This window comes from Ochotona curzoniae, unplaced genomic scaffold (genome assembly GCF_017591425.1).
Source record: "Ochotona curzoniae isolate NIBS_2020 unplaced genomic scaffold, NIBS_Ocur_1.0 contig_1, whole genome shotgun sequence".
NCBI lineage: Eukaryota > Metazoa > Chordata > Mammalia > Lagomorpha > Ochotonidae > Ochotona > Ochotona curzoniae.
The window spans coordinates 27,263,334-27,541,763 of record NW_024464918.1 but is presented as its reverse complement, the minus strand read 5'-3'; the positions used below and the strand labels follow the sequence as shown (position 1 = coordinate 27,541,763).

General features: G+C 51.2%; 9 protein-coding genes across 28 annotated transcripts; 4 read left to right on the top strand and 5 right to left on the bottom strand.

Moving 5' to 3' along the window:
• Window positions 1–18,916: 18,916 nt before the first annotated feature.
• THOC3 (THO complex 3) lies at window positions 18,917–29,997 on the bottom strand. The gene is made up of 6 exons (XM_040966517.1): window positions 29,631–29,997; window positions 28,805–28,961; window positions 26,598–26,802; window positions 24,212–24,373; window positions 24,018–24,118; window positions 18,917–19,329 (listed from the first exon to the last, which is right to left on the bottom strand). The coding sequence occupies exons 1-6, from the start codon at window positions 29,895–29,897 to the stop codon at window positions 19,166–19,168; spliced, it is 1,056 nt and encodes a 351-aa protein (XP_040822451.1). The 5' UTR covers window positions 29,898–29,997; the 3' UTR covers window positions 18,917–19,165.
• A 55,151-nt stretch (window positions 29,998–85,148) lies between these two features.
• Window positions 85,149–130,158, top strand: SIMC1 (SUMO interacting motifs containing 1). Of its 2 annotated transcripts, XM_040966205.1 has the most exons (10): window positions 85,149–85,359; window positions 102,598–104,550; window positions 105,197–105,429; window positions 106,178–106,247; window positions 107,896–108,050; window positions 109,635–109,790; window positions 111,524–111,652; window positions 122,570–122,726; window positions 123,245–123,329; window positions 129,718–130,158. In XM_040966205.1, exons 1-10 carry the CDS (start codon window positions 85,231–85,233, stop codon window positions 129,996–129,998), a joined length of 3,348 nt encoding a protein of 1,115 aa, XP_040822139.1. In that variant the 5' UTR covers window positions 85,149–85,230; the 3' UTR covers window positions 129,999–130,158. The 2 variants fall into 2 exon arrangements, with proteins under 2 accessions (XP_040822139.1, XP_040822213.1); XM_040966279.1 differs by lacking the exon at window positions 102,598–104,550.
• Window positions 130,159–130,247: 89 nt separating this feature from the next.
• KIAA1191 (KIAA1191 ortholog) lies at window positions 130,248–144,501 on the bottom strand. 2 transcript variants are annotated; one of them, XM_040966365.1, is made up of 9 exons: window positions 144,328–144,501; window positions 143,348–143,448; window positions 142,940–143,021; window positions 139,432–139,610; window positions 136,141–136,267; window positions 133,991–134,115; window positions 132,174–132,280; window positions 131,904–132,046; window positions 130,248–131,779 (listed from the first exon to the last, which is right to left on the bottom strand). In XM_040966365.1, the coding sequence occupies exons 3-9, from the start codon at window positions 142,965–142,967 to the stop codon at window positions 131,565–131,567; spliced, it is 924 nt and encodes a 307-aa protein (XP_040822299.1). In that variant the 5' UTR covers window positions 142,968–143,021; window positions 143,348–143,448; window positions 144,328–144,501; the 3' UTR covers window positions 130,248–131,564. The 2 variants fall into 2 exon arrangements, with proteins under 2 accessions (XP_040822299.1, XP_040822376.1); XM_040966442.1 differs by lacking the exons at window positions 142,940–143,021; window positions 143,348–143,448.
• A 9,720-nt stretch (window positions 144,502–154,221) lies between these two features.
• ARL10 (ADP ribosylation factor like GTPase 10) lies at window positions 154,222–159,279 on the top strand. Of its 2 annotated transcripts, none has more exons than XM_040976278.1 (4): window positions 154,222–154,440; window positions 155,050–155,248; window positions 157,367–157,542; window positions 158,302–159,279. In XM_040976278.1, the coding sequence occupies exons 1-4, from the start codon at window positions 154,258–154,260 to the stop codon at window positions 158,473–158,475; spliced, it is 732 nt and encodes a 243-aa protein (XP_040832212.1). In that variant the 5' UTR covers window positions 154,222–154,257; the 3' UTR covers window positions 158,476–159,279. The 2 variants fall into 2 exon arrangements, with proteins under 2 accessions (XP_040832212.1, XP_040832203.1); XM_040976269.1 differs by having other exon boundaries at window positions 155,044–155,248; window positions 158,302–159,278.
• A 3,679-nt stretch (window positions 159,280–162,958) lies between these two features.
• On the bottom strand, window positions 162,959–168,986 carry NOP16 (NOP16 nucleolar protein). Its single transcript, XM_040976255.1, has 5 exons — window positions 168,824–168,986; window positions 168,620–168,728; window positions 166,619–166,688; window positions 164,638–164,744; window positions 162,959–164,064 (listed from the first exon to the last, which is right to left on the bottom strand). Exons 1-5 carry the CDS (start codon window positions 168,928–168,930, stop codon window positions 163,924–163,926), a joined length of 534 nt encoding a protein of 177 aa, XP_040832189.1. The 5' UTR covers window positions 168,931–168,986; the 3' UTR covers window positions 162,959–163,923.
• Window positions 168,987–169,149: 163 nt separating this feature from the next.
• On the top strand, window positions 169,150–169,993 carry HIGD2A (HIG1 hypoxia inducible domain family member 2A). The gene is made up of 2 exons (XM_040976242.1): window positions 169,150–169,340; window positions 169,578–169,993. The coding sequence occupies exons 1-2, from the start codon at window positions 169,187–169,189 to the stop codon at window positions 169,742–169,744; spliced, it is 321 nt and encodes a 106-aa protein (XP_040832176.1). The 5' UTR covers window positions 169,150–169,186; the 3' UTR covers window positions 169,745–169,993.
• Window positions 169,994–171,547: 1,554 nt separating this feature from the next.
• Window positions 171,548–191,523, bottom strand: CLTB (clathrin light chain B). Of its 8 annotated transcripts, XM_040965839.1 has the most exons (8): window positions 191,246–191,523; window positions 187,025–187,040; window positions 185,662–185,708; window positions 175,781–175,898; window positions 175,464–175,575; window positions 173,882–173,933; window positions 173,785–173,795; window positions 171,548–172,052 (listed from the first exon to the last, which is right to left on the bottom strand). In XM_040965839.1, the coding sequence occupies exons 1-8, from the start codon at window positions 191,420–191,422 to the stop codon at window positions 171,881–171,883; spliced, it is 705 nt and encodes a 234-aa protein (XP_040821773.1). In that variant the 5' UTR covers window positions 191,423–191,523; the 3' UTR covers window positions 171,548–171,880. The 8 variants fall into 8 exon arrangements, with proteins under 8 accessions (XP_040821773.1, XP_040821637.1, XP_040821591.1 ...); XM_040965703.1 differs by lacking the exon at window positions 173,785–173,795 and having other exon boundaries at window positions 173,880–173,933; window positions 185,662–185,697; window positions 187,023–187,040; XM_040965657.1 differs by lacking the exon at window positions 173,785–173,795 and having other exon boundaries at window positions 173,880–173,933.
• Window positions 191,524–203,416: 11,893 nt separating this feature from the next.
• Window positions 203,417–246,489, top strand: FAF2 (Fas associated factor family member 2). Of its 2 annotated transcripts, none has more exons than XM_040965385.1 (11): window positions 203,417–203,519; window positions 220,343–220,411; window positions 225,573–225,707; window positions 228,700–228,776; window positions 231,260–231,398; window positions 233,226–233,311; window positions 233,388–233,479; window positions 235,224–235,401; window positions 238,543–238,714; window positions 239,178–239,321; window positions 244,919–246,489. In XM_040965385.1, the coding sequence occupies exons 1-11, from the start codon at window positions 203,457–203,459 to the stop codon at window positions 245,099–245,101; spliced, it is 1,338 nt and encodes a 445-aa protein (XP_040821319.1). In that variant the 5' UTR covers window positions 203,417–203,456; the 3' UTR covers window positions 245,102–246,489. The 2 variants fall into 2 exon arrangements, with proteins under 2 accessions (XP_040821319.1, XP_040821399.1); XM_040965465.1 differs by having other exon boundaries at window positions 203,422–203,519; window positions 225,573–225,650.
• Window positions 246,490–253,351: 6,862 nt separating this feature from the next.
• On the bottom strand, window positions 253,352–266,240 carry RNF44 (ring finger protein 44). Of its 9 annotated transcripts, none has more exons than XM_040964883.1 (11): window positions 266,177–266,240; window positions 258,084–258,234; window positions 257,756–257,975; window positions 257,432–257,599; window positions 257,014–257,193; window positions 256,777–256,938; window positions 256,563–256,687; window positions 256,274–256,361; window positions 256,062–256,183; window positions 255,871–255,970; window positions 253,352–255,691 (listed from the first exon to the last, which is right to left on the bottom strand). In XM_040964883.1, the coding sequence occupies exons 2-11, from the start codon at window positions 258,188–258,190 to the stop codon at window positions 255,629–255,631; spliced, it is 1,335 nt and encodes a 444-aa protein (XP_040820817.1). In that variant the 5' UTR covers window positions 258,191–258,234; window positions 266,177–266,240; the 3' UTR covers window positions 253,352–255,628. The 9 variants fall into 9 exon arrangements, with proteins under 9 accessions (XP_040820817.1, XP_040820567.1, XP_040820897.1 ...); XM_040964633.1 differs by lacking the exon at window positions 266,177–266,240 and adding an exon at window positions 261,616–262,358; XM_040964963.1 differs by lacking the exon at window positions 266,177–266,240 and adding an exon at window positions 261,616–262,358 and having other exon boundaries at window positions 257,014–257,190.
• Between the last annotated feature and the right edge of the window lie 12,190 nt (window positions 266,241–278,430).

Genomic DNA, 278,430 nt, shown 5'->3' with positions numbered 1-278,430 from the left:
CCACTCTCCACTGATAAAGAATGTTTCATCTTTCTTATTTTATTTAATGGAGATTCTATTTATTTTTATTGGAAAGGAAGACGTATGGAAAGGAGAGAGAGAGATCTGCTGATTTACTCCCTAAATGGCCATAATGGCTGAGCTGAGACAAATCAGAGCCAGGAGCCAGAAACTTCCTCCAGATCTCCCACGCTGGTGCAGGGTCCCAACACTTTGGACCATCCTCCACTGCTTTTCCTAGGGAGCTAAATGGGAAGTGGAGCAGCCGGGACATTGAAACAGTGCCCTTATGGAATGCCAGCACTTGCATACTCAGGATTAACCAGTTGAGCTATTGTGCTGGCCTCAAGGAATTTCAAATCTTTATTATAAAGCACATGGTGCTCCTTCATATCAGCGCACTAAGGTACAACATTTGGAGGTCCCAGTGAGATCAGGAATCCAGCCTCGAAAAGATCCCACACACTGGTCTCCTCTGGATTGACGCTCCAGCTATAGAGGTAGGGAACACCTTGAGACCTTCCAGGGTGCTGTGTTTGGATCACCCACCAGGGAGTCCCAAGTTGACTTCTTTACCAATCATCTGGCTAAAGGTCCTCTAGCAAGTCAGCTTTCTGGTTTTCCGATTGACAAATCACTGCGAGTTTGGAGGATTGATGAGGCACCAACACAGTCCTCTCACCCTAAGCACAAAGGCATTAGGACAAGGGACACAGGTTTGCTTAAAGGAGGGTCTTCGGACCCACTCCCCAACTCCCTCACTGTGAAGTGGGTCCACATTTGATTTTGGAAAAGTCTCTTTTCCAAACCTACTGGTTTAGTCTCTATTATTTGTTACTTCTTTTGTCATTGCGGTGTCTGCATTATTCTGCTTCCAGTCCTCAAAACGGAGTTTCAATACGAGAGGGATTGAGTCTCCACCCTGTACTCCCCTTTACTGTGTGTTAAAAATGTCAAGAAAGGATTTAATGGAGACTATAGTGTCAAGTGCACTCCCAAAATGCTACACAATTTTTGTGAATTATAATGGCCATCTAATTGGAGATTGATTGGCCATTGGCCAAAGGCTATGACCCCTTTCTTGCCAGCATTGTTTAGAAAAATGTAGCCGGGCCCAGCGTGCTGGCCTGGCAACTGGGGTCCTCACCTTGCATGTGCCGGGATCCAATATGAGCTCCGGTTCTAGTCCCGGCTGCTCCACTTCCCATCCAGCTCCCTGCTTGTGGCCTGGGAGGGCAGGTGAGGATGGCCCGAAGCCTTGGGACCCTGCACCCATGTGGGAGACCTGGAGGAAGTTCCTGCCTCCTGGCTTTGGATCGGCACAGCACTGGCCATTGCAGTCACTTGGGGAGTGAATCATCGAATGGAAAATCTTCCTCTCTGTCTCTCCTCCTCTCTGTATACTTGACTTTGCAATAAAAATAAAGTAAATCTTAAAAAAAAACAAAACCTGTATCATCTTCTTTTAAATAGTTTTTGACTAATTGAAAACTCAATTTTCTAGCCAGTTCCAAGTAACTCCAGTTTTCTCTGCTACGTTTTTCCAAGTTATGGGATATTTCCACATATTAACTCTTATTTCCAAGGTTTTATTTCCATTTTTGTAACAGACCAAAAAACAGATTTAAAAAAAAACAGATTTTGCATTCTATTGAAGTAATCTTTGTGTTCTCTCTCATTAAGTTTCCAGTATTTTAAAACAACTGTGTTTTAAAGGTTATGATTTGCTTAACACTCGTTTTAAAGTATTTAAACAGTCACTCTATGTCAATGATTAAACCTAACCTATATTGTGTCCTGATGTTAAGAAATCCTGCTTCAACCAGATATTTTAACCTTTCCTGGTATCCTTAATAGACATTCAAAAGCTCAAAGTTCCAAATTTTTAGATTTTGATATTTCTAGTTTAATACCTCCCGGATATGTAAAAAGACACATCTCTCTCATCTTGTAGAGACAACAAATGATTAGGCTGTTTGAATTATATCAAAGATATTGCACAGCTGCCTAGTGAGTCACACAGATTCCCAGGCGCCCCTTAGGGGTCACTGCATTCGAATCTGTAGACAGACGCAGCCCCAAGGTGATTCTGAGGCAGCCAAGCATGGCTTTGGTCTTGGCAGTGTGAGCACCAGGATGAGGCTAGGGAGACTGTAAATGAATGAAAGCACAGAAGCATCTGGGCAGTGTCTGTGCTCAAAATAATAATAATAAATCACATATTCAAGCACCTCACTTCTCTGAAGCATAGAGACAGCGATGCTAATTCAACTGGGACACGAATCTGTGCATATATGGGATCCCAGCATGTGCAAGGGTGAGGATTTAGCCACTAGGCCACCGCTCCAGGCCCTCTCCATGTTATTTTATTGCCTTTGGAAGTTCGTGTTTACCCAAAGATACAGCTATCTCAATACGTTTCAGTTTGTCAGAAATCCATTGTTTATCAGCGATAGTACACATCTGAGTGATCCTCAAAATTTGTGCCTAACAGCAGGTTAACACCCTAAGAGATGTTAGGGTTCTCTAGTCACCACAGTCCTTGCTGTCCAAGATGTGGCCATCAGAACCCACTGCGAGGGCCAAACAAGTGCAGTGCTGGCACCGGGGCTGACCATCTCTTAACTTGTGCAGCCTGTCTCACTTGTCTCATCTTCAGGGATGACAAGCCCTCAAGCCAGAAGTCTGGGATGCCACTGCAGGACTGCCAATGGACCATCGTACAAGTTCTCCCCCATGAGTCTCAGTTGGCTTATCTGTAAACCAAGGGTCTTGGACAGTGATGGTTTCTGTGCTTCCTCAGTTCCAAGGATTGAAGCAGAGCCAGTGCTGCACAAAACATCGCAGCCCTGACTACACAACCCGCTGGGGTGGGGAGCTGGGGAGTGTGTCCTTAAGGACTTCAGGGACATCCAAGAGATCTGACTGCTGCCATGAAGAACAGGGAGCTGAACATGAGAATAACACCTTCCAGTCTTTTCATTACTGGCTTGTCTAGCACATAGGGTTGATGTGTTCCCAGGGACCCTATGTTTTGAAAGATATTGTTTTCCATCAGATTGTCTCAAATTGTCCTCAGGCTAAGGTCCAAATTCCTTAGCTTTTCAGACAGTGCTCTCAAGGTCCGCCCACTTCATCTTTTGCCACGCTTCTATTCTCTCTACACCAGCCATCCTGGGCACTTTCCAGAGTTTCCAAAATACTATTCTCTCTCACCTCCTGGGACTGTCTGTGCTGTCTCCTCTGCCTGCAGCACTCAATAGTCTCTCTCTTCAACTTTCTCTTTGACTCATTTCTCAGGTCCCTGCTATGTCACTTCTCCAGGAAAAGCTCTGTTCAGGTCCCCTGCCTTCCCCACACTTCCTGCAGCATTTGACATGCTCCACATGAATCTTTGCCATACTTTATTATCACTTGTTGTTTGTTTTCTGTGCTAATACATTATATAAGGCCCACAAAGACTTCATTCCTAGTACCAAACACCAGACTTCATGCATAATACATGCCCAACAAGTATTTATCAAATAAATGGCTATCAAAGAAAACATTTTCACACAGAGAACTAGCAGAGCTTCAGGTTGACAAGGGTTAATCACTTTGACCCTGTAAGACTGTTCTGATCCTACCTGTTGCTAATATTTGACACATGAGTTCTACCAGTCAGCCTGTGGAGAATGGATGTTTTGCACTGGTCTTCTTGGAAGAGGGTGGGGAGGGTAAACAGACACTGTAGAGGAATCCTAAGTCAGTTTCCAGTCAGTACTCTGCATCCCAGATAGGGGACTACCTGTACTTGTTTCTTTAAGACAGACACTGGGGCTTATTACCCATCTGCTTGGTCGATGTACAAGGCCTGAAGATGACTTAAAAGAATGTTGAAAGCAGATGACTTAAAAGTGCTGACACATTGGGTCCTTAAGGAAGTTAGAACACGAGTTAATAAACAAGAAGGGCATTAAAAACCAAAACGACAAAAGCCTGCCCTAACACTGCTGAGTAAGCCCTGGGATTACAAACAGAGGCAGTCCACCCAACGGAAGGCCCCATGTGGAGGCAGCAGCAAGGAGGCCCAATCCCCGTTGCTTCCATGCCGACTTCAAATAGTGGCTCCTTCTGGCAATGAAGAAGGCACTGGAAAGCCCTGTCAGAGTCCTGAAGCTTCCAGCTTCCTAAACAATTGGCAGATGCAATCTCAGAGCCAGCTGGAAGACAGGGAGTTCATCAAGAGGAAAGGGGAGTATTGGAGACTGTTTCTGAAACTGGTGCCTTCCAGACTTTGGGCCTCAGTTCTCCTCAAGTATAGAACAAGGAGTTGGACAAATTGATCTGTGAGGGTTAAGTTTTAGGATATTAAGGGTACCCATCAGCATCCACCCACCAGCTTTATGTAGCAGGCACTACCTTACACGCCTTAACTTTTTTACAAAGCAACCTTCGTAAAGTAACCTTGTTATCCCCAGTTTTCAGCTGAAGAAACAAATTCTTAGAGAAGTTCAGTGACTGTGCTGATGATAAATAGGATTAAGCAGCAGTGAGGCACTCTGACACACACACACACACACACACACACACACACACACAGAGTCTCCAGAATTCCTGCCAGCCACCTCCAACCAAGCCTGTGCTGTCCAAGAAGGTAGCCACTAGGCACGTGTGGCTATTCAACATTTGGAATGTGGTAGTTACTCCAAATTGGTATGTTCTATGAGTATAAAATATGCGTTTAAAAATACTTAGTACGAAAAGTTTGAGAATATATAATTTATCATTACATGTAAAATTTAAAAAATGTTATGATATGTGCTTGAAATAGAGACAGATTTCACCTGTTTCTTTTCTCTCTTTCTTTCTTCCTTTCTTTCTTTTTTCTAAAATACAGCTACTAGGGGCCAGTACAACGGTTTAACTGGCTAATTCTCTGCCTGTGAGTGCCAATATGGGTGTTGGTCCGTGTCCTGGCTACTCTGCTCTGCTTCCAATCCAGCTCCCTGCTTATGGCTTGGAAAAGCAGTCAAGGATGGCCCAAAGCCTCGGGACCCTGCACCCATGTGGGAGATCTGGAAACGACTCCTGGTTCCTAAATTCAGATGGGCTGTTGCAGCCATTTTGGGAGTAAATCAACAAATGGAAGATCTTTCTCTCTCTCTATGGAAATCAGCCTTTCCAATAAAAAACCAAATGAAAAAAATAACAAAATGTAGCTACTAGAAAGTTTAAAATTATAAATGTGACTCCTATAAAGGTACTTCAGACAGTAAGAAAATAGAATTGAAAGTTTATTTTGATGCAAAAAAACCCCCAAAATCCATGCAGTTTTTTCATAATATGTACTTTGTAATGAACTTTTGAAGACTCTTTTGCAGAGATTTCAAATTCTCTGCACTACAATAAATTTAATTCCAGGTTCCCAGCAACTTTTTTGGAGTTCCCTCTCATTATATTTCTATTAGCCAGTGCTGGTCTAAGGTATCTACTCATTAGGGATTGGTAAAGGATGGTTGACTCTGTGAAATCTAGTCTTATCTCCTGTTAAATGTCCATAGGACCATCTCCAGGTTCAGAAATTTCCCAGGAGGACCCATAGAACTCAGCACACAATCCAGTGATGCTATGATTTATTAGAGGAAAATGTTATAAAAATCAGTAGAGAGAAAAGGCGCCTGGGACAAAGCAAGGAGGAAACTCAGAACAAGCTCCCAAGAATCTTCTCCCAGTTGAGTCACAAAAGATGTGCTTAATTCTTCCATCAACCAGCTGTGACAGCAAAGGTGAAATGTTTTCTTACCAGAGAAGCTCATTAAAAATTCAGTGCCCGGGGTTTTCATTGGGGGCTGGTCTAGCACATACCAAGATACTAGACTCCCAGAACGAAAGTAGGCATCTACAGAAACTGCCTCATTTGTATAGCTTGGGCACAGTGAGCTACTCTCATTAGTCTTAGGGAGGCTAAAAGCCCTCCCCAAATTAGAGGGCTCATCAGAAAATTTACGGCAAACACCTCTTATGAAAATGTTATACATGTATTTCAATGTTTTTTGCATAAAAGTAAATTTATCTCTTTTTTTCTACTTTTTAAAAATGAACTTTTGGAAGTATCCTCATAGAAACTTCCAAACATCAATGAAGAGCCATTTGCAACAGTGATATCTGAGATGTCAGTCTTGGTCCTGCTTTATTCTCTTTTCCGCAGAACTCCCAGGTAAGCCTCTGCAGGGTCTGTCCGACAAACACTATGTCTGTTGGGCTTACTTGCAGGTGAGTTGTCTTAGCCTCTTTGAGCGGCTATTAAAAAACGGTGGTATACAAATAACAGAATCATTTCTCGCAGTTCTGCAGGGTGGGAAGCCAAGATCACAGTGCCGGTGGGCTGGTGTCTGGTGAGGGGCTGCTTTCTCATAGATGCTGTCTCCCTGCTCTAACATGACGGAAGGAGTGAGAGGTCTCTCTCAGAGCACTAATCCTATGCATGACCTGATCCCCTCCCAAATACCACGCTTAACTCCCTGCTTAGCCCTTCTCAGTTCCTGCCCTCAAGGACAGGACTAGATTGTATTGAATAAATCCTAGACTTCCTATATTACCTTAAACTGGTAAATTTCACAGCAACTACAAACTTTATATTTTTGGAGAGAAATTTTGTTTCTACTTCAGCCCCATCAAAGGATGTTGAATTTAAAGATCTTAGTGGGTTGTATTTTTAAAAATATTTTTTTAATTTTTATTTTTGATGATGTTTACATAGTTGATCAGGGTAGAAAAGATCGAGGGTTAGGGAAAAGTGGGTGTGATCTTATCTTCAAATTTTCTGTTTTTTTTTTTTTCCTGTATCTGGGGGTAGCGGGGAGATAAGAGGAGAAGCCATACCCAGTCTCCCAACCACCCCAGTACCTGGGGAAGTGGAATGGCCACCCAGTGTCAACCCACGGTCCCCGATGTGGCGCACACTCTGAGGGTTCTGCCCAAGTGGTTTTGATAGTTCTGGAGTGGGCTGCATTTTTAAATTCTAGAACTGGGCAACACTTCATTGCGCAAAACAGAGTAATGTTCTGATAAGCCTAGCAGCAGAGGTTGCACTTATACAAAGAAGAAAGCAGAAACAAAGAACACCATGTGAACTTATTATTTCAGAGTGACTTTTCCTGTAAGATGAGGTCAGGGAAGCAGAACAACAGTGAAGTGAAATAGGGACTTGGTTAACATCATATTCCCTCTGTTGTGTGTCGGGACTATAGCAGAAGGAAGCTCATGATCCTGCCCATTGAACCTGGCCTGTCTGGAAAGTCAGCCTGGTATTACCATGGGTTTCTTGAAAGGTCAGATAACAACTTAGTCTGAATTTGGTGATGTGAAACTTTTGCACTGGGAATTCTGCCCTGTTGGGGCCCCCAGGAGTCATGTCCCAAATAATAATAGCCTCCTATTGTTTTCATTCAATATCCCCTCCCTAGCACCTCCTGCCATTTTCCATTTGCTCATGTTCCCCTCATTCAATTGAAGACCCACAGTCAAATCTGGGCAAGATGACCCAGAAGCCACAGAGCTTCACCCCACCCTCCAAGATCTCCCCAGATGGTGGGGACAGACAGTGCAGAGACAAGGCCTAGGGAAGGAAAGCGCTGCTTTCCCAGAGTCTGGTCTCTCATTGGAGCTTATGGGTCAGAGCAGAAAGACTGGGAAAACAGTCCGGCGCCCAGGCTGACCCCCCTGGTGTTATCTATCCACATGGCTGGTCAGACAACTCTAAGGGCCTCACTGTGGGCTCAGGTGCTAATACAGGCACTAGGAAGCAGGAAGGGTTCTACATGAGAACACTGGGTTTGGCATCAGAGAAACATGTATTCACAGCCCAACTCTGCCCCTTTCTGATTGCTTCACTCTGGGGGAGGTATCTTTCCCCACTTGGAAAAATGAGGATTTTGTGTGAAAGCTTTCGGTGCAGAGCTTGGGATGGGGTCCCTCTTCATTGCTTTGCTTCTGATCCTGAAAGATGCTTGAGTCTTATCTCCTTGCTCTCTTCCAGTCGCACTCCTGTTGTGCACATCACTGCCTCAGATTCCGCAGTTCATCACTGCTCTCTGATCACACATCTGGTCCTCCCTGCTCTTGCTACAGGTGACCTCTAAGGGCTCCATTTGGTATTGAGTCTGTGACAAATTTCCTACGGCCTCTGTGGGATAATCAAATCCTTCATGTTCGAGACCCTGTCCTAGTTGGACCCAGAAGTTAACAAACAGGAGGGACAGGAGCATCTGGGTTTTGCAATACAGCTCTCCCCGCACGTACACATGCATGTTCTACCTCTCCATTACCCGCAAGAGCTAAGAGTAACCAAACCCAGAGTGTAGGAAAAATTCTGTTCTAAGCACTCTAAACAGACACTTTTATTTAATCCTCATCATAACCCTATAAGCTATAGAGACTGTCAATGCCATTTATGGGGTGGGGGTGTGAGACGTTGAGAATAATCTCAGATTACTGCTGCTACATCTCATTGGGCTCCAGGGCCTGTACTTTTACTCTTTACTGATATCCCACACTCTGCTAAAGTCCAGAGAGTGAGTGGGTCTTACCCAAAGTCACTTAGCAACTTACGCAATGACTTCCCATCACTAATCCATTGGGAGAGCTGAACTGAGGGCAAAAATCAGCCAAAGCTTACAACATCCTGGCCTCTCCATTTCAACATTTTCCATCCATGCCCAAATCCTGTGTCTGTTTTTTTTTTTTTTTAAAGCTGGATTTCAAGACCGGACTGGCCCCAAAGTGATCAGCCCTCTTCAGAGGGGCTCCTTCTTCCCAACTCCCAGACAGTAAAAGCAGTCAGAAGGCACTGGCAGAGGGGTACAGAACTGGCAGGGTAAAGAGCAGGGGCCAGGATTATGAGAAAGGGATAGAGTAGAGGGGAGAAGGGATGATGGATATGTTATAAACACCCACTGTGTCTGCCAAACAGTGCAAGACATTTCCCATAGTCCCAGTCAGGAGAGCCTCAGAGAAGCACTCTGAAGCTCAGAGCAACGAACGACCCTCCCAAAGTGACCAGGTGGGCATATGGTGATCACACAGCCTCTGCCCACTAGAAAAGAAAGGAAAGGAGTGACCAGTGAGCAGCAGAGAGCAGAGCCAGCAGGAGAGCCACAGAGGAAGAGAGGGGAGGGCAGTAAGTATAGTGGCTTTGGCACTAAGCCCAGTATAGGCAGGAGCATCACGTCCCCCTGGCCCCAGAAAGCTCGGTGGCCAGTGTTTATGAGAAACCTCAACCTTCGGAAGGAGTGTGACCTCTGGGCTTGCTGCTGCCTGCCCCGTGACTACTCCCAGCTATAAACAGCCTGTTGATTAACCCAGGAAACTGGCTCTCCCGCCTCTCAGCCCCCATCTCCTGGGATGGGCAGGTTTGGAAAGCAGGGGGTGCCAGCCAAGAGTTTCCATATTGGGAGGAGTGACTGCTAGGAACTTGATGATCCTTAGAGCTCTGGGCCAAAAAGGGACTTGGAGAGCTCAGCTGGTGTCCTGCCTGCTCCCACTCCTTGCAGCCTGCCTCGAGGCCGCACAGGGAGTTAATGGGTGCTAAGCCCAGAGTTGGCCACTTTAAGGGAATTACAGAGCTTAAGTCATCTCATTATTTTTCCCTAGTGACTCCCATCATTAGAGCACTGTGGTGAAGTCAAATGAGATAATGGTTACTAAGGCACTGGGTAAACTGAACCCTCTGGCACACCTAAGAAGTTGTCTCTTAGTCCTGCTCTGCCATCAATCACAAGACAGATTCACACGGTGAGACTCAAAGTCATCTGTCACATGCTTACTGCCAGTTCCCAGGTTGTAACTTTTGGTCACTCATCCAGTCTCAGCTGTGAAATGAGGACCACTATAGCAGGTACTTCTATGAAGTTAACATGAGGCCCACCTCCTGTGTGCTCAAATAGTATTAGTCACATGCATATCAAAACTTCCTTGAGAAATTTCCAGAGAGGCCCCTTTCCTGCCCATCATAATGGGTCTTACCTGATACCCCTTAACTAAAGACAGGGTAACAAGAGAAAAGCATTAACAAAATTTTTGAATCAATATTCCATTTGATACAGAAACCTTCAAACTGAAGACTCAAAGATCCAGGATATGTTTTCATGCCTCAATTCAATGAAATGTGGACAACATGGAAATGGGATTGGACAAAAAGAGAATGGCCTCAAGTCGACAGGCTGAGTTGAGAGTGGGGAGACCTAGCAAGGCCTGTGCAGACTCCTGGTTTCTCTGGGCAGCATTCCTTCCTCCACAGGACAGGCCCAGACCCCCTTCTGAAATGAGGGGCTTAGGACCTGACAAGGGAGCTTAGAGCTTCTTCTCAATCAGCTCCAAGACAGAAAGGCCAGGGGAAAACAGATATATCTTTTTAGCCTTTGTGTCTGGATTAGGGAAAAGGGTTTCTAGTTCTATGACTTGCCTTGAGGAAGCAAAAGCCTGGGGTCCATGGCGTGTTGCTCTGCCACAGAAAGGACAGCAGAAGGCAGAAGGGCAAAAGTGTCTCAGAGAGACCTGGCTTCTGAAACCTTCACTTGGGTATTATTTTCTCCGGGTCCCATCACCCCCACAAAAATGCTCTAAAAAGTGAGCTAGGGTGGGAGTATTTTTGGATTGCAAACATGAGAGGAGGCAGATATTTATTGGAGCAGGAATGGAAGGGGGGAAATTAGTTAGGCAGCTTGATGGCATGGAATAAAAATACTTAGAATATCACTGCAGAAAGGAGGGCTATGTCCAACACAAGCACTGGATGAAGTCAGGATGCTCACAACCCAGACGAGAACAAACACCAGCTCCTGCCAAGACAAGTGGCGGCACATGTGACTCTTGGAGGACACAGGGACTTGGGGCTGTAATTGAAAGGTGTTGAAAGCCAGCTGGCCTCACAGGACTCATCCTGCTGGCCGCTGTCTCTGCAGGGCTGCCAAGTGCAGTGGGCTCGCCCACCTTGTGTTCCAGAAACTTCTTCTAGTGTTCCCAGTAACAGTGTCCTACCCAGAAGTCTCAAGTTCTCTTGTCCCTGTTTCCATTCTTTCTTCCTCTCATCAAATCTTCTCTTTTTTTTGTTTGTTTGTTTGTGAACTCTTATTCACTTAAGTGAATATATATATATATATATATATATATATATGATTACTTGTGAAATCAAAAATTTCAAACTTTGGCTAAAACCCCATTTTATTATACCTGTTCTCCCTAGTTTTGCCACAACGCCTCTCCTTCAGCACAATTGGTAGTATGTTTATCTTTCTGGAATGTTCTCTATGCCTGCACACACACACACACACACACACCATTTACAATATTTGTGCAAGGGCTTAGCACTGTGGTATAATGGGTAAAGCCATGTTCTGCAATGCTGGCATCCCCTATGGGCACAAAACTGAGTTCTGGCTGATCTACTTCTGAACCAGTTCCCTGCTAATGAGCCTGGGAAAGCAAATGGAGGATGGTGCAAGTGTTTGGGCCCCTGCCACCTACATGGGAGACCTGGATGAAATTCCTGGCTCCTGGTTTTGGACTGACCCAGTCCAGCCATTGTGGTCTCTCTGTTACTCTTCTTTCAATTAAATAACCCACAAGCACACATGCAGCAGTGTATTTTAGCATTTCTTCTTTCTCTATAACTCATATAAAACACAATTATCACACTACTTTGCTTCTTTCACCCACTCCACATTTAGAAATATTTCCATGTTGGTCCCTTTCCTCAACTCACTTTGCAACCACTGCACAATGTGGATGTCTTATGGTTTAGGAACTCACTCCTCGCACCAGCTTTTCACTGCTGCAGGGGATGCTGCGACGACATCCTCGGGAAACCTCCCTGTGCACATGTGATTGAGTCTCTGGGATAGAAACCTGGTAGCAGAGGGACAGGTTGTCAGATCTGAACTTCCCTGTTGATGTTTTAGACTCTCCCTGGCTATTTTTTTTTTTTTATTTTTAAGGCTTTGTTTTAAAGATTTATTTATTTATTTGAAAAGCAGAGTCATAGAGAGATCTTTTATCTACTGGTTCAGTTCCCACATGGCCACACTGGTCAAAGCTAGGCTGGTCAAAGCCAGGAGCCAAGTCAGGCACATTAGCAAGGAGCTGGATTATAAGAGCAGCAGCTGGGACTCAAGCTAAAGCCAGAAACAAACAACTCCATCCTGGTCTCCCACATGAGTGGCAGAGGCCCAAGCTCTTGGGCCATCTCCTGTCGCTTTCCCAGGCACAGGACCAGGAACTCAGTCCAAAGCAGAGCAGCCAGGAGTCTAACTGGCACTCTGACATGAGATGCTGGCATCACAAGTGGCAGCTTAACTTACTGTACCACACCACTAACCCCAATAGCCTGGTTCTTAACTTTTCTAGTTATCTTCTCTGTAACAAATGATGTGATACGTTCCAGGTCTATGAGGATGCGTTAATGTGATTATGCACATCAACCTGTTAGTCCAGTAAATACACCTAAGCTCCTACTGCCCATGTGACATTTTCATTAAGGCGTGCCCAGCCCACTGTCCAAAGACTGTCCTGCCTTCTTGAGCCCTGCTCTCCACTGCAGTGGTCACTATGTATAATTCTGTCCTCATCCCTGGTGATGACACCCTGAAGGTCAGGCGTACTCATTTATACCAGCACACCGCATAGGTCACCAGCCCAGGGGCTAGAGTGGAACTGAATACAGGCAGGGTGCTGCACAGTTTCCTCAGATGTGTTGTGATGAGAAGAAGCTCACCTGTGAGCACACAGCAACTGGCTGTGTGTCCATCTCTGTACTCACTGGCTGTACACAATCTACTCTCACCACACCATATGGCCTGTCAGTGAAATCAATAACCACCCACAAGGGCAGGACAAACTCTAAGCTTGTCTTCTCATGGTCACCTACTTCCCCCTTGTGGTTATCATTAAAATTGCACATTGTATATCTGCCTTTCCAATAAAAATAAAATAAATCTTAAAAAAAAAAAAAGTTCATGGAAATGCATACTATGAAATAAGTATACATGGATTTTTTGAGCACTAAAATAAAATGACATTTTACTTCAAATTTTCATGAGCTTTTTAGGGGTACCCTTGTATATAGTCTTGAAAGCCAAGCCTCTTACATAGTGACTATATCACGTTTTTATTGCACCAGTAATAGATGAAAATTCCTGCATACCTGCAGTACATTGAACCATCCGGAATACTCTATAATAGATGAGAAATGTTATGTTATCTTACTGTGGCTGTCATTTCTCTTTCATTCACTATGCTGGAGGCCTCGGCTCCTTCAACTGCTTTCTTCATGATGCATTACTGAAGAACAACTTTCTATCACTGTTAGGATAATGAGAAAAAGGTACAAAAATTCCTGTAAGACTCTCTACAGAGGAAAACCATCTGTCCCTTTCCCATCTCGTCAGCTACGCTTTTCTTAAGCACAAGGCAACCAATAAACACTGATGCAACAGGAAACAACAGGACAAATTTATACTGACGTGGTGACCAAACATAGTCAAGTCGTTACCCTGCCCTTTGGACAATACTTTAATCAACCACTTCATCTACTTCTGATCCCCAAGCTTTGGTTCTCTTCCAAGTTTAAATACACATTAAAGTACCGAGAGCACAACTTTGCCCTTACCTCTCACCCCCTTGACAACTTCTCAGAATCCCATGACCACAGAAACAATTCCTGTGCAGATGCCCTGGGTGGGTGCCCACCTGCCTGGCTTCTCCTCCTGGACAAAGTTCCTGCTCCTCTTTCTTATATTTCCATGTATACATATATACATACATACATAAGCGTATACTCTCACATATATAGGCGTGTGTATGTGTGAGTATAAAAATCTGTTGGATTCTGAGCTGCATGTGAATTTCTGAAAATGGAGCATTCTATTGTCAGTAGTTTTTCTGAATAGTCTTCTTATCCAAGTCCAGATTTATTTTTGACAAAAGCAATAAAACTGCTCAGTGTCAAATCGCTGTTGGGTGAAAACTGTGCTGATTCACACTTGTACCTATGTACACACGTTTATCAATAAACATTTTCTTAAAGCATAAAAGCTTGATAAACGTTAAGATAACGGTTTTAGTTTTCTCTTTGTGCAACAAGTATTTTGCTTGGTTCTTTTTTTTTTTTTTTAACAGTGATTTTTTTTTCCTCTCTGAAATGTAATCCGCCTTTCTTTCAGGTCTTCCCCTTTCTTAGGCTCCCGGTCTTCAGTCTCCCCGGCATTTGCTCCCTGGTATTCTGTGTCACGCACACCCTCCTCGCCTTCACTCACAGCATCTCTGTTTTCCTCTTAACCTCTGATTTCCGTTTCTCAAAGCTCTGACCCTCAGTTCACTCTTCGCTCTCCCCATTTTCTTTTCTCCTTCGTTTGTCCCGGAGTTTACTGCTGTGGTTACAATTTTCCCCAGAAGTCTTGCTTTTTATTGTTAAAGTTGATTGTCGTTCCTTCTGACCCACAGTGGGGTCCCCGGGAGGTACCACACTTCACACACCCTCTCAACAAGTCCGGTTGCCCAGGAGGGAACTGCACAGTTGACCAACACAAACGTGTAGAGAATCGCTATTGAAAATACCTTTACAAAATAGACTTCCAACAGAGGTTTTCCCTCCAACCGCCCTGCCAGCCTCTCTGTGATCATCTACACCTTCTTCTGGTTAGGAGGCTCCCTTCCCCGGGGACTCCCGCCAGTCTGAGGCGCGAACTAAACGGAATTCCTGCGCTTGTACGGAACCCACAGGATTCTCCACTTCCCATCCAGCTCCCTGCTTGTGACCTGGGAGAGCAGGAAAGCTTTGAGACCCTGCTCCTCGGAGTAATGCTAATCAAATAAAATGTGCCAGAAAATGGAATCCTTCCTCTTTTCTAGAAGAAATATTATAGAATTCACACTATATTTTACTAAAACATTTAGCTGATCTTAACTGTTGTGTTGTTCTTCACTATTTTGTGGTTTTCTCTGTCTTCATCTTGTTTTAATCATGTTCTTTTTGCCTTTCCTGGAGTTCAATTCACAGTGTTTATCATCATAACCTATTGAGAGAGGAATGCTTAGGTATTTTAGGATTCTTGCCTGATCTGTAATTATTGCTGTAAATTTCCCTCTATTGTAGGTTTAGGTAGAGTTGGTTTTATGAATATTTTAATTATGTTGAAATCCTGTGTCCATTTGAATAGCCATTAAAATTCATCCAAGTTAAAAATAATTATGCTAGCAAACTAAAATACATATTTGTAAGTTTTCAAGGAGGTGTAGTCATAGATCAGAAGTTCCCTTAGAATTCATTTCCCCCTGCTTGATAACCACAGTATTCTTTCTTTTAAATTTTATTTATTTGAAAAGTAGAGAAATCGAGAGTTCGCATCTCCTGGTCACTCCCCAAATACCTGCTGGACCTGGTTGAAGGTCAAGGCTAGGCATGCAGCTGAGGTCTCCTACATTGGTGGCAGGGAGCCAACTCCCTGAGCCACCTGTTGTCTCCTAAGGTGTGTGTGAGCAAGAATTGGGATTCAGGTGCGGAGCCAGGACTTGAGGTCGGGCACTCTTAGGGGATGTGTGTGTGCCAAGTGGCTTCTTAGCTGCTTCAATGTATTTTCCTTTTAAGTTGATCTTATGTGTGAGTTCTGTTTGAAATGCATTTCTCTTAGAAAAGAGTAAGTGAGTGTGATAAAAACTACTCATATTGTCAGTTACATTTATACAGCAATAAAATAATAATTTCAGAATATGAGTCATGGGGTTTTAATACTTGCTTTAAAAATAGTATTGATTTATTTTTATTGGAAAGACAGATTTGCAGTGAGGAGAGACAGAGAGAAAGATCTACTGTCCACTGGTTCATTCCCTAAGTGACTGCAAAGGCCAGAGTTGAGCCGATCTAAAGCCAGAGCCAGTAACTTCTTCGGGGTCTCCAAGGCTTTGGGGTGTGCTCTGCTGCTTTCCTAGGCCACGAGCAGGGAGCTGGATGGGAAATGAAACAGTCGGAAAATAAACTGGTGCCCATTTGGGATACCAGTGCTTTCAAGGCAGGTATTTAGCCTCTGTGCCATTGCCATAATACTTGCGTTACCATCATTACATGGAGGACAGGGATTCAACCTGGCAACTAAGACATCTGTATTGCAAATGACAGAGAGACTCTGTATTCCAAGAGACCCTCTGTTTCTGTTTCCCTCTCTCTCTAAATACACAGAAAAACATCCCTAGGATGGGAGAGGGAGGGAGTGGTCAACACCAGCACACAGACCCAGCCCTTAGCATCAGGCTGCAAACCAACAGCAGAGACCACCAGAGTACTGCAGAACTAAGGTTACTCCATACTTCTGGTGGGAGGTAGCAGGTCGGTCCACAATGGAAAAAACCATTCTTCGGAAAAGGTGGGAGACAGCAGCTGTCTCGGAGGGAGGCTGGAGGGGTTGCAGAGCCCCCCCAAGGACAGGCTTGGATTGCCATTCCCTAACTTGGGCCAACAGCTCATCTCTCAGGGCCACAGCTGACTCATCTGTGAAACAGCAAGGGCAACACTTGCAGAAACAGAAGGAAACGGAAGGCACACAGGCCCTGAAGCAAGCCTGGATGTGGCCACAGCTGCCTGGGAACAGCGGGAAGCTCCCGAGGTTACAGTCTCAGCTCGGCAGGTTGCTGCAGCAGAGCACAGCTGATGGAAAACGCACACGCCAGCACAGCTCATGCAGAATGCCCGCCAATAACAATGTCAATTAAGGCCTGTATGTTTGTCCCACTGCCGGGTACTATGTAATTTATCCTGTCACCCTTGATTTGTCTACCTTCAAGATTTATTTCGAAAAGATTTACTGATTGATTTGAAAGGCAGAGTTCATTCCCCATATGGCTGCAAAGGCTGAGGCTGTGCCAGATCACAGCCAGAAACTTCTTCTGGGTCTCTCATGTGGGTGGCAGGCTCCTGAGCAGGGGCGCCATCGTCTGCTGCCTCCCCAGGCCATTCACAGGGAGCTAGATCAGAAGTGGAGTGGGAACAGGAGCCAGCACTGTGGTGTACCGGGCTGAGCCTCCACCCACAGGCACAACATCCCATAAGGACATAGGTTCAAGTCCTGACTGCTCTACTTTCAATCCAGCTCCCTACTAATGTGCCTGGGGGAGCAGTGTAGGATGCCGAGTGCCTGGGCTCCTGCATCCACGTGGGAGACACAGAGGAATCTCCCAGCTCCCAGCTTCAGACCAGCCCAACTCTGGCCATTGTGACCATTTGTGGAATGAACCTGCTGATAAAAGCTCTCTCTCTGTATCCCTCCTTCTCTCTGTAACTCTGCTTTTCAAATAAAAATTTCAGAAAAGAAAAAAAAAAAGAGTAGCTGGGATGTGCATAGCCCACTATGCCCCAACCACCCTCTACCTTCAGCATTTTGATGAAGAGCTATAAAAGAGAGAAGAAAAAATTTTAATGAAGATAAAGATGCTTTTGTACTTAACGATGGGCATGAGACAACTTCTAGAAGGATCAACAACAAAACGCCAACAGTGACTAGTTCCCGGTGCCAGGGGTATGGTTCTCTTTCTCGCTTCTGTTATACACAGGCATATTTTCATTTTCTTTCTTTATTGGCTAAAACCATTCAGATATAATAAAATGAAAATGTTGCTCCTAAGTATTTAGTCTTGACCCTTGGTTGAGATGTGGAGTAACCCCCGACATAGGGCTTCCCAGGGGAGTCAGCGCCCCTCTCCACCTGACTCCAGGCAGCTGCCCAGGACTCAGGCTTACAGCTACAGCTTCATTCCTTCCTGGCTGCCAGCTAACGCCACCAGCCGACTCCTGCTCTTACCTTTCCTTCTTACCGGCTTCAGGGTGTGTCATAAACGCGTTGTCTGCAGATGGACGTGCATGGACTCACACCTCCACCTGTGACCTGAGCACAGTTGGACCCACCCACTCACACTCCACCTGTGACCTCCAGGACAGCTGGACCCACTCACTCACACCTCCACCTGTGACCTGAGCACAGCTGGACCCACCCACTCACACCTCCACCTGTGACCTGAGCACAGCTGGACTCACCCACTCACACTCCACCTGTGACCTGAGCACAGCTGGACCCACCCACTCACACTCCACCTGTGACCTCCAGGACAGCTGGACCCACCCACTCACACCTCCACCTGTGACCCGAGCACAGCTGGACCCACCCCACTCACACTCCACCTGTGACCTCCAGGACAGCTGGACCCACTCACTCACACCTCCACCTGTGACCTCCAGGACAGCTGGACCCACCCACTCACACCTCCACCTGTGACCTGAGCACAGCTGGACCCACTCACTCACACCTCCACCTGTGACCTCCAGGACAGCTGGACCCACCCACTCACACTCCACCTGTGACCTCCAGGACAGCTGGACCCACTCACTCACACCTCCACCTGTGACCTCCAGGACAGCTGGACCCACTCACTCACACCTCCACCTGTGACCCGAGCACAGCTGGACCCACCCACTCACACTCCACCTGTGACCTCCAGGACAGCTGGACCCACCCACTCACACCTCCACCTGTGACCTCCAGGACAGCTGGACCCACCCACTCACACCTCCACCTGTGACCTCCAGACAGCTGGACCCACTCACACCTCCACCTGTGACCTGAGCACAGCTGGACCCACCCACTCACACCTCCACCTGTGACCTGGGCACAGCTGGAGCCCACACCCTTTGTGAACTGTCCCTACATCTCACCCATCTCGCGGACAGGGCATTTGTAGCCAAAATCGGAACATTTAGTCCATTTCTGAGATTTTAAAGAATTACAGACTGCAGCATATGCCCACAACCCTTGAATTGTCAAAGTTCTAGAAGTGTCATGTTTAGAACTTTTATTCAATGTTCATTTCTCAAAAATATACATATTTCTTATATAAAAAAAACCCGTACCCCCTCCCACCCTTCCCAAGCCTCCCTCCACAGTAGCAAGATCACGCCACAAAGTCTAACCCAAGGTGGGGAAGCCGGGGGTCCCCTGGGGACAAGCTATACTGGGTCATTACCTGTCCTGCAGTCCTCCTGGGAGCAAACAGGAAACGGCAAGTGCAGGACACGAGGCTCTGCAGGGGCCAGAACGTCTCCCTTACACACACTGGGGGAGCCCACACAGGCAGGCGGGGGCTCGGCTCAGGAATCATTGGGGAGCCCAAACAGCTTCACAGTCCCAGCTTCCCGGCTGCTGTCATATTTGCCATCTTTGTCATCACAGGCAAACGCCAGCAAGGGTCTTTTGGGGTGCCAAGCCACGGTGAAGGTGGGGGACTCACACTGCACCTCCCACAGCTTGTCTCCTACAGGAAGCAACAGAGAAAAGCACTCGGTGAGTTAACACAAAGAAGCGCCGTTCATCAAGCACTCACCTGCGCTCCCCTGGTCCCGAGTCCTTCGCAGTAAGTACGGTCACCAGGCAGTTTTGCAGGGGAGGCCGCAAGGCTGTGGCACAGTACGATGCAAGGCCCAGTGGGGAAAAGCCCACGCTCCGGACCTCCCCTTCTCAGAACACGAGTGGCTGCCTTCTGCCGAGCACCTCTCGCACTGGACGGCTCATCCCTTACCAAGTGCCAGTGGCGGATGACCCAGCAAGGCACACGACGATTTAAAGTCCCATTTGATCAAGAGCGACTTAGCCAAGCCACACTGGGAGGAAGCCGCAGATCTTCCCACTGACCGACAGCGCCTCCCAGCTGGGCTTTTTTTCCCCAAAAGCTTTCTTTCTCCTACTTGTCGACATGACACAAGATCTATTCAAAGCCATTATTCTTCTAGTTCTGTTTAATTTTTTATTAGAGTTACAATCAATACAGAAAAACACCTGGTATTATGAAAATGCAGGGCAGCTGTTGAGGCGCAGCACTTTAAGCCACTGACTGCAACACTGGCGTTCTATGAGAGCCCTGGTTCGAGTCCCGGCTGCTCCTCTTCCAATCCAGCTCCCTGCTAATGCACCTGGGAAGCCACCAGAAGATGGCCCAAGTGTCTGGGCCCCTGTCACCCACATGAGAGACCGAGATGAAGTCCTGGGTCTGACCCAACCCTGGCCCACTACAGCTGTTGGAAAATCTCTCTCCCTCCCTGTCACTCTGTCTCTCAAATAAATTTTAAAGATTTACTTTTTCATTGGAAAGGCAGATATACAGAGAAGGAGATGCAGAAAGAAAGATCTTCAATCCACTGGTTCACTCCCCAAGTGGCTGCAATGGCCGGAGTTGAGCTGATCTGAAGGCAGGAGCCAGGAGCTTCCTCTGCGTCTCCCATGTGGGTGCAGGGTCCCAAGGCTTTGGGCCATCCTGCACTACTTTCCCAGGTAAGTGGAGCAGCCGGGACATAAACTAGCACCCATATGGAATCCCAGTGCATGAAAAGAGAGGATTTAGCCACTAGGCCAATGCATCAGGCCCTCAAATAAGCAAGTTTTTTTAAAATTAAATACAGACAGCATATATTCAATGGTCAACTGCAAACTGGTCCACTGTAGGGTACATGAATCACATCTCAAAGCCATTAAACTATCTCCTTGTTCAACTGTGTGCAGCGAAAGTAACTGTTCTTCACTCAGCTACAAGGACAGGCGCCACTTCTCTCAGCAGACACGGGTTCTCTGTGCCAGGACCCGGACATGCGCAGCTCCCGGACGTGCACAGCTCCCGGACATGCGCAGCTCCCGGACGTGCGCAGCTCCCGGACATGCGCAGCTGGACGCCTGGACATGTGTCTGACCCAGCCGCATGGGAGGTGCGGAGGCTGCTGCAGCTCTTGCGTTTCTCCCGAGACCTTTAACTCCGTGTCCTTTGTATGGGATCGGTTAAAACAAACAAGTCTGTGCAGTTCAAGGCCTTCCAAGATGCTTTCCAAATAACCATGTGGCTTCCTAGCTTCCGCATCCTGGTAATTTATTCAAGTTTGATCTCTGAACTGCACTGCTGACTGCGTGAGACTGACATCACTGTTCTAGACCACCGAAGTTTAGATAAACAGATGCAACGCATATGGCATGTCTGAAGTGCTAAAGTATCTGGACCATATTCAAATGAGGTTCTATTAAATATGCCATCAGAAATAAAATGAATTAATTCATGGTTCTAAAATTTAACCATTAAAAATAAGTCTGTAGACTCTTAGCTACAAAATTGTGTCTTACCAACACAGTGACAGAAGCAGAGGCAAAAGGAGACACGAAGGGAGCAGGTGTTTGGCCTCCCAGTCAAGATGCTGGTTAGGACATCCACATGCCGTGGAGGAGAACCTGGCTTAGAGTCCTGGCTCGTTCCCTACCACCCAGCAGGTGACGGCTCAGGTGACGGAGGCCCTGCCAACCAAAGAGGAGACGTGGACGCAGTCCTGGGCTCCAGGCTGATCAGCCCCAGGAACATCTGGGGAACGAATCAGCAAAGGTGAGCTCTCTGTTTCTGTCCACCTCTCCAAGGGATGTAACGCCACAGTTCAGATGCCATGTGGGACTCTCACCCCACAGAGGAGGGCCTGGGGTTAAGTCCCAGGTCTGTCCCTGAGTCCAGCTTCCTGCTGGCAGGCAGCGGGGAAGGCGGCAGGCCCTGGCCCGAGCTGACTCCCTGGCTCCTCATTTCAGGCTAGCCCCATCCCAGCTACCGTGAGCCTCTGGGGAGTAAGCGCAGGTACGAACAGATCCCGGATATGTCTCTCAAAGTCATCAAGTAGGATGACATATTTTAAGAGGAGATGTATCCAGCTATCAGCAAGTTCTCTCTTAATTACAGACCTATGCACGGTGGTCAGTTCTTACTCTGTATCAAGCGTTTCCAACCACTCTATAATGAGCGCCTATCACTCTTAATTCACAAATACCGGCCTCCTGCATAAAAGGCAAGCATCCCAAGGGTATGCAAGCAGTGCTCCTCAAGAAAAGCCTGCGTGGCAGCAGTGTCCTCACTCTACACTGTCCAACACGGGAGTCCCTGGCCACGCACGGTTCCTTGTCCCTCAAACGTGCTCAGGTAACACAGGCTCACAGCGTTTAAAGGAACAATCTAAAATGGCCTTTTTATACACAGCACAGCCTTCTCTCAACATTCTAAGTGTCACATTAATTCTTCCTAAAGCTCTTCTATTTAGCTTTAGTTTCTTTACGCCAACAGGAACACACCCTGCTCGTGGGCTGGCCAACCTGCTCTGCTCAGTCAGCAACAGGACTCGCAGGTCCGCCGCCTGAGGACACACATGGCTACGTACACTGTGACAGGGAAGCGTCACAACTTGATTATTCCCTGGACAGGGAAAATGCAGACTGCTTCATATGCAAAACTCTAACCTAAAGAATGCAATCGTACTTTACTTCAACCATTGTTTTCCTTTTAGTTTTAACCTCAGCTGTCGAGAAGAAAATGTGACCATGTTCTAAGTATTTTCCTGAATGATTCAGAGAAGTTAATACAGTTGTAGAAGAGAGATTCCTAAAAGGCCATGTGTGACATAAGTCATGTATTACAAGTTAGCAGGGGAGGAAGACATGAGAAGAAATATGTAGGACAATGTATGTAGAATACATCTCCCAGGCTGGCAGAGCCAACAACGAACGACTGCGTGCGGACAATTCGGAACTTCACAAAACGGAAGCACCACGGATGCGGCAATCCCAACCCCACAGCTTGCTCAGGACGACCATGTTGACTGCAGGGCCAGGACAAGGGGCCACCTGACAGCCAGGAAGAAGTCAGCACATTCTGGTACTACTACTAAAGAATAAGGTTCTGTAAGCCACTAAAAGCAACCAAGTGGAGCTCAGGTGCCACAAGCCTGAGAGGAGCTAACACAATGCCGGAAGGCGGGCAGACGGGCAGTGACGGAGCTAGCACAGTGCCAGGAGGTGGGCAGATGGGCAGTGACGGAGCTAGCACAGTGCCGGGGGATGGGCAGACGGGCAGTGACGGAGCTAGCACAGTGCCGGGAGGCGGGCAGACGGGCAGTGACGGAGCTAGCACAGTGCCAGGGGACAGGCAGACAACAGCGTGGCAGCAGTGTTGATGGCTGTGTCACGCAAGCACAGGATTTCAGGAAGGAGCTCTACAACCAGCCCTGGCTCCCCAGCGCGGCTAACACAAGCACTGCTGCCACACTCACTAAGTGGCAGTATCTCACATTTTTTACTTTCTTCTTGGAAGTTTTCTATCTAGCTCATAATTGTTACCAAGAGTATCACAATTCTCCAGAGACAACACAGCTACATCCACAGAGAAATCTAAAGGAAGTTTTTATACACTGAATACTCTTCCTATTATTCTCTTTTCAAAATATATATACATAATTCCTGAATTTGTTTTTAAATACTGTTTTTCTCCAGTGGCCTGGTACAATGGCTCAATGGGCTAATCCTCCCCTTGTAAACACCAGAACCCCATATGGGCATAGATTCCCATCCTGGCTGCTCTGCTTCCCATCCAGCTCCCTGCTTGTTGTCTAGGAAAGCAGTCGAGGACGGCCCAAAGCCTTGGGACCCTGCACCCGCGTGGGAGACCCAGAAGAGGCTCCTGGCTCCTGACTTCAAATCGGCTCAACTCCAGCCATCGTGGCCACTTGGGGAGTGAACCAACGGATAGAGATCTTTCCCTCTGCTTCTCCTTCTCTGTAAATCAGCCTTTACAATCCAAAAAAAAAAAAAAAAAAAAAATCTTCAAGAAGTTTTTCCCAACCTCATATATGGATAAACACAGAAGGAATCACAGTGCAATGTTGTAAAAGGTCCCGTTGAGATGGTGGGACAATCGGTGATACTTTTTTCCTCTTTCTGGATTCTAAAGATTGCATGGTGATGGAAGAACACAGGTGAAGCATCTTCCTGACCTGTCTGTCTGCTCACCCCTGCCCCCTCACTGCCGGCAGGTGCCGTCCTAACACACAGATGCTGCCGGAGACACTGTCACTGACGGTGGCACGGGGGAAGGCGGCGGCGGTGGGACCAAGCCCCGTCCTGCAGCCAGGGAGGAGGCCACGGGCCCTGCTGCCTCACCTGTCTCCACTTCAGCAATGTCTATGAAATGATCTTCTGACGCAGACGCCAGCATCTTCCCGTCGTGGCTGAAACTCAGCGTCCTCACAGGCCAGTCCAGCCTGCAGCACAGAGCACAGAGTCAGCACGGTGACCCGGGAAGACAACTGTGCCCAGGACGAAGGAGGCTCGCTCACCCAACAATGACCACTCACCTGGAGAAGCAGCGGACACACACTAACTCGTCCACGTCCCACAGGCTGACCAGAGCGTCCGCACTGCCTGTGGCAAAGTACTTCCCCATGGGGTCAAACTTGATGCAGATGCAGTTGGAAGGGTGGGCGTTGATGGACTGCACAGGCTTCAGCTCGGGGTAGCTGGGGATGGAGACAGACCACAGTCACATTCCAGAAGGGGCAAGCAAGTATGAGTCATGAACACCATCAAACACAGCACTAAGCAAGCACACTAAGGCAGCTGTGCGGCTGAGAGGGGCGCAGAGGGAACGGTGCGGGCAGGGAGCTAGCAAGCCTTCCTGCGGGCTCACTCTCCTGAAACAGGGAGTCATGGCCCCCACGTGGGTGTCGGGCTGGTGTCAGGAACCCAGCCACCGCAGCAAAAACCTGCTCCCCTGAGCTCTCCACAGGAAGCTGGAATGAGGGGTCAAGGCAGGACTTGAACCCACACTCTGATACGGAGGTGACCGTCTGGACCAGTCTACTCCAGCCAAACACCCAGCCCCCTACCGAGAAACAGAGAGATCCTCCAGTTACCGGTCCCTGCCCCAGACAGCCACAACTGAGGACGGGCTGGGCCGAATCTTCCACACGGACAACAAAGGCCCAAGTGCTTGGTCATCCTCCACTGCTCCCCCGGTCTATCACCAAGGACTGGAAGCGGAGCAGTCGGGACCTGAACCGGCACCCTTACAGAAGCCGGCATCAGAGGCTGCAGCGTAACGCGCCACATGTCGCAACGCCAGCTCCCACGCTGAGAGATCCTAACTAATGGTTGAACTCTGATCCCCAAATGCCGAGTGATCCCTGAGGGGTGGCGACGAACATGAATCAGAGTATTCTGCAGAACTCTACTGGTTAAGACAGGGAACACCGTGTAACAGCTATATGCCCCAACAACCTCAACTACTATTTTCTTCAACAGGGGAAGCCTTGGACGGCGTATGCAAAACAAAAATTTATTTAAGTAATCACATTAGAGGTAATGCTAATAATATTTTTGGAGCCATCTGGATGTTTATTGCGGGCGAATAAGGGTACAGAACGGGGTACATTCCATCATTTCCTACGTCCTTGAAACCAGAATGTGCAAGAAAAGGGAAATATTTATGACAGCAAAGAAGTTTAACACAATCCCCACAGCGCTGAATCTGAGGGTCTAAGCGTGACTTCCCAAGGTACTTTACCTTTTCAAATACACACCGTGCACACGCTCAGAAACATCCCAGGAGACGCAGTGCTGGCTGGTTTCACTGTGTGGCCGCCACAGCACACACTTACACAATTTGAGAAGGCTATGCCACCACCAGGCGACACAACCTCCCGGGACCCCTGCCGTACACGGCTCACTGTTCTGCAGCACGCGTGGCTACTCACGGATGTCCTAACTCCGTCCACCAGCTAGCCGAGCAAACAGCCAGCTCAGCAACAGACATCAGGGGCTACACGTGAGACCTGGATGTAGCTCCTGCTTCAGAGCCAGCCCCGGCTGCTGCCACCGCTCGGGGAGTAAGGCGGCGGATGGACGACCTGCCTCTCTCTTTGCTTCTCTGCAACTCTACCTTTCAAATAAATAAATGAATCTTAAAAGACAAAAATAATCAGTTTCTTCAGAGCATCCCCTCACTAGCGGCACAGGGTAGCTGGGGGTGCGGCTTGGCAATTTAGGCACCTGCATTCCCCACCCTGGTTTCCTGCTCCGATCCTCACTCTGGCTCCCAATTCCAGCTTCCTGTTGCTGTGGAAACCCTGGGTGGGTCACACAGGCATTCAGCTACACAGATGCTTTATTTGCTTTACTGATTGCAAAGGATTTTAAACATAAAGTTATAGAATACTCATTGCCTACAAAAATCAAATCCAAGTTAAGCTTAAGTTCCAAAAACCTTGAGCCCAGCAATGTGGCCTAGTGGCTAAAGTCCTCACCTTGAACGCCCGGGATCCCATATGGACGCCGGTTCTAATCCCAGCAGCTCCACTTCCCATCCAGCTCCCTGCTTGCGGCCTGGGAAAGCATTCGAGGATGACCCACCCTGCACCCACATGGGAGACTGTTTCAAGTGTGCAAATTAGGCACAATCCAAGGTGTGTCTAGCTGCAGTGCCTCAAGGTGCCTGGTGAGGTACCATCCTCTCTGGACCTGAAATCTCCACCTGTCACATTCAGAAGGGGACCATAAATCCCTGTGGCCCCTGGATGGACCACAGGGACTGTCAGGTGTCTTGCTCTGATGAATCTGACAGTAGGTGAGGAATGAATTGCTATCTTTTCTGCCTTCTATGCTCCCTCACGCCTGACTCGCCTGGGTCCCCACCACGGTGCCCAGTGCGACGCTCTGGCAGTGCCCTCGTTAGATGCCCCTCACCTGAGGATGTTGATGCAACCGTTGCCGTTGGTCAGGAAGAACATGTTGTTATCGTTGTTCCAGGAGATTTCGTTGACCTCGAACTTGAACTGCTCCTCTGCTTTGGAACGGTGTGTCTTGGCGTCGATGAAGGTCACCACGTCATCCTTGTTGCCGACAGCAATGGTCTGCCCGTCAGGACTCCAGCAGATGTTGATGTTCTCCCCTGGGGACATAGAGGAAGCCCCGTGACCTGTGCCCACGCCCCGCACACGGCCACTCTGCTGTCCTAGGACATCGACCACAACTGCCTCAGAGCTCATGCAGCTAGGTCCACGGCGGCAGAAGGGAGCTACCCCTATTCTGAAGCATCACCAAGGAAGACTCCAGTGGGCACGTGCGAACACCTCCATTCGGTCTTCAGACACTTCACAAAGCAGTGAAAGAAAATCCCAGACTCTACAAAAGTGTACCATAAAATGCAAAAATTCCAAATAAAAATTAAAAAGAAAGAAAGAAAAAAGCAATGGAAGAAAATGGGCCCCAGCAATGAAGTCACACAGATCTAAACCGTTCGTCCTCAAAGTTCTTACTCTTTCTCTACCATTTCTCAAACCCGAGCAACTATGGTTCTCTTTATTCAAAACTTGTCTGAAAACTGACTTAAGGGGTCAGCGCTGTGACTTAGCAAGCTAATCCTCCGCCTACAGCACCAGGGTCCCATGTGGGTACCAGTTGTAGGCTGCTCTACTTCCCTGCTTGTGGTCTGGGAAAGCAGCAGAGGAGGGCTCAGGTCCATGGGACCCTGCACCCACTTGAGGGACCCAGAAGAAGCTCCTGGCTCCTGGTTTCAGATGAGCTCAGCTCTGGCCATTATGGCCATTTGAGCAAAACAGCAGATGCGAGATCTCTCTCTCCTTCTACGTGTAAACCTGCCTTTCAAATAAATAAATAAATCTTTTGGAAAAACTGACTCAAAAAATAGTAAGTTTAATTCCACTTAAGCAGTAAGTTCCATAGTTTCAACGGACATTCAAATGTATCCATAGCCGATTGATAACGTCCATGCTTGTGCCATCCGAATCACTCATCAGCCACAATCCACGTCAGTCACCAGCTGGCCACGCCCTTCCACCCAGGGGTGCAAGTCTCATTCAGAGATCACACTGCACATATCCACTAGGCTTTCAGGGCGCAAGCTCGTGGCCTAACAGTCAAGATCCCTGCAGCCCACCCCAGAGTGCCTCAGGAGGATCCCACCCGCAGCTCCTAACGCGGGCTGCCCACTAACGCAGACTGCGGAAAGCACCGGCCATGGCTCTATGCCTGCTGCCCCGCTCCCCAGGCTCCAGCCTCTGCAGGCCTCCGGGGAATGAGCCAACAGAAGGGAACACGCTCACCTGTGCTGTCTATCTCATCCTCTCTAACCAATAACAATTCACTTTAAAATTTTATCACCAGTATTCAAAGCCGTGTATCTCCCATTTTAACATTTATGATGCACTTTTAAGATTTATCAAGAAGTGTCTCAAAAATTCCGATGTATCTAGGTTATCTGGCAACTTTCTATCCTAATGGCACACAAAATATTGATTAATCTATCCATGATATCTCGGGATTAATTTGAATGGTTTAATAACGGGTAGGTTCACACTGCTAAGACTAGAGTCTACATAATGGGTACAGCTTCTGGTCCTGTTCCCCCAGGCCACCCAGACCACTCCAGCCTCACCCTTTGGAACCTACTAGAATTCCCCAAATTCTCCCTGCCTTTGCACATGCTGGTCCCCACTAGAGTCGCCTCCCTCTTGCCCGCTTTGCACCCTGACCATGAAGCTCCCACAGCGACCCTCAGGCTGTACTCAGAACATGGGAGGTGTTCCCTGCCCCACTCTGGGGATCCACCAGGCATACAACTGGACTCTAAAATGAACCAAGTCAACTTTAGTCACGTCTCCCTCCTCAGCCTTAAGCTCGAGGTGCCTGGAGCCGTACAAGATCCTATTTAGCTCAGGATAACATACCACACCCAGCACGACACCAGGCACCAAGAAAGTTCAAGGAACCCTGCCTCCCCCTCAAACACCCAAAACCCCACAAATGTATACATCCTTTTATAACAATGGGGCAGAATATTCTCCTGGTGCTTTAACCCGTCTCTAACTATACAGTAACTGTGTGAGGGGCCAGTCCACAAGCACACCCTCCTGTGTGCGCTGAAGAGTCACCTTTGGTGTTCACGGTGGCAATGCACTTGGTGGTCCTCACATCCCAGATGCGAATGGTTTTGTCCCCCGACGCTGTGACAAACAGGTCAGGGTTACTCGGATGCCAACACAGCTGGTCCACGCTGTCGCCGTGTCCCCGGTAATTATTTTCTTTAACCTAAAAGAACAGAATCCAGAGGTCACTGCCAGCAGACACACCTGGCTGCACAAACCAGCAAGCCTTCTTCCAACAGAGGCATGCCTGGTCCCCACAGAGATCTGGACAGCTCAACAGCCCTCAGCCCTCCCGAGCCCTTTTGCGCCCAACACTTCTCAGTATCCTCCCTTGCCTGCTCGCGGATCACCCGAGCAGCTCTGAGCTCCCACCCAGGGTCTTCACTTCTCCACCACCCTCCTCTCCTCTCATTACCCGGCCACCAATGTCCTACCTCACCAGCCCACTCCCACAGCACCCCTTCTCACGTTCAAGGGAGCCCACTCACTCCCACAGGGACCCCAACTCCGCCACCCCTACTACACCCCCAGTTCCCCTCCTCACACCCTCCCCATCCCCCCTACACCCCAGTCCACCTCCTCACCCTTCCCATCCCTCCCTGAACCCCCAGTTCCCCTCCTCACACCCTCCCCATCCCCCCTACACCCCAGTCCACCTCCTCACCCCCAGACCCCTCCTACACCCTTCCCATCCATCACGTCTCACTGTCCCATTTCCCTTCACACCCACACCCCGGCCCGGACCCTCACTCCCACCACTGTCTCGCTCACCCCCACGCCTCGCTTCATTCTGGCCCCTGTCTCTGGTCTAGACGGGGCCCGAGCAGCTCACCAACCGGTCCTTCTCCAGCACGAAGACGCTGGCCGTCTTGTCGAAGGACCCCGAGGCCAGGCGCCGCCCGTCGCAGCTCCAGGCCACCGAGTGCACCTTGGCGCTGTGCGCGGGGAACTCGCGTGTTTTGCTGTGGCCCCGGAACAGCTCCTGCATCCCCAGCACGTAGCGCGACGGGCCGCTGCTCATGGAGCACCAGGGGGCCATGGAGCCCGGCCCGCTCTGGCCCAGCGCCGAAGGTCCCATGGGCGCCGGGGGCACCGCCATGGCGGGATCACACACCGCCACTCACAACGACGTCAACCAGGCCCACACTCAGTCCTGGCGCGGCCGCGGCTCGCGCAGGCGCCCCGCGGAGGCACTGCTCTGCGCAGGCGCCCCGCGGAGGCACTGCTCTGCGCAGGCGCCCCGCGGAGGCACTGCTCTGCGCAGGCGCCCCGCGGAGGCACTGCTCTGCGCAGGCGCCCCGCGGAGGCACTGCTCTGCGCAGGCGCCCCGCGGAGGCACTGCTCTGCGCAGGCGCCCCGCGGAGGCACTGCTCTGCGCAGGCGCCCCGCGGAGGCACTGCTCTGCGCAGGCGCCCCGCGGAGGCACTGCTCTGCGCAGGCGCCCCGCGGAGGCACTGCTCTGCGCAGGCGCCCCGCGGAGGCACTGCTCTGCGCAGGCGCCCCGGGCCACCCCACGCCAGAGAAAACTACAACTCCCGGCGTAGACTGCGCGCTTTCCGGCAGGTGCGATTCCCCTCTGCAAACCGGCCTCCTGCTTGATGGTTCCGAGCGTTGCGCGGGCCGTATTTCTCCCTTAACCTGTTTGTGGATATTTGCTTCCTTGTCCTAATTGAGGAAGAAAACTCACGCTAACCCTCCAGTTTACCCGTAAGTGAAATAAGGGATCAAGACAGGTATTTAAAAAAAAAAAAAAGCCACGTAGACAAAAAGACAAAAAGAAAAAGGAATGAAAAATTCCGTTTTGTCCACCCAAATTACCCTCCGCAAAAGTATTGTTACATTTCTTGTTTGGCCTTCCCGAGCTAGTGTGAGTAAACACCTTGGGGCAGACACAGGGTGTATAAAAGCCTTTGTTTTCCGTGATACATCTACATGAGAAGCCACTTCTTAAGAAAATGTGCAGAGTCCCATCCTTGCTGCCTGCCGTCTTGAACCACATGGGTTATAGTGGTTTATTCCAGGGTATCCTTAAAGCCTTTGGTTTTGGGAAATCAATACAGTGACACCCCGCGTACAGTTCGCTGGGCACATCTACTTATGCAAATTTGGATAGCCTTGTCCAAAACCCCAGTGAGGGCTTCTGACGACGCACAACTCTGTCAGTGGCAGAAGAAGCTGTCCCAGGGTCCTGAACACTAAAGGCCGTGGCTCTTGGGAAAACCTTGGGAATCGAGGTCCCTAACGTCCCCGGCTTCTCCTGCCTACCTCGTTTCTGTAATGAAATTCTTTGAAAGCACAGAACATCGATGGAGTCACTGCGATTGTGGTAGGGGAAGCTGGTGTCTTACATCGGCTCACGTTGCCACTTGCCCCTTCTTTTTCAGGAATCTCCTTCACTTCCTAACTTGTACTTTTTCTAACATAAAGAAAATGAAGAACAAAGAAGTAAAATATCCCATGCCAGCTGATGTGACTGGTAAATGACGGAGTAAAGAATAGAACTCACGTGTCACCGCAGTCAGTTCTTAGAATCCAGAACAGTGCTGCCAGGGTGACGGGTTTCTGTGTTAACTTTGTATTTTTTTATGTGTGTTCTGTATTTTGCTTGCTTTGCGTTCCTTTCCTGTATTCTGTGCACGGGGCTGTTGGACCCTCAGTGGCGGTGGGCATACCCCAGTGTTCTTGCCTGAAACAAAAGCTGGACTTTCCCCCATTGAAAAGGCGCTTGTCTGTGAGTAAATGTGAGGTGGGAAGCCTCTGAGGGGGTGATGAACACTCCGGGTCCCAGAGACATGGGCAGCCTTAAGCTTTTATTTGAAAATATTTAAAAATCAGGGCCTAGCGCAGTAGTGTAGTGGCTAAAGTCCTCGCCTTGCATGTGCCAGAATCCCATATAGGTGCCGGTTCTAATCCCAACATCCCTGCTTCCATCCAGCTCCCTGCTTCTGGCGTGGGAAAGCAGTGGAGGATGGCCCAGAGTCTTGGGACCCTGCACCTGCCTGAGAGACCCAAAAGAAGTTCCTGGCTCCTGGCTTTAGATCAGCTAAACTCTGACCATTCATCAGGCGGAAGACAGATCCCAACACCCACTGTGCATATTGCAGCGTTGTCAGTTAGCAAAACACATCCTTCTCCTTTTCTCAGCATAGAATGCAATCCGGTCCCTCTGATTATCATGGCTCCTTAGTCTCCTTGAATCTGAAAAAGTTCCTTGACATTTCTGTGTTTCTTTTATAACATTGACATTTTTGAAGAAAACAGCTGGTGGGCCATTTTTATAGTTCTTTTTCTCACCCCAAATTTGAATGTTAGGAACTGATCATACCCAAATTCGGAATGATTCTTTTGTTTGTTTGTTTTTACATAAGAGGCTCATGGAACCTTAAGGTCATCCAAGGCAGAATCAGGACCTAAATAGCCACGTGAGAGTTTCCAGGAGGCGAGATATGCTACAATGACCTAAGAGTAGACAGGGGAGGAAGAGGGCCTTGGAGTATAGGTCCTCTGGGAGTAGGGAACCTCAGAGAGGCGAAGTCTGGGGACAACTTTTGCCGTTCCCTTCTGGCTGAGACTCAGCGTATGGGTGTGCATTCATCAGAGTTCAACCAGAGAAGCAGGCCCAGCAGGGAGAGCTGTGATAAGAGATCTCTTGAAAGGAATTGACTTGCATGACTGTAGTGGCCAGCTGTGCTAGTCTGACATCCACAGAGCAGACCTCTGGAAAAGGTATTGTTTAACTCCCGGCAGAAGCCAATGTTCTATGAGCTGGTAGGATTTCTCTTCTTGAGGAAGCCTTGAGCCGTGCGGTGAAGGCATTTCAGCTGGTTGAATGAGGGCTACCCATACGAACTTGTCCTCATAACATCCCTTAACTCTGGCCTTTCATCACATCCGTGGTGTTAGGCCAAGCAGAAGCAACTCCTGAAGCAGCTGAGTGCATCAAAGGACAAGGACACTTATCACAAGCCGGGAACATCTGGGGGCCTTGGCACACCAAGCAGCAGACCCATCCCAGTGCTATCTCTCCTTGCTGCCTCCCTCTGGACACCAACAACAGAAGAGGGCTTCACCAGCCTCAGTGCTATCTTTGCCAAGGTCAAACAGACACTCTCACCCAGAAATGTTTCAAATGTTGAGTCTGTGCAGAAGATCGACACCCGCCATGATGACACGTCACAAGCATGCGCAAACTGAGGAGCTGCCTTCCCCCACCCCCTATGCCTAAAATGTATAAAAGGCCAGTGCTGTGTACCCTGGGCGGCCATTTCCCTCACGGGTCACCGTGCCATGTGGAAGTGGTCCCGGGCTGTCTCCCACCAGGGAGCAGTCCGTCTCTTTCTCTCTCTCTCCCTGAACTCTCATCATTGATTTCTCTGCTGTCCCCTCCCTACAACTCCTGGGAGTGACTTCTCTGGCCCACCATCTGTATTGGACCAGTGAACCTCACTCAGGAGTACTCCCAACAGAGCTTGCTGGGTGCTAAGCAATACTTTGTGTGGTTGCCAGATTCTGAACCCAAACTGGAACCTCACATCTGGTGCATAACCTGGGAGGGGTATGTACCCTCATGGGGACCCCCCCCAACCCCACCCCACTAAGGCTGCTCCTTCCCCGGACCTGAGCCCAGCTCCAGGATGAGACCTCTGACCTCACCCTCCCGTCGGCCCAGCATACACAGGGTAAGTCCGCCCCTAAATCCTTCTGAGGCTTCTCTGGCTCCCTGCACCGTGGCTAGGCCACAACTCAGAAATCACAGGAAGGCCTGTGGTTTTCCCTGCCCGGTCAGGAGCCTCAGAAGGGAGACGGTGGGAAACTCCAACTACTCCTCTCTCCCACTATACCCTCTCCCTGCTGCACTCCCTCCTCCACCCTCCCACTTCCCCTCCGCCCTTCCTCACCTGCTCCACATCAACTGTGACTTCTACAGTTCCAACTACTCCTCCCCCCTCCTATCCCTCTCTCTCTACTGTGCCAACACCCCCACCTCTGAACTCCATGCCTGCCTCACCTGAGCCAGTGAACTTTCCGTTTCCCTCCCTCTCCTCCTCCTCCTCCTGCAGCGCTCATGTAGCCCTAAAACACCCTCCTCCTCCCAACTTCTCTTCTCCCATGAGCCCCAAAACTCCTCAGTCTGTCTCTCCATGTCCCTATGAGAGATGGCAGGTGCAGTCTCACTTGAAGACCTCTCTCGGGTAGAAAAGCTTATGGCCTCCTTCTCAGCTGATCCCTCTCACTACAACAAAGAATCCAACAACTTGACACAAGCCTATGACCTTACCTGACACAATCTTTTTATCACAATGTCCTCAACCTTAACCTTAGATGAAAAAATTCAAGTACTTCCTGTGCAAGCAGCCATGCTGACGAGGCCCACCATCTTGCCTTTGTTCTTCTCCAGGACCCTGCCCACCATCTTGCTTTTGTCCCTCTCTTCCCTTTCACTCCCTTTTATCTGAAAGTCTCTCATTTGCTCTCCCCACTGGGGATCTGAGCTGCCACAATCACTTCTTTGGACCCTGGCTTGGACTATTTGTGAAGGAAACCTCATAGTGTCTCAGCCACTGCTGACCCAACGTACTCACCAATCAAGTTAACGGCAGCCTGCTACTCACTGTGGATAAAGGGTGAGTGTAACCTCTGCCCCTCTCAACAGGTTCCTCTCCATGTTTCCACTCTCAGGCTTTGCCCCCTACAAAAACCCGCCCCCTACAAATCCTGCCACCTTGGGCTCTAGACATTCCAGCGGGGCCGGACAGTTCAAGTCCCCTACAGAGTGGCCACTTGACTGCCTCCTAAAGATATCAAACCCCCATCACTCTCAGACCTCCCGCCGTACCAACTGATTGTCTCCCTGCAACTCAGACTTCACTAATTTTCCCCTGCAATGTGGCCGGAGCTCAGTAGAAGTTAGACAGTGACACTCAATTTGACCTCCAAAGTCTCCTCAATCTAGGTAACTTCTGTTACCGCAATGATGAACGGTTGGAGAGTTCCTACGTTCAAGCCTTTATTTTCTCCATTCACTTCTCCCTCCCAAGCTCCTCCAACACACACTAAACCCCCAGACTTCTCAACTTACTCAGCCCCTAACAAATCTGACTCCCAAACATTCACCCCAGAAAAAGTCCTTCTCCTGAGTCTCAGCCCTAAGAATATTCTGGGGGATCTACTCCCCTAATACTTCCCTAATCCACTCTGGGGGATCAACCAGCTTGCCAGGATCGCGGTACCATACCCAGCATGGCACCCACGGAAAACACCCCACATACAACATCCAATGAGACACCCACACTCTATCACAGTAACCCAGCATCATCATGGGCCACAATGTCACCTGACGCCTCTCACACCACATTCATCACAAAGACCTCCTCAACTGTCCTTGGTAACACAGCCTCAGCACACACCCCAGGCTCCATTGCCTGCTCCCACAGCAGGGTGTCTGGGAAATCCTTTATGACCTTTCCAGGTGGTTCTGGGACAGCACCCTCTACATTGCCAAATTGAAATTCCCAAAAATGGGCCCTCACGGGAGAATCTACAAACGTCCATAGTCCTTCACCCTCAGCCTTCCCAGTACTGATGCCCATTAGCTTCACAGCCTCGACATTCAGTAGTCCTTCACCATGAGCCATCACGGAACTGACAGCCATCAGCTCCACGGTCACAGACAGCCTTCCACAGCCTTCAACCTGAACGCACTAAACACTGACACCAGTCGGCTCCCCTACCACAGCAACCATGACCCTTAAAACTGCCCTCCCAACACTGACGCCCATCAGCTCCACGGCCACAGACAGCCTTCCACAGCCTTCAACCTGAATGCACTAAACACTGACACCAGTCGGCTCCACCACCACAGCAACCATGACCCTTGAAACCTCCCTGCCAACACTGACGCCCATCAGCCCCACAACCACAGACAACCTTCCATGGCCTTTCACGCTCAGGCTCCTAACACTGACACCCATCAGGACCCCCATCAAAACATCCCATAACCCTTCACCCTCAGCGCTCCCAAAACTGACGCCCATCACCGCCACCAGCACAGTCAACCTTTCCCAGCCCTTCACCTTCAGTCCTGCCAATACTGACGCCCATCACCTCCACCACCACAAACAACATTCACGGCCCTTCACCCTAGGCCCTCCCAAGACTGCTGCCCATCACCCAAAGTAACACAACCATCTACAGCCCTTCACCCTCAACCCTCCCAACACTGATGTCCAAAACCTTAACTACCACAACTTTCCTTAGCCCTTCACCCTCAGAAAACTGACTCCCGTTAACCCCCGACCACATCACCTGTTACAGCCCTTCATTGTCAGCCCTCCTGACACTGATGCCCATCACCTCCACCACCATGGACAACCTTCCACAGCCCTTAATCCTCAGCCCTTAACCCACAGCCCTTAATCCCAACACTGATGCCCACTGGCTCTACCACCTCAGGCTCCTTCCATGCCTCTTCCCCAAGCCCTCAGAACACTGACACCATCAACGCCAAGCCTACAGAAAACCTACCAGGGCCCTTCACCCTCAGCCCTCCATGCCCAGACACCCATCAGCTAGCTCTATGCCTCAGCTCCACTGCCAAAGAGAAGCTTTCAGGGACCTTCACTGTCAGCCCTCACAGCACTGAGGCCCAGCAGTTCCACCACCTCAGACAATATTCCAGGACCATTTACCCTCAGCCCCCCTCCCAGCACTGACACCCATTGTATACACCACAACAACCCACACCCCTTCACCATCCAACCTCCCTACACTGATGCCCATCACTGCCAGAAATAACCTTCCAGGGTCCTTCACCCTCAGCCCTCCCAGCACCGACGCACATCAGCCCCACTGCCATCACACCCATGGAGCTTCACCCTCAGCCATCCCACACTGATGTCCGTCAATCCACAACCACATCCCCACGCCACAACAACCTTCCAGGGCCATTCACAGTTAGCCCTTCCAACACTGACACACATATCAGCTCCATCACCACATGACCCACGGCCCTTCTCCCTCAGCACTCCCAACATTGACGCCCATCTGCTCCACCGCCACATACAACGTTCCACATCCATTCACACTCAGCCCTCCCTCAACTGACGCCCATCAGCTGTAATGCCACAGATCCACCGCCTTCCACAGCCTGTCCACCCCAACCCTCCCAACAGTGATGCCCCAAACCCACAACAGACAACCCTCCACAGCCCTTTACCTTCAGCCCTCACAAGAGTGATGCCTAAAATCTCCACCACCACAGATAACCTTCCACAGCCCTTCACCCTCAGCTCTCCAAAAACTAATGCCCATCACTTGCACCACATCACCCACAGCCCTTCATCCTAAGCCCTCCGAACACTGAGCCATCACTCCCACTACATCAGCACCCATGGAATTCACCCTCAGCCCTCCTGACACTGACATCCATCACCTCCACCGCCATGGACAACCTTCCATAGCCCTTAATCCTCAGCCCTTAACCCACAACACTGATGCCCATTGGCTCCACCACCTCAGGCTCCTTCCATGCCTCTTCCCCAAGCCCTCCCAACACTGACACCATCAACTCCAAGCCCACAGAAAACCTACCAGGGCCCTTCACCCTCAGCCCTCCATGTACTGACACCCATCAGCTCCACTGCCACAACATCACATTGCCCTGCACCCTCAGCTCTCCCTACACTGACACCCATTACCTCCACCACAACATCCCACAGCCCTTCACCCTCAGCCCTCCCAACAGACACCCATCACCTCCACCACCACAACAGCCCACAGTCCTTCACCCTCAGCCCTCCCAACACTGACGTCCATTACCTCCACCACAACAGCCCACAGTCCTGCATCCTCAGCCCTCCCAACACTGACTCTTATCAGATCTACCAATTCAGACAATTTTCCATAGCATTTCACCTTCAGTCCCACCAAAACTGCTGCCTTTAATCCCCAGCCCTCCCAATGATGATGCCCATCACTTCCACCACCAACAAAACCATCCCAAGGCCCTTCACCATCAGCCCTCCCACACTGATGCCTATCACCTGTACTGCCTCAATCTCCCATGGCCCTTCAGCATCAGCCCTCCCAACAATACTGATACCAAACTGCTATATTGCCACAAAAAACATTCGATGGCCAGTCTTGTCAAAACTGTCACCCATCAACTCCACAGCAATAGACATCATTCCACAGTCCTTCATCCTTAGCCCCCCAAACACTAACACCCATCACCTCCACCGCCACAACAGCCCACAGTCCTGCACCCTCAGCCCTCCCAACACTGACACCCATTACCTCCAACTGCCACAACAGCCCACAGTCCTGCACCCTTAGCCCTCCCAACACTGATGCCCATCAGCTCCATTGCCCCATCTCCATTGCCACAGCCAGCCTTCAATGACCCTTCACCCTCAGCCCTCCCAACACTGATACCCATTACCTCCAACTGCCACAACAGCCCACAGCCCTTCACCCTCAGCCCTCCCAATACTGACTCCCATCAGTACAGTTCACCCCAGCACCCACGCCAGTTCCATGCCTCCCAGCAGCACAGGCTCCACCTCAGTACAGTCAGGAGCAGTGTCTGGGACTCAACAAGGGCCAAATTGTCAGCCTCCATCCTTTCTGTGGGATCCACAGCCTGCCCCAGTAGCCCAGGGTCAGCACTCACAACACAGTCTTCCCTGCCCAGCAACCTCAAGGTTACACTCGTTCTCTCTCCCCCTTCCTCAGCAGCAGTCACAGCTCCTCCTGGCCTCCCCTTTCCCTGTGAAGCCACTCTCCCTACAGCTGCCATTTCCCCAAGGTCATTTTAATTTCTTTTCTCTCTCTTTATCAAGCCCCTCTCCCCTTAACCAAAGTGTTCAATTTCAGAGATAAAAAGGGCCCACAGAAAAATACTTAACCTTTTGTATTCTGTAAGCAATGTTTGTACATAATTATACATAACTTTTAAAGTACTATTTATAGCATTCTCAAAAAAATGTAATATTTACGTAAAAATAAACTGGTATAAAATTAAAATTAATCCATTATTAAATTGTTCCAAGGTTTAAGATCAACTCATGTAATCTTATCTGATCATTTTAATATTAAGATAAAAATAATTCCAAGCATGAAAGTGTGTTCTTGATGAGAACAATTATAAAGAAAATGGGTTTTGGAAAAAAGAGAGAAAAAGAATGGCTTGTAAAATATTCTGTCTTACAGGAAAAGGTTTAAAGGTGAAAAGGACAAAATATTTAAGGTTAAAGTATGTTAAAGAATGGGTGGGGAAGTCATGGAAGACTTGGGACAAATACACCTATTTGATTTATGTGTGACATAATTGAATGTAGCCCTTAAAGCATTGCCCACATCATTCTACATTCACCGATACATGAAATTAAAATCTCCTCAGTATTGTATCATGTATAAGGGTTCTATTTCAACCAGATATTGTAAGCCCTCTTGGCATCTTTGACAAGCATTCAAAAACTCAAAAAGTTTCAAATTTTGCCACTTTGGTATTTCCAGTGAAGACTCCTGGAAATGAAAGAAGATTTAGCTCTCATTTTGTGGAGACAACAACTTATTAAACTATTTAAATTATATTAGAAGTATTGTCAAGGTGCAAAGCGGTGCAAAATGTTGTTACCTTAAAATACTACTGATAAAAATGTCCTTTTACACAAGCCTAATAACCTTTTTTGTGTTATCAGTCATAACTGTTATCTTAACTCAAAAGGCTCTAAAAGTTACATCTTTCTGTAAAGTGTTACGCGTGCTTCCTAAGATCCCAAATGGAGTAAACAGGTACCTTTTGTCAGTTGCAGTTCTATGGTCCCAGCTGTACCTGCTTAAAATCTGTTTACTTATATTTGTAAATCATCTGAAAAGGCATGGCAAACTCATGCTACTACATACAGCAGGTAATTCTAATCAATTGATTGTAATTTTTGAAGCATCCACAGATCTTAAACCATTACTAAGACTAATTTATCTTTCTGTTCTAAGTTAGGATTGCTGTATCAACACAAATATCTCTGGTTCACATAATTTAAATCTCTGGTGGACTGTTTTTAAAATATTTTTAAGTCACGGACATGTTTGTGCTCAAGTTCGCTAATCAACCAGGTTACTCGTGTTATATTCTCATCACTATTCCTAATGTACAGTCTCAGTTAATTGTAAACCTGTAACCTCATCTCAAATTTATAACAGACACCCAGCCTTTGGGTAAATGTCTAAAACTGTTATTTAATACTTTTCACTTAATATTGTTACTGAGAATAATCAATCCTTTCTTCATCTCTCCTCCACTTTCTCTTTACAACTCAAAGACTCTTGGCTGTATAGTTTGACTCTCAAACCCTTACCAAGGGAATGACTAACTTATAAGACCAAGGAGCCTGATGATCTCTTCATGGGCAGTACCTTATCTCACAGGAGAATGGGCAGGATGTGCCTATGACTACAAAGCTTTAGCTCAGTCCATTCAAGTTTTAGGGATAAAACCAAACATCCCTTTGGCTAACATCCCAAAGGCTGCCTCTGTGGTCCACTTTGCCAGAAGCCCAGAGGAAGAGGGGTGAGCTAGGCGGCAGGAGGCCCGTTAACACAGCTTCATGCAGTCATGTAGATGACTCTCAAGGAAACCCGACCAGGCCAGTCCACCCTCAAGTAGCACCGGCTTACAATATGGGAAGCCAGAAGATGGGGGCAAACAGCTGCCTAAGATAGAAGAGGCTTTCAAAGAACCCTATTAGCTCTGCCAAGAGCCAGGCTACTGGAAATGGAACTGCCCAGAGGGTCGAAGGACTCCTTGGTCAGAACCATGGAAGGCCACAGGCTAGCAAGCCCTTCGCTCTGCCCAGCTCCCAAAGCATCCATGGCTATGGAGGGATGGCCTCGGGTCAGCAGCATCAGAGGTAAAGCTGTGTATTTTCATCTAGAAATGCTGCCTGTTCTGTACCAGCCTCCTTCCTATTGAAGCCAGCTCTCCTCTCCGTCCAGCCAGGTAATGGGAGTCAAAGGGATGTCTCCCCCTGAAGAATTTCATACTTCCTATGATGTCTCTTCCAGCACCCCATGTGAAGAGACAAATGGTCCTGGGCCTCACATATACCTGGCCAGGCCTTAACACCCACCTAATTACCAACCCCCTCCTGTCAACTTCTATTTGCCTCTCAATAAAACCTTCTGTACTTGGGCAGCAGTAGAGCTTTCCTGGGAACTCTAATGACTCTGTCCCTGGGACCTCGTGTAGTTCTTCTACCTGTTAGATATATCTCTTCCAGACTTAAAGCTCAAGTACCCATGCGAGTAAGATCTCACAACAGTTTGCTAGCTGCCAACTCCTGCTGGAGCACTGGCTTTGCCACAGGCCCCTCCTTTGCCACAGGCAGAGGAAGGGCATGGGGGCACACAGGACTAGAAGCAGGCCAGCCTATTTTCACTCCACAGCTTCTTGCTAACACATGCACACTAAACGAATCAGGAGTGTTTTTTCTTTGCCACAAGCATACACAGTTTTGTTTCTTCTTTTTATACCCTGTTTCCTCACTGTATAATCTTTTAGCCAACTCTTCCTAAGCCTCCACTTACTCATGTCTAGCCTAACCCTCTCCACAACAGCTGCTCTTCAACCAATACCATAAAGCAAAAAGGCTGGATCGTTAGGCCAAGCAGAAGCAACTCCTGAAGCAGCTGAGTGCATCAAAGGACAAGGACACTTATCACAAGCCGGGAACATCTGGGGGCCTTGGCACACCAAGCAGCAGACCCATCCCAGTGCTATCTCTCCTTGCTGCCTCCCTCTGGACACCAACAACAGAAGAGGGCTTCACCAGCCTCAGTGCTATCTTTGCCAAGGTCAAACAGACACTCTCACCCAGAAATGTTTCAAATGTTGAGTCTGTGCAGAAGATCGACACCCGCCATGATGACACGTCACAAGCATGTGCAAACTGAGGAGCTGCCGTCTTCCCCCACCCCCTATGCCTAAAATGTATAAAAGTCCAGTGCTGTGTACCCTGGGCAGCCATCTCCTTCACAGGTCACCATGCCATGTGGAAGTGGTCCCAGGTTATCACCCACCAGGGGAGACTCTCTTTTTTCTCCCACCACTTATCTCTCTGCTGTCCCCTCCCCACAACTCCTGGGAGTGACTTCTGATCTGCTCTCTGTACTGGACCAGTGAGCCTCGCCCAGGAACGCTCCCAATAAAGCTTGCATTGAGTTGAGCAGTACTTTGTGTGATTGTCTGGCTCTGAACCCAAATTCGAACCTTACACATGAATTACCTTCCCAAAAGGGCCTAGACTGCTGTTTGATGGAGTGATGGAGAACTGAGGTCTCGCTGAGGAGACACATCGAGATTATGAACATAGAAGGGTTGTATCTCCTGGACAAGGTAGATGAAGTAGAATTATTAGGCAAGTGTGGAAATCAAATGAAGGATGGGGTTTGAATGCAGATGTTGAAATGTTTGATAAAAATGAATAGTGAGTTTGGCTGTGGGGTTGGGGCAAAAGGAGCCCCCTGCAGTTTGGTGGCTGGGGGGGGGGGTGCCCCAGCCTTGTCCGACCCAATACTGGGAACTAAAACCAAGGTAACTGCTGCCACGTGGTGACCGAGTCCTAGGCTTTGGGTGATGAGCTCTGGGGTTTTTATGATATGTGATTGCTGCCTAGGGACATCCAGGGATAAGGCCAGTGTGAGTATAGGTGAGCGGTGAATTCTGGATGATTCCTAGCAATGGGATCATGGAACTTTCTGGCAAGCATGGGGACTGAGACCTTGTGGCTTGGAGAGGCGAGTCCATAAGATCTATTTGGGTCAGACTGATTCACTAGCCCACATGGGAATCCTGAAATGAGTTGTTAGCATAGAGCATCACTGACTGCCACACACCAGTCCACATGAAAGCTATGGACGGGGACCTGTCTGGCAGGGCTATGTACCAGTACCTGACTGACCAGTGGAACAAGGGACAGGTCACACTTGGCAGGGTCAAGACACCAACCAGCACGTGAGAGAACCAGGCCCGGGGGTGGATTCTGTCGGGGAAGTATAGGCCGAACCCTGTGGAAATACAAATCCTGCTGGTTAGCTCACAAGTTGGGGTAGTGATGGGCTGAGCTAGGTGTGACCATGAAACCTGTCATTACTTACAGGTAAAAGAACCGACAACAGTCTGAGCAGGTCAAGGCAACAGAACCCAAATGTGCATCCTAAAACAGGATGTGGGGTGAGCCGAGCTGCAACTAGAAGGGGACAGACCAGGCACGGCCGAGCAAACCTCAGCTTATAAGGAAGAACAGAAATCAGGATGGAGCACAGGTCATGCCAAGCTAGGCTCTTACACCGACTGGTCTGTGTGAGCTAGAGATACTAGGCCACAGCATCGAAGGCAAAGGCTGAGACAGATGAGGGGCTAAGCCAACTGGGTCAGAGCAACCACTGGAACGCACGTAATTTAGGGCTGGGGATGGGCTCAGTTGGGGAGCTGTGAAAGTACACCCTTGCTGGGTTGGGGTTCCTACAGGAAAGTGCAGGGGCTGAAGTGAGGGCTGCGTTCTGGTCTGGATATGGCTGCAGTCTCCCTTGCCACAAGTGAAGTGAATCAGGACTGGAGGCAGAATTTTTAGGAGCATATGGGTGCTCACTCCTGTGAAACAATAATCTCCATTGGTATGCACAAGAGCTGTGGCTAGGAACAGGCCTGGTTGGGGAGCTAAGGGGGTGCCCATGCTGGGTTGGGGTTCCCAATGGTGAGCACTAAAGTCAGAATGAGGCAATGGTCTAGGCTGGACATGACTGCAGTCTCCCTCAGCATTGGTGTGGACTGGGTCTGGGCAGTGCCAGACCGGGCTAGACCCCAGCACCCACTGGTGCGCATGAGAGCCAGCATGGATGTAGAATAAGCTGAGCTAGGCCTCAGTTCCCACTGAACCATGTGAGAGCTGTGTCTGGGTGTGGACCAGCTGTGGCTGAGCTGCAACACCCAACAGTGAGAACCGGAATGGTTGTGGGATGGTTAGACAAGGACACTATTCCTGTCAGGACAAGTAGACAAAGTCAACCTGGACCAATGACCCACTGGTGTTTGCAGCATCTGCCATTGGGAGGAGACCTGATAGAGGAGCTCAGGGTACTCCTTTGTCAGAACACAGCCCCTGTGGGTGAGTACAAGAACCAAGGCAAGGAATAGCCCAGACCAGGCCAGGTTACAATACCCACCAGTATACATGTGGGTCAGGTCTGGGAACAGACTGGGCCAGTTCATAACATCTAATGGCAGATCTGAGAACCAGGACAGGGTGCAGGAGGGGCCAGATCAGGCCGCAACACAAACCAGTTCACATCAGGGCCAAGACTGGGGGCTGGCTAGGCCTGGCTCGGCTGCAGCAGTATGAACTGAAACCAGCAGAAGGCTGGACCAAGCCAGGCTGCAGCACCCACTGGTAGATGCCAAGGTGAGGCATGCCATGCCAGTCATGGGGAGGTGGGTGCCTAGGTCCATGAACAGCAGAGGCGAGGGGCCTAGCAGGCCCTGGGTCACCTGGCCCAGGTCCTTGGCCTGCGTGCGTGGTAGGTGCCAGGTCCATGAGCCCCAGGGGTGCAAGATCCAGCATTGCTGCCTGGGTGGTGGGTGCTGGTCCATGAGTCCCAGGGGTGAGGGTCTGGCAGGGCCTAGGTTACCTGGTCTGGGGCCTTGGGCCCATCTGCACAGGTCTGTGAGCCCCAGGGATAGGAGATCTGGCAGGGCCCCGGTCGCCTGGGCAGGTCCTTTGGCCTCCCTGGGCAGTAGGTGCCAAGTCTGTGATCCCAAGGAGCAGGGAGTCCAGCAGGCCCAGGATCTCCTGGCCAGGTTCTTGGGCCAGCCTGTGCAGTGGGTGCTGGGTCCGTAAGTCCTAGGGCCCAGGTCCATGAGCCCCAGGGGCAGGGGTTCCTGTGGGAACGACGTTGCCTGGCTTGGGTCCTTGACCCACCTGTGAGAACCATTCTTCCACAGTGGAAAAGACAGAGTTGTGGACAGCTGGTCCATTTCCACATGGAGGATACCGCAGCCCATTGAGGCCTGCAGAAGGCATCTGTACCATCCCAGGAGAAGGAAGGCTGAATAAATTGGACAACTACCCCTAGCAAAAAGATCTGGGCAAATGGAGAGTCTAAGGTAGACTATGCCAGCCAGTGGACATTGAAAGGTTCACTCATCCTTGGATTGGTGAAATTAAGAACATTTCAGAACTCCTGGAACCACCTGGGTAAAACCCTCAGAGTGTGTGCCACACTGGGACCCTGGCTTGATATCGGGTGGCCATTCCCCAGGCCTGGGTACTGGGGCGACTGGGAGTCTGGGTATGGCTTCTCCCCTTATCCGCCCCCGCTCATGCCCCAGAAACAGAAAGGAGAAATAGAAAAGTTAGAAACGATGGTCACGTCCACTTTTCCCTAACCTTTAATCCATCCCACTCTGATCAAGTATGTTAACATCTATTTTCAGCTATTTTTTAAAAATGTATTTATTTGAAACATAGAGAAGGAGATAAAGAGCTAACCTGATCTGAAGCCAGGAACCCCTTTTCCAGGTCTCACACACAGACACACAGTCCCAAGGCTTTGGGTCATCCTCTACGGCTTTCCCAGGCCACAAGCAGGGAGCTGGACAGGAAGTGGAGCAGTCGGGACACGAACAGGAACCTTTATGGGATCCTGGCGCGTGCAAAGCAAGAACTTTAACCACTAGATTAGCATGCTGTGCCCTTCTTTTCAGCTATTTTTGCATTACACATGATTTGATCATTCCCCAAGGCATGCATGTATCAGAACATCACATTACATGCCATAACTATAGATAACGTGTCAACTAAAAATAAAAACCAAAAACAAAGCATAGGATGCTTGTGCGAGCTAGCCTCACATTGTGAACCTGCACAATGAAAGTAAGAACAGCTCCTATTTTAAATGCGACTTAATGGTTATACGGGAAATAGGTCAATGCATGCGAAGCACATTTAAAGCATACAATGGTGCTATGGCACTCTTCTGTCCCATTGCACTAGTCTCAAAATCCGATTCAAATAAAATCTTTCATTATTCAAACAAAAATCTGAGAACATTTCACACCTTCCCCATGGCCAGAAAACATCTCACCTCCTCCCAGAGGCACACCCTCCCAAAGGCCCCTTCCTTCAGCCCCCCACCACCCCGTCTCCCTGAGTACAGATCTGCACGCTCACCCCCTCCCACCTGCCCCCGCCCAGCCACCTACCAGTCATCTGCTGTCCTCCCACCTCACCTCGTCGCGGCTCCATGCTTACTTACTTCCCACCTTTCTACTCAGAGGAAAGGGGAAACGCAGGGACAGTCCCACCTGGGATCCCTATGTTTGGACACTCTGCTCAAAACTTCCAGAAGCCGCCCCACGTTTCTGAGACTCCTCCCACCCATCTCCTGCCACCTGCAGGCGGAGAGAGTCCCCGAGGCTGCAGAGATTTCAGATTGCACAGCACTAGCAAAAAGCTCTCTTCTCCTGTCTGGAGCAATGCACTCCCTTCTCCTCAGAACAGGGCCAGGGTAAGGAGTGCTGTGGCAGAGCAACACACAGAAAGCCTGACCCTCTCCACGTCCGTGGGTTGGTTAGCCTTGTGACCTTGGAAATACAGAGATAACTTCAAAAAGCTCACGGAACAATGGGATTAGGAGGTTTTTATTTGTGTGCAAGAATGCTTGGAATCCATGCATAGGTTTTTCATCATGTACATTTCATGGACTTTTTGAGGCCCTCCTCCTAGGCATGGGTTTCAAGAAAACTTTTGCACCAAAATACACTTGCTTTTAATCCCACTTGCTGTTGATTTGTCTTTGTCTCTGAATGCAGCAATTTACAAACCCTCTAAAAACGATACCATAAAAAATACAAACCATAGTGTTAACCCTTATGTGACTGCCCCGGGGACTACAAGGACAGTGCGGCCAGTGGGGACATGGTTCTGAGTCGGGCTCTGCCAGTCCAGACCCTGCCCCTTCGCCCCAAGACTCTTTTCCCTGACTGTAAAATGGGGTGACATCACCCCCACCTTAAATGCACGCCTTGAGAAGCAAAACAGTCACAGAATGATGGGAGCTGATATTGCATGTCATTCACCCTGATGACAAAGTGAACTTCCTTCTAACATGAGTTTTGAAAGAAAAATAAAGGGCATTCCAGCAAAATTCAGTAAGAGGATATGGATTTCCCTTTCTACCTAATACAAACAAAAAGCCGGGAAATAAAAAAACATAGTCTTCAGAGGGGGAAAATGTATGAAATACCAGTTTTGAGGATAATGACCATCAAGTAACAAGATAGTGACTCCCAGGCCGGCGCCGTGATGTAGCTGCTAAAGCTGCTGCCAGCAACACCAGCATCTCACACGCTCCCCCACTCCCCATGCAGCTCCCTGCTTAGGACGTGGGCCAGCAGCAGAAGACGGTCCAAGTCCTTGGGCCCTAGCACCTGCAGAGAAGATCCAGAAACAGCCTCTGCCTTCAGCCTGGTCTAGCCCAGGCCATTGTGGCCATACTGGGGGGAGTGAATCAATGGACAATGATTCAAAAAGAGGAATGCAGGCTTCCCGTGCTGAGGAGACAGAGCTGAGCAGCCAGGGAGCCCAAGGCCAGACAGAGTAACGGGGAGGAGGAAGCAGGGAAGAGAGGAAATCTCCAGACATGCGCAGAGGGTCCTCGTGGAGCGCCCCCCCAGTGGAGCGCCAGTCCTTGTAAGTGTGTGAGGAAAAAACGCTGAGCTGAGAGGAAGAGTAGAAACAGCATCCGGTCCCACCAGCCAGAGGAGAAGACCTGGCAATTCAGGAGACACTAAAAAGCAGAAGAAAAAAGCTGTCTCTCAGCCCTGGAACCTTCTAAAAGGCTGCTCCGATCTGACCTAAGTCAGCTTGAGAGCCAGCCGGTGAAGGAGTGTGCCTTTCCTGGGGAGCTTGGCTACAGCCCCAAACAAAGCTCTCAGGTCTCCATCCACAGAAGCAACAAAATGCCTAATGATGCAACATGGTAAAATGCGCCAAATTTAGCATCCAATTAGCATCTCCATAGTTACCCCCACAGCTCACAAAACAGCAGGAAAGGACTCGTTATGAGAAGAAAAAAGAATCATCAACTTAAACTCACCCAGAAATGACACGTGTTTGACAAGAACAGCAAAACAGTGCGAATGCCAGAAAGTTGCTAGACGTGGGTGGAGACCTGGGAGAAGCCTCTGGCGCTCAGCTTGGGCCTGTCCCAGCCACGGCCATCTGGGGATTGAACCAGCAGAAGGACGGCTTCTGTCTCTCTCTACCTCTGAATGTTTGTATGTGTGTAATTCTTACTTTAAAAAGGAGGAAGAGTTAGAGAGAGAGAGATGGGTGTTATTTTTGAATATCTAAATCAGTATTAAAATCCTGAAGGTGAATATTACACTGTCGGAAAGGAAAAAAACAGTGGGATTAATGCCAGGTTGGCCATTGCCAAAGACAAGACTGGTGTCATAGCAGCAATGCCATCAAAGTGAAAAGCCGAAAAAAAAATTTTTTTTTAAATAAAGAAGATCTCAATGAGATTGTGTCAGACAGCCTTATCTGTGTGTGACCAGAGCTCCTGGCAAAGGAAGCAAGCAGGGCCAGGCGTGGTAGCCTATAGTTCAAGTCCTTGCCTTGCATGCACCAGGATCCCATAAGGGATCCTGCTTATCTCCCGGCAGCTCCACTTCCCATCCAGCTTCCTGCCTGTGGCCTGGGAAAGCAGTGGAGGACGGCCCAAAGCCTTGGGACCCTGCACCTGCGTGGGAGACCTGGAAAGAGGATCCTGGCTCCTGGGTTTGGGTCGGCTCAGCTCCAGCCATTGCGGCCACTTGTGGAGTGAATCATTGGACAGAAGATCTTCCTCTCTGTCTCTCCTCTCCGTATATCTGACAATCCAATAAAAATAAATAAATCTTTAAAAAAAAATAAAGGAAGCAAGCAGGACACACACACACAAAAATAGTGACTGAAAAAGTTTTAGTTTTGTGAAACATGAACTCACTGGAAGAAAGCTGAACAAAACCCAAGCACAAGTAATGAAGGAAACTAAAATAAAGCACATCACAGTAAAATAGTACAAAATCAGTGTAAAGAGAACAGTGTAAGAATAGCCAGGGGAGTGAGGCAAGAGCTGGGTGGGGAGGGGGCAGGGGGTGGGTAAGGTGTGGGGCAGGGGCTGGGTGGGGAGGGGACAGGGTGGTGGGTGAGGTGTGGGGCAGGGGCTGGGTGGGAAGGGGCAGGGGTAGGGGAGAAGTGGGGCAGGGGCTGGGTGGGAAGGGGTAGGGGGTGGGTGAGGAGTGAGGCAAGAGCTGGGTGGAGAGAGGCAGGGATGGGTGAGGAGTGGGGCGGGGGCTGGGTGGGGCTGGGTGGTGGGTGAGGAGGGGGGCAGGGGCTGGGTGGGGCAGGGGCTGGGTGGTGAGTGAAGAGTGGGGCAGGGGCTAGGTGAGGAGTGGGCAGGGGCTGGGTGGGGCAGGGTCTGGGTGGTGGGTGAGGAGCGGGGCAGGGGATAGGTGGGGAGGGGATCGGAGGGTGGGCGGGGAGGGGGCAGGAGGATGAGTGGGGGGTGAGGCGACTACCTGGAGAGAAACGGTAACCGGGATGATAGTAGTTGCTCAGCAGAAACAGAGCAGGAGATGAGAGGGTGTGGCAACATGCAGAAAGCACTGAGAAAACACCTGTCCTCGTGGGATGCTATAACCAGCAGGAATATCTTCCAAATACAAAACAAGACGCGTGACACGCGCTTTATGTAACAAAGAAATGCTGACAGGCCTGCAGTCGGCACCCCTGCACTCCAAGAAACCTTGAAGGACATCCTTCAGGCAGAAAAAGAATGACCATCTGAAATGAAGATCTAAATTGCTTTCTTGTTTTTAAAAAAATGTATAAAAAGTAGCTGGCCATAAACAAAAACACAATGATATGCCATGCAGTGTGTTTGCACAAGGAAAATATATGATAGTACTACAGGATCTGACTAGGAAGAGATTGAAGTAAAGTTATCTTTGCAGGAAATCTTAAATGTCACGTGCAGAAAGACTAAGTTAATGTGCTATAAATTCATAAGCAACTACTAAAAGAACGCAAGAAACAGTTACATCTAACAAGCCAACAAAGGAAGTGAAATTCACATACAGCAAATATTCAGTTAACATAAAAGAAGACAAATAAAATACAGAGCCAGAGACACAGCAAAATTAAAACAAGCGCCAGCGTGCCGCTCACAGCGTGGCTCCACCGCCCTCTGCTGGCCACGCGCAGACACAGGCCGAGCCGATTGCAGCCCACGAGAGCTCAAACAAGGGCGCAAACACAGCATTTTGAGTTTGGGAGAAACTAGATTCTCTTCTCTCTTCCCTTACCCGCTGCCTAGTTCAGCTCTCCTGCACCCCACCTCTGGAATCCTGCAAAAACACGGGATCTGTTGTACTGAACACCAACCTGCATTGCCTCACTCATTTCTTACAATGTCCATGAGAAATGAGCACTCCTTTACAGATTAGAAAATTAAGGGCCCAGCGCGACAGCTCAACTGGTTAATCCTCTACCTGCAAGTGTCAACATCCCCTACGAGCACCGGTTTGTGCCCTGGCTGCTCTGCTTCCCATCCAGCTCCATGCTTGTGGCCTGGGAAAGCGGTTCAGGACGGCCCAAAGCCTTGGGACCCTGCACCCGTGTGGGAGACCCGGAAGAGGCTCCTGGCTTCAGATCAACTTAGCTCCAGCTGTTGAGGCCATCTGGAGAGTGAACCATTGGACAAAAGATCTTTCTCTCTGTCTCTCCTTCTCTATGTAAATTTGCCTTTCTGATATCAATCAATAAATATTCATTTTCTCCAAATTCCACATTTCATTAAAGCTATAATATCTTCTTTACAACTGTCATAATCAGGGCCTGGCACAGTGGCCTAGCAGCTAAATTCTTCACCTTGAACTCACCAGCATCCCATATGGGCATCAGTTCTAATCCTAGCAGCTCCACTTCCCATCCAGCTCCCTGCTTGTGGCCTGGGAAAGCAGTTCAGGACTGCCAAAAGCCTTGGGACCCTGCACCCGTGTGGGAGACCTGGAGGAGGTTCCTGGCTCCTGGCTTCGGATCGGCATAGCATTGGCCGTTGCGCTCACTTGGGGAATGAATTATCGGACGGAAGATCTTCCTCTCTATTTCTGCTCCTCTCTGTACATATGACCACATGCTGGCCATAGTTTTGGGGGTTCGAAGCCCATGTGTGGCCGTGGGAGAAGACACCAACTTCCCTCTGCTGGGAGGGTCTCTTTCCCTCTCTTTCTGAAGGCCCCACTTGTAAACGTCTCAGGCCAGGCACCATCGTTGGATGAAGTTTCTACCCTCTTAACTCCGTATTGGAGATTAAACTCCTTCATGAGCTTGGGAAAAACAAATCATACTCAAATTACACTCAAATCATACTTAACAAATGCAATGTGATAAGTTGTTTCAAATGCCACGTAATGAGCCTGAGGGAAAGCGAAAAGCACTTCTTATGCTGGGAGGTACTTGTTAATTGTAGGATGTTTATTTTCTGGAAAGCTACAGTAATACACAGAGAGAAAGTGGATCTTTCCACTGCTGGCTTACTCTTCACACGGCCACACTGGCCAGGCCAAAGGGAGGAGCTTCATTCTGTGGGGTTTTTTGGTTTGTTTTTTTTTTTTGTTTTCCCACATGGGGAGCAGGGGCCCAAAGTCGTGGGTCATCTTCCATTGCATTTCCCAACCAATTAACTCAGAGCTGGCTTGGAAATGGGGCAGCTAGAATTTGAACTGGTACCCATGTGGGATGCCCATGCTGCAGGCAGCAATTTACCTGCTATGCCACAATGCTAGTCCTTGGGAAGTTTTTGCTTTTATTCATATTTTCATTTGAGTTGAAAGAGAGAGAGAGAACTAGCTTCCGGTGCTGGTTCGGCCCCCAAACGCCCGCAATAGCCAGGGGTGGACCAGGCCCAAGCCAGGAGCCTGGAGCTCAGTCTGCACCTACAATGTGGGTGACAGGGACCAACGTACCTAAGCCACGACCTGCTGCCCTCTAGGTGCCCATAAGCAAGACACTGGATCTGAAGCAAAGTCGCCTGGAGTTAAACCAAACATGCTGGGCCTGGCTCAGTGACCCGGGGGCTAAACCTTGACTTGCAAGCACCAGGATCCCATGTGGGCGCCAGTTTATGTCCCAGCTGCTCCACTTCCCATCCAGGCTTGTGGTCTGGGAAAGCAGTAGAGGATGACCCAAAGTCCTGTGACCCTGCACTCGCGTGGGAGACCTGAAAGAAGTTTCTGGCCCCTGGTTTCAGATCAGCTCAGCTCTGGCCATTGCGGCCACTCGGGGAGTGAATCAGCAGATGGAAGATCTTCCTCTCGGTCTCTCCTTCTCTCAGTAAATATACTTTTCCAATAAGAACATATATAAAATCTTTTAAAAAAAAAAATACACACGCCAAATGGAATGTAGGTCTCAAATGGAGCATTAACCACTACACCAAACGCCCAGCCCAGGTGGGAAAGGGGGTTGTTTTATACACAAATACGGTAATGAGGCCTGTGTAACATGAACAGTTGCTGTGTACTGAACAACCACAATGTGACAGGAATTTTATAGGTCATACTGACAATTATGCACCGTTTTAAAATAGGCAAAAATCACGGCAGTGAAGTAATTTCGCCAGATTATCCCGAAACAAAAATTGGAGCCCAGGTGCATCCATCTTTGCCACCGCACCACGTTCCCAGCTGGTCCAAACTGAAAGTTTCCGAGCAGAACAACACCACGGCCCCTCTCCTCCGGCCACAGTAACCCCAGCACCTGCCACCGCCTGAGCACGACGCAGAACGCTGCCGCCACCTGGCCATTCCGCAAACTGCAGTGTCCCTCCTGCAGGACCTTAGCATCCGCTGCGCTGGAGACCTGCAGCGATGCCACCTCGTCCTCACCAAGCCCTGGGCCTCCTCCAGCTTCCCCCCAGTGCTGTGCACGTCTGCGTGACGCTGTGCTTGGTATGCACGCATCCCCAAAGGGGCCGACCCTGTCTTGCTCCTCTAAAGCTCCTCTCATGCCGGGCTTGGGACAGAGCAGCCTGCCTGATTCAGAGCGCCTGCTTCCACAGTGATGGATCCTTGTTGGGTCCTTGGAGCTGAGCAAGCTGAGGGCCAGGGGCGAGTCTCCGTCCTCAGCCCCTGTGCACTCGTGACCGGCTGCCCACCTCACGAGGGAAGGGACCCTAATATCTCCCCGGTTCTGGGGGGTGGACTAGACAGCTCATAGATGCTTTCTGTTCTTACAACCACTGGAGAAGAGGATTCGTGGTCTAATGTGAGTTCACGCACATGTGGGTGGAGCTGGGATTTGAATCTAACTTTGCCCAAATAAGAAGTTCAGAAAGGGCCCAATGCGATGACTTGGGATCCAAATACCCACTTTGCACCTGCCAGGATCCCAAACGGGTGCCAGTTCGTGTCCCAGCTGCTCCACTTCCCATCCAGCTCCCTGCCTCTAACTGGGAGAGCGGTAGAGGATGGCCCAAAGGTTTGTGGGGTCCTTGCACCTGTGTGGGAGACCCAGAAGAGGCTCCTGCCTCCTGGCTTTGGATCAGCTCAGGTCAGGCCATTGTGGCCACTTGGGGAGTGGGCCAGAGGATGAAAGATATTTCTCCCTGTCTCTCCCTGTCTGTAAATCTGGCTTTCCAACTATATCTATATATCTGTTTATCTATACATCATATATCTGTATCTATATATCATATTTACTATAGTATATATAGCATATTACTTATTATTTGAATATATACACTGTACATATGAAGAAGTCCATGAGAAAAGAAGGCAGCATCGCGAGCAGGACCGAAGACATGGGAGAACTGACTAAATCAAGGCCTGGGTCATTGCAGCTCACTTCCTGGCACAGCCCCAACCTGCAAACATACTGTTTCCCGGCTCCCTGAGGGTGAACATGAGCCATCCAGGCCTGCCCAGCCAAGGACAGAGGCGGAGAGGCACGGCCTTGGCGGCCAGCTGGAGCTTGCCCCACCAGCTCAGACTGCGTGCTCTCACCTGTGCCTTAATAACCTCCCTGGCACCGTCGCCCACTGCTGCCTCCGTTAAAAGCTCTTCTTACTGAAGCGTTAAGTGGCGAAGTTTGTTCCTTTCGTTTCTCGTACATCCCAGAGGGACCCACAGGGATGGGAGAGGTGACTGGAGTTAGACGCTTCGCTGGCCGCTCCAAGGGGGAAATACGTCTGAAAATGGAGCCACTGGGACGGCAGCTTGTGACGACAGCCAGAGGCACAAGGGCCAAGCTTACCCTCACTGACCGTTCACAGAGCTCATGAGAACAGGTGCTCTCTCGGCCAGGCACTCCCAGGGCCGCCTTCCTCAGACAGGTGCCACTGCCCTGGCAAGAGCTAAGGCTGGAAGAGCAGGCTCTGGGTCTCACCATCCCAGGCTGGAAAGGGCAGAGCCAAGGTTTACTGCTTCTTCTGGGTCTCCTATGTGGGCGCAGGGGCCCAGGCATGTGGGCCATCCTCCACTGTTTTCCCAGGCACATTAATAGGGAGCTGGATTAGAAGTCGAACAAGCGAGGACCCAAATTGGAACCATTTGGGAGGCAGACAGCACAGGCGGAGGCTTAACTTACACTGCTGGCCCCTTAATTTCATTTTTTTTTACTAACTTTTTGAAGTACCCGCAGAGGTTCTCTTACCACGACAAAATCAAGTTAGAAATTAATAACTGAAGAAAATATGGGATTCGTAAATAAGTGGAAATTCAACATTACATTCATTTAAAATTCAATGAATCAAAGAAAAAGTCACAAGTAATAGTAGAAAATATTTTCATATAAATGAACATGAAAGCATAACATTCCCAAATCTATGAGCTGTAACTAAAGCAGTGTTCACGGAAAATTAACAGTTATTAGTGCCTAGAGTTTAAAAAGAAGAAAAATCACAGATTAGTAACATAAATGTCCATTTTTTAAACACTAGAAAAAGATGAGTAGTCTAAATTTGAAGCAACCAGAAAAAAGAACTAGTAAACAGAACAGAAATAAATGAAGTATGGAATAGAAAAATCATAAGGCCAATTGGGAGACCAAAAGTTTGTTGTTGGAAAAATACCAAAAAAGTTGACAAGCTTCTAAGTTAGATAACCAAGAAAAGAAAAAAAAAAATCAAATGAATAAAACTGAGTATGCTGTGGGGTATATTATGACCGATCTTACAGGAAAAAAAAAAAATATATATATATATATGAGGAAATGCCATGTACCCAAACACATTAATTAACCAAGATTAATTTAACAAATTCCTAGCCAGACAAAAACTACTCAAGCTGACCGAGGAATAAGTTGAACGGAAACAACTGAGAAATCCATTTCTGAGGAATGGACCGGCAACAGGTGTAACAGCTAACATCTAAGTATCGGATACAATTCAAGCATCAGAAGTTTTACTTAAAATAAAAGCGGCCAGGGCCCGGCGCGGTGGCGCAGTGGTTAAGGTCCTCTCCTTGCACGCCCGGGATCCCACTTCCCTTCCAGCTCCCTGCCTGTGGCCTGGAAAGGCAGTCGAGGACGGCCCAAAGCTTTGGGACCCTGCACCTGCGTCGGAGACCCGGAAGAGGCTCCTGGCTTCAGATCGGCATAGCATTGGCCGTTGCGCTCACTTGGGGAGTGAATCATCGGACGGAAGATCTTCCTCTCTGTCTCTCCTCTCTGTATATCCGCCTTTCCAATAAAAATAAAATACATCTTTAAAAAAAAAAGCGGCCAGACAATAAAATTCACATTTTATGTTATTCCACTTACGCAAAACATCCAGAATCAGTACATCTCTAGATACAGAAAGCATCCCAGAGTTGACCGAGGAGGTGGAGGGTGAGAAATGAGTGGAATGAACAGTAAAGGCCCTAGGATTCCTTTGCGGGGTGTAAGAACATTCCAGAAGTAGATAGTGGTGATGATTGTACAGCTCTGTGAATGCGCTAAAGACCGCTGGATTACACACACTAAGAAAGACGAATTCTAGAGACCTTTGCTTACTTTTCAACTTAAAAAGAAAGGATTATTTTATCTATTTGAAAAACAGAGTTAAGGGCAGGGTGGGGGAAGGAATGCAGAGAGAGAGAGAACTTTTCCATCTGCTGTTCATTCCACAAATGACCGCAATGGCCAGGGCGGGGCGAGATCAAAGCCAGCAGCGTGCAGCTTCCTCCGGGTCTCCCATGTGCGTGCAGCGCCCTAAGTATGTGGGTCGTGTTCACGGCTTTCCCACACGTATTATCCAGATGCAGCAGCTGGGATTCAAGCCAACCTCCATATGGGATGCCCACAATGCCAGCACCATTTTTCAACTTTTTCCTTATTTATTTTAAAAACGATTTATTTATTTGAAAAGTAGAGCAGAGAGAAAACAAGGAGCAGACACACAGAGAGGAAGGGAGAGAGAGATGGAAAGGGAGAAAGTGAGAGAGAGAGAGAGAGAGAATATGTTCCATATGCCGGCTCACTGTCAAAATTGTTGCAATGACCAGTGCTCAGTGCAAAGTCAGGAGCCAGGAGCCTCCTCCATGTCTCTCATTGGATGACAGGGGCCAAACCCTTTGGCCTCCCTCTGCCACTGCCCTCCTCCCCCAGTGCATCAGCAGAAAGCTCGGTCAGAAGTGGAACAGCCGGGACCCAAACCAGCACCCACAGGGAGAGAAAGCAGAAGGGATCACTCCTTGCTGTCAAACTACATCAGCACCCACGGGTGGGGAGTCATCTGATGGCATCTTAGAGACCCCAATTCAGGGAGAAGTGTTCCCAGGGTGTGTTACTTGAGTGGTTTTGATGGTCCTGAGACATCATCGGCTTCACTCGCACCAGGGCTGAGAAACTCTTTTCAAAGTATATTAGCTGTCCCAGTCCACCTTGCTCACAGGCCCGGTCACAGGCCCAGGAACATGCTGCAAAACTTGGCCAGCAGAGTGGATCCACCTGTTCTGCTTTCCATCCTCTGACGAGGCGCTCAGTGTCTTCTGCTGGGCTGGATGAGCTGGCTGCCGTGTGCCCCGTGTGCATCTGGGCATTCTGAGCAGCAACTGGGGAGGGCCCACTAACATATGCACTCCACAGTTCAACTCACGTATTGTTTATCTCTGTGGCCAGGGTTGAGTCCAGGCATCTAGCTGGGGAGTTCCCCAATAAACCTCCAACTTGATTCCTGTATGACCAGCCAGGGCAAGGTCAGGTTCAGTCTGTCACCTAACACCAGCCAACACACATACTGGTAGGTGCAGCTGCCTGGTCAGTTCCACCCTCAGCCCCATCTCTCATAGGAACCAAGAGATACTACGGCTGCACCCAGCCCAGCACACCACAGACCCAAGTCTTCATGCACACCAGCAGGTGCCACAGCCTAGTCGGGGAACCCCCAATAACCCCTATCAGGCCTGTCCCCAGTCCCGATTTTTGCATGTGCCAGCATGTGCTATGGTCTAGCATAGTATGTCCCACATTCCCTATGGCTCTTGTGCACACGTATGGGTGTTACAGCATAGCACAGCCTGACTCACCCTAGATCCAGTCCGCAGGCATAACCATGGGGGCTGCCACATTCCCCAGCCTGATCTGCCACCAGCCTGGCTGGCTCTTGTGCTCACCAGCAGGAACAGCAGCCTAGCAGAGTAGTGCCTAAAGTTTCCCTACCAGGTCTGCTGCTAGTCCCAGGGAGTACTGTGGTCCAGCCGACATGACTTACACCAAACTGATCCTTGCCAATGGGTACAACAGCTCAGCCCCGCCTGGCCCTGTTGTGCCTTGACCAGCGCTAGGACAGCAAGTTGGGTCCTCAGGCGCCAAGGGCCGCTGGGCAGTGAGTACGTCGGCCACGCCAGCCATGTCAACCGCTGTGCCGAGTCAGTGTCGCAGCTCTGCAGCCAGCGATGCTGCCATCATCTCCACCTCTGTCCTCGCTGCCACTGCTCTGGACTTCCCCAGATCAACCACCAGGAGTGGAACCTCAATGCAAGCAAGCAGGAGCGGTGTATTCCAGCGTCCTTGGGTGGGATTTTATACAAACAGCCAATCAAAGGGTTAGGGCAGAGAGAGCCCATTGACATTCAGGACATAGTTAGAGCAGAGAGAGCCCATTGACATTCAGGAGATAAAACTAAGTTTGGAACCTCGTGCAAAGGCTCAACTGACTAAACCTCTTCTTGAAAACACTGAGATCCCTATAAGGGTGCCAGTTAGTGTCCTGGCTCATGTCCCAGCTCAGATCCAAGCTGCTGCACTTCCCATCCAGCTCCCTGCTGTGACCTAGGAAAGCAGCCAAGGACGGCCCAAAGCCTTGGGACCCTGCACCTGCATGGGAGACCCAGAGGAAGCTCCTGGCTCCTGGCTTTGGATCAGCTGAGCTCTTGCCATTTCGACCACTTGGGGAGTGAACCAGCAGACAGAAGATCTGTCTCTCTGTCTCTCCTTCTCTCTGTATACCTACCTTTCCATTAAAGAAGAATAATAATAAAAATTACATTTTTGTGCATACCTGAACTCATGAAAAAATTTCACTTACCATTAGGATTACAATAATCAATAATGACTCAAGTGTACAAGAGTCTTCTAAGACAGACATTGAGGCTTGAAACTGCTTCAGGAAGAACATCACACATAAGAAAGATTCTTTCTTTGGGTAGCACAGTTCCTTTTTCCTTGCATGTCACCTTACTAAGCAGAACTTAAGATCCATATTTGCAGTGCTGTACCCACTCTTGGGAAGGACCCACAGCGGCCCATTCAGCTTCATCTACCCCGGTGGTGAAACACAATTGCTGCACTCCAAAACACAAGGTTACCCTAGCACCAGCAGCAGCTGCCTGGGCCTAGAGTGCAGAGAGTTGAGGAGTGACCAGAGGCTGAGAACAACTTCCAAGGGGTCAGAGTGAGGCAGGATGGCAGGAGCCCTGGGAGGGAGGGAAGGGGCCCCTGGCTGCAGAACGGAGCTCTAGGAGTGAGGTAAGAAGACAGATATAAGCCTCTAAAGCAAACAGAATGGTGTCTCCCCACACCACCTGGAAGGAAGAGTAGCAGCCCGCTCCCAGCCTCAGAGCACATCTTTAGAAGCAGCCCCTGATTCTGGACCACAATGTCCGGCTCGTATCCCAGGAGCTTTCCAAATGGTCCCAGCCTGTGCCCTCAATAAAGGCACTCCAGGACACTCCTCTCCATCAGGCACCAAGTGGGTTACTCAGAGACTGATAACCCAGGTAACAAACCCTAGAAGGAATGTCATGTAGCTCACGCCCAGCAAACCCTTTGCCCAGGAGAAAAAAGGCAAGCGGGGAGAATAAACAGGTGGGAAGACCTGGACCCCATCCCCTTAGGACACCCAGTCTGAACACAGACCCCAGGCTTGGTCCTTTCCCAAGATGCCCACCTGGTCTAGCAGGTTATTCCAGTTCCCAGCACTCTGAGTTCCCTGAGAACTTCCACTGTCACCTGAGATGACCGCCAGGTCTATGGGATGTAAACTATTCAAATCTTTCATACCACAGTCTGAATGGCTGGGCACATGCAGACTGTCTGAGAGTTGTTGCTCCCTGACAGATGCCCCAGCCCATTAAGTCTTGTTATCTTGTTTACCACTACTCCTGCACCTAAATCCTTGCTCTAAGACAAGAACACTTATTCAAGCCATCTCTGCCTAGCCTAAGAACATCCACAGAAAAACATAGAGGGTTTTCTGGATCTAAGATTTCGGAATCCTTAGATCCAGCCACGCACGGATTCAAAATCACCAAAAGAGGCAAGGGAAGGGCAGCATGGTGGTGTAGTAGGTTAATTCTCCACCTGCAAGTGCCAGCATCCTACATAGGCCTCAGTTTGTATCCCAACTACTCCATTTCCGATCCAGCTCCCTGCTTGTGGTCTGGGAAAGCAGTACAGGATAGCCCAAGTCCTTAGGATCCTACACCCACATGGGAGAAAGAGAAGAGGCACCTGGCTCCTGGCTTTGGATCAGCTCAGTTCCAGCCATTACAGCCATCTGGGGAGTGAATCTGTGGATGGATGACATCTCTCTTTGTCTCTCCTTCTCTCTCAAGCAAAAATCTTTCTTAAAAAGATAAGCAATGCCACCACAATAAGCAATGAGAGTGTTAAAACAAAACAGTATATACTATTTACGTAACGTTTATAATGTATTTGGTCTCATAATTAATCTAGAGATGATTTAAAGTACATTTGAGGCCATGGTAGGTCTTATGCAAATACCGTTTACACGCAGGGACTTGAGCACCCATAGATTTTGATATTCCAGGGGGGATCACTTCTCGGTCTTTTGGCTAAGATCAAGTGCTATTCCAAGGGAGACCTGACACAGAACCCCTGCAGCTACTGGGGTCTACTGAAGGCATGCTTTGCACACGCCAGATGAGCTCCAAGAGCCGGAGCAGGGATCTGGAACGAGCTCAAAGCAGCCCAGGTCCCAGCGGATCCAGATGCTGGAAGTGCCGAAGCACGAGGCAGGGCTGAGAGCGCCCGCTGACAGCCACCGAGTCCTCTGCAGCTCCGACTTGCCCCCGGGGAAGGAGGATGCCGCACTGGGTCTTTCCACCAAGGAGGAGGAGAAGGACAAGGGGAGCCTGACCAGGCCTGCACTGGCTTCAGACAAGACGGAAAAAATCTAACAACAGAAATGGCGCTGGGATTTGGCAGGCTTCCGAGTGAACGAATAATGCCAGCACTAATAGCAAAAACAACTCCGTAAATAAATAGTCAGCTATACATAAAGTCGCAGGTTCTAAGATCATTCTATAGAAATCAATGGTTGGGCCCGGTGGCGTGGCCTAGCGGCTAAAGTCCTCTCCTTGAATACTGGGATCCCATATGGGCACTGGTTCTAATCCCGGCAACTCCACTTCCCTTGCAGCTCCCTGCCTGTGGCCCGGGAAAGCAGTCGAGGACAGCCCAAAGCCTTGGGACCCTGCACCCGCGTGGGAGACCCGGAAGAGTCTCCTGGCTTCGGATCGGCATAGAATCGGCCGTTGCGCTCACTTGGGGAGTGAATCATCGGACGGAAGATCTTCCTCTCTGTCTCTCCTCCTCTCTGTATATCTGACTTTCCAATAAATAAATAATAAATCTTTAAAAAAAAAAAAAAACAGAAATCAATGGTTGTTCTGTGTGCTAACAAATAACTCCACACACGAGAATGTCAATGCACTAGAAGGTTTAGGAATAAATTTAATGCAAAAAAAAAAAATGCAAGACCTGTATACTAAAAACTACAAAATAATCCTTAGGGAATTTAAAGAAGATTTAAATAGATAGACATCTAAGTTGATGAATTATAAGTCAACATCTTCTAATGAGGACCATTCTCCCCAGGACGATTTATAGATTTAATTCAAAGCCATCAGAAGCCCAACTGCCTCTTTTTTTTTTTAAACATTAACAAGCTGATCCTAAAATTCACGCAGAAATGCAAAAGGCTTTATAATAGCTCAGACAATTCTGAAAACAAAGATCAAAATCAGAGGACTCACTGTTCCTGCTTTCAGAAAGATGTTACAAATCTACAGAAATCAAGACTGTTAGTACAAGGCTGGACATAAAGGTCAATGGAACAGAATTGCTCCTGCATTTATGGTCAACTGACTTTCAACAAAGGTGGCAGAACAACGCAATGGAGAAAGAACGCTTTCAACAAATGCCCGAGACACAGGATATTCACATACAAAACAAACACAATCCGTGTCCTTACTACATTCCCTCCCTGAAGAATAACTCAAAACGTATCACAGATCTACGTGTAAGAGCTAAAATGGGGCCCGGTGCTGTGGCCTAGCTGCTAAAGTCCTCATCCTGAATGCACCAGGATCCACTTGGGCACCAGTTCTAATCCCGGCAGCACCACTTCCCATCCAGCTCCCTGCTTGTGGCCTGAGAGAATAGTGGAGGACTGCCCAAAGCCTTAGGACCCTGTACCCATGTGGGAGACCTGGAGGAAGTTCCTGGTTCCTGGCTTCGGATGGGTGCAGCACCGGCCGTTGTGGTCACTTGGGGAGTGAATCATCGGACGGAAGATCTTCCTCTCTGTCTCTCCTCCTCTCTGTATATCCGACTTTGCAATAAAAATAAACAAATCTTAAAAAAAAAAAAAAAGAAGGAAAATAACCAAATCCTTAGAAGGAAATAGAAGGGAAAATCCTTGTGAGCCTGGGCTAGACTAACTCCTTACCTATAAACACCAAAGCATAACTCACCAAGAAAAGATTCAATATCGCTAGCATTACACATTTTGGTGGTGAAGATATGAAATAAAAAGCCAGAGGCTGAGAAAAAAACTTTTTTTTACAAATTAGGGCCCGGAATAATAGCCTAGCAGCTAAAGTGCTCACCTTGCATGCACCAGGATCCCATATGGGTGCTGGTTCGTATCCCTGCACCCACGTGGGAGATGGGAGATTGTCTCTCTTTCTGTCTCTCCTTCTCTCTAGAAAACTGCCTTTCAAGTAAAAATAAATAAACCTTAAAAAATATATATACTGCATCCAAGCCCAGTTTTGACACTCACAAGCCAAAGTGTTCCTTCTTTGGCATCCAGGCTTCACTTTGATAACTTCTAATAAGGGAAAGAATGACTCCCAAGCTGCTATCTAACGGGAAGGGTTACAAACTGGATAACAACACACAGGCTTACAGCGCAAACTATTTTCCCAGCACACCACACAAAGGATCGTGTTATGTATGTTACAATGTACAATGTAACAACCAGGAGGGTATTTTCAGGATGAAAAGCACTAGATAGGACAAGTAGTAATGGTTCATATCAATAAAATAACAATGCACAAAGGATCATTGAACTTTTTTTTATATCTCACACTGGAGCTTGAAAACACATGAAGCAAAAAAATTTCTAGAAATAACAGATTTCCAAGAGAACGGGGTAAAGCCGCATTGGAGAAAACTTCTCCCTGGGTGCCTAATGAAATGAGAAATGACTCATAAATATGTGATCAACATCAGCAAAGGCAGGCAAGAAAAAAAAAACAGAGTTTACAGCAAGTGGAGAGACCCAAAGCAGCTCACCGAGCACACGCCACCCCTCCCAGTTAGCCTTGCTAGTGAATTGCTGAAATCTTGAACATTCTTGCAAGTGTCATCAGAGTCCACATGAAAGAGAATCTGTCTATACCTGCTCTGACTCAGAGGTGAAACATACAATTCCTACAAAAGAATGGGAAAGGTTAAAAAAAAAAATCTTCTCAACCAAAATGAACATTTTCAGGACTATCTCCTAAAACAGAACAATGTTTTACAGAGAAGGAAAATTCTAGAAACACTGTTTTACAGCTGACTGACCACAGGGAACACATCTGACCTGAACATGAATGTGGTTTACTTGCTTTACCGAAGCAAGGGCAGAACTATTGTCATGGAGCAGAGTCCAGAGCAAAAGGAAGTTTAGAAGTGGCTTCTCTGGGCCCAGCGTGGTAGCCTACTGGCTAAAGTCCTTGCCTTGCATGCCCAGGATCCCATACGGGCACTTGTTTATGTCCCGGCTGCTCCACTTCCCATCCAGCTCCCTGCTTGTGGCCTGGGAAAGCCCTGGGACCCTGTACCCATGTGGGAGACCCAGAAGAAGCTCCTGGCCCCCAGCTTCAGATCAGCTCAGCTCTGGCCACTTGAAGAGTGAACCAGTAGATGGAAGATTTTTCTGTCTTCTCTCCTTCTCTCTGTATATCTGACTTTCCAATCAAAATAAATAAATCTTAAGAAAAAAAAGGGGGAAAAAAAGATGTGGCTTCTCTCGGAACTTGGCTTGTGTTGGGTTATGCCAAGGAAAACTTGCTGACTGTGGGACAAACGGCTCTCAATAAATTATTCAGTGAATAAACAGTTTAACCATTTTTATCTAGGAGGCAGGAGGCTGAACACAAGGTCAAAGCTGTCGATTAGCATGATCAAATCAGGGGGGCAGAGTTTTATCATTTTTATGGTTGCAAAGTGGCTTTATCTCCACCTTGTTACAGAAACAGTCACAGAGTGGCCTTGTCTACATCTTGCTTATGTTCTAGAAAGTCCACTTTGCTCACTCGGGAACATCAAGCCTACCTGCCAGCTCCAACACGGAACCTCTATACTTGCTTAAGATGAACTAAAAGGAAAATGCAAGGCCAGCATCGTGGTGTAGCCATACGCACGCTGGTTTGCATCCTGGCTGCTCCACTTGCAATCCAGCTCCCTGCTAATGGCCCGAGGAAACCAGAGGAAGATGGCCCAAGTTCCTGAACCCCTGCCACCCACTTGAGAAACCTGGAAAAAGCTCCTGGCTCTTGGTTTCAGATTGACCCAGCACCAACTGAATCAGCCATCTGGGAAATGAACCAACAGACGGAAGACCTTTCTCTGTTTCTCTCTCTCTAACTTTCAAATCAATAAATAAATCTTGAAAAAGTGAAAAAGCAAGGTAAATACAAATAATGGCAATGAATACCTTTTAGTATACATCAAACTGACAAAGAGTGGTAGAGTGGCAAAACTCAACATTAAGGGAACTAAAGATACGTGGTAGATGATTAGAGATTTATACAATATTTTTTTTTTTTTGCTTTTTAAACTTTATCCTAATTTTGGTGATGTTAATATAGTTGAGAAGGACACATGCCCGTGTAAATCAATGATTACAGAGCTGAGGAATGGGGAAAGTGGATGAGACAATTGCTTCCAGTTTTTTTTTTCTTCCTGTATCTGGAGGAAAGAAGGAGAGAATGGGAGGGCTGCTCCCAGCCGCCTAACCACATCAGTACCCAGGGCTGTGGGATGGTCACTTAGTGTCATCCTAAAGTTCCCAGTGTAGAACATGTCCCAAGGGCACTGCCCAAGTGGTTTCAGTAGTTCTGAGGTGTTATTGATTTCATTGTTCCAAGGATGAGGAAATCTTTCCAATGTCCATTGACTGACATAGGCCACCTTAGGGAGTCCACTCACCCAGATACTTGCAGTCAACATTTGGTTGGGAGAATAGTATAATTTGTTCTACCATCCATGGTAATAGATGCCTTTTGCAGGCCTCAACAAACTGGTCATCATGTCCTCCATGGGTATCTGGGCATGCCATCTGCTGCACAGGCTTCAGCAACTGAGGAGCCCCTCCTGACACACGTGCTCCACAGTCAGACCACGGGCTCTGTGATTTTCCCCATGGTTGGAGTTCTGAGTCCGGTGGTCTAGAGGCTTTCCCAAAGAAACCTCACTAGAGGTGACCCCAGTCCTGAGTCCTGTGTGTACCCAGCCAGTGTGGGGTCCAGCTCAGTCCATAACCCAATTCTGCCCTACACACATACAGGTGGTTGTAGTTACCAGTTTGTTCTGTCCCCATCACGTACGCAAATGAATGGATGTTGCAGCCTAACCCAATCCTGCCCACTACACATTTGGCCCTCACCAAGTGTGGGCCAACAGGAACTACAGCCTAGTCACAGCGACCCCCCAAAACTCCCACTGGGTCCACCCTTAGCCTAGGTTTGTGAGCATGACAGTATGTGCAATAGACTAGTCATCCCGTTTGGTCCTTGTACATATCAATGGGTGGGGCTCACCCAACTGACCCCACTAGCCAGCTCATACTTGAGCCAGCGGTTGCCACCACCTGTCCAGCCAAGCCTACTGTAAGTTCTGGTTCCCATGCTCACCAGCAGCAGCTGCAGCCCACCAGATGAGTGCCCACAGTCTCCCTAATAGGCCCACTCGCAGCCATGATCTTGCACTTTCCAGGTGTTTCTGACCTGAAAATCCCTGACAGGATTTGCCCTCTGTCCTAGCACTTGCCAGTTGATGCTGCGGCAAAGCCCAACTAGCCTGCACTTACTCTGGCTCCTGTGTCACCAGCAGATATGGTCACTTAGCCCAGCCTTGCTTTCCTCCTAACTCAGCTCACACGCAGCCCATTGGGTGTTGCAGCCTTGCCCAGCCTGGTCCACTCCAAGTCCAGGTTCTCAACACTCACCATCAGGAGCACTGGCCCAGCAGAGGAACTCCTACAGCTTCCTACCGGGCTCACCTCCCCCACCCCCACCCAGGTCTTACATATGCTGGTGGGTGCTGCTGCTCAATCTGGCACGGCCCACCTGACTTGAGTATTTACCAGCAGGTGCTGCAGCCTAGCCCAGCCTGTTCTGCCCCAAGTTCCAGCTCACGCTGGCAGGTGCTGCAGTCCAGTCCGGTGTGGCCAACCCCCGTCTTGGCACCAATATGAACTAGCTGGAGTTGCAGCCCAAGCCAGGTTATCCCTTACCTCATCCTGGATCTCACCTCTGCCAGTGGATGCTATGAACTGGCCTGGCCCGGCCCGCCCCCAGACCTGACCCACACATATTGATGCTGGCAGATACTATAACCTGGCCTTGTCTGCGCTGCTCCCAATCTCAGTCCTTGCACTCAATTGCAGGGGGTGTGTCTTGAAAGAGGAGTTCTCCAAGCTCCTCCTCCATCAGGTCACCTCCCAGTTGCAGATATCACACACACCAGTAGGTTCTTGGCCCAGCCTGACTTGGCTCACCTCCTGTCCTGATGGGTACAGCAGCCTTGTGACCATACCACCCCATTCCAGATCTTACTGTTGAATGCTATAGCCCAGTCCAGCCTGGTCCACCACCACACCAAGCTTTTGCATAGATCAGAAGATGGCGAGACCAAGTCCAACCTGCCCTACAGCCACCCTGGTTCTCGTGAGCACCAGCAGGTGCTGGAGCCCAACCCATTCTGGCACTCCCCAGACCCAGTCCATACCCATCCCAAGGGAAACTGCAGCTACATCCAGTCCAGATCGCTGCCCTCATTCTGGCTCTCGCACTCACCAATGGGAACTTAAACCTAGCTGGGGCATTTACATCCCTGACCAGGCCTTCTCCCAGCCACATATCTTGCCAGTGGTTGATCTGACCCAACCCAAGACAGACCATCTTGGCCTTTGCCTTCAGATGCTGCAACCTGACCTAGCCTGGCCAGCCCACAGCCCCAGTTTTGGCTGGTGGATGCTGCAGCCTAGCCCTGCCCTGCCTGCTCCAATCCCTGGATGTCATGCAAACTGGTAGGTGTGATAGCCTAACCTGGTATGACCCACATCCCATCCTGGCTCCCATTTATTCCAGTATGCTATGGTTTGGCCTGGCTCTGCCTTTTCTGATGCCCCAGAGCCAACCCACACACCTGCCAACAAGTGGAGCAGCCCTTTCTAGCCTGGTCACCAACCAGCCCTGGCCCACCAGTGGGATCTATGACCCACTGGGAGAGTTCCCCAAGTTCCCCCACCAGGCTCACTCACTCCCAGACCCAGATCTCATGGGTGCCAGCAGGTACTATGCCCTTACCCGGCACAGTCTGCCCCCTCTGTCTCAGTCTTTGTGTGAACTAGTACATGTTGTGGCCTAGCCTGCCCTACACCCTATTCTTAGGTGTGCCTGTGGGTGCTGTAGCCTGGAACAACGTGACCTGTTCTGAACCCCAGTACCCATGAGTGTTGGAGAGTTCCATAGCTCTACCTGCTTTGGTCTGTCACCACCCCCAGCTCTTGAGCAAACCAGCACACATTGCAGTCCCACAGGAACAAACCCATATACCCCGCTCAGAACGTGCCCCTAGACCTGGTTCTCTTGTGTGCAAGTTAGTGTCATGGTTCAACTTAATGTGACCCATGCTCTGTTCCAACACTCCCTGGCTGGCGGGAACTGTGATCTAGCCCTGCCAGGAAGGCTGCCAGCTTTAGTGTGCACTAGTAGGTGGTGATCGATGCTAATAGCCCAGCACTAGTCTCCTACATGCACAGGTACATTGGTCCGACCCAGAAAGATTCTTCAGTTTCTCTCCTCGAAACCTCTGGGTCTCAGCCCCTTTGCTCACCTGCAAGTACAGTGGCCTTGTCAGCAGAAGTCATTCCTCACCTGCATCCCCATCCTCCCACACATCCTATACCTGCCTCCCTGATCAATCCACAGCCCCTGCACTCGCGAGCATATGGGTTCCCCAGCCCAGTTCTCTAGCAGGGTAGAGCGCTGGCCTGAAGCCCTGCCCACTGACCTGGGACCCCAGTGCAGTCCTCTGGCACATGTGCTGCCCTGGGACCCTACCCTTCCACCCACCCAGGCTCAAGCATATTAACAAGTTCCCAAGACCAGTCCACCAACATGCTACATCAGCATTCCAGCCTGGGGCCCTAACATCCCTCCCTATCCACCCACCTGGGACCCAAACATGCGTGGAAGTTCCCAGGCTGCTCAGCTCCATCAGCCTGCAGAGCAAGTCTCCAAGCCCCCAAGGGCTCTTAGGTACTGACAGAAGAGAGGCACCTAGGCGCCAACCTTTAAAATTATTATGGTGAATTTCACATACAAAAGCAAACCATGTATAAGAGAATAAGACAATTGGTCTCTGGTCATTGCAGTTTGGGCAGCTTTCAATTTACAGCATTTGTATCCCTGCTTCTATCAACTTCTCTCCTTTCAGTACTTTTTTGAAGCAAATGATTTCATCTATGAACACTGCAGTCTGTACCCCTGCCATTATCACATCTAAAAACATAACAAAACTTCCTTCACTGAAATATCCAGCCAGTCATCCTACAAGGCCCTGCTTTTTATAGTTGGAATCAAATCCAAACATGGATCTTGCTATTAAATCACAGGACCTCAAGTTTCTTAAAGTAATTGAATTTCATATGCCCACATCAAAAATATATTATCTTTTGATTTAGCAACCCTGGTCTCAAGTTGGGGCTCCAGTGACTGCCCTGGTGGCTTCTCTGATGAAGTAAGCAAAGATGTTGCCAAGAAATACAGTCCATGAACTCACGGTTGTAAAGAGTACTTGATCATTTTGTTCTAGTCTGTATGTGTGGGTGTAAGTGCTCAGGTACCTTGGTACATTTACACGCGATTTTGAAAGACACTGTGTGAGTTATATACTTGGGCAACATTTGTATTAATTATATATTTAAACATAGAATTTTCTTGTATAATTCTGTAGAGTCTAGGATTCCGCTTCCCCAGCTCCCACCCACCAGCTGAAGGTTCCCATATTGTCACAACACTACATCCCTTCCAAAGGAGTTACAATTCCATCAGTCTGCTATTGAAGTGTTCCCCGACATTGCTGGTACAGACAACGTCAGACAGTCCCGCATCCCATTGTCTACACAGGTCCAACACTATTGTTGGGAGTCCACCTTTTGTTTGGAAGCAGAGATGCATGTTGTACGTGCCTTCACATCTGGAAACGGTCGTCTCCATTACTCCATCACTATACGTTCCAATTTGCACGCTGGTTTCCGTATATCAGAGAGATCACGTGGTGTTTGTCATTTCGGGATTGACTTATTTCACTGGACATAACGATCTCTAGTTGGGACCATCCAGTTGCAAATGGTGTAATTTCATTCTTTTTAAGGGTTGTATATTTTTCCATGGAGTAGATATTCCACAGTATCTTTGACTACTCCTCTCTGGATGGTTTCCATGTCTTTGCTATTGTAGATTGCACTAGGCAACATTTTTTATTTTTACTTATTTTTTAAAGATGTATTTTATTTTTATTGGAAAGGCGGATATACAGAGAGGAGAGACAGAGAGGAAGATCTTCCGTCCGATGATTCACTCCCCAAGTGAGCACAACGGCTGATGCTATGCTGATCCAAAGCCAGGAGCCTCTTCCGGGTCTCCCATGCAGGTGCAGGGTCCCAAAGCCTTGGGCCGTCCTCGACTGCTTTCCTGGGTCACAGGCAGGGAGCTGGAAGGGAAGCAGGGCTGCCGGGATTAGAACCGGCGCCCATATGGGATCCCATGTGTGCAAGGCGAGGACCTTAATCACTGTGTCATCGTGCCGGGCCCTAGGCAACATTTTTTAACATGGTGGTTGTCAATGAAAAATGTTCAAGACCAAGCGTGTAAAGGGAGATAATAAAAACAGGCTTGGGCCCAGCACAGTAGCCTAGTGGCAAAAGTTCTTGTCTTGTCTTACATGCACTGGGATCCCTTATGGGCGTTAGTTTTGTTCTGGGTGTTCCACTTCCCATCCAGGTCCCTGATTGTGACCTGGGAAAGCAGTTGAGGACAGTCCAAAGCCTTGCGATGCTGCACCTGCATGGGAGACTAGGAGGAGACTACAGGATCCTGGCTTCAGATCAGCTCAGCTCTAGCCATTGCAATCACTTGAGGAATGAAACAGCACATGAAAGATCTTTCTCTTTGTCCATTCTCTGTAAATCTGACTTTCCAATAAAAATAAATAAACCTTTAAAAATACTACTAATAGAAACGAACAAAAAGCTGAAAGCAGAGCTGGGTTAAGCTAAAAAAAAAAAAAGTATTCAAGAATTGAAAGACACTATTAAAAGGTCAAATATAAGAGTTATGGGAGTCCCAAAAGGAAGGAAAACTTCCCTAACCTGGAGAAGGAACTGGGAAACAAGATCCAGGAGGGACACAGAACTCCCAACAGACTAGACCAAAAGCAATCTTCACGACACATGATAATCGAGCTCTCTTCAATTGCACATAAGGAAAAGATCCTTAAATGTGTACATGAAAAAAAAAAATCGACATATAAAGGAATGCCAATTAAACTCGCAGGAGAACTCTGACAGGAAACTCTACAGGCAAGAAGAGAATGGAGCGGCATATTCCAGATTCTAAAAGCAAAAAACTGTCAGCCCAGGATAATGTACCCAGCAAAGCTTCATTTCTTCAAAATGTCTTTTTCTCATTAAATTTTTAAAAAAGATTTATTTTTATTATTGCACAGTCAGATATCAGAGAGGAGGAGAGACAGAAAGGAAGATCTTCCTTCCAATGATTCACTCCCCAAGTGACCACAATGGTCGGTGCTGTGCCGATCCGAAGCCAGGAGCCAGGAGCCTCTTCCAGATCTCCCACATAGTTGCAGAGTCCCAAGGCTTTGGGCCGTCCTTGATTGCTTTCTCAGGCCACAAGCAGGGAGCTGGATGGGATGTGGGGTCTCCAGGATTAGAACCGGTGTCCATATAGGATCCCAAAGCAAGGCCATGCCAAGCCCCTGATTAAATTCTTTAATGACTCAGATCATACAGTAGCATCATTTTCTCAAGAAGTTTCTTCATTTCCTTTTTCACGTCTTCAATGACACAATAGTCATTCAGTAGCAGGTTATTTAACTTCATGACATTTTCATTTCTTTTTTCTTCCTGCTATTGATTTTGTTGTGTGGCTTTCACTTAAGGGGATGTACAGTAACTGTGTAACGGAGACCATTATGTCAAGCGGCAGATTGTTTAACTTCATGGCATTGTACATTTCTGCTCTTCTTCCTGTTTGTTTTTGTGGCTTTTCACTTGGGGGGATTTATAATGACTGTGTAGTGGACACGGACATGTCCAGATGTGAGGATACAGTGGAATGTGCACCTCTGGATCGAGGGAGGACTCCCAGGGAAACCGTTGGATGTGTGTTGACAATGGGATGCTGGATCCCCTGCTATGAGGAACCATGCTGTTGTAATGGTATGGGAGAATTCAGTGAGGGAGGTGGTGGGATCAGCTGAAGAGGTAGAGGAAATCCCAAGGCCTATGAAACTGTATCATAAAATGATTATAATGATAATCGAGAAAGAAAAATGAAAAACAAAAAATCTCCAACCATAATATTGTTGTAAAAATAAGTACGTTGTGATCACAAGAACAAAGGGCAACTTAATTTGAAGAGTAGTTTTTTGTCTTGGATGTGTATCTACTTTCTTTTTTTTTAAAAAAAAGATTTCTTTTATTTTTATTGGAAAGGTGGATATACAGAGAGGAGAGACAGAGAGGAAGATCTTCCGTCCGATGATTCACTCCCCAAGTGAGCACAACGGTTGATGCTATGCCGATCTGAAGCCAGGAGCCTCTTCTGGGTCTCCCACGCGGGTACAAAGTCCCAAAGCTTTGGGCCGTCCTCGACTGCTTTCCCGGGTCACAGGCAGGGAGCTGGATGGGAAGCGGGGCTGCCGGGATTAAAACCAGCGCCCATATGGGATCCCATGTGTGCAAGGTGAGGACCTTAACCACTTGCGCCACAGCGCCGGGCCCTGGATGTGTATCTACTTTCACCAGAAAAATATTGCAAAGAAGAAAACGATGAAGACTTTATGTATATCTGTCCCGGTTAGTCATCCCAAATGCATATTAGATTGATAAATGCCAGCTAGTCCATTTTTTGACTCTTTTCACTTTGGCACTTTTATTAACACAGCCAATGTCTGCACAGTTTCTGTGTTGTAGGGAGTGGCCTGAGCAACTTTTACCCTTTGCTAACTCAAGACAGATCTTATTGTTGATTAAAAATGGCCCCAGGCAATCCTGGATATGATGTGGTCCAATCACTCCTCTTTGCATTGTGGCCATTAATCCAATTTGGCCCGAATTGGTGCCTTCATCCAATTATTACTGAAATCAGAAGTGCCCAACAATTTCACTCCATTTGCCACTCCACTTAGTGCTAATGAACAAGTTTTCAGGTACAAAGACAGGATTTATCCGGTTCATTCCCTCCCAAGTAACCCCTTACATTCTTCTGGTATAATGGATTGATTTGTGCACAGTGTTTTTTGAGCTCTGATCACCCAGGATTCTGCTCACCCTGTAAATTAAATTGACTCAATCCTCCTACTTCTGCCATTCTCCCACACCCTCCATTCTACTTACGTTAATGAACTACCAAACACTGCACACCAGTTCAGATGATTGTAAACAGAACTGGAACATTCGTGTTGAAGCTGCGTGCCCCTAAAATGATTCAGAGTGGGCTTATAATGATTTCCAATACTTTCGTGCTCTTGAAAGTCACAAAACTGCCCCTTTGACCCTGGAATTTGTCCATTCCTGGGAGCACTGAGCACTCCAAGAAAGGACACTTAGGATTTTAGGAAGCTTGTTGGTGAAAGTAGCTAGGACAATCACATCACCATGAGCCCGCTGGCTGCCCTTGAACACAGCTGACTGGCCTGGCAATTAGGAATGAGTAGTTAGTTCCTCTTTCTCTGTCTCTCCCATTTCCTCAACCGAGTTACTCCTCGTCACACAATACTATTTTGAACATCTGGACAAAAAATTTACATCAATAATGTCCAGGAGTCTGACTTAACGAGACATTTGATACAGAAAATAAAGATGTGTGTGTGTGAGGATGCCTCAAGCTGCACAATATTTAATTATCCTAAGTGTTCATGTTTGTCAAGTAGTTGAATCAATTATCCAAGCAATGCGATGCAGCACTTTACTTCAGAAATATTACAAACTCACAATAATTCCACCTGTAGCTATTGAAAAAGATGAATAGTCTAGAGTGCAAAAAAAAAAAAAAAAAAAAAAAGAATACACAGAGGCCATTTAAAAGGAAAAAAAACTACACATGGTGAACAAATAATTTCAAAGGATCTCAACTTTTTATATGGAGAAGCAAATGCAAATCAGAATGAGACATTTATCTTAAATTACAAAATTGCAGTAAATAAAGAATTTGATAAATAGTACTTGCGAAAGCTTGAGAAGCACTCTCAGATGCTTTCTGAGAGCTAGAATGTCATTTAACGCAATATTTCTGAGTGGTAATTTGGTAATTTCATGATTATGCAAGAATGTACATATCCTTTAACCCAGTTCCCAATATGCAAGCATCTTCCTTGTTTCCTGACAAGAGTTGTCAAGATAAAAACAAAGATGTTTGTTCGCTGTCCTGCAATGCTGGACTCGGTGAACAGAGCCTATTATAACACGTGTGGATCATCATGATGGTATGACAGCCAAAGTTTATTAACAGCTTCAGACTTTCAAGGGCTGAGGGTAATACAGGCATAAGGGGAGGTGAGTCCAATCCTTTTATATTTCAATCAGCAAGATACAGCTCCCCAGTACACAATCAGTTGTCTAGCAAGTCCTTTACGTAAACCTGCGAACCAGGCAGTTTGCTGTTCATTCATCCCCTTATCAACTGCTCCCAGGCCTTTCAGAAGAGATTCAACCGGCTCTGTCTCCCTCAATAGCAAAGATTCTGAATGTCCTTCTACAAATCCCGCTTCTGTGTTTTGTAAATTAGGCCTGAAAGATGTAGCTAGGGAAAACATGTTCTTGGAAGAGCAGAAAATGGGGAGGAGCAATATTATATATAGTACAAAGATAACTTCACCAAGGACCACACACCCTAACTGCCTATTATCATCTAACTCCTCAACATCCTTTTCCCAGGAGAACAAACCCTGTCTGCTGTCAGGAGTAGGGACCAATGACCGCTCTGGCTGCTTCCTGCTGGAAAGGGACGGAGAGAGGGGGGGCCCCAGCAGCCAGGCATTCTCTAGGGACTGCAGCTGAACGTCTCTGGCAGAAGCTACAAAATAACAGAATTATAATTTCTCCCAAGTTAGCATGTTTTTGAGTTGAGATGCGAAAGATGTCAAGTTTAATCGATGCCAAAGTAAATATGAGTCCTGAGCACCTTAGTTTAAGATTTATAAACAATCAACTCAATAAAAGCAACAAAACACATGAAACTTCCCTGAGCTGCACAGATTATAACCTAAATCAGTTCGAATGGCACAGGAACCGTGAAAGAATCAACATCAGCATCAGACTATAAGTCCATCATATATCACAGCTGAATACAAATTTAACATCAAAGTTTCGATGCAGTTGCATCTTATTTAGCATTAACAGTTTTGAATTGAGAAAAGTTTTTTTTGGGGGGGGGAAGTTTCATAACCCAAAATAATAATTTAAACTTAGCAGTTTATACCATTCTCGCAAGATTTTACAGAACTTCATGCACTTTAGGATAATCAAAATAGTTTTCTAATCCTAACAAGCCATGCATTAATAACTGAATAACAGAGGAGTCTTAGGCGGGTAAGCAGAGAAATCCCCAAAAACTTAGCAAGTGAGGAAGAGCTGAACTCTAGATCCTAAATAGTGAAGTCTAAGAAAAGCCACATAGGGGGCCTGACCAGTAACGTACAGGCTAAGCAATTATAGGCCAGCTGACTTTTTCCTAGATGTCCTAAACTTTCTACATTAGTCTTTGTCTGAACTAATTTTGAGCCTCCTAAGAGTCCCTGATGGTAAGCATAAGGGAAGATAGGGAGAGGCCAGCCTGACAGCATAGTGCCTAAAGTCCTCACCTTAAATGCACCAGGATCCCATATGGGCGCCGGTTCTAATCCCAGCAGCTCCACTTTCCATCCAGCTCCCTGCATGAGGTCTGGGAAAGCAGTCTAGGATGGCCCAGAGCCTTGGGACCCTACACCCACGAGGGAGACCTGGAGGAAGCTCCTGGCTCCTGGCTTTGGATTGGTTCAGCATCAGCCATCGCGCTCAATTGGGGAATGAATCATCAGATGGAAGATCTTCCTCTCTATGTCTCCTCCTCTCTGTAGATCTGACTTTGCAATAAAAATAAATAAATCTTTTTTTAAAAAAAACCTGATTTGTTGGGTCTTAAACTAAGATTGCTAAATCAACACAGATTTCATTGATTCATGTAACTTAGATTTCTAATAGGCTGCTTTTAAAATACTTTAATTCACTGACGCATTTGTGAAAGGAGTTGAGGATGGCCCAAAGCCTTGGAACCCTGTACCCAAATGAGAGACCCGGAAGATGCTCCTGACTCCCTGGCATTGGATCAGCGCAACACCGGTCACTTGGGGAGTGAATCAGTGGACAGAAGATCTTCCTCTCTGTCTCTCCTCCTCTCTGTAAATCTGGCTTTCCAATAAAAAGAAATAAATCTTTAAAAAAGAAGAAGACGAAGAAGAAGAAGCAAGAGGAAAGAAAAAGAACATAATTGAAATACAGTCATCTAAACTGAGAAGCTGCCTGCTAAAGCAATCCGGCAGGAAAGCTGAGTGTCCTGAAACTGGGAGATTAAACTTCCAGTCCAGCAGGAGGGACAGAATGCTCCTCCCTGCCCAGAAAGAAACCTGAGCTGGGCAGCTTTAGCAGAAACCAAAGCTGGTCTGCAGAGCCTGTAAAGCTAAGGGGGGAAAAAAAAAAGGAAATGGAAAAAAATAAAAGCAGCCTTTTCAAGACACAAGTTCACCAAACAAATCCCCCTTAATAAGGCAGAAAGCGGACTGCTCAGAACACATCCATCACCAGGAATGGTTTCAAAGCCCCATGCTGGAACAAATAAGCTGTCGGATAAAGCTGAAGGCACATGTTTTTAGTAAATCGTTATGAAATCAGGTAAACACACAGAAGGTTCTAGAGGAATAGAGAGTGCTGAAGAAGGGGAACTGGGGACCCGGACGGGCAGGTGGTCCAAGGTGACTGCAGTCTTGAGTACAGTGCTTTTCAATTTTGACAAAAGACATTCAGAGACTACTTTTCTTATGGCAAAATACAGAGTAATAGAACATTTGCCATTCTAACCATGTTTAAGTGTACCTCCCAGTGGAATGAGTACATTCACAGCTACTACCATTATCCACCTCTGGATTTTATTATTATTATTATTATATTCTATTACCGAATAGAAGTTCTGTACCCATTAAACAATGACTCCCCATCTCCACCTCCTCCGGTCCCAAAAAAATTTCTGTTTTCTGTCCCTATGAATTTGCCCACGCTGGTGCACTAGTGCAATCACACTTCTTCTTTTGTGTATGGCTCGTTTCACCTAGTATATGTTCCAGCTTTGTCCATGCTGTGATACATAACAGAATTTCACTCCTCACGGCTGACACATCTGTTGTAATGTATACGCCACTTAAAAAAAAAAAATCTATGCCTATTGCTGCACGTCTGAGTTGATTCGTTTACCTGTGCTAAATAATGCTGTAATAAAGTTTGCAGGAGAGATACCTATTTGAATCCTTGCTTTCAATGTTTCTGGGTAAACACCAGGAAGCAGGACTGTCGGATCATGCAGTCACGGTGTGTCTAACATTTTGAGGAAATGCCAAACTATTTCCCACAGCTGCTGCGCTCAAGTGCATTCCAGCCAGCAGTGCAGGAAGGCTTCCAGCTTCTGCACGGCCTTGCCAAAGCTTGTTTTCTGCCTTTGTGCATATGTTAAAAAAAAAACTTGCATTTTCATCTATTTTTCCATGCATAACTTTAACTTAAAAAAAAAAAAGGGAGAATGAGGTTTTGTTTTTGTTTTTTCTTCATTTACAAAACCAGAGATCCCTCCGTATCTGCAAAAGCTCTGAGGAAGACAGCAAGGGCTGTCTTGCTTGTTGTTTATCCTCAGCCCCAACTAAGGTGCTTGGCATCTGGCAGGCACCCCAAAACTACAGGATTCACTGGATGCAGAAAGGATTAAATTAGTCTCTCCACTTACACCAGATTAGTGTATGTTCTGGGCTGGTAAGTCTAGGACAAAGTGATATCTTAAGAAACATAGGAACAGAGGGCCAGGGCCTTACACAGTAGGCTAAGACACTAGCATCCCATACTGGCACCGCTTCGTGTGCCAGCTGTTCCATTCTGATCCAGCTCTCCACTTACAGCCTGGGAAAGCACCAGAGGATGGCCCGTGTCCTTGGGACCCTGCAATGTGGGAGACTCAACAGAAGCTCCAAGTTCCTGGCTTCAGATTGGCCCAGCTCTGGCCATTGTGGCCATGAGGAGTGAACCAACAAAGGGATGACCTCTCTCTTCCTGTATCTCATTCTCTTTCTAACTCTGTCTTTCAAATAAAAATAAATCTGAGTCCAGCGCAGTAGCCTAGTGGTTAAAGTCCTCGCCTTACATGTGCCAGGATCTCATATGGGCACTGGTTCTAATCCCAGTGGATTTTATGCCTGAATGTCAGTTATGTTAGTCACTTCATCATAAATTCTACAACAAAGACAGGTATATCACATTTTTTCCATTGAGTCATCAATCCATGAGCGACCATCATTTATTTTATATAATGAGTATCCAGGGCCCGGCGTGATGGCGCAGTGGTTAAGGTCCTCGCCTTGCACGCCCCGGATCCCATATGGGCGCCGGTTCTAATCCCGGCAGCCCCGCTTCCCATCCAGCTGCCTGCTTGTGGCCTGGGAAAGCAGTTGAAAGCAGTCGAGGACGGCCCAAAGCTTTGGGACCCTGCACCCATGTGGGAGACCTGGAACAAGCTCCCGGCTCCTGACTTTGGATTGGCGCAGCACTGGCCATTGCGCTCACTTGGGGAGGGAACCATCGGAAGGAAGATCTTCCTCTCTTTCTCTCCTCCTCTCTGTATATCCGCCTTTCCAATAAAAAATAAATAAATCTTTTAAAAATAAGAATAATAATGAGTATCCATTACCTCTTCCCAGCTAAAGGAGATGGGGGCTATTTAGCTTGTGCTCCCCCCCGTTCCCTTTGTAAAAGTTCAAGGTGTGATAAACTCTTTCTCTTTGCTCTTCAAACAGAGTTTGAATTCACTAAGCATTGATCAAGCCTCAGATGCTTTTAGGAGTAAGGAAAGGGAGGAGCCTGTTGGAGTTAGGTGAGGGCACCAGAATGGAAGCCCCTTCCCTCTAAATTCATGTATGTAACTGTCCCAACTGGAAGTCTAGCAGCCCAACTCCTGGCTAGGCCCGAGGCACATGTCACCTGCTGGCAGCCCCAGGAAGTTCCACCAGAAAAAGATGCCCTCCCCCGCAACACAAGGTTGCATTACCCCTGGATCTGGAAGAAAGAAGTTGAGACTGACATCTTTTGGTGTTTGGGCCTGCCACCAGGCCCCAAGGTCACTGGGGGTGAGGTGAAGGAGTCCCTCGGCTGAGGAACCACCAGAGACAAGCTGGTAAAGCATGTCTATTTATTCGATACAAATCGAAGGGTTACAGAAGGTCAGGAACAGGAAGACAGGAGGGCATCTTTCAGCAGAGCCCCCAACCCCCGACCAAAGACACTGTCACTGGCATATGACAAGTCTATGTCCCTTGATCATGTGGTCATGATCAGGTCACGATCAGCTGGTCATGTCAGAAGTCATGCTCCACCTGTATTCCCCTTGACCTTCCAGCCATGTGGTAGGGCACACTCCATGAGCAGGCCTGGGAGTTGTACCTCAGGCGATTGCCCACATCTCCCCCCTCTGTTTTTGGAACAAATTCAACCACAAAGACTTCCACCCAAAGGGCAGCTGTAGATTATGTGGTTCTGGGATGTTGGTACAGATATCTGAGGGCAAAATTTAACTTAAGAACGTCACCTGTGATAGCAGCACATTGTAGGCAGAATGCCTATCACAATGATGTTAAATGTCTTAGATATTAAGTCCAATTTCTGTTGGAAAGCTGGTACAGCACATCTGTAAGTAACTGGTCAAATTCTGAGTCCCAAGGCACAAGTGGCCAGCATGGTTAAGTTAATCACGGTTCTTACACTCTGGATGGTCCAAGCCAAGGACAGCATGGACACTGCAGCTGGAGCCACCGTGGTCACAAGGGAGACAGCGGTGATGATCAGAACAGGTGCACGCTGTGTCTGGTGTTGTATGTTTGCTTTCAGGGTCCCTTCCACTCGTCACTCAGTCGGACTGGAATCCAAGGTATTGGCATCCTTCTTTTTTTTTGGAAAGGCAGATATACAGAGAGGAGGAGAGATCTTCCATCTGATAATTCACTCCCCAAGTGACCGCATCAGCCAGGGCTGTGCCAATCCGAAGCGAGGAGTCAGGAGCCAGGAACTTGCTCCAGGTCTCCCACGCAAGTGCAGGTCCCAAGGCTTTGGGTCACCCTTGACTGCTTTCCCAGGCCACAGGCAGGCAGCTGGATGGAAAGCGGGACTGCCGGGATTAGAACTGGCGCCCATATGGGATCCTGATGTGTACAAGGCAAGGACTTTAGCTGCCAGGCCACCGCGCTGGGCCCAGATACTCCACTGCTGATATAGCTCCCTGCTTATGGATTGGGAAAATAGTGGAGGATGGCTAGAGTCCTTGGGCCCCTGTACCCACAGTGTGGGTTTCTGGTTGCAGTTTCACAGTGCAGTTTCTGGTTGCCGGAGGAAACTCCTGGCTCGCTCCTGGCTTCAAATCTGCCATGACCACTTGAGTAGTTGATGGAAGATTTCTCTCTGTCTCTCCTTCTGTCAGAAACTCTGCTTTTCACATGAATAAATAAAATCTTTAAAAGAAAAAAAAATAGAGACTACACAAATGGGAGTCCAGTGCAGTGGCACAGCATGCTAATCCTCTTCCCTGTGCGCCAGCAGTCCGTAGGAGTGACAGGTCTTGCCCCAGCTGCTCCAACCACTCTTGGCTGGAGTAGTTGATCAATTTGTTCTGTCCTCCGTCAACTGCTATGATACCAGGTGTCCTCTACAGGCTCCAGTGTACTGCCAAATCCCCCTTTTGCATCTGGATATGCTGACCACTACTCATTCTAAGCCACTGAGGAGGCTCAGTTTTGACACATACATTCTATAGTCAGTTCACGGAACCTGCGATTTCCTCCACAGATGGAGTTCTGAGTCCAGTGGTTTAGCTGAGGGGATTCTCAAAGAAATTTCATCTGAGGTGATCCCAGACCTGATTCTTGTGTGTGCATTCCAATTCAGGGTTTGGCACAGTCCGTCACCCAAATTGGCCTACGCACAATGTTAGTTGCGATTGCTGGGTCAGTTGTCTCCAGCCCTGTCTTCTACACAAAACCAATGGACGTTGCAGTCCAGCCCGATCCTGCCCACTGCACACTTGGCCTTCACACAAACAAATGGGAGCTGAAACCAAGTTGGAGCGACCCGCAGTGACCCCCACTAAGCCCACCCCCTGCCCTGGTTCCTGTGCTTGCCAGTGCTCTGACCAGCAGAGCCAATAACGCAGACAGGGAGAGGGTCTGGGGATGAAGCACCGACAGGAGACCAGTGATGGTAGAAGTCTCTGCAAAGTCTCTTTATTGCTGTTTCACCTCTCCTTATATGCTCTTCCCACCCCAAGTCCTAATTTAGGACTAATTTAGAATATTGAATACAGGTGAGTCCAATTTAGACACCCAGACTGGTGTTTTTAACTACAAGTCCAGTTCCTATTCCTGCCTATTTCAACCAGCACTAATCAACTCCTCAGCCCACAACAGCCAGTAGATAGGGCAGACTGGCCCTGTCTGTCCCACATCCCATTCAGCTCTCATATGTGTCAATGAGCACTGAAGCCTAATTCATCCAAACCAGCCCCGCTATTCAGCCCACACAAGTGCTGGTGGGTACCACTCTCTGTCTAGCTCTGCCTGTGCCAGTCCTGGTTCTCATTCTCACCGGTGGGAGTGGCAACACAAGCAGGAGGTGTCCACTATTTTCCTACTGGGTCCACTTCCATTCCCGGATCTTGCACTCTCCAAGTGGTTCTGCCGTTTAGCTTGACAGAGTTCCCCGCGCCCATGCCAGCATCTGCCAGCTGATGCTGCAGCAAAACCCAACCAACCCGCACCCACTCTGGCTTACGCATGTACCAGTAGGTACAGTTCACCCAGCCTGACTTTTTCCTGATTCAGTTCACATAAGGCCAACAGAAGTTGTAGCCCTGACGGCCTGGTCTGCCCCATTCCCAGCTCTCACACTCACCAGTGGGAATGGTAGTCCAGCGGGGAGCTCCCTGCAGTTTCCCTACCGGGTCTGACCACTGTCCCCCAGGTCTCACATGTGCTGGTTGGGTGGTTGGGTGCTCTGTCCCAGTCTGGTATGTATTGCATAGCATGCGTCATCTCGGTATTTACCAGGGGGTGCTGTAGCCTGGCTGGGCCTGGCCCTCCTCCAGTTCCAACTCACACTGGTGGGGATTACAGCCTAGCCTGGCCAAGCCCAGCCCCCAGTCCTGGCCCTAGTGTGTTGAACCGAATAGTAGTGCAACCTGACCTGGCATGACCCACACACCATTCTAACTCTCAGATTTGCCAGCGGGTGATATGAACTAGTCTAGTCTGGCTTGCCCCAGACCTGAGCCAAATGTATACTGGTGGGTACCATAACCTGTCCTGGTCTGGGCTGCTCCTTGTCTTGGTTCTTGTACTCACCTGCAGGGACTTTGTCCCAACAGAGGACCTGCCAAGCTCCTCCATCAGAACCTCTCCCGATACCAGATCTCGCACACACTGGTGGGTCCATGTTTGTGTTTCCTCAAATTTTGAGCCCTACTCAGTCCAACTCCTGTCCGAGCAGGAACACTACTCTAATTTTTAAGCTAACCAGTGGGACTTGTATTTCCACAGGGTTAGGCCCACATATCCCCTATAGAATCTACCCAAGACCTGGTTCTCTTGCGTGCTGGTTGGTGTCATGGCCCAGCATAATGTGACCCGTCCCCTGTTCCGACACTCACAGTCAGGTACTGGGATCTAGCCCTGCCAGACATGCCCCCCAGCCCTAGCTTTCATATGGCCTGGCATGCGGTGGTCAGCAATGTTCCATGCTAACAAGCCCAGCTTTGAACTCCTATGTGGGCTGGAGCATGAGGCTGACCCATAAAGGTCTTCCAGTCTCTCTTCTTCAAACCACCAGGTCTCATTCTCTTGCTTACCTGCAAGTATGGTGTACTGGTCATTGGGCGTCCTTCCAGAATCATTCCTCACTTATGTTTATGGTAGCCTTTTCCAGTCTCTTCAGCAGTAATTCTTCACCTGAGCATGAATCCACAGATCATCACAATCCCTCACCTGTGTGGCTCTCCAACCTCCCAAAAATTCTCAACCCCAAGCTCTCGGAGCATGCCACAATGCGGCCCAAAGGTTGCACCCAGTGCCGTTGGCACCCTGTTACCAGCTGGCCAGGGGCAAAAAGATCCCCTTGGTGGCTCTACTTCTAACCCAGTTCTCTGCTCATTGCTTGAGAAAGCAGCAGAAGATGCTCCAAGACCTTCAGCCTCTGCACCCATGATGGAGACCTGGAAGAAGCTCCTGGCTCCTGGTTTGGATGGGCTCAGTTCTGGCCATTGTGGCTATCTGGGGAACGAACAAGATGGAACAAGATGGAAGACCTCTCTTTCTCCTTCTAATTCTTTCAAGTAATAAATAATTGAATATTTAAAAAAGGATATGTGTGTAGGTGTATATTTACTATGTATTATATATCATACATGAATATTCATTACACAATTTAGAAGAACACACATTAATTTATATTTGTCTTTATGTTGAGAAGTTTATACTAGTTCATAGATCTGAATGTTTGTGTCCCCTCAAATTTTGCATGTTGAATCCCTAACCCACAAGGTGATGGCAGGTGCAGTTGAGGCCTTGAGGAAGTACCCGGGATTAAATTTGGTCACGCAGGTGAGGCCCTGGTGATGGAATTAGTGACCCTGTTTAAAAGAGAGATCTTTCGCTCGCTCCCTGTGTGCACACACTGAGAGACATTATTACAGGACACAGTGATATGTTAGCTATCTGCAAAGCAAGAACAGCTTTCTCCCACGACTGAACTGGCCAATACCTTAACCTTGAACTTCCTAAGCTCCAAAACCATGAGAAAGTACATTTCCGAGGCTTAAGCCGCTTTTGGCTGGTGACACCACCACTCACCGAGATAGGAAACACAGAAAGGAAGCAGATTTTTCCTTGTTTGAGAGAGAGAAAGAGAGAGAGCGAGAATGAATATGTGACTGTAAGGAATATAGGGGAGAGGTCAGTTTAAGACATCCAACTGCAGAGGCCTAATAGCTTCCAAAGACATCTGGCTAGGCAGACGCAGCTGGAGCCTGAAGGACAAGAGTGGGGATAAACTTGTGAGGGTCAGGGGCACAAAGATGATCATTAAAGCCCGTTGGACTAGTTGAGGTTACGCAGCAAGGAGAAGAGATAGGAGCCAGCCAAGGAGACTAGAAGGAAGATAAGAGCGGGCCAAGCCAATTGCAGCTTAGAGAGGAGGGGTTGAATCCACAGGGAATTAGCCAGCTGTTTGATGCGTGTGGTGGCCATAACATAAACAAGGCCCACTTCACCCCTCGGTCCTGACACCACTGGCGTGGGTTTCACCTCCTGGAGTAGAACACGTGAACCCTGTTGGCCATCAAGTCCCTGTCCACCAGAGCCGTGATTCTGCAAATGTGGTCCCCAGACTCCGCAACCTCATGCGGGAACTTGTCAGCAATGTAAACTTGGGGAATCCCATCCTCCAAAAAAAAAAATCAGTTTCTCAAGCAGACACTTGGGTGTGTGGCCTAGCAATCTGTGTTTTCCTAAGCTCACCCCTCTCCACCTTCTGGGTGATTTTGATGCGTAGGAAAGTTCCAGAACCACTGTTGTGAACTGTGCAATGACAGCACTTAGCAATTTAGGAAGGAATCAGCCCCTTCTTTAAACACGTTTTCTCTCTTCTGTTTCTGTTTCTTTTCTTTTTTTGTTTTTTTTTTCTGTCCCTGGGTAAATACATTTTGCAAAGCTGCTGGCGCCTGAGTAGCAGTTTCACCAATGTCACCCATTTATTCTGACCATCGATCTCATCTCGATTTTTAATACCCCTGCCCTCCCATCAGGCCTACCATTTCTCCCTACCTCTGCGGGAACCACTGTTTCCCACCTGCCTAATTTCTGATGATGTGTGCTCATGTTCAAGTACGTCATCAGCTCCTCCTCCTCGTACCAGCTGGAGCACTCTGCAAATCTCAGCTTGAAATCCCCGAGACACACGCACCGTCGGTGAAAAGCACCGGTGCCACGGCTCAGGCCGGTAATTTGTCATCCCTCAGCACAGCGACACAAACGCCACAGTTTCTGACCCGATTTCACCTCAGGGATAGCCTTGCCCGTGCGCAGGAAGTGAGGTCCCCGACCCCTAACCTCAACCCAGAAGCCAGCTCACCTAGTCAGAGTTCCAGGCCCTTCTAACCCGGTCAGAGGTCAGGTCGCCCAACCCTGAGGGTCTGCCAGCCAGGGGGGCTCAGCCCACCTCACGCTCCACTTCAGCTGCAGCTTCGGTGGGCCCCTATCGGCTGCAATTCGTTTCTTCCCTTTCTTGCCCGCCCTCCTTTTCTCATAAAGAAGGAAGGAAGGACGCAGCGCCCCATGCGCTGCGCCCGTGGCCGTGACCCCGCCGCCCCGCGGGAGCCTCGCGCGCCAGACCACCGGTGGGCGGGGTTTGGGCCGGCGGGGGCGGGGCCGGCGCGGCGGGGGCGGGGCCGGCGCAGACCGGGCGGAGGCTGGCGCGGACCGGTCGGGAGCGGGGCTCGAGCCGGCGCGGCGGGGCGGAGTCGGCGCAGACCGGGCGGGGGCGGGGGCGGCGCGGACCGGGCGGGGCGGGGCGCGGACCGGGCGGGGCGGGGCTCGGGCCGGCGGGGGCGGGGCCGGCGCGGCGGGGTGGGGGTCGGGCTGTGGCCGCCGGCGCGGCCGCCTCGGCAGCCGAGCGTTCTCCGCCGCCGCCGCCGCCGCCGCCGCTGCCCTCAGGGACGCCGGCCGCCCGCGTGCTGGGCCAGGCGGAGGCCCACAGCCATGGACGACTTCATCGTGATCTCGGACGACAGCGGCCCCGAGAGCTACGGAGAGGCCACTTCGAGCCGGGCGCGGAGGCTCCGCCGGGCCCTGTCTCGGGGCTCCGGCGCGCTGCCCCGCCGCACCGTGGTGAGTGAGCGAGGGCCGCCGGACTTGTGGGGGGCTTCGGGGGGCGCTGCGCATCTCGAGGCCCCGAGGCCCGCCCCTCGGCGCCTCACGGCTGCAGCCGCTTCCCGCCTTGCCTCTCCCGGCTTCGAGAAGGCGCGGCGGGGCCCGAGTCGGGCCGGGGCGGGGCGGCCAGGCCCCGGGAGCCCAGCGCTGCAGCCCGGGCGGGGAGCACACGTCGGTGGGCTCGGGGCCGCGGGCCGGGGGAGCGCCCGAGTTGTTGGGTCTGTGCTGGGCGAGGTGAGCCCCGGGCTGGGCGGGAGGGGAGCAGGGCTCAGGGCCAGGATCGTGGCTGCGCTCCAGGGCCTGGCTGCTCAGCCAGAGGGGGCCCCCCGACTTGGGAATTGTGCAGGAGAGACGTTTATTTCACTTGAGCGGAAAGACATGTGCTGGGTCCCAGATCCTTCCCCTCCCCACGACAATCCCCGCGCGGGGATGGGGGAGGAAACACCCCGGGCCCCATTTCTTTTTCCCCTCAGGCCTCATTCATTTTCGTTCTTTCTCCGATGCCTAAAATTATCTTTGCCTAATCCTTCACGGACATTTAGTGAACCCCTACGAAGAGCCAGAGAGTCCAGGGGCTGGGGGAAAAAACGGAGAGAGAACGCAGCACCCGCAGTCCCTTCCCGGGAAGCTGACGAATCCTGCAAGTGGTTACCAGGACCTCCTGTGCAGTCTCCCCAGACGCACCCTAGAAATCATTGTCAGGCTGATGTGACAGTGTGGGGACCTACAGGTTAAGGAAAACTACGCATGTATCCCTCCAAACACAGCTCGCTGCGCTTCCCAAGATCCGCTCTGTCCAGCCCCTAAGCCTTCACCGGGCAGTTGGTCGGCGACCCAGGTTCAACGCTGAGTTCTAGGTGATGGCCACGCCATGAAGGGGCACGCAAAACCAGTTCTGTTTGGCTGTGATTCGAGCCGAAGGGAATTCTCATTCCAGCTCAGTAAAAGAATTTAGTTGAGCTGTACCCGATTGTTAGGCAAGCCAAGAGATTCTTAGGATTGAAATGACCCAGCTTTGCGAATGAATGGACCTACCTAGCACGGGAGGAAATTAAATGTGGGACTCCTTAGATGCATGATAAATGTTGGTTGAAAGAAAAAATTGAAGAAAGCGGGGTAGTAAGAGAAGAGAGAGAAGGCGAGCCAGACAGCTGGCTGGTGGTGCAGGTGACGTTACAGTCAGTTTGCATCTCCCGGATTTAAAATGCTAACGGAAAATGTAGGGAGGTAGATTGGGGCCAGCTGGGAGGAGCACAACTCTCTAGGAAAGTCGGAACTGGAAAAATTGGGCGGGCATCCAACTGCTGGGGGAGTATGGAAGGCTAAGTACTGACAGATCAGCAAGGGAAAGCATGCGAGTCGCAGGACCAGAAGTATGTATGTATGTATTTATTTGTTTGTTTATTTATTTTAGAAGCAGATTTTACAGAGAAAGAAAGAGAGGTCTTCCATTGCACTGGTTCACTCCCCAAATGGCCTCCAACACTTGGGGCTTCCTCCCAGTCTCCCACATGGGTGCAGGTCCTCCTCCACTGCGTTCCCAGGCACGGTAGCAGGGAGCTGGATGGGAAATGAAACAGCCAGGACTCAAACTGGCACCAATATGAGATGCTGGTGTCGCAGCATGACCTCTCATTTCTCCTTTTATCTTTATTGCAGATTAGATTAAAAGTGATTGGATAAATAAGAGAAAAATTAAAGGCAATGGGAGACTTGCAAGGTTACAAAGCCCAGAGAGTCTTTTTCTGACTTCCTCAAGGTCTTGAGGTCAAAGGTCTTTGTTGAAATCAAGATTCACCACATAGCAGATTCTGTCACCTCTTTCAGCATTGTTTTTATGTTGTTTTGTTGTTGTTTTAGATTTTTTTTTTTTAATCTACAAGGCCAAATTACATAATGAGACAAAGATCTTCCATCTGCTGGTTTACTTACCAAATGGCCACAATAGCCGGAGCTGAGTCAATCCAAAAGCCAGGAGCTTGCAGCTCCTTCCAGGTCTCCCACATGCACACAGTGCCCCCAGAGACTTGGACCATCTTCAGCTGCTTTTCCGGGCATTTTAGCAGGGAGCTAAATAGATACTGGAGCAGCCTGGACCCAAACCGGCATCTGTATGGGATACCAATATCCCAGGCACAGGCTTAACCTCTGCCACCACAGTGCCAGTCCCGCTCAGCTTTTGAGCTTAAGAATTTTACTATCTACCTGCCAGAATTACAAGGTTTTATTTTAATTTTTAAATATGTTTTATTTCTTTGCAAATCAGAGAGCCAGAGGCAGTGATCTTCCATTTACTGATTTATTCCTTAAAGTCCACAACAGCCAGAGGTGTTCAGCTGAAGCCTGGAGCCTAGGACTCGGTTGGGTCTCCCGCGGATGTAGCTGCTACCACCTGCCACCTCCCAGGGGTGTGCAGAGCCACAAGTGTGGAGCTGGAATCAGAAGCTAGGATTGGACCCAGGCCCTCGGCTATGGGGTACAAGCATTGCAAGCAGCATCTTTTTTAAAGATTTATTGTTATTTTTTACTTCATTATTATTATTATTGTTTTAGATACAGTTCCATAGGCCCAGGGATTTCCCTTCCCTTCTCCCCAAGTTCTCTACCTACCCACTGAGTTCCCTGTACTATTACTATAGTATAGTTCTTAATGAACAGTCATATGTCCATCATTGCAGGCGTGGATAATGGCAGAGAGTCCAGCATCCTACAGTCAAGATATAGTTAACAGTTTCATTGGGAGTCCATCTTTAATCTGGAAGTAGAGATGTGTACTGCATTATATCCTCACATCTGGATATGACAGTCTCCATTACACAGTTACTGTACATCCCCTTAAATGAAAAGCCACAAAACAAAATCAACAACATGAAGAAAAATAGAGATTTACAACATCGTGAAGTTAAATGACATGCTATTGAATGACTAATGTGTCGCTGAAGAAATGAAAAAGAAAGTGAAGAACCTTGTTGAAGAAAATGATGCTACTATATGATCTATGAGTCCGTGAAGAATTTAATGAGAAAGTGTTGTGAACAGATGAAACTGCGAAAATATCAATATCCATGAGATATAGTTTCCACTGATTTTTGTTGGTGAGATATGTCTCCTATAGGCAACAAATAGATGGGTTTTGTTTGTTAATCCAGTTTACTCACCTATGACTTTTGCTAAATTTAATCCATTTACATTCAGGCTTCATATGAAGGGTGATAATTTGGCCCTGTCATTTTAGCAATGGGTTGTTCATTGATTTAGTCTTCTGTTGTTATTTTACTGGGATGTTCTTCACATTTGTTTTCGGTTTTGGTGGGTGCTATTTCTTTTCTCCTGTCAAGAGAACATCTTTAAGTATTCTTTGTAAGGCAGGTTTGGAAGAGGCATATTCCTTGAACTTGACTTTTCTGTGGAAGGATTTTATTTCGTTTTCAAAGACAAAGGAAAGTTTTGCTGGGTATGTTATGCTGGTCCACCTCCTATGATCCCCTGCTGAAGCTGTAGCTTGTACAACCTTTCTCCCACTTCTGGTTGGAGCAGTTCCCAGGATTAGGGAGACACCAGGTGTCCTATATAGCTAGGTTGTTGGTGGTGCTGATCTTGCCAGAACCTGTTGGATATTAGGTCTGGGTGCCACACGGACCTATTTTGACCGGTATGATGCCAAAGTCGGTATTATTTCCCTTGTGGGACTGGTGCAATGCACTGAGCTGAGTGAGTTCTCTCCCAGCTCAACACATGCATGCACAGCTCACTGTTGTCCATGTAGTCTTAAGGCTTTTTCTACACTGTACAAAATGGCACCTGGTGTGCCACTACTAGAGTTCCTGATCTGGCCATCAAGTCTGAGGGCTACCTGGGTCTGTCTTGGATGGAACCTGTATAAAGCCGTGTTGTTGCTGTTCACTGAGCCAGAAATGAGTCCACTCCCAGCTCCGTGCATGCACATTCCTGTCCCATAGTTTTCATCTCTCTACTCAAAATGGTACCTGATTCAGCTCTAAGGGCAGACTGGGCTGTGAAATCCACCCTGTTCCTGCACTGCCCATCTGGGACCTGCCACTCTGTCTCTGCTCCTGGTCAAATCAGATGGACCAGCAGGATGAGCAGTTCTTTGTCTGGGTTCACTTCCTCATCTCCCGGTGAATGTCCCTTCCCACCTGGCTGCTGGTGGAGTTCAGATCACTGCTCACCGAATGCCGCTGGGGTATCAGTCACTGCAGCACCACACCGTTGCGTCCGCTGCTTTCCTGTGTCTGTCATCCCAGGTGCCCCTCTGCTGTTGTTCTGTCCTCTCCTATTTGCTGGCATGTGCGCTCTGCTTCACACTGGCTAATGTTTCTCCATCTGTGGAAATGTTCCCTTCCCCAATTCCACTATCTTGATTCTCTTCTTCATTTCTTCTGTTTGTTTCTTTCTTTGTTTTATTGGAAAATCAGATTTCCAGAGAGCAAGATAGACAGAAAGATCGTCCATCTGCTGGTTTACTCCCCAAGTAGCTGCAACGGCCAGAGCTGAACCCATCTGAAGCCAGGAGCCAGAAGACTCTTCCAGGTCTCCCATGTGGGTGCAGGGTCCCAAGGTTTGGGACTGTCCTCCAGTGCTTTCCCAGACCACAGGCAGGGAGCTGGATGGGAAGCAGGGCAGCCAGGATTAGAACGGTGCCCATATAGGATCCTGGTACATGCATGGTTAAGAAGACTGTAGCTACTAGGCTACTGCGCTGGGCCCATGTTCACAGAATTTTGACAAAGCAATGCAGATGTCTGGCATAAACTGCTTTTGCTATCTTTTGTGTTGTTTCCAAGTCAGGCCTGACCTTCCTAAATTTGGCAGGCAAAGAAATAAACAAGATTGTTTTTAATGCTTTATAAATATTGACTAAGAGCAAATTAACTTGCACAAGTTCAGGAAATCAGAAAGACATCTCAAATGCTGTAGTTTGACATTTTTGAATTCCTGCTTCTGAACCTGGACTTTAGACTTCATTGAGCTGATGACGTGAGTCTGTGTTTTTGATGTTACTTCTTTCCACTTACATAAGAATATTTTAAAATAATTAATTTTTACTGACCTAATTATAAAATTTTAGAGATGCATAAAAATGTTAAAATTGCCGTTAATCTCACCATTCCAAGCTCACCAAGATTAACACTTTGATGTGTGCCCCTCAAAACTTGCACAATGGGCCCAGCGAGGTGGCCTCGTGGATAATTAGATCTTTTAAAAAAAAAACACCTTGCACATGGGCCCAGCCTTGCACCATAGTAGGTCAAGCTGACATCTGCAACACCAGCATCTTAAGTGAGCATGAGTCCGAGTCCTGGCTGTTTCACTTACAGCCGTAGCTCCCTGCTGATGGCCTGTGAGAGTGGCAACAGCTGGCCCTAATCCCGGGGCTGCTGAACCAACATGGAAAACCTACAAGAAGCTACTGGTCGTATGGCCACCTAGGGAATAAACCATTGGATGAAAGAAAATGCCTGTGTCTTCCTCTCTCTGTAATCCTTTCAAATAAATCTTTATTTTTATTTGTTTCTGTATTTTTATTGTAAAGATTTGTTTTATTTTTACAGGAAAGTCAGATGTACAGAGAGGAGGAGAGGCAGAGGGGAAGATCTTCTGTCCAATGATTCACTCCCCAAGCGGCCACAATGGCCAGAACTGCGCTGATCCGAAGCCAGGAGCTTCTTCCAGGTCTCCCACACAGGTGCAGAGTCCCAAGACTTTGGGCCGTCCTCGACTGCTTTCCCAGGCCACAGGCAGGGAGCTGGATGGGAAGCGGAGCAGCCAGGACACAAACCAGCCTCATATGGGAGCCCGGCGTGTGCAAGGCAAGGATTTAACCACTGTGCTACCATGTCAGGCTCCCTAATGGACATTTTAACCCCTATGCCACACATTCAATCCAAGGTGCAAGGACCTAAATGTTTAGGCCATCCTCCATCTGCCTTCCCAGTTACACTAACAGGGAGCTGGACCAGAAGTGGATCATCTAGGACTCAAACCGGTGCCCATTTGGGTCATCAGCATTGCAGGTGTCAGCCTGACTCACTACAACACAACACCCAACTCAACAGTAAGGTTTCTTACTAAAATGAGTGACTAGGCACTTGCCAAATCAGTTAAGGTGCTGCTTGGGGTGTGTACATCCTGTACCTGCATCCTTGGTCCACTTCTGTTCCAGCGTCTCCCAATGTGCAGCCTCAGAGGCAGCACTCTGCCTACCTCCTACATGGAAGGCCCCATGCAGTTCCTGCCCCTGGCTTCAGCCTGCTCCAGCCAACCACTGCAGGCATCTGGAGAGTGAGCCAGCAGGTGGAAGTTCTTTCCATATCTGTCTCCCGACCTTCTAGATGAAATCGAAAACAAACAAACAAACAAACAAAATAGAAATTCCTATGGCTGATAAAGAGAAAGTTTTAATGGTCTACATAGAAGATTAAAATCAGCTACATTTCCTTAAGCCGAAGCCTGGCCCAGAGCAAGGCCCCAACACTCTCCTGTTCTGTGAACGCTAAGAAAGGTGAGGAAGCACATTTTCTGGAAGTTCCAGCCGAGTTCTTGGTGAAGGTGAGTACAGTCAACAAAAGGCTTTCAGTGTGGATGAAACGGCCCGCGACTGGGAGGAGAGGCTGGGTAGAACCCTCACAGCTAGTCTTTCTGACTTGAAAGCTACAAGTGACAGGCCAGGGCTCTTGCCAGGTGCTCATGAACGTGGAGACTTTTATATCGGAGCCAATGCTCATTTAGCATTTCTAAGATCCTAGAGTTCTGAAGACTTCTACCGAAGAGCCTCTTTGCTCTGTACGTGGAACAGTACACCAGAGCTGACGGCACAGCTGCTTACAACATGATGTATTAAGTAAGTCCTATGTTGAGACCCATTACTCAAGAATAAAAAGTCTCTTTCAAAATACTTCTGCTCATTAAAAATGTACCTGGTCGGGCCCGGCGGCATGGCCTAGTGGCTAAAGTCCTCACCTTGAACGCGCCAGGATCCCATATGGGCGCCAGTTCTAATCCCGGCAGCTCCACTTCCCATCCAGCTCCCTGCCTGTGGCCTGGGAAAGCAGTCGAGGACGGCTCAAAGCTTTGGGACCCTGCACCCGCATGGGAGACCCAGAAAAAGTTCCTGGCTCCTGGCTTCGGATCAGCATAGCATTGGCCGTTGCACTCACTTGGGGAGTGAATCATCGGAAGGAAGATCTTCCTCTCTGTCTGTCTCTCCTCCTCTCTGTATATCTGACCTTCCAATAAATAAATAAATCTTTAAAAATATATATATACCTGGTCACCTGAGAGCTCTGAGGGAGATACACAGCAAGATGAATGATTTCATGCTTGTCAACACAAACACCATTTTGAAACCCATGGATCAAGAAGTAACTTTGGGGCCCGGTGGCGTGGCCTAGCGACTAAAGTCCTCACTTTGAACGCGCCGGGAACCCATATGGGCCCCAGTTCTAATCCCGGCAGCTCCACTTCCCATCCAGCTTTCTGCTTGTGGTCCGGGAAAGCAGTTGAGGACGGCTCAAAGCCTTGGTACCCTGCACCCGTGTGGGAGACCTGGAAGAAGTTCCTGGTTCCTGGCTTCTGATCGGCATAGAATCGGCCGTTGCGCTTACTTGGGGAGTGAATCATCAAATGGAAGATCTTCCTCTCTGTCTCTCCTCTCTATATGTCTGCCTTTGTAATAAAAAAATAAATAAGTCTTTAAAAAAAAAAAGTGACTGGTGTGACCTGTCTGGCCCTCAGCTGCCACTCCTGGTAAAGATTTTATGAACGTTTTTGAAATGACAACAAAGAATATTGTTACCTACAGGGCAAATGTTTGGCATAACTCTTAAGTTGTCACCACTTTGGACACCCGCAGCCCAATGTCAGGGTGCCTAGTCCTGGGGTTGCTCCACTTTCAGTCCAGCATCTGCTGAGGCTCATCCTGGGAGACCACAGATGAGGGCTTCGGTCTGCGCCACCCAGAGAGACATCCAGGCCAAGATCCATGCTCTTGGCTCCTGCCTGGCCCAGCTAGAGCTTATGCAGGCATTTGAGGAGCGGATCAGAAAATAGAAGGTTTCTGCTCACCTGTCCCTGCCTTGCAAATAAAATGGAAATAAATGAAATTCTGAAAGGCTGAAGGTCCACACTAATTTTAAGAAGAATATTACATGAAGTTGGTAAGACCATAGCAGGATTTGAGAAGATTGATGCTCATTGTAAAAGAAGTTATGCTGAGGGAATAATGCTTCTGTTGGAAGGATTTCATTAAAGGAGAAGTCAGCAGATGTCACAAACTTCATTGTTTTCTTTAGAAATAGCCACAGCCAGGACCAGCAGCGTGGCTTAGTAGGCTAAGCTTCCCCTTGTGGCGCCAGCATCCAATATGGGCACATGTTCAAGTCCTGGATGTTCTACTTCCGATCCAGCTCCCAGCTTATCACCTGGGAAAGCAGCAGACGTGTGAATAACATCCTTGGCCCCTGCACCCGTGTGGGAAAGGCAAAGGAAAACTCCTGGCTCCTGGCTTCAGATCAGCTCACTTTTGGCCGAAGTAGCAATTGAGGGAGGGAACCAGCGGATTTTATTTTTAAGATTTTATTTATTTTTATTGCAAAGTCAGATATAAAGAGAGGAGGAGAGACAGAGAAGATCTTCCATCCAATGATTCACTCCCCAAGTGATCGCAACAGCCAGTGCTGTGCCAATCCGAAGCCTGGAGCCAGGAACCTCTTCCAGGTCTCCCACGCAGGTGCAGGGTCCCAAGGCTTTGGGCCGTCCTCGACTGCTTTCCCAGGCCACAAGCAGGGAGCTGGATGGGAAGTGGAGTTGCCAGGATTAGAATCAGCGCTCATAGGGGATCCCGGTGCTTTCAAGGCGAGAACTTTAGCCACTAGGCCACCGTGCCGGGCCCAACTCTGCCTTTTAAATAAAAATATATCTTTAAAATGAAAAAATTTAAAGGAAAGAGCTGCAGCCACTCCAACGTTCAGCAACTATTTTTAAGCAGGCCCATGGAGGACCACCAAGTAGGGTAGGGAGGATCGAGGTAAGGAGGAATTTGGGTGAGATAAATGCTTCCAATTTCCCTGTTCTTCCCTTTTCTCCTGTATCGGGGGTGGTAGTGGGAAGGGAACAGGAAGTGGGAGGGAGGTGTTTGCCAGATACCAACCCACATCAGTGCCCAGGAATGGGGTCGTCCACTTGATGTCGTCTTAGAAACCCCAGTGTGGAGAATGCTCCGAGGCTGGTGCTTGAGTGGTTTTGATAGTCTGAGATTCTGCTGGTTTCGTTGCTCCAAGGTTGAGAAAACCCTTCCAAAGTCCATTGGCTGACAGAGTCCTCCCCTGTGCATCCACTCACCCAGATACTTGCTGCCGAAGCTCAGCCAGGAGAGTTATACAATCTGTCCTACTCTCCATCTTATATAGCACTCAGCATCCTCTGCAGGCCCAAATAAACTGGCCATCATGTATCCCTTATGCACCTGGGCAGTAAACAAAGCCCAGTCCTGATACATGCATGCCTAGGGTGATCCACAAATCTTGATTCTCCCTGTGGCTGGACTTTCTAAGCCAGTGGTCTAGTTGGGGAATCCCCCAAGAAATCTCACTTGGGGAGACCCAAGAGCTGACTTTTGTACTTGCCAGCCAGCACAAGGTTTGGTTCAGCCCATCACCTACATCAGCCTGTGCACACACTGGTGATTGTGGTTGCCTGGTCAGTTCCATCCCCGGCTCCATGTCCCATACAAATTGATTGGTGCTGTGGCCCAACCAGCATGCCACGGACCTGGCTCTTGCGCACACCAACAGGAGCTGCCACCTTCTTGGGATGACTCCCAGTGACCCCCACCAGGCCCGCCCCCAGCCCCGGTGCCTGTGCATACCAGGTGCTGCAGACGAGTCTGGTCTGTGCCACATACCAGTGGTGCTCTCACATACACCTATGGGTGTTGCAGCTTAGCTCAGCCCACTCCACGCCGCAAACCAGTCCACACTTATGCTAACCAGTGTTGCCAGCAGTGGAGTGCCCACAGTTGCCCCTACTAAGCCCAGTCCCCATACTGGATCTTGCACTTTCCAGGGAGTACTGCAGTCCAGTCTGAGACGTTTTGCAACCCTGTCCTGGCACTTGCTAGCAGATGCTGCATCAAGGCCCCGCGCAGTCGGCGCTCATCCTGGCCCTTGCATGCACGAGTGGATGCGGTAGCCTGGCCTGGCGCCGGCCCTCCCCGAAACCCAGCTCACATGCAAGCCAATGGGTGTTTCAATCCTGCCCAGCCTCATCCTCCCCCAATCCCAGTTCTCATGCTCACTAGTGGGAGCAGTGGCCCAGCAGGGGAGCCACCACATCCCTTGCGTGCGCTCTTGGATGCTGCAGCCCAGTCTGGCATGGCCTGTCTCACCTTGGCATTTGCTGGCGGGTGCTGCAGCCTGTCTCCACCTGTCCTGGCCCAGTTCCAGCTCATGCTGGGGGAGCTGCAGCCTAGCCCAGCCCAGTCAGCTCCCAGTCGCAGCCCTAATGTGAGCCAGTGGGTATTACCTGCCAACCTGCTCCCCTTCCTGACTCTTGCACCTGCCAGAGAGTGTTGTAAACTAGCCTAGCCTGGACTGCCCCTACCCTGAGTTCTCACATTCATCTTAACAGGGAAGTTAACAATCAGGCTATTCAATAATAGGCATGTAAAGTTTTAGACATACTATTGCATACTTAATAGAATGCCATAAAAGTATAAACAAAATGTTTTATGCATAGGGGAGCCGAAAAAACTTGTGTGATTCGCTTCTTGTGTTATTGAAGTAGCCTGACATCTCTGAAGTATGCCTGTACTCTAAGTGAATTGTTTAAATTATAGCGTAGTGAATACTAAGGCAATATGGTTGTTCTCAGGCCTTATTGTAACATAACTGTGCAGGCTGTACCTCTATAAAACTGGCAGTACAGCAGGCTTTACACCATCACCGTACACACTGCTTACATGTTACACTGGGGCATGAAGGTGGCTGTGACATCACGAAGGGACAGGGCTTTTTCAGCTCCGTTACACTCTTGCAGGAAGTACTGCTGCACACACAGTCCATTGTTGAGAGGAACATCATTATGTGTTGCTTGACTGTACACCTGTATGCCTTTACATGCAGCCATCCCTCAGTGTGCAAGGAGGATTTGATTCCAGACCTTCCTTGCCCTTTAATACCAAAATATGTGCATGCCCCGTCTTCTTTGAAATGCTGTGGGGCCAGCGCTGTGGCATAACAGGTTAGGCTACCACCTGGAACATGCAGGTTTGAGTGCCAGCTGTTCCGCTTCCAGTCTGTCTCCTTACTGATGTGCCTGGAAAAGCAGCCCAAGTGCTTGGCTCCCTGCACACAGGTGAGAGATTTAAGCTTAAAATAAAACTGTAAAAGAATCAGATGTAATGTTTCCATATAACCTCCACCCAACCTTTTGAATATTTTAAATCATCTCTAGATGATTTAAAACACACAATACAATGTTAAGTCTGTACTATATCAGGTAGAAAATAATAACAAGGAATGAAAAGCCTGCAGGCGCTCAGTGCAGGCACCTTTCCCCAAGTATTTGTGACTCAAGGGTGACTGATCCACAGCTGTGGAATCCATGGGTACAGAGGGCCAACTGGGTGTGCATACAATGCTATTTATGTTGCAGCTTTGAATTTTCCCCTAGAAATGATTCCCACAGGATTTAATGCGAATGCTTCCCCTACGGTTATACATTGTGGGAACGAAACATAATGATGATATTGTTGGATTTTTCTTAAGTTGTGATTTTGAACGTTTCTGTTTCTGTGTAGATTTTTTTAAATCCATATATATATATATATAATTTAAGATTTATTTTGTTTTTATCGGAAAATCAGACTACAGAGAGGAAGAGCTTCGGTCCAATGGTTCACTCCCCAGGTGGCCAGTGTCTGGAGCTGTGCTGATCCAAAGGCAGGAGCCCAAAACCTTCTCCAGGTCTCCCACGCAGGTGCAGGATTCCAAGGCTTTGGGCCGTCCTCGACCGCCTTCCCAGGCCACAGGCAGGGAGCTGGATGGGAAGGGGGGCTGCCGGGATTAGAACAGGTGTCCATATGAGATCCCGGGTACATGCAAGGTGAGAACTTTAGCCGCTAGGCTGCTGCACCATGCCTTGTGTAGATTTTTTTAAATATACATAAATTTTTTTTCATTTTTTATTTGAAATTTTGAATTTTATGGTACAATTCTGTAGAGTCTGGGATTCCCCCACACACACCAATTTTCACCCCCAACTGATTTTCCCCATCTCATCTCAATAGCAAAGTCTAATTGTACATAATTTTCAGTGAGGAACCATTGTATGCTTTCTAATCCTTTTCCTTTTAAACCTCTTTTTTCCTTTTCCGCGCTGCATAGCAATGCCTGCATCATGTTCGTGATAGAGTGCATCTTCCTTGTGCTCCTGATTTTAAAGGAAATGTTTCACTTCCTTCGAAGGAAGTGTACTAGCATACACATTAAGGGAGTTGCCTCGTGTTTCACTTTTTCCAGAAAACTGAAAAAAAAAAAAAAAAGCAGTTCCCATTCTATTTTTATGAGCAACACCAGAAAAAGACAGTACAAAATGGATAGCCCTGGAATAATATCCTCTTATACAGGGGGGAAAAAAGTGTTTCTCAGGGGCAGGTCATGGGCTGCCACACTCCGTGTAGACTTTCTGGTTCAGGTCCCCGTTCTTCTGTTTCCAGTCCATCTTCCTGCCAGCGCTCACCCTGGGGAGCAGCAGCTGATGGCTCACGTGCTTCGGTCCCTGCCGCCCATGTGGGAGACCTGTGTTGAATTCTGGGCTCCTTTCCCAGCTCCCTAGTAAGCTAGCACATAGAATGATTCAGTCTCTTTTTCTCCTTCTCTCTCTGCCTTTCAAATAAGATGAAGGCACATTTTAGAAATTGCAAAGAGAAATCTTCAGCAAAATGAGATAAAAATCAAACTCCCAATATATGAAAATCCTATAATCAAATGGAAAGACACTCTGGCTCAATATTTGAAAGTCAAACCAGTGTAATCCATCGTATAACCAGCCCTAAGAAGAAAAAACACACGGGTATTGCTTGATGCAGAAACCACGTTTGGTAAAATTCAATACCTAGTAACGCTAAAACTTCTCAATGCACTAGGAATAGAAAGGAATTTCCTCAGTCTATTAAAAAAAAAAACTTCAGAAGAAAGTAGAGACAGCATCATTGCAGTAGAAGTTTGTCTTCCTGCTAGAGCCTGCAAGAAGACAATGCTGCCTGCGCCTACCGCTCCTGTTCACAGTGTCCCAGAGGTCTGAGGGAAGCAATAAACCAGAAAAGGAGATAAAGCCAGTTCTGGGGCAAGCCAGTGGAGATTGCGGTTCCACAGGGGTGCCCACATTGCCCCCACAGAATCTGCTATCAGACCCACTTCTCCCACTCTTGTTTTCCCCTCCAAACCAGTTTGCTGGCAGTCCCCTACATACATACGCATTCCATTGACTTGTTATTGGGAGTCCCTCAGATGTAATTCCTAAACTGCTTTGGAAAGCCTCCGAGCAGGGGGGGCCTGAAGGCCTGCCCCTCCCCCAAGGGAGCCAAGTGGCCTGCACAGGTCGAACAAACAAACAAACAAAAACGCAACAAGAAATATTGAACAAAAAATCTTTAGCTGGGGGATCAACATGGCGGTGTACCAGCTCTGGCATGCCCTGTGGCGACTGGCTTGATTCACATACTGTGGCACCTGGCAAAGCAGCAAAGGATGGTCCAAGTATTTGGGCCCTTGGCACCCATGGAGGAGATCTGAAGCAATTCTCAGCTCCTGGCTTCATCCTAGCCTAACTCCACTCAGTCTGGCAATTTAGGGAGTGAACTAGCAGATATAAGAATCTGTCTCTTGGACTCAGCGTCGTGATAACCTAGTGGCTAAAGTCCTCACCTTACACTCGCCAGGATCCCATATGGGAACCAGTTCTAGTCCTGATGGTCCTGCTTCCCATCCTGTTCCCTGCTTGTGGCCTGGAAAAGCAGTCGAGGACGGCCCAATGCCTTGGGACTCTGCACCCGCATGGGAGACCCGGAGGAAGCTCCTGGCTTCAGATGAGATCAGCTCATCTCTGACTATTGCAGCCACTTAGGGGGCAAACCAGCAGAAGGAAGATCCTTCTGTCTCTTCCCCTCTCTGTATATCTGACTTTCCAATAAAAATAAAAAGATATCAGTATCTACAATAAACAAGGAAGACAAATATGTTCAACAAGATAAAGAAAATGAAACATCGGTGACTAAATAAAAAAAAAGTTTCAACAGAAGTAGAAACAGAAATCTAAGAGAAAAAATAATTTAGTGGGGCCAGTGTTGTCACATAGCAAGTTAAGCTACCATCCACAGTGCCAATATCCCACGTGGGTATCAGTCATGTCCCGGCTGCTCCACTTCGTGCTCAGGTTGCTGGTAATGTGCCTGGCAAAAGAGTGGAAAAATGCCTAATTTTTAAGATTTATTTTCATTTTTATTACAAAGTCAGATATAAAGAGAGGAGGAAAAAAACAGAGGAAGATCTTCCATCCAGTGATTTACTACCTACGTGACCACAACAGCCGGTACTGAGCCGATCCAGAGCCAGGAGCCAGGAGCCTCCTCCTGGTCTCCCACGCTGGTGCAGGGTCCCAAGGCTTTGGGCCGTCCTCGACTGCTTTCCCTGCTTTTCCCAAGCAGGGAGCTGGATGGGAAGTGGAACTGCTGGGATTAGAACCAGCACCCATGTAGGATCCCGGCACGTTCAAGGCAAGGACTTTAGCCACTAGGCCATGCCGCCAGGCCCTAATTGATTTTTTTTATTTGAAAAGCAGAGTTGTGTATATATATGTGTGTGTGTGTGTATAGAGGAAAAGAGAGAATCTTCCATTCATGAGCTGGTTCACTCCCCAAATGGCCACAGTAAGCAGAACCGAGCCAGGTGAAAGCCTAGAACCTCGTCTATATCATCCACATGGATACAGGCACCCAAGGCCTTGTGCCATCCTCTGTTGCTTTCCCACGCACATCAGCTGGAAGGTGGGTCAGAAGCAGAGCAGCTGGAACTCAAACCAGCACCACCACACTGGCCCCAATCCAGGAGAATTTTATATGTATTCCTATCTACTGAGAGTCTTGAAAACTGAGAAATGTCTACGTAATCCAGGGTTATAGCTATTCCAGCTAACAGAAAGGGTGTATGAAGTCATTGTACGGTACCCAGAAGGAGCACTAATTCGTGTAAGAAGGAAGAGCACCAGGAGAGGTTAGAAGTACCAACCTTACGATGAAAGGCCTTCCAAGCCATGCTATGGCTTACCGCCTCTATCCTGTCACTTATGAGACACTGCTGGTGGGATTTAGATGGAGAGTCGTGATAACGTCGCATTGTGAGAGCAGTTGTGTTGAGACTTTGAGTTGCCTTTGAGCTGTTTGTGTGTTCATTTCAGCTGACTGTTAAGAGCACCGATGCTGTGCGCTCTGCTCTCTAGGCATGAGGCCTCGCGGTTCTCCAAGCAGCTCCTGTTTCAGAATGCAGCCCATGCCAATTGCTCATTTTACTTTATTTGAGAGTCGAACCTAGAGAGAGGCATAGACAGAGAAACAGTTTGCTCTCTCGGATGGTTGAAACAGCCAGTGCAGGGCTTGGCCAAAGCCAGGGTCCAGGAGCTCTATCTGGGCCTCCCATGTGGGTGCCAGGGGCCCAAACACTTGGGCCATCTTCAGCTGCTTTCCAAAGGCTACTAGGAGGAAGCTGGATCAGAAATGGGGCAGCTGGAACATGAACCAGTGCCCATAAAGGTACTGGTGTTGCAGGCAGCAGCTTTAGTATGTCACAGAGCTGGGCCCTCCTGTGCTGTTGATTGTAGGGACCATATTGTATCTACATGAGTACTTGAAATTTTTCATAGAACATGAAATTAAAGGGTAAATTTATTTTTGGTATTAAATTTTTGAAATCCTTCCAGTTTTTCCCATAATGTGCATTTTCCATAAACTCTCTGAAGATCCTACTCATATTAAGAGAAACAGGGGCCAGTGTTGTAGCGTAGCTGATTAGATTGGCACTTACAACACCAGCATCCCATATGGGCACTGGTTTGAGTCCCAGCTGCTCTGCTTCTGACCAGCTCCCTGCTAGTGGCCTTCAAAGAGTGGCAAAAGGTGACCCAAGTTCTTAGACCCCTGACACCCACTAGGGAGACCCAAAGGAAAGGGTCCTGGTTTTAGCCTGGCCCAGCCCTCGCTGTTGCAGCCATCTGAGGGGTAAACAAGTAAATAAATCTCTCTCTCTCAAGTAAATAAATACATTTTTTTTTTTTTAGGAAGAAGAAAAGAAAGAAATGTCTGTAATTGCAGCAGTAGTTTTTGCCAAGTCTAGCACCCTGACCTACTAATAGCAATGACACCCAACCAAGTGAGGAGGACACCTGTGTTTTTTGGTGTCCTGCAAGTCACATTTGGATGGTGTCATCAAGCTGTGTGATCAGCTCACCAAAGAAAGGGAGTGAAACTAGAATGTTTACATCGATTCATCTACCTAGGACTCAGACTTACGCTATTGATTTTATTTTATTCCATAGCTGTCTTTACGATTACATATTGAATGAAGTTATGTATTTCCAGGCCTAACAGGGGAAGGAGACAGAACTGCGTTTGGATATCTGTCTGATCTGCTTAGCTATATCATCCCTAGGCAAATAACTTCACCCCTATGAACTCTAGGTTCCCATCTGTGTAATGGAGATGACAACACTTTCCTTACAGCATCGTTGTGAAAACTACAGATGTCTGGTGAAAGTGCCTCACATGTCCTTAGCACATAGGTTTTCCTTCTTGTTTTGTTTCTGTTATGGGTTATTCTTTGCTTTTCCAAAGATTACGTAGTTCCTTGTCATTTAGATCGCCTGGTCTCCTGTCCTCCGTGGACTGGAAGAGCTTTTACCACTGCCCTTCACAACAGTGAGTACCTGTAACGTGCAGATCCTCTCAGAAGGTATAGACAGTGGCAAAATGTGCAGCGAAGAACATAAACCAAGGCTATGTTATACGAGATTAGAAAGTATTGCTGAGATGAAAAGGTAAGGCAGTGCTCGTCCTTGAAAGCCAAGGCTTTAGTCTTAGATAAAGCTGAGATTCCTCAGTCATTCTCTTCTCCAAATCCTCAACAGGACTACATTGACCTAACCAGAGACACCAGACCGAGGGCCAAGGATCGCAGTGGAGTCTGTGTGATTGACCTGACAAGGAGCGAGGAAGAAAGCACACCTCTTACCACATTGGACTTGACTTTGGAACCTGTGGCTCCTTCCCAGAAGGAGCCCACAAGTGCTCAGTCATGTCCCAGCCTCTCCAACAAAGAGGTGGTGGAAGGACCCGTGGACAGAAGTTCTCAGCCAGCAGCCCCGAGAATCATTAACGCTGAACCTGTGGATTTGGACCTGTTTGAGGACAACACCTTTGAAGGTCCTCTTTCCCTACCACCTATCAGTCAGGACTTTGTTTATCCCGCAGAGCCAAACTGTAGCTCAACCACACTCAGAGGCAACCTCAATTTCCCAGGAAGTCTACAGCACTCCTCAGGTGTTAGCTCTGTCTCCCCAGTAAGCAGTAATGGTGGTAGCGGCAGAAGCAGCAATCAGAGGCCACCCTGGCCATACCCACAGCAAGATGTGCCTTGCCCACCACAAGCTTTGCCGTGCTCACTGAGAGCCTTGCCCTGCCCCCTGAGGACTTCACCATGTCCACCACGAGCCTCCTCATGCCCTCCGCAAGCCATGGCATGCCCATCACAAACCACGCAGTGCCAACTGCAAGCTTTGCCTCCCCCACCTCAAGAAGTGCCATGTCCTCAAGATGTGCCATGCCCTCAGAATGTGCCAGGCTGTCCGCAGAATGTGCCAGACCCACCTCGGTACTTACTATGGTATCCTCAACACTCACTGAGCCAACTTCAGAATTCAGTGGGTCCACCTCAAAATATACCAAGCCCACATCAACGCCTCTCATATCCACAAGTTGTAACACACCTTCAGCACCTGCCACAGTCGTCGGGAGCTGTGCCAAAGTCACTACAAGAATTGCCAGCACTGCCAGGAGATGTGTTGCGCTCACCAAGGGACATGTCACAGTCACCGAGAGGCATGCCGGCAATGCCAGGAGATGTGCTGCGCTCACCCAGGGACATTTCACAGTCACCGAGAGGCATGCTGGCAATGCCAGGAGATGTGCTGCGCTCACCAAGAGACATGTCACAGTCGCCGAGAGGCATGCCAGCAATGCCAGGAGATGTGTTGCGCTCACCCAGGGACATTTCACAGTCACCGAGAGGCATGCTGGCAATGCCAGGAGATGTGCTGCGCTCACCAAGGGACATGTCACAGTCACCGAGAGGCTGGCCATCACTACCAGATAATCTGAAATCACCAAGAGACATGCCAGCAGTGCCAGGAGATGTGCTGCGCTCACCCAGGGACATGTCACAGTCACCGAGAGACATGTCATCGCTACCAGATAATCTGAAATCACCAAGAGACGTATCACTGTCACCGAGAGCTGTGCCACAGTCACCAAGAGGCTGGCCATCACCACCAGATAAACTGAAATCGCCAAGAGACGTGCCAGCAACGCCAGGAGATGTGCTGCAGTCCCGGGGAAGCGTGCCACTATCCCCAAGAAAAGTACCCCAGTCCATAGGAAGCGTATCGTCGCCACTCGGAAATGGGCTACCTAGTCCTAGAAGCGTGACCTGCCCATCAGGAAACATGGCATACTCACCTACAGACGCACCAGGCAGGCCCGACTCTCCGCAGGACGACGTACAGAGCCGTGACACTGCTATGGACATCTCCACCCCGTCCTCGCCGAGCTGCTCCAGCCCATCGTCTCCACAGTCTGACAATTCCTTAGAAAAAGTTTCTTGGCTCTCCGTCCCAGAAACCCCAGCTAAAAAAGAAATGCCACTGGCAGAGCCTGCCAGCCCCAGGGCTGCCCAGGTGCATACACAACCACCTCAAGGTGGGTTGTTCAACAGACCATGCCTACACAGACTGAAGTACTTCTTACGACCGCCAGTGCATCACCTCTTCTTCCAGACGCTAATACCGGACAAGGACGCGAGAGAGGTGAGCTGATGTATCTGCCTCTAGCGTGCAGACATCTTTCCTGCGGGCCCAGGATAAGGTTGGCCTGACTGACGGGAGGCTGTGCGTGAGAAGACAGGCAGAGTATAAATGAAGTACTTGTGTTTCCATTCAGTGGAGAGCAACCTCAGAGTTCACATTTTGGCCCTACTCTTAGAAACGGGCACTGTACAAGCCCTGTTTGGGGTGGAAGGGAGGGTGAGAGCACAAAAGGCAACTTTAGATTTGCCATTGTCTTTAAGAAAAAATATAGGTTTATTCTGCTAACAAATTGTATTTTAAATTGTATATCAGTCTCTGATACACTAAATTGCTTGTCATCCTTACCCCAAAAATAAGTCTAGGCTACTTCTTGACCCTTGGATTTTCTTCTCTATGCTGTATTTTAACACAGATAAAATCATATTATATGGAGAATTTTGAATTCTTATTTTTTTAACTTTATACATGCTTCTCATATCCTCAGGTGTTTTTTTTCCATATTACAACTTTTCTGTCTGCCTTTTCAAAAAAACTATAAAAGGCATTTGAAATGAATGAAAAAACTTTGCTGTCTTAAACCTGTTCCAGAACCTCTTGTTGCATTCTGCGAGAACCCACCCTGGTGTCTTTCTCTTTATTTCTACAGAACAAGGGGCAAAAATTAGAACCCATCCCTCATCGAAGATTAAGGATGGTGACAAACACCATTGAAGAAAATTTTCCCCTGGGGACTGTGCAATTTTTGATGGATTTTGTGTCACCCCAACACTATCCACCCAGAGAAATTGTGGCTCACATCATCCAGAAAATCCTGCTCAGTGGCTCTGAGACCGGGGATGTCCTCAACGAGGCCTACATGCTCCTCATGAAAATTCAACAGTATGCAATGTGCCCTAACCGCTGGCTCTTGGGGAAAACAAACACACACACACTCTAGGAAACTTGGACTTGGGACACGGTGTCTTTTGCCTAAGCTTTTGTTCAGCTAACTCTCAGGGAGGGAGGCTTCACGGATCAGTGTTAGTTGTATTACCAGTGACAGGAAGCCCAACCCAGACTGGCGGTGAACCAGTTTGCAGTCATTAAAAAAACTAGAAGTAGAATGTTATTGATTCAGTATTCAAAAGTAGCTGGCAGGGTTCAATTCTTCACTCGCACTTTTGGTTCTCTTTGGGGGCTCCACGTGGTAGCCTTGTGCCTCGAGCTTTTGTGGCGCTCCCAGTGGGAGAGTGCACGTCTGTGACAGTCACAGTGAACCCTGCTGCTGTGGAGTCGTGTGGGACTCCATCGGCCTAACCCGGCATATGAACCCCTCTTTGAGCCGGTCCCTGTTCACTGAGAGGCAAATCAACAAGTCGAAATATTCTAACCAGGGGTGTTAGTGGTAACGTTGGTCGGCTAAGAATAGAGGAGCTGATTTGACATCAAGACAAAATCAGAACACGAATGGCTCCCGAGGGAGGAGTGGATAATGGGTAACAAAAGCAACAGGGCTCCTCTGTCAACAGATTGCCATGGGGTGGGCCCCAGCACGGTAAGGGGAGGCCTCATCCTGCTCTCACTTCCCCGATCCCATCATTCCTCCACTAAATTCTGCACGTATCTAACGGATGACTTTGACTTCCAGGCTGCATCCTGCGAATGCCAAGACGGTGGAGTGGGACTGGAAGCTGCTTACCTATGTCATGGAGGAAGAGGTACCAACTCTGAAAGTGTATCTTTGGTAGATGGCAATTTTAACTACAAAAGAAAAAAAAAAAGTTGCGAGTATGCCACTTTTCCATGCCCACCAAAAAAGTCATTGAAATGAAAGACACTACCTGATAATTCAAGGTTCAGTAGGTTCCCTTGTATTTTTGCTCGAGATCTCACCAAAGGTACTAGGGAATGAATTGAGAAGGTCCTAAATCCATGACCATAAAAAGAAGGGAAGGGACTCGAGGTTTGAATGAAGAGTTGGAAGGTGTAAAATGGAAACTGCACAGAACGCGTCAGACTAGAAATACATGTGGAAGAAGCCGTGGCCGAGGAGGAAAGAGATCCCCCCTTTAGAGCACCACAGTTTAATTTTGTTTTCAAAGATACATTACCTGTTTGAAAGGCAGAGTTACAGAGAGAGGAGGAGAAACAGAGAAGAGAGGGAGATCTTCTGTTGCCTGGCCCACTCTCCAAATGGCCACAATGACCAGGGGAGGGCCAGGCCGGGGTCAAGAGCCAAGGGCATCTTCTGGATCTACCACGTGAGTAGCAGAAGCCCAGATACCTGGGACATCTGCCGCTGCTCTCCTAGGTGCATTAGCAGGGAGCTGGATTCGAAATGGAACAGGCAGGATTCAAACCAGTACCCACATGGCATGCCAGGATTGCAGGAGGCAGCTTAACACACTGAGCCAAAACGTCAGTGCCAAAGGTTTCAGGCTCAACAACATAATGTACAGTAAATACCAGGAATCAGATATGGTCTGTGGGTGGGTCTCTCTGGGACCTCTGAGGCTGAGATACTCAGCGTCTCCATTTGTAAGCATAGACTTTTCTTTTTTTTTTTTTTAAGATTTATTTATTTATTTATTATTGCAAACTCAGATATCCAGAGAGGAGGAGAGACAGAGAACAAGATCTTCTGCCCAATGATTCACTCCCCAAGTGATCGCAACAGCCAGAGCTGAGCCAAACCAAAGCCAGGAGCCAGGAGCCTCTTCCAGGTCTCCCACGAGGGTGCAGTGTTCCAAGGCTTTGGGCCGTCCTCGACCTCTTTCCTAGGCCACAAGCAGGGAGCAGGATGGGAAGCAGGGCCTCCACGATTGGAACCGGTGCCCATATGGGATCCTGGCGCGTTCAAGGCAAGGACTTTAGCCATTGGGCCACTGCGCCAAGCCCAGTAACGGACCTACTTACACAGCAGTACACATCAGCTCCCAAACGCCGGTATGCACAGCATATTGTTCAGCCTGACAGCTGAGAAGAATTAGTACGGAATTAGTTCCTCTCGGTGTCCTGCTCTCCCTGTTTTAGGTTCTCCCGAGGTTCATTGTCAGGTTCATGGAGAGGGAGAGATGCTGCCCGTTCCTATCCCTAGCTAACCTTTAGCTGCAGCTTTACTGTTAGGAAATTCTAGCTGGCTGCAAATGCCCAGATCTTTTCAATACAGAGATTATTTTTAAGCCCTAGAAACCAAACATTGTGATGCATTGTTGCCTCTTTTGTCCTCTTTTCTAAGTAGCCAGGTACCTGCTTTTCCCCAGGAGTCTGCCTTGTAGGTATATCATGCTTGGATTGAACATCACTAAGAACCCAATGCTTCCTGCCATGCAGCATAGAAGTAACTTGTCATTGGCTCTCCCCCAGGGCCAGACTCTGCCTGGGCGAGTTCTCTTCTTGCGTTACGTGGTACAGACACTAGAGGACGACTTCCAGCAGATCCTGAGGCGACAGCGGCAGCACCTGCAACAGTCCATTGCAAACACGGTACTGTCCTGCGACAAGCAGCCCCACAACGTCAGGTAACAGCCAGCCACCGGAGCCCTGGGCTGCCACAGGGTGGGGGCCGCCAGTGGGTGTGATAACATCAGCTGGACCAGGTAGCCAACCTCTAGATAGCATCAGAAGGATAACTACTAAAACTGAAGATAATCCAAAGCCTTCAACCCCAACAGTGTGGTGAGCACCGTAGCTCAGACGGATTCTCTGGAGGCCATCAGGCTGCCTTTGGTCTGTTGGCAGTGTTGTCCAGAGTGCCTTGGGGGAGCTAGGGGAAAGCTGTAATCTCTATAAAATGTTTCATAGTTTGTTGGAAAGTCAGATACACGGAGAGGAAGATCCACCATCCGATGATTCACTCCCCAAGTGGCCACAACGGCTGGTGCTGAGCCAATCCAAGCCGGGAGCAGGAGCGTCCTCCAGGTCTCCCACAGGGGTGCAGGGTCCCAAAGCACTTGGCCGTCCTCAACTGCTTTCCCAGGCCACAAGCAGGGAGCTGGATGGGAAGCGGGGCTGCTGGGGTGAGAACCAGCACCCACCTGGGATCCTGGCGTGTTCAAGGTGGGTACTTTAGCCACCTGGCCCTGTTCTTTTTTTTTTTTTTAAGATTTTTAAATTTTTATTGGAAAGGCAGATATACAGAGAGAAAAGCAAAGACACAGGGAGAGATCTTCCATCTACCGGTTCTCTCCCCATATGACTGCAAAGCCAGGGCTAAGACTGACTGAAACCAAAAACCAGGAGCTCCTTCTGGCTCTCCGACATGGGTGCAGGGACCCAAGGATTGGATGCATCTCCCGCTGCCTTCCCAGGCCGTTAGCAGGGAGCTGGATCAGAAGTGGAGCAGCCAGGACTCAAACTGATCCCCGTATGAAGTGTCAGCACCAGGGATGCCTTACCTCCTGAGCTTGGTGCCAGCCCCTGCTCTATCCTGTTGTAGAATCCAGGTCCAAGTATAGGAGTGTTACATACTTATACCAATGGGGAAAAACAAAACATGATTCCTAGGGTAGAAATCTTGGGCTGGAATTTTTCTCCTGGAAGTATATACCTCCATCAACATGAACCAACATGCCATTTTTCAGAGCATCATTGAAACACAGGTTTACATTTCATTCACTCTGACATTTTTGAGAGTAATTTTCAACAGCCCATATAGGGTGCTGAATATTTTAACTTCTTATTATTTTAAAAAAAAGCAGCAAGCATGTTTCATTGTGTTTTGGTCAGCTTTTCCTGTTTAGGTTGCATGCCCAAAAATATTTTCCTCTACTGTGGAATTTTATGCAAGTTTAGAAAGGGTAGTGTTAGAGAATCCAGAAGCACATAGAACCCAGCCAGTAACAGCCAGCAAGGACTCCTGTCATCAGCCAGTCCCGCCTGCCGCATGCTGAGGAGTGTCCCTGGGCAGCTCCTGCAGGTGCTGTTCTTGGACCCTGGAAGTCGCTTTCAGTTGTAACTCAGAAGAAAGACCTTGATGTTTTTGTTAGCTTTTGTAGGCTCTCTTCATTGTCTTTGGGGAAACCTAGGAACCTGGGACCCAGTCATGAGCCCCATAAGTGCAGCAAGAAGTTTAAACCTTCTTTCTTTCTTTCTTTCTACTGCAGGGATGTTATCAAGTGGCTGGTCAAAGCAGTAACTCAAGATGGACTAACTCAGCCCCCAAGTGGAAATCAAACCTCTTCCTGGACGGGAAAGCACCAGGCCAGCAGCAGCCAGGCCTCTCCTCAGCCTGACGTGGTGGCAAAGAACACCACTCCGCTGTAAGGCAGCTGCTGCATTGTCCTTCCTGGGGCTCTTGGGGCTTAGAGAACAGCTCCAACCCCCGGACTTCTCCAAAAGTAGCAAGCTCTTGGAGCAAGAGGCAGACTTCCTAAAGCCTTAGTTTTAAGTAAAGACTAAGTTTCTGTTGCTAAAGGTAGAACAAAGCCCCAGGGGAACAGGACTAGTGACACTTAAGAGCACAGTGGGTCCCAAGAGGCCCTGGCGGGTGGCGCCTCCTTGTCGCTTCAGGTGTCTGTGACCCAGAGAAGGAGGAATGGACTGTGAGTGCTCACTCAGCCTCTGGTTCTGCAGTTTCCAACAGATGTGCACAGCATCTGTTGGAGAACATGTGTTAGTTTCCATATGTAAATAGATGTAAATCTCAGTGGCTCCTTGCAGCTTCCTGGAAAGAGCCCAGATGTTTCTTGTATGCAGTTGAAAATGTTTTTGGAATTTTTACTTGTGTATTTGTTGAGAAATGCTAGATTCAGAAGGCTTGGGCTGCCCTTGCATTCTTAAGTCAGTATTCCCATGTTAATCTTATCCTTAAAAGCCACTTGATGTTTCAAATACAGCTTTTGTGCCGAAGTTCAGAGTGCCTCATTATAACCTACTTACGACAACCTGATTTTCATGTAAGGCCTCCAGGTTTTAACTGATGCAGGGAGGCGGGTCTTACATCTCAAAGGGGGTATTTGGGAACAATGCAGCATTTGTTTAGGCACGTTGGGAAAAACCCCAAGTTTGGGTTATCCCAGAAGCATCATATATACAGACCCCAGAGGGAACTAGTCAAATGCTGTTCCTTTAATGGAAGCTAATCTCATGAGTAATCATCCTTCATAATCTATTGCAACTAAATATTAGTCGAAATCAGGGCTCTCCAAAAGTCAGTTTTATCATCATCTCATCAACAGCACTCATAGGCACTACCATTTCTTGTCAGAGAGTGTGTATCTCCCAGAGCAGACACGTCACTCACAACTTTCTGAGACAGGTAGTGTTATCATCCTCTTTCCTAGAGGAAAAGGTTTGCACTCAGAGCTGTTCGGTAACTTGTCAAAGTTGGACAGCTCACTGTAGACCCAGTATGTGACGCCCAAGCCCCTGGTTGCCACCAGGTTGTGTCAGTGGCTACAGGCTTTCTGAAAACAAACCCCGCTCTTCCGTAAGAATCCTGTGTGTTGGGAACGGCCAATGTCAGGCCAGCACAGGCCTTTGGGAGGGATTGAGCAGGTCACATCGGGCCGCCTGTCTCCCCACAGTAAGGTCTGATAGGAGACAAGGTCAGGTGCCACCAAGGCAGATGCTCAGACTGAACTCAGTAAAAATCAACTGCATTACAAGGAAATAGCCACAGGAGGACATCGTATGGCAAATCTGTATTTTCCCCAGTATCAAATATATTCACATCATTTTTTGTGACTCCCGGAACCTGACTAGGTTAGCCTTAAAACATCCTCTAGATCTTTGAAATCGTGTGGCTGTGTTTTTAGAATTTACAAGCAGCTTGCTCTTGCAGCTCAACCCCAGGTTGTGGGAGGTTCAGCTAGGATGATGTGGCAGAAGGGACTCCGGCAGGTGACACTGCTCAGTGACAGCACACTGAAGGCTTGAGTAGTTCTCCGACCTGCCGACTTGCCCCTCCAGGAGTCTGTTCCCAGCATCCCCGGGTGGGGACCTCCTGGCAGCCCCGATCTTCCTGCTCATTTGTCTCCTGTTCTGGACTCAGGATTGTGTGCCAGCTCCAGAGGATGCTGTCCATCGCCGTGGAGGTGGACAGGACCCCCACCTGCAGCTCCAACAAAATCGCCGAGATGATGTTTGGGTTTGTGCTGGACATACCAGAGAGAAGTCAGAGGTGAGTTGGTTGTATTTTTTGTTTCTTCATTAAAAAAAAAAAAGTCATATTTTTTAAATTAATTTTTCTCCTGTTTATCCTGCCTAGTAGAAACAGAACTTTTTATTTCATAAATTTAGTTAATTGTTGATGATGCTTACATGGTTGAGATGGATGCGTGTCCATGTGGACCACTGATTGGGGTGGGAAGCATCGAGGAATGAGGGAAAGTGGATAAGTATATGTGGCCCTTCAAAGCTTGGTGGGTTAACGAAAGAGCCATGTCCAATGCTAGTAAAAGGAGTGGTGACTCAAGAAGGAAAACCGTTGAGGCCAGTGTTGTGAAGTAATGGGTTAAGCCACAGCCTGCGATGCCGACAGCCCATATAGGCACTGGTTCACGTCCCAGCTGTCCCGTTTCTGATCCAGCTCCCTGTTAAAGTGCTAAGAGAGCAGCAGCCCAGATCCTTGCGCCCTTGCATTCAGGTAAGAGAGCCTGATGAAGTTCCAGGCTCCAGGCTTCAGCTTGGCCAGTCCTGGCTGTGGCGGCCTTTTAAAAATAAATATAAACAAAGAAATAATCTCCCATTTGGTGATCCATCCTGCAAACATCTGAAATAGCCAGGCTGGGCCAGGCAGAAGGCGGGAGCTGGCATCTCCATCCTGGTCTCCCTCAGGGGTAGCAGAGGCCCACGTGTTTGAGCCATCTCCTCCTCACCGCATTAGCAGGCAGGCAGAAGTGGGAACAGAGCAGCAGCTTCCGCTTGAAGCACCACAGTCTGGAGTATGAGCATCCTAAACCGTGCCTTCACTGCTGTGCCAGGCACTTGCCCCGGTGCAACGCAGCACTGTCTTTGAAGCCAGCCTGGGTTTAAATTTGGATTCCTTTGGAATACAATTACCTGTGTAATCTTGGGGTAGGTATTTCAACGTCTCGAATAGAATTATTACTCTACAGGGAGAACATATGTATGTCTCTTTTCTGCTGATCTTGGGGTTATTTGGCTGTGTTTCCAGATCCTTCAGATGTCCAGTTAGCCCGGTGCCTTTCTAGTTTATTAACAAAAGAACTGATTGCAATGAGTGTTCCTCTTAGCACTGCATTGGCTGCGATCCCCAAGTTTGGATAAGTGGTGTGATTGCCTTCATTTGTTTCCAGGAATTTTTTCATTTCCTCTTTGATTTCTTCTATACTCCACTGTTGTTCAGTTTCCAAGCATTTGCCTGTTTTCTGGGTATTTCTACTTTCTGATCTCCACTTTCATTCCGTGATGGTCTGAGAAGATGCATGGTATGAATTTGATTTTTTTTTTAATATGCTGAGGCTTGTTTTGTGGCCTATAATATGATCAGTCCTGGAGAAGGTCCTATGAACTACTGGAAAAAAAAGTAGATTCTTGGGAGAATCAAGATGGCAGAATAGGGTAAGGACACATTTAAACACACAGAGAAACATTTGATCAGGATGAAGCAGAGAGGACACATTCCAGGAAACAGGAGAGGACAGAACAACAGCAGAGGGGTACCTGGAGACTGACAGACACAGGAAAGCAGCGGACACAGCGGTGTGCTGCTGCAGTGACTGATAATCCAGCGGCATCCAGCTAATGGCCATCTGAACTCCACCAGCAGCCAGAACTCCACCAGCAACCAGGTGGGAAGGGACTCACTGGGAGCTTGGGAGGTGAACCCAGACAAAGAACTACTCATCCTGCTGGTCCGTTTGATTTGACCAGGAGCAGAGACAGAGCAGCAGATCACAGATGGGCAGTGCGAGAACAGGGTGGATTTCACAGCCCGGTCAGCTCCCCTAGAACCGAATTGGGCACCATTTTGCTTAAGGAGGTAAGGACAAGGGAAAGGACTGAGCGTGTGCTGAGCTGGGAGTGAGCTCATTTCTGACTCAGTGAACTGCAATGACGTGGCACTCTACGGGTTCCACCAGGGGCAAGTCTGGGTAGCCCTCAGACCTGACGTCCAGCAGATCAAGAACTCTAGCAGTGCTACTTCAGGCACCATTTTGTACACAGTGGCAAAAGCTTTAGGAATGCAGGGGACAATGGTGAACTGTGCATGTGCTGAGCTCACAAGAACTCACTAAGTTCCGTGGATTGCACTGGTCCCACAGGAAAATAATACCGACTATGGCATCATATAGGTCAAAATAGGTCCATGTGGCACCCAGACCTAATATCCAACAGGTTCCGACAAGATCAGCGCCATCAACAACCTAGTGTCTAGGGAGACACCTGGTGTCTCCCTAATCCTGCGACCTGCTCCAACCGGAAGTGGGAGAAAGATTGTACAGGCAACAGTGCAGCCTCAGCGCAGTATCACAGGAGGTGGAGAGTGGTGAGCCAGGAGTTGGGGCTAAGGAGTTTTTTGTGGAAATCTAACATAAGAACCCAGACCTGGAACTTCTGGAAGGAGTGGCAGAAGTGACTGAAAACAAAGAGCCATGCACCAACTGCAATAAGTAAAATCAAGACCTGTGGGTGACACAGCTTAGAAACCTGCCCCAAGGAGAGGACTCTGCTAACCAGAAGTACAATGACCAAGAGCAAAAGAAGAGACAAAGGCACAATGAGTATTAGTGAACACTCCTCTGCAAAGGAGCAAAACCCTCTGCCAACCTCAGAGTTCACTGAGGAAGACATTGAGAAAATGGGGAACACAAAATTCAGAAAACTCATTTTAAAGCTTCTGATTAACAATGAGAAGCACGAACAAGAGTTCAAAGAATTTAAGGAATATTTTACACAAGCAACAGCAGCAATAAAGCAAATCAAGGCTGATCTATCAGAAATTAAGAACACAGTAGAACAAATTAAAAGTACAGTGGAGAGTCTCCAAAATAGAATGAAGCAAGCAGAAGTAAGAATCTCACAATTGGAAGATATTTCCTGTCATCAGGGGAAAACAAACAAGAAGCTGGAAGCAGAGCTGGATCAGGCCAAAAAAAGTATTCAAGAATTGAAAGACACTATTAAGAGGCCAAATATAAGAGTTATGGGAGTCCCAGAAGGTGCAGAAAGAAAAACTGGTTTTACAAATATATTTAATGAAATAATAAAGGAAAATTTCCCTAATCTAGAGAAAGAATTGGGAAACAAGATCCAGGAGGGGCAGAGAACTCCCAACAGGCTTGATCAAAAGCGATCTTCACCAAGACACATGATCATCAAGCTCTCTTCAAGTGAACATAAGGAAAAGATCCTTAAATGTGCACATGAAAAAAATCAATTGACATATAAAGGAATGCCAATTAAACTCATAGGAGACCTCTCACAGGAAACTCTACAGGTAAGAAGAGAATGGAGTGACATATTCCAGATTCTAAAATAAAAAAATTGTCAGCCTAAGATAACATATCCAGCAAAGCTTTCTTTTGTCTTTGAAAATGAAATAAAATTCTTCCACAATAAAGAAAAGTTAAAATTTGCCTCTTCCAAACCCGCCCTACAAAGGATACTTAATGATGCTCTCTTGACAGAGAAGAGGAATAGCGCCCACCAAAACCAAAGGCAAATGGGAAGAACATCCCAGTAAAATGACAACAGAAGACTAAACCAATGAACAACCCATTGCTAAAATGACAGGACCAAAGTACCACCCATACATATTAACCCTGAATGCAAATGGCTTAAGCTCAATCAAACATCGTAGATTAGTAGACTGGATTAAAAAACAAAACCCATCTATTTGTTGTCTAGAAGTGACACACTTTACCAACAAAAATCAGCGGAAACTATATCGCATGGGTTTTGTTGTTTTCTGTTAGTTTCACCTCTTCAAAACACTTTGTTCTGATTAAATTCTTCAGTGACTCATAGATCATTCAGTAGCATCATTTTCTGCAAGAAGGTTCTTGATTTTCATTTCTTCAGCTACACGTTAGTCATTTAATAGCATATTGTTTAACTTCATGGTGTTGGTAATTTCTTTTTTCTCCCTGATGTTGACTTTGTTTTGTGGCTTTTCCTTTAAGGGGATGTACAGTAGCTGTGTAGTGGAGACTGTCATATGTAGTAACATGTCATTTAACTTCATGGCATTGTAAATTCCTATTTTTCTTTCTATTGTTGATTTTGTATTATGACTTTTCATTTGAGGGGATGTACAGTAGCTGTGAAATGGAGACTAACATCCAGATGTGAGGATGCAGTGTAGTATGCATTTCTACTTCCAGACAAAGATGGACTTACAATGATACTATTTTCCGTATCTTGACAATAGGATGCTGGACTCTGCCATTGTTCATGTCCGCAATAATGGACATATGACTGTGTATGAAGAACTATACTTTAGTAATGATATAGAGGAACTAGATGTGGGGGGGAATTGGGGCTGACATAAGGGAAATCCCAGGAGCCTATGGAACCATATTGTAAAATGATAATAACAATAATAGTAATAATAAAAATGTAAAAAAATAAATTGAAAAAAGCAATGCTTAAACTTCAGACCAGAGATGGTCTCCCCAAGAAACTGTTGACCTTATCTGGACAATAAGATGCTGGACTTTATGCTTGGTAGATGCTTGCAATGAAAAAATCTGAACTGTGGTAATGCGACAAGGTGGAGGAATCCACCATGGGGTGGGGCATGTTAGGGAGGGGTGGGGGGAATCCCAGTGCCTATAAAACTGTGTCACATAATGCAATGTAATCAATAAAAAAGAAGAAGAAAAATATATTCAGTGCAGAATGGAAAGCGTGCAGGTATCAGCCTATCAGCCAAGTCCATCTGTTCTCGCCTGAGTGAGCTCTGTTGTTTCTTGAATGAGTTTTTTGTCTCGATTTGTCCATTGAAGTTAGTGGGGTGCTCAGGTGCCCACCATTATTTTTAGGAGAGACGTCCCACATTGCAGTTTCCGGGGTCCAGCTGTGGCTCCAGCTGCTGACACCAGTGTCCCACAGATGCCTCTGGCAGGACCCGGGCGGCATGCGCACTGCTGGGTTGGTCCCTCCCGTTTGTTGCAGGCATTTGGGAGTGAATCATTGGAGAGTACACAGTGCTTCTCGTTCTCTCTCCACCCCTTCCTCTTCCTCTTCACAAACACTGGAGATGAGGACGGCATTTCTGCTGTTCTTCCTTCTGGAAAAGCCAAATTGAACTTGGTATAATTTCTTTTATCCAAAGAACTTCGGCATCTTATGCAGGACAAGTAATTCTTAGTTTTTGTCTATGCACAATTTCTAAGTTTTTATCTTTTTTAAAGTTTCATTTATTTATTTTAGCAACTTGATCATAATGCTATTGTGTTTGTTCTTGTGGAACTTTCTGAATCTATGGGTTGATATGTTACATCAAATTTTGAAGCCAACTGGCTGCCTCCCCGCCTCCCGTAGCCCGGGTTTCCCAATGCACACGCTAGAGTGTCTGACCCTGCTCATGGGTGTGGGGGTGCTGGCAGTCCTGCTGCTGCTCACCTGCTCCAAAACCCTCATCTCTTCTGTTGTGGTTCCCCACATGTTGTCAAGTCTTTCTAGTGGTTTCTCTATGCTATTGTGCTGCCATTTTCAAATTGAGAAATTCAGGTTTTGGTTTTGGGTTTTTTTTTTTTTAAGTTTCCATTTCTCTCTCTTTTTTTTTAAGATTTATTTATTTGTATTACAAAGTCAGATATAAAGAGAGGAGGAGAGACAGAGAGAAAGATCTTCCATCCACTGATTCACTCCCAAAGTGAGTGCAATGGCCGATGCTATGCTGATCCGAAGCCAGGAGCCAGGAACTTCTTCCGGGTCTCCCACACAGGTGCAGGGTCCCAAAGCATTGGGCTGTCCTCGACTGCTTTCCCAGGCCACAAGTAGGGAGCTGGATGGGAAGTGGAGCTGCCGGATTAGAACCGGCGCCCATATGGGATCCCGGTGCGTTCAAGGAGAGGACTTTAGCCACTAGGCCACGCCAACGGGCCCAGTTTCCATTTCTCTTTATTGAGATTCCTCATATAGCCCCTCACTGTATGTCTTGATTGCTTTTTAATATCTAGCATATTTATAATACTCATAGCTGTTCAAAAGTCCTTATCTACCAACTCTAATCTAAGTGGCTCATCTATTTGTACCCCTCATTAGAGATCACATTTTTATGGTCTTTCCCTTGCTGAGAAATTTATGTTGTGCATTGTGCATTGCGGGACTATATTGTTGAGAGTCTTAAATTTTGTTGTCTTCCTTTTGAGAGTATTGGCTTTTGTTTAGGCAAGCAGTTAACTTTGTGGAAGTTGAGCTCTCTTCTGCTGAGTCTTCTTTCTAGGATTTGCGAGTTTCATAAAGGCTAGAAACATGGGGCCAGCACTGTGAAGTATCGGATAAGGCCACCACTTGCAGCCCCAGCTTCCCATGAGGACACCAGTCAAAGTCCCAAAGCTGCCCGTCTGATCCAGCTCCCTGCTGAGTGCTGAGAGAGCAGTGGGCGACAAGCACCTGGGCCCCTGCACCCACCTGGGAGACTGGAGGAAACCCTTGGTTCCTGGCTTCAGACTAGCACAGCTTGGGCTGTTGTGGTCATTTGGGGAATGAACCAGAGAATGGGGAATCAATCTCTCTCTCTCTCAACTTAGCCTTTCAAACGAATAAATTCTTTAAAAAAACAAAAGCAAAAAGACTTGACCCTAGAGGCTCTCACTTTCTGAGGTCTCAGCTAAATGTACAAGCTGTCGAGTGAGTTCGGTCCACCCTGGCTTGGTGAAACGTCTCAGCACTGCGATCTTCAGGGTCTCCCCTCAGCTCCTGGTCCCCAGTGACTGTTCTCTCTCCAGCATCCGGAGCTGCTCCCTACATAGGGGCCTGACACACTTGTCTTTAACCCTGACACAATCTCTGGCCACGTCAGCTGTTCTGAGCCACAGTCGGCCTGCTGTGCCCAGCGAGCCCACGGTTTGCCCTGTGGGGCCCACACCTACCGGCAAGAAATCTGGGGTCTCCGTGGACTTTACCGCCTTTGCTTTCCCTCTCCCAAGAATTAGAATATGTCGTAATGCATCCCTCAGTGTCAGTTATTATGACATTTTCAGTCTGGTTTCATAATTGGTTAAGTCCCCCAGCTGCAGTGTTCAGGATGAATCTGTATGTGGGCCTTCAGGGCAGCTTGCTTTCCGATGTCAGTGTGAGCTTTCCAACGTCAGTGTGAGCTTTCGGTGAGTACTGCCAAGGGAGTGTTGATCAGTTCTCTCTTCCCACCACCGTCCTGTCGAAGGGGCTCTGTGGCCTCTGTGCTGGCGGCAACCAGTACTGTGCCAAACCACAAAACTCAGGGTGGCTGCGGCAGCCATGTCCGTGCCAGAAGGCTTCAGTGCCTCCCAGGAAGCAAAGCTTAGCAGGAGAAGCAAGCCGGAGACAGGACAGGGAAGCTGCAGACGACGACAGATGAGCGATAGCACACAGACGGCAGGGCCCACGGCTGCTCAGAGGACAGGGTGGACAGCGAGGCCTGTGCCATGACTGTACAGCAACAGGTTGTCTTAGCTTATGTTCTCTGGAAAGCGTAGAGTACTCCAACAAAGGATCTTAATGTCGTTTTTTCCATTTTCTTCTTTTTTTTTTACACCGTTAATATTGCACTTGATCTTAGCCAAAAGGCTGAGAAGCGATTGCTCAGTGCCCGATCATGGCGCTGAATGTCTTTTTAAAAACTAATTCTAAATAACAGTTGAGTTACAGTGGGTGATTCTCCCTACTACCCAGATCACTGAACTTACTCCCTGTCCTTTCTAAATCCCTGCATTTACCACATGTGTGTATGTCCCAGGGTTAAAAAGAAAGCAAAAGAAAATTATATATAAAAAGTTATTAAACCAGAAAATTGTCTTGGGAAAATAACCGTGCAGTAGAAATTACGCTTTGAAAGAACTTGAGGCGTGGTAGGGGTGACAGGAGGGGTCGACAGGGGTTTGCGTTGTTGCCCAGTAGGTTAAGCCACCACTGCATTCCAAGTCGGAGTTTCTGGTCTGAGTCCCAGCTACTTCACTTCTTCTTTTTTTAAGAGATATTTGTTTTTAATGCAAAGGCAGATTCACAAAGAAGAGACAAGGAGAAAGATTTTCTATCCTCTGGCTCACTCTCCAGATGGCTACAACAGCCAGACGTGAACCAATCCAAAGGCAAGAGCTTCTTCTAGGTCTCCCATGTGGGTACAGGGTCCCCAGGTTTGGGTGCAGCCAGGTCACAAACCAGCGCCCATATAGGATGCTGGCGCTTGCCGACATCAAGCCATTGTGTCGGCCCAAGCCACTCCCCTTCTGTTTCAGTGTCCTGCTGGCTCACCTGGGAGGCAGCAGACGCTGGCTCCAGTGCTTGAGTGCCTGCTCTGCACTGGGGAGGCCTGGTGAAGCTCCAGGTTCCTCAGGCTGACCTGGCCCAGCCCCAGCTGCTGTGGCCATCTGGGTGCTGAATCAGCATATGGGAGATCTCTCTTTACTCATTCCCGCTCTGCCTCCCTTAAATTTCAAAACTAAAATCTAATAAATAAACACATTAAAGAGACGAAATGGAGTTTTGAAAATATTTTATCGTACAAAACGTCAATAGTAAGAAAAGCAGAGTTTACAGGTGTTCATCCTACTCTTTAAACTTTGTTTCGCATAAATAATATTTGCATCTGGTGAGAAAACAGAGGCAAGGGCGGGGGGAAGAAAAAAATGAACAGATACTTCGTTGTTTGCCCTTTGTGAAGTGGCAGCGGCACGAGGACTCCCCTGTTTTCTCAGATGTGGCAAGACAGCCCGAGGGCAGGAGTGTTGCAGGAGAGGGCACCGGGGCCCAGGCTTGGCTCTGTCGGGTGCCGACAAGGCCAGCTGTGCCCTTGCTCCTGGCTTCTGGCTTCTGCCTGCCGGAAGTGCTGTGACTCACACACCTGGCAGGACCAAGCAGGAACTGAACCGCCACCGGGGATCCACAGCAGTGCACCCCGTGGCTCCGAGGCCCACGGCCTTTTCTTGGAAGCTGCCATTGCTCTCAGGACAATGTGTCGCATTCATGGCCCTGTAGCGCAGCTCCAGTTTTGTCATTTGCCCTGCTCAGAAGCTTCTGGAGGCTCCCCAGCCACCTGCGCTAGGTTCAGAGTCAAGGGAAAGAGTCCATGAGAGACATGGCAGTTCTAGGATGAAATTCACTTAAATGGTTTAATTTTTGAAATTTCTTTGACAGGCAGAGTCATACAGAAAGAGAGAGATCTTGCATCTTCTGATTGATTCCTCATGTGGCTGCACTAGCCAGGCCGGAGCCAGGAGCTTCACCGGGTTGCTCATGTGGTAGCAGGGCACTCACTCCACCCTTCCACTGTTTTCCTAGGCTCAGTAGCAGGGAGCTGGATCAGAAATGGAGCTGCCAGGGCTTGAACCAACACCCAGATAGGCTGCCTGCCTCACAGGTAGCACCTTTACTCACTGCCTGCTCCCCCCCCCCCCGACCTCGTCCAGACTGAAATAGAAGATGCCAGGATGGCACAACTGTATATTTGTCACTTCTTTGTTTTGGCCATGCTTTTCCTCCTGTTGAAATGCCCGCTACCTCAGGAACGTCCCTGTCCTCCCGAGTGCCCAGTGCCACACCCTCAGCCGTGAGAAGGCCCCGGCTGCGCCCTCAGCCGCGTGGCATGTCTTCTGCGTGTGTCAGTGACACCAGTGACGTGCTTTCCCTGCTCTTCACGGACACTCGCTGTGGACTTCTTGCCCCTGTTCAGCTGCCAGCTTTGTGAGAGCGATGCCCTCTCTTATTTATCGTAATATCCCTTGTTGTGGCAGTGTCCGGTGTGTGGCAGGCATCTGGAAATATTTATCATCATGACCACTTCCCCTACTTGCAAGGTGAAGTAATTCTTTCTAATGTGTCCTCAGCTTCTCTTTCTCAAATGGCAGATGCACTTCCGTCCTCTTACCAGGCACTGTGATCCTCTAGGCTCCACCGTGTTCCTTCTTAGCCCTTTTTTAAATATAATTAAAGACTATTTATTCAGGGCCCAACAAAGTAACCTCGTGGCTAAATATTTGCCTTGCACGTACCAGGATCTCACAGGGGTGCCAGTTCATGTACCAGCTGCTCTATTTCCCTTCCGCCTCCCCGCTTGTGGCCTGGGAAAGCTGTCAAGGATGGGCCAGAGCCTTGGGACCCTGCACCGGCAGGGGAGACCCAGAAGAAGCTTATGGCTCCTGGCTTCAGATGGGCTCAGCTCTGGCTGTTATGACCACTTGGGGAGTGAACCAGTGGACGGAAGATCTCTCAGCCTCTCTCTGTAAATCAGCTTTTCCAGTAAAAACAAATCTTAAAAAAAAAAAAATTGAGTACATTTTTTAAATTTACTTATTCGAGGGCCCAGTGCAGTAGCCTAGTGACTAAAGTCTTCGCCTTGCACATGCCGGGATCCCATCTGGACACCAGTTCATATCTTGGCTACTTGTGACCCTGCACTGCGTGGGAGACCTGGAAGAGATTCCTGGCTCCTGGCTTCAGATCAGTGCAGCTCCAGCCATTGCGACCACTTGAGGAGTGAATCAACGGATGGAAGATCTTTCTTTCTGCTTTTCCTCATCTCTTTCCAATAAAAATAAAATCAATCTTTTTTAAAAAATTATTGATTCAAAAGTCAAAATTACAGAGAGAGAGAGAGACAGAGGTTTTTCCATTCACTGATCCAAATGACCACAGCAGAAGAAACTGAACCAGTGCAAAGCCAGGAGCCAGGAGCTTCTGCTGGGTCTCCCACACGGGGCAGGGACCGTCCGCCACTGCTTTCCCACGCTGGATCAGAAGTAACATAACTGGCCTCAAACTGGAACCCATACGGGATGCCAGCCGACAGAGGCTTTACACGCTCTGCCACACACATGCCCCCGCCCCTTGGCCTTGTTGGGGCCAGCATTGGTCCGGTGAGGCGTGCTGTGTGTCTGCCCGCAGAAATGCAGCTGGGATGGTTAACTTCCTGCCCGTCTCCACACAGGGAGATGTTCTTCACCACCATGGAAAGCCACCTGCTCCGCTGCAAAGTGCTGGAGATCATCTTCCTGCACAGCTGCGAGACGCCCACCCGCCTGCCCTTGTCTCTGGCCCAGGCCCTCTATTTTCTCAACAATTCCACTTCGCTGCTCAAATGTCAGGTACGCCTCTTCCTGCTTCAGTTCCCGCCTGAAATCACCGTCTCCCTTATCCTGACGGTGGCATCTGAGTTTGCAGCATAATTCTTGAAGGCCAGCATTCGCACAGCGCATTCAGCTGCTGGCATCCCATAGCAGAGGACTGGTTCAAGTCCCGGCTGCTCCACTTCCAATGCAGCTCCCTGCAAATGCACCTGGGGGGGGCAGCACAGGATGGGCCCGGTGCTCAGAGCCCTGCACACACAGGGAGACCAGGCTCGCGCGCCCAAGTCCTCGCTGCTGTGTCCCTTTCGGGAAAGAATGACCAGAGAAAAGATCTTGCTCTCCATCTCTCTCTCTCTCTCTTCCTCCCTCTCCCCATTTTCTTTCTCACTCAAATATTATTTTTCAACTAATTATTTAATTTTTCAAATGAATAGATCTTTTATTTTTAAAAAAAAAAAAAGTGACTTGAAGACTACTTTTAAAAGTTTGCAACTTGAGAAGACACTTCCCATCACGTGCTCTTGCTGTCTCTGCAGTCTAATAAAAGCCAGTGGCAGACCTGGGATGAGCTGGTGGAGCACCTGCAGTTCCTGCTGTCCAGTTACCAGCATGTCCTCAGAGGTAAGGAGCGATTGTCAACCGACAGGTCTCGTGGGGGGCCTCACCATACTCTACGGGGGCTGCGCTGGGGACTTCATCTGTTGGCTTACAAAAAGCATCATTCCTTGTGAGACTTACAAGGACCAAGGAGTTACACAGCTGTAATTACTGCTGCAACAACAACAGCAGCAGAATCCTCATCTTGTTGTGATAGATAGTGCAGTGGGCTTCGTAGTTCTGGGTTGTCTGGATAAGTGAAAGCCATCCTAACAGTGAGGAGTCAGTGATGCTGTGACTCGTGACTCGCCCCGGCACCCCACCCTGGCCTGTCGCTGCAACATATGGCTGGGTGCGTTGATTTCTGACTCTGGACATTGTAAACATCTGTCAGCACACACACGAAGCCCGTCAGTGGCAGTGTGAACACGCACAGCTTGCCAAAAATATTTGTGTGTATATGCATATATGTGTGTGTGTGTGTGTGTGTGTGTATGATTCGAGAGTACTTATAAAAGTTTGTAGAAAATATTAAAAAAAAGAGAAGCTTATTTTTGGTCCAGAAGCAGTCTTGGAATGCAGGCCTCGTTGTTTTGATAACACGTATTCCCATGAACTTGTTCGAGTGGCCACACATCCAGGCATCTGAGACGTGGCTCTTCAGGGATGGTCAGATCACGGCCAGCGAGGATGTGGGCGAGTGAGAACCATGCGGGGGCAGGTGTGGACGGGGTTATGGCGGGCCGCTGCAGGAGCTGAGCAAGTGAGGCCCTGGAGGAACTGAGCAGCCGGTAGCAGGAGAGAAAAGGGGCAACGCAGCCTGACAGAGAGAAGCCCGACGTGGCCTCCCGGATGCAAAGGACTGAAAAGGACCCGTCAGGACGTGTGACAGGTGCTGGCCGGGCAGTGACAGCAGGGACCTAACTGCAGGGCGGTGGCGGACAAGCCCACCCTGTGCGACCTTTGACAGAACAGCTGGCCTGTCCTTTGCAAAAGAACCAGTGCCTCTGGAACAAAGCAAGATCGAGCTGAGTGTTCCAAGTGGAGGAGAAACGAAAGCACTCCCGTGCCACACGCAAAACACGATCCAGGGCCGGACCTGAACCAGGAGGAAGCCATGGAAGGGGTACATGAGCACATTACTGGACCAATGGGCTTTAAAAAGATTCACTCCTGAGATACGCAAGAGACGGGCATTTCCTCCGGGTCTCCCGTGGTAGCAGTAGGCATCCAGCTAAGCAAGCCGACACCCACTGGGCCCCAGGGTGCGCTTGACCAAGAAGCCAGCATCAGCAGTGGGACTGGGCCTCAGAGCAAGCCCAGCTATGTCAGGGCGAGACGCGGGCGGCCAGCAGCTCCTCCCTGCTGCGCTAGAGGCTGAAGAGGCGGTGGCAGTGGGAAGATGATGATGGTGTCTTTGGTCTGAAGGAATCCGTGCTGAAGGGCAGAAGGGCGCAGCGTCTCAAACACTGAGAAAACGGGGATACCTATGTCAAGGTCAACTATAACTCGGTCATGACGACTGGGGAGGTGAGATCACCCGTAGGCCTTTGGTGACATTAACCTGAGAGAGCTAGTGTCACGACATGAGCAGAAAGGAGGCCCTGAGTATAGGGCAGGGGGTCTCTGGGTCTAAACCCCAACTCCACTTCTACTGTGCTGGCCAGGCAACTCCGTGTCCCCGGGCTTCCTTTGTCCCTTGTGGACATGACCATACTGGCCTTGAGAGGATTTATCACCCGCAGGCTGAGACTTGGGCTTGCAGTCTGTGACTTGCTCAGCACCTCCAGCCGGCACTCCTGCCCTGCCCAGAGCCGGCACTCCTGTCCTGCCCAGAGCCGGGGCCTAGAGGCGGGTGCCTCGCACGCGCCCCCTTGAGGTTAAGTAAGCTGCTTGTTCTCTCTCTCTCTCTCTCTCTCTCTCTCTCTCTCTCTCTCTCTTTCTCTCTCTCTGGCACTTAGCGCTTGAATCTTAAGGCTCAGCCATATACCTGTTCATTAACACACAGGAGCAACATGCTTGGACGTGAGACCTGCTTTAAGGATGTATGCATTTATGTAAAAGACAGAGTGAGAGAGTCCACTGGCTGGTTCACTCCCCAAATGGCCACGATACCCAAGTCTGGTCCAGGCCCAAGCCAGGAGCCAGGATCTTCATCAGGGTCTCACACATGGACAGCAGGGACCTAAGCAATTGGACCATCCTCTACTGCCCTCCCAGATGGGAGCTGGATGAGCAGGGGAGCAGCCAGGACATGAACTGGTGTCCAGTCGGGATGTTGGCAGCGTCATAAGCAGCAGCTTACCTCACTCTGCCACAGCATGGACCCTGACTCCACTTTTATTGAAGAGCATCTTTGCTCCTTGGTAAGGGAGAAGAGGGCCTCAGGTTTATTGAGCCAAAATGAGTGAGGTTTGTTCCCATGCTGCTCTATCCTTAACGCCCTCTCCAGTTCCACTGGAGACCAAAAATTAAGGAGAAGAGGGCCCCGGTGCGGTGGCCTAGCAGCTAAAGTCCCTACCTTGTAAGCACCAGGATCCCATATGGATGCCGGTGCTAATCCTGGCAGCCCCGCTTCTCATCCAGCTCCCTGCTGGTGGCCTGGGAAAGCAGTCAAGGACGGCCCAAAGCCTTGGGACCCTCCCCCGCGTGGGAGACCCAAAAGAAGCTCCTGGCTTCAGATCGGCTCAGCTCCGCCATTGTGGTCACATAGGGAGTGAACTAGCAGATGGAAGATTTTTCTGTCTCTCCTTCTCTATATAAATCTGCCTTTCCAATAAAAACAAATAACTCCAAAACAAAAAGAAAACTAAATTCGATATCGACCTTGACACCTTGATGTTGTATTAAAATAGACACATGGAAGTCTTGCTGGAGGTGACGGCTCGTGGCTTCCTACCCTCCCTGGACATTGCCGAGTTGCTTTTGCGCACAGCGTGGCCGAGGAGAGCCTGAAGCTCTGCTTTGCAGGCATCTTTCTGGACGACAGAGCAGCCCAGCTGGACACCTCGCTGCAGGGCTGCCCGTGGAGCGCAGCCTCCCGCCCCCAGCCTCATGCTGGAACCCCCACATCATGACAGATTGCATACGTGGTGCGCGGTTTTACTGAAGCTTCTGCATAGTCAAAGTCCCATATTTGGAAAGTTACCAGTTCTCGGACTGTACATAGACTATGTAAGCACACCACACACCTGCTGTCCCTGAGCGCCGCGGGGTGCACAGCCTGGGGCTGCCCACAGAGCCCAGAAGCCGTCAGGCCACGGAGCAGACACAGCCCCACCTGTAGTGGAGGGAGCCCAGGGCGCAGGGTGGGTTCCAGGGCAGCGGGAGGGGCTGTGAGGGCTGCATGACGGGAATTCAGGCTGATGGGGAGAGTAACAGGGGAGCCCCAAGAGTGGGTTCAAGATGAGATCTGCACACTTAGGTCTCTCTGCTGCTCACAGCAAGCAGTGGCACGTGACGAGGGTCAGAGGGGTCCGGCAGCGGTGAGGGGGTGTGGGCAGAGCCGCAGGGCCCGGGGCAGAAGCCTCGTGGGGCTTGAGTGCTGAGTCTAAGGGATGGCTGCTGGGCTCTGACATCCCTGGCATGGAGGACGTGTGCGGGGAGGATGGAGAGCTCACTTTGATGTGGTACAGCAGCGGTTCCCATGGCGACAGGGTGGTGGTGGTGGACAACGACGGAACAATAGCTGAGGTCAGCATGCGTACCAGTTCAAGTCCCAGCTGCTCCATTTCCGATCCAGCTCCCTGCTGATGCTCCTGGGAGCCGTGGCGGATGGCCCAAGTGCTATGCACCCCTGCAGCCAAGTGAGCGCTGAAGAAGCTCTCAGCTTCAGGCCACTCCAATAACCATTTGAAGAGTGGACCAGCAAGTGGAAGATCTCTTTTTTCCCCCCTTTTTAGGGTTTATATATTATTTTTATTGGAAAGGCAGATACACAGAGAGGAGGAGAGACAGAGAGGAAGATCTTCCATCTGCTGATTCACTCCCCAAGTGGCTATAACGTCTGGAGCTGAGCCAATCCAAACCCAGAAGCTTCTTCCGGGTCTCCCATGTGAGTGCAGGGTCCCAAGGCCTTGGACCGTCCTCAACTGCTTTCCCAGGCCACAATTAGGGAACCAGATGGAAAGTGGGGCCGCCAGGATTAGAAACAGTGCTTATATGGGATCCTGGCACATTCAAGGCAAGGACTTTAGCCACTAGGCTACCACACTGGGCCCGGAAGCTCTCTCAGTCTATTTCTCTCTCATTCTGCCTTCCGAGTAAAGAAACAAAAAAAAAATTTTAAAGACAAAAATAACTCTTCTTGGGCCCGGCGCAATGGCGCAGTGGTTAAGGTCCTCGCCTTGCACGCCCGGGATCCCATATGGGCGCTGGTTCTAATCCCGGCGGCCCCACTTCCCATCCAGCTCCCTGCTTGTGGCCTGGGAAAGCAGTCGAGGACGGCCCAAAGCTTTGGGACCCTGCACCCGCGTGGGAGACCTGGAAGAGGCTCCTGGCTTCGGATTGGCATAGCATCGGCCGTTGCGCTCACTTGGGGAGTGAATCATTGGATGGAAGATCTTCCTCTCTGTCTCTCCTCTCTGTATGTCCGCCTTTCCAATAAAAATAAAATAAATCTTTACAATAAATAAATAAATAACCCTACTATCCAGGAAAAAAAAAAACCGCTGTTAGTTAAAGCATGCTGACACGGGTCATGCGCTGCCCTTCACCTCGAGGCCTCACACGGCGCTCAGCAGCTCTGGGCTGAGGCCTTCGTGCTGACCAAGCCTGAAGCCTGGGGCCGGCGGCTCAAGGCGGCTCCAGTTCACCTGCCAAGGACTTCCTGCCTCACGGGCAGGGCTTACAGCACTGCCAAGCTTTGCTGCTTTCAATTCCCTGCACTATTTTCATTAAAGACCAAATTCTGCCTTGCACCTCAGGCCTTTTCTAATTTCACCCTTTTGGATCAGCTTTTCCCCCTTTTGCTTTCAGCACACCACATGTCTCACTGTGGAAGCCAGAGTCCACTTGAAGGCTCTTGTCCCAGTAGCAGACGACATGGCTCCCACTGGCCTGGACGGAACCCTGCAGTCCCTGTGGCTGCGTGGCCCAGGCCACGGGGTCACCCCCCACTCCCTGTGCAGCCAGGCTGCCTCCGCCTGGGCATTTGCCCCCGCTGGCCCCGTTCTTGGCCTGTCTTTTCGCTGGACAGTTGTATAATTGCCTCCTCCCCCTGCAAGGCCCAGCATGCAGGCTGCTCCCCTCAGTATCCCCGAGATTTGTGTTGGCCACAATGACCACTCTCATTCACTGTGGTCCCCATAACTCTATGTAATTGTGTTCAAGAAGCCCGTTTTTGTCATTTTTCTGATGACATCATCCAAATGCAGCTAACAGGAGCCTCCGTCCAGTGGGCATCTCTCCCGGGCAGGTGTCCGTCCGGCTTTGAGCGTTCAATTCACGCAGGAAGCCAGGTCCACTGTGACCGTCCTGGCACACTCGTACCCTCCCCGTGCTCTGGCCAGTGCTGGCTCCGCTGGAGAAGGGGGACCGGGAAACAGAAGCCCGGCCCCTCTGGGCTGAAGCTGCCCACCGCCAGGGCGTCTCTGCTGCTAGGCCCCTTCTCAAGCAAAACTAGGAAACGACCTGCTTTTTTTTCAAATATACATTGATACCAGCACTTCCAATTTCTGCGCCCAGCCCCTGGGATCCTTCTCTTCTCCCCATGCCACACCTCAGGAGGCTCCTCCCGGAGAACCTTTGGTCCCCAGTGTGTACGTGTGCATGTTGGGTCTGCGCTGCAGTACCCGGAAGTGCTGCCAACACGTAGGACAGCACGGCTGCCTCGGCGCACCCAGACATCTCCCTAAAGATGGTCAGAGCTCAGGCCAGTCTTCTTCCTAAGTGGTTGTATTTGTGTGAAATATCCTTTCATTACTTAATACAAGCTCCTTGTTTAAATCAACAAAGGAAGAGAACTAAAACTGGATCCAGTTCCCCCCACCCTCAAGATCAGAGAATTGAGAACAAAGACCCCTGGGCAATGGCGTTAGCACAGGCACTCCCGTGGCCCGGGCCTCAGTCCCGGAGGTCGGTCAACAATACTGGTTCAGGCCCGACAGGGCCGGGGCAGGAGCTGCACCCACATGCCCACGTGGGTCACGGGGCCGCAGCACTTGGGCCATCCTCCAGGACCCTCCCAGGTGCGTTAGCGCAGAGCTGGCGTGCAAACAGCCCGGCTGAGACACAAACGGGCACTCCACACACAATACTGGCCATCCCAGGCGGCAGCCTAACCCACTGCACTTTGACACCAGCCCCTAGTTAAGCAAGTCTTAACGCTGAGCTCCTCCTCACTGAGACTGGACCTCTGGGTCATAAAGGGATAAAAAGCGGGTCACAGCAGTTCAGCCCACTTGTCTTGCAGAGCACCTGCGCAGCTCGGTGATCGATCGCAAAGACCTGATCATCAAGAGGGTCAAGCCCAAGCCGCAGCAAGGTGACGACATCACGGTGCTGGACGTGGAGAAGCAGATCGAGGCGTTCCGCGGCCGCCTGGTGCAGATGCTGGGGGAGCCCCTGGCGCCCCAGCTCCAGGACAAGGTCCACTTGTTGAAGCTCCTGCTCTTCTACGCTGCGGACTTGAACCCGGATGCCGAGCCGGCTTCCAAGAACTGGAGCAGCCCCTCGGGGCTTGCCAAGCACTGACCCCCAGGTACCTCCTGACCTCTAGCCGCAGGCTCCTGCAGCTCTAACGGCCTGGGGAGTAGTCCAAACTCTCCCGAGGCCACACTTCTCACTTGCCTGGAGGCTGAAAGAACTTTCTCTTCTTTGATATGTATCTTTTTATAATCCTGCCTGCAGCCTGTTCTCCAGTCTGGCTTCAATATACAAGGTGTATATATTTTTAAATAAATTATTTATCTATACTTTTTTATTTAAAGAAGTAATACTATATGCACGGTATGTTTTAATGCTGCCACTCAAGATGTGAGAAGAGACCCCCTTTGCCCAACAGACATGATATATATCAACGTTGCGTCATTCAAGGTCCTGCCGCCCACTTCTAGAAAAGAGCTATCTTTCCCCAGCAGAATGGACATTCTGCATCAGACCTGGTAAGCTGCCTGTGGAGCTGGCTCTGCGGCCCGTCGACAAGGAAGGGGGTTGGGGAGAGAAGGCTCCAGTGTGAAACAAAGCGTGTGATGTGGAAAGAGCACAATAAAAAGGCAGGCTTTTTCAAAATCCCAAGTTCCCCCGCAGAGGTTCTGTGAGGGTGGGCAGGCAGAGGGGGCGGCCGGACCAACGGGCCGGCACCCACATCTCACAGAGGAGGAAGGGCTTTTATTGTCAAAATGAGAGAGCTAACAGAAGCAACAAAGAAATGAACTGTCCTGGTGGTCGGAGCGCCAGGGTCTCTCCTACAGGACCGTGCGACGCCCCCAGTCAAGCAGCTGTCCGAGCGCACCGTGAGCGCTAACGCGTGTGGTGTTGGTGAGAAACGCTCGTTAGAGAATAAGTGACTCCTTCAGCGCTCTCACCCCCACAGGGTCGGGCCCTGACCTGCATCATGACATCAACACGAGGCCACACGCGTCCCGCCTGAGCCCGAGACAGATCGCCAAACTCCTGTTAACTGCAGGGCTGCCATCCGCTTCCCCCTTGGTTTTCCATCCGACTGGAGTTAGATTTATGTCGCTCTAAAGGGCAAGCAAAGATCCACAGGACTAGTGTTTGTTCTGAACGTCTACGCCAAGCGTGCCTCCAGCCGCACCAGCTCACCAGGCCTCGGGGCAGCGAGGAGACCCCTGTGTGTAGAAACTGCTAAACGTGGCCTCCAGTCGTACCAGCTGTGCAGGAGCCCAGGTCCCTCCTGGGCCCAGCAGGAGCCCAGCAACAGCAGCCCCGCTGGGCCCTGAGCGCCACCACGCTGTGACCGCCACGCTGTGACCAGTCAGGGCGCAGGCTGAGCCGAGCCTGGCGGCTGGAACAGCACGAACACCGTTACCCAGGGCACGATGGGCAGGCTCAGGCCTGGGGTCAGTGACACAAATCCAGGTTGAGGGGTGGCAGGGGGCTCCACGTGTGGCTGCCGAGACCAAGTAACCTCACAGCAGGACAAAACAGCCTCTTCCAGCCGGCAAGCACGGGCTTTGCTGGCGCTGCTCCAGAGCCGGCTGTCTCCAGCTCCAAGTAGGGGGATGTGTGGAGTGTGCCTTTCCTATGTCAGCTGAGGTCAGGGGGTGGGGTGCAGGAGGCCCCGCTCAGGAAGCTCTAGAAGCCGGTGGGGGTAAGCACGTTCAGCTCCCGGGGTTTGAGGTGATGTGTCCGCGGCAGAGGTGGCGCCTTCTTCCCCTGCGTCCCTGGGATGTCCATCGTGGGTGGCTTGAAGGTCGCGGGGTCTTCAGCCATCCGGGTGGCCTGAGCACGCATCACTTCCATGGGCGAGGGCTTCTGGGCTCCTCTGTAGGCCTGGACGGCAAAACTTCCTACACGAGTAAAGCAGGGAACACACGTGCCCAGGGTCAGCAGGTGACCCCCAGCGTGCAAGGACAGCATGCCGTGGTGCCTGCCAGGGCGGGGGTCTGTTTGGGTCTAAAGGGACTGCCTCACCGGAATCAGACTTCTGGAGGGGTCTCGGCCCGAAGAGGCTCCACTTCTCGGCTGAGCTCCTGTCCTTGTCCCCAGCGCCAGGATCCATGGTGCTAAGATTTGAGCCAGGTAAGGCTGTGGAGGAGCCGGAAGCAAACCAGCCTCTGAAAGAATAAAACACAATGCTCACACATCGTCCTCACACACGTCAGGCCGCAGCAGCAAGCCCTGCCTGTGAGCTGCCCTTGTCCCTGGGGAGCACCGGCTGGCAGAGGCCGGGCCAGAGCTCACCTGGGCCCCTGCTTCGGGGAGGGGAGGGGGCTGTTGCTCGGGCTGGACGGGACCGACGCAGGCTGCCTCTCTGCCTTGATGGTCTCTCCACTCTGCAGCTTCAGCTTCTGGCCAGGCGGGTAAGAGGAGAGTAGTTTAGATGGGCGTAAACGCACAGTGGCCCCCACAGAGCCAAATCCAGGCATAAACAAGCTGGTTCATACCCTAACTTGAAGCGCAAGGGATTACATAAAGAATATTCATTCAGTTCACCACACTGGATGTAGCTGTATCTTTCTGAAATTGAGGATTCATTCTGCTCCATCCCAAACCTGCCCTGAGCTACAAACTCTATGCCAGGGCTTTGGCCTGCAACAAAATGAAGTCATTTCCCACAGCCACCCTGCCAGGAAGTGGAAGAGCCAGCTCTCCAGCTGGCCCCCTTGACCGATCAGCAGGGCCCAGAGCTGTCTCGGCGTCCACGCCTGCGTCCGAGCCACGCTGTGCGCAGCCTCTGCGAGCCAGGCCCCCGGCCAGCCACACGCTCCCTTCCTCCAAACGGCTGTCCTCCCCAGCCATGTCCCTCCCCAGACTACCAGTCTAACAGGGAGAGACACACGTACCCCACTGCAGGAGCAGGGCCCCACAGCAAACGTGACCCTCCATGTCTTAGTGGGGTCCTGCTTGTCCAAGCTGCAGCCCTGACCACTGCTCTCACTGCCCCCACTCCACAGAGCCAGCCGTGTCAGCCAGTGATGCCTTACAAATGAAGCTAACTTCCGGCACTTGTGCCCACCCTGTGACCCACTCCTGTGGCCAAGAGGCAGGACATGGGCGACCCCATCAGTGCCTCCATCTGATAAGGCAAACTGCTCAACTGCAAATCAGCCATCAGACACTGGCTGTGCCGCTCTCTGTCCGCAGTGGCCCCGGCCCACCCGACCCCCCTAACAGCGCTGTTTAAAGTCAGTCTATAATAGAGCCAGCTCCAAACTGCCAACAGTGGGCAAGGTTTTGTAGGTCCTCACCCAGGGCAGCCCCGCTCTCCTCAGCACACCTCAGAACCCTTAGCCGGGGACAGGATGGGAAGAGCCCCGCCCTGGCCTGTGGCAGGCAGTCCCAGCTTCTGAGCTATCCCTGTGCCCCTTCACAGTCAGCCTCACCCTTGTAATCAAGAGCCAGATGCACGGAAGGAAAAAACCCAGCAGCAAATGGGACACCTGTTGAGGTGTGGTACCAACACTGGCTGGCATATGACCCGGGGCCTCACTCTCCATTGACGAAACACAGCGAGCAGGGTCTACGTGAAGATTCAACGGATGCAAGCCACAGGGCACTCCCCAGCAAAAAGCGGTCTTCAAAAGTCATCTGAAACTTCTGTTCACTCAAATATCTCATTATCAATTAAATCCTCGTCACATTCTTTGAATTTTTAGAAATGAGAGCAAAATCATTCCAATTTCACATTTAAATTGTGAAAAACCTGAATACGGAACAAGACGCAGCTTCCCCACTAACAGGTCCGCTGGTGAGACTCCCTGCGGCTCCTCTCCAAGCCCAGCCCCAAGTCACAGACCACAGCCTTGTCATGTCCACCAAGCGCCCACACATCCCACACCCGAGAGCTGACAGCGCCTCGGTCCTCCTCGCCAGTGCAGGCAAAGGACGGCCCCTGGTCCACGAGCAGACCTAGGCAGACACTAGGAGGCTAAGGAAATGCCAGCATGGAGAGGGCTCCCCCGGTTCTAGGTTCTCCTGCCAGTGCTCTCCAAAGCAGCAGCCAGCTGAGCTGGGGCAGGTGTTGTCTTCTGAGCATGCCTGGGGGGCGGCAAGCTTACCTGGAGTGCTTCCGCCACGCGCAGGTGCTTGTTCTCCTCGGTGGTGAGGCCTTTGTGCGGCGTGTAGCCGGCATCCCGCAGCCCTGCCTGCTGCTCGAAGCGCTCAATGCTTTCCTGGGTCTGCTCTGGAGACAAAGATGACTGAGGGTCAAGCCCACCCCCAGGGCAGATCTCCCAGGAAGTGAGAGCACACCGGCCACCCTGGAGACGGGCACTGCCAGGAACACTGCCCAACCTCGCGCAGTGGCCCTCAGGGCAGCTGCAAGCTGGCGCCACATCACACAGGGGCGCAGCCTGCGCCTGGCCAGGCAGCTCAGGAGTGCCAGGCAAACACTGCTGAGCCCCCGCTTGTTGGCACCCTGGAACATCTTCTCTGGATTTAGGAAAGCAAGGTGGACAAAGCAGCTGACACTGAGATGCTGGGAAACTCCCCCAGATACCAAGTTTTCTAAGATTCCCTACCCTCACCACCCACACAGCACCACGAATCCAATCCCATTTAAACCAGACTCCGCCATGAGCCGGCCCAAGTCCACGGACAGTGTGTCTCACGTGTGGAAAGGCTCGTACAGCGCTTGCCCACTGCACGTGGCCCGCCCGTCGGGGCGGACTCCCTCGTCATTCCCAGCGAGGGAGCGGCACTGACTGTGTACAGAGATGGCGGGAATGCAGCAGCTGGGAGCCCAGAGTCCACAGCCCGAATGCCCGGGGGCTGGGGAGGCCCCTTCTGAGGTGCTGCACCAGAAGCAGAGAAAACAAGGGCAGCAAGGCACGCCTGCTCTCGGGACTGACCTTGTGGCAGAGCAGGCTAAGCTTACGTCAGCGGCACTGGCATCCCATAAGGGCACTACTGATTCGTGCCCTGGATGCCCCACTTCCCATCCAGCTCCCTGCCTGTGGCCTGGGAAAGCAGTGGAAGACAGCCCAAAGCCTTGGGACCCTGTACTCATGTGGGAGACCCAGAGGAGGCTCTTGGCTCCTAAGTTCAAATCAGCTCAGCTCTGGCCACGCAGCCATCTGGAAAGTGAACCAGTGGATGGAAGATCTCTCTGTCTCGCCTTCTCTCTGAAAGTCTGCCTTTCAAATAAAACTAAAACCTTTAAAAAAACAAAAAAGCTGTCTTTGCTTACCAGCTAGTCACCTGACCTACAAACTGAAAAGGGATTGAGTGAATCTGTACCAGTGCCAGAATTGTACGTGCGGCTAGTTTTTGTAATGAAAAAATTATAGCAACATTCATGGTAGGATTAGCTGGAAACGCCAGACTGGCCTGTCTCGTATCTACAACATAAAAACACGTGTGTAAGTGAACGTGATTGGGTCAGCCAAGGGCCCAGTGCCTGTAGCACATCCGGGTATCGAACCGTCTGCCTGGTGCACCCGTGTTCTCGATGCAGAAATGGCGCTGTGCCCCAGGAAGAGCTCAGCTCTGACACTACAGACACTTGCCAAATCAACCAGCAAGCACTGATCCACCTGGTGCACTGCAGCATGAGAAAGAGGAAACCAAGGTATGGAGCGGGGATTACTGTTATTGGGAAAATTCTCCAGAAAACCGGAAGCTATCCTGGGGAAGATAAGCAAGGGCTTTGACTCTGAAAGCCCGCCAGCCCTGGAGAATGTCTGCAGCCCTTTTACACCGCCCTGCCCTGGTCCAGACAGCCTGCTGCTGAGCAGAGCTCACTGCTGGTCATCGTTAACTTCCCCAGCAACCAGAAAGGCCAGGTCACGCCTTACCAGGTTCAAAACAAAACAAACCCAGGAACTCTCCCTGCATTAGGCCCACACCCAAGGCACACACCAAACCTGGCCCTTCTCCTGATGGACCAAAGTTGAGCTGTTTAATTGAAAACCAGATCAGAAACCTGGGGCAGGTGGGGCACCTCAGTGGGCTGACTGGGCAGGGGCGGCAGCAGCTCCCGGCTCTCTAACCCTGACCACCTGCTGGCCCGGTGCCCCGCTCTATAAAGGGACAACAGTCTGCAGAGTTCAGTGACTTGCTCACAAGTGACAGGAAACCGAGACGAGGGCCCCCAAAGTAGCGGGTACACCCAACCCAACTGAGCTGCTTCACGTTCCACAAATTGGCCGTCTCCAAAGAGCATCAAGCTGGGAGTTGGAGAGGGCAGCCAGCTTCCCTTCACGCTTACTTGTGATCAGGGAACTCAGGATGACATGGGTGGCCTTGGCCTTCACCACTGGCGCCTTGTCCACACTCTCCACGGACGCCGACAGAGCCACGGCAGGGGTTGACGCACGGGCCTCTCCTTCCTCCACCTGGTTCAACAGAGGGCAGGGAAGCACACAGCTTGGGGAAGAAGGGCAGGGCATTATCTGGCACATGGCAACTCTCTGAAGAAAGCAGTGGCCATCTCCAGCACCCACAGAGACCACAGAGGGGGGCATCACATGACTGACTAGCTTCAGTTTATCAAGCGGGCAAGCTGGAATCCAAAGCTCTAAGGCTACTCCGACCCAGCCTGGGCCCAGGCCACACGGCACCCAGCAGAGCACTTGCTCAGAGGCCCTGCAACCTGGTGACTGAGAAAATCCCCCGAGAGCTTGCGAAAGACACTGCTGAGCTTCTTACACAGAACGCGCCGGCTGCTGCGGCAAGACGCAAGAATTCACGTTCCTAGCGAGTGCTCTGGTGCCAGCGCTGATCCCCACACACATTAAGAACTGCTGCTCTCGGGCCCGGCGGCGTGGCCTAGCGGCTAAAGTCCTCGCCTTGAACATGCCAGGATCCCGCATGGGCGCAGGTTCTAATCCCAGCAGCTCCACTTCCCATCCAGCTCCCTACTTGTGGCCTGGGAAAGCAGTCGAGGACAGCCCAAAGCCTTGGGACTGTGCACCCACATGGGAGACCCGGAGGAGGTTCCTGGATCCTGGCTTCAGATCGGCATAGCATCGGCCATTGCGCTCACTTGGGGAGTGAATCATCAGACGGAAGATCTTCCTCTGTCTCTCCTCCTCTCTGTACATCTGACTTTCCAATAAATAAATAAATCTTTAAAAAAAAGAACCGCTGCTCTCAAGGCTCAGGCAATGGCCCCTCATCTAAACACCTGAGCTCATGCAGAGGCCCTCTCCCAGCAGAGAGAACAACTCGGATCATTCCACGTTCTCTGCTATTCCAAAGGGTCTGAAGAGAACTATGGTCACAAAGGAGGAGGCCAGGGGACTGGGGTGCCACCCCCGCTAGCCAGCAGCAGCTCCGCGTCCCAGCTGTGATCTCACTCGAGTGGAACAGGAACCCACGTTTCCTTGCCCAAAATTGGCTGACGCGGCCCAGCACGTGGACAGTCTGGGCGAATGAAAGAACGCACGTCTAGGATCCAGTGCAGCGCTCCCTTCTCAGAGCTGTTCTGAGCCGTCAGCTGCTGCGGCTGGGCCACCAAGGAAACCTGGACACCCAGCCTCTGCCCGGGTAGCAGCCAGCCGTCCTCATGACCAAAGAGGGAGGAGCCCTAGAAGCCCCACTAACCTTCTCCTCGGGCCCCTGGAGGGCTCAGCCTTTGCCATCACAGGCCTGAGTCCCAGTGTTTCCACGAACTGGTTTTTCTGACAACTGACAGGGTCAGACTCCAACAGAAAACCGACAGAGGGCCTTGCCTGCAGAGCTATCGGGCAACGTGAGAAGGGGGCTGGGAGAGGCAGGGGGAAACTCACGACAAAGAATTATAAATAATGCATGGCCCTACTCAGCCAGGGTCCACTGGGAGCCAGGGCCGGGGCCTCAGCCTGAGCCAATGCGTGGGGGGCCAAGCTTCTGGGTCTTCCTTCACCAGCGCCCCACTGGCACTGCCCAGATGTCAGCAGAGTGCCCATACCCTGGGACAAGGGGAAAGCTGTGTGTCCAAGGTCACAGTCCACAGACCTTCTGTGACCCTTCTGCCATCCATCTCCTGTGAGACCCTGAGCTATCACACAGAGCAAAGTGGGGTGAAACTGCAGGTGCAGGTGAAATGGCTTAACCAGAAAAGGGGGCAGGATTAGCTTGTTCAGGCAACAGTATGACAGTATAACAGCCTTTCTTGAAGGTTCAAGTGGTGGGACGGTCAGAAATGACAGTCCCTGGAGGACTGGAGGAGCCACGAGCGTCAGGCAGCTGAGAGCGGACTGCAGTGTGTGGCAGACAGCGCCTACGGAGGACAGCCATGGGAAACGGCCTTGCGGGCAGGCGGGATGGCATGTGCTCAAGAAGCAGCCAACTTATCTGACAGTCACAAAACGACACTGAGGGCCCAGCGCAGTGGCCCAGCGGCTAAAGTTCTCGCCTTGAACAAGCCAGGATCCCATATGGGCGCCAGCTCTGATCCCAGCTGCTCCACTTCCCATCCAGCTCCCTGCTTGTGGCCTGGGAAAGCAGTCGAGGACGGCCCAAAGCCTTGGGACCCTACACCAGCATGGGAGACCTGGAGGAAGCTCCGGGTTCCTGGCTTTGGATTGGCACAGCAGCGGCCATTGTGGCCACTTGGGGAGTGAATTATCGGACGGAAGATCTTCCTCTCTGTCTCTCCTCTTCTCTGTGTATCTGACTTTCCAATAGAAATAATTTTTAAAAATTAATCTTTAAAAAAAACAAGATGACACTGAGCAGGCCCTCAGTGATACTACGGAGTACGCACACACAAGGCCCCAGCCATCAAGATCCCTTCCCTTGGAGTGGCGAGACTGGTAGCAATCCATGAATGGTGAACTATTGAAACCACCTGAGCGAGTATCTCAGAGCATGCCCCATATCCGGGACTTAGGGTGGGTGGGAAACTGGGTGGGGCTTCTCCCTCTATATCCCCCTTTACCTCAGATACATGAAGGAAGCAGTATGGAAATGATGGTCTTACCCACTTCCCTGCAGCCCTTGAACACCCTAATTAACTATGTAAAGATTGTCAAAATATAATAAAAACATATATTAGAGAAAAAAAGATCCCAACTCCAGGCACTGCAGTGAGGTACCAGTTATGATAAGGTGCACGGTCCACTGGCACTCAAGAGGGAGGATGGAGAGTCAGGCAAGCCTTCACACCAGGGGGGTCTGAACAAAACACAGGACGCCCCAGGTGGGCAAACGCAGCAGCAGGAGGGGCTGTGAGGGCAGGATGAGGAGAGCATGCAGGCCAAGCCCCTGGAGCTGTGTCAGCTGCTGTGCTGAGTACAAGAAAGCCTGGCAACCCGCATGGCTGGATCCCTGTGGAGGCAGTGGCAGAGAGAGCCCAGCCCGGAACTGGGACTTCACCCCGTGGCATACGGGAGCGGGGTGGGGACAGCACAGTCCTGGGTGGGAAATGACACAGCTGCTGTACTTGTGAATAAAAAAGATAAACCAGCTGTAACAGAGGCCCAGAAACACACCCAGGAGTGGCTGCCACCCAAAGCTGTGGGGTCAGCCAGCCCGAGGGGCAGGCGGGACAGAGGCGCCCAGCAGGGTTGGATACCTTGGCGAGGTGCTGATACTTGCGCTCTGGAATGACGGGCTTCCAGGGGATGCTGCCCATGTCCGATGGAGGAGGAGTCATGGGCGAGGGGTCCTCGAGGGCATCGTCGTAGCTGAATGCCCGGCGGTACATCCCGATGGGCAGGGACATCTTGCCTAGAGGCCCGCTGGGCTCCAGGGCTAAAGACAGAAACACGTGTCAGGTCGGGTTTGGTGAGTTACCACGTGGACGGGAAGCTCGGGCACATGAGCCAGAACAGCCTGGCCACGCAGGGGGGCAGCAAGACTGAGCCTTCCTCCACTCTCACCCCTTCTGGAGTAGGAAACCCCAAATTCAAGCAAGGGCACAGAGGGTCTGCAAGCAGAGCCTAAAGCCGTCTGCCTGCAGGCCGTGCTGCGTGTCCAGGGACACCCTCACACAGGGCTCTCCCTTCCCACCAGCTACAGCAGGGAACACCCACAGCCTGGAAGGGAAGGAACACCCCACGGTTATGCCACAATGGCCTGAGGTCTCACTGCCAACTCCTCAACCTCCCCATGCCCCCTGAGAACTGTTTCAGTCCGCTGTGCAGCATCTCAGCCTTCCGTAGGATTTGGAAACCAACACCAATCCCCAGTATTAAAGACAACCAGTCTCACCAACCAGGACCCACCGGGACCAACTCCAGGAAGGGCCTTTGGCGATGCCAGGTCTCTAAGGGCGTGCTCAGCTGGGCCAAATCAGGGAACAAGGCTCATGTTGTTTGCTAATCCTTTTATATCGGAACTACCGTCCAGAGTCCGTCAGCCAAGGTGGCATTTTCCCACTGTGTCAGTTACGTAAGGGCTCGCCAGGAACCAGCCTGCCTGGCAGTGAGTCCCGAACCAGCAGCACTTGAGTTCCGAGTGAGGCCACCAGGCAGATCCCACACACACTATCACTCTTCACGATCACTAATAAGCCCACAGGAAGGGGATGACAGGCTGCCAGGCGCCCACGGAGCACAGCCGTGGGAAACGGCCAGGCTTGTGCAGGAGCTGGGGGGGGGATCCAACGAGCCTGCTAACAGGCTTTCTTTCTGGAATGATGAAAAGATTCCCCAATCAGATTCGTGGTGACGGTTGCACAATCATGTGAATGTACTACAAACTCCAAAACTGTTCACTTTAAATGAGCAAGCGTTCTGGGATCTGCGTTGTGCCGCCATTAAAACACACACACACACACACACAACACTAAGTACTTTCATTGCTATGTGCTCACGTCCCTCCTGTAACTCTCCTTACACAGTCGTTCTTCCCATTTTCCAGCTTGGGAAACAAAGGCAGAAGTGACTTCCCTGGTGTCACCCTGCCAGCAGGTTTAGGTGAGAAATGGAGAGAGATCTCACACCGCCTGCAGCACCCAGGCTAGGTGACACCGTTCGGTGGCCACCTAGCAAGCACGGCCCTCCAGCCCAGAGGGGACAGGGAGTCTGGCAATCGCAGCAACAATGAGAGACGCACATCCAAGCTGACGATGTCACACAGAACACGGGCGATCGACACGGGGGACGCAAGACAGACTTTTATCCTAATCTGGCAGCAACTTCAGCACCTTAGAGTCCTCACAGCCATCCCGACAGCCTTTCTAGAAACAATCATCAGATCATCGAGGGCCGGGCATTGCGGCATGGTGGGTCAAGCTATGCCGACAACACTACATCCCTTAGGAGCACCAGTTCGAGCGCCGGCTGTTCCACTTCTGATCCAGTTCCCTGCTAATGCATTTGGAGAAGCAGCATAAGATATGAAGATATCCTAAGTCCTTGGAGTCCTGTCACCCACACGGGAGACCCAGACGCAGTTCCAGGCTCCCAGTTCTCATCAGCCTGGCCTAGCTGTAGGCACTGTAGCCACTTGGGGAGTGAACCAGCGCAAGGAGGATGTTTTCCTGTCTCTCCCTCCCTCTCTCTGTAAAGTGGTCATTCAAATTTTTGTTTAACAAAATAAACCTGGGGCAGGCACAGTGGTGCATCAGGCTAATACTCAGCCTTGCCTTGCAGCATCCTAATTTGGGAGCCAGTTTGTGCCCCAGCTGCTCCACTTCCCATCCAGCTTCCTATTTACAGCCTGGGAAAGCAGTGGAGGACGGACCAAGTGGTTGGGACCCTGCAGCCATGTGGGAGACCAAGGAGAAGCTCCTGACTCCTGGCTTTGGATCATCTCAGTTCCAGCCATTGTGGCCATTTGGAGAGTAAATCAGTGGAAGAAAGACACTTCTCTCTCTCTCCCTCTCTCCTCTAAGATTTAAAAAAAATATATATTTTCAAACAAAAATTTGCAAAAAAAATATATATATATTAAAAAGTCATCCAACAGCCTGGCGTGGCAGCCTAGTGGCTCAAGTCCTCACTGTGCATACACCAGGATCCCATATGGGCGCCGACTCATATCCCAGCCAGCTCCACTTCCCATCCAGCTCTCTGCTTGTGGTCTGGGAAAGCAGTCAAGGACGACCCAAAGCCTTGGAACCCTGCACCTGTGTGGGAGACTCAGAGGAGGTTCCAGGCTCCTGGCTTTAGATAGGCTGAGCTCCCGCTGTTGTGGCCACTTGGGGAGTGAACCAGCGGATGTAAGATCTTTCTGTCTCTCCTTCTCTCTGTAAATCTGCCTTTCCAATTAAAAAAAAGATTAAAATAGATCTTTTTTAAAAATTAAGTCAACCAATATTTACAAGAAAATACAAAAAGAGACCAACCAATTTTCAGGGGGAAGGGGGCTTGGCGCAGTGGTTTAAGTGCCCTGACAGGAGGCAGCCATGGCTGCAGCAGCTGGTCCCTGCGGCCCACGGCAGAGAGCCAGGTTGTGCGCTCCTGACCCCAGCCTGACCCAGCCCTGCCCAGCCCTGCCCAGCCCTGTCCACTCTGGGCATCTGGGGAGTGAACCAGCTGCACAGGCAAGCCAGTCCCTCTGCCTTCCAACAAACACATGAAGATTCACCACTTTCAACTCATGTTTAAAAAAAAAATGTCATTTAATCTTCGCAATAACCGTAAGAAACAAGAAATGTCATCTACAGTAAGGCTCAGAAATGAACAAATGATTCCAATTTAAGTTAAAAGCCTCCCTTCCCGGAGAACAGTGCCCAGAGGAACCCATGACTTCAGGAGCGCAGAGTCACTGTCCCAAACAGACCCACTCAGTGCAGCCAGGTGCCATTTCATGACCCACTTCCAGTGTCCCTGTCCCCTACCCAAGAGTGTGAGTTTCATGGCTTGGGTAACAAACCCACCTGACCCTAAAGTGAGACAGCTGCTCCTTCTGAAGCCAGACTGAGGGCTCCCAGCACAACTGGGTGGATGTTAACACTGCCTTTGCACAAAGCCTGTCCCCTCACACCTAACCATGCACCCAGCAGCAGCGAGTGGCCACGAGCACGGATCCATTAACACATGGCTCCCGTGAAATACCATCCATCTCAGCTGAAAACACTCAGGGCCAAAAAAAAAAAAAAAAAAGTGACTTTAGCAAAAAGAATGTAAGTTTACCGGGCATGTCTGGGTGTCGTGAAGCCATCGTAAAGACGGGTCCAGATGCTTCCTCTTTCTAGGGTTCCAAAAGGCCCTGCCCCTAGTGGAAATGACAAAGGACATTTGTGACAATGGACACCGGTGGACAGCTCTGGCGCTGCCCTACTGATGGGCACAGGGAGTGTGGGGAGTGGGAGGCTTGGTGGCAGGTGGGAACACACACACACACACACACACACACCAGCCAGCAGGTGGCTCCCGGCCCATGGGACTGGCACACCGAGTGGGACAGCTTGCTGACCAAGCAGAAACACACACACACACCAGCCAGTGGGCGGCTCAAAGGTCCCATCACCCAGGGGCAGGATCTCAGCACCCACGAGATGACAAGCCGAGACACCACACCTGGTGAAAAAGCCATCTTACCACAGTGAAATGACGAGGCGACACTACGGGGACAGACAGATGTTAACGAGGAGCATGGTCCAGCCTTGTGCAGGGACTTCCCAGGGATCCATGCAGAGGGTCTAGGTGAGGACAAAGAGCCAGTGTGGGCACACGCACACACACACACACACACACACACACACACACACACACACACACACACCATCATTCATGCTCCACCACAACCCTTGCGAAAGGCACTGCTTCCGGATCACACAGCAAGGGACTAGCACCCCGGGGATCCAAGCTCATTCTTAACATTCGCAGAGCATTCCCTTTGGGGCTACACTGCCCTTGGCCCTGTGAGGCCCTCCCTGAGGAGCAGCTGCACAGGGAGCACTCCCGACCCAGACACATCCCTCAGCCCGGCCCTCCAAAGGCTGGTCCTCGCCCAGCTGCCTCTGCCGCCGTCCGAGTGGAGACAAGCAGACCCCGGAAGCCAGAGCTGGCAGGGAGCAGGCTGGAGTGATGAGGGGCGAGGAACTGGGCAGTGGGTGAGACCAGGGAGGCCCTGGACCCCGGGGGGACAAGGGGCACTCAGCCAGCATGACCCCAGCCTCGGGTGGGCAACGCAGACACCGAGGCCAGACCTCCGAGCCGGAGACAAGAGGTGCCCTCAGCACCGACAGTGCCCCCCGACACACACACACACACACCCTCTCCCGTGATGAGCAGTGGACGCTGTCCGGGACAAAGGTGCCTCAGCACCGACACACACACACACCCTCCCCCGTGATGGGCAGTGGACGCTGCCCAGGACAAGGGGTGCCCTCAGCACCGACAGTGCCCCCCAACACACACACACACACACACACACACACACACACACACCCTCCTCCATGATGGGCAGCAGACGCTGCCCGGGACAAGGGGTGCCCTCAGCACCGACACACACACACCCTTCCCCGTGACGGGCAGTGGACGCTGCCCGGGAGGGCCCAGGGCCCCCGTAGGGTCACCTGCTCTCCCGCCTGCGGCCCGAACTCCGGCACTAGAGAGGTTCCAAGGACGCAGGTATCCGGAGAGACCGTAGTCTAGTCCAGCCCCGAGCCATGGTGAAGGCGCCCGCACCCACAGACGTTCCCAGCACCGAACCGGGAACTCAGCAGCCGCGTCGCCCGCAGCCTGGGTGATAAACCCTACCGGGAACCACGGCACTTCGCGCGAGACTTGGTCCGCGGCGGTGTTTGGGGCATGCCGGGAGTTGTAGTCTCTATAATCCGGGGCTTTCAGGCCTTTGGAGAGAGGTCAGCAGGAAATGTCCCCAAAATCGGCTGCTGGGGCACCGGTCTCCCCAAGTTAGAGTCCCTTCACGCTAGGGAAAATGGGGCGTGGAGAGGTACCAGCTCAGGCTTTTCATCCTAAAGGACTTTCTTTTTTTCTGAAGGGTTAACAAATGGAACAAAGCAACAGATTTAAGGAAGTGGAAGAGATTGGGGACAGAACAGACCCCAGTTCCGGAGCGCACGTCGTCTGCGGAGGACTGTAGGTATGGGGACTGGGTGCCACACTGAGATGTCAGCATTAAGGCCCCGGAGGCTTTCCTCATCACAATGAACTTGAGTGCCAGTGCACCACACAGCAAGGTCTTTCATAGATTCTGTAATTGGCTTATCAATAGCCAGTGGTTTTGGATGAGTTTTTTTGTTTGTTTTGTTTTGGATGATGTGGCTTTACTCAAAACCTTTCAAGTCTGCCACCTCTCTGTAAGCAAAGCTGACATCTTGTCCCTGCCCTAATCCCACTAGGGCTGCACAGCACCTGTCTCCGTCCCCAAAGCAGCACTCTGTACCCCATGAAAGTCACAATGCAAGGACACCTCGCTTGCTCCTCGGCCACAGACACGTGAAAACTGAAGCCTCTCCTAGAAGCCGTCGCCTCTTGCCACGGCAGCTGTGCCCCTGCTTTTCATGGCACCAGTGTATAAATGGCATTGGTGGGCAGCCACTGCTTGCCGTCTCTCTCTCACACACCAGGCTGAAGCTTGGCATGGAGTGACCAGAATGGGAATCCCAGGCCAGCACGCTGACACCAGGCTGTGACTGGGAGCCCCATACCCAGGACCGGAGCAGTCACAGCAACTTCCCACACAGTCCGGGTTCCTGAGAACCCTGATACCCTGGACCCCAAGCAGTCACAGCAACTTTCCACATGGCCCGGGTTCCTGGGAGCCCTGATACCCGGACCCGAGCAGTCACAGTGACTTCCCACATGGCCCGGGTTCCTGGGAGCCCTGATACCCGGACCAGAGCAGTCACAGCGACTTCCCACACGGCCCGGGTTCCTGGGAGCCCCGATACCCTGGACCCCAAGCAGTCACAGCAACTTCCCACACGGGAAGATCCCTGGAAGCCACAGAGCACACCCCCACCTCCACTACCCCTTTCGCTGTGCTTTTCTGCTTTATTCAGTATAGGTTCTCAGTTCTGTATACAACGGCTCTATTTCCCCAAGAGGGACAACGTCATTGGCAAGGTGGGGGAGGTCCTGGCAGCTTTATATGGCTTTGTTGTGGCAGACAACAGCGGCAGGTCGCTGGGTGTGGCCAGCCAGGGAATCTGTCCTCTGCAATGTACATACCGATGTTTCATAAAAACGACTGGCAGCTGTTGCTAGGGTTCATACTCCTGTACTGGGCACTCCCAGGCCAGGCCCAGAATAGAGTACTCACTGCTTTGGCACCACTGCCAAAGGAGCCCTGGCAGGTGCACCTGTTGGAAGCCAGCTTGCGTCAAGAGATATGGGAATCGGAGTGGATCTCCGGCAGGTGGGGCACGGTGAGGGATCTTTAGGTCACTGTGGGACTGAGTTAGATCTGCAGTGAGACCTTGCTGGTTGTCTGAGGCTGGTCCCACCCAAGTTACCGCCAGATCCCTGGTACCCAGTGAATGCTTGCAGCACGTGCCCTTACTGCCGCTTTCTACAGTGAATTGGCATGGCGAGGGGTTCCTTGGCAGAGCCTGCACTAAGCGACACAAATGCCAACTCAGCAGACCTCTACTTTCTAAAGCAAGTTAGTGTGTGGGGAACGTTTCGTGAGGGTGAGAAAAAGCTGGCTAAACACTCAGGCGCAAGTGGCAAGTCAGCAAATTGCAGCTAAATTAATATCTGACCTCCTGAAAAACCCAAAGGGAACGAGAAGAACGACATTTCCGCCAGGAGGCCTGGTCGTGCAGTTTCCTCTGCACACACACCAGGAGAACCTGCTTAATCCGATGGGAGCACATCCACCCTCTTTCCACTTCATTTCCGTATTCTTCCCTTGCAAGGACAGTGACTGAATAACCACCTGCCTTTTTTTTTTTTTTCCTTCTTCCAACATGTATTGATTGTAGCTTTAAAAAGCAGCCAGAGCGACAGAGACAGGAACATGGGGAGAGAGAGAATCTTCCATCTGCTGGCTCACTCTCCAAGCGATCGTTAACAGCAAGGACTGCATCAGAAGTTTGGAACGCCACCCAGGTCTACCCATGAGTGGTAAGGGTGCAAGGACTTGGGCCATTTTCCTCTGTTTTCCCAAATGCATGAACAGGGGTCTGGCTCGGAGGCAGAGCAGCTCCAACTTGAAATGATGCCCGTGTGGGAATGCTGTGTGGCACGGGGTGGTTTCATTTGCTGCACCAAAACACCAGCCCCAAATTTGGTCTTTATTGTTTGTTTGCTTGTCTGATTTTTTTTAAATATTAATTTTATTTTTATTGCAAAGTCAGATATGAAGAGAGGAAGAGAGACAGAGAGGGAGATCTTACGCTCAATTGTTCACTCCCCAAGTGGCTGTAACAGCTGGAGCTGCAACGACCCGAAGCCAGGAGCCAGGAGCTTCTTCCGGGTCTCCCACGTAGGTGGCTCCCACGCAGGTACAGAGTCCCAAGGTTTTGGGTCATCTTTGACTGCTTTCCTAGGCCACAAGCAGAAGCTGGATGGGAAGCTGGGTTACTGAGATTAGAACTGGCACCCACATGGGATCCCGGCAAGTTCAAGGTGAGGACTTTAGCCACTAGGCAACGCCCCCGGACCCAATTAAGTCTTTTTAAAACACTATTTGAATTTGTGCCCAGCGGCGTGGCCTAGCAGCTAAAGTTCTCTCCTTGAATACTGGGATCCCATATGGGCATCAGTTCTAATCCCGGCAGCCCCACTTCCCATCCAGCTCCCTGCTTGTGGCCTGGGAAAGCAGTCGAAGACGGCCCAAAGCCTTGAGACCCTGCACCTGCGTGGGAGACCTGGAGGAAGTTCCTGGCTCCTGGCTTCGGACTGGCACAGCACCGGCCATGTGGTCACTTGGGGAGTGAATCAGTGGATGGAAGATCTTCCTCTCTGTCTTTGCAATAAAACTAAAATAAAACTCTTTTAGAAATTACCTGTATTTGAAAAGCAGAATTACAGGGAAAAGAGGAGGCAGAGAGAGAATGATCTCTCATCTGCTGGTTCACTCCTCCAATGGCTGCAGTGGTCGGAGCTGTACCAACCCAAAGCCAGGAGCCAGCAGCCTCTTGCAGGCCCCCCATGTGGGTGCTGTAAGGATTAATTGTAAAGGGGACTGTACTCCTGAAGTCTGGAATCTCCAAAGAGACACCTGCATCCTGTTAGGAGCAAAGCTCCTGTTTCCTGAAAGACCAGGAGGCAGGCAAGAGACAGGGATAATCTTGGAGTTTCAGGATTTGCGGGAAAGACAGCCACCTTCGAGGCATGCTGTTTTATTACTGTCTGCATCGAAGTGATAGGATCAGGATTCCCAAGCTTATACACTGTAAATTCCTGTCGCATACTTTCTGTTTTGTGTCACTGCTAGCCCCTAATCATGTACTTGTTCACTGTCACATAGCTTTTTGATTCTTTTACTATAAAAACCCCACGATGATTTCATTCGGGTCGCTTCTTGCTTATGGCAAGAGGTCGCCCCTTGGACTAGACGATAAAATCATCTCACTCGCCTTGGAGACTCGCTCGGATTCACTGAACCCCGACAGGTGCAGGGTCCCAAGGCCTTGGGCCGTCCTCGGCTGCTTTCCCAGGCCACAGGCAGGGAGCGGAATGGGAAGTGCAGCAGCTGGGACATGACCTGGCGGATTAATTTACTGAGCCATCATGCCTCCTGGTTCCTGACTGCGGATCGGCACAGCACCGGCCGTTGCGCTCATTTGGGGAGTGAATCATCTGATGGAAGATCTTCCTCTCTGTCTCTCCTCCTCTCTTCATATCTGACTTTGCAATAAAATAAAATAAATCTTAAAAAAAAAAAAAGAGGGTTGAAAGCAAGTTCCCACAAAACAACCATACACAATGCCTCCCTCTAGTGGTGACAGGGATGGATTTCACTGGAGAGACTTCCCTATGAGTGAAGGCTTCAGAAAGCATATCGGCCTTTCCCGCCACACAGCCGGCCCGGGGCTTGATGGGGAAAGAACGCTCTTGTGCCTTTGTGTCGGCCCTGTACTTGGGACTAGGTTCCACAAGTGATAAACAGAATTATGTACTTCCAAAAGTGAGTACTAACCTAGTCAAGAGTGAATGCTCCCAACACTGAAAATGATCAATGTCTAATGTGACGGATGTATCGATTACCCTGATTGGATCATTGCATGTGCCATACATGGGTGACATTTCACATTGTTTCCCCCAAAAAACAACAGTTATTATGTGTCTGTTCAAAGGCGTGTGTTTGTTTGTTTTAATTAAAAAGAAGAGGAAGACACATGAGGCAACATCATGTGAGACAAGAGCCAGCGCACACCCGGGGCTGGCTGCTGAGCTGCAGGGGCTTACGTCACCTGGGATGCCCCCGTCCCACACTGGAGTGCCTGGGGTCAGCTCTTGCCTCCACTCAGGACTGGAGTGGGATGCTGGTCTCCATGGAAACATGAGTTCACAGAAGACAAGAGGCCCTAGAGGAACGCACAGTCCACAAGGGGAAGAGAATAGAACGTGCTACCTTATCCAGACAGGCAGAGGGATGGATGAGGCAGACTCTTGGAGCAAATGTTCTAAATGATACTCAATGAAAAAAAAAAAAGTAAAAGAAGGAGACAGAGAAAAAGAGGGATTTTAGGAATATGAAAAGAAGCAAAGAATCTTCAGGAAGAAACAGTCATAGAGAACCAGTGCAAGAAAAGGTTACAGACAAACTAAGGAGAGGCTAGGTTGACTAGAACTGTGGACAATGACAAAGAGTAGGCCGATTTGTATTCCCGAAGGCAGGAAGCGAATGAAGGATTTACAAATAGTTGCTGGAAAAAAGGGACATTAGGAAAACACTTTCAGTGGATTTTATTTTCGTTAATATTTTCTTTTATAATTTTTTAATGTTTTCTTCTAAAAAAACTGATTTATGGGCCCAGCAATATGGCTCAGTGGCTAAATCCTCACCTTGCACAAGTCAGGTCTTTTTAAGAAAAAGATTGATTTCATTTTATTGGGAAGGCAGATTTACAGAGAGAAGGAGGGACAGAGGCGAGACCAAAGATCTTTCATCCACCGGTTCACTCCCCACGCAGCCTGAGTGTTGGCTCAAGCACACGGGTCCCTGCCACCCCCGTGGGAGATGTATATCGAATAGTGAACTCCTAGCATCAGGAGCATGCAAGCCTTTAGGGAGTGAATTATTGAGCAAAACTTCTTTCTCAGTCTAACAAATCAATGCATCTTTTTCTAAAGTCAGCATCTTTTAGCTCGCTATTTAGTTGTAGAACACAGGGGCAAGCTCCCCACTGGAGAGGAATTAGCAGCACCCAGCAGTGGGTTCCTTGGTTGATGGGCCTGTCTCCTCTCTCGGGAGTGGCTCTGTTGCTACAGGGGCTATTACAGCACGTAAGTGGCAGGACAAAGTTCAAAACAGATGTAATAAAAATAGAAGCCACAGGGTGGACAGCGCTGGTCAGCTGCTGCTGGCTCAGGAATACAGTGTTCACCCTCCACGCTCCGCTCTTGGTCACTCCTGCCAATGGATCCAGCTGCTAACAGCAGCTAACGGCAGGTGTCAGGAGACTGCAGATTCATCAGAGAGGAGAGGAAAAGGTGAAACAAAGACTGTGCCACAGAAAGTATGGGAAGGGTCCAGCACCATGGCTCAACTGGCTAATCCTCCAGCTTCCCTTCTCTTCCCTTTCCCTTCCCTTTTGACCCGGCTCTGCCCTGTCATCCTCCATCTTGTCCCTTTCCCCTGCCCTGGCATCCCCCCCATCCTGCCACCATGCAGGAGATGTGCCCCTTCTAGCTTTCTTCCTCTCTAGCCCCACTTCCGTTCCCTCCCTGTTGGAATAAAGGAACTCCGAAAGCACCCCACTGCATCTGAGATCTTGGCCGGCAGTAAACTTATCCTAAAAAGAGGAGCTGGCTGTGGGAATAAGCTGCACGTAAGAACCGTAATAGCTGTAAGTGCGTTTAAAACCTAACACTGGGGATTAAGATATTCTCTTTGGAAATCACATAAAGCTTACAGGATCACCAACATTAAGTCCCTGTGTGGGCAGCACTCAACCAGGACACGTGAGACCCAGTGGGGAAGGGGGCAAAGCCGGTAGAGGAGCTGTGGAGGGCTCCCCTGCTGGACCACCACTCCCACTGGAGAGCATGAGAGTTGGAATGGGGGCAGACCAGACCAGGCAGGACTACAATCCTTTTGACCTCACGTGGGCTGGATCAGGGGAAAGCCAGGCTGGGTTGACTGTTCCTACTGGTGCATGCACAAGTCAGAGTGAGTGTGGGTTGGATGGGCTTTGCTGTAACATCAGCTGACAGATGCTGGCACAGGGGACAAATTCTGTCAAGTTTAATTCCAGAACCATGTGGAGAGTGCAAGATCTGGGAGTAAGAGTGGATCCAGTAGGGGAACAGTGGGCACCTCCCTCTTGAGTTGCCACTTCCACTGATGAACATGAGAATCAGGACTGGGGCAGACATGGCTAGACAGAGTGGCACCCCGCCAGCATGTGTGAGCTGGATAGTGGGAGTGGGGTGGTTGGATTAAACCAGGCTACAATGCCCATTGACATGTATGAGAGATGAATGGGACACGGGACAGACTGGACCAGTCTACCGTACATATGGAAACCAGGGAAGGGGCGGGCTTTGTAAGGGTTATTGTGGGTCGCTCCAGCAAGGCTGCAGCTCCCGCTAGTATACATGAAGGCTGAGTGTGCAGTGGGCAGGATCGGGCTGGGCTGCAACACCCATTGGTTTGTGTAGAAGACACGGCTGGACACAGAACTGACCCAGCAGTTGCAACCACCAGCATGTACATAAGCTGGTTGGGGCAATGGACTGTGCCGGACCCTGCATTTGCAAGCACACACAGAAATTAGGACTGGGATCACCTCAGATGAAGTTTCTTTGGGAATCCCCCCAACCAAATCGCTGGACTCAGAACCCCAACCATGAAGAGAATTGCGGGTTCCATGGTCTGAACATGGAGTGCAAATATCAGAGCTGAGCCTCCTCAGTGGCTCAGACAGAGCAGTGGACAGCGTACCCAGGTGCACATGGAAAATTTGGCAGCACATTGGAGCCTGCAGAGGACACTTGGTACCATGATAGATGACAGGACAAATCGATCAACTACCCCAGCCAAGTGTCGACGGTGAGCAACTGGGCAAACAGAGACTCTAAGGTGGACTGGGTCAACCAGCAGATTCTGGAGAGATTTCATCGTGCTTGGAGTGGCGAGATCAGCAGTGATTCAGGACTGTTTGAACCATCGCAACCTCATGAGCAGGACCCTCAGAGATGCCCCACATCGGGGACCCGAGGGTGGTGCCTGGTGGCGGCCCTCCATCCCAGGGTGTGCAGGTGGTTGGGAGGCTGGGTGTGGCTTCTCCCCTACTCTCCCCCACTCCCCCAAATACAGGAAGGGAGAAAAGAGAATGTGGAAATGGTGATCTCACCCACCTTCCAGTAACCCTTGACCCTAATCACCCTAATCTACCATGTAAATATCATCAAAAATAAAAATATATTTTAAAAAGTCCCTGTTCATTTTTTTCTAAAGATTTATTTATTTTTATTGCAAAGTCAGATATATAGAGAGGAGGACAGAGAGGAAGATCTTCCATCCAATAATTCACTCCCTAAGTGAGAGCAACGGCTGGGTCTGTGCCAATCCAAACCAGGATCCAGGAACTTCTTCCGGGTATCCTACACAGGTGCAGGGTCCCAAAGCCTTGGGCCGTCCTCTATTGCTTTCCCAGGCCACAAGCAGGGAGCTGGATGGGAAGTGGAGCTGCCAGGATTAGAACCGGTGCCCAAATGGGATCCCGGGGCATTCAAGGCGAGGACTTTAGCCGCTTGGCCACGCCGCCGGGCCCTGTATGTGTCTTTTCTAATGGCAAAGCTCTAGATTAATTCGTGGGTGCTTAACTTTCCTCTTTAGAGGCCCTGAGTCCCATCCACATCATGAAGTGGATCCTGCAGGGTCTCTCAACTAGTGCACCTGCCAGGTTGCAATGTGCTTTATTTATTTTATTTACTTATTTATTTTAAGATTTATTCATTTTTATTGGAAAGGCTGATGTACAGAGAGAAAGAGAGACAGAGAGAAAGAACTTCCAACCAATTATTCACTCCCCAAGTGGCTGCAACAGCTGTAGCTGAACCCATCTGAAGCCAGGAGCCAGAAACCTCCTCCAAGTCTCCCACACAGGTGCAGGATCGCAAGGCTTTGAGCTCTCCCCGGCTGCTCTCTCAGGCCAAAAAAGCAGGGAGCTGGATGGGAAGCAGAGCTGCTGGGATTGGAACCGGCACCCATATGGGATCCTGGCGCATTCAGGGCGAGGACCCTAGCCACCAGGCCACCACGCTGGGCCCCCATATAGGATCTTGGTGCATAAAAGTCGAGCATTTTAGCTGGTAGGCTATCGCGACTAGCCATGAATGTGCAGAGCAAGAGAGCGATGGGTGCATGAACACCAGTTCAAGTCCCAGCTGCTCCACTTCTGATCCAGCTCCCTGCTAACGTGGCTGGGAAGTGATGGAAGATGACCCAAGTGGTTGAGCTTCCTGCACCCCCAAGAGAGACCCAGATGAAGCTCTCGCCTCTGGCCCTTGTGGCCATTTGAGGTCATTTGAAGAGCGAAGCAGTAGATGTCGTTTTTGTTGTTGTTTAAAGATACCTAGACAAAAAAGCAAAGGGGAGAGGATTGGAGGATGGACTGGAACCCAAGGAGAAGGGGCGGGTCTAGCCCCCACTGCCTGCCTTGGCTGCCTCCCCGTTTCTGTCTCAGAAGGCTGTGCCTTAGGCCCTTGCTCCTGGTCCTCCTTGCTGCTGTGGAAGCGTCGCAGCCAGTGGTGTTGTTCCCATTCTGACTCCAGCCTGCACCTGCCGCTCCATCAGTGCGCGTGGGACTGGCACCTGAGAGTAGCACAGCCCTGCAACGCAGGAGGAAGGCAGAGGCAGCAGGCTCTCAGAAACGGAGTTAGGATCCTGCCTCTGCCACGCCACAGCCTTCTTGCTTCGATTTCCTCCCTTGCGGTCCACAGGAGGTGGCTCGCTAGGATTCGAACGCAGGCTACTCTACACTGTGGCGCCACCTTGGGCCGATTACTTCATCTCTGAGCCTCCGTTTCCCCTTTTGCAACAACACGTGGTTGCTTGTGAGGGCTAACCCAGAACATCCATGGGCTAACCTTGGACACTCCACAAGGGGTAAGGAGATAGCGCCTTCTCCCGTCTGCCCCCCCAGTCACCTGCACCGGGCCTTGGGGAGCGGGAGGTCCCTCGGTGGCGGGGTCGCGGGCCGACTGTCGCGACAGCGGCGGTGCATTGTGGGGCTTGTAGTGCCGGGGCCGGGGCTGGGTGGGTGGGCGCGGCCGCGGCAGGCGCAGTGGGGCCATCTTCGGCGGCCGGCCGGACGAGCTCGGCCAGTGCAACCCTGCGCCAGCTCCCTGCACCCGGCCCCATGGCGCCGCGGCCGCTGGGCCCCTTGGTGCTGGCGCTGGGTGGCGCGGCGGCCGTGCTCGGCTCGCTGTTCTTCATCCTCTGGAAGGCCTACTTCGGCCGCGGGCGGCAGCGGCGCTGGGACCAGGGCGAGGCCTGGTGGGGCGCCGAGCCGGCCCGCCTCCCCGAATGGGACGAGTGGGAAGTGAGTATCGGGCCCGTCGAGGGGGCGCGCGCAGCCGCGGGGTGTCACCGCGGGACGCGGAGCGCCGGGAGGGCGCTGGGGACAGGGCGCTGGGCGGCCCCCAGCACGCAGGCCCCCGGGGCAGGTGAGCACGCGGTGGGCGGCGGGGCTCCGGACCCCGGGCCCGGGTGAGCGTGCTTGGGTGTGTGATGCCGCCCTCCGAATGCGGCGGGACTCAGCCGCGAACCCGTGCCAGAGAAGGAAGGGCGCGGCTAGGGAAGAGTGATTGCCGGGTCCGGCTGAGGCCAGCTCAGCGGTTGCGCAGTGCACGTGGTGGTGCAGTCCTCTGGGAGGCCAGGAGGGAACCCCAGCGTACCCCTTTCTCGGATTTCGGGGTACCCCTGCGCCAGGGAGTTTGCAAAAGTTGTGGCTCCGGACAAGCTGGCATGTGGGAAGGGTGTGGAATCCAAGGCTTCCCGTGGCAGCACTCCTCCCACTGCCCCAAGCCAGGCCGCCCTGCCCGCGCCCGCACTGGTGGAAGGCCGGCACAGGTGGCATGTTCTCTCTGGGAGGGTCGGGTGGGAGGATCGTGGGCCGCTCGCAGCCTGCCCCCTGTGCCCGCAGCCCGAGGACGAAGACGAGGAGGAGGAGCCGGCGCTGGAGGAGCTGGAGCAGCGCGAGGTGCTGGTGCTGGGCCTGGATGGCTCGGGCAAAAGCACATTCCTGCGTGTGCTGACCGGGAAGCCACCGCTCGAAGGCCACATCCCCACGTGGGGCTTCAACTCGGTGCGGCTGCCCACCAAGGACTTCCAGGTGGACCTGCTGGAGAGTGAGTGGACGCCCCCATTCCCTGGGGCCTGGAGCTTTTGAAGGCGGCAAGGGCATGGACAATAAGCTTAAGTACAACACCCTTCCCTCCACCCCGCCAGGAGCTCCTTCCTGGGGGGAGGAAACCACGCCCCAGCTGGCGCCCTGACTGCCTCCGCCCCTCCCACCCCAGCCGTGAAGGACCCTGCTATGTTGCCTGTCTCAACATGCCCTTTGCTCCACCCACTGTTCCCTTGGTCTGAAAAATCCTTCTTTCCTTGATGCCTTGCAAGATTTGGTTCTAAGCAGGCCTGTCACCTCACGCCCTGCCTGACTCCCAGGCTAGATCCAGGACCACCCTAGGCACTGCTGGAGTGGCAGAGCTTGCCCATGCCGCCCTATGCCTCCCGCTAGATCATGTGTGCCCTGGGCCGCCTCTGAGTTAGCCCCCTTGGGAGAGCTGGATGAATGGGGCATAGGGATACGGGGTCTGTCCGAGTTCCCTACCAGCCCAAGATCTATGCTTCTTGGAGTTTAGCAGAGCTGGCAAGAGAAGGCGTTGCAGGAGCAGGTGTCAGACCACAAAGGTTGGGTTGAGTGACAACTGCTGGCCCCCGTGGACTTGTGGCTGTGGTCTTCAGCGCTTGCCTGCCTGCTGCCCGGCCGCAGCGGGAGCCTGTCTCCTGCAGGATTCTGACCCCTTCAGCAAGCTTTCTCTGCCTTCTCGAGGCAAGAGCTCGGGTCAGGTGGGAACTCTGCCTGGTAGAAAAAAAATAGCCCTGCCGCCCCAGCCCCAGCCCCAGGAAACAGGGATGGATGTTGGCTTGTTAGCTAAAGGTCTCCAGGATCAAAAATGCGAGGAGGGTCGCTGAGTCTTGAGTCACAGGCACCTCTCCCTGCAGGCCTGGGGGTTTCCCGTCCCCTCTGTGGTCCCCTGCAGGGCCTGGCCTGGGGCCCTGCGTGGATGAGTGCCTGGAGGAGTAAGCTCAGCATCCAGGTGATGCTTTTCTTCCCCTCCTGTGCAGTTAGCAGCTGGCTCTGTCCACTTGCTGCCTGCCCAGGCGCTGTGACCTCTCCTCCCTGGACACCCCTCGTCTGTCTCCAGGCTGAGAGATCTCTTTGCGAAGTCGGCAGCAGAGCGTGTTCCTTCTTGCATCACGCACGAGGCTCTCCCCAACCTGCCAGTGCTCTTTGGGGACCATGTGGCCCAGCGCTGGCCAGCCCTGCTGCCTTCGCCCTCCTCTGGTGCCTCAGCTGCCACCTCAGCCTTCGAGCTGTTTCTAGGGCATCTTGAACTTGCCCTTCCCCTCTACCTGCACTTAGTTTTTGTAAGCTCAGCCCCTGTCCACCTCGGGGGACACCATTCCAGTCCAGCCAATCCAAAGCCCCCATCTCTGTTTCTCTCTGCTTGCTTCCTCCTTGACTGAGTGGTGTTGGTACTGCCCTGTCCATGCCACCAGGGAGGGACCACCTTGACAGAAGGCCCTGCACACCCAGCTCATCTTTGCATCCCTGGCCCCCGGTCAGTGGTTGGCATCTAGCAGGCACTCCATCAGTGTTTGATGATCGTCTGCTGAGTGCCGGCCATTTGAGGGGTTCAGAGAGGAGGGTGCCTCTGGCTCTGAGTCCACACGTGTCAGGGTGACCACAAGCCTGAGCTCCAGGCTGACTCTTGTGGGCAGCCACGTGTTGGGAGGTTCAAGTGGCATGTGCAAGACACCAGAAGGCTAGGAGAAGTGGACTGAAGCAGGGCTGGGTATCATCAGTAGGCCAGGTGTCCTCGGACCATGGTCATCGCTGAGTAGAGGAAGCTAGGGCCTTGGTAAGAAGTGAGGCAGCCCAGGAGAGAGAACTGAGGGTTCCCCCATCACCCAGCTGTATGTCATTCCTCTGAAAGGCACCCTGCTTATGGAACCTGAGGTGTGGCACCTGTTGGGTGAGCAGGTAAGATGCCATTGGAAGGTAGCAGTTCACCCTAGGACACCCAGATAAACCTGGCCTCCTGGGCCATGGAACCTGCAGTCCTTTTTCTGCCCCCTGGCTGGGGGACGTTGGGAAGCTGGCAGTAGGTTGTGGTTGGGACTGTGGGTCGAGAGCCAGGTCGCAGCAGAGCCCTGAGCCGGCCCTGGCCTCTCCCCAGTTGGTGGCAACCAAAACCTGCGCTTCTACTGGAAGGAGTTTGTGAACGAGGTGGACGTGCTGGTGTTCATGGTGGACTCGGCAGACCGGCTGCGGCTGCCCTGGGCCCGTCAGGAACTACACAAGCTGCTGGACAAGGACCCTGACCTGCCTGTCGTCGTGGTGGCTAACAAGCAGGTGAGTGTCACAGGAGCCTAGCCCCAGCCGAGTTGGTCGGCTGCTCGCAGAGGCCTGGGTGTCGCCCTGGGAGTTCGGTTAAGGTCCACCTTGTCTGTGCTCCTTCCTGTTCCTCTGCCTGCCTTCCTCTGCAGAGAGGAGAAAGTATCAGATATATGTCAGATGTGGTGGGTTTTTTAATGATTTATTTATTTTTATTGGAAAGGCTGATGTACAGGGAGGAGAAATAGAGAGGAAGATCTTCCGTCCGATGATTCACTCCCCAATTGACAACAACAGCCAGTGCTGTGCCGATCCGAAGCCAGGAGCCAGGGTGCAGGGTCCCAAGGCTTTGGACCATCCTCCACTGCTTTCCCAGGCCACAAGCAGGGAGCTGGATGGGATTAGAACCAGTGCCCATATGGGATCCCGGCACATTCAAGATGAGGACTTTAGCTGCTAAGCCACAGTGCTGGGCCCCAGATGTGGTTTTGACTAGCATTTCTTCCTGGGCTTCTGTTGACCCTACAAAGTCCTACAAGGGGAACCATCCCCATTTTGCATTTACTCGTGGCCACTGTGGCTTCGAGAGCTCACCTCCAAAAAGAGGTGAAAGTCAGAGATAAGGAGGGTCTGGAGCCTGGAGGGACCGTCCTGAGGCAGCCCTCTGTTAACAGGGTTTCTGAGACAGCCAAAGATGGTCTGTCTCACCGGGACGGGCTGGGAGGAGCATGCTGTGGGCTGTTACAACTCTAGACCAGCTGCTGTATTTCACTCCAGGACCTGAGCGAGGCCATGAGCGTGGTGGAGCTGCAGCAGGAGCTGGGCCTGCAAGGTGTCGATACACAACGGGAAGTTTTCCTCTTGGCAGCCAGTGTAGCTCCGGCAGACCCTAGCTTCGAAAATCCTGGCACCGTGCACATCTGGAAACTGCTCCTGGAGCTTCTCTCCTAGGCTGGAGCCCACCCACCTGCTCCCCCCTACCCAGCCCTGGGGACCACACGTCAGCTGCTGCTGTTTCTGCTTCTTCATCACCAGCTCGGCCGGGAGCCTGGGAGCCCAGGACACTTTCCCTTCTTCTTTCCCTCCGCCAAGAGCAAGGCCAAGAACCACAGAGAGAAGCCCTCCTGCGGCCCTGAGGCTGAAGTAGGGCGATGAAGAAGCACAGCGCTGGGAGAGCAGAGTGCCTGGCTCGTTCTAGTTGCCAACACAGCTCAGCCTCCCGTTTGAGTTGCCCGCTGGGCTCCAGGCTCCCCACCTTGCAGGTCCCAGCAGTGGGAGAAGCAGCAGAGGTTGTCAGAAGGCCTCCTGGAGCCTGGAGGTCTCCTGGTTCTAGACCACGCCCTCCTGCTGCCTTCCTGCCTTCCCTCCCTCCCACCCGCGGGCAGGCTCTGGCCATCGCCGTGCAACGAGCCCTTGCTGCCAGTCCCGTACCACAGTCCTCCCTGCTCTGCCAAGTGGCTTGTGGCCTTCCTCTTGCCATCTCTGCCTCTCTGGCCCTAGGGCCGTCATCGCTCAAGGAAGGGAATTCCCATTTTCCCTTAACTTGGAAGAAATGTATTTCCCAGCAATGCTAGGAAGAACCCGAAGGCCCCAGCTGGGAGCTTTTGGGAGAGCTCCCCTGCTTCTCCTTGAGCCAAAGCCTGGCAGGTCCTGCCAGCCTCCCCGGCTACAGGAGTGAGGGGAGGCCACCCCGCCTTTGCACCCACCCTACCTGGAGACAAAGCTGCTGCCAGTTCCATGTTTACACGGAGTCCAGGGGAGAGGCAGGAGTGTGGGCTCAGCTGGGCTGGGCCTCGGGGCCATGTCTTCTTTCTTTATTTATTTATAAGAGGAAACGGGCTGCCATTCCAGGTGCTGTTTCTAGGTGCTGTTTTATCCAAGCCCCAGCTGACACAGAAAACGTGGGACTTGGAGGACAATTGTTTGCAAGCATGAATAATAATAAGCTAACCGACAGATGCCAGTAGAGACAGAGCAAGTGCCAGCTGCCTGCCCAAAGCCCCTGGGCCTTGTAGGCTTGGGTTGATCCCACACTGTCTCACACCTGTTCACATGAACAGTCCCGACTAAGAGGTACGCTTGTTGGATCAGCAATGACCTTGGGAGAGAAAATGTCCATTATGTCCCAAAGCGTGCAAATGCTGCTCCAATCCTGTGACTCCAGTCCACAGGTAGCAGGCCGCCAGCAGGGTGGACTAGCTGTTTTGGACCCGTGCAAGCCCCTCCATTGAAGGCCGAGTTGGACTGAATTCCTGGGGTTCTGTCCATGCACATCCCATCACTCCTGCGCTCGGCGGAAGGCCAGTGTGGCGGCGACAGTTCTCGTGGGTGCAGGCAGAAGGAGCCTTCTGTGGTGCCTGAGTAAATCGGGCACAGCAAGTGGGATGTTCCTTGAGGACAAGCTGGCCCACTGCATTGCTTTCTGAGGGTGGACGGCGTTCCACTGACCGCTGGCCCAGCATGCATCAGTTCCATACCGCGGCCAGTGCTGGGAGGTGCAGGGGTGGGGTGGGGTGAGCAGTTGTGCAATGCAGACGGGGAGTGTGCCCTGGGAGTGGGCTGTCGGTACAGCACATGGCATGGCTCTTGCCAGTTCACTTTCCGCAGCCAGAAGTGGGTATTCTGCTTTTCTATGACATGTTTAAGAGAATGACTTGGATTTTTAGAGTAGTGAGACTTTTTCGCGGCCAGCTTTTCCTTGTGTCCTCCGAAGGGTGGGCAGCCTTGTTGGGTGACTTCTGCCTTGTTCTCCTGTGTCCGAGGGTTACCTTGGGAACCAGCATTCCTTACGGAACGGGACCCTTTTTCCTAATGGAAACCTGCCTTTGTCTAATGAATACCATTATGTTGTACAATTTTCTAAGTCCCCAACAAGGGGAGGTAAACTTGGAAGAATAAAAAGTTTCACTATCTACCTGAGCTGCTTTTGTTGAAATTACTCTCAAGCCTCAAGCCAGTGGCACACTGGAGGCACGGGGCCTCCCTGAGTCTGCTGGTGGGGGTGGAACTGCACTGCTGGGTTGTCCCTCCACAGTGACAAACCAGCTGTCCACCCAGCCGCTCTACCTTGTACCACCAGACTGAGCAAAGGGGAGAGGCGGTAAGGCCCCATCTAGGCGCCTGGCGCTGTGCTGCTCTCACCTGCTCCTGGCAACCAGCCCAGCTTCCTAGAGTTGCCCATCTAAAGGAAGTCCCTGATCTGACCTCCCCATGCCAGCACAACAGCTGCCAGCCTTGCTAAGCCTGGGACACTTGGGGCTGGGCAGCTCTCAAGTCCCGAGATCACGGGAGGGAAGGTGGCAGTTCTGAGAGCAGGCAGCACCAGCTAGTGTCCACTCCATTTCACATGGGCACCTAGGCCCATACCCGCCACTTGGTCCCCGGGGCTTCTGTTCTGCAGGGCTGCCTCCCGAGAACCAAGCATGGCTGTCGGTCTCCGACTCTCTGACCTGCGGCCATCCCTTTGAGAAGAGGCCGCCCTGGCACAGTGTTAAGGCACTTGGGAAGCCTGGGGCAGGAAGACTCCCAAGAAGCCACCCTTCTCCCCCAACAAATAAAACAAACCAAACCAAGAAGCCACCCCAGGGAACTCCTGGCACCCGGAACTGCACGTCTGCGACTTGTCTGAGAAAGTATTGCTCAATTACTATAAGGCCCGGGAGGATGAAGTCAGCCTGTCACACCGCAGTTTCCCTGCTGGGCTGTAGATGAAAATCCGATGCCACTCTGCCCCAGGTCAAACACCAGACTCCCCAAAACCTTTTCCTCTCGCCTTGGGGAGCATTCTACTGCGCTCCTGCTCTGGCCCCGCTGCCGATTCTGGCCTGCGGTGCCCATCCTCCCACACCTGGCCCGCGGTTCTCTGATGTGGTGCCCTTGCAACTGATGTCCATTCACACAGCTTCAGGAGTAGGGGTTTTCAGGCTGGCACTGTGGTGTAGCTGGCTAAGCCACAGCATCCAGTGTAGACATCCCATCTGGACGCTGGTTCGAGTTCTGGTTGCTCCATTTTGGATCAAGTTCCCTGATGATGCACCTAAGAAGTAGAGAATGGGACCCGGCGTGGTAGCCTAGCAGCTAAAGTCCTCACCTTGAACGCACCAGGATCCCATATGAGCACTGGTTCTAATCCCAGCAGCCCCACTTCCCATCCAGCTCCCTGCTTGTGGCCTGGGAAGGCAGTGGAAGACGGCACAAAGCCTTGGGACCCTGCACCTGCATGGGAGACCTGGAGGATGTTCCTGGTTCCTGGCTCCAGATCAGCTCAGCTCCGACTGTTGCAGTAACTTGGGGAGTGAATTATCAGACATAAGATCTTCCTTTCTGTCTCTCCTCCTCTCTGTATATCTGACTTTGCAATGAAAATAAATAAAATCTTTAAAAAAAGAAGGAGAATGGCTCCAGTACTTGGGCCCCTTGCACTCACTGTGGGAGACCCAGATACTTCAGCCCTTGGAGAGGAGGGGGGAATCCCCATACCTACAAAATTATATCATGGAAAATAATTGAAAATATATATACAAAGATTTATTTATTTATTTATTTGAAAGGCAGATTTTACACTGAGGAGAGTCTTCCATTGCTGGTTTACTCCCTAAACAGCTATAATGATTAGAGCCGAGTCAACCTAAGTCAGGAGCCTGGAGCACCTTTCTAGGTTTCCCACCTGGGTGCAGGGTCCCGAGGCTTTGGGCTGTCCTCTGCGGCTTTCCCAGGCCGCAAGCAGGGAGCTGGATTGAAGTGGAGCAGCTGGGATTCAAACCAGTGCCTACATGGGATGTCAACACTGCAGGAGAGAGGATTGGCCTGCTATGCCACTGTGATGGCCACTGATGGACTTGCTAACGACAGCCATTCCACACGCCTTGGCCCAGCACAGGCCTTGGCCTAGTCTCTGCATTCCAGACAAGAGCTCTGGGCTCAAGCTTAGTCTAGCAAATAGCAAGCAAATGAAAAGGAATGTTTGCAGTAGCGACGGTACTGCTGCAGGAATGTATGGGGTGGGGTGGCAACTGCAGACCGCCGCGGGGGCGGGGAAGGAATGCTGTACTCTCAGCACCTGAGCTGGGTCAACAAGGGGACGGCACAGTCCAGGTCCTGAGAGTGGACTTCTGTGCAAGGACACAAAACAGAGCTGGGGCGCCAGCCAGCCACTGCTGGGGCGCCAGCCTGGGTTCTGGCAGCCTGCCCCGACTGTGGGCAGTGAGCTGCTTGCGGGGGCCTCAAGAGAGGACAGCCAGAAGGCCTCGCTTTGCTGGACAAGAGCCTGGGCCACAAACCCCAGAGGCATCACCCCAGCCTGGCTTCCTGCCTGTGGAAAGGTAAAACCCCACGTCCCACAGGGTTTCACACCAAACGCAAGCCCTCCTTTTCAATGAGAAGGGACAGAATACAGGTGCTTACGGGAGAAACTTTGTGAATGAGTCTTTGCTTGTTTTTATATAAAGACTTTATTTGAAACACTTACAGGAAATAAAAAGATCTTCCATTTGCTGGCTCACTTCCCAGCTGGCCACAATGGCCAAGATCAGATCAAACCGGAGCCAGGAACCAAGAGCTTCTTCTGGGTTTCCTATGCGGGCACACAGCTCAGGCACTTGGACCATTCTCTGCAGCTTTCCCAGGCCATTAGCAGAGAGCTGGATCAGAAGTGGAGCAGCCATCCATGCAGGATGTTGGTGTGATAGGCGGCAGCTTAACCTGTTGAGCCGTAGTGCTGGCCCCAGAACAGGGTTTTTGTGTAACCATTTCAGGGATAAAATGCCTACTGTGCACCCTGCCTGTAATACTGCTCCCCAGAAGGACAGCCATGCTATGTGGAGCTCAGGGCTCAGGACACACCAGGGTGACACCCAGCAGCCCACGAGTCCCAGAGGAAGGAGGCAAGGAGGGCCTCAGCCCCACCTCAGGCGGCACGAAGCAGAGGTGGCAGGCTGCATGGAGAGCACTCAGTGGGTCACCCTCCTCACCCTCTGGCAGCCCCCTGGCCAGCGGCCAGGTTCTGGCACGCTTTGTAGAAGAGTCAATAGAAGCGACACCTGCTGGCACGACTAGATGGCCTCTGCCATGCAGGGGAGCCACAGGGCTTGGCTGACAGGGACAAGTAGAAAACCATCAGCAAAGTCAAGGTCCTTGTTTTATTATGAGACAGACTACACTCAAACCACCCACTCTGAAAGCGGCTCTCCTGGCTTTCCCGTGAGTACCAGAACAAACTGGAGCCTTTGAGAACAGCTCCTTTCCCAGAAGAAATTATGTGTGTGTGTCCATGTGTGTGTGTCCCTCAGATTCCACGGGCTGTGGCAGCCGCATCCAAACCTGCACACCGTTCCCCGATGGCCTTACTCCGGCATCACCGGGCCAGCAAGAAACCCCGGCCCAGGGGCAGGTGTAAAGCAGTCACTCAGTGTCCATCTTCTTCGGCAAGGAATCAACGAAGGCTTGCCACTCCTCTGGGTAAAAACGTTTATAGACGTTGATCTTGTTCCGAATCTGCTTTGGGGTGTCCTGATAGTAATTTTTCTCATCCCGGGCCATGGCCTGCGGAGGGAGAAGATGGCACCAAGGGATGACGAAGGGCTTCACAGGCCAGGGTGCAAATCCCAGCCCTGCTGCCCTGAGCCGCACGAGCCATTTCCCGTCCCTGCGGTTCCAATTCCTCACTTCCAAAGACAGGGTTTGTGTGGAGTCCCTCTGCACCGAGGGGCCAGGGAAATGGGCAAAGACATTCTTTGGGGTCAGCAGGCCTGCCAGTCCAGAGGGCAGGTGTGAGCGGGCCCAGCTGAAGAGCGTGTACCCCACCCACAACTGGCCAACTGTGCCCAGGGAAGCTACTAAGGCCAGGGCTTTCCATTTCAAAAGGAGCCAAAATTATGGTCTCTCATTTGAGCCTTCCAGAATAAAAATGGTGAGCAGCTGCATGACAGCATGCGAGCCCACCGCATCTGAGTGGGCATCAGGATGCAGGCCGTGCTGCTCCGCCCCTCCCCGCCGTAAACACGCTGGGACCCAGGTCCTAGACTCCCTCTCACTCCACTTTAGTCTCAGCAAACGGAGCAGGCGAGCGTGCACCTCACCAGCCAGCCCCGGGGATCTTCCCACCCGGCCACTCACCTTGTAGTCCTCCCCGTGGTTCTCCACCATGTAGCGCACGTAGTCTATGAGGTCCCGAGAGAGCGTATTTCCCTTTTTCTCTGGGAGGCTGGCTTCTGCCTCCAGCTCTTTGGGTGGGAGAGAAGCCGGGGTCAGAGAATGAAGCTTTGCATGTCCAATCACCCTTCACCCAACCAGCCAGGGGTCTTAGGTCTCCTCAATCTTTGAAGCTGTTGCTGGAACATTCCATAGCAGCCCCTGGGATCCCAGGCACTGTCTCTCTTATGACTCAACCATCTCTCCGCGTAGTAAGTACCTTTAGAGTGAGTCACCTGTCTCCCAGCCTCAGAGGGGTTTAAAAGGAAGATGCCCAAGTTAGAATCCCTCCTCAGTGTCAAGCCCTGGAGACAGAGAGGAGACACCTGCCAGGGACCCGTTGCAGATGCCGTGCCGCTCAGAGAGCCCCTCTGCCTTCAGGATTCCAACACAGCCAACGTGAACCCTGACAGGCATGGGGAATGAAGCTGGACCTTCCTCTTCATGTGAAGGAACAACTCAGGCTGTGGGGCCAAAAGTGGTCCACTTTAAATAAAGATTTACTTTAGATTTCAAAGTCAGCCACACAGAGGACAGACAGGCAGATCTTCCATTCCCTGGCTCACCCCCCAAACGGCGGGGAGCCAGGAGCCTCAAGCCTCATTTAGGTCTCCCGTGTGGACAGCAGGGGCCAAATACTTGGATCATCCTCTACTGCTTTCCCAGGCCACAGGCAGGGAACTGGATGGGGAGAGGAGCAGCCAGTGGCCTTACGTGCTACGCCACAACGCCAGTCCTTACTTTGCAGCCTGGCTCAGTCCCAGCCGTGTGACTGCTGGGGTGTGAACCAGCAGGTGGAAGATGTCAACCTCTCACTCTCTCTGCCTTTCAAGTAAAGAAATCCTTTGAAATTGAGTAAATAGATGAAATGGGTAGGCCGGTGAGGGCACGTGGCACAGGAGGAAAACACATACCACCTCAGCCTGAGCCTTCCAGGTTGAGTGCTGGCCAGTCCACTTCTGACCAGGTTCCTGCTGATGCGCGTCCCAGCGGGCACCAACAGATGGCTCAAGGAGTCGGAGCCCTGCTACCCACGTGGGAGAGCCAGCGTGCGCTCCAGGTGCCAGGCCTCAGACCAGCCCTGTTGCGGGCATTTGAGAAATGAAACAACAGAAGGAAGAAAGACAACAAGATGTTTTCAAATCCTTGTGGTTACGATGGCAAAGTGTATGTACTTTTTTAACTACAGCTGAATTCTCCTTGATCATATAATAAGTACACACGGCTTTGTTCTCGCGAGAACCACTGACACGGACTAAAGACAGGAACTCAATGACCTCATATCAGGTGTCTGGTTATGCACAATCCTTCACCAGCAAGTCAGAGGAAGGGGGCGTGGAAACTTCTGGAGTGTTCTTCCTGCCTTCCTGAAAGGTTTACTCTTCTAACATCGTTAAGTTCTACCCGTGTAGAACTTCATGTTAAGTTCTTAACATTCCACTGAAAATGGCCTGGCCAAGATGGTCAAGGACACAGCGGCTTTGGGGTTCTGATTTTTGTTTGTTTTCGGCCAAGAATGTTTTGCTATCTGAAAGGCAGGACAACAGAGAGGGGGGAGAGACAGAGAGCCATCTTCCACATACTGGTTCATTCCCTAAACAGCCAAGTCTGGGCCTGATCACAGCCAGCAGCCAAGGACTCCATCTGGGTCTCCCACATGGCTGACAGGGGTCCACGCACTTGGGCCCACCACGTGCTGCCTTCCCAGGCACCTGTGCAGGAAGCCGGATTGGAAGTGGAGCATCCAGGACCTGAATGGGCACTCCAATGCAGAATGCAAGCATGGATAGTCCATGGCCACAACCCCAGCTTTCCTTCCCCTAGGAACCTGTGCGTCGGTGTGTAAGGACAGACACCCAAGGGCTAATTCCAGCTCTGGCACGGCAGAGTGGTGACCCACACCTACCATTCAGCACGTACGGCTTCCGTACAAGCTCCTGGGGCCTCATCTCACCATCCACTGCCATGGCCTTCATCTGCAGAGAATAGAACACGTAAGGGCAGAGGACAGAGAAGGTCAACCAAGGAGAAAGAGAAAGATCCTCCATCCACTGGTTCACTCCCCAAGTAGTCACAACAGCCGGAGCTGCACCAATCCAAAGCCAGGAGCGAGAAGCGTCTTCTGGGTCTCCCACGCAGAGATTCCAAGGCCCTGGGCTATCCTCTGCTGCTTTCCTAGGCCACAAACTTAGAAAAGTGGAGCAATCGGGACAGGAACCAGCACGCACATGGCATCCCAGCACAGGCAAGGCGAGGACCCGAGTCACTAGGCTATTGTGCCGGGCCCAAAGACCAAGTTTTAAAGACTCCTGTATCCTAACACAACTATATCACCCACAAGAATCCCTGCCCAGGTCAGGACTGGACTTCTGGCACTGTGGTACGGGAGGCCGAGCCTCTGCCTACAGCACCATCTTCCCATGTGGGAACTGATTCAAGTCCTGACTGCTCTGCTTCCAACCCAGTTCCCTGCCAATGCGCCTGAGAAAGCGGCAGCAGACTGTCCAAGGACTTAAACTCGGGGTCACCTGCGTGGGAGGCCCAGATGGAGTCTGGGCTGCTGGCTTCAGCCTGGCCTCGTGAGTTTTGGGGCCATTTAGGGAGTAAACCAGCAAGTGGAACACCTTTCCCTCTGCTTCTGACTCTGCCTTTCAAAATAAATAACCCTTAAAAAGAAAAAAAAAATGCATTCAGCAAGCCCATTTATTATTTATCAATTGAGCACTGTCGCATCCTGAACACTCTAGATTTGGCAGAAAGCAAAAACTTGTTGTCACCAAGGTGATCACATTGGGAAGCAGATAATAAACACAAGGAGAGCCCGGCACGATAGCCTAGCGGTTTAAATTCCTGCCTTGTACACTCTGGGATCCCATATGGGCACTGGCTTTTGTCCCGGCAGCTTACTTCCATCCAGCTCCCTGCTTGTGGCCTGGGAAAACAGGCATGGACAACCCATGTACCAGGTACTTAGGACCCTGTACTGCGTGGGAAACCTGGAAAAGGCTCTGGGCTCCTGGCTTTGGATCTGTGCAGCTCTGGCAGTTGTGGCTGCTTAGGGAGTAAATCAATGAACAGAAGATCTTCCTCTCTGTATATTAGACTTTGCAACAAAAGTAAATAAATAAACACAAGGAAATATATGCTGTAATAAACCGTCAGGTGCTAACAAACGCTAGGATTCAGAGCAGGGAAAGGATTCTAAATGAGAAAGGGTCATATTTTTGCAGCTTTGGAAAGATGGTCCAGAGGGAAAAGAAAGACTGCTCAGAAAATATCGCGCTAGGGAAGGCTCACACCAAAACGAAGTCAGCAAAGAGCCTAAACCCCAAAGGGTCCTTCCTAGAGATGGCAAGGAACTTACACAGGTTCACTTCAGGAGCATAAGACTCGGTGAGAGAGCGAAAAGGGGCCATTCCTGCCCAGGCCGTGTGCTGTGCGGGGGTGTGGAGGGCGATGGCAGGGGGAGGGAGGGACCCCCGAGGAGGAGCTTGTCCCCAGCCCGGGAAAGGACCCCGAGGAGGAGCAGGGCAATGGCAGAGGGAGGGACCCCCGAGGAGGAACAGGGCGATGGCAGAGGGAGGGACCCCTGAGGAGGAGCAGGGTGATGGCAGAGGGAGGGACCCCCGAGGAGGAGCAGGGCGATGGCAGAGGGAGGGAGGGACCCCCGAGGAGGAGCAGGGTGATGGCAGAGGGAGGGACCCCCGAGGAGGAGCAGGGCGATGGCAGAGGGAGGGAGGGACCCCTGAGGAGGAGCAGGGTGATGGCAGAGGGAGGGACCCCCGAGGAGGAGCAGGACGATGGCAGAGGGAGGGACCCCCGAGGCAGCCGAGGAGGAGCAGGTCCCCAGCCCGGAGTGAGGCGCGAGGGAGCGGGCAAGGACTGCAGCGCGCAGGCTGGCCACTACCTGTCTCTTGCGGAAGGGCACCGCCTTGTTGGGGTCCATGGCCAAGCCCATCTCGGCCAGGTTCTGCCGCACCGACTTGGTATGGTCCCAGGCATGTCGGATGTGAGAGCTACGGACAGAGGGAGACGAGAGAACAGAGGTGGCGGCGCAGTCCTCCCGCGGGCTGTCCCAGCCCAGCCGGCTCCCGAACGCCCGGCCCCTCACCACTCGATCCGTGGCGCCGCTTTCCGACGGGCATTCCGGTTCAGACGCTTTCGGTTGACGTTGTAACCGAACTTCTGCCTCCTGGTCTTGCCCTTGGCCTTGGGCATCGCGCTCGCTGACCACCGCACCGGTATCACACTCACAACCGCGTGGGGACACACTCCTTCCGGCGGGCGGCGCAAGGCTTTCTGGGAAATGTAGTCCGCTCTCAGTAGCGCTCTCCTGGAAAGAACTACAACCCCCAGAAGGCCACGAGCGCCGGCGCCTGCGTACAACCAACACTCAGACTATCCCGTCCGTTTCGTGACCTCATCAGAAGGCGGAGCTCGGCGTCCCGGTTTTCTCCTACCCTCGGCCCCAGCAATGGCGACTCCCGACCCTATGACTCCCCAGGGCCCCTTTGAAGCGTCGCAGCCTCCTGTCATTGAGGGGTTCAGCCCCAGTATCTACAGAAATCCAGAAAGCTTCAAGGAAAAGTTTCTTCGCAAGACGCGTGAGAACCCGATGGTCCCCCTAGGTAAGTGGGGGTACCTAGGAGCTGCATCTGGGGAGGACGTGAGGTCGGGGCATGGAGACCCGGGCTGCTGGACCAGGGGTGCCATGGGGGGCCATGCTGGAAGCTGATTGGAGGGAGGCTGGCGGGAGGGCACCCCGCCTCGGCCAGCCTGGCCCCCAGGCCTGGGCTCCGGGAAGGGAGCCTGCAGTGCGGGGGTGCCCTCCTGCCGCAGCTCCCACCTGTGCGTCCCGTCCGCAGGTTGCCTGGGCACGGCGGCCGCCCTCTCCTACGGCCTCTACTGCTTCCACCGGGGCCAGAGCCAGCGCTCCCAGCTGATGATGCGTACCAGGATCGCCGCGCAGGGCTTCACGGTGGCTGCCATCCTCATGGGCCTGGCTGCATCTGCCATGAAGTCCCGGGCCTGAGCTCTCGGCGGGCCCGGGAAAGCTCCGCAGAGGTCCTTCCAAAAACACAGACGCCACCATCAGCCTTGCCACAGGACAGTACCCTTCTCTTGCCCCATCGGGTCCCGGTGTCGTTGGGGGAGGAGGACGTGGCCCATTGTGTATCGGATTTTTCAGGAATCCCAGATTGAGTTCGACTAAGGTGTTGCGTACTTCTAAGCGTGCCGTGTGCCTTTCACTCCCAACTTAATAAAGAACCCACTGGCCGGCCGATGAATTTTTTCTCCGGCTCATCCCGAGCGTCTGAGGTCTCTGACTTGAGGAGGAGACAGACTTCAGATTGGAGTGACCCCGTAGAAATCATGTAAGATAGTAATTACCAAACTTATCACCAATAGATTCTCAGGACACATTCTCAGGGTGACATTGTGGCATTGCAAATTAAGCCACCCCATATGGGTGCTGGTTCAAGTCCCAGCTGCTCCACTTGTGGGAAAGCAACAGGGAATGGCCCAAGTGCTTGGGCCCCTGCACCCACTTGGGAGACCTGGATGTGAGGCTCCTGGCTCCTGGCTACGCCTGACCCGGGCCTGGTATTGCAGTCATTTAGGGAGAATGGGGAATCTCGCTTCCCGTCTCTCTCCTTCTAACTCTGCCTTCCAACTACATATGTATATAGTATATTATATACAAATCATATAATATATAACAACGTACATTATCTATCATGTAAGTATATTATATGTATAATTCTCAGTTTTATCTTTTCATGATTCTAGCTCCTTAGGTTTACAGCAGCAGTATTTGTTAGGAAGGTCCACTGGGGACGCCCCTCTGCTGAGGCCCAGCAGGTCCCACGGGAGGGAGAGGCCTGTGCTCTCCGCTCCGCGCCATACGAAAGAGCATGAAGAGGGACGGGGAGTGCGTGACATGTGACTGGGTGGCTGGGTTTCCGCCCCCACTGAGATCTCTTGAGCTGCCAAACAGAGATCACAACTGTGAAACGGGGCACTGTGGCTTGGCCTCAGGACACGAGCAGAGGCCCTGGAGTGGCGAGCACCTGGCGCTGTGAACAGTCGGCCCATGGTACTGTCACCTGGAAATGTATGTGGACGTCCCAGGCTCCACCCCGTTCCTCTCAACATGGCCTTCTTTGCAAACGGACTCTCCGTGGAGGCAGGTCAGATGAGGCCATGACGGCACTCCCAGTCCCACAGGATTGGCCACAGGACACCTGGGGCTACTTGAGAGCTGGGAGCAAGCCTGGCCCTGCAAACACCTCCAATCGTAGCCTCTTGACCTGCGGGACAATATGTTTCTGTTGTTCCGAGCCAGCGAGTTTCGGATGCTTTGCTAAATGACACTGAGAAACAATTGTGGTGTGCAATCATTCCAAGTTTTTTGCAAAAACCAAGTGGGTCACCATGATGGCTTGTACGTCCTGTTCGCAGCCTCCACTAGAGAAGACAAAGGTTTGGGTCCCTGGTCGTATATCCCCAATCCACAGCTGGAGGAGGGGACAACAATACGCTGAGCGGTGGGACCCCCATATCCAGGGGGTCACAGCCAACTCTGAGGAAGGGGGGTCTGGGCCTCTGCCAGGGGAACCACTGCTCTTGTCTCTTGGCTCTCGGTGCAAACTGCCTGACCTCTGGAAGCTCGGTGACCTTGACCATGTGATGAGTTACAGAATCCCTACCCACTATGGGCTCGAGACATAGTACTCCGAGAAGTGAGCTTGTTTCTTGGGGGATGGGGGCTCCCCTCTCAAGGCCACAACCCTGGGACACTACTAAGCACAAACCGAGCCCTGACACCAGTTGCGGCTTCCAGAGAAATGAGGATGATAATAAATAAGTGTAAAAAGAGTTAACAACACACCCTTTAAGCCAAGAAAAAAAAAAATACATCAGGTGGGACGGTCACAACTGAGCAGACCGAGAGGAGGAGGAGGGACTGGACCAAGTGGGGGCCGGGAGGGAGAGGGGGGCACAAGGAGTGAGGGGCTCCCTTCCCAGCCCGTGCCCCCCGCAGATGGGGAGGGACAGGATAGGCTGTGTGGCAGCCGCTGGCGAACGCCTCCTTCCTGGCTGGAGCAGCCACTCCCCCTGTGCCCGAGCCCAGCCCATGCTGCGTGGCCATGCGGACGGCAGGCACCTAGCGGGACAGCGGGGTCTGCTTCAGGGACATAAGCACCGAGCGCAGGCGGGACACGTCCTTGCACTGCTTGCTGCTCTTGGGGTTGAAATCGCACAGCTGGGCCACCTTCTCCCACTCTGTGCCTGGGGTCTCTTCCTTGGATTCCTTCACAAAAGCCTCCTCAGACGCCCTGCGGGTGGAGAGAAGGCAGAGGTGTCACAGCTGTCCACTCTTCTCCCCCAAGCCTGTGCTTGCTGAGCCCGAGACTGCTTTTTCCTAGCCTACTCCGGGCTCTACCTTGTCCAGACAAGTCCCCGTCCACAGCCCTGTGCCCTGCTGTCCCCTCTTCCCGGAATCCTTCTCTCTGACCCCTGCTCAGGACTTGCCATTTCCTGATTCCCAGTACAGCCCTCACTCCCTCAGGAAGGTGTTTCCTGCCCGGGCACTCACTCCCCGATCATTGCCCCAATCTAAGGAATTCCCAAAGGCCCTCGGAAGAAACCACAGTAGCACCTCAATGGAAATTCCACCAACAGGATGAAGAGTAAGTCTGGCCAAGGCTCGAGCGTGCCACATGCACTGGGAACCTCCAAAGTGAAGCGCGTGTGGCAGGTGCGTCCACCTCCTCACCTCTGTGACCGCCCGGCCCTGCCAGCCTGGAATGACCCAACCGTCCCCTATGGAGTGCCTGCCTGGGCACTGCTCTGCTGGGGGATTTGCTCTCAGATTTGGCTAGGAAGTCACAAGAGCCACTGAGTGAGGGGCAGGGAGGGCACATAGTGTGGCAGACCCAGCTAAGCAAACAGAGGTCATTCAGAAAAAGACACTGGAAGACTCGCAGGTGAGGGAAGCTGGATGTAGTCCATGTTTGGCCACAAGGATTTCTGGAAAGCCCCTTTGCTGCTTGAAGTCACCCCCGGTGTGGGAAGCAAGACCAGGTATGGCTCACAGCTGGCAGCTCTCCAGGTGGTCTCCCACGGCCCAGGACTGGGTGATGGGGCCTCTTCCTCGCCATCCCACAGCGCGAACCTTCCCTAGCGTGTAAACTGCAGCCCCAGCCTCACCCTCCGGAGAACCCAACGAGGCAGCAAGGCTGTGCCGACCAGAGGGGGCAGGGTGACTGCTGGGGAGGGCAGCTGCCCCAGGAAACACTCCTGGGGCCCACAGCCCTGCCCTGGAGCTTGGAATGTGGAACCTTGGCAGGGGCTCGTTTCAGTCCCCCAGATCATAAGCTGCATTTGCACAAGATCTGCATCCAGGGGTCCGAGGAGCCCTTCTCTCCACAGGCTCTCTTGGATGCTGTGTGGGCTATTCATACTCCGCAGGAGCACCAATCCTCTGTGCAGGTTCCCTCTCCCCAGCTTAGCCTGGTACATCAGGTGCCTTGCACCTCTCCATTAGTCCCAGCCCCCACAGGGCTCCACTGCCATTGTAGGGCTGGCTTTGCTTCCTGTCTCCCAGCTAGACACCCTTCTCCTCCCTCCACTCTCCCCACCCAGGCAACTTGGCACACTTGAGGGCCCCAACGGAAGGTCTGCCTAGCCCTGCACACACCCCAGTTGCCCTAACATGCGGGTGTCTCCCTGAGCCCCAGAATTCTGCTATGCAGCCAGAACAGCACACTGCAGACCAGGAAGCAACTTGTGAGGGTGGCCTGTGTGTGCGCTTGGCCCAGACTGCACCAGGGCCAGCCAAGGGCACACCCAGCCATGTCAGGAGCCACGAGTCCCGGGCACACACACATGTGGCCAGCCTACTGTAGCTTGCCCTTTGCCCTGCCCCCTTGGTACTGTCCCCACCCTGCAAGGTTGTGCTTCAGTAAAATGGCGACTGGCTGTGGGCACCGAGGCAGCGTCGGATACCCGCATCAGCCCCAGAGCTCATCATTGTCCCAGGTCTGGACACTCTACAAGCAGGGTGACTGAAGAAGAATCTCATGCCAGTCACCAGCAGTGGCCTTGGCAGCGGTCCACACCCACTCTGCTGCACCCCACCCAGGAGCTGCAGAGGCACCTACACGTAGCCAATGACGTCAGCATCCGGCTGCTGGTAGAATGCTTTGTCGGCGATCCTTGAGGGAAGAGGTTAGGGGAAGGTCAGAGAGAACGGCCCACAGGGACAGGCAGGCAGGCAGAGGGTTAAAGAGAGAGACAGCGTTAGTACCGACAGCAGGCACAGGTGTTAGGAAGCACGGCTCCGGCCCAGACTGCTGTGACCACAATGGCTTTTCCACAGCTCAGCCCTAAGCCTGTGGATGCCTCCTGCTCCAGTCCCCACCAGACCCTGTCATCCAATGCCCTCCCAAAAGGGTCCCCGCCGCCCCCCAAGTCACCACATCCTGTCTGTGGTGCCATGCTGTTGCCAGGTCTAGAACACCGGCCCGTAGCTCCCGATGAACTCCTAGGCACACTCCAAAGCCCTAGGCCCCGGAGCCTGAGATCCTGCCTCCAGGGGTTCTGGTTTCCTCTGCTTGGTGGCCATCCCACAGAAGGTCCTCCTACATGCCAGGTGAGCTGTCCATGCCTGGCTCTCCCCCTCTGAACTCTGTGAGCACACACCTCCTGGTGGCCTGTGTGTCCCCATAATGAGCTGCACACCTGTCATGCATATGGCGGTTTCATGAACACAGTGAGGCAGCTCCCTAGAACGAGGCTTTCCCTTCCTGGAGGGACCCAGCCTCATAGGCAGTGTGAGCCTGAGGGTATCCCCAGGGTGCTCACAGCACCCAAAACCCCTTCCCCTAGGAAGGGCACCTGTTGTCCTCAGGCAGGATCAGGCAGCCCCCACTGTGATTTGGACAGAACTGATCCCTTAGCCAAAGAATGGAATTATCATCCACATGTGGCCTGTTGGAGCATCCTCTGTGCCTGGGAGCTGCTACTGGTCTGAGTCAGGTGCAAGGATCTGAGCAGGAGTTCTCTGAAGCCAGGTTCAGTTGTCCCCTAGGGCCTTCCGACAGAAGCCTGGAACTGCTGGAGGCTGTCTTTGTCCCCCTTTCCTGCCAATACCCAGGTGTGTGCCCAAAACGGAAGCCAAAACAAACAGAAGTAGTCAGAGAGCCAGCAAGAGTGGGTGTGTATTGAACTTGAACCCCTGCAGCCATTGTGCCTGCCGACCATCCCCTGCGTGTCCAGTTACATCGGCCACTAATTCCCTCTTCTCCTTTAGCTGCTCTGGGCTGAGGACACAGAAGACGGGGGACTGTTGGCTGCTGAGCCCCCCAGTAGACAGGTCCTTTTCTGCTCCTGGGGGACCCACATGTCCCCATGCAGGGCTCATCCAAGGGCCGGCTGAACTGTACAGGAAATGGGGGAAGCTGCCCTGGAGCTGCCCTCCTCGCCCTCTGCTCTGGCCACCAAATCCATCCCCCCCCCCCCGCCCCCAGGACAGACATCCCAGGGCTCCCCTCATGCCCCCATCCCGCCCTCATGTGACCCGAGCCATCCCTGTCCTTGTAGCTTCTCCACATCCCCACCACCCCTTCAGGTCTCCCTCAAGTGCCAAGAGCTCCCCTGATGTCCCCATGGTCCCCTGGCATGCCCGCAGCTCCCTGGTGTCCCTGAGACCCACGCATCTCCCCAGCTGCACCCTGGCCCCTCACCGGTTGTTGATCTTGTTCTTCTCCACTTGTTCGCTCTGGCGCTGGTTCCACTCTTCCAGGTCCTTCTTGGCCTTCTCCCGCCACTCCTGTTCTGTCACCTTGGAGGCGGCATCTGCCGGAGAAGGAGTAGCAGGTCATCCAGCTGCCCCGGCTGCCGCTCCCCACACCCCTCGCAGGCATCCACAGGACCCTGACACTCTGCCAGCTCCCACATTGAGACCCCAGGCAGTCCCCTGCCCTCCACCCCCCGCACCCCAGCCCACCCTGGCCCAGCTCATTCCTCACCCAGCTCGTTCCTCACCCAGCTCGTTCCTTACCCAGCTCTTGCAGCCGTTTCTTCTGCTCCTCCCTCCACTTGCGAATGCTCTCAGGCTCCTGAGTCAGCCTGTCGGCCTGGGCGATGGCAGCATAGCCGTCGGCAGGCCCATTAGCCTCCTAGGACACAAACACACAGCTGTGTCCAGCTCTGCACAGCTGCCCACTGTCTCTGCACAGCCCACTACCAACCCCGGGCATTCAAGTGCTTCTCTGGACAGCTCGACATCCACAAAAGCCTCAGACCCACTGTCCCTCGCCTTTGCACTTGCTACTCTCTGCCAGCAACACTCTGGCCCCTGCGTGATCGTGGGCAAGCTGCTTGCCCTCTCTGTGCCTGAGCCTCGTGCCCAGCCCAGCCACACAGTCATCCCTCCCCCTCTCGCCACCCCTTCCTCATCCCCACCTGCCCCTGCCCAAGCAGGAGTCTCGGAAAACCACACAGCAGACACTACCTTCATAATACAATGGATTAAATAATAGCCCCCGACACACAGACAGCATCGGAGTGAGATGAATTTTAAAAATAGAAGGGACCCAATGTGATGGTTCAGTTGTCTAATCATCCCCCTACACGTGCCAGGATCCCACATGGGAACTGATTCTTCTCCCCTGCCACTATACTTCCCATCCAGGGTCCTGCCTGGGCCTGGGAAAGCATCAGAGGATGGCCCAAAGCCTTGGGATCCTGTAATCAGGAGCTCCTGGTTCCAGCTCAGCTCTGGCCATCGCGGCCACTTGAGGGGTAAACCAGCGAATGGAAGATCTTTGTCTCTGTTTCTCTCTCAGATATACAGAGAGGAAGAGAGACAGAGAGGAAGATCTTCCATCCGATGATTCCCCCCCAAGTGACCGCAACGGCTGGAGCTGCACAGATCTGAAGCCAGGAGCCAGGAACTTCTTCCGGGTCTCCCACGTGGGTGCAGGGTCCCAAAGCTTTGGGCCGTCCTCGACTGCTTTCCCAGGCCACAAGCAGGGAGCTGGATGGGAAGCAGGGCTGCCAGGATTAGAACCGGTGCCCATATGGGATGCCGGGCATGCAAGGCAAGGACTTTAACCACTACACTATTGTGGCAGGCCCAAAACAAATCCTAAAAAAAAAAAAACAAAAATTTTTTTAAATCTTCAAAAAGAACTTGGCCCATGCCGGTAACTGGTGGGCTTAGGTGCTACAAAATATGTCTGAGACCTGGAGCCAGACTTAACCCTGTCCAACCTGTTTTCTCATCTGATAATCAGAGGAAGACAACCTTCATGATTTTATGCAACATTTTTGTTTTGTTTTGTTTCAGTTTTTTTTTCCTGGCACAGAGTCATGGCTCAATGAATGGCCACTAGAATAATAATAGTTATAGTTACTCACCCTCATTTTACAGGGGAGAAAGCTGAGGCCAGGGGAGGCAGGTTAAAGTAGTAGTGTGGCAGAGCCAGCACCCAGGCCTCAAAGCTTGTAGGCTGCCCCAGTCTCCCACTGCTTTCCAGAGATGGGGACACAAAGCCTAGGGGACCGTGGACTCAGTCGAGCTAGGACAGGTCGCCCCGGAAACAGCATTCCTTTCCAAAGGTCAGAGTCCTAGGTTCCAGCACACACGCCCTGGCTCCATCACAGCCCACATTCCTGTCTGCACGCATCCTACACACTCACTCGGGGCTGTGTCTGCTGACGTGTTCAGCCGCACTCATTGAGCTGCAGGGGCACCAGTCGGGGGCTGTGTCCCAGCGGCCAAGCACGGGCCAGGCCCCTTCCTCTCCACACTTTGCTGAAGTGGTCAGCCTTTCCCAGTTTCTATTCTTCTGAGTTTTCTAGGCTGGCCCAGGGACTCCTGGTGGCAAAGGCTGCCACGTCCTCTGCCCTTAGCTCACAGCAGGTATTTAATTAGCAACAGCAGATTCAGTGGAAACCTGCAGAGGCAGCAGGTGCTGGCTCCGAGGGGGAACTCCAGAGTGTTTGTCCAAGGGGTGTGTCCAGGGCGCAGGGACACAGGGAGCGTTGGGTTCTGTCCCTACAGTCTGGGGAGCCAGGGAAGGGCGAGGGCCCTGGGCAGAGAGCCTCTGATTAGGCCCAGCCCTTGGGTGAGACACTGGAACACACCCTCACTCTTTCTTACACATCAGGACGTCCCCAGAAGATCCCTGGGAGCTTCTCACAAGTTGCGTTGAGCAGGACTTACACCTACCTCCTTCCCATCTGGCCCCCTGGGGCATCTCTCCAGGGGCCCTTCCTCTATAGCAACCTCACAGTGACTCTGTGTGTGTGTGTGGGGGGGAGTTGTTTCCAGTGCAGTCTTCTACGGGCTCCTCAGGACCCCCTTGCAGGAAAGCCACCCACCAAGAGATCAGAAAGTCGAAATGAAGAGATTAATAAAATGCACCTGCCTGCCAGCCTGACATTCCAGTTGCTACGCCTTGAGCCAACAACAGGCCAGAAGGTGCTCCCTGCTGTAGGGGGTGCTCCCTGCTGTAGGGGGTGCTCCCTGCTGTATGCAGGTCTGACGGCATCTCCAGCTTCCCTTGCTCCTTCCCTCCCCGGCTCACTGCCCTCCTAGTCTCACCACCTCCGGCCCCTCTTCCTTCCCAGCTCACATTCCACCTAGCAGCATCGGCTCAGACAGGAGGCTGCGCTGCTGGAATCATTTCCTCTCTTCTTCCCATCCAGGCCCTGCTGCCTCTGTCCAGCAGCCACCTGCTGTGTGTCACCTGCCACCCCCTTCCCGGACACAATGCCACAGCCCTTGGCACATCACATCAGGACAAGCCCAAGCATGTCCACGGGCCTTCCATTGCAACTGCATGAAAACTCAGGGCTCCTGCCTGTCCAGCAGGGTCTCTGGAATCTTCACCCCGTTTTCCTCAGGGTCTGGACAAGGAGGGTCTGGGGCAGGAGCCCAGGGGCATTCAGGAATGTTGACTGAATGATGTCAGAGATGGCAGGCTTGGGGAGGGGCAGAACAGCCTATCCTCTGGGAACTTGGGGGAGGGCATCCTTCCCAAGCAGAGACTGTGGCTGGAGACATAGCACAGGCCAGCGTGAGAGAGGGACAAGGGACAGCATGATCACTCAGGCTTGGGCACAGAGAGCACAGCAGGTGGCAAGGGAGAGCGGTGCAAGGACAAGGAGCATTTGGTCAAGAGGCGGCATGCGCAGTGGGGCACGCGGGCTTGTACCTTTGGGAAAGTTTTGAATGGGTGCACGGACACCACAGCTTTGCGAGGCAATGAGGTGATTCAGGGGCACTGAGGAAGGGGCCCCCACAAAGCCTACCCTAAACTTAGACAACCCCGGAGAACTAGCACGGCAACAGCTGGCTTTGATCTTTATATCACCAAGTGGCAGGTTTTTATTATTCTCGGTTTACAGGGAGTGGGACTCTAGCCCTGAAGTGCAAAGGTCACCCACCCTAGGAAGTGGCGGAGCCAGGATTCAAATGGAATTTACTGGGTGGAAACAACTCGTCCCCGAGGACCTGGGGACCAAAGTCACAGCTGTATCTAGGGATTCAGGGGCCTCCTGTGTGTACCCCTCTTGCCACGGTCTCCCTCTTGTCCACACTGTGGCTAGGTCAAGGTTAACAAGAAATTCAGGGAGCTATAAATCTCTTTTCCCAACAGCCCAGAGGGGCCAGGAGGTAAGGCCTCCAATTTCCAGTCAGCAAAGCAGAAGCCTACGGCTCAGGGTGGCTGCGTGACAGGTTCAAGAGCCCAGCCCGGTTAGAAGACCCAGAAGAGGAAACCCAGGCCTTCTGCCTCCAGCCAGGCTTCCCCTGCAGCCTGGACACAGGGCCGCTCTCCCCTGGAGCAGCTGCCCTGAGCATCTGGAGTTCTGGCGGCCCCACGCCAGGCTCGGGGTGCAGATCCTGCGCCTTCTACCACGTGCGCCCTACATGCTCTGTCTGCAGACACACAGGGCTTCCCGCCCACCCCGCAGGCACCAGCTCTGGCAGCTTCAGCCCCTCCAGTCTGACACTGCCACAACCCTATGGGCAGCAGGTCCCAGCTGTGGGTGAGCCCCAGAGGAGCGTCCTGCTCTCCGTGCCTCTCTCTGCACATGCGGTGCCCTCAGCCAGTACCACTCAGTTTGCCCTGAGCAGACTCCAGAACCACTTCCTGAAGCCTCTCCCCGAATCCACACATACCCCAAGCATCCACTTTTGGATTCAAGTCGTGAGCAAGCTTTTAAACAGGCAAAACTGCGGCCAGAGTGTTGGCTCATCAGGCTAATCCACTGCCTGCAGTACCAGCATCTCATTGGGTGCTGGTTCTAGTCCTGGCTGCTCCACTTCCAGTCCAGCTCCCTGCCTGTGACTCTGGAAGAGCAGTGGAGGATGGCCCAAACTTGGGTCCCTATACCCACGCGAGAGACTTAGGAGAAGCTCCTGGCTTCAGATCAGCCCAATTCTGGCAGTTGTGGCCATCTGAAGAATGAACCAGCAGATGGAAGATGTCTCTCTCTCCCCTGCTCTCTGTCAAATATTTCAAATAAAATTAAATCTTAAAAAAAAAAAAAATAGAATGACAGAAGCTACCCCATGTGGTGTCAGGGGATTAAAGGCAGTAATTCCCTCTGTAAAGCTCTTGGGTGATGCGAGACACATGGGAAGAACTCAGACCATCAACTCTAACTGCTGTGCCGACCTCTAAACGCTTTGCCTCACCGGAAGTAGCCTCCTGGAGGACAGCCACTCCGCCGCCCTGAGCACAGTGTCTGGCCCTTGGGCATAGGGAGAACTATGGCTGAGCGGCTGATGACAGAGGATAAGAAAAACGCAGTGAAAAACGCAGTGTGAGCACCAGACTCAGCAGGAGGCCCTGGATGTGTTTCTGACTTGCAGGTAGGGAACACCTTGTGGCCCAGAACTGGGCGGGGAAGGCCAGGCACAGGGGTGGATTTCCTGGCTCGCCTCCCCTTGGCTGCTCTAGGCTCAGCACCCTTCCCCCGGCCCCACCCGTCCTGGTAGCAGCGCCAGGGTTATCTGTGATCCCAGTCCTGGGGGAGAAGAGGGAAGGTCCCAGACCACGCTCCCAAGAGGGAAGGGTTTAGGAGCGGGTGGTACCAGGAGGCAGGATGCCACAGCCACAGCTCTCCCTGGCACTCCTGTCCTGAAGGGCCCCTCTGCCAGGGACTACCATGCGATCATGGGCTAAGCCGGTTGTGCGTGTGCCAACTCCAAGAGGACAAGGCCTATCCGTCTTTGGGGCTGAGCGGCTAAGGCTAAACCGAGCTGAACTGTTGATCCCTTTAAGTGGCTCAAAGGGGATGATGGGAGCATGGCAGGGGAAGGAAGAGAGGGAAGCTGTGTGGGGCAGAACGAGGGAGCGGAGAAAGTCCGGCAGGTCTTCTGTGCCTGCCCCTGGCAGTGCCAAGAGGGCCTAGACTACATGGGCTTCCCTGGAATGCTCAGGTGTGTAAGCGGACACACACACACACATCCCGCAGCGGCCTGTATGCTGTGGCAAAGAGTAGAAAGTAGACTGTGGGGGCTGGTGGAATGGTGCTCCAGGTTGAGTTGCCACCTGCAATGCTGGCATCCCACGTGGATGCCAGTTCAAGTCCTGGCTGGTCCACTTCCAATCCAGCTCCCTGCTAATGTGCCTGGGAAAGGAGGAGAGGTCAGACCAAGTGCTTCCCTATGGTAGCAAATGCAAATAAAATCCTAGCTTCCTGCTTCACCCAGGCCACTGTGGCCCTTTGGAGAGTGAACCAACAAATAGATCTTTCTCTCTCTCTCTGTAACTCTGCTTGTCAAATAAACAAATAAATCAGGGGGACAGGAAGGGGAGAATGGGGAGAAAGATGAAGAACAAGGCAGGAAGGAAAGACAGAAGCAGCAGTCCATGGAAGCCCCGCCCAGGCCCTGGAAAGCCTTCGGGGCCCACAGCCAAGGCTGCTCCTCCCCTACCCCACCTCTCCACCCCCGTGCAAGCTCGGGGCAGAGCCTGCCTTACTCAGTCCTGAGACAGACTGCCAGGCTTTCCGCCCACACCCAGCCACCGCTGCAGTAGGTCGGAGGAAGCTCCAAGCGCGGCTGGGATTAAGGGACCTAGGAACAGAGCAGGGAGGTAAGCAGGGGCTTCACCGCCAAGCTCCTGAGGGAGCCCTCCTCACGTGGAAGGGGCACCAGCAAGAGCTGATGTACAAATAAGCGTGGCTGGGGCTGTCATTCACAGTGACGACTAACAACTGCCAATGTTGGGGGGCCGGCACCATGGCATAGCTCGCTATGCCTCAGTCTGCACCACCAGCATCCCATCTGGGCAGCTGCTCTACTTCTGACCCAGCTCCCTGCTGCATGGAAAATGGTCCGGAAAAGCAGTGGAGGATGGGCCAAGCAGTTGAGCCCCTGCATCCACGGGGTGGCCTGGAAGAAGCTCCTGACTTTGGTCTGGCTTAGCTCCCAACATTTGGGGAGTGAACCAGCAGAGACTTCTCCGTGTCATGTCTCTCCTTCTCTCTCTGCAACTCTCTTTTATTTTTTATTTATTTTTTATTGGAAAGTCAGGTGTACAGAGTGAAGGAGAGACAGAAAGATCCTCAATCTGCTGGTTTACTAACCAAGTAGTCACAACAGCCAGGGCTACGCCAAGCCGAAGCCAGGAGCCAGGAGCATCCTCTGGGTCTCCCATGTGGTTACAGGGTCCCAAGGCTTAGGGCCATCCTCTACTGCTTTCCCAGGCCACAAGCAGGGAGCTGGATGAGTAGTGGGGCTGCTGGGATTAGAACTGGCACCCATATGGGATCCAAGCATGCAAGGCAAGGACTGTAGCTACTAGGTTATCATGCCGGACCCAAAACATTATTTTTATTGAAAAGGCAGATTTACAGAGAGAAGCTGCTTGCAGGTGGAGGATCAGCCAATTGAGACATCATACCAACCTCATAAATTTTTCTTTCAAATAAAAAATAAATAAATTGGGATCCCATATGGGCACCAGTTCTAATCCCAGCAGCTCCACTTCCCGTCCAGCTCCCTCCTTGTGGCCTGGGAAAGCAGTCGAGGACGGCCCAAAGCCTTGGGACCCTGCACCTGCGTGGGAGACCTGGAAGAGCTCCTCGCTTCTGGCTTCAGATCGGTGCAGCTCTGGCCATTGCAGCCACTTTGGGAGTGAATCAGTGGATGGAAGATCTTCCTCTCTGTTTCTACTCCTCTCTGTATATCTGTCTTTGCAATAAAAATAAATAAATCTTTAAAAAATAAATAAATCTTTTTTAAAAATTCCAATGTTGGGATAAAAACCCAGATTTTCCCAGATGTTCCAGATGCCAGGCGGAGCTGCAGGGTTGGGATGAGGAGGGAGAAGGCAGGGGGCTAATCACCCAGAGAAAAACAGGCCCATGTGCCCTGGGGCTTGGCAGGAGCCGCCTGCCTAGAATGTTCTAGATGCTTCTGTGGCCCAGGTATCCCTGAAGCTTCAGGACCATGCTGGGATCCCCAGGGCCCAAGGCTTGACAGGCCTGGCAGGAAGAGAGCTGCAGGCTCAGACCAGGAGCAAACACTCCCTCTTTAAGGCTGTCAGGCTCAGCTAGACAGGAAGCGGCCAAAGTCCTAGAGACAGGCTTTTCCAGCTTGCTGACGGTTGAGTAATTTTCCAGAACCAGGAATTGGCCAATTTCCCTACATAAAGTACCAACCCATCCAGCTTACATAATCAAGCATTGTTTGTTCTCCCCAGGGGGATGCAGGAGGCTGGAGGCTCCTGCCCCATCACACATCCACAGGGACCAAGGTTCGTGACTCATCCAGGAGTGGCCCTGCCCGACCCAGGCAAGAGCCAGGCACAGCAGGCAAGACCTGAACCAGCGGGGGTCCCAGGCATGCGCAGTAGGTACAGCCAGAATGCTGTCAGCCTAAGCTCTCTTACATTGGTTGGTGCCTAACAGGAGAGCCACCTCCCCAGCCGGTGTAGAGGGCCTCTGCAGCATGTGGTGGAGTAGTTACGCCACTGCCCACAACAACCCAGCTCCCTGCTACCGTGCTTGGGCGAGCAACGAAGGACGGCCCAAGTGCCTGGGTCCCTGCCGCCCAAGTGGAAGACCCAGATGAAGTTCCAGACTCCTGGCTTCCCAGTTTGGCCCAACCTAGGCTGTTGCGGTTACTAGGGGAGTGAACTAGCAGATAGAAGCTTTTGACTCTTTCTCTGTCCTTCTCTCTCTGCAACTCTGCCTTTCAAGGAAATAAGGAAATAAGGGCAGAAGCAGTGGCATAGCAAGCTAATCCTCCACCTGTGGCACCAGCATCTCCTATAGGCGTCAGTTCTGATCCCGGCTGCTCCACTTTCAATCGTTCTTTCTAACGGTCTGGGAAAGCAGCCAAGGATGGCCCACGGACTTGGGTCCCTGCATCAATGTGGGAGACCTGGAAGATGCTACAAACCTGCCCAACCCTGGCCACTGCAGTCATTTGGGAGTAAGCCAGCAAATGGACTCTCTCTCTGCCTCAGTGTAATGCTGACTTGCATGTAAAATAAATAATTTTTTTAACGATTTATTTATTTTTATTGCAAAGTCAGATATACAGAGAGGAAGAGAGACAGAGAGGAAGATCCTCCGTCCATTGATTCACTCCCCAAACAGCCACAATGGCCAGAAATGTGTTGATCCAAAGCCAGGAACTTCCTCCAGGTCTCCCACATGGGTGCAGGGTCCCAAAGCCTAGGGTTGCCCTCGACTGCTTTCCTAAGCCACAGGCAGGGAGCTGGATGGGAAGCAGGGCTGCAGGGATTAGAACTAACACCCATATGGGATCCTGGTGCGTTCAAGGCGGGGACTTTAGCTGTTAGGCCACTGCGCCGGGCCCAATAATTTTTAAAAAAACTACACAAACAGGGGCCAGTGCAACGACTAAACTGGCTCATCCTCCACCTCCAAGCACCAGCATCCCGTATTGGCACTGGTTCGTGTCCCAACAACTTTTCTTCCAATCCAGCTCCTTATTTATGGTCTGGGAAAGCAGTGACGGACAGCCCAAAGCCTTGGGACCCTGCACCCATGTGGGAGACCCGGAAGAAGGGGAGTGAATCAGTGGACAGAAGATCTTCCTTTCTGTCTCTCCTCTTCTCTGTGAAAAGAAAAAAAAAAATCTACCTTTCCAATAAAAACAAACCTTAAAAAAAAAAAGCCACACAAAGAAATAAGTAGATCTTTGACACAAAAGGAATATTTTTTTCATCCAGTGACAATCCTTTGCCTAGCCCCACCCCTGCCCCCTCCTACATTGTCTAGGCTCACCATTGTCAGCAGCTGGTACACACTCTCTCAGATGTGCGAACCTATTTTTAAAATGAAAAACACAACCATACTGTGCACATTATTCCACAAGCTGTTTTCCCACTTGCTGTGTGGTGGGCATCCTTGCACGGCCATGCCAGAAGCTCTAGTCACCCTTTGTAACCATGATGTCCAATCCAGCTACCCGGCCCAGGGAAGTGGCATACTTAGGTCACTTCTACTTGTCTTCTGTTGAAAACATGCTGCAGGCAATCTGGGTGTCCTTGTCCAGTTTCTTCCTTAAGGAGCATTCTCAGAAATACAACCTCTGGACCAAAGGGCCTGCCCAGTTAATGAGCTCGCACCTGCTGGAGATGGCTGTTCAGTTCGCTCTCCAGGCCATGGAGCATGCTCAGACAGGGTCCTGTCCTTCCTCGCATTCCATCCTACTGTGGGCCACTTCATCTCTCAGAAAGCTGGGCAACGTGAAGCCTCTCCCCATTCCCCTACATTCCTAGTGATCCTTCTCCCTCTTCGCTGCCTCCTCCAGGACAAGAAAAGATGCTAAAGCTCTCTCTCAGTCCTGGTCTCAATGCATCAGACACAGCGGAACCGCCCCTCTTGCTGGTGGGGACACAGGCTCAGTCCCCCCCAGGGCTCTGCCTCCCAGTTCTTACTTACCTGAAACACATCGCCGTTGACTGTGGCTCCCATGTCCTCAGGACCAGCTAGGAGAACAGGAGACAGTGTAATGAATGGTTCAGTTTGACGCAATCATGGGATGGCTGCAGCCCAGCCTCTGTACAAAGGAATTTCAAAAAGATCGCGGACAAGGGCATGAAAAGATACGTTTGTTTGGCTGCCACCAAGTTTGTTCTCCAGGAGGCGTTTTTCCAAAAACACATTTTCCACCAACTTTTTGAAGAGCCCCATTTTCCCTTCCCTTTTGCACCCATCTGTTGCCCCTCCCCCAACAGAGACATCCTGGGTGCATGAATTTGAGCCCAGTCCTTTACTGTCCACAGGCCGCTCGCAACCCTTAGCACACTTGGATTTTTCATCGCAGCCCCAGGAGGAAGTTGGTAGGAACCCATTTTATGCCTTCTCAAGCTGAGGTTCAGAGTGGGGACTTGGCTGCCCAAGGCCCTCCCCCGAGTGGTGACAGATCTTCACCTCTGGAAATTAACTGGCCTCACAGGGCTGCAGCTGGGAATCGCTGAATTCTCCGCAGAGCCTGTGACTGGGGTGCAGGCTTAGAGCAGGGGTTAGAGTGAGAGGAGCCCTAACGCCTCCAGCTGTCCCGGGGCCACCCTGGCGTGACTACTCCACCTGGGAGAGCAGGAATCAGTCGCCCCGCCCCCTCCACACACAGCAACTGCCCTACTTTCCTCTTTGTGTTCCTCCCATCACTGTTTTCTCCTACCTGTAACACTGGCTCCTCCTGCCCCCCTTTCCTGACACCTGCGACTCCAGCTGCCATAGTGACTCTCCAAGTTGCCCTCCACTCTCCCTGCTGCCCAGTCCCTACCCCGGCCCCACCAGCTCTGTCCGTCCACCATGGCACCTGTGATGCGGCGAGAGCTCAATAACCACTTGTGGAACAAGTAAATGATTATGAGCGGCTGATGCAGTGGCTTACAGGCTAATCCTCTGCCTGCGGCACTGGCATCCCACATGGACACCAGTTTGAGTCCTGGCTGCTCCATTTCCAGTTCAGCTCCCTGCCGATGGCCTGGGAGAGACCAAAAGAGGATGGTTCAAGTCCTTGGGTCCCTGCTCCTAGTTGGGAAACTCAGAGGAAGGTCCTAGCTCCTGGCTTTGGATTAGCTCAGCTCTGGCCATTGTGGTCACTGAGGGAGTGAAACAGACCCATTCACCTCCTCTTCCTTGCCCTAATTCATCCTCTTTCAGATCAGGGTTAACATTTTGCCCAACGTACACTTACCTTTGTGACTCTTTGATTAAAAGCATAACAAAAACACAGCAAAAAGAAGCCCACTGCTCGGGACCACTCTGGCCTCCAGGCTGGTCCTGCCTTGGACACCTGGCAGGTGCCCATGCTCTCTCACTCACTCCAGCCTCTGCCCAAACCAGGCTTTGTTGGAGGCTTCCCCACCCTGACCCCATCCATCAGTCCACACCCCAGTTCACGTTCTCCCCTAATGGTCCTCCCTCGGCCGCACCTGCTACAGCCTCATCTGTTTCCTTGGGCACTGGCTGGTTGTCTGTCCTCCCCACCTGAACGGGCCCTCCGAGACAAAAGGGACTTGGTTTCATCCACAGGGAGGCTCAGCACTGGCAGAGCTGTGCCAGGCACATATCAGGAACTGCCAGGTGAGTGTGCCCAGGCTGGAGGGCGGAACCTAAGCCTCTGGCCCAGCCTACTTGACCTGACTCACTTCCGCCAGTCTCTCCCACAAACCCTAGATTCCCTCTTCCTCCTTCCCCAAACTCAGCCCTCTCTATTCCCTGCAGTCCCCACCCTGCCCTGCCCCATGCCTTGCTTCCCGCTTCCCTCCCTAAAGCACGCTTGGCGGGGCTCATTCTTTGCGGACTGGTTCCCAAGGCGTCTTCCCTGGGTACTGAGCCGGTCGGCAGGGCAGGGAGGTCCCCTAAACGTGGTACAGCAGGCCTCGTGCTGCTGGGCATGTCATCACCTCCCAGCTCCTCCTCCCCACACACAAGGGTCCAGGCATTCCCTTAGCAGGCTTTGCATCCACATCAGTGCCTGTGGATAACTACATGGTAACCACAGCTCTCGGCTTGACAAAACAGAATCGCTCCTTTGGCCCACTCACACCTGTAAGGCCTGGCAGAAACTGCAATGTCTCCTAGCAACAACCCAACCCTCCCCTCTCCTCCACATCACCAGCGGACCACTATCTCGTTCCCCACCAGAGAGGGTTAGCAGCCGCAGCAACAGGGTTTTGCTGCCTGTGGACAGAAGGTAGGGAGACTTCACCTCGGGCACTGACTCCCTCCCTGGTGGATATCAACTAGAACGGACTTTATTTTCCCAGTGGAGCGGGGACTGATGCTGACCCCATAAGACCAGCTGTCACCCCACGCACGCAAACAGCACTTGTTCCACAAAGTGGCCTGGTCCCTAAGTCAGGGTGACATTTCAGTGGTATCCTCAGCAAAGCGATTACTTCTCCCCAGACTTTGCTCCTACCAGAATCCACTCACCATGGTGCTGGTCTGTGCACTTGGCCTTCTGGGCCCAGGTGCACCAGCCACTCCGCCCTGACCACCCCCATCTCAGGTGCTGCTCCAGGCTCAGCCTTGCCTGGGGGTAAAGCTCTACCCCAGTCTGCCCTGGTATCTTGTTGCTCCAGAGACAAGGTGTTGGCCTTGTGGGGAGCCCCCCCGTCACTCACACACAGCGTTAGAGTGAGTTCCCATAGGGCTATGTGATCGGTCTACTGCCGTGTCTGTACTCGAATGTCCACATTTGGAGACCCACAGTGCCAGAGAGTGGCAGATACAGGTCCTGGGGATAAACTCCTGGGTGTGCTGTTTTTCCCAGATGCCTGACCCATTTTGGAACAAGGGCAGAGAAGGACCAGAACATTCCTGCAAGCTTACCCAGGCCCAGCAGGGAAAACGAGCTTGCCCAGAAATGATTAGCATGTCATGGCCAGACATGGTGCTCAACAACAGCAACAAAAAAAGAGTGTGAAAGTGTAAACCTCCTGGGACCTCCCCAAGCAGATGAATGGAAACACAGTGTTTCCATTTCCAGGCCAACTACAGATACAGCCTGGCAAGGCCTGCTCAGAAACACCTCTGTCCTTGGGGTCTCCTGGAAGCCCAACATCTGAGCGGTTGGCACAGACATGCAACCCCCATGGGCTAAGGGAAGGCAGCGGCTGCTGGCTGGACCTCGCATTCGTCTAGCTCCCAGGAGGCCCAGGCCCTTCCCTGCCCCACCCAGGTCGCTGGCATCTTCTTGCCTGTTCAGCTGCCCAGGCTAAGGGGTGCCAGATCGGCTCCTCCCCGCCACTGAAGCTGCCCCCTGAGCCGCCACCTACAGCACCTTCCTGCCATCCTCATAGCCGTCACCGCTAAGGAGGGTGGCGGAGCCAGTGCAGCCTCAAGGGAGACCCTGGGGACTGTGTCCCCAGCAGCTCCCTGTCACCTTGGGCCTGGAGCCAATCTGTGTCCCCTGCAAGACCACAACTTGCTCAGCTCCCCCCTACCTCTGGCTGTCTGAATCCCACCTGCCCTTCTCTCTCGGACAACCGCCCCTCCCAACGGGCCCTGCCTGGGCTGAGCCAGAGGAGACGCATGGGTAAATGAATGCTGGCACATGAACGTGGGCAGGTACCTTCTAGAAGAATCTGAGGTGCTGGTAGCTGCTGCCTTAGGACGGCTCCAGATCTGGCGAGGTCAGGGAAGAAATCTCCTGCCTGGGATATCCCGCCATCTCCCGAGGAGGTTGCTACAGCATTTGAAAAACCACAGACCTCAGGGACCAGGCCAGTGGCTTAGCAGGCAAAGCTACTCTGTGTTGCTCTGACATCCTTTCTGGGTGCCAGACCTGGCTGTTCCACTTCCCATCCAGCTCCCTTACTAATGTGCCTGGGAAGGCAGTGGAAGATGCCCCCCACTCCTTGGGCCCCTCCTCCCATGGGGAACACCCAGATGAACCTCCCGGCTTCAGCCTGGCCCAGCTCCAGCCATTTGGAGCGAACCAACAGATGAAAGAGCTCTCCGTCTTTCTCTCCTTCTGTGATTCTGCCTTTCAAATTAATAATGTTTTAAAGAGAGCACAGGAGGTTCAGTATCATGGGCAGAGCTGCCACTCCTGGCTGTGTGGCTGTGCCAGCACAGGCAGGCTCCCAGGACTTTCAGCTTCTTACACGTTGCGTTTCTTATCTCAAGGCGTAGGAGTTGTTTCTAATTCCTGGGTCACAGGAACTGTCTTGTTCTAGATCCCCAGGGTGGAGGGGGAGGCGGAGGGGCCTGGTTCGCACCAGGTGCTCAGCAAACAGCTGAATAACCATGGGCGTCATTGCGAAGAGCTCTGCAAAGACCATGCATGAGAGTACTACAACATGTGAGTAGAAACGTGGACTTTTTGCAAGAAAAAAAAAAAAATCGAAATCCATAAATATGAGGAGTCTTCAAAAAGCTGGTGGAAAATGCAAATAATGACAATGCAATGGGTAAGCTTCAAAATTTTTGCACCTAAAACAAACAAATCTTTCCATTTTTCAACAAACTTTTTGGAAGAGCACTTGTACGGACACGTAAATCAACACCATGGCAGCACTTCCTAAAGTCCTCCAGCGTGGCAGCAGGAGCCGAATCAGCTACGTTTGGGACAGACCCACAAGGATGAAATCTTTCTTACACAGTAATTTGAGAATTTTTTTTTCTTTTCTCAAGCCAGGACATCCTTGGTAAACAAGACGCCACAGGGTCCAGACCCAAAACCCAGAGGGCTGAAGCTGATTCTAGCGGCCCTGGACCACCTCTGGGACAGTGTTAAGTCACCAGGTACTGAGTGCTGAAGGACAGGAATAGGTGGAGGGTGCCTCCCCCTCCCCCACAGCACACACAGACATCGGGGGTTCGGGGTGTACAGTGCCAGGTACGTCCAGGCCAGCGCGGTCAGCTGCAGAGGCCTTGGAGTTCGACAGAAAGACATTGAAATCCTCGACCTGGTAGTAGCTAATCATTTCGGTGAACCTCAGTTTTGCTGGCTGGGAAACGGGCTCCATGCTGCCTATGAAATGACTCCACGGTGACTAACATGTCCAGCTCAAGTGCCTGCAGGGTGGCCTGGAGAGTCCAAATGGTCCTGGCTGTCCCCGGCTTTTCCAGCCATGGGAGGAGGGCTGTGCGGGAGGACCACAAGGTGCCCGTGTTTTGCCCACATCTGCACCTCTCACCGGAGGAGCAGGGCCGGTAGAAGGCCGGGGTGGGGGGGGCGGGCACCGGACTGGCATTGAATACCAGCGCCAGGGCCTGATGGCAGGAGCTGGCCTGGGAGGTGACATGCCAAGGCAGTCGGAGGCCGGCAGCCACTAGACTCACAGGCCCCTGGCGGACGAGCGCTCAGCTGCTGCCCGAGTCCTGAGTCCTACCTGGGGGATCTCCAAGAACATTCCTGCCCACTTCCCGCAGGGCCCGCTCGCTACCCACGCAGGCCCACTTCACCCGGCGGCAGGGCCCCTAGGCCCGCCCTGTCCCCTCGGTGTGCCGGTCCCGAGCTGCCGGCACCCCTAGGCCAGGGCGCTGACTCACCCCCACTCGCGGGCGCCGGCGGTGCCGAGGCCCCCTGGCCGGCGGCAGGTGCGGAGAAGCCCTCGTCATTCTCGATGCCCGCGATCTCGCTCTCCTGCTGGGCCAGGAAGGCAGCCGCCGGGTCCTCCTCGGCCGCCTCGGCAGCCCCGCCCTCGGACGACGAGAAGAAGCCGAAATCATCAGCCATCTTCGCCGCTGTCTGCTGCGACCGTGCCTGGCGCTGTCACCCGAGCCGCCGCGGGACCGGCCTCGGCGCGGACGGGTCGGCGCGCCGGCGGCTCGGCCACTTCCTCTCCGCCACCACCGGGCCCAGCGCGCCTCTCACTGCGGCTGCAGGCGCCGCGACGGGAGGAGCCGGGAGCGGGGAATGCGGTGATGTCACCGCGGCCGAGGGAGGGGGCCCGGGACGGCCGGGAGGTCGGCTCGCGGCGGCCACGGGAGGGCGGCAGCAGGACGGCGGCAGGACGGCGCACGGAGCGCTCCCTCGGGCCGCGCGCGCGCCAGGGCGCACGGGGGCCGCGGCCTCGGGGTTCGGCTCCGCTGGGGACTCCGGCCGGGGTCTGCGTTGGGTATCCCGGCACCTGCGCCTGGAGGGGGGCTGGGAGAGGCTGGGTCACCGTCTGACCCCTCGCGGCCGTGGCCTTTCCTGCTAGGTCGCGTGGCTTTGGTGCACTTGCCGTGCGTGGCTCTGCCTCGGGGGAGTCTCCGACTCTGCGCGCGCGGCCCCCTCAGCGCCCCTGAGGTACGAGATGCTTGCCCGCACAGTCACCTTGAACACGACTGGTGTCTGCCCGTGCTCTGCCAGGCACCAGGGCAACAGCACTGAATAAAACATGGCACTTGATAGTGGGACAATGGCAGTGGAGCCAGGTGGACGAACCGCACGCTCAGGTTCTGGGAGACCCAGAGAATCGCCCTTTGGATTTGGTTGGGTTTTTTTCCCCGTTTTTTTGTTTTTTTTTTTTTTAATTTCATTGAAAGACGGAAGGAGGATCAGCTGGTTCACTTTCCATATGTTCCTGTGGGTCTGGGGCAAGTAGCACCCAGGATCAGGAGGAGGCAATCCTATTCCAGGTAGCTGGCAGGGAACCCCAACTGCTTCAGCCATCAGCTGCTGCCTCCGCAGGGTGTGCATTTGGCACGCAGCTGGGGCCAGAGTAGAGCTGGGTCCCGATTTTTTTTTTTTTTTTTTTTTTCTGCTTGCCTTGCCGTGGTGACTTCTTTGGAAGTCACTATACATCGCATAATGTCTCCTTTGGAACCTTGACTTTGCTGTGCGTTGGTAGTCAGCTCTGGGTCTGTATCCGTGGAATCGTTTGTCACACCAGCTGGCGTGCTACTGCCCTCCACTGGGGAGAGAAGCCAGGGACGCCCAATAGCTCACAGTGCACAGGACAACCCCTGATTTAGACAATCCCACCCAGCTTAAGAAGCTCTGATCCAGCAGTTTGATCAGAGTCCACATAGATATCCTTTTTCTCCCATTTTTTAAAAATTATTATGATTTTATGATACAGTTCTATATGCTCTGGAATTTCCCTGGCCCTCCCCCTCCAGTCCTCCCCACACAAATACTGACTTCTATATTATTACAATAGTATGGTTCTTCATAAACGGTCATAAGCTCATCACTGTGGGCGTGGACAATGGCAGAGAGTCCAGCATCCTTTTGTCAAGATATAGTTAACAGTTTGACTGGGAGTCCATCTTTGATTTGTAAGCAGAGATGCATACTGCATTGTATCCTCATATCTGGATATGACAGTCTCCATGACACAGTTACTATACATCGCTTAAATAAAAGGCCACAAAACAAAATCAACAACTGGAAGAAAAATAGGAATTTATAATGCCATGAAGTTAAAGAACATGCTACTGAATGACTAATGTGTTAATAAAGAAATGAAAGTCAAGAAGCTTCTTGGGTCCCAGCACTGTGGCCTAGCAGCTAAAGTCCTCACTTTGAATGCTCCAGGATCCCATATGGGTGCTGGTTCTAATCCCAGCAGCTCCACTTCCCATCCAGCTCCCTGCTTGTGGCCTGGGAAAGCAGTTGAGGACGGCCCAAAGCCTTGGGACCTTGCAACCTCAAGGGAGACCCGGGAGAGCTCTAGACTCCTGGCTTATGATCGGCCCAGCTCAGGCCGTTGCAGTCACTTGAGGAGTGAATCAGTGGATGGAAGATCTTCCTCTCTGTCTCTCCTCCTCTCTCTATATATCTGACTTTGAAATAAAAATAAATTTTAAAAAATTTTTGAAGACCTTCTTGAAGAAAATGATGTTACAGTATGACCTATGGTCAGTAGAGAATTTAATGAGATAAAAACTGTTCTTGAAGAAATGAAAATAAAAACAAAAATATCATCAAAATCCATGAGATATAGTTTCCGCTGATCTTTGTCGACGAGGTATGTCTCCTGTAGGCAACAGATAGATGGGTTTGATTTTTCAGTCCAGTCTACTAATCCATGTTTGATTGATGCATTTAAGCCTTTTACATTCAGGGTTGACATGAACATGTGGTAACTTGGCCCTGTCGTTTTAGCAATGGGTTGTTCATTGATTTAGTCTTGTGTTGTTATATTACCAGGATGTTCTTCACATTTGCCCTTGGTTTTGGTGGGTGCTATTCCTTTTCTCTGTCAAGACATCATCTCTAAGTTGTCTTGCAGGGCAGGTGTGAAAGAGGCATATTCTTTGAACTTTTCTTTGTTGCAGGAGATTTTAATTTCATTTTCAAAGGCAAAGGAAAAAATCAATTAAAAAATAAACAAGAATTTAAAATTTTTTAAAAGGCAAAGGAAAGCTTTGCTAGGTACATTATTCTGGGCTGAATTTTTTTCCTTTTAGAATCTAGAATATGTCACTCCATTCTCTTCTGGCCTGCAGAGTTTCCTGAGAGAGGTAAGCTGTGAGTCTGATTGCCATTCCTCTGTACATGAATTGATATTTTTTACATGCAGATTTAAGGATTTTTCCTTATGTTCGATTAGCATGTGTTGTGATGAAGATCTCTTTTGGTCAACCCTGTTGGGAGTTCTGTGTCCCTCCTGTATTCTGTTTTCCAATCCTTTCTCCAGACTAGGAAAATTTTCCTTCATTATTTCATTAACTGTATTTTTAAACCCAGCTTCTCTTTCTGCACCTTCTAGAGCTCCCATAATTCATATTTGAATTAAGAAATTCTTGAATACTTTTTTTAGTGTGACCCAGCTCTGATTCCAGCTTTGTGATTGTTTCCGCATTGTGACAAGAAATATCTTCTACTTCTGAGATTCTTTCTTCTGCCTCATTCATTCTATTACAGACTTTGCACAGAATTTTTAATATTTTTAATATGCTCTATTGTATCTTTCATTTCCAATAATTCTACTTGATTTTGTTTCAGTGTTTCTATATTCTGGGTGACATATTCCTTAAATTCTTTGAACTCCTGCATGTGCTTCTGGTTGTTGATAAGAAACTTTATAACAAGTTTTCTGAATTCTGAATCCTCCATTTTCTTGATATATTCCACAGTTAACTCTGAGGTTGGCAAAGGCTTTTGTTCCTTTGCAGGGGAATCTTCAGTAATATTCATTGTGCCTCTATCTGTTCTTTTGCTCTTGATCATTGTACTTCTGGTTAGCAGATTCTTCTCGGGGCAGGTTTCTTTCTTTCTTTTTTTTTTTTTTTTTAAGATTTGTTTTATTTTTATTGGAAAGGCGGATATACAGAGAGGAGAGACAGAGAGGAAGATCTTCCGTCCGATGATTCACTCCCCAAGTGAGCACAACGGCCGATGCTATGCCGATCCGAAGCCAGGAGCCTCTTCCGGGTCTCTCACACAGGTGCAGGGTCCCAAAGCCCTGGGCTGTCCTCGACTGCCCTCCCGGGCCACAGGCAGGGAGCTGGAAGGGAAGTGGGGCCGCCAGGAATAGAACCGGCGCCCATATGGGATCTCGGGTGTGCAAGGCGAGGACCTTAACCACTGCGCCACCGAGTCCGTCCCTGTTTGTTTGTTTTAAGATTTACTTACTTTTATTTGAAAAGCAGATTTTTACGGAGAGAACAGGAGAGATATTGGCTGGTTCACTCCCCAAGTGGCCACAAGAGGCAGAACTGAGCTGATCCAAAATCAGGAGCTTCCTCCAGTCTCCCACGTGGGCGCAGGTTCCCCAGCACTTAGACCAGCCTGTGTTCCTTTCCCAGACCGCAGGTAGAGAGCTGCATTGTAAGTGGAACAGCCGGGATGAATCAGAGCCCACAAGGGCTGATGACGCTGCAGCAGGCGGATTCACCTACTGTGATGCAGACTGGTCTCAGGAGTAGAAGCTTTAAATATTGGTGCAATTCAAGAATATTTACCACTTAAAACTTTTTTTCCCCATTACAGATAGAGAAGTTTTATTTGTGACATGAGCAGGTGAATGTGGAAAGAAGACAGAAGGGGAAAGCACCTCCCAGGAGAGGGCTGGAAGATGGGTGCCTCTTGAAAAGAGAGAGGGAAGGCCCGGTGGCGTGGCCTAGCGGCTGAAGTCCTTGCTTTGAACGCCCCAGGATCCCATATGGGCACCGGTTCGTGTCCCAGCAGCTCCACTTCCCATCCAGCTCCCTGCTTGTGGCCTGGAAAAGCTGTCGAGGACGGCCCAAAGCTTTGGGACTCTGAACCAGTGTGGGAGACCCGGAGGAAGTTCTTGGCTTCGGATTGGCACAGCACTGGCCATTGCCCTCACTTGGGGAGTGAACTGTCAGATGGAAGATCTTTCTTTCTGTCACTCCTCCTCTCTGTATATCTTAAAAAAAGAGAGAGAGAGAGAAAGAAAAGAAAAAGGAAGAAAAGAGAGAGGGAGAGACACCCCCACTTTCTTTGTTTTATGGACCTCTGTTTTATATCATATCCAACATAGCATAATCCAAGGTCACACGTTTTTGCATAATTTTTCTCCTGTAAGTTTGATAGTTTCATATTTTGGCATTTTAGTTTATGCAACTTTGTCAACCAACAGATCTTGGAAAGAAGTTTCTCAATCCTAAAGCAGTGAAACCAACATCTTAGAATTATCAAAACCGCTCAGATAACAACATCAGAACTTTCTTCCCCACATAGGCTTGTCTAGAGCATCATAAAATGAGCGCATCCTACTCCTGCGTGCGGAGGTAGTTTGACCACAAAGAGCAGCCTCTCTCCCCTCCCCACCCTCTGCAGATACAAGATAAAAAGAAAAAAAAATCGGAAAACGTTTTTTCTTCCCTCCTTTCTCCATATGTCAACCCTCCCCACCCTAATCAGTGGCCCGTATGGACACACATCCTTCTCAATCATATGAACACCTGAAAAAAACACTCTTAAAAATGGGCTATTTGAACCTTCTGTAAATAGGTTTCCTACTTTTTTTTCACTTCCCATTCTGCCACTTGAGGTGTTGCTTGAACTTGTTCACAGCTCACACATAATGCAAAAAAAAAAATTTGTAATGAACAGGATGTTAAAAAAAAAAAAAAGAGCTATAAAATACCCTTGTCTTTTTGGTCTCTTGTTATCAGTATCCCAAACCAAAGCCCGTATCATTCTGTAGCCCACAGGCTTTGCTTTCTGATTCAGCGTGCAAGGCTTTCATCTGGTCAACCCACCACTGTTCACCGGGCCCTGCCACCAACCCTCCAGCCCGGCCACTCTGGCCAACTGTATTTATAGTCCTGATGCTGATGCTCCGTGCCCACACAGTGCTAGGCAGTAGGGCTTCAAGCAGTGGCCAGACCCAGGCTGGTTTCCTTGGTAACGCTCACGAGTGGCAGACAGAGAGATAGGAAAGATGCAATGTCGCGTAGTGGTAAGTAGCCTTGCAGAAAGCACAATTTGTTCAGAATTCATTAGTTTTGTACTGCTATCAGAATGTCGAAAAAGGTCAGCCATGAGAGGACTCAAGGAAAGAATGTTCTAGGTAGCAAGTGCTGTACAGAGAAAGTTCTTGAGGAGCGAGAGAGAAAATCTTAACAGTAATGAGTCAGCACCAATGCAATCAGAGAATACAGAGTCAGACAACATGGGACTTTTTTAGGCCATGTCATAATGGAGTCTACTCTTTTTTTTTTTTTTTAAGATTTACTTATTTATTGGAAAGTCAGATCTACAGAGAAGAGGAGAGACAGAGAGGAAGATCTTCCACCTGATGTTTTACTGCCTAAGTGTCCTCAACAGACAGAGCTGAGTAGATCCAAAGCCAGGAGCTAGGAGCCTCTTCCTGGTCTCCCATGCAGATGCAGGGTCCCAAGGCTTTGGGCCATCCTCTACTGCTTTCCCAGGCCACAAGCAGGGAGCTGGCTGGGAAGCAGAGCTGCCAGGACTAGAACTGGTGGGCTACTTAATGACTAGCCATTAGGCTACTGCCCAAAGAACTCTACTCTTAAGAATAATGGGAGGCCTTTGGAGTTGGACAAGCTTAAAGCTGAGAGCCTGAAGCTCCACCCAGGACTCTTACATGGTTGGTAGGGAGGTCAAGCATCTGAGCCACTATCTGATGTATCCCAGGAAGCTAGTTTAGAAGTACAATAGCTGGGACAAAAACCAGGCACTCCAATATGAGATGCAGGTATCCCTGCTGGTGAATTTGCCTTCTGTGCCATAAAACCTACCCTCAGGGCCTGGCGTGGTAGCCTAATAGCCTTACATGTGCTAGGATCCCATATGGGCACCGGTTTTAATCCCGGCAGCCCTGCTTCTCATCCAACTCCTTGACTGTGGCCTGGGAAAGCAGTCGAGGACGGCCCAAAGCGTTGGGACCCTGCACCCATGTGGCAGGCCTGGAAGAAACTCCTGGCATCAGATTGACTCAGCTCTGGCCATTTGAGGCACTTGGCGAGTGAATCATCAGGCAGAAGATCTTCCTCTCCGTCTCCCCGTCTCTCCTCCTCTCTATAGATCTGACTTTGCAATAAAAATATAAAATCTTAATAAATGAGAATCTTGTCTTTTTTTTTAAAAAAAAAAGTATTTATTTATTCATCCATGTACAGAGATCTTCCATCCAATAGTTCACTACCCAAAGTGCCAGAAAACCCAGTGCTGGGGAGGCAGAAATCAGGACCCCAAAATTCAGTCCAGGTCTCCCATGGGAGTGATAGCGACCCAGATGTTTAGGCCATCATCGGCTGCTTTCCACGATGCCCATTTACAAGACGGAATTAAGGGCAGAGCTGGAGCAAAGCCCAAGCACTCTGACCAGGAATGTGGGTGCCCCAAGCAGCATCCTAACCGCTGCAAGGATGTGCTCCTCTTGTTCATAAGATGACTTTTATTAGGACATGGACTTGTATTCTCTCAACCTGTGCTACAAGTCCTTAGGGGAGGTTGAGAATTAGTGCATACACAGCAGAAAGATGAGGTCATGGGGCCTTACAGAAGTTATCTCACTTGCCAAAATCCCAGAAGTAGAGGTGGCTTCAGCATTGATGCTTAGCTCTTAGGAAGAGCATGAGCTGTGATCTGTAGAAAGTGCAACTTTGGGTCTGGCACGGTGGCCTAGCAGCCAAAAGTCCTCACCTTGAATGCGCCGGGATCCCATCTGTGTGCTGGTTCGTGTCCCCGCAGCCCCACTTCCCATCCAACTCCCTGCAATAACAAAAAAAAAAAGAAAGAAAGAAAAAAGAAAGTGCAACTTTGCCTTATGTCTAGCATGCATCTGCCCTTCGCCGAAAGCTTGAAGATCTGCAATAGGCTAGTAGGTGCCCATAGTACCTTTCTCATTTCTTCTCTGATGTTTGGCTGAATCTGGTTGAATTGCCTTCATTTCTGTGGGCTCTGCTGAATCGATAATGAATAATTTGCAGGGGGAGAAGGCTAAAAACAAATACCCACCCACATACTATGGCTGGCATGTCAACGGTCTGCTTTACTCAGCAATCAAGGTGCTATGTCCCTAGCTGATGGGAATTCCATGACTCAGCAGAAATCTGTTTATCAGAAACAAAAAAGTAAGGCATCAGCAAGACTATGTCAAGGATTAGAGAAACCAACATTGAGCTTGTAGTAATACAAGCGCAGAGACAGGAATGCAAAATACATCCAACACTGACAAAAGTCCTCTTAGAGAAGTGATGAAATCTAGTTGATTTTACATTAAATTGTGCGTGTTCGATTTTTTAAAAACATGGTGGATTTTAACTTTGATTTTTTTTTTTTTTTTAGTTTTTAAAAAGGTTTATTTGAGAGGCCGCTTTAAGGTGACAGGGAGAGATAAAATGTGAGATCTTCCTTCCACTGATTCAATTCCCAAATGGCCACAAAGTTGGAGTTGCACCAGGCAGAAACTAGGAGCCAGGAACTTCTCCTGGGTCTCCCACTTGAGTGCAGGAGCACAAGGACCTGGGCCGTCCTCAGCTGCTTCTCCAGTAAGGGGCAGGATAGGAACTGGACAGCAGGGATAGGAAGCACTGCCCACGTGGGAAGCAAGCATCACAGGTCATAGCTTTTTTTTTTTTTAAGATTTATTTATTTTTATTGGAAAGGCAGATGGACAGAGAGGAGGAGAGACAGAGGTAGATCTTCCATCCGATGATTCACTCCCAAAGCGTCCAAAACAGCTGGAGCTGAGCCCATCTGAAGTAAGGAGCTTCTTTTGGGTCTCCCACGTGGGTGCAGGATCCCAAAGCCCTGGGCTGTCCTCGACTGCTTTCCCAGGCCACAGGCAGGGAGCTGGATGGGAAGTGGAGCTGCCGGGATTAGAACTGGTGCCCTTATGGGATCCTGGTGTGTTCAAGGGTAGGACTTAACCACTACATTATCGTGCTGTCCCCCTACAGGTGCTAGTTTTACCTGCCAGGCCACACTGCTAGACCCAAACTCTGTGTCTGCCTTAGCAACATCTAGACTCAGTAGACTGAGTCTAAGTAAGCACTTGATAAATGTCTGCTGAATGAATTCCTCAAATCAGTCAATGCATGGAATTAAAGATATTAACAAATCTTCAAGATGATCTAACACGGCACTAGCACATTTGCCTTTATCCACATGTGATAACCAGAGAGTTGAAAAGTAGCCAGGAGCCAGGAGCTTCCTCTTGGTCTCCCACGCCGGTGTAGGGTCCCAAGGCTTTGGGCCGTCCTCTGCTGCTTTCCCAGGCCACAAGCAGGGAGCTGGACGGGAAGTGGAGCTGCTGGGATTAGGATCCACTCTCATATGGAATCCTGGCGTGCGCAAGGTGCGGATTTTAACCACTAGGCCATGCCGCCGGGCCCAGACCCAGAACTCGCACTCAAATTTTCTGATACATGCCACACACCCTGTTAAACACCGCCTTCAAAAAGTCTTTGTACCAAAATAAATCTATCTTCGATTTTCTACAACCTTTTTTCAAAAGGTTTTTAGTTTGAAAGGTAAAGGTCCTGAAAAGGTACAAACATATAACCACCAGGAGATTGCTAAGAAGTTTGTGTTGACTGGCAAAACTTGTAAAAGCCTGAGAGAAATCAAGACAAAATTTAAATCTGTCCATATGATAGCCTACTATATTACACTGTATTATCTACAGTTTTTATCATGGTCTTCAACACAAGTTTTCAGATGACTTCTGGTCTTGTCTTACCTATCCAACCTTAGCAGGTGGACAGTGGTGGACCGCCACAGGTGGGGCCCGGGCGGCCAAGTGCCTTGCGGGGCAAGAGGGAAAGCAGGTTACCACACTCAAACTTTCTGGGGTCAGGCAGAGGTGACAGATGTTAGGAGATGAAAAGCAAAGATGGGCAGTGAGGTGGCGACAGGAGGGGACAAGGGAGTGAGGAGGATGGTGGAGACGAAGGGGATGGAGATAAGGCAGCGGAAGCAGCTCAGAGCAGGAGTCAGGGCCGAGAGAGTCCTAGAATGGGCACGGGTGGCAGGTCCAGGCTGACCAGGGTGAACACGGAGCCTGCACCGGTGTGCCCCAGGACTTGGCTTTCACTCGGGGGAGTCTTCCTCCGGCCTGTCACAGGGCGGGGGACAGAGGCCGGCCCGAGCTGGCCCACGTCCTTCCCGTCAAACACCCAGGAAGGCGCGTTCAAACAAGCCCTCAGCCAGCGACCCCGGAGCCACGATCGCAAACGCCTCCACAAACCTCAACCTTCTCTCCGGTTTCGGGTTTAAAGGCAGTGTTGGAAACGCCCCGCCAATATTCGGGAACTTTCGGAAATTCCCGAGAGACCATCAGGAGCTTTGGGACCAAACATTGAAACTGATCCCGAACCAGCTTGGGTCGAAAGCTAGTCAGGAACTGGGCTAGGGCTGGCTCATGGACCCACTGGCATGCGCAAAATCCGGCACTGGGAGAGGTTCTGATGGAGGAGCCTGGGCAACTCCTCTGGCAGGACACAGACCCCACGGGTAAGCGCAAGAAGCATGAATGGAAACAGCCCGGAGCAGGCCACAAGAAGTTTCCCACTGGCATACATTAGGCATGGATTGGGGGCCGACCAGGCTAATCAGTTAACATCATCACTGGCAAATCCGAGCACCAGAACAGAGTAAGGGTCGAGCCAGGTTTGGTTGCGATAAAAACCAGTCCACACTACAGAAAGCCACGAGGAGGTTGACTGTGCCGGATGTGACTGCAGTGCCCATCCAGCACACGTGAGAAACAGGAGGGGAGGGGACAGAGCCAGCGGGGGAATAAGGGGAGGTTCCCCTGCTGGACAGCTACTCCCACTGGAGAGCATGAACTGGGATGGGGGCAGACCAGACTAAGCAGGGCTACAACACCTGTGCACCTAATGTGGACTAGACCAGGGAAAAGCCAGGATGGGTTGATTGTTCCTATGGGTGCAACCTACAATTAGAATGGAAGAGGGCTGTTGGGGCATAGCCGTAGCATCAGCTGGCAGAAACTGGCACTGGGGGCTAATCCTGTCAAGTTAGACTGCAGAACCACCTGGAAAGTGCACAATCCGGGAGTGAGAGACCTGGGAGGGAAATAGTGGGTTCCCCCCTCTTGGGTTACCACTGCCACGGGAAGGCACGAGAACTAGGACAGGGGCTGGGGTAGCTAGACAGAGAGGCACTCAACCACACCCGTGAAGGCTTGACTGTTGAGCTGGGTAGATGGATCCAAGCTTCAATGCCATTTGTCATGTACGAGAACCAGGGGGGATGTGGGTCAGATTGGACTGGTCTGCCACACATACTGGCAAACCAGGGTAGGGGGTTGGCCTGGTGGGGGTTATTGTGGGCCGCTCTCATCAGGATGCAGCTCCCACTGGTTTAGGTGAAGACCAAGTATGTGCTGTGCAGAACCAGGCTGGACTGCATCACCCATTGGTTCCAGTAGAAGACGGGGCTGAAAACAGAACCAACCCAGCAATTGCAACTACCAGCTGACCGGGTGATGGACTGTGCTGGGCCCTGTGCTTGCTGGTGCATACGAGTATCTGGCCTGGGAACACCTCAGACAAAGTTTCTTGGTGATCTACCCAGTTGAAATGCCAGACTCAGAACCCTAACCATGAAGGGACAGAAGATGGAACAAGTTAATCAACCACCTCAGCTATAGGTTGGCAACAAAATACCAGGCAAATAGAGACGCTATGATGGACAATGTCAATTAATGGATTTTTCAACAACCTCATCGTGTTTGGAGAGGCAAGATTGGCAGCAATTTCAAAACTGGTGACCTATTGAAACCACTTCAACGAGCATCTCGGAGCACGCCCCACATGCGGGACTTGGGGTGGGTGGGAAATCAGGTGGGGCTTCTCCCTCAATATCCTGCTGTACCTCAGATATATGAAGGAAACAATATGGAAATAATAGTCTTACCCACTTTCCTGTAGCCCTTGACCCTTTATGCACAAATTAACCATGTAAAGATTGTTAAAATAAAAAATATTAGTTAAAATTAAAAAAAAAAGAAAAGAAACTGACCCCAATTCCAGAGAGAAATTCAGGAACGTAAGAGATTGTCGAAAACAGCGAGGGAGCGGCCGAAATCAGCCGAGTGCTCTTCGGGAGTTTCCGGAGAGCTTCGAGGCACATTCGAGCCCTGTCGGCTTTCCATCCGCTCCGTCACCCGAATCCGAAGAGCGAGCTGTGCCGATCGTCCCTCGGCAGGTTCCGGAAGCATTCGGGATGACAGTGGCGCCCTCTAGCAGCGAGCGGCCGCGCACGCAGACGCAGTGGAGCAGCGGCGGCCGTTCAGACCGGAAGCGGTTGCAGCTGATATCAGTTCCGGCGGGTGACGGTGCGGACGGGTCAGGAGCGTAGAGGCGGCGGCAAAATGGCGGCGCCTGAGGAGCGGGATCTAACCCAGGAGCAGACAGAGAAACTGCTGCAGTTTCAGGTAGCAGCGAGTCCTCGGTGCAGCCAATTCCGCCGCGGGATGGGGAGTGGGCCCTTGCAGGAGTTCAGTACTTTCCTCGCACTGGGTCCGGGATCCTTCTCTGACCAGCGGGCGGCTCCCTCTTCCCTAGACGCCGACTGCTTTGATTCCTTCAGCCCCCCGAGTGCCCGTCCGTCCGTCCGTCCGTCCATATGCCCTCCCACCTCTCAGCCGCCGCTGCCGTGCCCGGCACTCCGCCCTCAGCGGGTCAGCGCCGTCGTGTCCCCTTTGGCGGGCGCCAGTCAGTTCCCAGCCATCCTTCCCCCGGTTCGATTCCCGCTGAGGTCCTCTCCGCCCAGCGATGTCCTAACAGCGGCCGCGGAGCTGTCAGGACAGCCTCCTGCTGGCATCCCGTGCCCCGAGGACTTGTGTGGGGCCCGGTGGGGGAGGGACGTGTGCGGGAGGACCCCTGGCCAGGCCACATTGCAAACCCTCTGGGCTTCGGACAGGGCTCCCCAGCTTGCGCGGGCGTCCTGCCCTCCTCGTGTCCGGCCAGCGGCTGGTCCCTGCCTGGCCGGGGATGGCCGTGTACACTGTGCACTTGAACCCGCCTCCGAGCTGCGTGCTGTTGCAGGCGAGGACCACGAGGGTGGGGAACGCTGGCCACTGGTCTCTACGTGCGTTTTGATCCCTCCTAACCCCCCAGCCCCCATGGGCACCACCACCCATCGCCCCCTTGGACGTTGTGGAGATCCAGTGAGCTCATAGATGTGACAGGGCTTTGGTGACCTGAGAATTGTGCGCAGTGTTCTGCTGTTAATCATTATTTAACTTGGGCTCGGACTAATTCTAGCAATGCCCCCAGTTTCCCAATAGAAAGATTGCTGCATCTTCATGTATTCAGTAAATATTTATGAAGAACTTTAACGCCCCAGGCCCTGCTAGGTTGCATCTCATTTACTGGATATGACTGCTTGAAGTTCTTTGCTCAACTTTGAGCGTACGTTCTCACTGACTCCCAGTTATCCGTGAGGATGTTAACTGTTACGATCCCTACTTTGTGGACACAGGAGATGAGGTGTAAGAAGTAGCATGCTTCACAGGCGGCCACTCTCTCAGCACCCCGTGCTGGAGTGCAGGTTCTGGTACCCCACATGGCTGCCACCGAGCCACCAGTGCGCTTGGAACAGTGGCAGGTGGGCATCCCAGCTCAGGGTCCTGCAGGGTGACCCAGGTGGGAGTCCAGGACTGCTGGCTTCAGCCTGTGACAGCCCCAGCACTTTAGGGAGCTTTAGGGGAGTGAGCCAGCGAAAGGAACATCTCTTCGTCTTTTGTTCTGCCTTTCAAATAAGTAATAGACAGTTTTAAAAGGAGAAAAAAGGAAAAACCAGAAAAAGTGGCGAAGTTAGAGTGAAAACCAGGTTGTTCTTTCCAGGGCTTCATTTTTCTGCTGTGCAACGCATAAGGTACCTCTTCAGTGGAGAGTGGCAATGCAAATGCTGCAGTGTTAAGTTTGTTTTTGCAAGTTCTTGGGTTTTTTTTTTTTTTTTTTTTTTTGGTGATTTCCTTGGGTAAATTTCAAGGTGGTTAATTTTGAAAACTTTTTGCTCTCCCTTAAAAGGAACGATGAATTGAAAAACGTACAAATGAAAAATTCTGATATTGTTGGCATTTGGAGTTTTTAACTAGAGAAATGGATGCTATCAAAGTTTAAGATTAAGGATAAATGAAGAGGAGTGCAGTGGTTTATGACATTGCTGCTTGGGACCCTGTCAGCCCATGGGAGACTGCCTGCTTTGAGTCCAAAGATTGATTTATTTTTTATTGGAAAGGAAGGTCAGACTCATGGAGAGGAGAGACAGAGAGAAAGATCTTCCATCTGCTGATTCACTGCCCAGTGGACACAACGGCTAGAGCTGAGCTGATCTGAAGCCAGGAGCGTCTTCTGGGTCTCCCCTGCAGGTGCAGGGTCCCAAGGCTTTGGGCCGTCCTCAACTGCTCTCCCAGGCCACAGGCAATGAGCGGGATGGGAAGTGGGGCCACTGGGATTAGAACTGGCAGTGATATGGGATCCTGGCGCGATCAAGGTGATGACGTTAGCCACTAGGCTACTGCACTGGGCCCACTACTCTGCTTTTGATCCAGCTTGTTGCTGATGGGTGTGTTGGGATGCAGCAGATGGTGACTCAAGCACTTGGGTCCCTGCCACCTAAGCAAGCAAACCTGTATTGCATTGCAAGCCACTGAGTTAAGGCTGGCCTAGCCCTGAGTTTTAAAATGAGTGCATAGTAGGCAACCAGCTTCTCCTTTCTGATAACATTTTATTTCAGTTTTGTTTGACTCTTTTTTTAATATATATATACATGTTTTTATTGGAATGGCGGTACGCAGAGACAAGGAGAGGCAGAGAAAGATCTTCCATCCACTGCTTTACTCCCCAAGTGGCCACAATGGCTGGAGCTGAGCCAATCCAAAGCCAGGAGCCAGGAGCTTCTTCTGGGGTCTCAAGGCTTTGGGCCACCCTCAGCTGCCTACCCAGGCCACAGGCAGGGAGTTGGATGGGAAATGGAGAAGCCAGGATACGAACTGACGCCAATATGGGTTTCTTGCAGATGAAAGGCGAGGACTTTAGCCACTAGGCTACTGCACGGGGCCCAGCTTTGTTTGACTTTAATGGGCTATGTTTCAGAGATTCTTCAGGGGCAAGGCCCGTGTGTTTGCAGTGTATTGCGTTATGTAAGTGATACGAGTTGTAAATTGTGATGTACTTGGTATGGTATGATGCTGGAAAGATAGGAACATGCTAGTGTGTTTGTGAGGTTGAATGTGTAGGCGCTCCCGTTTTCTGTGACTGTTTAAGAGCTAGGTAGGCAGGTTCAGTTGTATTTAGATTGCTTCTATCTTGATTTATATTTAGATTGGATTTTTTAAAATTTTCTTTTTATCTTTATTGCACAGTCAGATGTATATAGAAAGGAGGAGAGACAGAGAGAAACATCTTCCGTCCAATGATTCACTCCAAAGGCCAGTGCTGTGCCTATCTGAAGCCAGGATCCAGGAACCTCCTCCGGGTCTCCCATGTGGGTGCAGAGTCCCAAGGCTTTGGACTGTCCTAGACTGCTTCCCAGGCCACAAGCAGGAAGCTTGATGGGAAGTGGAGCTGCTGAGATTAGAACCGGCGCCCATATGGGATCCTGGCACATTCAAAGCAAGGACTTCAGCTGCTAGGCCACGGCGCCGGGCCCTAGATTGGATTTAATGAGGAAAATGCATTTAACGTATGTATTCCGTAAGATGTTGCTGGATCAGATATTGTAGAGTGCTATTGAATGTGCTGAGACTTCCTCGATGTCCAGTGTTGCAATAGCAGTTGATGTGCAGTATCTTTTTAATAAGGATTTGTCTTTTAGAAAAGCAGAGTCAGCCGTCCCATCCTCTGGTTCACTCCCCGAGTAACCACCTCAGTGGTGCCTGAGCCAGGACAAAGCTGGGAGCCTTGAACTTCCCTTGTGCCTCCCACATAGGTGGCAGGTGTCTCACCAAGCCTTTGGTCCGTCTGCTGCCTCCTCGGGTTCCCTCACAGGAAGCTGGAGCAGCAACAACGGGGTCAGAGCTTGATGCCGGACACGGTGCGGGATGCGCTGCCCCATACGGCAGCTTGATGCCGGACACGGTGCGGGATGTGCTGCCCCACACGGCAGCTTGATGCCGGACACAGTGCGGGATGCGCTGCCCCACACGACAGCTTGACCTGTTGTGCCACAAGGCCCACTCCTCAGTCAGCCCCCTTGCTTAAACCTCGTAAGAAACTGTCGGTGCTTAGTTCCTGTTCGTTTTACTAGTGAAGAAATGGGTTCTGAGAAGTCTCACCGTTTGTACAAGTTACTTGCTAGTGTAGCAGTTTAGAATCTACGTCTGCAGCTCAGGGAGAAGCTCGGTGTGAGCATGGAGAAGAGTGCCCGTGGGATGTGGTTACCGTGCCCGCCGTTTAGGGAGGGGCGGGTACTGTCGGTAGAGGGAGGATGGCTGAGTGCCTACGGCCGATTCATGAAGCACTGTGCCTTAGCCATGGTGCTGGGTCATGATCCTCACAGTGCCCCGTGAGCTGCCAGGATAGTAGGCCTGTGTGTAAAGTGGCGGCAGATTTATTGATATGGTTGCTTACAGTCATTAAGCTGGTAAGTGGTAGAAATCTGTGTCTTCCTACTCGGCAGGCGGCAGAGTATCAGCTGGTGGCGGGTAGGAGGGCGTTCAGATCCCAGGGGATAGCCTTGGACCGGGTACCGGGATGAGGAAGTGTGAAATGTGTCTGTCGTGACAGATTTAGAGAATTGGGAGGAGAAAATGAGACTAGAAAGATGAATTAGAGTCAGGTTTTGGAGACTCTTCAGACACATGCGCAGGCTCCTCCGTAGGCACGGCGAGGTGTCAGACTTGACGCTAGGCTCCAGGCTCGTTCCCCTGGCAGGCTGGAGCATGCGCCTGGAGTCTTCAGGTCAAAGCAGAGAGGGGTGACACTGCTCGGCGCCCCAGCTCCATTTGCTTCTTCAGCTAACAGGTTTAAGTTGAGGAAGGCAAAATATTTTGGAGACCTCAGGTTGGTTTCAGCTCCCTTTTTTGCGGGGGGCGGGGAGGGTGTGTGGTTGGGTCGAAGTTCTCTAGTGCTTGTTTGTCTTGTTTCTCAGTCTGTTTGACGTGTTCCAAAAATGTCCTCTTGCTCCTATTTTGGAACCAGTTGGATTTGCACAGCTAAATTTTGTTACATTTCAGGTGGGCAAAAAGGGACCATGGTTTTTGCTTTAAAGACTTACTTGTTTATTTGAAAGAAAGGGAGGGAAGGGATGAGAGATCTTCCATCTGCTGGTTCATTTCTTACGTGGCCACAGCAGCTGGGGACTGTGCCAGGCTCAAGCCGGTAGTCCTGAGCTTTCTCCTGGTCTCTCCTGGGGTGCAGGGACCAGAAGGTCTTGGGCCATGCCCCTGCTGCTTTCCTAGGAATGTTACTGAGGAACTTAATGTGAAGTGGAGCAGCTGGGACTTGAACTGGTGACCCTTTGGAACACTGGCTTTATTCACTACACAGCATTGTCCCTAACTTTTTTTTTTTTTTTTTAACGATTGTTTATGTAAAAGGCAGAGTGACAGAAATCCTCAATTTGCAAATTCACCCCCGAATGGTCTGCGGTAGCCAGGGCCAGGCCGTGCTCAAGTCGGGAACAACAGCTCAGACTCCCGTGTGGCTGACAGGGCTCAGGTATTTGAAGCATCTTCTGCTGCTTTCCCAGGTGCTTTGGCAGCAAGCTGGCCTGCAGCCGGAGCAGCTGGGAGATGTCATCTAAACTTAAATAGTCCACAACCTAATAAAATAATATGCAGAAAGTTTTTGTTTCTGTGAAAAGTGCAATAGATGATATAGCAGAGCATAGAAGGTCAAGTTGCTGGGGCGGTGGGAGGCAGCCGTTCTCATAAGTGTGGTAAAAAAGCCCTAAGCGACTCTCAGAAAAAGCATGAAGGAAGCACGACTCTGCATTAGCGCTTGGCAAGTGCTTATGCGCTCCGCTCAAAGAAATCAGATCTGCGGCTTTGGTATAAAGATGCAAGGATTGCCAATAAATTGATTCCTAAGGACCATGTGGCCTTTTATCCAGGCTGCTGCATAGTTACATATGTAAACAGTGCAATACTGAATGAGTGTGTAGGATTTTTTTTTTTCTTATTTCACTTTCAGCAAACTTACTAATTAACAGTCTCGTTTTCATTGGGCAAGAGCATTTCTACTGTCTTTGTCTTCTGACATGATCAGATTATTCCTGGGACTTGAATCCTGTCTCTTCAAGATTGCTTGGAGATGATTTAACTTACCTTGAGTTGCTTCATCTGTGAACTAATAATGTTAGCTACTTCAGCGATCGCATGTTAATATCATGAAAGCATAGGTGACTCAAGAACATGAACGCTAAAAATTATTTTTATACTGTGAAACATTGATGGATCAGGTTTTAATTTTTTGGTACCATACTTGTACATTACAGATTTATCCCAACTCCGAATCAACTTTTTTTAAAGATTTTATTTTACTCTTTGCTAGGCGGTCATCCTTTTGTTCATTCCCCCAAATGGCCATAGCAGCCAAGTGTGGACCATGCTGAAGTGAGGAGCCCAGCGTCTCATCAGTGTCTCCCATGGGTGCAGGAGCCCCAGCACCTGAGTTATCTGCCGCTGCCTTCCCACACGCATTAGCAGGGAGCTGGATCATGGAATGGGGGCGTTGCAGATGGCAGCTTATGCCATAATGCCACAGTACCAGGCCCTCCCGGTCAACTCTGATATCTGCTGCCAGAGGAGTTTTAAGACATTTGTGGAAAATTGAGTTAAAAATGCCGGTAGCATGCGTTTTGGTCTGGTGGTTAAGACGCCTGTCCCTCATCAGAACGATGGCAGCGCCAGCTCCTCAGTTCAGCCTCCTGCTAAAGCAGACAGGCCCTGCTTCCTGCCACCAACATGGGAGAGCAGGGTTGCACTCCCGTCGTGGGCCTGGCCAGGCCCTTACCTTGTGGCTATCTGAGCAGTGAACCAGAATTTGGAACACTCTTTTTTTTCTGCCTCTGTGCCGTCAAATAAAAAAATAAACATTTGAAACATTTTTCTAAAACCTAAATTTATTTTGGTGTAAAAATGTACTCTCCAAGCATATGCAGGAGCTTGAAAAAGTTGGTGGGAATGTAGATTATCAAAAATTGTGTGTACAAACCTGAAAATTTGAAGTTCCTACATATGTACTACTAGAAGTTGTAGATGCCGGTAGAGTGCGTTAACCCTGTTTCCTGCCCTAGTGGGGCTCACATTCTAGTGCAGGGAGATAGAAAAATATTCAAATAGTGGAAAGTAGTGCTGTGGAGAAAAGGAAGCAGGAGTTGAGCTTAAATAGGACAACTAAGGAAAGGCTTCATGGAGAAATTGTCATTTGGGTGAGAACCTGGAGGAAAGAAATTTTATTTGGAAGTAAAAAATGTGGCTAGACGAGAAAAGAGGATTCCAGATAGAATCCAGCACACGAAAGCCCGCTTAGGGCTTGTCCTTGATGTCTAAGAATGAACAAAAGGCCTAGAACTCAGAGGGGGCCCAGCGAGATGGCTCTGGCTAAATCCTCACCTTGCAAGCACCAGAATTCCGTATGATCACCAGGTTGCGTCCCGGCTGCTCCACTTCCCATCCAGCTCCCTGCTTGTGGCCTGGGAAGGCAACAGAAGACGGCCCAAAGCCTTGGGATCCTGCATCCGTGTGGGAGACCTGGAAGAGGCTCCTGGCTCCTGGCTTTGGATCAACTCAACTGCGACCGCTGCGGCTTCAACTATTTGGGGAGTGAACCAGCAGATGGAAAATCTTTCTCTCTGTCTCTTCTTCTCTCTGTAAAGTTGAACTGCCTGTCCAATAAAAATAAATAAATCCCAGAGAGAGACGAAGACAGCAGGAGGATGATGATATGGGAGAGTTGCTGACTGGACCAGATCACAGAGGGCATCGCTATATTTTTATTGTATCTTTGAGGTAAGGTAAATAATCTTGGAAGGGTTTTGAGCAGTGACAGGATTGAATTGATATGTGATTTAATAAGCCCCTGGCTTTGTCTTAGCATGGCCTGAAGGAATGTAAGGAGCAAGTGGAAACCAGTTAGGAGGCTTTTGTAGTGACTCAGGAAGGCTTGGACCAGGATGAAGAAGTGCTCACTGTGAGGAATTGTTGAAGGGAAAAATTAAGAGGAAGGTCGGGAAAGTCATCGACTTAATGAGGAAAACAAGGGAAAACACATCTGGGCGGAATTGGGAGCTTGGATATTGTCGCTGTCCCACAGGATGGACTTGGTGCACAGGGCCAATAATAACACACACATGTGAACTCTGACTGATGGTCAAAAGCCCAAGTTTATTAGTGGCCTCAGACTTTCTACACTGAGAGTCATATGGGATAAGGGAGGAAGTGCTGAGCTTATCAGCAAATCCATCAACTGTTTCTATATATTTTTTTTTAAGTTGTAATATTTTATTTTACTTTTTTTTAAAAGATTTAATTTTATTATTTTTTATTGGAAAGGCGGATATTCAGAGAGGAGAGACAGAGAGGAAGATCTTCCTTCCGATGATTCACTCCCCAAGTGAGTGCAACAGCCCATGCTATGCCAATCCGAAGCCAGGAGCCTCTTCTGGGTCTCCCACGCGGGTGCAGGGTCCCAAAGCTTTGGGCCATCCTCGACTGCTTTCCCGGGCCATAGGCAGGGAGCTGGAAGGGAAGTGGGGCTGCTGGGATTAGAACCGGCGCCCATATGGGATCCCGGGTGTGCAAGGCAAGGACCTTAACCACTTGCGCCATCGCGCCGGGCCCTACTTTTATTTTTTAAAGATTTATTTATTCATTTATTTTTATTGGAAAGTCAGATATACATAGAGGAGGAGAGACAGAGAAGATCTTCTGTCCGATGATTCACTCCCCAAGTGACCGCAACGGCCGGTGCTGGGCCAATCCGAAGCCAGGAGCCAGGAGCTACTTCCAGGTCTCCCACGTGGCGCAGGGTCCCAAGGCTTGGGATGTCCTTGACTGCTGTTGCATGGAAAGCGGGGTTGCCAGGATTAGAACTGGAGCCCATGTGGGTCCCCAGTGTATTCAGAGGGAGGACTTTAGCTGCTACGCTATTGTGCCGGGCCTTGCCACTATGTTTTTCATACTTTGTCATCTTTGCTCCTGAATTTGTGTATAATTTGTATATTGTATCAAATTAGTACTTTTTTTTTTCTTTCTGGCAATGAATTTTCTATTTTTGTTTTTTTAAGAATGCCCTCTTTTTTTTTTTTAAAGATTTATTTTTATTATTTTTTTTTCATTGGAAAGGCGGATATACAGAGAGGAGAGACAGAGAGGAAGATCTTCCGTCCGATGATTCACTCCCCAAGTGAGCGCAACGGGCCGATACTATGCCGATCCGAAGCCAGGAGCCTTTTCTGGGTCTCCCACGCGGGTGCAGGGTCCCAAAGCTTTGGGCCATCCTCGACTGCCTTCCCGGGCCACAGGCAGGGAGCTGGAAGGGAAGCGGGGCTGCCGGGATTAGAACCGGCGCCCATATAGGATCCCGGGCGTGCAAGGCGAGGACCTTTAACCACTTGCGCCATCGCGCCGGGCCCTAAGAATGCCCTCTTACTGAAGTTGTAAAATGTTCTCTTTAAGACAGATAAGATAGGTTGCTCTTTTCTTCTTAAGAATCAACCCTTTATGGATTTAATCAGTGGTATTTATTGTATGATCTGTGATGAAATTCCAGTTTCGGTTTTTCCCCCACTTACTTGAGTAGCCCTCTTGTGCTGTTTCACTAACCTGCCTGTTGGTGTCATTGCTGATGAACTTTATGCTGAATTGTAATAATTGGTAAAATGGGATTTTTGTTTTGTTTTGTTTTCATTTTAGATGATGTTAACATGGTTGATCAGGGTGGGATGGATCAAGAATCAGGGAAAAGCTGCTGTGATCATTGCTTCCAAATTTTGTTTTTCCTTGATTCGGCAGTTAAAGCAGGATTTTTTCATGATGCGTGTAAGATTACTGATGGTTTTTGTGAGTCTTCATTTGTATTTAAAGGTGACATTGTGGGGCAGGCAGTGTGGTGCAGGGGATTGAGCTGCTGCTAGGGATGTGTGCCTGCCCCTTGCAGTGCCCTAGGCGGAGGCGTTGGAGCGGTGGGCCGGAGGGCGAAAGGGGACTGTCTCTCGTCTCTCCCTCTGTCATTCTGCCTTTTAAATAAGCGAAATCTTTTGAAAACCCTTTTGTGTAGTTGTGAGGTTGCTGGAGCTGTGTTAATGACACACACATAAATTTGAGACTGAATGACTTCAGGAACATGTTCGTTCCTTTTTTTTTTTCATTTTACTTTATATATTTATTTTTTTTTATAATCTTACTTAGTTACTTAGGGTACAAAGGGTCAAGGCCTACAGGAAAGTGGGTAATGCCATTGTTTTCACACTGATATCATTTCCCTCCCTCGTGTCTGGGGTCAGGGGAGAAATAAAGGGAAAAGGCCCCCCCCACCCCCCACCCCCCGCAGCCTCCCTCCCATCCCAGGTCCCCGATGTGGGGCACGCACCGAGGGTCCTGCCCAAGCAGTTTTGATAGTTCAACAGTTCTGAATTGGTGCCAATCTCGCTGCTCCAAGCGTGATGAAATCTATTCAGAATCCGCTGGCTGACACAGTCTCTTCATGGTTGGGATTCTGAGATCAGCAGTTCAGTTGGGGAGATCCCCAGTGAAACTTCATCTGAGGTGATCCCAGACCTGATTCTTCAGTGTGCTTGCCAGTACAGGGTCCGGCACAGTCCGTCGCCCCAATCAGCTTATGCACATGCTGGTCGTTTCAGTTGCTGGGTCAGTTGTGTTTCCAGCCCCGTCTTGCACGTGAACCGATGGGTGTTGTAGTCCAGCCTGATTTTTCTTGGAAAGGCAGATCAGATTTATGGAGACAGAGATTTTCCGTCATGGGCCAGGTGCGATGGCTCAGTGGCTAAATCCTCTGCCCTTTATTGGAAAGTCAGGTTTAGAGATAAGGAAAGAGACAGAGAAAGATCTTCCATCCACTGCTTCACTCCCCATTGGCTGCAATGGCCAGAGCTGAGCTGATCTGAAGCCAGGAGCCAGGATCAACTTCCAGGTATCCCACATGAGTATAGGAGGCCCAGGACTTGAGCCATCCTGGGCTGCTTTCCCAGGCCATAAGCAAGGAACTGGATCAGAAGTGGAGGAGCCAAGACATGAGTCAGCGTCTGTGGACAGCAGCCTTACCAGCGCCTGTGTCTACAATCAATAATGCTGATAAGATTGTTAGTGCAGGGGGCCTGTTGTGATAGCCTAGTGGCTAAATCCTGCCGTGCACGTGCCAGGATCCTGTGTAGGCGCCGGTTCATGTCCTGGCTGCTCCGCTTCCCATCCAGCTCCCTGCTTGTGGCCTGGGAAAGCAGCAGAGGATGGTCCAAAGCCTTGGGACCCTGCACCCATGTGGGAGACCCGGAAGATCCCTTGGCCTTAGATTTGCTCAGCTTTCTCCACTGTGTCCACTTGGGGGGTGGGCCAGCGGATGAAAGTTGTTTCTGTCTCTTTTCTCCGTAAATCTGATCTGCCTTTCCAATAAAAATAAATCTTAAAAAAAAAAGTAGTGGTAGTGCCCTACTCTTTGTGTGGATGTATTTTGATTTCTCTTGGATATATACCGAGAATTGGATTGCTGAATCATACCATAGCTCTATGTTTAACTTTATGAGAGATTGCCGAATTATTTGCTAAAGCAGCTGCACCATGTTTTGTTTCCCCCAGGAGTGTGGGAGGGATCGGGTTTCTCCACATGCTCACCATTTATTATCTGTCTCTGATTGTGGCTGTCGTGGTGAGTGTGGAGACTCGCATGGTGTTGATTTGTATTTCCCCAAAGAAAAATGTTGAGCATTTTTTATGTGCTTATTGACTATTTCTGTCTGTATGTTTGGAGAAATACATATTCAAATCCTCTGCTCAGTCTTTTAAAAAATTGCTTGTTTGAGAGGCAAGGAGACAGAGCTGAAATCACAGTGGGAGCTCTCATTCCCAGAGGCCAGAACAGCTGGGGCTGGGCCGGGCAGAAACTGAAGTTGGTAACGTGGTGGGAGGGACCCAGTTAGCTGAACCATCATTGCTGCTTCTGGACCACATAGGTGGAACGATGGGATGTGGAGCGGAGACAGCGATGGGACTCGGTGCTCTATGTGGGATAGGAGTGTCCCAACTGATTTTTTTTTTTTTAGATTGATTTATTTTTATTGCAAAGTCAGATATACAGAGAGGAGGAGAGACAGAGAGGAAGATCTTCCGTCTGATGATCCACTCTCCAAGTGAGCGCGACGTCCGGTGCTGTGCCGATCTGAACTAGGAGCCAGGAACCTCTTCCACGTATCCTACACAGGTGCAGGGTCCCAAGGCTTAGGGCCATCCTCTACTGCTTTCCCAGGCCACAGGTAGGGAGCGGGATGGGAAGCAAGGCCACTGGGATTAGAACCGGCGCCCATGTGGGATCCCGGCACATTCAAGGTGAGCACTTTTAGCCAGTAGGCCACTGCGCTGGGCCCCCCCAACTGACATCTTAATCAGCAGTTAAAATGCAAGTTGTATTTATTTATTTGAAAGTCTAGGTCATAGGGATATGTTCTATCTACTGGTTCATTTCCAAATGCTGGTCACAGCTAGGGCTAGGTCAGGTCAAATCCTGGAGCCAGGAGCCAGGAGCTCCATGCAGTTCTCCCACATGATGGTAGAGCCCTAAGCACTTAGGCCATTATTAGCAGGAAGCTGAGTCAGAAGTAAAACTAACCAGTGTCCTTGTTTGAGGCATTGCAGGTGGCTGCTTATCAGTACTGGGTCCTGGAGGTTTTTTTTTAATTGTTTAAGATTTTCCGTAGTGTGGTGGTTATCATGTTCACCTCACATATGAAAGGTCCCGGTTAGAAACCAGGTGGAAACACAGTCCTTTTGCCCATGGAGGAAAAGAATGGTGCCAGTGAGGGCGAGTAGTGAGACAAAAAAAATGAGGCCGTACCAGCCAGACTGCATACCATCCCAGTGAGACGCTGGCCATTATCCCAGCATACCTGCCTGCGGGGCTCTTAGGTCTAGAGTAGAGAAGATTTATTTTTCTTATTTGAAAGACAGAGTTTCAAAGACAAGGAAAGACAGAGATTCCATCTGCTGATTCACTCCCCAGATGCCCACAATGGCCAGAGGTGAGCTTATCTGAAGCTGAGAACTGTTAGCTTCTTCCAGTCTTCCATGGGTGCAGGGTCCCAAGGACCGGGTCAGCCTGTGATGCTTTCCCAGGCCGTCAGTGGAGAGCTGGATCAGAACGGAGCAGCTGGCACACGAACCGGAACCCCGATGGGATGCTGGTCGCACCACCTCTATGGAGCCCTTGTAGTTTTACTCTTATAGTATATGATTAATTTTCAGTTATTGAATGTGGCAGAAGGGACCTGATTTTGCTTATGGATATATGTTTTTCCAAGCTGTTTTGTTAAAAATTTATTCTTACCCATTAAATGACTTAGGATCTTTGCAGAAAAGCACTTGACCCTTAGGGCCGTCATTGTGGCGTAGCCTGTTAAGCTGCCAGCTGTAATCCTGGCATCCTACATGGACACCTCTTTGAGTCCTGGCTTCTCCACTTCCAGGCCAGCTCCCTGCTGATATGCCTAGGAAAGCAGCCGAATGTGGCTTAAATGCTTGGGTCTGCACCCACGTGGGAGATGTGGATGAAGCTTCTGGGTCTTGGCTGTCGTCTGGCCTAGCCCTGGCAGCTGTGACCATAGTGTCTCTCTCCGTGGTTCTGCCTTTCAAATTTTAAAAAAAAGCAAAACTTACAAAAAAATGAAAATCTCAAGGACTGCCCCTTTCTTGGTAGACACCCTCCCAAATCTACCAGAATAAACAAGTTCTGCAAGATTGCAAAGTACAGACCAGTGTATCAAAACCAGTTGTATTCCTGTGCACTCAGAACAATTTGAAAATAAAATTAACAGTCACACCAGAAGTGGAAGACTTGCAAGGGCCAGCTCAGTGACTCAATAGACTAATCCTCTGCCTGCAGCACTCTAGTCCCAGCTCCTCTTCTTCTTATCCAACTCCCAGCTTGTGGCTGGGGAAGCAGCCAAAGATGAGAGTCTCCCATTCATTTGCTGGCTTTCACCCCCAGGGGTCACAGTAACCGGAGTTGAGCCAGTCTGAAGCCAGGGGCTGAATCTCCCACGTGCCTGCAGGGCCCGAGGACTTGAGCCATCTTTTGCTGCTTTCCCAGGCCAAAAACAGGGAGCTGGATCTGGAGTGGCTGGGACCTGAACTGGCAGCCATATGGGTTGGCAGTGGCACAGTAAGAAGCCTACCATAGTGCACCATGGTGCCAGCTCTGAGAATTTTAAATTGCACATGTGTCCTCATTTTTATATTTCTGGGAAATACTGAATAATAGAGTGGGATTGAAAATTTATGCAGAAATGTCCCTTTATGAAATAAGTGGATTTGGGAGAGTAGTCTTGCTTTTATGATTTATTTATTTTTAGTGGAAAGGCAGAGTTAGAAGAGACACAGGTATTTTCCATCAGTCGGTACGCTCCCCTTTTGGTGCAGTGACCAAGTTGGGCCAGTTCAAAGCTGGGAGCCAGGAGCCTTTTTCAAGTCTCTCACATGAATATAGGGACCCAAAACTTGGACCATCCTCTGCTGCTTTCCCAGGCCATAAGAGAACTAGATTTTTAAGAATTTAGTTTTCACTTTGATGTTTACAAATTTGACAGGGATGACACGTAAGGACCACTGATCGGGGTGAGGAGGGTCGGGGCCTGGGGAAGGTGAGTTGGACAGATGTTTCCATTTTTCTCTTCTTCCCTTTTGTCCTGTATGTGGGTGATGGTGAAGGGATCGCAGGGAGCTGGATTGTAACTGGAGCAACCAGGGCTTGAACTGGTGCTCATAAGGGATTACCAGCAACTGCAGGCAGAGGCTTAGCTTCCTATGCAACCATGCCGGCCTCTGGCATTTGTAAGTATGTTGTAGGAAATAGTGTTTGCAGCTTGATTTACTCCCAAGTTCTTTTCTGGGAGTTAGAGAAGAAATTAGAAGTAGAATGTAAGATAAAGTGGGACAAAGGGAGCAGCATTTATTCAAAACTGTGAAAAGGCATTTAGAAGTGAATGAGCACTCTGTTCCTCAGGAAAGCTTGGCATTTGTGGCTAAGTCCATGGAAATTGGGGATACCCCTTTATGGTGTATGGGGGATGCTGAAATTGAATATTCAAATGGGCAAAGTTTTGCTGCAATGGTCATCTCCATGGGGCTCCACCCTCTTGTATACAGTGAGGAAGTGAGCCTCAGGTGCATCATGGGACGGTTGCCAGGCAGCCAGAACAAGAGGCAGAGGCCCTGTGGGGTGCCAGTGCCTCAGGAGGCAGCTTCACATGCTGTGCCACAATACCATCTCCAGACTCAGGTTGTTTCAAGTTGCTCCAAGTTCCAAGTTACTCGGATTGTTCCAAGTTATGTAATTACTGAGTGTGAAGTATTGTTGTAGATTCCAGGCCACCTCTGTGAAAAACAAAACAAAACAAAAACCTGTTTTTAAATTGTCTCCTTAAAGGCAGAGAGACAGAAAGAGATAGTCCATCTACTGGTTCACTGCTCGTAAACCCCTACAACCAGGGCTGGGCCAGGTTAGAGCATAAGCAGGGAACTCCGTCGAGGTCTCCGGCATGGGTGGCAGGGTCCCAAGGCTTTGGGTTGTCCTCAGCTGCTTTCCCAGACCACAAGCAGGGAGCTGGATGGGAAGTGGAACAGCCAGGACAGGAACTGGCGCCCGCATGGGATCCCTTGGCATGTAAGACGAGTACATTAACCACTAGGCTACCACACAAGGCCCACAGCTGGTGATTCGTCGCAGTGCACTAGAATTCTTTACAGAGTTTCTCAGTTTCAACATTGAAATTTTTACAGATTTTAAAGTTGAAAACTTTTATTAGCAAGTTTGTGTATTACTTAGCGAACTCTAAAGAATTTATGTATGTATTTGAAAGAGTAACAGGAAGGGGGTGGAGCAGGTCATCCAGCTGCTGGTTCTTTCCCCAAATGCCTGCAACAGCTGAGCTCTGCCAGACAAAGCCAACAAGAAGGCATGGCACCCAGGACTACAGTCCCTGGGCCTTCACTGCTGCCTCTCAGGATGGGCATTGGTGGGAAGGCAGGAGCCAGAGGCAGATGGCAGGCCCAGGCCTTCCCACAACCGCCCTTTCTAGACGGGCGAGTTCATCTCTGGGCCGCCAGATCCTCGACGGTTGAGTAGCACATGTCCACCTGAATGCGACCCTGCTCCCTCCAGTTCAGCCAAGCTGGCACCTTTGTCCTTGACTGTTTCATCCCTCGAACTTGGCACTTCCTGGGTTATCAGGTTGTGACCATTTATTTTCTATTTTATCTTCCATTTAGCATATTTTCTTCCCATAGCCAGAATCTCTTTAATGAAAGTTTTCATAACACCGCAAGTAAACTGTCAATAGCTTTCATTTCTTTCCCTCCTGAGACTTCTACAGGCTCCTGGCTTTTAGCCCGAACCGTTGTTATCTGGGGAGTAAAGCAGCAGATAGGAGACCATTCACACACCTACTTTCTCCCCCATCTCTTCTCCCTGTCAAGGAAATAAATACAGTGATCAAAACAGAAGGTGGTTGGGGGCCGGGGATTGGATGGGATCAGCAGGGAGTTAGAGGGGAGACAACTACGAAGGCTTCCACGGGAACGTCTGCACTTCCAGGGCCTGAAGGAGCTTAGGGTCCAGGTGGCACCTTGGCATCCTCAGAGAAGGGGGTGGGAGTTTTGTGCAATTTGCATCGTAAACCAGATTAAATTAGCTAAGTCGATGAAAAGCGTGGCGTTTTGTAGGAAAGCTCCATTGCAGCCTTGTGCAGTATAAACGTACTACATAAAAGAATGGCATTAAAGAACATCGCTTTAGTCAGTTTAATTTTTTTGCTTGAATTTGTGACAACATTGACTTTTACGACAGTACTGATTTTAACTAGTAGTCCTCTGAATTGAAAAGTCTTGAAGTTTTAGAAGTTATTTTTTATTTTTATTATCGTTATTGTTATTGGTCTGAAATAGATAATTGGATAAGTTCTGAATCAGTGGAGTTTCATCATACTCCTCCATCTGTTCCTAATACAAATATTTCCTGAAGGGTGAAGAGCACAGATATACAATGCTGGCTTATGCCTGAATAACTTATTGTTTATTCTTTGCAGGATCTGACGGGTATAGAATCTATGGATCAGTGTCGCCACACCTTGGAACAACATAACTGGAACATAGAGGTATAATAGGATTTATTCTCAGTTGGGTTGCTCTTTTTTTTTTCTCTCTCTCTCTGTTCTGATAAACCATCAAAACATGTTTTGCCATAGCAGGATATTTCTTATTCCTTCAATAGACTTTTTTTTCATACTTACCCCTGAGTAGTTAAGGAGTGTGTAGAAGAGGTAAATAGTATGAAGAACATTTATAAAATCATTGAAAAAAATAATAACCAAATCCTTCAATGCATCTTCCCTTCATTTTTTCTTGAGGTTCCTCAAAAAGCTATTTTTTGGGGAGATATATATATATATATGTTTTTTTTCATTTTAGAGTTCAGTTTTCCATAAAAAGGTTAGTATACACAAGCAATGCCAATTTTCCAATGCATATTAAGCAGTTTATTTAAAAAAAAAATCATGAGGAAGCAGAAAGGACCTTCCATTAGAAATGTGGGTATTTGAAAGTTGTAGGAACTAGACAATGTAGAAAGTACTATTTGTAATATCAGAGGGCTCCAAAAAAAGTCCACTGCTTTCCCAGGCTACATGCAGGGAGCTGGAAGAGAAGTGGAACAGCAGGGACGCGAACCTGCACCCATACGGGATCCCAGCACAAGCAGAGTGAGGATTTTGTCCACTAGGCTGCCGCTTGGGCCCTTGTGTATTTTTTAACCCGATGCTTTGATGTGAACCTTCTTAGTACGTGTCTTAAAGTGTGTTTTGATTCTTCTAGGTAGTGCATCACCAGCATCTTTGACTTCTTTTACTTGATCGTTTGAACTAGTTAGGTGGGACTTTATCACAGTGTTAGTCAAGAATTATAGCACAGTTCCTATGATTTTGGTTATTGCTTAAGGTAGAATGTAAGTTGCAAGAAAGCAGGGATTTATTTTTTCTGTGTTGCTTTTAAGATTTAGTTGTTTATTGGAAAGTGAGATTTACAGAGAGAAGGACAGAGAAAGATCTTCTGTCCACTGATTCACTCCCCAAGTAGCCAAAAAGGGCTTTGGGCCATCCTCGACTGCTTTCCCAGGCCACAAACAGGGAGCTAGATGGAAGTGGGGCCGCCAGGATTAGAACCGGTGTCTATAAGGGGTCCTGGTGCGTGCAAGGTGAGGGCTTTAGCCACTATGCTACAGCACTGTGCCCTTTCTGTAGTGTTAATTGCTATATTCCCAGCATATAACACCAAACCTGATACATCTTAACTCTTAATAGAGAATCTGTTGGCTGTGCCAGGCCCAAAACAGCTTTTTTTTTTTTTTTTTTTTTTTTTTTTGAGGTTTGACTGTTTTGTATTTAAAACAGGCTGTTAGAACTTTCATACAATACCTTTTGTTAATATTATAATTTTTCTTAGAACTTTAGTTTGAGTTTTTACTTTTCTGCTCTGTTTTATTTATCATGGATGCACGCCCACGCAGGGGAAAGGACTCCACAATTAACCTTATTAAAAATTAACCTTATTCCTGTTGCTTCATGGATGGGTAGTGTTAAATGTTAATGTGTAGCCTTTCGGTCCTCTGTGTGTGTGAGTATATACACATCCTAGTGTGTGTTATTTATGTATAATACCATCAGTGTCACCCATGGTGAGAGTTAGGTGTTAGGATGCTGCTTAAGTGTTAGGATACTGTCAGATCTAACTGTGGCAGGTGGAAGCTCTTAAAAATCCTTATCTTTGCCTGGAAGTTGTTTTTGTTACTATGTTTGGAGGATGTATTTGTTTGAAAGGGTTACATAAGAGGGAGAGACCAGAGATTCCCCATCTGCTGGTTCACTCCTCCAGTGGCTACAGTGGCTGGCACTGGGCCCATCCAAAGCCAGAGGCTTCTTCCATGTCTCCCTCGTCTTGGCTGCAGGGGCCAAGCTACTGGGCCATCTTTCCCTGCTCTCGCAGTGGACTGACCCACTAGAGCTTGGGGAACTCCCCTACTGGGCTGTAGCTCCCACTGCTGAGCACAAGAGTTTGTGCTTCCTGTAGGCCAGGCTAAACAAGCCTGCCTCACTTGTCCGCAGGTGTGTTGGCTGGCTGACTGCAGAGGGAGGGGAGTGGTCCAGGCAAGGCTGTGCCAAACCGCAGTATGCTGGCATACACAGGAGTCAGGATGGGGTGCAGGCCATGCTGGGCTAGGCTGTCATACCCATTGGTTAGCTGAGAGCCGGAGGTGGGGGTAGGCTGCAGCATTTGATTCAAGGACCAAGATGGGGAGGAGTCCATGCCAGGATGGTTCAGAGCAGCCACCAGCATGCCCAAGGTGTTGCTGGGCCAGGCGTGGTAGGGCAGCTAAGGGGATGCCCATGCTGAGTTGCAGTTCCTGCTGGTGAATGTGAAAACCAGAAATGGGGCAGTCCTGCATGAACATGGCTTGTGTGTCGGCTAGGTGTGGGGTGTGTCCAGCTGGGCCCCAGCAACTGCTGGTGCTGGCGAGAGGCAGAGTAGGTGTGGGATAGGCTAAGCTAGATCATAGCACCCATGGATCATATGAGTGCCGAGTCTGGAGGGGGACCAGGTAGGGCTGGCTGTAGCACTCATCAGTGAAAGCTGAAACAGTTGTAGGATGGTTTGGCAAAGCCACAGTACCAGCTAGGGAACATGGGGACTGGAGGTGGGCCATGTCAGGCTGAGCCAGGCACCCACCAAGTCATGACTGGAAACTGATCTGATGAGAGAGCTTGTTCCCTTGTTAAGACACAGCCATTGCTGATGAGTGCAGGAACTGAGGCTGGGGGCAGTCCATGCTAGGCCGGACTACAGTACTTGGTGTACATGTGGGTAAGGTCTGTGGGATGGGCTGGGCTGGACAATCTGCACTATTTGCTGGCAGGTGCAATAGTCAGGAGTGAGTACAGGCCGGGCTGGGTTGAGATGTAACACCTGTCAGTTCACATTAGGTCCAGGACTGGGTGGTGGCCAAACTGGGCTAGGCTGCAGCAACCCCCATTATAAGCTGGGACTAGGGGCATGCTGGATGGAGCCAGGCTGCAGCACCTGCTGGTGAATGCTCAGGTGAGACCCGCAATGCCAGACTTGGCCACAGCTCCCACCGGCGCACACAGAACCCCAGGCCAAGAGCAAACCTGGGTCGGGGGCTTTGGGACGTCTCTTTTGGGCTACTGTTCTTTACTGGTGAGTATTAGAGCTAGAACTTAGGGTCAGACAGGACTGAGCAGGGCTGCAACAACCATTGGCCTACATGTAAGTGCACTCTGAAGTTTGCAGCAAGAGATCAATGAATAAATGGTTTCTTTTTTAAAGATTTATTTATATTTATTGGAAAGGCAGATATACAGAGAGGAGGATCTTCCATCTGCTGATTCACTCTCCAAGTGACCGCAGTGGTTAGAACTGAGCCGATCTGAAGCCAGGAGCTAGGAACTTTTTCCAGGTCTCCCACACAGGCACAGGGTCCCAAGGCTTTGGGCTGTGCTCGACTGCTTTCTCAGGCCACAGGCAGAGAGCTGGATGGGATGCAGGGTTGCCGGGATTAGAACTAGCGCCCAGGGCCCTGTGCAACCTAATGACTAAAGTCCTTGCCTTGCATGCACTGGGATCCTATATGAGTGGAAAACATCTTTGTGTATTTAATTTCTCCTCTCTGACTTGTCAAATAAATAAGTAAATTTACACAAAAATGATTGCCTAGAAACATGGTCAGTTGCTTAGACTTTTTTTTTTAAATAAATGTGAAGTTGTGGATCAGAGTTTATCTTTCTTGTTTTTGTAGTAATTCAGATTTATTTGGCAGGAGAGACATTTTCCGTGTGCTGGTTTCTTCTCCAAATGGCTGCAATAGCCAGGGCTATTCTTTGCCAAAGCCAGGAGCCAGGCACTCTGTATGAGTCTCCTACATAAGAGGCAGGTGCCCAGCTACTTAAACTGTTTTCTTGTGCTTTCCTAGACATATTAGCAGGAACTGGATCTTCCCTGGAGGTCCAGGGGCCGAGCACGTGGCCGTCTTCCACTGCTGTCCTGGCCGAGTGAGCAGCTGAGTCCCAGACCAGTGCCCACCATGCCACAGCACCTAATTTTTGTGGGTATAATACAGTGCGTTGAGAATCACAGAGGCAGGTGCAAATCATTACCCACAAGGGAGAACCAAGCAAGCCCTGGTGGCGTCCAGGCCAATCCAGGAGTGAGCATCAGTGTGTGGTGGGGGTAGGATGGAGGTGTGCAGAGCAGACAGAGCACACCACCATCCTGAGTGCTCACACATCTCCCATCATGCTCCTTTGTGAAGATGGGTTAACCAAGGAGCACCCTGCACCTCACCCCTCATCTGGAGGCTCCAGTCCCCTGGTCCCCTGGTCCCCTGGTCCCCTGGAACCAGCTGTGCGAGCAAGGACCTTCCTTATTGGAAACCATCTCTGCTCCACAAAACTAAACATTTAGTTATTTATTTATTATTATTTTTTTTATTGCAAAGTCAGATATACACAGAGGAGGAGAGACAGAGAGGAAGATCTTTTGTCCAATGATTCACGCCCCAAGTGGCTGCAACAGCCGGTGCTGCGCCTATCCGAAGCCAGGCAGGAGCCAGAAACCTCTTTTCGGGTCTCCCATGTGGGTGCAGGGTCCCCAGCCTCTGGGCCATCTTCGACTGCTTTCCCAGCCACAAGCAAGGAGGTGGATGGGAAGTGGAGGTGCCGGGATTAGAACTGGCGCCCACCCCGGCGCGATGGCGCAGTGGTTAAAGTCCTCGCCTTGCACGCCCAGGATCCCATATGGGCACCGGTTCTAATCCCAGCAGCCCCGCTTCCCATCCAGCTCCCTACTTGTGGTTTGGGAAAGCAATGGAGGATGGCCCACGGCCTTGGGACGCTGCACCTGCATGGGAGACCTGGAAGAGACTCTGGGCTCTGGCTTTGCACTGGCCCAGCTCTGGCCATTGCAGCCACCTGGGGAATGAACCAGCGGATGGAGGATCTTTCTGTCTCTCCTTCTCTCTGTAAATCTGACTTCTCATTACAAAGAAAAAAAAGTGCAGTGTACTTACTGCGTAAATGTGGCTTCCAGTCCAGTTCCCTGCTTTCTCACTGCGTCCCCGCACCATGGGCTCCTCTGGTGTCCTGTGGGTGGTGATTATGCTGTTAGGAGATACCAAGTGTTTGTTGCCTCGTGTCTTCTGGGTTGATGTGCGCATCGCTAACAGCCCTGCTTCTCCGTTTTCCTTCTCAGGCTGCTGTACAGGACAGACTGAATGAGCAAGAGGGCGTGCCAAGTGTCTTCAGCCCACCTCCATCCCGACCCCTGCAGGTTAATACAGCTGACCACAGGATTTACAGCTATGTTGTCTCAAGACCACAACCAAGGGCAAGTTGCTTTGCAGCTGGAATTTCCCCCTTTTCGATGTTATAAGTGTATTTATTTGGTTCTATCAATTTCTGTATGGTAGGTACCAAGGAAACGTTACTTAGACCTGGGCCCTTGGTAGACTTAGTACGTACATTGCTTTCCTTTGGATGCTTAGTAAGTTAGTATAGAAACTATTTTTTTTTTTTTTCTGTTTTTTTCCCGGTTACTTGGAAGATGCTTTCCATTTTGTTGGTTTTGGTCTTAGTGCTATTCATAGTTCTAAAAATGTTTGCTACGTGTTTAATAGAGTTCTGTTTTTAGGATAGGATCTGTTCACCAACTTATTTGTTGCTTCAGTTTACTTAATTTTTTTCCCCTTTCGCTTACTTAATTTTAAACCCGCTGTCAAGGGAGTGCCTGGGCTCTTTACGGGGGTCTCGGCCACATCTCCAAGACCAGTTTTGAAGGACTAAGTATCAGAAGGAGGTTCCCTTACATTCAGGAGGCCTTTCAAGAATACTCCAAGGGATCAGTTTGTGACATAATGGGATAATCTGCTGCCTGCGATGCTGGCATTCCGTGTGATCACCAGTTCAAGTCCTGGTGCCTCCACTTCTGATCCAGAACCACGCTAACGTGGCTGAGAAAGCAGTGAGTGATAGCTCAGATCCTTCGGCCCCTACACTCACGTAGGAGGTCTGGTCAGAGTCCTAGGCTCATGGCTTTGGCCTAGCCCCATCTCCAGCCGTCTCAGCCATTTGAGGAGTGTGAGCCAGTGGGGGGATATTTTCTTAGTCTCTTTCTCTTCTCTCTGTACCTTTGCTTTTCAAATAAATCTTTAGTAATAATAATAGTAATAAATTTAAGTTGATGTGAAGGCTCAACCAGCTAATCCTTCCCCTCCAAGTACCAGCGTCCCATGTGGCACCTGTTTGGGTTTCTGAGGCTTCCAGTCCAACTCCCTGCCTATTGCCTGGGAAAGCAACGGAGGAAAGCTCAAAGCCTTAGGACCACACATCTGTGCAGGAGACCCGGAAAAGGTGCCTGGCTTCTGATTGGCTCATCTGTGGTCATTGTGGCCATTTGGGTGATGAACCAGCAAATTGAAGATCTTTTCTTTCTCTCTCTAAATCAGCCTTTCCACAAAAAATACATTCTTTTTTAGTTAGTAAATAAATCATGGGTCCAGTGCAGGGGCCTAGCAAGCTGGTAGGCTGATCTTCTACCGCCTGTGCCACCGGTATCCCGTATGCATGGACTTCAGTTAAAATGCCAGCTGCTCCACGCCAGATCCAGCTCCCAGCTTTGGACCATCTCTGTCTCTCCTTTCTCTCTCTCTCTCTCTCTGTAACTATGACTTTCAAGTATTAACAAATAAATCTTATAAATTAATAATCTTAATCAAAAGTTTGCTTCAGTAACCTGGTGTTTCCTTGTGGGAGTTTTCCCCCTTTTTGTTTAATTTCTCACAGTCTAGTTACAGAAATCAGATATGTGTACTGAAAATGAACTCTGAAGAATTTCTTGGGAATTCTCTCATTCTTGGAAGTAAACTCACCTCTTATGCTTGTATCTTGAATCCTAGGAAAGCACTCCTTTTAATCTTGCAACGTTTATAAATGTACGCTATCGTGATACTTTTTGGGGAATACTTGATATTTTAGAAATGGAGTGCAGTGTTCCCTCATCTTTAAGATTTATATTTATTTTTATTGGAAAGGCTGCATCTTTTTTTTTTTTTTAAAGGCAGAGAGAGAGAGAGATCTTCCATGCACTGGATCATTCCCCAAATGACCACAGTAGGCCAGGCCGAAGGCACTAAAAGCCAGAATTCCGTGCAGGTCTCCCATGCTGGTGGAGGACCCAAGCATCTAGACCATCTTCTGTTGCTTTCCCAAGCATGATTAGCAGGGAGCTGGACCAGGACTCTGACGTGGGATGCTGGCTTTGCAGGTGTTGGTCAATCCCAAGGCACAACAGTGATGGCCCCTGCCTTTTCCCATGTTAACCAAGCACTTTCACGCATTACGTCTAACTTTTGGGATTTGAAGCACAGTGGCCATATTAGTATATTTCTTTTTCCTTCTTTGCAATCTAATGAATAGTGATTTTGCTCTGATCATAGATCTTAACAGGTTCAGAATACTTTTTTTTAACTTGACTTTTTTTTCTTTTTAAGGTTTATGTATTTTTATTGGAAAGGCAGATATACAAAGAGGAGAGATAGAAAGATCTTTTGTCCGCTGATGCACTCCCCAAGTGGCAGTAGCCGGAGCTGAGCTGATCCGAAGCCAGGGTCAGGAGGCTCCTCTGTGTCTCCCACGTGGGTACAGGGACCCAAGACACTGGGCCGTCCTTGACTGCTTTCCCAGGCTGCAAGCAGGGAGCTGGATGGGAAGCGGGGCTGCCGGGATTCGAACTGATGCCCATATGGGATCCCAGCATATTCAAGGGAAGGACTTCAGCCACTGAGCTATATTATCCCAGGCCCAGGAGATGACGTTTTAAATGAATTTGACAGAATAGCCATAGAAAAAGTATAGAGGCAAATTTAATACAGCAGTTATTTGAAAAACAAAAAGATACTACCGAATGAATTAAGATCATAAGGTATCCAGGAAGCAAAAACTATAGTGCAGAGAAAGAAATCCTGTGAAAGGATGAGAGTGAAGACTGGCTTGTGTATTTGAAAGGCAGAATGAGAAAGGAGGATCTTCTCTGCCTGTCTCCTCCTCAACCTGCAACATCCGCAGAGAGGCCAACCCAGAGCCAGGAGCCTAGAATTATCCAGTCTGTCTTTCCAGCCAGTTGTCTGTCTCCCAGGAGCATTAGCCACAAGCACAGTTGAGAGCGGAAGAGAGGCGGGGTCCTGGGCACTGAGATACAGGATGCTTGGCTCTCAAATGACAACTTAACCCACAGCACCGTAGCACTTACCCTTGACCTAGCCGTTTTGCAGAGTATTCAGTAGCAAGCGAATGGTCTCTAACTTTGTTTTTTGGAATTTCAGGGACTGCTTGGATGGGGTTATTACTTGATAATGCTTCCATTCCGATTTACGTATTACACGATACTTGATATATTTAGGTACGTACCTCTGTATTTATGTATTAGAAGAAATAAAGTAGACTTTGGAACTGAAAGGGGTTTTGTGCACTCTCGTAGTTTGTCATGAGATGAACTGCTCTTTCTAAACTTTCAATGTATTTTAAATTGTGTGAAGTATTTTAAATTATTCAAGCATCGTGGCAGGTGTTATAAAACAAGAATCGTCCAGGCTGTATTTACTGGTGTCCCCTGCCCTCCTCTACCGTGTTTTCACCTCTGCGTCCCCTGGTTAATTCCTACTGCCCTTTCCTTCCTAACCATCGTTGTCTTAGCTTCACACTCCTAGCATTTTTAACCTGAACCACTTCTGTATGCGACTACTCACTAGCTCAACAAACTCTCTTGTTGTGAAATTACCCACTGTTCCCTCGCTGCACCTCTCCAGATATTCCTTGTGTGTGTTTGACTCAGGCCTGGCAACCTCTTGGCTGCTGTCACGGAAGCCTTTTGTGCATTTACCCACTTGCTTCATGCCCTCACCGTTCTACTTTCCTTTATGCGCCACTCAAAGAGTGTTAAGGCTGGAAAGTGTGGTGTGAAGCTTGGCTTCTTGGCAGATCAAGATCAGGTTGTTTGAGCTAGAGCCATCCCCAGGCTTTCTGGCATCCACACAGGGCAGCAAATGAATATGGATGGATGGATGGATGTATAAATGAGTAATTACAAATATGTGAGGGCCTTCCGTCCAAGCAGCGTGTACTTCTGTCCATGAGTCCTGCTCTAGGGAGGAGTGTGGAGGTCAGGATTCACCAGCTGTGCGATCAGATCACACCCTTTGGCCTTGGCCTCTTGGTATTTTATGGAGCTGACCACTTAAGGACTTACTAGCTTTTAGCCAGGTTATTAATGGTCACCAGTTACCCACTAAATACTCTCTTCATCCCTGTCTTATTTGAGAATGATCCCTTGAACCATTCTGCCCTAATGAACTATGTAAAGATTGTTAAAACTAAAGAAAAAAATAGTTTAAAAAATGATCAGATTAAATCCTTCAGGATCATATAATACTCAGTCGACATTAGACATTTTGTTAAAAGTGTATTTTACATTATGTGTGTGTAGAATATAATGGGAAACAGAAAAAGCCTTTATTCTTTCTTCAGAATTTGAGAAATTAACGATAATCCTGAAGCAGTTTCAGAGCAAGTGGTGAAAGCATCGGTGACTGGGAGAATTTCCAGTCACTGTCCCATGTGCACATTAATGTTTTCTGTTTCTGATTTGATCTGGAATGTTTGTGTCAATAAATGTGGTTACCCCGGAGAAATTCCAAGTGAAAGTGTGTGCATGTGGGCCGTTTGTTGAAGGGCTAAGGAACTGGTTCAAGATTTGTAAGGAAAAAGTCACACTTTAGTTGCCTTTTCTGCGATAAGATAAATGAACAAATGAATGTTGTCTGCTCTCCTGGGGAAAATATGCATGGCATGTGTTACTAATGTTCCCGCAGCTGTTCCTCCGAGCCACTTGTTTCAGTGTAGCACCCCGGCCCAGCCCCATTGTCTTCTGCAGAAACCCAGAAGATAAATGAAAAGTGCAATACAGATAACAAGGGTACTTCCAAAAGTTCTAGAAAATGTATATTATGAAAACTGATTTTCAAAATTTTAGCAAGATAAACGTCTCTTTTAATTCCATTTTGCACAAACTTTCTGAAGCTCGCCATAGTGAGCCCTCTGTGGAGAGAGGCGTGTGGTGCGCGGGCCTTCCCGTTAGCTAGCTTTATGTCTTCCTCCGTGGATGCCATCAACAGTAAACCAGCAAGCAAGATGTACTTGCTCCTTTGAAGATCATAAACCGTGACTCTAAGGTCAGATTTGAAGTCCTGATCTACAAATTGAACAGTTTGGAAGTATTCACTAAACAGTTAGAATCCCAGAGCTTAAGAGGGAGAGGCAAGTAGGAAACCAGCAGAATCTTTGCATCCGAGCAGCAGTGTCTGACGGGAATGTTGTGTGCGCACACTGTTCAGAGTGGAAGCCCCTGACCACACACAGTTTTGCATACTGGAAATGTAGCTAGTATGACTAAGGAATTGAAATTTTTTAAAAAATTTAATTAAATTTAGAATAGCCACTTGTGGTAGTGCCTATGGTACCAGTTATTTCTAGGGAATTTGGATGTATAGTTTGACCTGTGAGCTTTTAAGACACTGTGTGTTTCTTTCCCAATCATTCTAGTCTGATTTTTTTTTTTTTCCTGCAAAAAGCACTCAGGATTTGCTGAGGCCGTGCTGGAATTTATTACCCTTGTAGTTTCCATTCTTAAACAGACAGTGGAACAACACTTGGTGTCTGGCGGCTTTGGAGCCGCACTCTGCGCTCAGGTTTGATGGTCCACTCCCAGACCGCCGGCCTCCCTTGTTGCGGTGCCTCTGGCTCTGTTGTAGCAGTCTGTGCACAGTGGCCCCTCCAGATGCCCTTCATTAAGCTGGATTCATGTGATATTTATTCCTTCCTCCCCAGGTTTGCTCTTCGTTTTATACGGCCTGACCCTCGCAGCCGGGTCACTGACCCCGTGGGGGACATTGTTTCATTTATGCACTCATTTGAAGAGAAATATGGGAGGGCTCACCCTGTCTTCTACCAGGGAACGTACAGCCAGGTCAGTGCCACAACTTACCAGTATGATTCTGTACCCAGAGGAGAGCATAACGCAGCACTGATCGTGCCATTCTGTCACTCAAAAACCAAAAAAAAAAAAAAAAAGACCAAACCTTTCAGCTGGTTCCAACGTTCTTTTGAGGTCTTTTCCTGTCCCAACTTTCCCGTCCCCGGGTTCCACCTAGAACATTCCCTGACCACGGCCTCTACTTGCCTCCCTCCGTGCCTGGCCTGTTGCTGTTTTCTGCACTGGAATGCCTTCCTCACGTTTTCACTAATTGGAATCTTACCTGTCCTTCAGCCAGCTCCTGTCGTTCCCCTCTTAAAGCCATTCCTGCTTGATGTACCTTCTCCTGCCCTCCCTTCAAATCTAAAATATTACTCCTTTTGTTCTTCGTGGCTTTATTTATTCATTTAGAGCAGTTTCGAGGACTTTATATTGCAGCTATTTGTTTGGTGTCTTACCTCTTTTATTAGACTGTAAGCCCCTTAAAAACAAAGCTTAAATATTCTTTGGTGCCTCACAGAACTGGCTAGGGCATAGACTGTGGATTCGGTGTGGCATGTTGCATTCAACCCCCACCATACAGACCCAAGTGCCACCTTTTGAAAAAGGAACAAAAATGAAATCTGCATGTGTGGTAGGTATATCTCTTACTTGCTAGAGAAGAGCAGATAATTCACTGTGAGTGTAGGCAAAGATGGTTCTTTTTGTTTTGTTTTGTTTTTAAAAATTTATTTTTTATTGGAAAGTCAGATATACAGAGAGGAGGAGAGACAGAGAGGAAGATCTTCTGTCCGATGATTCACTCCCCAAGTGACCACAACGGCCGGTACTGTTTCGATCTGAAGCCAGGAGCCAGGAACTTCCTCCAGGTCTCCCACGCGGGTGCAGGGTCCCAAGGCTTTGGGTCGTCCTTGACTGCCTTCGCGGGCCACAAGCAGGGAGCTGGATGGGAAGTGGAGCTGCCGGGACCAGAACCGGCGCCCATATGGGATCCCGGTGCGTTCAAGGCGAGGACTTTAGCCGTTAGGCCACAGCACTGGGCCCACAAAGGTGGTTCTATTCATGAGTGGAGAGTGAGGACAAATGCTTACCCTGAACGCTGACATTGGCTTCCTGCTTTGATTTTTTTTTTCCCACATCTGCTTTTTTCTAACAGTTCCCTTACTGGCTGCTGCCACCCCGCTCCAGAAACCTGGAGCACCTGTGTGTGCTCGAGTCATCGCGCTGAGTTCATGAGCACCGCTCCTGCACGCTCCCGCTGCAGTCATGGGGGTCAGCGTGCAGTGTGCCTAGAAGGATGCACTTGGAAAAGTCTGTGCACAGGTGTCTCAGACCTAGCCTTCTCTCTGGAGATCTCTGAGATCCTGTGCTCTTTAGAATGCTGTGGGGAGTCCCTCATCGCATTGCAGTGTGGCTGAAACTTAAGCTCCTAGCACAGGAAGGTTTTATGTACAAAGATACTATAGCTGTGAAGTGCAGGATTCTCACATGGTTTTCACATGGTCGATTCTTTAGACTGGAAACCTGCACTTATGGGAACCTATATTTCTCATTCTACCCAGTCTGATGTGCCTGGTACGATCTGAATGCTAACATCACTAAAACCTTTTTGTTAAAGCTTGCTAGCGTGGACTTTCCGTAGGAAGAGAAACGTCAAGGGTGGAAGGCAGGAGCCCTATAGATTTCCTGCTTTCTCGCTTGCCTTTTTTTCCCCTTGTTTTTCTTTTTGTTCCTTAACGTGTGGCTGTCCGTGAGGACTCTTGGGCTAGCTAACTGTTCACAGCGTGACCTTCAGGGTAACTGGTGTCCTTTGTCTCACAGGCCCTTAATGACGCCAAGCGGGAGCTTCGCTTTCTGCTGGTTTACCTTCATGGAGATGATCACCAGGATTCTGACGAGTTCTGTCGGTGAGTGAGCTGTTCTTTGTCTCTTTTCTGACCTCTTAGACATATGTTTTTCTCATGTTCTTCTCCCGTTCTACAGCAATACACTCTGTGCACCTGAAGTCATTTCGCTAATAAACACCAGGATGCTGTTCTGGGCGTGCTCCACAAACAAACCCGAGGGCTACAGGGGTGAGTCGGGTTGCTTTTGCTTCACTGAAATTGTTGGGAGTGTCTTTTTCTTGACATTTCTCTGTTTCAGAGCCTGTTTCATTTTTAAAAACATTCAGTCCTGTGCTCAGAAGCTTTTCTTTAATCTGATCACTGTGGCCCGTTTTTGACCAAAGAATATTCTCTTCTTAAGCAATCTAAACATTTGCCCCCATCTACTTGAAGGCAGAGCATTCCATCTGCTGATTCAGTCCCTGCATGCCAGCAAACGGCTACATCAGGGCCAGGGTGAAGTCCAGGGCCCGAAATTCCCGTCTGGGTGCTCCACATGCCAGGTAGGGGCCAGGCACTTGACCTGCCAGCTGCTGCCTGCTAGGGTGCACGTTAGCAGGAAGCTGAGTCGCAAGCAAGCAAGCAGCTGGAACCAGAACCTGCTCTTAGATACGGAATATAGGCTTCTCAAACAGCCGCTTAACCCACAGGGCTACAGTTGCACTCCATTTAGCAGTTAATCGTAGTAGTACTTGCTGCACAGAGAGGTAGCTGTTTGGGTACTTTGGGTGCTAATACAGATACAGAATATTCAATTTTTTGTTGGCAACAGCTCAACAAAAAAGAGCAGTATTTTTAGAAGTTAGTGGATGATATATAGTGAGCTCTAAAGATGAACACAGCCTGGCCCCTGCACTGTAGCGTGGCAGGTTAAGCCACGACCTATAGCACCAGCATCGTGGGCACCAGTTTAAGACCCAGCTCCACTTCCAGTCCACGCCCTGCTAACATACCTGGGAGACCAGCAGGAGATGGCCCGAGCACTTGTGCCCCCGCACCCCAATGGGAGACAGAAGCAGCTCCAAGTTCCTGACGTCAGCCAGGCACAGTCCCAGGCTGTTGTGCCTGTTTGGGGAGTGAACCAGTGGATGGAAGATCTTTCTCTCTGTCTCATCTTCTCTCTGTAAATCTGACTTTCCAATAAAAAATAAATAAATCTTTTTTTTTTTTAAGTTTTTTGGTGCAAAACTAACACTTTTATGGATTAATAAAAGACATGTGGGTTAAGGCATATGTTAGGCAAGAGGAAAGGAAGTTACACAGTGGGGACTTTGACCATCTGTAGCGTCAGCCTGAAGTTGCAGCCTTGACCACGCAAGTGGAGAAAACTGCTAAACTGTGTCGGTGTTGTTTTCTGAATCTTCTGCTGTCAAGTTGGCATCATCCTTGAACTTTACAGCCTTCTCTAGCATTTTCATAACAACCATGCTTCCCACTAATAAAGTTATTTTTTCTTTTTTTAAGCTTTATTTCTTTTTGTTTGAGAGGCAGATTTTTTTGGAGGGAGAGAGGTCTTCCATCTACTGGTACACCCCCCAAATGATCACGACTGCTTAGGGCTGAAATGATCCAGAGCCGGGAGCTTCTTTCTCACCTTCCACACTGGGAAGCAGTGTTCCAAGGACATGGAGCATCCTGCCTTCCCAGGCCACAAGCAGGGAACCGGATGGGAAGCGGAACAGCTGAGACACATACCAGCACCCATATGAAAGGATTAGTGAGCCCCACGCTCATGTCTTCCTAATCAAACACCTCGGTTTAGGAAAGCAAGGGTACAAAGGAAAAAGATGAGGAGGCTGGGGTGGGGCGGTGGGCACTGTGTTTATTTACCGAATAGGATGAAAGCAGTTCTCTTGTATTCGTTGTGGAAGTCTGAGGTGTAGTCTGTTTCTCTCCTGAGTCCTGCCCTTGATCTCTTGGGTCTTTCTCTCAGTCTCACAGGCATTACGAGAGAACACCTATCCGTTCCTGGCCATGATTATGCTGAAGGACCGGAGGATGACGGTGGTGGGACGCCTAGAAGGCCTCATTCAGCCCGATGACCTGATTAACCAACTGACTTTTATAATGGATGCGAACCAGACTTACCTGGTGTCAGAACGTCTAGAAAGGTAGAAGGGAGTTTCTTTCTGAAAGGAAGAAGCCAGTTACAAATTTGTTGAATGACCTGGGGCTCTGAAAGTGTTTTTTCCTTGTCTGTGAAGCAGTTTTAAAATCCTCTAGTGGTTTTTTTTCTTTTTAATGTTTTAAAATCTCTTTAGTGTCAGAATGCTTACAAACAGTGCTTTGACCTCAATCACTCTACATCACATCTGTGCCTGTCGACATCACGGGGCTTCAACTCTTCTCTCCCATTGTGTTAATGCAGTAATCTTAGATTTGTAAAACAGAAAAACACAAATAGTGAAGATCCCTCATAATCCTGGCTCCACTGATGCATCTTCTGACTTCACAGCCAGACGAAGTACCCTTATACACACGCATGCCCTGCCAGTGGTCAGGCAGGCCACGCTTTCCTGAGACTTTGATACCTTCACAGTACACATCACTTCTGACACCAGCTTGGTGGAGGCTTTTCACACACACTTCTCAAATGACCGATTCTGATTGCTTCTTGATTTAGTGTCAGATTCCATCAGTAGAAGGCTCAGCCCCCAAGATCACCCCCCCACCACCACCACCACTCATTGTAGACGCTGTTGCAAGCACTGCATTGTTTAATCTGTACTTCTGACCAAATGATTGTAACTCAGAATTTTCACAGTCCCTTCTTTGCGTTTAGTTACTTGCTGGAACAGCTGACAGAACTCAAGAAAACACTTAGGTTTACCAGTTGATCAGAAAGAACAAACTGAAGGACACAAAGAGATGCCTATGGGAGGGTGTGCAGGAAGAGGCAGGGGGCTTCCTTGTCCTCCGCAGACACACCACCCTTGAGGGTGCTGCGTGTGTGCGGCATTTTGAAGGCGCTGAGAAGCCAGGCCATGGGGGCTTTTTGTGGAGACTCTTGGGGAAGCGTGATCGAAGCATAGACAGCCATTCAGAAATGTGATTGGACAAAAGGGTCTGAGCTGAGGTTCCTGGGCCAAGTGGAGGATCCCACCAAGGCCTAGCCTGTTCAGGTCCTTGCTGGCCTCTCTGCAGCATGCCTTCCTCTCAGGCTTGGGGACAGTCTCTGCTGATGGGGGGTTGTGGTCAGAGAATGTCCTTAGAGCCAGCCCCAAGATGGTACAGAAGAAAAGGCGTAATGGCTCTCCATGAGCCAGGAACCCTGGATGAGAACACACACATCTAGCGAAATGGCACATGGAAACTATTTTAAATGTAAACTTAGAATGGCACTCCATATCTAAATACACCATAGTGGAACCAGGTCCCTTGCTGGACTTCTAGATAATTTTCAGGTGTTTGTTTTTTGTTTGTTTTTTTCTGATATAAATAGCATGCATTATTATAATTTCTTTTTTTTAAGAATTATTTATTTTTATTGAAAAGGCAGATACACAGAGAGGAGGAGAGATAGAGAGGAAGATCTTCGTCCAAGGATTCACTCCCGAAGTGACTGCAACAGATGGTGCTGCGCTGATCAGGAGCCAGGAGCTTCTTTTGGGTCTCCCACGCGGGTACAGGGTCCCAAGGCTTTGGGCCGTCCTCGACTGCTGTCCCAATCTACAAGCAGGGAGCTGGATGGGAAGCAGGATGGCCAGGACACAAATGGCGCCTGTAGGGGATTCTGGCATGTGCAAGGGGAAGAGTTAGCCGCTGAGCCATTACACCAAGCCTAATAGATAAAACTTTTTAAAGGTTTTTGTTGTTGTTGTTTTGTAATTTGTTTGAAACATAAATAAATTTCACTGCCTAGGTGCCTGCAGTGGCCCAGGCTGGGCTTAAGGCAGAACCAGAGCGCCAGTAGGTCTCTGTCGTGTGACATAGGCCCCACGACTTGAACCTTACCCTGCTGCCTCCTGGCTTCTGCATTAGCAGGAAGCTTGGGTTGGGAGCCAGAACCGCTAGGAGAGAGGCAGTGGGTTAAGACATCTTAAGTGCGCGCGATTGTTTTTTTCTTTCTTCTTTTGTCTTTTTAATGCCAACACTTGTATTCTTAACAGAACCTGTGAAGTGAGCAGGAGGCTGAATCTGTATGCACAAGATTTTTACTCTCTAGACTAAATAAACATCTCAGTTTTTTTTTTTTTTAAGATTTACTTATTATTTTATTAGGAAGGTAGATTTATAGAGAGGAGAGACGGGGGGGGGGGGCAGATCTTTTATGTGCTGGGTCATGCCAAATGGCCACATTGGCCAGAGCTAGGCTGATCTGAACCCTAGAGCTTCTTCCAAGGCTCCCACATGGGTGCAGGGTCCCAAGGCCTGCTCATCTCCACTGTTTTCCTAAGACATAAGCAGGAAAATGGATGGGAAGTGAAACAGGTGGGGCACAAACCAGCATCCATATGGGATCTCAGACTTGCAAGGCAAAGGATTAGCCAATCGAAAGATCACATCAGGCCTACATCTCATTAATTTTCCTTTTTTTATGATTTATTTATTTTTATTGGAAAATCAGATTTACAAAGAGAAGGAGAGACAGAGAGAAAGCTCTTCAGTCCGCTGTTTCACTCCCCAAGTGACCACAACGCCAGGAGCTTTTTCTGTGTCTCCCCCATGGGTACGGGGTCTCAAGGCTTTCAGCCATCCTCAACTGCTTTCCCAGGCCACAAGCAGGGATCTGAATAGGAAGTGAAGCACCTGGGACACATGGGATCCTGGCAGCTTCTTCTGGGATCCCACACAAGTGCAGGGTCTTAAGGCTTTGGGTCGTCCTCCTCTGCTTTCCCAGGCCGCAAGCAGGAAGCTGGAGGGGAAGTGGAGCTTCCAAGACATGAACTGGTACCCAGGTGGAATCCCGATGGATGCAAGACGAGGAGTTAGCCACTGGTCCATTGCTCGAGGCCCTATAAATTTTCTAACATGAATATGTGGTTTTGGATTTTATCAGTGGAACATATCCTCAGAAGGAGATTGACCTTAAAATAGGATATTGTTGATCAAGTTAAAAGGGAGAAAACGTAAAAGAGAAAGGAAAATTTGCCCTTTCCCCCCGACCCCCGAAGTTAAATTGAAAAGAGAAAATTCATCTCATTTCTGTCAGTCTCTTCCAGTCTCAACATTATTAATCAGCCAACTTCCCCCAGGATCAGTATGAGAAACAGCTTTGTGGAATTCCCGTTTTGTTTTTGATCTGTCCACAGGGAAGAAAGAAACCAAACCCAGGTACTGAGGCAGCAGCAGGATGAGGCCTACTTGGCGTCGCTCAGGGCCGACCAGGAGAAAGAGAGGAAGAAGAGGGAGGAGCGGGAGCGCAGGCGGCAGAAGGAAGAGGAGGTGCAGCAGCAGAAGCTGGCGGAGGAGAGGCGGCGGCAGGTACCCACCCGGGACCCACCACCTGGGACCCACCACCCGGGACCCACCACCCGGGACCCAGCACCTGGGGTTGCTCATAGCTGCACAAGCAAGACACTACAAGACGCTCTAGCTGTGGCTCGCTAAATTTTCCCTGCCATTTACATGTTCATTTTTAGAGCCGGTGTTTGCTGACAAGGCATTTCATTCATGGTCTTATTTCACTATGCATCCCCACTTGTTCATAGCTAGTGCCTTTGAGCCACTCTTTTTCCTCAAATAGTTAAATGTGTAACTGTAGTCTCAGTAACACGTGTTATGCAGTGGTACGGTGATTTAGGTTTTTTTCTTACTCTTGGGAAATAGTTTTTCCTGTCGTAGTTAGACATTTTTCTTTTGACTGCACACTAAGCCCACGTGGTCACGGTGTTTGTTCCCAGTTTTCTGTTGATGCCACGGTCTCACCGCTGCTTTGTTTCTACAGAACTTACAAGAGGAAAAGGAAAGGAAGTTGGAGTGCCTTCCTCCGGAGCCTTCCCCAGATGACCCAGAAAGTGTCAAGATCATTTTCAAGTTACCCAATGATTCTCGAGTAGAGAGACGATTCCACTTCTCACAGTCTCTAACAGTAAGGACCACCTGTGTTGCGCGATGCATATGGAGGGTCTGGGCTCGCGCTCGGGAAGTGTCGGTGGGGCCTTGAGAGCGTTGTTAGGAACGTGCTGCTTAGAGGAACTGGAGAGCAGGGGCAGCAGGGACGAAGTGCTGGAAACCAGGAAGAATACAGTGAGCCAGGGGTCCCCTCAGATCCAGCTGCCACCTCAGCAACTTTTAACATTTCTTCGTTTGACTGAGTTTTTGGCTTCTAAGTAAAATAGATGTCTTGCAAAGAAATAGCACAAAAGACTTGCGTATTTGAAGGTAGACAGCTCTTCTGTGCTGTCTTTGCATTAGCTTCAGAGTGGAAAGAAAGCTCTGTCTGCAGGGACTGGAAAGCCCTGGAGCTGCACATCTGCTGGAGCTGCACGTGCATTCTCTGTGTCATTCTTTCGCACTTGCTGCTGCTTCAGCCGTAACAAGCAAAGCTCCACTTTTCATGTGGTAGTGACCTGCGTAATAGTGTTTGCCATCTCTGTACGAAAGTAGACTCTCAGAATCTCACAGAATGAGGGCCAGATTTTGAAGGGTACTAAATGTGTTTTTTTTTTTTTTTTTTAATTGGAGAGTCAAATAATGCAAAAAGGAGGGGAGACAGAGAGGAGACTCCTGGTCCGCTGGTTCACTCCCCAGGCGGCCGCCATGGCTGGAGCTGTGCCATCCCGAAGCCAGGAGCTTCTGGGTCTGCCACATGGGTGCAGGGTCCCAAGGCCATCCTCTGCTGCTTTCCCTGGGTGGGAAGTGGGGCCGCTGGGATTAGAACCAGTGACCATATGAGACCCACCGCATGTTCAAAGCGAGGACTCTAGCCACTAGGCTACTGTGCCAGGTTCATAAATTTATTTTTAAATTCTTTTGTAAGATAATCTTTTTATATGTGTGTGTTTATATGTATATATACACCCATATATTTATTCTCAAATGGGAGTTACAGGGAGAGCTTAAATCACTGCTTAATAACACTGCACAACAGCCAGCACTGGGCTCAGCCAAAGCTAGCAGCGCCTCCAGTCTCCTGTAATGGATGGTAAGGGCCCAGTTATTTGGGCCATCTTCCACTGCTTTTCCCAGGCTGTTAGCAGAGTTGAAGCAAAGCAGCTAACTCTGACCAACGCCCACACAGGACTCTGGCATCACGTGCAGCAGCTTTCCCGGCCACCACAGCAGTGACTGCTGGTGTGTCACAGAACGGACCAGGCACTGGGGATTTCAGAGATGGCTGGGTTGTGCTTCTGGGATTCATTGGGTTTACTGGCCAATAACGAAGTAAGACGCAAGAACTATCATACAACAAAAGTTAAGAGTTGTCTGGTGGAAAAGGAAATGTTCAAAACAAACAAAAAAATCTGCCACTTTTCCTTGCTTCTCGCTAACGCACTTGTTTCCTTTGAGGAAGGTGTTGTGTGTCTCACTCTGCAGTACCTGCATGTGTCTCATGCAGTAGCTGCTGTATGCGGTGGTTACTGGATGCCAACTCCCTTCCCCCAGCCTCCTCTGTACTTCTCGGGGTTTGCTTACATATATATTTTTATTCCTTAAAGATTTATTTATTTTTATTGGAAAGGCAGATTTACAGATAGGAGAGGCAGAGAGAGATCTTCTGTCTGCTGGTTCACCTCCCAAGTGACCACAACAGCCACAGCTGAGCCAATCTGAAGCCAGGAGCTTCCTCCAGGTCTCCCACACGGGTGCAGGGTCCCAAGACTTTGGGCCGTTCTCGACTGCTTTCCCAGACCACAAGCAGGGAGCTGGATGGGAAGCGGAGCTGCCAGGATGTGAACCGGTGCCCACATGGGATTTCAGCAGTTGCAAGGCAGGGATTTAGCCACTAGGCTATCCCACCAACCCTTGCGTACTTATTTTAGGGAATGTGTTCACAGCAGTTTCATTGTTGTGCACCTGAACTCTGTGGGGCTTCATGGGATAGCCCCAAAATTGTGGTAGACAAAAAGTTCAATGTGAAAGACCTAACAGATTGACTCAAGAATGTTGGAGGGAAAGTCTGTTGGAAATTTGGAACAAAAGTCCCTCTTCGTGACCAAAACAGAACTAACCATTGGTTAACTCTTTATTCCTTGGAGGCTTTGAAAAGCTGTTTTTAGGGGGAAAATGCCATCATCACATGAGATGGAGAAGTTAGTGTAAATGGGATTAAACAGTGGGAGAACAAGTACAGATCAAGTACAGAAACTGGGTGTGATGGCGCTGGGATTAGCATTCCCGAAGCCGGTGATGTGAGGCTGCGGGGCTGGAGGACCGCAGAGCCGTGTCACGTGCTCTGAACCTGGCCTCCTGGAGGACCTGCTTGGCAGAGCACGCTCAGGTCTGGGCAGTGGTGAGAGGCTCAGGGGACAACGTGTATAAGCTGCATCCAAACCACCAGCTCACAGGAAGAGGGCGAAAAGCGGCCATCAACGAGAAATCCACACTACATCTACAGCATTATGAATTTTTTGTCCATTGCTAACCACAGGGAGCTTTGATAGTAATTGATTTCCTGATGATGTTCAACTCTTTCATCATTGTTAAGCACAAAATGCTAGTTCTGTTCCCGTGTTACATATTCTTAAGCAGTGAAAAACTAGCACAAAGTAGTATTTCACCTTCAAATAAAGTCTGTCTTTTACTCATTTGAAGAATGGAAAAGGGAACTGAGGGCCTGGGACGGTAGCCTTGTGGCTAAAATCCTCACCTTCCATGCACTGGATCTCATATGAGTGCTGGTTCTAATCCCAGATGCCCCGCTTCCCATCCAGCTCCCTGCTTGTGGCCTGGGAAAGCAGTCAAGGACGACCCAGAGCCTTGGGACCCTGCATTCGCATGGGAGACCTGAAAGAAGTTCCTGGCTCCTGGCTTCGGATCAGCGCAGCTCTGGCCATTGTGGTCACTTGGGAGGTGAACCACACTGATGGAAAATCTTTCTCTGTCTCTCCTTCTCTCTGTAAATCTGCCTTTCCACTAAAAATAAATAAGTCTTTAAGGGGGGGAGGGGTGTAAAAATGACAAGTGGTGGACTAAAACTTGAGAGCTCGGCTTGGTCCTGTGATGTAGCGGGTAAAGTTGCTTCCTGGCATGTTGGCACCCCAGTATGGGTGCCAGTTAGTAACCCAGGTGTTCCTTGGTTTTTGTTTGTTTTAATTGGGAAGGCAGATATACAAAGAAAAGGAGAGATAGAGAGGAAGATCTTCCATCCATTGATTCACTTCTCAGGCAACCGCAACGGCTGGAGCTAAGCCAGGAGCCCGGAGCCTCCCATGGGGGTGCAGCTTCTCCCACACGGGTGCAGGGTCCAAGGCCTTGGGCTGTCCTCTACTGCTCTCCTAGGCTACAAGCAGGGAGGTGGACAGAAAGTGGGGCCTCTGGGACACAAACCAGTGCCCATAGGGGGTCCTGTCATGTTCAAGGGGAGGACTTTAGCTGCCTGGCTACCGTGCCAGCCCCAGGTATTCCATTTCTAATCCAACTCCCTGCTGATGGCCTAGGAAAAGCAGTGGGATTATGGCCCAAGTATTTGGGTTCCCGCCTCCAGAGTGGGAGATCCAGAAGCAGCTCCTGAGTCTTTGCTTCTGGCTGCCCCATCCAGAACCATTACAGCCATCTGGAAAATGAACTGAAGGATAGGAGATCTTTCTCTCTCTATCTGCTTTTCTCTGTAAATCTAACGTTCCAACAAATTTTTCTTTTATATATAAAAATTTCATAAATGAAAACCTCTGTCTGAAGGTCCGAGGGTGAGCTAGCTGAAGGATGTGCTTCTTCGTCCAAGGGAGGTCAACACTGAGCTGAGCTCGTCGTGTGGAGAAATCAAGTGAAAAGAAGTGAGATTCTCCCAACTAGGGAGGGTGGCTGAAACGCCTTCCTCATCCTTACAGGGAGTCTGACAAAGCTGTGGCCCCACGCCGTCCCCACGGACACATTCTCTGTCCGTGGAGAGCTCCCAGGGGCAGCCAGCACACCTAGCACCTACATTTTGGCTTGTACTCACCATCATTCTCTAAAAAAAAAGCCAGGGCTCCTGGGAGACATGGCTCATCCAGGGCCAGGTCAGCTTGTGGCAGGAAATGGAGGTCTTCGGACCATGATAGGGGCATGTCAGACGCAGATGCCTGCCCATTCAAGTGTGACTCCCTGTGGAACAGCTGGAACATTCATATAAGTAATGACTATCACTGTTGAATAAAATCGGAAATGTTGAAGCTTTGAGGAAGAGAGCATCTCCATAGTTGCAGAGTGTTAACCCAGAATAGAGGAGAGGCCTGGCAGGTACCAGCTCAGTGAGATAAGATAGCAAAGATGGTGCCACACACACTCAACCCGAATAGCAAGCAGCAGAACGCAGAAGGCTTTCTGTAACATTTCTGCCAGAAGCGCACAAGGCGAACCTAATGCTGAGAAGACACATCAGGAGACATTGCACAAATGAGTGACCGACAGCCTGGGCGGTGGCAAAGTTATACCAGCCGTGGAAACACTGTCGAGCTGTGTCAGTCTGAAAGAGGAAACGTGGGAGATGTGACACCTGCATCTCAGCCGGAGCCTTCTGCTAAAAATAACTGGCAGAAGTCCCCCTGGAGCATGCGCCACCCGGGGACCCTGGGATGACATCTGGTGGCCAGCCCCCATCCCCAGGTACTGGGTGCGGCTTCTCTCCTTCTCGCCTCCCTTCCCCCAGATACAGGAAGAAGAAAAATGTGGAAACAGTAATCTCATCCACTTTCCCCTAATCCCTGACCCTTCCCACCCTAAGCGGTGGTCCACATGGGCATGCATCCTTCCCGACTGTGTAAATATCAGCAAAAATCAAATTTAAAAAAATTTAAAAGCTGGCAGAGCTTGGCTAGAACTGGAGCAGTGTGATCCGTTCAGAGCCACCTGCACCATAAGGTCTGCATCCTTACATCTGATCAGTTGCAGATGAAAAAATGTGTATACTACAGTGGAACAGCAATTTGGGTAGCATTTTATACTATGGTAAAGTTAGCAAGAGGAAAGCATAGGTGTGTTTACCCCATTTTATATAGGACACGCACATCCTCATCAGGTGTTTCTGATGGGCAAGGAGCCGATCCTTCCCGGATACCAGTGGGCTACTGAATATATTGTTTTATGATCAGTAAACTTTGCTGATTCTGAGGGCTAAGATTATGTACAAAGACTTTCCAGAGCAATACTATCAGCTATTCTGGACTAATGGGACATCAGATTAACAATTCAGTCTTAGTTAATTCAAAGAAAAAAAATTCGGTTTGATGCTTTCAACTTTTCTGAAACTTTGTGATTATGTCTAAGTATCGAGCTTTATATCAAACAGGTTACCAAAAGAAGAAACATGAATCCATTCCGAATAGGGATAGCGTTCACCTGAATAATTTCTTTTCAAAGGATTGCCCTGCATGTTACCCTGGAAGCAGGAACATCTCAATGAACCTGCTGTGATGCCTTCCTCCCTCAGAATCAACCTGGGAGAAATGAGCAGCATTGGGCTGGACTGCGGGGCGGCGGGGGGAGTGTTTGTGTGTGTGTCTGTGTATCTGATTGGCTTTTTTTTTTTTTTGATGACCTCTGCAGGTAATCCATGACTTCTTATTCTCCTTGAAGGAAAGCCCTGAAAAGTTTCAGATCGAAGCTAATTTTCCCAGGCGGGTGCTGCCTTGTGTCCCTTCAGCGGAGTGGCCCAACCCCCCTACGCTGCAGGAAGCCGGACTGAGCCACACAGAAGTTCTCTTTGTTCAGGACCTGACAGATGAATGACACTTTCTTGCTCTCCCCTTACACCCCTATCCCTGAAAGAAATGGATAAAACGAAAACCGAAAACACACACACACACAAAAAAGAGATTCATATTATTATTATTATAATACAATATTTTTTTTAAAAGACTGCTGCATCCTAAGGAAGGATCAGAAACCATGCTGCCTGCGAGAGTCAAAACCTATGTGTGCACAAGGTGAGCAGTGGACGGCCCGCCAAGCCCGCCCTTCCCTCTGGCCTCTGCACCGCGAAGCTGCCAGCTGTCGGAGAGTGCACCTCCAACCCTGAGGAAGGGACGTTCCCACTCGTTCTTACTCGCTCTAACTTTTATGGAAAATAAAAATGAAAAGCCTCCCTCTGCCTGCTCCTGCAGCATCTCCTGAGGACTCGGGTCTCTGACATCCGGAGGAGAGGGGGAAGAGGAAGCGCATGGCAGGGGTCTTGTGGAACTGCCCACAATTTACGAATAACTTTCATTGGTTCTTTTGCTTTGTAATGACCAAAGGAATACGGCAAACATGGGTGTATTTTTTTCCCCCCTTAATATTTGATAAGAGCCAATTCTTAAGCCCATGCGTAGTGTAATAAAGGTGCCCTGGGTTGGTTTATGCTTCTGCCATTTGTCCCTCTCGGGGTCCCGTCCCAGAGAGGTCATTCTTTTTGGTCCAACTCTTGTGTCCTCTTGCCACCAGTGTGCCCTGATTGGAGCAGTGGGAGGAGACGTTGGTTTGTAGCGTCACAGTGGCTGCATCCATACAAAAACGTGTGTATGCTGTGAACATCTATGCACATAAGCCACACCCAACTGCAGAGTGTCCTTGGCATCTGGCCCAGGTGGTGGTTCTGGGTTCTGACCCAGAGGACAGCAGCTCTTCGTTCCTCTTCTGGCCTGTGCATGCTTTCCCCGCCTCCCCACCTCCCCCCACCCCCCCAAACCCAGAACCTTCCCGAGTGAAGCATAATGCCTTTCCAGAGGAGTCGCAAAGGAGCTAGCAGAACCACCGAAGAGTGCCCTGGCTCTGTAGAAATAGGGTCCTGGTGGCTTCTGAGGATAGCAAAAATCCAGAGGCCTTGGGTGCAGCACACAGCCCCTCGCTGTGTGAACTGCTGGAAACCACATTCCACTTTGTGATGGAGCCATCTGCTGGAAGCGTTATCCTTGCCTGCTGTGTTGAAGGAATAGGGCTATTTTTCTTAATCCTTGCTTTGTCTGTAGTTGAGTTCATGGTAATGAGTGAATGGGTCAGGCCGGGTGTTGGCTGCTGGTATGCACTGACAAGTGTTCCAAAGTGTTTCCAGGTTAGACTGCAGTAGGCTCGCAAGACTGCAACCTGCTCAAGTTAAAATGAGGACAGGGGCCTCAAGTCAAATAAAGCCTCGCTTGGTACATGGTAGTCTCCCAAAGGTTCTCTCTCTCCGCTACTGAAACCTAAGGATCGCCTGCTTAGGTGTGGTCACTTTTCTCCCTGCTGTTCTCAGGCAAACACCATGAGGCTAAGTTGTGTCACCTCCTGGGTGTTGCCTGGAAAAGCTGAGACTGTCCCAGTGGCCTTGGCACAGGTGTCCAGATTCCGTCTCTGGGAGAATCCGATCGTGTTGCTGGCTGCTCCAGCTCTCTCCTACTTTGTTCTGTGCTGTGCTAGGCCAGGTGGGAGGGAAGTTGCCATCTCACGGTGATAGAATGTTACAGTGATAGAATGTTATAGAATGTTACCCGAAGCAAACCATACAACTCCACCTAGCCTCACGGGACATCTGCCTCCCGCTAACAGCTGTGCACGGGGGAATATGCGTCAACCACGGTCTTTGGGACAGTTGTGGTCTTCCCCTGCCCTCCCCCCCCCCTTACTTCAGTGTCATCCTGTCCTGTAACGTGCACTTTATGCCTCTCGCCTTCCGATAACTTGCTCAGTGACGGAGGCCGGATGCCGGGCGAGCTCTCGTCCACCTGCAGGGTCAGCCTGCCTGTGTGCTGTGGACTTGCAGAGGCTTCACCTGCGTGGAGCACATGCCCCTTCCTGCTGCCTCGGTGTCATTTCCCTTCCTCCCGGGGACATGCGCTGCACATTCTGTCACTTTGTGACAATCTGTCGCTCCCAAGGACCTCTGGGAGAAAACATTGAGAAGCCAGCCATCTTTCCGCTTCACTTCTGGGATCTTAACAGCTGTTGTTTCCAAATGGCAAGTCCTCAACGAAACGGAACACTCCTGAGGTTGACTGTAGCCATTGGGGTGACCAAGCACAGACTCTCAGGGTCGCCTGCATCTTCACAGCCCTGGTGGGCCCTGGCGGTTTTTTTCTTCCACTCCTGCAGCATTTCTTGCAACAAATATTTATTACTCCTTGCTTGCCACCACCTTGAGATTTGGAAGAGATGGCCTTGAGGAAAATATTTTCTCTCTGAAAAGCTAAACTTCCAAGGAACTTCAATTCTTCAACCAAACAGTTATTATGAAAATCACTAATGGTGCCAAGGCCAAGGAAGCAGTTCCAGAAAATGACTAAGGTGTGCTAACATCCGGAATGCAAAAAATCGCGGGTGTGGGTGCTGGTGCCTGAGCGAGGAGCTGCACCGAACACCAGACACCTGGGTTCTTTAGGACTTGTGAGAAACGCAGCGACAGGAAATCCATCCGCAAAGGATGCAGTGCCCCGACTTGTACTGCACCTGGATAGTTACATGATAACTTCCTGAAAAAAATCTAGTGTACTTCAAATTCTTTTCATAAAAGTTTACATTGTATTGTAGGTTAACATTAAATGTTTTATAACAAAACTTTGATAAGCAGCTGCGAGTCCTTCTGTTGTGGTAGGGAGTTTTCTGTGTGTGAAGGAAAGGTTAGAAACCAGCCTTGGGCAGGGAGAGATCCAGGCGTTGAATTGTCAAAGAAGTGAGAAGAATCACCTCCCACGTTCTGGTGACCTCGGGCGGACTCTCTGACTTCCCTTGAACATCTCCAACTGTACATAAAGGCAATACCGTTTGTCTCGAGCTGGGTTTGTAGACTGCATCCTGATCCTGCCTGAAACCCAATAAATGTTCCCCTTCTCCACGGGAATGTACCGGGAGGCAGAGTTCAAGGGCAACAGACTTCAAAGGTAAGTTTACCTTGGTGCCCTAAATTTTGAGATGCTTAACATGATTTCATGACTTTTTTCCATGAGGTTTAATGAAGACTCTCTCATTTTGAAGTATATTTTCTTACAGTGGTGACTTGGGGTTTTTTGTTTTGTTTTGTTTTGTTTTTTTGAGATATTGGTCAATTGTATTGGTTTAGCCCGTGTCCTTGCAAAGAAGTGGCTGGAAAAAAGCAGCAGGTTTTGCACTGTAGGAATGTCCCCTTAGGGCTTTGCTCATATGTTGATTTGTAAGAAAGAGGAGAGTTTAGTGCCAAGTTCTCTACCTTTCTGGTCCCCACTGACCTGCTCTTCTACAAAGAGCTCTTTCCTGTCAAAGGTTCTTGCCATCCGCAGTCGGTCCTGTTGCTTACCGAGAGAACTGGGGCTTTCATGTGTTCAGTGTACACGTGAAATGCAAGCTGAACACCTGCCAGCCAGTCTAGCAACTGTACAAGAACTTACTCACCTGAGGTCAGAAGAAGCCACTGAAGGGGCTGACATTGGCACAGCCAGTGCCACCAGCCCCTGTCAACGGTGCAGGTTCCCCTCCTGCCTGCTCGGCCAATCAGCTTCCTGCGCATTTGTCCAGCGAAGCAACACATCTGCTTCTGCCACCCGCCTAGGAGACCCAGATGGAGTTTGTGGCTCCTGGCTGACTTACCTGGCCCATACCTGGTTGCAGCTGTCTGGGGAATAAGCTAGTGGGTAAAAGGCATGCTCTGCTGTCCTGCCCTGCAGTGCTAACATCACATATGCTCTAGGTCAGGTCTGAGTTGCTGCACTTTTTTTTTTTTTAAGATTTTTTCTTTTTTAAGATTTACAGAGAAAGGGCCTGGCACAGTGGCCTAGCAGCTAAAGTCCTCACCTTGAAAGCACTGGGATCCCATATGGCCACCGGTTCTAATCCCAGCAGCTCCACTTTCCATCCAGCTCCCTGCTTGTGTCCTGGGAAAGGACAGCCCAAAGCCTTGGGATGCTGCACCCGGATAGGAAACCTGGAGGAAGTTCCTGGCTCCTGGCTTCAGATTGGCACAGCATCGGCCATTGCGGCCACTTGGGGAGTGAATCATCAGACCGGAGATCTTCCTCTGTGTCTCTCCTCCTCTCTGTATATCTGACTTTATAATAAAAATTCATAACTCTTTTTAAAAATTTTATAGATAGGAGAGAAATATCTTCCATGTGCTGCTTTAGGTCCCAGACTCGTGCTGAGCTGATGAGGACCAGGAGCTTCTTTCTGATCTCCCGTGGGGGTGCAGGGTCCCACAGCTCTGTGCCGTCCTCTGCTGCCACAGCAGGGAGCTGGGTGCGCTGCCCCACTTGTGACTCAGCTCTCTGGGAAAGCAGAGGATTAGAAACAGGATTTATTGATTTGGAAATACAAGAAAAGAGATCCTCCAACTGGCCACAGCAGCCAGCTCCAAAGCCAGGAGCCAGGAGCTCTGCCTGCATCTCCCAAGGGCTTGGTAGAGACCCAAGCATTGCCTTCCCAGAAAGCAGGGTCAAGAAACAAGGAAGGGTCTGGCATGTGATAGCATCCTCTGCTTGTGACATCGGTATCCCATATGGGCACCGTCCTAACTGCTCCACTTCTGATTCCACTCCTAGCTTGTGACCTTGGGAAGGTAGCAGAGGATGAGCCAATTCTTTGAGCCCCTGCACCCACATGGTAGGTAGGCTGGAAGAAGCTCCTGGCTCCCTACTTCAGATCTGCTCAGCTCTGGACATTGTGGCCATTTGGGGGAGTGAACCAGAAGATGGAAGACCTTTCTCTGTCTCATTGTCCTTGTCAGAACAAGAAGTGAGCCGCGTCAGGCTCGGCCAAGAACCCTCTGGTGTACACAGATCTGTGACTGGGAAGTGACCTGATAAAGAGGCTTGGGGAACTCCTCTGTCAAGACACAGTCCCTGCAAGTGAGCACAAGAACTGAGGCTGGGAGCAGCCCAGGCAAGGCCAGGGTACAGTACTCATGGCGTACCTGTGGGTCAGGTCTGGGGGTGGGCCAGGCCTGTCCAGTTCATAACAGCCGCTAGCAGAGATGAGAACTAGGATGGAGTGCAGGACAGGCCAAGTGTGCCTGCAACACCAGCCACTTCACATTAGGGCCTGTACTGTGGCCTGGCTGGGCTGGGTTAGGCAGCAGCACCCATCACCATGGACTGAACCTGAGGGCAGGCCAGGCTGAGCCAGGCTGCAACACCTGCCAATGAATGCTGAAGTGAGGCAGGCTGTGCCAGACTGGGCCACTGCACCCATTAGCACGTGTGAGACCCTGGGGGAGGTGGGAGGTGAGCCCAGTAGGGGGCTGCAGGGGCTGGGAATAAGGGCAAGTCCTGTCAAGCTAGACCACAGAACCACCTGGAAAATGCAAGATCTGGGGCTGGGAGTGGACCTCGTAGAGACACTGTGGGCACCCCTCTGGCTGCAGCTCCACTGGTGAGCCTGAAAACTAGGGCTGGGGGAGCGTCTGGCTAGACAGGCAGTAGCACCTGCCAGCACAAGTGTGGGCTGCACAGTGGGGTCAGTTGGGCTAGGCTGCAGCACCCACTGATGTGTACAAAAGCGAAATAGGATGATTGGACCACTTTGCTGCACACACCGACATGTGTTGGAGCCATGGGGGTAGGCCTGATGGTAGCTCCTTGACTAGGTTGCAGTTCCTGCTGCTGTGCACGAGGGCCAAGTGCATGCTGGGTAGTGCCGGGGTGGGTCACAGCAGCCCCTGGTTGATATCTGAGATGGGGCTGAAGGCAGAACTAACTGACAACTACATCCATTAATGTGAGTGATGGACTGAGCCAGACTCTACACTGGCTCACACAGACCAGAGTCAGATCTGGGGTCACCACTGGCAAGGTTTCCTTGGGGGACTCTTCCAACTAGACCACTGGACTCAGAAATCCAACCACAGAGTTTAGTGTGAGGATGGGCCTCCTCAGTTGCTGCTGCCTGTGACATGCGCAGATGCATATGGGGGCCATGACAGCTCACTGAGGCCTGCAGAGGACAGCTAGTACCTTGGCAGAGGACGGAGGGCGGGACACAACGGACAGAGCTCTTGGCCGAGCTTCGACAGCAAGTATCTGGGTACATGGAGACTCTAGGGTGGACTATGTCGGCCAATGGACCTTGGAAGGATTTCCTCATCCTTGGAGCAACAAAACCAGAGAACTACTGAAACCACTTAGCAAGTATCCCCAGAGCTTGCTCCACACTGGGGAGCCTGGGATGACACTGAGTGGCTGTCCCCTATCCCTGGGTACTGATGTAGTTAGGATGCTGGGAGCAGCCCTCTCCTTCTCTCCATCCTCTCCCCAGATACGGGAAGAAGAAAGAGAAATTGTAAGCAATTGTCTCATCCACTTTCCTCTATTCTTCAAGCCTTCCCACCCTAGTCAGACGCCACATGGACATGCATCCTCAACTACGTAAACGGGGGGGGGGGGGGCAGTCCCTATTCCCATGGATTCAGAGGCAAGACAGAAACACTTGCCGTTCTCACCTTTGATTCACTCCATTCTCAAATATGCCCTTTATGCATCTGGGATCTTTTCACCTTTTAAAGAATGGGAATTTGGAAAAACAAAATGAGCAAACCCTATTAGACACCACTGGATACTTCCTGCAACATACTTAAGGGATCACCCGATTGATCTTGTCCCCTCATCTGCAGATATCAAGACCGACATTGTTCGATCAAGGCTTTGTTTGGTGGCACCAGACACAAGGGCCGTGGTACTAAGCGAGCTGCAGCCAATGTTCCCGCAGGTGCAGTCACAAAGGCGAGAGGACTGCATCCCTGTTTCCCACTGGGTTTGAGTCACCTCCAGGAAGTATTGGAGGTGTCCATGGGTGAAGATGGGATATGTAACACAGGCCCTGCTAATGGCCCATTCTAGTGCCAAGAGTAGCAAATGATTCAGATAAACCATCGAACCAAAGTTACCTTTACAAGGCTTAATCCCAGAAATATTGATGGAATTCTTGGGAAAAGTGGTTTTTCTCAAGGTGACACTGAATTAAGAAAATGAAGCTGCCTGCACAGAGAGCTCATGAGAACCATGGCCCAGCAGTGTGGCATGGCATGATACGCCACAACCTGTTACACTGGCTCCTGTGCACCAAGTTCAAGTCCTCCCTGCTTACCTCCAACCCCGCCTCCTCCTGATGCACTGGGAAGGCAGTGTGTGATGGCTCAAACATGTGGATCCCTGTCACCCCTGTAGGGAACCCAGACTCCTGACCCAACCTCAGCTGTGGCAAGCATCTGAAGAGTGAACCAGCATTTTCAAGTTCTCTGCTTTTTCTTCCAAATATTTAGTGGGAACGGGCGGCAACGGGACTAGGCCATAAGAAAGCAAACCCTTGAGTCCTTTTGACAGATCTGACCCCCAATGTAGCCAGAACCTACATTGAAAGTTCCCTAGCGGCTAAAGTCCTCTCCTTGAACGCGCCAGGATCCCATATGGGCGCTGGTTCTAATCCCGGCAGCCCTGCTTCCCATCCAGCTCCCTGCTTGTGGCCTGGGAAAGCAGTCAAGGATAGCCCAAAGCCTTGGGACCCTGCACCTGTGTGGGAGACCTGGAGGAAGTTCCTGGCTCCTGGCTTCGGATAGGCATAGCACCGGCCGTTGCACTCACTTGGGGAGTGAATCATCGGATGGAAGATCTTCCTCTTTGTCTCTCCTCTATATATCTGCCTTTCCAATAAAAATAAAATCAATCTAAAAAAAAAAAAAAAAAGATTCCTCCATCCGCTGACTCACTCCAAGTGGCTACAACATGCACAGCTGAGTGGAGCTGGAGCCTCTCCTGGGTCTCCCACATGGGTACAGGGTCCCAAGGCTTTGGGCCATCCTCGACTGCTTTCCCAGGCCACAAGCAGGAAGCTGGATGGGAAGTGGAACAGCTGGGACATGAACTGGTGCCCATATGGGATGCGGGTGTGTGCAAGGTGAGCCATTGCACTGGGCCCCCAGAACCCACATTTCAGGACTCTGGTAAGCGATGCTGCTGCCTCCTGCAAACAGCCTGAGGGAATCCAGCCCAGGCTCCATAGCTGACGACACTTCTCCCTGCCCTCCGCTTCCCACCGAAGAAACACATGTAGCCAACGGCAGCTTGAGCCATACATCATACATTTATTAGTGAATATCCCTCTGAAATCAGCAACAATATTAAAAAAAATAATGATTGCACTACTTGGTCAAGCAGAACTAGCAACTTTCATTTTAAAAAAAGTACAAATCTGTTAAAAATTTCAATCAGTATACACATATATATAATACAACATACTAGTTATGTTAAATGCTACAAACCAATGTGACTCCAATGGAATGGAAAAAAAAACCACACGTTTAAGCTTTAAGAACCATTTTTTTTCTCTATATATTAGCATTTTCTCAAATACATACATGGGAAAAATGAGGTAACTGTAAAATGTGCAAGGAAAAGGCCCCCCCAAATTACATATATCTTTATATCTCTATATGTAATTATAGAAAACCTTTCTAACACGGAACACAGGCGCTGCGCCCAGCCGGGGCTGGGGGAGGGGCCCGCGGTCATGCCTAGGCCAGCAGTTGGTAAATGATTGAGTAAACAGTGACAAGCCCCCGCCACAGGAAATCATTGGTAATACGGCATCTAGAGCAAGGTTGGCAAATCACAAACATCCTAAATCATTGTTTCAGAAATAGTTTTTTAATGACTTTTTTGTTTGTTTAAATGTTGTTCCTACCCCTTGCCCTCTCCCAGCAGTTGCTGACTGGAGTCCCCAAGGTGGCGACACACACCCACACACCCACACACCCACACACACACACACCAGCCATGAGCCTGTCTCCACTTGCCCCAGGAACCGGAAGGGCTTGGAAAACCTCTTGGTGGGGTGGGGCCAGGAGGGGAGCCAGAGGGGGGGCTGTGGTCTGTGTAAAACACTGCTATAAATATAGAAACATCACCTGGAGTTATATACACTAAGACTTTGGGTTCTCCGTGGGGGTGGGGCCGGGCTGCCAGGCCTTGTGGCAGGCTGGGAGCCGGGATGGGGAGGGGGCGGACAGAGAGCCAGGGCCGCTGCAGGGAGAACGAGGGTGGTTGGAGCATCCCTGAGGCAGCAGGTGCCGGGGGGGGGGGGATCACCTGCTAGGATGTGCCGGCCCCACACGCAGTTCGTTCTGGGGGGTGGGGGGGTGGGCAGCAACCCCAGCTACAGGTAGGGAAGGAAAGGAATGGGGGGGTTAGGCAAGGAGGGGTGGGGAGCTCAGCCAGACCCCCACACTCCCTGCTTTCCCTCCCTCCCATAACTCCCGGGCATTCCCAAAAAGAGACTGGCCCAGGCAGGTGTGAGATGGGCCCTGGCTGGCTGAAGGGGGAAATGCCCTGAAAAGCGAGGGTCCCAGGAGGCCCTAGGGACATGTGCAGTGCAGTGCATGGCAGTATCAGCTGAGCACAGACCCCCGGCCCTGCCCCCCGCCCCCCACCAGCCGCACACGTGCATGCAGACCGGGGCAGCTTGCTCCTGGGTTGGTCCCTGTAGCCCGCCCTCCCCCATAAAACAAAGGAAAAAATATATATATATATAGATAGGTCTGAAATACCACAACCCCTAAATCCTACACGTGATTTTTGGGCCAAATGAATAAACAAAAAACTGCAGCTCCTCACAGTCATGCAAAACAGAGAGGGGACATCAGGCACGGCCTCGCTGCCAGGAGGGGCACCCCAGGATCGCAGGAGTGCGCTCTGCCCAGCCCAGGTCCTGTTGGGATACAGGGACCCTGCCTGGAAGCATCCTCCAGCCCAGAGGTGGGGCTAGATCACTGTGCAGGGGGTGCAGGCCCCCTTCACCAGCCACACCCACAGCAGCCTGTTACGGGGTGGGCTGCCCAAGGCCGCTTGGGGTCGAGGGTTGGCAAATTCAGTACTACCCAGGGCTCGGGAAATGGCCTGCTGCCAAGGCCTTCCCACAGCCTGGGCAGTGCCATAGTCAGTGGTCAGTGCAAGAAACCACGTGCCCCAGGTTGGTGCCCCCTCTGTCCACCCTGGGGCCAAGGATTTCTTCCTTCCCAGACGCCCCTGCCTCGCCACCCCTACCCCAACCCCCAGGGCCAGTAGGATCCCCCCAGCGCTCTGGGGAGGGGTCCCTTAGGGCAGCTCCGCAGGGTGTGGGCGGCCAGGCAGAGCGGGGAGGAGTCTTTGGAGCTTGGCAAATGCAGGGCTTATTGCAGGGGCTTCTTGTGGGGCAGACCCTGGCACCAGCGCTGGAGATGCAGGTAGGGGTGCGAGCAGGGGGGAGGGCGATGGGGCAGGCTTCTGCCAACTCCCCTCTTGGGTCCTCCCCCACGCCCTCCCCCGAGTTTCCAAGGCTTCAGGCAGGGTTCTCCTGGGCAGCCGTGGGGCCTCACTCGGCTTCCCGGGGCACCTCGGAGGCATCAGCCCGGCAGATGGGACACGTCCGGTTGGCCTGGGGGCGGGGGTGGGAGAGCAGGGGGTGCATGAGTCTCGGAGCTCACCTGTGTCTGCTGGGCTGCCTGGGAGGCTGGGGGTTCCTTGGTCCCTGCACCCTTGAGATGTGCTCTCTCCCCATCGCACAGGAAACCCCAGGGGGGCCCGGGGGTGGTGGAGGTGTAAGCGTAGCTGTACCTTTAACCATTTGTCGACACACTTGGTGTGGAACTCGTGGTTGCAGGGTAGGACACGGAGCAGCTGCCGGGCCTCAAAGTCACTGAAGCAGACCACGCACCTGGGCGGGAAGGGCACAGCAGCGCTGCTGAGCGGGGGGAGAAGGCAGCCCGGTGAGGCGCGGGGGGGCATGGGGCGGGGCAGCCACTCACAGCGTCTGCTCAGACTGATGGCTATCGGGGTTGAAGCGGTAGGAAGGGAGCTGCTCGATGTCGGCTTTGGTGAGGCCGCGGGGCTTGGCATCGCCCAGGCGCTCGGCCAGGTTCAGGAGGGCCTGCACGTGGGCAGGAGGAGGGGGCGGGTCAGCGGCGCACACAGGGGTGCTCCCCAATGCCACCCTCTCCAGCACGGGCCCCCGTGGGACCTCATAGTTCTCCATCTCGACATCGTCCACGTCCAGGTCCAGGCTGATGGAGGGGCCCATGGCTGTGGGCGACATTGGCAGCATCGAGCTAGACAGAAAGACAGGCGCCGGGTGGCGGGATCAGAGGGCAGCGAAGGCAGGAAGGTGGTGCACAGGTGCTCCCAGGTTTCCCTCCAAGCAAACACAGCCCAGTTCTGGCTAGGGACTACCCTTCGGCCCCCTGCCGTGTGTCTAGGTATTAAGGGTTGAGTTTGGGTCTGCCCACAGGGCATCCTGTGCTGGTACTTACAGGAAGTAGGGCAGGAAGCTGGGGTAGTAAGGCGGTGGGGGCGGGGGCGGAGGGGGCGGGGGCAGCGGCTGTTGCAGGCGGTATCTCTGGGTGCCCAGCCTCCGAGGCATCATGTGGGAGTAGGGCTGCGAGAAGAGGGCCGGGAGGGGGGGGTCAAGCCCTGCTCCTCCCAGGGCCCTACAGCCCGGGCTGGGGCGTCGGGGTGGGCACTCACCACGCCGAAGGACAGCTCCTGGTGCAGCGGGTCATGGGGCAGGTAGTGCAGAGGCACGGAGGGGGACAGGGTCGGGCCAGGGGCGGAGGTGGAGTAGGTGAAGCTCCCCAGGGGATGTTGGTCCCCGCGCAGGTCCACGTCGCTGTCGAGCCGCTGTAGGGGCTGAGCAGGTGTGGCATGGGGTGTCAGCCATAGTCGGTGCTGAGAGAAGCCTCCCACACTGATCCCTGGACTCACCAGACGCGGGTGCTGGGTCTGCAGTGACACAAACTGCCCCAGCGGCGCCAGGTGGGCGGGCTGGGGGGGCGGGGCCGGCGGTGGCGGCGGGTGCAGGATGTAGTGGTCACTGGAGATGAGGTGGGGGTAGGCCTGGTAGGGCACAGGGACCTGCTGCATAGTGCATGCCTGGATCAGCTGCTGAGAGAGGGAGGTGGCGCTGGCCAAGGCCCCTCTGGGCTCGGGGCCGGACGGCAAGGCACCCAGGCCCAGCTGCTGACCCAGGGGCTGGTGCCGGGGAGGCCCTGCCCTCAGCCACCAAGGGGGAAACAGACTAGTGTGGGCCCATAGCTTCTGCTCCAGCAAGTGCAAAGCGACGAGGGACTCTGAGCAGGCCCCCTGCGCCTGGGGAGGGGGAGCGCACACCCTCAGCACTCACAGGGGGCGGGAGGCAGCAGAGAGGGTAGTGCTGCCCGCTGAACATCACGGAGCATGCTGGGAGCTGCTGGGCGCTGCAGCCAGGGATGTGGTGGCCTGCAGGCAGTGGGAGGCCTTGGGTCGTCACGGTGGTGACCGTGTAGGACAGAGGGACAGGTCCCTGATGCACCTGTGGGAAGGAAGCCTGGACATAAGGCCTCAGTTTACCCACCAGGAAGAAGCAGGGGCGAGTTCCACTTGCCTTCACCCAGCAGAGAGCAGGGCAGGCACTCTGCCCGTGTGCCCCTCTGGGACAGCTGCCGGGCTGGGGCCACACCGCACTCACCTGCTCGTGGAGATCCACCATGAACGGGCTCTGCTGGGTGGCCGGGTGCAGCATTCGGGGGCTCCCGCCGGCAGGAGCCGAGGCTCGGTGCTCCTCTACGGGGCGGTGTGGCGGCCGGGGCAGTGGCTGCTGGGAGGGGAAGCGCTCATCCTGGGCAAGCGGGCTGGCCAGGCGGCCCTGGTGGCCGGGGCTGCACCACAGAGAGGAGGCCCTGGTAGGACTGAGGGGGTGCCACTCATCACAGAGCAGGGAGAGAAAACCAGGGGACACAGCCCTGCCCGCGGGGGGGGCGGGGTGGAGTGGGTAGCTCAGGGATCTTCCCTCCTACCTTCCCCAGAGCTGGCCTGCAGTGCTGCCGGGTCCAGCAGAGATGCGTCGTGGAGCCACGGGGGCAGACGGGGGCCACCTAGTTGCTGCCAGAGCCCATGGTCGCATCAGAGGGATATGGGGGTGGAGGGGCTGGGCCAGGGCTCACAACCCTAGGAGGCAAGAAAGGGGGAAACTGAGGCACGGCAAGCCTCCCCCCTTCTCTGGCCTGTGGTGTGAAGAGGCAGAGCCCCTGTGCACGCTGGGGCAGACGGAGCAGGGGCAGCCTCTGTAGGACTCAGCTGCCTGCTCGCTGGGATGGGATGAGTCTGAGGCCTGGCCAACAGCACCTGGGCCAGCTGGTTCCCACCTCAAGTGAGCCCACCTCACCCTGGGAGCTGTCCCTGGGGCTCCAGCTTCCCTACTCCAACCCCCTGGGTTGTCTTGGGCCTGGGCCTGAGCCTGGCTCCCTTAGCAGAAGGGTCTAACTTGGTTCCTGCCTCGGTGCTTTCCGCCACAAAGCGAGAGTCACACCATCTTTTTCATTAGTGCCCACCCTCCTGTGACTTCATCCAGCCTTCAAGAAGGCCTGGTGGGCCCATTTCACAGAAGTGAAAGTGGAGGCCAAGAAGAGGCTGTCAAGGGCAGCAGGGGGGCTGTCAGCCTTCTCTCCCTGCTATGGTAGCAGTCACGGCGGGTGCCCTGGCCCAGGCCTTCCCAGGAGAAGGTGAAGGCAGGTGGGAGGCTAGCTTCCCTGTGCAGCCAGAGTCCCCAGAGTGGCAGGTGGGAGAAGAAAGGGAAGCAAGAACCCAAGACAGGAAGTGGAGCAGCAGCAGGCTGGGCCCCCCACCCGGGTGGGGGGATGGCAGGGCGAGCGGGAGAGGAGACCTGGTTCAGCTCCAGGTGTCTCCACTAACTCCTAAGACGGGGCACGGAAAACTCAGGAAGCTGTCAGGCCCTAGGTAAAGCTGAGAGGAGATGAGCGGGCCCAGTCCTAGGCTGCTCCTGCCCCCGCCCCCCTTGTCCATCTCACAAAGCCCCAGGGCATCCTGAAGTGGCACAGCCAGGGAGGCCAGAGGGCTCAGAGGGAGCCCAGGCAAGGGGCAGCTGAGCACCTTCCTCCAGGCTTAGTCACTAGGAACTGTTTCCACTCCTCTCCGCTTTCTAGAACAGCGCCGGGCCAGGCCGCAGCCCACACTCCCCCCACACCACCTCCTTGCTCCGTGTGTAGCAGAGCCCAGGTGCCCAGGCCACTTCTGGCAGCAGAGCTGACGGGTAGATCATGAGGGGTTTACAAAGAGAAGGGGGGAAAAAATACCAAACCAAACCAAACCAAAAAGCCCTGCAGCCTTTTGTGGGAGGGGAAACAGACGGTGAGTCCTGTCCTGCCGGGCAGGTGCTGCCCATGGTGGGTTTTCTTGCCCCTCTCTGGCCGCCCACCACGGGGGACTCCGGGCTAAGGAGCGGGGGCCAAGCATGCATCCTTACACATGCAGCCTCCTGACCCCAGCCCATACCTCAGCCAAGCAGAACAGGGGCCAAGGGAGACCTGGGAGAGATCCCCATGCCACAGGACCGCCAGCCCACGCCTGCCCCTTCTGCATCAGGATCTTTGGAGAGGTGCAGGGAGAGAGCAAAGTCAGAGATTTTTCTCCTTATCTCCCAGTGGTCTCTAAGGCACGGCCAGGTCCGGGACCCTCTGCTGCAGCTCAGAGGTGCCTGGGGAGCCCCAGATGGCCTGAGAGAGAAAACCAGAGCAAAGACAGGCCCCACATCCTTAGGCCATGTATAACAGTGGACCCTGCAGCCTCGGGGCAAAAGGAGCCCAGTGTGTCCGAGAGGTTCACAGCCAGCCAGCTAGAAGCACGCTGGCCCCCTCTCCCCTGCACTCTGACCCAGCGTGCTGGCGTCCCACTCAGGCACCAGTTCCAGTCCTGGCTGTTGTACTTCCCATCCAGCTCCCTGATCACAGCCTGAGAAAGCAGGGAAAGATGGTCCAGCCTCGGGCCCCAGCACCCACATGGGAGACCAGGAAAAGCCTCTTGGCTCCTGGCTTCAGACTGGTCCAGCTCTGGCTGTTGGGGTTATTTGGGGAGTGAACCAGCAGATGGAAGAGCTCTCTTGCTCTCTCCCACGCTCTCCCTAAAACTCGGGCTCTCAGGTAGAATAAATAAATCCTAAATAGATAAACTGACCATACAGAGACCCCAAGAACAGCTACGGAGCCAATGCCAGGTTCAGGTCCCCTGTGCAGCAGCTTCACCACCACCACCTCCCAGGGCACAGGCAAGGTCTGCCCCCAACCCCTCCAGGCCAAGTGCAAGCGGGTCAAGGGAAGGAGCTGCGTGGGCTTGGAAACGCAGGGTGGGCGGTGGCAGACAGGACACACCCACTTCACAGCGGAGACAATTGAGGCCCAAAGCCCAGGTTCAGCTTTCCTCACCTTCCAGCTCCCCCGCTGGCCTCCCGGCTCAGGCCAGGAAGGAAGGAAGTACGGAAGTATTTCCCACCACCCACCTCCTCAAGGTCAAACAGCAAGAGTGCCCTGGTGGCCCCCTCCCTACTTGCTCACACCTGTGTGCTGCCTTGCGCCCCTAACCAAGTTCAACCTCGCCCGGGTAGGCGCTGCCCTGGGCCCCACAGGAGGAAGAGACACGCCCTCTCCCAGGGAAAGGGCAGCACCCCCTTTCCCCTAGGCGAAGCTCCCCAGTGTGGGTATCCCGACTCCCACCAAGTCCTCGGTCAACCAGACTCCCGGGGTGACCTTGGCCAAGGAAATGCCTTCCCTGTGCTGAACCTCAGCTGCCACCTCCGTACATGGGGGTGCCGAGGTTTCGTCCCAAATAAAGCCAGAAGAGAACCCAGATGGTCCCGTTAGTGGGGGAGGGAACCGCAGCATTCCCGCGGGGCACAGCCTCGGGTGGTGCTAGTGGTGGGGAGAGCTTCCGCAGGCACCAGGCCCGGGCATGGGGGGGCCCCCAGGGGTGCCTCCTTCCTCGAGCCCCTGCGCCCCACTAGGGGTGCCTCCTTTGCACCCCTGCGCCCCACTAGGGGTACCTCCTTTGCACCCCTGCGCCCCACTAGGGGTGCCTCCTTCCTCGAGCCCCTGCGCCCCACTAGGGGTACCTCCTTTGCACCCCTGCGCCCCACCGGGGGTGCCTCCTCCCTCGCGCCCCTGCGCCCCACTCCCGCCTCTGGGAGCTGCCGGGGCGGGAGGCCAGCCTGCAGCGCCCGGGCCGGAGCGCTGTGACTTTAAGAGCCGAGGCTCCCGGACCATGTGCGCGGCGTGAGACAAAAGCAACAACAAAGGAAGTGGCGGCCGCAGGGGGAGGGGGCGGCTCCCTCCTCGCCAACCGCAGCTCAGCCCTCGGGACAGGGGAGCCCCGCAACCCGGGCTTGGGGGTGCGCGGGGACCCCTCCCAGTCCGGGCATCCTCGGATTAACTCCTGCGCAGCCAGTGGGGTCACGGGTGCCGTCCCAGCACGGGAGGAGGGAAAACAGGACTTTGAGGGGTGCGCGACTGGGGGGACCCGGGGGCGCCGGCTCGGACTCACCTCGGGCCGCACGATGCCTCCTTTGTTCCCCCGTCTGGGATGGCCAGGCCGGGCCGAGGGGGAACAATGCGCTCCCCACCCACCCCCTGTCCGGGGGCAGCCCGGCGCCTTCCGGGGCCCTCGCTCTTTGTTGTGTCCGCCCGGCGAGGCCCGCGCGCGGCCCAGCTCCTCCTCGGCGCAGGACGCCGCTGGCCCTTTAAGAACTGTCCGCCGCGGCCGGGGAATGGAACGAATCCCACGTTTGATTCACAACATTCGGCGCGGCGGGGGCGCGCGCGCGCGCGGGGCCGGCGGGGAAACTCGCGGGAGCGCGCCCGCCGGAGCTCCGCCCCACGCGCGCGCCGCCAGCCAATCACATCCCGCAGCGGGGCACGTGACTCGAGCGCCGCCATCTTGACCACACAGAAAAAAAAAAATTTAAACCTCCTCCTCCTCGCCCCCACCTTCGCGCTTAAAGGGACCGCAGCCCTCGTGCAGGCGAGGGGCGGGGCCAGGCGCGCCGACAAAGATGGGGACCCCAGGGTGGGAAGGAGGCCTCGGCCGCGGCTCCCTGCTGGCCCCGCACACGCGCCTCTCCCGCCGGCCGAGCCGCAGCCCGCCCGGACTTACTGTGTCATGGTCCCCCCTCCTGGGGGCCGGACGCGGCGAGCCTGACTTCCGCAGCCGGCCCCGGCGCTGGCCGCTGACCCTGCGAGCCCGGGCCCCCGGCAGGCGTCCTGGGATGACGTCACCGCCCCGAGCCGCGGCCGCACGATGACCTCACGGCCCGCCTGCCCCACATCTCCTTGTTTATAACACGCGGCGTCTTTAAGGAGCCGTGATGGCCGGCGGCCTATGCAAACGAGCTCGCGCCTGCCGCGCCGCGGGATTGGCTCCGGGCGCGCTGACGTCACAGACCCGCGCGGGGGCGGGGCCCGGCCGGAGTCGGGGTGCGGGGCCGAGGCCGGGGCCGGTGCTGGGGTGTGGGCCCCACGTGGGCCGGCAGCCGGACCCTGCGGGGCTGGGGCAAGCCTCGTAAAGAGTGGGCAGTGCATCCGTGTCATTAACCCCGGGCTCCTTGTTGCAGCCACCAAGCACTCAGCAAAGTGACAGGGCATTATGTGAACGTCGCTTAGGTCTGCATGGGGTGGGGAGCTGTTTCTGGAGCCACTTTCTCTATCCCAGATGTCAGGGTGCAAACCGAGAGGCAGGAGTGTGGCCCAGGATAAAGCCCCTTGCTCAGGCGCCCACATTCCATATCAGGGTGCTGGGTTGGAGTCCCAGAGCCACTGCAGCTTCCTGTTAGTCTGCACCCTGGGACTCCAGGGGCTGATGGCTCAGGCACTCAGCTGAGTTCAGATCTGGCTTTCTCCCGCCCAGGCCTGGCTGTGGTGTTGGGGGGAGTGAACCAGCAGATGGAAGAGCATGTCTGTCTGCCTTTAAAAACGGAAACCAAGTTGCGGAAGGGTTGCAAGGTGTAACAGTAGCCGGGTCCAGGAGTGGAGGGGGGAACTTGGGGATCTGTCTTAGCAACTCCTTGCCATAGTAGAGCCAAACCACAGATATCACCACTTGCATGGAACAGGCAGGTGGGTTAACACGGCACCCACGGCGATGCTTCTCTTTCCTCACCTCCTGTGTCTCCGTCAACCTCTAAAGAGGGGTCAAACTTGACCAAAAACATGCATGATGACAAAAACTATACATGGATCTCACCAACTTGTACCAAACACACCATCGAATCCTAGCGTTCCCTGAAATGCCCCGTGTTTGCCATCCTGTAAAAGCAGCTACAAGTCTGTCCACACAGCAGAAGCTTCTTGCACTGAAGAGACCACACACACACACACACACACACACACACACACACACACACACACACGCGCGCCTCTGGCAGTGGGTCCCTGCAGCCAAGCAAGCCCACTGCCCAGTGCCACTCTGGCCCCCTAAGCAAGCTCTCCCCGTCCACAGCTGTGGGGCTCAGCACCTTCCCAGCACCCCTTGCACAGTCAGGTGGGACCCCCTCGGCCTTTGCCCCCACTGCCGCCCTCTCCTCGCTCCCCAGCCACTCCTACTGTGCCATCTCACCTCTTTTAGGAAGCTGTGATGTCTCCAGCTTGCATCCAACTTCTCCACCTCTGAACACAGGGCCAGGTGCACCCTCCCACCCCCTCCCCAGCTTCACCTCATACTATTTCATGTGCCCACAGCTCTGTCACAATCACAGTTTCACTCAACAATCCCCTCCCGCTGTTAGGGACCCAAGGCCTGGCCTTCCCAGAAGTCAGCCATCTGAGGGGTAACCCAGGCTCATGGCTCAGAGGAGGATCTCAGGTTCAAGGCCCTGGAGCCGGAACACCTCAGCCCTTGCCACCACCACCAGCAAGAAACCTGCAGCCTCAACCCACCAGCGCAGTACCAGCCCAGCTGTGTTAACTGTGCCCGCCGCAACCCTCCCTACTCACCGCTGCCTAGATCAGGACGGGCCCAGCAGATCAGAAGCTGGCTCCCTGTGTCCTAAACAGGCTCTTGTGTGAATGCCCAAGGGCGGGCTCTGGGTTTGTCCCTGACCCTCCGGGAGGCCCGGAAATCCCAGCTCTGCATGGCCCACTGGCCTGGGGCTGACCCTAGGAAGCCCCTCTAGTAAATCCCCAGTCTCTGGGGGACTCCTCCCCAGGGCTTCGAGGCCAGGTGCACAAGCCAGCCTAGACACAGCCAAAAATAAACAAACAAAAAGTCACAGCTCTGATGGCTGGGGAGGGACAGGACACAATGTTGCCAGATTTCCTAATTTGTCAAGAGGTGGCAGAAATGTGATTTTTTTTTTTTCTGTAAAATCCTGTGCGTTGGGACCCCCGTGTGGGAAGTGGAGATGCTGGCTCTTATCACACCCATGGCCTCCTCGACAGGCAGGCACCGTTCGCTTGCATTTGACAGAAAATGGTTCTGAGCCTGGCAGTGAATCCCCTCCCTGCAGAAGCCGTGCGAGCGTGCACGGTGGGCTTGTCTGCAGACCGACCGCAGGCAGGGAAGGGGCTCTGCAGGTCCCACCGCGAAGTCTGCCCCACTCGGAGGGTGAGGAGACCCAGGTGAAAAGCAATGCCAACACCACCCAATGGCGCCCAGAGAAGGGGGCCAGCCTGCCACCTCAGTTTGGTTCTTACCACGCCAACCACCTGCCACTCCCCCCTTAGAGAGGCTGCTCAGGCATCTAAACACAGGTGCCTGCCCCCTCCCCACTGCAAGCAGAAACCCGGGAGGCTCGGGTCTGCTGGGGAGCCTTTCCAGGGAGGAGCCGGTCGTTCCCCAAACAAGGGATCCCACATTCCAGAATCTACACCCCCTTCGTAAATGGGAGGGCCTAGGACAGGCCCCAGCAGGAAGAGGAGGGTGTGGTCACCGCTTCCTGCTGGGGCCCAGCCCAGCCAGGGTTCCTGCCTGCCTGCCTGCCTTAGAGCCAGGCTGGGACAGCTGGCTGCCTTTCTTCCAGCGCCCTGCAAAGCCCTCTCTTCCCAAGTAGGGCCCCAGATGGATACTATACGGGACACAGGCTGGGACCGCGGGCTCCGAACTCAGACCTCCCAGACCCCCCACACACCAGAGCGGTCTGCAAACACCTGAGTCCCGCACACGTTGGCACCCACGGGGTGGGCTGGGGGGAACCCAATGCATTCGCGCACGTGGGGGCGACGGGGCTGGGGTCTGCAAGCACTCTGCCTTGGGCTCTGAGAACCTGCCTAAGTTATGGGGTTCCCTCCTCCGGGAGCGATGAGGTGGATGAGGCCCCCAGCTCCCTGACCCCGCGGACTGGCGAGGCGCAGGCCCTCAGAAGCCAGCTCTGCGACCTGGAAAAAAGTTGCTAGACGGCCCTCCTCCCCCTCCCAGGGCGCTGTGAGCAGCCAGCCCAGGTGTAGGCGGGGCTGAGCCTACACCTGCCCGGCTGTCCGGGTGTGCATCTGGGTGTGTGAGCTCAGAGCCGCGGGGGCGGCGGGGTGCCCCTTTCTGATTCACACCCCTGTCTCTCTGCAGCTCCCACTAAGTGCAACGGCCCACAGACACTGTCCCCTCCTCGGCCCAGACACGAAAGTCGGGGGCGCGGCAGATCCACGGAGATGAGTTCCAGTAAATCGCCCATGTCTCCCCTCCACCTTACAGCGGCTCCCCTGGCCTCTCTCCTCTCCAGCCCTCACCACCAGCTGCTGTGTGACCCTTCCGGACCCCTGCACGCGCGACAGCCTCCATGCACTAACGGCGATATTGGGGTGCAATGGTGGTACTGGGGTGCAGTGCACTTCCCGGACCCTCCCCAGCGGCTTGGCCCAGGGGGCCTCGGCCGCAGCCAGGGGGCACGCTGGGACTCCCCAGAGGCAGGTGCCTGGACCTGCGGGCGGGCAGCACGGGTCTGGCTCCCGGACCGGGGCCAGCGAGCTCAGGGCGGGCAGGCGGGCGGGCGGCAGGGCGCACCGAGGCCTCGCTGGAAGCCCCTGCGCTCCTCGGCCAGCGCGCGACCGCCCCCTATCGCAGCGTGCTCGCCAGCCCCGCACCCGGGGCGCTCGGCGCAGGGTCGGGACCCCGGCGTTACCTGGGGCTGCGGCGGGGCTCCACCCCCACCCGGCGGCAGGCGCGTCGCTCCCGCTGCAGCCCGGGGTCCCGGGCGCCGCGCGACCCCTCCCCGGGCCGGGCGCAGTGGAACTGTCCGTGGACTTCACCACCCGAGCGCGCGCGGGGGGGAGGAGGTGTGCGAGGCCGGCTGCGCGTCTCCAGGCCCGCCGACCCCGATTCCCGCGTAAATGGATCCGCCCGGACTGCACCACACGCACACGATCGCAGGGGGGTGGGGCCAAGGAGGAGGAGCCGGGAGAGCGCGGCGACTTTGGGCCACGCCCACTCTGCGTCTGGCGGCGAAAGGGCGCGCAAGGGCAGCGCGCTCAGGGCCTGCGGTCCCCGTGCCGACCCCGGGGCTCCCTGCCGTCCGTCCCCGGGGCTCCCTGCGGTCCTCGGGGCTCCCCTCCGTCTCCGTGCCGACCCCGGGGCTCCCCGCCGTCTCCGTGCCGACCCCGGGGCTCCCCGCCGTCCGCGGGCCTTGGTCCCCACTGCCTCTCCCTTTAGCCTGCTTCCTCGGCTGCGAAACCGGAGCCCAGGAGGAGGAGGAGGTGGCCCTGGCGGCCGGCAGCGGGGACGACCACCCCGCACTCCCGCGGGCCGGTTCTGGGGAGCCGCCTCCGCCCTGGCCATGGGGACCCCGGGAGGCGCCCCGCCTCGGCTGACCACAAGTTTTTCTGGCTTCCGTGGGTTGCTGGCGGAGCAGCCATCGGGAGGGGGCGCCGTGAGAGAACAGTTTTGCCCCAGAAGAGTTCCGGGCCTGGGAGTTGAAGTTGGTCTTTGTTCCCGAGATCTTGTTGTCGCTGGACTGCTCCGTTGACTGTAAAACAGCAGTCAAAGGGACTTTGCACCTTGCAAAGTGCAGGAACCAGGAATGACCGGGACGTGGAGGGGTTGAACGCTTTCCCGCGCCAGGCACCCTCTAAGATCTCCAGGCTGGCTCAGACGGCACCCTGCTGAAGATGGGGGGCTCCCGTGTTACCCCCTGTCACACAGCTAATTGGGAGCAAGCCAGCATTCCATCTGAGCCCAGAAGATGCGCACAGCAGAGAGGTCGTAAAATTTTTATTTATTTTTTAAAAAAGATTTTTCTATTAGAAAACAGATCTACAGAGAGAATTCTTTCTTCTGCTGGTTCCGTCTATCTAATGGCTGCAATGGCCATAACGGTCGGAGCTCAGCTGATCCGAAGCCAGGAGCTTCTGAATCTCCCACGCCGGTGCAGGGTCCCAAGGCTTTGGGCTGTCCTTGACTTCTTTCCCAGATCACAAGCAGGGAGCTGGATGGGAAGCAGGGCTGCCGGGATTAGAACCGGCGCCCATATGGGATCCTAGCATGCAATTTGAGGACTTGGCCACTGAGCCATTGTGCTGGCAGCAATCACCTGCCTCCCCCACCCCCCCAAACATTAATTTATTTTTAGAAGGAGAAACAGCACTTGCCTCCTTGGTTCAATTTCCAGACAGATACAACTAGGCCAGAGCTAGGTAGAAGCCAGGAACCAGTGCTTTGTCTCGGTCTCCTGTGTGGGTTCAGGGGTCCAAGCACTGGGGTCAATCTGCTGCTTTTCCAGGCGCATTAGCAAGGAGCCGGAATGGAAGCGGAGCAGCCAAACTCAAACCAGCACCCATAGGGGATCCTGATGTCACAGGCGGGGGCTTATCCCGCTCTGCCACAATGCTGGCCCCTCTTGCCAGATTTTATTTATATGCTTGAAACGCAGAGAAAGGAAAGACAGAGAACTTCCAAACACTGATTGGTTCCCCAAACGGCTATGGAGCCTGGAATTCCATCTGCGTGCCCATGTGGGTGGCAGGGGTCACTTCTTGTCCACATTCCCAGGCACGTTGGCAGGGAGCTGGATGGAAAGTGGGGCCACTGAGATTTGAACCAGGATCCTAAGGCATGTCTGTGATGCAAGTGTTGGCTTTCCCCAGTGTGCCACCGTGCCTGCCCCAAGGTGTTCTGTGTATATACACACACCTCGCGTGTTTTTGTTTTGAAAGAGCTGTAAAGGAAGAGCGAGCGCTCATTGGTTGATTTCCCAAATGCCTGCCAATGGCTTAGCTGTGCTAAGGCTGGGGACTGGATCGCCTAAACCGTCCCTGCTGTCTCCAGGACCTGCCAGAAGCTGGCGCTCCTGTGGAACCCAGGCACTCTGTTGCTGGGAGTGGTGAGCGCCTGATCCCTGACGACTGTATTTTAAAAGTACACAGGTAGCCCGGCATGGTAGCCTAGTGGCTGTATCCTCATTGCACGCACCCGGATCCATATGGGTGCCGGTTCTTGTCCCAGCTGCTCCACTTCCCATCCAGCTCCCTTCTTGTGTCCTGGAAAAGCAGTTGAGAATGGCTCAAAGCCTTGGGACCCTGCACCTGCGTGGGAGACCCAGAGAAGGCTCCAGGCTCCTGGCTTCAGATCAGCTCAGCTGTGGCCATTGTGACCACTTGGGGAGTGAACTGGTGGATGTAAGATCAATTTATTTCTCTGCCTCTCCTCTAACCCTAGCTGGAAGATCTTTCTGTGTCTGTCTATAAATTTGATCTGCCTTTTTAATTAAAAAAAAAAAAGTACACAGGGCAGGTGCTAGGAGACCCTGGTGAATGAGGCTGGGGCTGGGGCTTAGCACACACACACCTCTGCTGTGTGCTGTACTGAGCAGCTTCACGCATCATGCTTACAAGGAACCTCTGCCGCAAAGCTGGTATGCCCTTTTTGTGAATGAGCGCCTTGAAGTTCAGGGTGATGGAGGCCCTTAGCTAAGGCCCCAGCTGGCAAGTGGATAAGGAGACCACATCAGGGCCTGCCCAGCAGCCTGCCTCTCCCTGACACTGATCTTGAACCTGGACCTATTACTCAGATCATGATCGTGCTGGCACCGGGTCCACTGAGCTCTGCAGGCTCCCTTGGGGCTGGTGGACAGGTGCCCCTTGAGATGGGCAGGGCACCACCTACCTACATTAGCCTTGCCTGCGTGTCCAAGGGTGAAGGCTGGGCACTAAACAGCTCTTGACAGCCAGAGTAAGGACTCGGGGCTTTGACCCTCGCTTGGGTCTAGGGCAGACATACCAGGGTGAGTTGCTTAGTCTGAGGCAACGTGGGAGTCTTGAGGCGGGGCAGTGGGGTACCTGTCTTTCCCCCTGTTAAGTCACCAACGAAGATCAGTATCTGCTTTCTATGGAAAACTGTCATGAGGGGCCTGGCACAGTAACCCAATTGTCTAACCATTTGCTCCGCTGTGCCGGCATCCAGTATGGGTGCTGGTTCGTGTCTGGGCTGCTCCGCTTTCCATCCAGCCTAAAAAAGCCACAGAGGATGACCCAAGGCCTTGGGGCTTCTGCACTGATGGGGAACATCAGGAAGAAACTCCTGGCTTCAGATCAGCTCAGCTGTGGCCATTGTGACCACTTGGGGAGCGAACTGGCAGATGGAAAATTGGTCTCTTTCTCTGCCTCTCCTCTAACTATGCCTTTTCCATTAAAATAACAACATCTTTGAAAAAGAGAGAGGAATCAGGCGACTCCCTAAGTTGGGGGCAAGAACAGGTGTTGAGGTTTGTTTAAATCTTGCAGTCTGCCACCTGCTGACAACTTGGTTGGTGGCTTCCACATCATCCCCGGCACTGCTGGGTCACAGGAGATAACGTTAGCAATAACCACACAGCCATCATTGCAACACACTACAAGCTCACGTTATCCTGAGGCCCTACTCTGCAGGGGCTGTTGTCCCCAGGACGTATTGTAAGTGACTTCTTGTGCTCCCCACCTCTCGCAAGGCAGACTGAGGGGTGTCAGGCAGCCGGCCCTGCCCGGGCTGAGCCCAGCGACCTGGACCCTGAGCCTGACCTCTTAGTCACAGCATTTGTAGCGTTCCTATTATCTCATAGCTCCCACAGCAAGCTGTGTGCGATGGATGCCACTGATGTCACTGATCCTGCCCCCTGCTTTTTACATTTATTTATTCTTAAATATTCATTTTTGTTTATTTGAAAGGCAGAATCACAGAGAGAGGGAGAGCAGCAAAGAGAAAGAGATCTTTCATCCGCTGGTTCACTTCCTGCCTCTGAGGCTAAGAGCCAGGAGCTTCTTCCGGGTCTGCCACACGGGTGCAGGGTCCCAAGGCTTTAGGCTGTCCTCCACTGCTTCCCCAGGCCACAGGCAGGAAGCTGGATGGGAAGTGGAGCAGCTGGGACTTGAACCAGCGCCCGTAGGGGATGCTGGTGCTGCACGTGGAAATTAAGTACCAGCTACCGGACCACAGTGCTGGCTCGTGAATTCACAACTTTGTAGGAACACATACCTACTGGGGGAGGGGGTGTTCTCTGGGGCAGGGGCAGCCTGAGCCACACAATGGGCTTGTGTCAGGAGTGACTATGGTCAGGCATGAACAAAATATGTGTTTACTCATTTATTGGCCAAGCAGAATAACAGAGGTTAATGCTCCTAAGTGGGTCTTCCAGTCCAATAGCAGGTCTGACTTAAAGCTGAAGCTGGGAGCTAGAAACTCCATCCTGGTCTCCCGTGTGGGTGGTGGGCATCTGAGTGCTTGGGGTCATCATCTGCCGCCCCCCAAGTATGTTAGCAGAGCGGAGTAAGAAGCTTAACCCACGGTGCTACAGTGCCCGCCCCTTTCATTAGGGCGCATGCTCACAATTATTGCATATGCTGCAAGTTTGAAAATGGGTAGAGATCTGGGTGCAGGGAAAACCAGAGAGAAAAACCAGGAGAAGCCGGGCCTGAATACAATCCACACTGCATTCACCTTGAACTTCTGGGTAAAAGAGGCGGGTCAGGAACCAGGATCTGAGCATCACAAGGGATAAAGCAGACAGCAGAACAGAGTAGAATCAGCAGCTTGGTCCCAGTGTGGGAGAGGATGGCCCAATCCCTGTACCCACATGGGAGACCTGGAGGACGGCCCAAGTCCCTGGGCCTGTACCTGTGTGGGAGACCTGGAGGAGGCTCCTGGCTTCAGATCAGCTCAGCTCCAGCTGTTACAGCCATTTGGGGAGTGAACCAGCAGATAGAAGCTCTGTCTCTCCTTCTTTCTGTAACTGTGTGTGTGTGTGTGTGTGTGTGTGTGTGTGTGTGTGTGTTTTAAAGTTGTGGATTCAGTGCTGTGGGCACTCAGGGGAGGGAGATGCAGGAATTTGTGCTGTGTACCACACCCATGCCCAGATTGGTTCTGTAGAATGGGCGAGCAGGGTCCTTGGATCTCCTGGGGGCTGGCAAGCATGCGTGAGAACATGACACAGAGCATACAGTAGGTGCTCCATTGATGTTGACCCTGACTTCCCAAGATCAAGAGATGGCCATGTCTCTTATTTTGCATGTTACAATTTCTGGACGGATCTGGCCTGAGGGACTGCCGGTCCACCTTCCCAGGGTCCCAGCAGGTGCAGGAGGAAGCGACAACCCCCGCCCCACTCAGTCCAGGCCACTTTCCTCAGGGAATGGTTGCTGGTCATGCTCTTGGGCCTGAGCCCCTTTTATCTTACATCAGCTTGGGTGGGCTTGCTGCTTGGGAGGAGGACAGTCACGTCAGGACAGTGTAAAGCCAGCCTGGGGGTGGACGGAACGCTGGAGGGTCTCCGTAAAGCGACAAGCAAAGTAGACCTGGGAGTTTCCAAGCTCAAGGTCGCCCTCCCTCTTCTGCATGAGAACCCATAGGTCTCAGCATTTTCCCAGTTGTCCCCGCTGACCTGCCCTTGTTGCTGTTAGCAGGGTGGGGACCTCAGGCTATGATGTCACCCAGCCGCCTGCAGCCTGCCCAGCTCCCGGCTGGGGGGGGGGGAGATCCAGCCCCAGCCCAGGAGGTGTGGCCTTTGGTGGGGTTAATAATTGCTCAGAGGTGGTGAAGGCAGTGCTAAAGTCTGCCAGTTGCACACTGAGACGGGACCCACCTGCGGCCACAGGTGCCCATCTGCCACCTCCACAGCCCCTTCCAGGGCACAGGTAGGGACCACCTGGTGCGGCTTGGGGAAGCCCCTGGCTGAGGTCAGGGTTGGGGGGCAGTGATCACGGGTCAGGACAAGCTGCAGGGTCTTGGGGGAGGGCTTGGGAGGAGGGAGCCAGCCCAGGGTGCTGCCGCCGGTTGAGTCCCCTCTGGCTGCGTGGTCCCTGGGTTTTCTGTGCTGGGTGAGTAATGGGATCCACCTGCTAGAGTTCCAGCAGCCTAGCCCTGCCCTTCTAAGTCCCTCGGTCCTCTGGACCCATTGAATAACCTCCACAGGTTCTGTGGGAGACAGGGCCACCCCAGGGGGAAGTGGACCAACCTGCCTGGCCCTGGGGGAGTGAGTGTGGGGTGGCAGAGCCCTGTACGTTGGCACTTGAAGAAAGCTGGACAGGGTTCAGGATCCCACCACATCTCAATCAGCTGGCCTCAGTTTTCTGCCCAGTGGAATGGGGCAATGGCACTGGCAAGAACATGGAGCATCCCATCTATCCCACAGGCTCACCCATCAGGCCAGACTGGTGAACGTCAGGAGGGATGGCCAGAGGGACTAGTCCCGGTTGCCCCCCAGGCCTGGCTCATTCCAGGCCTTGACACCCCACATCCAGCTGAACACCAAGGCCAAACTTATTCCCTACCCGAGGACCTACAAGAGGCTGGGATACTAAGCTCAGAACCAATCTCGCAGCATCTGGACGCCCCACTTGATGGACACAGGCTGGAGTCTCTTCTCCACGGCAGGGCAACTGAGGCTCCGGGAAGGGGGAGGGGTTGCTCTGAGACTGTCCCAGTAGCGTTGAAAGGCTGGGGTGCACCCAGGACCTCTGGCTGCCATGGCTGTCTGCTAGATCAGGCAGCCTCAGTTTGAGGGGTGGGGGGGTCTCTGCGGCTGGGAGCTGGTGCCCTTGGGTGCCGATCCTTACACAAGGGCCCCCAGAGAGTGTATCTGTGGAATCCAGTGGGGCCAGGTGGGTGGGCCAGGGAGTCCTGGATTTAAAGCCAGTTCACCAGCTGACCTGGGGCCCTCTATCAGGGTGTGCTTGAGAGTGACAGGGTGCTTCCTGGGGATCAACTGGAGAAAGTGGAAGTGAAAGTCAGCTGGGGCCTGGCACCCCATCTCTCCTGCTAGTTAGGAGGGCACTTTCCAGGAGGTCTCTACATGATGTGGTTACAAGTTTTAGAAAGTTCTGGAGTGCTCGACTTTTAGGAGCTGTCTCAGCCTCCTCACTGGAGGTCAGTGAGCATCTTAAAAGGCGGGGGTCCACTCCCCCCACCCCCGGGATGCTCTCAGGCACCCCGGGCTCTCTCCGCACTCCTAGGCACTCCAGGGAGTGCCTCGGCAGGGCCCGTAGGGGCTACTTGCCTTTTGCGTCTGTGGGTAGACCCCGGTGGGTGCCAGCGGTCTGAGGACACCACAGGCGTTTATTCTGCCTCCCTCAAGCCCCATTTTTGAAAATTATTAATCATTTTTATGATTTTTACATATTTGATTAGGGCGATAAGAGCTACAGGAAGGTGGGTGATATCGCCATCTCCACACTTTCTTTTTTTCCTTCCTGTGTCTGGGGGAAAGGAGGAGATAAGGGGAGAAGCCACACCAGCCTTTCACCCATCCCAGGATCCCCGATATGGGGCGTGTTCTGAGGGTCCTGCTCAAGAGGTTTTGATAGTTCAACAGTTCTGAATTGCTGCTGATCTCGCCACTCCAAGCACGATGAAATCTCTCCAGAAACCACTGGCTGACATAGTCCACCTTAGAGTCTCCTTTTGCCCAAATATTCACTGCCCGCATTTGGCTGGGGTGGTTGATCCATTTGTTCTGTCCTCTGTTGTGGTATCAGGTGTCCTCTACAGATTCCAATGTACTGTCTTATTATTTTGTTAAACAAAATTTTTATTCAAAAAGCAGAGAGAGAGAAAGATCTTCTAATCACCGGTTCAATTCCCAAATGGCTACAAGAGCCAGAGCTGGCCTGGTATGAAGCCAGGTGCCAGGAGCTTCTTCTAGGTCTTCCACATGAGTGCAGGGACCCAAGGACTTGGGCCGTCCTCTGCTGCTTTCCCAGACCATTAGCAAGGAGCTGGATTGGAAGTGGAGCAGCCAGGATTAGAACCAGCACTCATAGGGGATGCTGATGCTGCAGGTTGAGGCTTAGCCTGTGTCACCAACCTCAGGCCCCATTTTGTAGACGTGTAGTGAAAAAGGTCGCCTGTGTGCCATTGGGATTTGCTTTAGTCTGGGAGTGCCCAGGGAAAGGACTTGCCTGGACATCATCCAGTGCCTCCCCACCCGCCTAGTCCCTGGTCACCGGCAGCTCCACTCATCTGCTTTGCATCTGCACCTTCTGCTGCCCTGTGCTGCTTGGATGCGACAACCTGGAGACCCAAGCAGGTGCATGGACGCTCAAGGAGGCAGAGGGTTTGCCCCATGCAGAAAGCGAGGCACCATATCCTGGCCAGTGGGGAGGGCTTAGGCAAATGGCCGAGGAAGGAAACGTGGGGTGTGGATTGTAAACAGGAACTGGCAGTGCCCACGGACCACAGGAGGGGGAAGTATGGCACGTGTGGGAGATAAGACGCAGAACCTGCCTCTCGGGCATTGGGCAGGGGCTGGTGGGTCCTGCCGCCAGCAGAGCCGTGGAAAGGCGTGAGCTCGGGTGAGATCGTGCCCAGGAAGTGGGCAGTTCATCCTCTGCCTTTGTACATCTCCTAGTGATGAATGTACAGCATGATGCTGTGTTAGGACTTTGACCCTACTGCAATCAGATGAAAAGGTATTTATGTGAGGTCCTTGTGACCAACAAGAGGCCAAAATGGCGGTGAGCCAGGGTCAGCCTCTAGCCTCAACAGAGTGTGGCAAGCGGGATCACTACAAGAGGTGTTCCCCCTGAGACCTGGTCGTCAGGACCTTCAGGGGCTGACCTTAGAGGCATGGGGCTGTTGTCACCACAGAGGGAGGTGTCTGTGCCGCACACAAGGTCTGTCCAGGCCGCTGTCCCTCCACCGTCTGGGAGAGAATCTGGTGGATCTGGAAGAAGAAACCAGATGAGAGACAGCTGGCTTGGGCGCAGTCGGGCCACGCCCCTCCACATCTGTACTGTGGCCTGATGAGCACCAAAGGGACACAGCTGCCAAGTATGTGCCCTGCACCCTTCCTTGCTGCCAGTCTCCTCAGGTCCTAAGGGCAGGAACCCTGGGTCTCATGAACTTGAGGCGAACTTTGTCGCTGTGACGAATGCACCGGCGTGCCTGTCAGCTGCACACCCAGGGACGAAGGTTCCTGTGGCTGCGCAAGGTGGGGCGAGGTGGGCAGCTCGGAGACAAGGGCACCAGGTCCATGACGACAGCCCCAAAGGGAGGCAGGTGCAGACGGTGCAGCAGGCGTGGCATGCCTGCATATGTAACTGCAGTGGATGCCAGGGGTCAACCTCTGTGGCCTGTGCTCAGCTCCACACCAACCTCCACCACTCTACCACTACCAAAACCTCCACCACCTCCAACATCCCCATTACTCCCATCACCTCCTTCACCTCCACCACTTTCACCACCTCCACCACTCTATCACCTCCACCACCTCCATTACCTCCACCACTTCCACCACCTTCACCACCTCCACCTTCACCACCTTCACCACTCTATCACCCCAATCACCTCCAACACTTGACATTTCCACCACCTCCATCACTCCCATCACCTGCATCACACCATCACCTCCATCCCACAGCTGTCACCTCCTCTACCTTGACTGTCACTGCTAATCCTCATGTGCTCATACTCACCATATCATCTCCACACCCTTGCTTCCATACTTTCATCCAGCTGTTGTCCTCACTCCAAACAACATTTGCATCACCAGTCCCAGCATCAGCTGTTGGTGTTCTTGGCCCAACTCCATCCCACCAAACCCTCCATTATCTGAGAGTCAGACTCACAGAGAGGGTAGAGAGAGGGTCAACTCCTCAGATGGCTGCATGGATGGGGCTTGGTCAGGCCAGAGTCAAAAGCCAGAAGTCTGCTACAGGTCTCTCACATGAGTTACAGGGGCCCATGCACTTGGACCATCTTCCACTGTTTTCTCAGGAACATTAATGGGGAGCTGGGTTAGAAGCCGAGCAGCTGGGGTTCAAACAGATGTCGACATGGGATGCCAGCGACACAGGCAGAGGCTTAGCCTGCTACATCACCGTGCTGGCTACCTTGTAAGGTATTGCTCACCTGTAGGGAGCAGTTAGGCACCTGGCCTGAGAGGGTGTTCCCAGAGCAACTGCTGTAAGTTCCACTTCTTTCTGGATCTTTATGCTCCATATTTTGGTCTCGTCCATTTGTCCATGCTTGCGAATCAGCCCTCAGGATGAACACCCTGTTGTAGAAAGAGGGTTCAATTAGTCAATTGAGGAGAGCCAAAGGGGGCAACTATTTAGGAAGGTTGGGGTCTACGCTGGTCTAGTTTTTTTTTTTTTTTCTAACTGGGGACAGAAGGGGTTGCCACCGACCAGTGTCAGAGAGAGGCCAGGGCCTGCACTTGGGGAGCTGGCCATGTCTCAGATCCATGTCTAGCAGTGGGGTTGGCACACATTACTCCGATCCTTGGTGTTGTCACCCACTGTGAACACCAAACACTCTAGCTCTCCTCTGCTTCCTGATGCCACCCTTCCACGGACACACAGAGGCCAGGAGGATCTTTCTGGAAAGTAACCAAGTGCCTTACACCAGCCCGTTTGAAATGTAGAAGTGATCTGCTTTCCTTAGCATAACATCAACCGTCCTCAGGGTCAGTGCTAGAGCATAGCAAGTTAAGCTGCTCCACTTCTGATCCAGCTCCCTGCTAACGCAGCTGGGAAAGCAGTGGCATCAGTGCTTGGGTCTTCAGGGACGTGGCGGGAGTTCGAGTCTCCTGACTTAGGTTCTTGTCATCTGGGGAGGAAACCAGTAGATAGAAGATCTCTCTCTCTCCCCGCCATAACTCTGCATTCAAATAACTATTTACAAAACCCCAACGAGGAAAAAAACAATTTCACTGTATCTTACAGAGTCCTCCTACATTCCCTGTCTTCTCTCTCCCCCCCTCTTCTCCCATCTCTCTTCCTGATTCTCTGTGCTCCAGCCACCAGGACCCTCTTTCAGTTCCAGGATACGTCATTTCAGACTGGGCTGCAGCACATGCTGGCAATGCACAAGACCTGGGGCTGAAAGTGTGCCTGGTAGTGGAGCTTTGGGGACTCCCTTTTGGGCTGCCGTTTCCACTGGTGGAGCATGAGAGCTGGGGCTGGGGGCAGGCCAGGCTGTGTTAGGCAGCAATCTCTGGCTTGTGCTGGGATTGGGTGCAAGTCATGTCAGGCTGGACTGCAGTACCCTATGGTAGGTGCAAGATCCAGGAATGGGAGCAGGCCTGGTAGGGGAGCTGTGGGTACTCCCTGCTACAGCCCCCACCAGTGAGCATAAGAGCCAGGGCTGGTCAGGAGAAGGTCAGGTTGATCAAACAGCAGCACCCATTGGCATACATGTAGGTTGGTTCTGGGGGCAAGTCAGGCTGAGCTAAACCGCAGCACTCATGGGTGTGCATGACAACCAGATGGGATGTGAGACAGACCAAGCTAGGCCACAGCACATGCAAAGACTTGGGTTGGGAGTGGGTCCGGTGGGTTTTATTGGGCTATCCTAATTAGATCATAGCACCCACTGTGAAGACCAGGCCTGTGGTGGGCTGGGTTGGGCTAGGCTAGGTTACAACACCCATCAGTTTGCGTGAGCAATGGGGCTGGGGGAAAAACTGACCAGGCAGCTGCATTTACCAGTTTATTTGCTGGCTGGGGCAGGTGATGGACTGAATCTGGGCCTGCACTGGCTGGCACATACAGCAATCAAGTCTGAGGTCACCCCAGGTGAGGTTTCTTGGGGGACTTCCCAACTAGACGGCTAGACTTAAACCCTGGCCACAAGGAAATTACAATGTATGTGGTCCGACCTTGCAGTGCATGTATTAGGACTGGGCCTCCTCTGTTACTGATGCCTGTGCAATGGACAGCGTGCCCAGAGGCAGATGGGGGGGGCATGACGACCAGCTCATCTAGGCCAGTAAAGGATGTTGAGTGCTCTGTCAGAGGATGCAAAATAGAAAAGGTTAGGCAACAATTCTGAAAGAGTTTGCAGCAAGGATCTGGGTCTGTGGATACACTAAAGGTAGACTTGGTCAGCCAATAGACCTTGGAAAGATTCTCTCAACCCCGGTGCAACAAAACCAACAATATCTCAGAACTATCAGAACCATTCTTCCTCACACCA

Excerpts from the sequence above, each read along its gene's own strand:
- THOC3 (XM_040966517.1), bottom strand. The coding sequence starts at position 29,897 with ATGGCGGTGCCCCCGGCGCCCATGGGACCTTCGGCGCTGGGCCAGAGC. Across the intron at positions 26,803-28,804 it reads TGCCACCGTGAACACCAAAG|GGGAGAACATCAACATCTGC; the intron begins GTGACTCTTCAG and ends CTATGTCCCCAG. Across the intron at positions 19,330-24,017 it reads CATTGCTGAAGTGGAGACAG|GAGACAAGCTGTGGGAGGTG; the intron begins GTGAGGCAGCAG and ends TGCTTCCTGTAG.
- SIMC1 (XM_040966205.1), top strand. The coding sequence starts at position 85,231 with ATGGACGACTTCATCGTGATCTCGGACGACAGCGGCCCCGAGAGCTAC. Across the intron at positions 85,360-102,597 it reads CGCTGCCCCGCCGCACCGTG|GACTACATTGACCTAACCAG; the intron begins GTGAGTGAGCGA and ends AATCCTCAACAG. Across the intron at positions 111,653-122,569 it reads ATACCAGAGAGAAGTCAGAG|GGAGATGTTCTTCACCACCA; the intron begins GTGAGTTGGTTG and ends GTCTCCACACAG.
- KIAA1191 (XM_040966365.1), bottom strand. The coding sequence starts at position 142,967 with ATGGCTTCACGACACCCAGACATGCCCG. Across the intron at positions 132,281-133,990 it reads GCGTGGCGGAAGCACTCCAG|AAGCTGAAGCTGCAGAGTGG; the intron begins GTAAGCTTGCCG and ends CCGCCTGGCCAG. Across the intron at positions 131,780-131,903 it reads CCTCCAGAAGTCTGATTCCG|GAAGTTTTGCCGTCCAGGCC; the intron begins GTGAGGCAGTCC and ends TTACTCGTGTAG.
- ARL10 (XM_040976269.1), top strand. The coding sequence starts at position 154,258 with ATGGCGCCGCGGCCGCTGGGCCCCTTGGTGCTGGCGCTGGGTGGCGCG. Across the intron at positions 154,441-155,043 it reads CCGAATGGGACGAGTGGGAA|CCCGAGGACGAAGACGAGGA; the intron begins GTGAGTATCGGG and ends CTGTGCCCGCAG. Across the intron at positions 157,543-158,301 it reads TCGTGGTGGCTAACAAGCAG|GACCTGAGCGAGGCCATGAG; the intron begins GTGAGTGTCACA and ends ATTTCACTCCAG.
- NOP16 (XM_040976255.1), bottom strand. The coding sequence starts at position 168,930 with ATGCCCAAGGCCAAGGGCAAGACCAGGAGGCAGAAGTTCGGTTACAAC. Across the intron at positions 166,689-168,619 it reads TGCCCTTCCGCAAGAGACAG|ATGAAGGCCATGGCAGTGGA; the intron begins GTAGTGGCCAGC and ends TATTCTCTGCAG. Across the intron at positions 164,065-164,637 it reads ACCACGGGGAGGACTACAAG|GCCATGGCCCGGGATGAGAA; the intron begins GTGAGTGGCCGG and ends CTCCCTCCGCAG.
- HIGD2A (XM_040976242.1), top strand. The coding sequence starts at position 169,187 with ATGGCGACTCCCGACCCTATGACTCCCCAGGGCCCCTTTGAAGCGTCG. Across the intron at positions 169,341-169,577 it reads GAACCCGATGGTCCCCCTAG|GTTGCCTGGGCACGGCGGCC; the intron begins GTAAGTGGGGGT and ends TCCCGTCCGCAG.
- CLTB (XM_040965839.1), bottom strand. The coding sequence starts at position 191,422 with ATGGCTGATGATTTCGGCTTCTTCTCGTCGTCCGAGGGCGGGGCTGCC. Across the intron at positions 175,899-185,661 it reads TCAACGGCGATGTGTTTCAG|GAGGCTAATGGGCCTGCCGA; the intron begins GTAAGTAAGAAC and ends TTTGTGTCCTAG. Across the intron at positions 173,934-175,463 it reads AAGAACAAGATCAACAACCG|GATCGCCGACAAAGCATTCT; the intron begins GTGAGGGGCCAG and ends TCTTCCCTCAAG.
- FAF2 (XM_040965385.1), top strand. The coding sequence starts at position 203,457 with ATGGCGGCGCCTGAGGAGCGGGATCTAACCCAGGAGCAGACAGAGAAA. Across the intron at positions 203,520-220,342 it reads AGAAACTGCTGCAGTTTCAG|GATCTGACGGGTATAGAATC; the intron begins GTAGCAGCGAGT and ends TATTCTTTGCAG. Across the intron at positions 233,312-233,387 it reads GATTCTGACGAGTTCTGTCG|CAATACACTCTGTGCACCTG; the intron begins GTGAGTGAGCTG and ends CCCGTTCTACAG.
- RNF44 (XM_040964883.1), bottom strand. The coding sequence starts at position 258,190 with ATGCGACCATGGGCTCTGGCAGCAACTAGGTGGCCCCCGTCTGCCCCC. Across the intron at positions 257,194-257,431 it reads TCTGCTGCCTCCCGCCCCCT|CAGCTGATCCAGGCATGCAC; the intron begins GTGAGTGCTGAG and ends TCCCTCTCTCAG. Across the intron at positions 256,688-256,776 it reads AGGAGCTGTCCTTCGGCGTG|CCCTACTCCCACATGATGCC; the intron begins GTGAGTGCCCAC and ends CTCTTCTCGCAG.